At 35.4% G+C, this 269,830-nt stretch overlaps 12 protein-coding genes and 1 long non-coding RNA gene across 18 annotated transcripts in view; 5 read left to right on the top strand and 8 right to left on the bottom strand.

Annotated features, from left to right (window-relative positions):
- The window catches only part of LOC117335728 (sodium/calcium exchanger regulatory protein 1-like), a 21,855-nt gene extending 8,965 nt beyond the window's left edge, over positions 1–12,890 (top strand). The window contains exons 2-4 of the mRNA XM_033895904.1: positions 9,969–10,144; positions 10,430–10,543; positions 11,923–12,890. Of these exons, the coding sequence (XP_033751795.1) occupies positions 9,969–10,144; positions 10,430–10,543; positions 11,923–11,985 (353 nt within the window). The 3' untranslated portion in view covers positions 11,986–12,890. The remainder of the gene's footprint in view (positions 1–9,968; positions 10,145–10,429; positions 10,544–11,922) is intronic.
- On the bottom strand, positions 12,490–14,225 carry LOC117335729. The gene is made up of 2 exons (XR_004534483.1): positions 13,835–14,225; positions 12,490–13,775 (listed from the first exon to the last, which is right to left on the bottom strand). It is a non-coding gene; the product is annotated as an uncharacterized LOC117335729 (long non-coding RNA).
- Positions 14,226–18,640: 4,415 nt separating this feature from the next.
- LOC117335730 lies at positions 18,641–25,203 on the top strand. Its single transcript, XM_033895905.1, has 2 exons — positions 18,641–18,647; positions 19,722–25,203. Exon 2 carries the CDS (start codon positions 19,934–19,936, stop codon positions 22,541–22,543), a length of 2,610 nt encoding a protein of 869 aa, XP_033751796.1. The 5' UTR covers positions 18,641–18,647; positions 19,722–19,933; the 3' UTR covers positions 22,544–25,203.
- A 5,382-nt stretch (positions 25,204–30,585) lies between these two features.
- LOC117335731 lies at positions 30,586–42,316 on the bottom strand. The gene is made up of 3 exons (XM_033895906.1): positions 41,845–42,316; positions 32,532–32,726; positions 30,586–31,488 (listed from the first exon to the last, which is right to left on the bottom strand). The coding sequence occupies exons 1-3, from the start codon at positions 42,293–42,295 to the stop codon at positions 30,824–30,826; spliced, it is 1,311 nt and encodes a 436-aa protein (XP_033751797.1). The 5' UTR covers positions 42,296–42,316; the 3' UTR covers positions 30,586–30,823.
- Positions 42,317–47,037: 4,721 nt separating this feature from the next.
- LOC117335733 (F-box/LRR-repeat protein 2-like) lies at positions 47,038–54,248 on the bottom strand. The gene is made up of 6 exons (XM_033895908.1): positions 53,359–54,248; positions 52,772–52,943; positions 52,446–52,609; positions 51,003–51,089; positions 50,552–50,666; positions 47,038–48,056 (listed from the first exon to the last, which is right to left on the bottom strand). Exons 1-6 carry the CDS (start codon positions 54,246–54,248, stop codon positions 47,958–47,960), a joined length of 1,527 nt encoding a protein of 508 aa, XP_033751799.1. The 3' UTR covers positions 47,038–47,957.
- A 675-nt stretch (positions 54,249–54,923) lies between these two features.
- Positions 54,924–63,512, top strand: LOC117335735 (phosducin-like protein 3). The gene is made up of 6 exons (XM_033895909.1): positions 54,924–55,021; positions 58,080–58,204; positions 59,497–59,611; positions 59,914–60,047; positions 61,179–61,255; positions 62,527–63,512. The coding sequence occupies exons 1-6, from the start codon at positions 54,956–54,958 to the stop codon at positions 62,622–62,624; spliced, it is 615 nt and encodes a 204-aa protein (XP_033751800.1). The 5' UTR covers positions 54,924–54,955; the 3' UTR covers positions 62,625–63,512.
- On the bottom strand, positions 63,131–105,692 carry LOC117335732 (oxysterol-binding protein-related protein 8-like). Its single transcript, XM_033895907.1, has 21 exons — positions 105,585–105,692; positions 99,121–99,270; positions 90,981–91,072; positions 90,488–90,568; positions 81,214–81,402; positions 80,638–80,760; positions 79,959–80,043; positions 79,220–79,405; positions 78,737–78,885; positions 78,378–78,449; positions 77,901–78,013; positions 77,484–77,565; positions 76,777–76,875; positions 76,287–76,383; positions 75,547–75,645; positions 74,521–74,618; positions 73,807–73,932; positions 71,812–71,912; positions 71,166–71,351; positions 70,360–70,625; positions 63,131–70,004 (listed from the first exon to the last, which is right to left on the bottom strand). Exons 2-21 carry the CDS (start codon positions 99,191–99,193, stop codon positions 69,748–69,750), a joined length of 2,574 nt encoding a protein of 857 aa, XP_033751798.1. The 5' UTR covers positions 99,194–99,270; positions 105,585–105,692; the 3' UTR covers positions 63,131–69,747.
- An 8,848-nt stretch (positions 105,693–114,540) lies between these two features.
- On the bottom strand, positions 114,541–148,568 carry LOC117335454 (cysteine and glycine-rich protein 2-like). 2 transcript variants are annotated; one of them, XM_033895459.1, is made up of 10 exons: positions 148,457–148,568; positions 141,474–141,607; positions 136,564–136,729; positions 135,528–135,685; positions 132,914–133,079; positions 129,067–129,233; positions 125,011–125,176; positions 124,181–124,322; positions 120,267–120,360; positions 114,541–119,896 (listed from the first exon to the last, which is right to left on the bottom strand). In XM_033895459.1, exons 2-10 carry the CDS (start codon positions 141,568–141,570, stop codon positions 119,829–119,831), a joined length of 1,224 nt encoding a protein of 407 aa, XP_033751350.1. In that variant the 5' UTR covers positions 141,571–141,607; positions 148,457–148,568; the 3' UTR covers positions 114,541–119,828. The 2 variants fall into 2 exon arrangements, with proteins under 2 accessions (XP_033751350.1, XP_033751351.1); XM_033895460.1 differs by lacking the exons at positions 132,914–133,079; positions 135,528–135,685.
- A 5,968-nt stretch (positions 148,569–154,536) lies between these two features.
- On the top strand, positions 154,537–175,373 carry LOC117335372 (vacuolar protein sorting-associated protein 26B-like). Of its 3 annotated transcripts, none has more exons than XM_033895330.1 (10): positions 154,569–154,597; positions 155,803–155,818; positions 157,557–157,700; positions 158,049–158,124; positions 158,552–158,708; positions 160,405–160,569; positions 161,523–161,629; positions 167,916–167,984; positions 168,816–168,958; positions 170,216–175,373. In XM_033895330.1, the coding sequence occupies exons 2-10, from the start codon at positions 155,813–155,815 to the stop codon at positions 170,363–170,365; spliced, it is 1,017 nt and encodes a 338-aa protein (XP_033751221.1). In that variant the 5' UTR covers positions 154,569–154,597; positions 155,803–155,812; the 3' UTR covers positions 170,366–175,373. The 3 variants fall into 3 exon arrangements, with proteins under 3 accessions (XP_033751222.1, XP_033751221.1, XP_033751219.1); XM_033895328.1 differs by lacking the exon at positions 161,523–161,629 and adding an exon at positions 165,063–165,169 and having other exon boundaries at positions 154,576–154,597; XM_033895331.1 differs by lacking the exons at positions 155,803–155,818; positions 161,523–161,629 and adding an exon at positions 165,063–165,169 and having other exon boundaries at positions 154,537–154,597.
- Positions 175,374–190,805: 15,432 nt separating this feature from the next.
- On the bottom strand, positions 190,806–203,162 carry LOC117336755 (nuclear receptor ROR-beta-like). Of its 3 annotated transcripts, none has more exons than XM_033897386.1 (7): positions 202,703–203,162; positions 197,835–197,964; positions 197,320–197,461; positions 195,793–196,229; positions 195,070–195,298; positions 192,930–193,154; positions 190,806–192,170 (listed from the first exon to the last, which is right to left on the bottom strand). In XM_033897386.1, the coding sequence occupies exons 2-7, from the start codon at positions 197,955–197,957 to the stop codon at positions 191,920–191,922; spliced, it is 1,407 nt and encodes a 468-aa protein (XP_033753277.1). In that variant the 5' UTR covers positions 197,958–197,964; positions 202,703–203,162; the 3' UTR covers positions 190,806–191,919. The 3 variants fall into 3 exon arrangements, with proteins under 3 accessions (XP_033753277.1, XP_033753279.1, XP_033753278.1); XM_033897388.1 differs by lacking the exon at positions 202,703–203,162 and adding an exon at positions 199,733–200,205 and having other exon boundaries at positions 197,835–197,957; XM_033897387.1 differs by lacking the exon at positions 202,703–203,162 and adding an exon at positions 199,733–200,205.
- A 4,589-nt stretch (positions 203,163–207,751) lies between these two features.
- LOC117336672 lies at positions 207,752–243,419 on the bottom strand. The gene is made up of 13 exons (XM_033897280.1): positions 243,322–243,419; positions 241,887–242,034; positions 241,197–241,338; positions 239,429–239,886; positions 238,425–238,653; positions 236,244–236,468; positions 233,570–233,817; positions 216,912–217,034; positions 215,336–215,477; positions 213,756–214,201; positions 212,805–213,033; positions 211,144–211,368; positions 207,752–208,603 (listed from the first exon to the last, which is right to left on the bottom strand). The coding sequence occupies exons 2-13, from the start codon at positions 242,007–242,009 to the stop codon at positions 208,353–208,355; spliced, it is 2,841 nt and encodes a 946-aa protein (XP_033753171.1). The 5' UTR covers positions 242,010–242,034; positions 243,322–243,419; the 3' UTR covers positions 207,752–208,352.
- A 4,577-nt stretch (positions 243,420–247,996) lies between these two features.
- Positions 247,997–261,031, top strand: LOC117336428 (tetraspanin-1-like). The gene is made up of 9 exons (XM_033896941.1): positions 247,997–248,045; positions 249,460–249,536; positions 253,322–253,513; positions 254,098–254,172; positions 255,025–255,144; positions 256,102–256,180; positions 257,104–257,264; positions 258,476–258,559; positions 259,225–261,031. Exons 2-9 carry the CDS (start codon positions 249,480–249,482, stop codon positions 259,306–259,308), a joined length of 852 nt encoding a protein of 283 aa, XP_033752832.1. The 5' UTR covers positions 247,997–248,045; positions 249,460–249,479; the 3' UTR covers positions 259,309–261,031.
- Positions 261,032–265,613: 4,582 nt separating this feature from the next.
- On the bottom strand, positions 265,614–266,870 carry LOC117335817 (28S ribosomal protein S21, mitochondrial-like). The gene is made up of 2 exons (XM_033896025.1): positions 266,756–266,870; positions 265,614–266,054 (listed from the first exon to the last, which is right to left on the bottom strand). The coding sequence occupies exons 1-2, from the start codon at positions 266,842–266,844 to the stop codon at positions 265,874–265,876; spliced, it is 270 nt and encodes an 89-aa protein (XP_033751916.1). The 5' UTR covers positions 266,845–266,870; the 3' UTR covers positions 265,614–265,873.
- Positions 266,871–269,830: the final 2,960 nt, after the last annotated feature.

Below are 269,830 nucleotides of genomic sequence, written 5' to 3' on the forward strand. Positions count from 1 at the left end.
TTAATAATTCGTACTGTTGGTGGGTTAATAATTCGTACTGTTGGTGGTTTGAGAATTCGTACTGTTGGTGGGTTAATAATTCGTACTGTTGGTGGTTTGAGAATTCGTACTGTTGGTGGGTTAATAATTCGTACTGTTGGTGGGTTAATAATTCGTATTGTTGGTGGGTTAATAATTCGTATTGTTGGTGGGTTAAGAATTCGTACTGTTGGTGGGTTAATAATTCGTACTGTTGGTGGGTTAATAATTCGTACTGTTGGTGGGTTAATAATTCGTACTGTTGGTGGGTTAATAATTCGTACTGTTGGTGGGTTAATAATTCGTACTGTTGGTGGGTTAATAATTCGTACTGTTGGTGGGTTAATAATTCGTACTGTTGGTGGGTTAATAATTCGTACTGTTGGTGGGTTAATAATTCGTACTGTTGGTGGGTTAATAATTCGTACTGTTGGTGGTTTGAGAATTCGTACTGTTTGTGGACCGAGAATTCGTGCAATGTCTCTGTGGTCACGTGTCTTCATTGAAAATTTATTCCGAAATTCACGGAAATTAACTCGGACGTAAAAACGTTACTATTTTGATAAAATGACAAATTGTCTCAGGGACTGATAATTCCTGGAGCTCTCAAACTCGAGTCTGTTCAACTCTGCTGGGGAGGAGGATGTAATATGTTTAAATGCTAAAAATAATAGTATGTATGTCTTCTTTAAATATCATATGAAGTGAATCATTCCCCTTTCTTGCTCTTACTAAACTAAAAACCAAAAAGTCGCAATATGATGACAATACTTCTTGAAAGCTTAAAACCAAGGGAAGGGAGTGCTTGATTTACGTGAATGGAATCTAGTGATGTTAAAACATTGCCGTGATGTATGTAGTCAGATCTCGACATAGAAAACACTACAGTTAAATCTCATTGGGTGAACACTCCACTTACAGAACAGTTATATTATACCCTGAGAAATATTAACCTTTTGGCATATCAGATTCCCAGTATACATTGATCAAAGCGCCATACTTAGGCTTTGCTTTAATTGGAGCTAACTTGACTGTACCCATGTTACAGTAGAGGCTACCATGACGTCAATTCAGATGTTAGAATGGAGGCGCCGTTATTTTGTATTCTATCCTTAACTCATTACTGGTAGGAAGCGGTAACGATGGAGTAATGAAACATAATTAGATCCACGTGCCGGAAACTATTGTCTCTTGTGTAATGCTTAGGGAACATGTACACAACCAGATGTGCACTATGAAATTCTGCACACTTGATTGTAGAAATTGGTTGGAAATACACATTAAATTCTCACTTTTGCGTAATTAAACTAAAACAGTGCTATAAATGTAAAATAACAAAATATTTCATCACAATAGTCTTTCTATGAGTTATGAGAGACTATTAACGTTTAAAAAGATAACGTAACACTTATAAACTATCACGTAACAATTATTATCAGTCTCAGGAGAGTAAACCATTTTAACGGTGCATTGAGTTTCTTTGACGATTTAAAATATCACAAAGGGTTTTGGTACAGAATTTAGCACAGTGTCTGTCTGAAGGAACATATTGCAGCTTCTGATCATTATGAAACTGATTTTTAACAAGACCATTAAATGATATGAAAGGCACTGACCTTCAATATTTCCCCACCAGCCCAATTTATCACACATTTTTGTATATCATTAAATCGAAGTAGGGCTGTTTGTTTGACCTCTGTAACCTTGAATGAAGGTGTACGGTTTATCGCCCCGTGATCAGCCAGGGTCATTTTGAGGCGGTTTCCTTGTAGTAGTTAGTAAGTTCCTCACAGAACAACAAACAGGAGGCCCGTCGCAGGCTATCCAGCGTAATAATTAAGGGTACTGTGTCTTGCCAAAGGACACAACCACGACAGCACAGACCGGCCCGTTTCCATCACAGAAGTTTGTTCAATGCAGGCTCACATAGAATAGATTACCGTTTTAATTTCCCCATGTAATTTTTGAATCACATTTAACATTCTGGTAACGCCTTATCAGGAATAAGTTGCATCTTTTCTCCATTTCAAGTGCACATTACCTTCAATTTCAAATATGCTGGGTTTTTTTACGAAAAACCCACCGAATGGCCAAAAGAACCTTGTGTATAAGATATATATTCTTGTGCTTATCTGTCAAAAAGATCACACTTGAAAAGTAAATTGATACCGTCACACTTGATCACTTGACATATTTCACGAACCTTTCAGCAAATTTAGTTTAGATTTAGGCCTGCTTCCAAAACGCCCTCGATCAAGGTATAAGGTCATTTACATAAAGCCTTTCTCATCTTGCATTTAACTGTCATGTTTCAGACATTCCATGATCAATTTTATAAGAAATTTTTACCATGAAAACGAGTAATATGTTTGATTCAACGATGTGCAATATTACAATGTTATGCTTGTTAATAGAGCACGATTTCCGCATTGCTGGAACTCCTCCTACACAATCCACTTAGAGTACGTTTGTGGGCATAATCCGAGGGTTTCTGTAATTTTATCGGCCTTTAAAAAAAATCCGATATGGGTCGACTGACATCAGAACTTCTGCCATTCCGTGCCATTTCCAAGGCAATTCCTCATGATGAAAATTGTTTCCGATGATTCCGAGATGGTCGGTTTAAATGGATTACCTATTTTTTATGCATGCTGATATTCGATAGTAGGCTGAAAACGCTAAACGAAAGACATCAATTGTTTAAAAGGCCGATAAAAAATCAGAAATCTTCGGATTAGTAGATATACTGAACGGTATCTACTTAATGTTCTCTAATACTGTTTTGTCAACCATGATACGAAACGCCCCCACCTCTATTTAGCTAGCATTGCTCAGATGTACTTATGTATATATTTTACATCGCGTGTCTGCAGCAGACATCATATGCTTGTAATACCATACGTCTATGGCTATATCGCGTGATCGCGTGACTGCTGAGTCGTATTTATTCGTTTGATGGACCATTTCCATCTTTGTTCACTTACGTTATTAGTCATCTATCTATAATACTTGTGTTAAGTAGTGGGTGTAATTAACAATAGGTATTCGCCATGTCCGGGTGCAATTGCAACATCTCGGGGAAATTCCGGCACTCCTCAGGACACAAGGACTGCCGGAATGTTCCGAGATGTTACAATCTGGCACTGTCATCGAACCCTAGTTAGACAATTTTTTTTAAAAATATAAAAGAGCTATGAGCATAAACATCAGATTTGTTAAAAGCGGATGTCACTGGGGCGTGTTTCTGACAATGAAGATAATTTAACATCAGGCTGTTTTGATCATTCAGTATGAACAAAACGAATCACGCCTCCATGACGAGTTTTACACTTCGACCAACTTTGCGGAGGATTCGCAGTTGTTTATGAACTAAACAGCATCCGATGAATGCTATAATATAAAATAAGACTATTTCTAAGTTAGACTTTGTTCTTGTTTTGGTCAGTGTGTACTTGTAAAGAAGCGATTCTGTACCTTAAAGTGAACACCTTCTTTTTGTGATCGTCTTTGTCCGCCATCTTGAAAAGACGCGTACATGTTCAGTTATGGACTGGCCGCAATTTTATCACAAAGAATTATAAAAAAAAAAGCATATCGAATTACAAATCAACCGCTTCAAATAAACAAACACCTTATATAACGCGAATGGGTAACGGTCACTTCATATAATGTAACAGTCACTTCAAATAATGTAACGGTCACTTCATATAATGTAACGGTCACTTCAAATAATGTAACGGTCACTTCAAATAATGTAACGGTCACTTCATATAATGTAACGGTCACTTCAAATAATGTAACGGTCACTTCATATAATGTAACGGTCACTTCAAATAATGTAACGGTCACTTCATATAACGTAACGGTCACTTCATATAATGTAACGGTCACTTCAAATACGACCTCTTCCTATAACGAAACAATAACTTAATACAATGTATAATGAAAAGACCACTTCATATAATGAAACGGAAAACTTCATATCAAGAAACTGCCACTTTATATTAAGAAACGACCACTTCATATAATAGAAAGGTCATTTTCATATAACGAAACGGCCACTTCATAAAACAAAACGACCACTTCATTTAACGAAACGACCACTTCATTTAACGAAACGGCCACTTCATAAAACGAAACGGCCACTTCATAAAACGAAACGACCACTTCATTTAACGAAACGACCACTTCATCAAACGAAACGGCCACTTCATCAAACGAAACGACCACTTCATCAAACGAAACGGCCACTTCATCAAACGAAACGACTACTTCATCAAACGAAACGACCACTTCATTAAACGAAACGGCTACTTCATAAAACGAAACGGCCACTTCATCAAACGAAACGGCTACTTCATTAAACGAAACGACCACTTCATTAAACGAAACGGCTACTTCATATTACGAAACAACCACTACAGGTATATTTGTACCTTAGTTTCCCCTGATTATTATACATTCTATCAATATAAATCGTGGAGGTGTTGTGTTTATTGTCTATTTCGTCAATAAATGTTAAGGAAGGTTCGCAAATCTGATAAACTTCTCATAAAAAATGTTTATGGCTATAAACCGACAAGCGGATGTGTACTACTAACACAGTAAACGACTGTGGTACATTTAGCAAAACTCTGATGCGATCAGATAAATATTTAGGGCAGAATCACATTTTTGTATATATTTAACCAGTTACACACAAGTAGGATAGTGTGATGATTTAGTGTTCACTCTCCCCTACTACCCTGAGCAGCTGTTTCATTATTTCTATAAAAAAAAAAATCCTCCTACCATTCGCAGCCCCCACAAACACCCCTCATTAAAATACTTCCTTTTTAGACTTTGGGTATAACATATTGCATACGCTGCTCTGAACCTACTTCATCTGGCTACAGGTCTCTAAATAATTATTCATGATGCTATCCGACAAGGCATCCATCATAAGTTTCTAGCCGTTTACCTCCTAATGAAATCTTAACCAGACGTAAATCAGTTGACCTAGATTTGTATGGCGGGTATCATCGTGACCTAGATTTGTATGGCGGGTGTCATCGTGACCTAGATTTGTATGGCGGGTGTCATCGTGACTTGGATTTGTATGGCGGGTGTCATCGTGACTTGGATTTGTATGGCGCGTGTCATCGTGACTTGGATTTGTATGGCGGGTGTCATGGTGACCTACATTTGTATGGCGGGTGTCATCGTGACCTAGATTTGTATGGCGGGAGTCGTCGTGACCTAGATTTGTATGACGGGTGTCATCGTGACCTTCATTTGTATGGCGGGTGTCATCGTGACCTAGATTTGTATGACGGGTGTCATCGTGACCAACATTTGTATGACGGGTGTCATCGTGACCTAGATTTGTATGACGGGTGTCATCGTGACCTAGATTTGTATGGCGGGTGTCATCGGTGAAGCAGAAGACGCTTATCTCTCCAGAACTCTTGGTCTCTTTTCTTGTGTTTTTAATGGTCTCCAATCTATATTGGAACTGGACTGATTTATTTCTCATGTCGCTGCGTTTATGGATAAAAAAATTCATATTGTACTCAATACTATCTCTTACATAGAAGACACAAAAGAAAAACTCCGATTCTGAAGGGTACCTAAAGTAGGTTGTCTCCCAGTATGAAGATTGTGTAAACATAATAAACACAGTTTTACATACAATTAGACAGTAATTATATAAATGTGTGTTGTAACTTTACAAACGAAATTATGTAAATAATTATTCATAAGCAAGTTGTGCATACTGTAGTGATTTTATTTTTTAAACAAAACACTTTTAAGTAAATCAAATTAACAAAACGTTGTCTTTCTAATACATTAATGTAATTAGACTTACATTCGAATCACATTTACAATAGAAGTCTCTATATATACACTAATGTAATTAGACTTACATTCGAATCACATTTACAATACGTAGTCTCTATATATACTAATGTAATTAGACTTACATTCGAATAACATTTACAATACGTAGTCTCTATATATACTAATGTAATTAGACTTACATTCGAATCACATTTACAATACGTAGTCTCTATATATACACTAATGTAATTAGACTTACATTCGAATTACATTTACAATACGTAGTCTCTATATATACATGTACTAATGTAATTAGACTTACATTCGAATCACATTTACAATACGAAGTCTCTATATATACATGTACTAATGTAATTAGACTTACATTCGAATCACATTTACAATACGTAGTCTCTATATATACTAATGTAATTAGACTTACATTCGAATCACATTTACAATACGAAGTCTCTATATATACATGTACTAATGTAATTAGACTTACATTCGAATTACATTTACAATACGTAGTCTCTATATATACACTTATGTAATTAGACTTACATTCGAATTACATTTACAATACGAAGTCTCTATATATACTAATGTAATTAGACTTACATTCGAATTACATTTACAATACGAAGTCTATATATATACACTAATGTAATTAGACTTACATTCGAATCACATTTACAGTACGTAGTCTCTATATATACATGTACTAATGTAATTAGACTTACATTCGAATCACATTTACAATACAAAGTCTCTATATATACTAATGTAATTAGACTTACATTCGAATCACATTTACAATACAAAGTCTCTATATATACTAATGTAATTAGACTTACATTCGAATTACATTTACAATACGTAGTCTCTATATATACACTTATGTAATTAGACTTACATTCGAATCACATTTACAATACGTAGTCTCTATATATACACTTATGTAAACAGACTTACATTCGAATCACATTTACAATACGTAGTCTCTATATATACACTTATGTAAATAGACTTACATTCGAATTACATTTACAATACGTAGTCTCTATATATACATGTACTAATGTAATTAGACTTACATTCGAATTACATTTACAATACATAGTCTCTATATATACTAATGTAATTAGACTTACATTCGAATTACATTTACAATACGTAGTCTCTATATATACATGTACTAATGTAATTAGACTTACATTCGAATCACATTTACAATACGAAGTCTCTATATATACATGTACTAATGTAATTAGACTTACATTCGAATCACATTTACAATACGAAGTCTCTATATATACACTAATGAAATTAGACTTACATTCGAATCACATTTACAATACGTAGTCTCTATATATACACTAATGTAATTAGACTTACATTCGAATCACATTTACAATACGTAGTCTCTATATATACACTAATGTAATTAGACTTACATTCGAATTACATTTACAATACATAGTCTCTATACACTGTATATACATGTACTAATGTAATTAGAATTACATTCGAATTACATTTACAATACGAAGTCTCTATATATACACTAATGTAATTAGACTTACATTCGAATCACATTTACAATACGAAGTCTCTATATATACACTAATGAAATTAGACTTACATTCGAATCACATTTACAATACGTAGTCTCTATATATACTAATGTAATTAGACTTACATTCGAATTACATTTACAATACGTAGTCTCTATATATACACTTATGTAATTAGACTTACATTCGAATCACATTTACAATACGTAGTCTCTATATATACACTTATGTAAACAGACTTACATTCGAATCACATTTACAATACGTAGTCTCTATATATACACTTATGTAAATAGACTTACATTCGAATTACATTTACAATACGTAGTCTCTATATATACATGTACTAATGTAATTAGACTTACATTCGAATTACATTTACAATACATAGTCTCTATATATACTAATGTAATTAGACTTACATTCGAATTACATTTACAATACGTAGTCTCTATATATACATGTACTAATGTAATTAGACTTACATTCGAATCACATTTACAATACGAAGTCTCTATATATACATGTACTAATGTAATTAGACTTACATTCGAATCACATTTACAATACGAAGTCTCTATATATACACTAATGAAATTAGACTTACATTCGAATCACATTTACAATACGTAGTCTCTATATATACACTAATGTAATTAGACTTACATTCGAATCACATTTACAATACGTAGTCTCTATATATACACTAATGTAATTAGACTTACATTCGAATTACATTTACAATACATAGTCTCTATACACTGTATATACATGTACTAATGTAATTAGACTTACATTCGAATTACATTTACAATACGAAGTCTCTATATATACATGTACTAATGTAATTAGACTTACATTCGAATCACATTTACAATACGTAGTCTCTATATACACTAATGTAATTAGACTTACATTCGAATCACATTTACAATACGAAGTCTCTATATATACATGTACTAATGTAATTAGACTTACATTCGAATCACATTTACAATACGAAGTCTCTCTTATATCCACTTTCACAATTCTACTTATACTCCGATGGGAACTTGAAGGCAATGGCAATGCGGATGAGAAAAAACAATGACTTTATGTCTTAAGGGTTTATAAGGATAATTTATTCAAGATTTCACAAACCAGATCGAGATTCTTGAATAGATAAACAAGAATATTAATGATTTAAAGTGAAACCAAAATCATATCTACGTCACGACGTCACGGTATTGTGGCGTTCCTATTATTTCCATGGCCAAATTCATATTTACAGCAAAACTGAACAGTTCAGCTTAAAGAACGTAAGATAATTTGGTACGCCACTTCAGTGGCTTCCGTTCCACCCACATCCACTCCTCTAAAAGAGAACATATATATAAACTCCTTAAATATCTTTGATTGCTCGAACGTATTCGTATCAAATCTGTTTTATGTGGACGGCGGTGTCTGGTATCGCTATATTATACCTCAACAATCTACGGCAGCCCATAACAGTCATTGGACGTCTTCCTTGCCCATTAATGAACCAGGACACAACGTAAATGCCTATCCTACTATTTAAACTGTCCCGGACCCGTCTTAATGAAACCATTCTCGTGCTTAAACATGATTTCTGTGCTCAATTCAACTTTCCTTAAACTCACTAAAATTAGAGAAAAATGAATGAAAAACCTAAACATTAAAAATAATATTTCGCTTGAAGCCTTTCAAAATTTCCTTCAAATCATTAAAAGAGATGTGAAATCAAACATCGTTCGTCAAAATTATTTGAACCGGAGTCCAACCTGTTTACTTGGGCATGAGAACGTTTCATAAATATTGGCCCAGGTGTTACGAAAGTGTTTTCTATTTCCCCAGTGATATCTGAAATGTTGAATCGAAATTCAGCCATTGTTTGATTATATTAGAACTAAACAAAGGCTCCGATATGTTTGCATTAATTCATTAATAAATCCTAGACGACAGTGATTAAAAAGGCCGAACTTTGATATCGCACAGGAAATACAACAGTTGTCTATGTTTACATTTCTCGTTGCAGCCTTGCCTTCAGCTCTTATCTCTAAATATTGACAAAGAACTAAATCTGACAACTGTTCTGTGTAAAATGAGGTCATGACAGCGACAATTAAACCCTTGGAATATTACTTGAATAATATGCATTTTAAACGTCAGCACGCAACAGCTACTTGTAACCACGGTGGTCGTTTATGATCATTCAAAAATAAAGTACCATCGATAACCTGAGGTCATGTGACTATATTGAACGCGAGAATATTACTGCGACAACGCGAGAATTCAGCGGTGAGTAATTGTATTTAATGTAGACAGTGTTGCTGTTCTCGTATTCTAGCGTTTACCGTCGCGTTCTCTCGCCGCCGTATTATCGTAATATTAATGTAGACCTTCCATCGAGGGAGCCAGGATGTGATATTTTTGTCCCTCGTATTATCGTAATGTAGACCTACCATCGAGGAAGCTAGGATGTGATATTTTTGTCCCTTACAGGTTACCAGAACCATATACAATAATTAAGCATATCATGTTTATATTTTTTAGAACTTGACCCCAAAGCCCGTGAAGTATTCAAGACGTGTGCGGGAACGTTGGAGTACAAGAAAGACGGTGATACGTGGACAGCCTTAGCCGGAATAGAAGGACTAGGGTTACGGGAATATGTTTACAAACTTGGAGAAGAAATTGACGGAGTAGGTCTAGACGGAGTTTCGTTGAAGGTTAGTCATAGTCAAAAGGGTTGTCAGAAAACCCCGCGATCCTTAATATGATGTACATGTATTGTAGAGCACATTTTAAGTCTCGATGTGAAAGAAGAAATATCGTTTTTTTATGTTGTCTGCTATTTTATCATACTTTATCTTATTTCATCCGTTAATCTTTTAAAAATGTGTTTTAAATTATTCTGCATTAATTTCAAACTATAGAACGCCTGACATTTTATTTATTTTATTGATTCGTCTATCTATTTACAAGCACTACAAGCTGTTGTGATTTAATTTCAGACTACATCACATCTAGAGGGCGATGCTTTGATAGAGCATTCCACTTCACAGAAAACCGGTATTCCCATCACGATAACCCGCCGTGTGACCGGAGATGGAAACACTTTGGATTGTGTACGTTTTACTATAAACAAATCACAGATGTTATCTTGTTGGAAGATGTTAAGCTAGTTTATTCTGTTATTACCAAAGCTAATCATTAATTGCTAAACCTAAATGTGAAAACTTCTGATCCACCGCTTAACAATTAAGGGTATTGTTATTCTCATTTTTTCCTTCAAAATGAAGATTGTATAAATATAATTAAACCAATTAATCACAACGAGACAATAATCACATAAATGTGCAAGTCTTTTTACGAGAATTGTTTAAATCTTCAACATAAAGTGTTTCATACTATCATAGCCCATATCTCTAACCCCCACTCTAGCTCAAGTTCCTGGTGTAGGCAGACATGGTGTCAGGGCCAGAGGAAACTCGGGCTACCCCCACTCCTGTAATAAATCACATTTATAATACAATCTTTCTAACACAATATTAATCATTACAATCAAATCGCACTTACAATACGTAGCGATGCTGTGATAAACTTAATCTAGTCAAATATAAAGTAGATAAAAAGATAGGGAACTCTTTTTTCTAAACAACGTACAAGGCGCTCGTTTCTCCAACTTCAAGTTCTTTATTAACTTTGAGTCTTCCGACTCACCACTATCCTACACACACGCAATATACAAATGTACATAACATTGACAACATGAAAAAAAACAAAAATAAATCCGTGCCAGAGACAATATACTCGGAGAGCATAACTATGTAAAAGAAATTCGTTTGACATTTGCCACTTTGATATATTTGGCCAATTGTTCTAATTCTCTGGTATTTTGTCCGTTAAATAACTGTACCAATTTAAATATACTTGTTTTTTTTAAATAGAAATTTTTCGAATATTTCTTACGAATATCCGAATAACATGGGCATATGAGAATAAAATGAAATTCATCTCGCCATCATTTAAATTACATACAGTATAGATTCTCAAGTGTCGCTGGATATTTTAATAATGACCCTTTTCTACATTCAAATCGTGAGTTACTACAACTTTTAATTGCGAGGTTTTAATGCAACCGAAACGCTTTCTTAGCGTTATCCCCTTCAAACAGGTTTAAGCTGGTGAACTATAAATAGTGAATCTGCAGTCACTACATATCACAAAAGAAATCCTAACCATTGACTCAATTGCATCACATGCTTACAGTTTTCAGTAAAGATGACAACAGACCGAACGTTACACAGTGGTTACACTACGTACGTGTGTACGTTACACACTTGCCTCTCCAACAAAAACTCAACTGTGTCGTTCCGATACCATTGTCGTTTATAATTACAGTCTCCGAATGAAATCCTTCATTCTAAATCTGTAATATAACGTATGGAGTATAGCATGTAATATTGATAACATGTAATATGTAATTGTTTACTTTCTATTTTAGACTCTTCACGTACATGTAGATCCAAAAGTTGCCGAGATGACCTACACAATGACGAAAATTTGAATTCGGAACCACTTAAATGACTTGGAATGGTCGCACTAATTATCCAGTGAATGTTGTGTGCGTAACGTAACAATGGCGCTTGGTGACGTGACAGGGCAATTACATATTGTGCTAATTGGTATTCAGTGAAGTGTCTCCGTGAAATCTACATTTCTTGATTTTGATGTTAAAATGTCATCGTAAAATTGTGGTTCCCTGAATTTCAACTTTCTTTGGCCAGTTATGTATAGAGCCATTGTTTGTATATAACATTTAAGGGTCTAATAATCTAATAGTCTACTTCGTCTATGGTCTACACCGTTGTTATTTTACAATTTTACAATTGTATAATTGTCGTTAGAATCCAAGCAAATTATCAGTTACACAGACAAAACATTCTTCTAAATATATTATACTCAATATGAATGCCGGCTGCAGTTTTGTCCAGCCTACGATAGAAAGACTTCATGGAAGGTTATCTTAATCAAATGGCACTGCTGTGGTTTTGAGACTACAAACGATGAGTTTGAAAATGTTTTTAAAGTTTCTGGTCAAAGGAACGATAACTCTGGGAAGCTTGGCGACAATGCACAATCTCATATCGGTAATAACCATCATCATTCAACTTCGGGAACTACAGAAGTGGTATTGTCGCACTTATCAAGATATGGCATCAATAGTGATAATGTGATAATGACTTTCATTAGTTTTCAATCTTAATAATGGCTATCGTTCTACTTTCGTCATAATTCTTTTTCATTTGGTACTGTAAAATTTTGATCGAGGAACTCAAATTCATATTATAGATTTCGTATATGTTCCAAAGCAGTGAAATGTTGTAATGCCGTTTGTAATGTATCAGTTCGACAGCAATATTTATTTTGAAACATTTTTTCAGTGTCCGAATAAATGGCATAAAAGTCGAAGATTGTTGTCTTTTGTTAGTTGACCTGAGCCGTAGGCTCGTGCGAGCTATTGTTATGGGCATCGTCCGTCGTTCGTAAACTATTCTCAATGATAATTGTTTTTTTCTCGTAAACAGTACAGTGCAGAGAATGAGCATTAACAAATAAATAACAATAATGCATGGTAAAACAGGATGGTCATCAGTATTGTGATTTGATTATCTCATTTATATCAATACTAAATAGGTATAGAATAAACTTGTTTGGAAAGACCAGTAAAAGGTCCTGACATTTCTATGTTTTAAGTAAGAAAATACAAGATGGCCGCCATCTTTAAAGTATGTTCTAACCATAGCTCGAATGTCAACAGTTTCATTGTTATGAGACATGGTGTGAATGTCACAACAAGAGTTGCTCACTATCTTAAAAGTTCGTTGAATTTACAAGATGGCCGTACATTGCAAACCATTTGAACTGTGGTCTCACGTGACCTTTACATTCTAATGAAGTCTTCAATGTTATGATATATGCAAATTGATTACACATAAAACTTTTGGGGATATAAAGCTGTGCGGTTTGTAGAGGATGGGTGTCAAGGGAATATCAATAGAAACAAGGATAAAAGGGATTGTATCTAAATGCCTAGAGTATCTTCTTTGTCAAGACTGTAAATATATCGAAATATATCTTCTAAGTGAAATGAAATCCAATTCTTCATGGTATGTGTCTTGTTTTAGATGTAGAGCAATAATGACCAATCACGTGATAGTTACATTGTAGGCCTATAGACCTCTTGTTTTAGATGTAGAGCAATAATGACCAATCACGTGAACGTTAGGCCTATAGACCTCTTGTTTTATATGTAGAGCAATAATGACCAATCACGTGAACGTTAGGCCTATAGACCTCTTGTTTTTAGATGTAGAGCAATAATGACCAATCACGTGAACGTTAGGCCTATAGACCTCTTGTTTAACATTTCCCCGCCTCTGCGTTTTAAAAAGCACCAATTCCAAAACCATGGTCCATTTTAGCAGGGACATATATTATATGTCTGATATTAGACCACATACATATGATTTTCACTCGTCAGACGTTTTAAACTGTGCTAAGCTGATTTAATTTCTTATGAGATTATTTCGTTCAGATCCATCTGAATGCCACCTCGAGATCCTTTTAGATTAACAACCGAATCATTCGGCGAACGTACTTGTAAACGATTGACCGAGGGGACAATTCACACACAATGTTCAGCGATATTGTCCGTAGTTCATCTGCTTCGTTCATCTACGTAACTGTATTATGTCTGTGAAGTGACCATTTTGAATTAAAGGATGTGACCTTTCTGTATTTGATGTTTCTTGGCAAGGGAACAGATTGTATCGAAAAATTGACAATTTACTTGTGTGTACTACTTTTGGTTTGGTTTGGTTTTGTTTAACGTCCTATTAACAGCCAGGATCATTTAAGGACGTGCCTGGTTTTGGAGGAGGAAGAGGAGAAAAAACACTTGCCTACAGTCAGTACCTGGCAACTGCCGTACGTAGATTTCGAACTCGCAACCCAGAGGTGAAGGGCTTGTGATAAAGTGTTAGGACACCTTAAGGGGCATCTTAACAGCAAATCCAGTCAAAACATTGATATTTTACAGGCCTATAAATCCCTATTATGGTGCAATGTCACAGAAGTTACATGATGAACTTTTAGTATGTATCATGGCAAACCCTGGGTCTTGCTGTTGACATGTAATTTGTTAAGCTGTTTGTAAATTTCAACAAAACGTAAGAAAAATGCATGTTTCAGGGGGACATAATTAACTCATTTGTATCCCATATATTACACAAACTTGCCATGTCGTTTTGGTCACAAGTGTCTAAAGCACAAAATAGGAGCAATGGTTTGACCAGCTTTGACGTTATTATATGTATAAACGCTGTTTTTATTTTGACCTTGAATTGCAAATGGCGGTCGTGAATGATATCACACAAATATGGCATATAAGGAGGTATTTAAAACATCAGAAATGCTCTTATTAGACAATATAAAGTATTCTTGAAGTGGCAAGAAGACTGCTTTTATGAAAAAATGTTCAACCGTTGAATTTGGGGTAAAATATGCCTATTTCTGAAAAAGGCTGCAAACTCACCATTTTAACAAATTGACATTCAAATGTTCATGTTACTATGATGAGATGTCTTAAAAGTACGATATAGGAGTTTTGTTATTAACTGAAATGCCTCCTTTAAGCCATATTTGTGTAATATTATTCTCAGCTGCCATTTGCATTTCAAGGTCAAAACAAAATAAGTGTTTATACGTACATACAGTAAAATCCGGTCAAACAAATGCTCCTATCCTGTGCTATAGACACTTGTGAACATAACAGCATGGCTATTTTTCAGGTTTGATCATTTGCGTGACTTAGAATTATTCCATGCCAAATCTTACCACAAAGTTACTCTACAGAAGAAACTGGTAGCATCTATAGCATATTATTGGTGATTGTAAGAAGCTACATGTCCAAACAAACATTTTGATATATAACATGACATTTTTTGTGCAAATCTTAAGGTATTTATTCGTGTTTGAAATTCAACACTATTCTGCTATATAGATGACCATTAACCACTCGGCCACCGCGGCCCTCTGTCTGCACTGCCGTTATTACCTCACTGATCATATATTGACACAGCACATTCTGCAACCAGTCTCTTTCGAGTGACGCGGCTCTAACCTTAACATCTATGACTGTTCCACCAATAGTTTTCTCATCCTTGTATTGGAAGGGAAATCATTGATATTGACGTCTTGACCTTCCAATAATCGTCGATCCATTACTGCATTCATTTCCTCGTCTACATCCTTGATAATCTCTGGCATAAGCAACTTCTTCCAGACGGAATTATTTCCGTTGAAACGAACGTTCCTGTGTTGTCATAAACGTGCACGGTATTCGTTCGTTCGTATACCCATCTTCATCGACATTTCCTTGCAGAGGTATATCTGTTAGTGAAGGTATTATCATTCCTATGTCTTCTTGCATGCGATCAAATGTATCCTGTTGTAATGACGGCCTCATTCCGTAAATCTCTCCACCATGGCTTCAATCAACTTTGGAGATGCTTTGTTTTAGTCTATATTTCTCTTCTGTAGATGGTTTCAAGTCAACAAACAGATGTCCGAAGGGTTTCTCAACAGACTGTTGAAATTTTCGCATGAAATATCGAGGTTTCAATGGATACATCTGTCGTACTAATGTCATGACCTGCTGTCTGTCGATAGCATTATTATAGAGAGCGAGATATAATGTGCGTTTCTTCTCTGCGTCGGACCCTTACCCTACAGAGGATTACAGAGATAATAGATTATGAACCTGAGAGGTTCGTGGTCAGGTAAGTTATATCCGGGATACAACTACAAGACTTCATCGGCAAACCCATTATCCCGAACAAGAGATCTTATTTGGCTTTCTTTACCTCCTCCATTCCAAGATAAGAACTTGAAGCATGCGCAGGGGCACTAGATTCAAGATATAATCCTATTGTCTAAACTAAATATTTAAGAGAAACGATACACGATACAATACAGATAAAGACAGTCTCTGCTTTGGTTATTGACCGATAAAACGTTTACCGGCCCGACATCTTTGAGGCCTAACAAAGTGTACATTTGCTAACAGTTGTTTCACGGAAACGGTCAGAAACGATGACTTTAATTAATCAGGGGGCCACAAGACCGTCAAAAGCCAGGCAAAATCGGCAACCAAATTCTGCCGACCCCTTAAGGCATTTAACCTTGTTACCATGTTTGAAGAAAACCTCTTAGCATTTGTTGCAATTATTGCACGGAAGCAAAGCTTGACAGACGGACAGACAGACGGACAAACCCAAATTAAGGGGCATCTAAACAGCAAATCCGGTCAAAACAGTGATATTTTATAAGCCTATAAATTCCTACTATGGTGCAATTTAACAGAACATAATGAACTTTTAGTGTGCATCATGGCAAACCGTCGGACTTGCTGTTGACATGTTATTTGTTAAGCTGTTTGTAAATTTCAACAAAACGTGCGAAAACTTACAGGGGACAAAATTAGCTCTTTTGTATATATTCACTTAATAGCATGTCGTTTTGCTCGCATGAAGGAGCATTGGTTTGACGAGATTTGACTTTAAAATATGTACCCGTATAAACACTATCTTGAAATGCAAATGACCGTTGTAAATGAAATCACTCAATTATGGCATATACTGTTGTATTTTAAACATCACAAATACTCTTTTTAGACACTTTAGAGCACTCTAGACAAGGCAAGATGTCTTGAAAGTGTGATATAAGAGTATTTTCATTGACTGAAATGACCCCTTTATGTTGAACTCAATTTACTGGGTTTTTTACCCCGTGTAATAACTTGTATCTGTAACCTAATTAGAGACCGTCCCATCCTGAACTCATTGAAATAAGCGACATTTTTATTCCCCCGGGAGTCTTTGGCGATAACCGTTTAAGGTTGCTGTTTAAAAGCACCTAAATGCCCCCCTTTAGCACCTACATCAAAGTATTCGTAATTTTCAGAAACTACATGTCCAAACAAACAATTTGGTGTATTACATGACTTTTTTGAGTCAATTTTTAGATATTTATTCGTGTTCGAAATTCATCAAATCTCTCCTATATAGATACAAATTAAAACTTGTTTTAATGCAATTTATGCAGGCAGAACTCTGTATAGGATTCATGTTTTTATTTAGAAACTTTACAGTAATTATTGAAAGAGGCAGTAAAGGGAGGAGTGAGATGGTCAAGCTCATCACTTTGCGCATTAATTTTTTGCTAAATTTAGAACGCTATAAAAGCGCATGACGTAGCTGCCTTCACTCAGAGGCTGAAGATCCAAGATGGCAGAACAAGGTGCGTAATACGGTCAAGGTCAATTTTGATCTGTTTAAGTTATCTGCCTATTTTGATCTTCTATTTCTAGACCATATTTTTAACAAAGGTTTTGTTGACATACTGGATTGTCAGTGACAATGTCTTCGGTCCTGGTATTAGGTCATAGTTTCATCAAAAGATTGGATGATAGCCTAGTGGGTTCATGGACGAATCTCGGTTTTGACCCAGACCGTTTAGCAATTTGTTGTGTCGGTAAAAGTGGAGGAAAAATCAATCAGCTGTATGCTCGCTGGATTTCGGATATTATAAGGAATGTGCAGCCCTCTGTAGTTTTACTTCAAATTGGAGGAAACGACTTAGACTGTGTCGATTATGAGAGGGTGAAGGACACTTTGGTTACCGACCTACTTTCTATAGCTCAGTGGTTAATGGCGGGATTTGGTGTCAAGCGAGTCGGTTTTATGCAGTTGTTCTATCGTAAGACAACAAGATGTTCACCTGTTGATATCTATAACGACAATGTGGATTTTATCAATATGTCTTTAAAACATAGCTGTGTGGGTTCAAAAGTTTTCTACTGGCGACATAAGGGTCTCAAGGACGGTGTTTTGGATGTCTTGTGTAGGGATGGAGTCCATTTATCGCCTGGGGGCATGCGCAAATACATCTATTCTGTCCGAGGTGCCGCCCTACAGGGTTTACGATTGGTTGCCGATAACATGTGACTTATTTTCCTTCCCGATAAGGTAAGGTCATGCATATTCATTATCAGTATTGTTTACAAACACTTGAGCTATTATGGGATGTATGTGATGTCATACTTTGAGTTTTTACTGCGCAAGTGTAGAGTACTTCCGCCCAGCTGTTGCTTTATCTAGGTCAATAGTAAGTGTTGTAGTGGAATCGTACGTTACATTTGTCGCATCTTCACGGTGTTTCTGTATATATATCTGAGATTAGATACCCTTTATATTTGTTACAAACTGATACTGTTGGCAGGCGAGAGGTCAAACGGTGTTTACATAGGAGTTTAACGCATAGGTAGTTTCACTTTGATTACGTGTAACGCAAGTTAGGCTCTGCATTGTTTACATGTGCATTCACATGTGTAGTGTGTTGTATACGCGTTTGTCACATGTTGGTTGAGGAGTCTTCTTTTAAATGTGGTTTCACGTGATGTGTTGTGCAGTTTTTACCACGTGAGTTCATGTGGGCTGTGCAGTCTTTTGTCTACATGTGCATTTCACATGTGTAGTATATTTTACATGGGGTTTCATATCATGTGTTGTGCAGTTTTTACCACGTGAGTTCATGTGGGCTGTGCAGTCTGTGTTTTACATGTGCATTTCACATGTGTAGTGTTTACATGTGCATTTCACATGTTTAATGTTTACATGTTCGTTTCACATGTGTTTTACAGCTTTTTACCTTGTCAGCTCATGTGGGCTGTGCAAATTATGTTAACATATGTCTGGATATTTTGTAGTTTATTGTGTCTGCATATTTTGTAGTTATTAAATAAGCATTTCACTGTATTGTACAACACAGTTTTTATCGCACACGTTTATGTGTGTGCTTCTCATACGTGTTCAGTGTAAACAGATAATTTGTATCAAATAGACTTTATTAACCTACAGTTCAAATAATTTTCGTTCAACATGGTGAATGAATTCCCTAGCTATTTGACAGCTATTTCTTTCATCAGATGTAAGGAATTTTCTAACTGTTGAACAGTTTTAAAACTTCACACTTTCAACATTGTTTTGAGTTAAATTTGTTTCGATAATTATCAACACCCATGAATCATTTGAACTCTAAATGTTGACTTTGTGTTTGTTTAACTTTACAACACATATTACCTCACAGACTGATAGGTTCGTTCTAGGTTGGAATCATTAGATCTTTGGTTTTTGAGACATATTGATATCCAGATACTGTTTCAAAAAATCTATTTTCCAGAGCATGGGCCGGGTCCTTCAAGGAGGACACGTAGGCGTGCAGCACTGCAAAACACATTGGTGGGTAGGAGACGTCCTACAGGTACGAGAATACAAGATCATGAGGGTCAACCGCCAGCTCCTCATATTGAAGTGACAACACCAGTTGTGGGGTTGGCAAGCCCCGCATCTTTGCCAACGACACAGGAGATTGTCAAGGAGTTGTTCAATAAAATGAAGGATGAGGGTTACATAATGCCTATGCCTGTAAATGGGGCAGGTGCCACAGCACCAACAGTCCTTCCACCAGCTAACTACAGTACACAAGTACTCCCTGCAGTGGCACAAAGAATCACTATTCCAGCTGCAGCATCTGGATCTCCGACAGTTCAAGCCTCTGATATCACAAACATTGTTCCACAGGCTAACAGTGGACTTTCTATGCCATCAGTGCACACAATCCAACAACCGGAACATTTATCAAATATGAACATTACTGCGCCATTAGCAAATGTTGTGTCAAATTTGACGGGTGAGACAAACCTTATGCATCCTACTGTTCACAGCATCTCCCGACCTCTCGGTATGCATGTTGATACCAAAATTAAAATGAAAATTCTAGCCGATGAGTTCATTGATTTTGGGCTACTTATTCAAAAGTCAGCAGACACAGAAAATTTTAAAATTCAGTTACATGGCACGGAATTGGCCATTGTTCCAAAACAAAAATCATTTTCTATCAGAAACATTGAGCAGTGGTTGTCTGCCTTTCATGTCTTTGTAGCCATTTACGTACAAACTCATCCACAGGCTATTTCATCTCTTATGAAATATGCTGACATTGTTCAAACGCTACACAGGAGGTCGGGAATTGCTGCAGCACTGAACTATGATGGTAATTTTCGACAATGGCATCAGTTTTATCCCCATGCTTCATGGGGTGACATGCACTCTGAATTTTATTTAGAGGCGACAGCCATTGGTCTCAGAAATGCAGCCCGTAACCAACCAGTGGTTCAACAGCCCTTTCCCCAGAAATCGGCCAACAACTTCCCAAAAGGAATTTGTTGGTCGTTCAACAAAGTTGGATCATGCAGGCGGGAACCCGCTGCAAGTTTCCCCATACCTGCTCCAACTGTGGAGGAGCCCATTCCTCCCGACAGTGCAAGTCACAATCCTCACCTAACAACCCTGACTCCACCTCAAAAGGTGGAGGCAATGGCCAGTCAGCTACCAGCCAAGGCCAACGCCCCCAAAACAAACAAAACAAATAATAAACTTCCAACCCCTATTAAGGTACAAGTTTTGCTGCCTTTCTTAGAGGGTTACCCGAGGGATGCTTTTCAATTTTTGTATGAGGGTTTCACCAATGGTTTTACTCTCAAATATCGGGGGCCACGTATATTTAGGCTTTCAAAAAATCTAAAATCTGCCCTTGATAACCCCACTGCTTTGAAACAAAAAATTGACAAAGAAATCCAATTAGGTCGAATTCAAGGTCCATTTCTTGCACCACCTTTCCCAAATTTGCAGGTATCCCCTTTAGGCCTTGTACCAAAAAAGGAACCCAATGAGTTTCGTGTTATTCATCATCTTTCCTACCCGGAGGGAGCATCTGTAAATGATGGGATAAATCCGGAGGAGGCCACTGTGGCTTATCAGACTATCGATGATGCTATAAACCTTATCAAACAGTTCGGAAAGGGGGCCTTTATGGCAAAAACAGACATTGAGTCTGCTTTTCGTCTTATCCCAATTCATCCTAAGGATTACAACTTATTAGGTTTTCAGATAGATGACAAATTTTACTTTGATAAAGTGTTACCAATGGGATGCTCTATCTCATGTCGCTTGTTTGAGGCATTTAGCTCTGCTTTACATTGGATAATGGAAACAAAGTTTAAGGCTGCAGGGGTGGTTCATATTTTAGATGACTTTTTATTTGTAGCACCACCTGGTACCTCTAAATGTCAGGAAGATCTGGACAACTTCCTAGAATTTTGTCGGTGCACACACATCCCCAATAAAGACAGCAAAACAGTTCTCCCCTGTACCCTCCTAACTTTTTTAGGCATAGAACTAGATAGTTCCAAAATGGAAGCAAGACTCCCTATGGACACAATCGTGAAAGCACGCCAGTTATTAGAACAGTTCTCGCGTCGCAAGAAAGTAACTTTACGGGAATTACAATCCTTGATTGGTTTACTTAATTTCGCTTGTAAGGTGATATCTCCTGGTCGTACTTTTTTACGACGTCTTATAAACTTGACATGTGGTCTTCAGAAACCACACCATCACATACGTTTATCACGGGAAGCAAAAGCTGACCTGGCAGCATGGCAAGTTTTCCTTGAATCATTCAATGGAATTTCCATGTTTCTTTCTGATAGATGGGTTACTACAAACCAACTCCATTTCTTTACTGATGCCAGTAACTTAGGATTCGGAGCCATTTTCCACACATCTTGGCTGTTTGGCTCCTGGCCCATGTCTTTCATACCATATCATATCACAGTTAAAGAATTTTTTGCCATTGTGCTGGCGATCGAAATTTGGGGTCCTTCTCTGTGCAATAGGTGTTTGGTCTTGCATTGTGACAACATGGCAGTTGTTGATATCATCAACAAGCAAACATGTAAAGATCCAACCTTGATGGTGTTGACCCGGCGTTTTGTCATTGCTTCATTACGTCATAACATTCTATTTTCAGCACGCCATATACCTGGAAAAAATAATGTTCTTGCTGACCATCTGTCTCGGTTACAGGTGGACTTGTTTCGGCAGCAAGCACAATATATGGATCGGCATCCAACGCCAATTCCAGACCACCTGCTGAGAATCTGAACAAGTCCCTGATAGACCTTTTGTTGTCTGCTACAGCCCCACAAACAAGACGGACTTACCTTAGGGCGTATCAGATGTTCCAGCAGTTCCTAAGTTGCACTTATCCAACCATTTCCATTATACCTACTAATGTGGGTACGTTAGCCTATTTCATAACTCATATTCATCAAACTGGTTTAGCTGCTTCAACAATTTCAACTTATATTGCAGCCATTGCCTACCTGAATAAATTGGCAGGTTTCCCTGATCCGTCACAGTCGTTCATCATTAAAAAGCTGCTAGTGTCGGTACAACGAACTTCTTCTCGTGCCGATAGTCGTCTACCTATTACTCCTGTCATTTTGGCAAAATTAGTAGACTCATTACCAAGTGTTTGTCAGTCAGCATATCAGATCTGCTTGATTAGAGCTATGTACCTTTTGGCATTCCATGCATTCTTACGTGTAGGGGAGATGGCTCTAAATAAGTCTGCGTCGCATGTTCTTCAGTTTCACGATGCTACCCTTTCACATGATTCCAATGGCTGTCCCTCCAAACTTGAGCTCACTTTTCGCTCTTTCAAGGGGCATTACAATATCCGGCCCATTACATTATCACTACAATGTAAACCTGCTAAGCCTGCCACCTGCCCCGTCTTGGCCCTCCACCAATATTTACTTCTCCGTGGCTCTTTAGCAGGGCCACTTTTTTGCTTTCCCAATGGCATACCAATTACATATTCTTACTTCAACAGTTGCTTACAGAGTTCTCTGGCCTGGGCAGGGTTAGCTCACCTGCCTTATACTAGTCATAGTTTCAGGATAGGTGCAGCAAGCCATGCAGCAGCCAGTGGTGTGGCCGATGATGAAATACAACAGATGGGCAGGTGGCACTCTTTAGCCTTTAAAAGGTACATAAGGATGCCAACTTTTTATGATATATGACTTTTTGAGATTGTGATACCATCTACTGGGCATTGGGTCGAGTAGTTGGTCCTCTACATCAGTTGGTTTTTACTTTATTCATTGTGTCTTATAGACATAGAAATAGTTATTTCATAATTTGTTGCTCTGAACCTCCTGCTGGGCATAGGGTCGAGTAGTTGGTTTTAAAGCAAATAGTGGGTTTTAAGAACCTGTTTAAGTATACCTTTACCTTATCATAGTTATATTATGACATCCTTAATGTTTTACGTTTGTATGACATTACTTTGTAATTTTTTAATTTTTCGGCCTTCAGACTATCTTCTGGGCATAGGGTCGAGAAGTTGGTCTCAAGACCAATGATTTTGTAATTTTCTATCAACTTCTGGAGAAGATAAGACTAAAACTTATGTAGGTTTTATAAAACTTTTACATGTATTAGTTTTTTGATATGTTTTATGTACCACGTGTATTAAAAGTGATAACAATGTTCTTTAAAAACTCTGTAGGCAGTAAATAACATTGTACCAGTTACAACGGCCATATAAACTGGAGTTTATACACTTCAACATCATCTCTTGTTTTTGATACATGTTTTTGCCTTGAAAACGGCTTGTTTTTTGCATGAATTTTCCTTGGTTGCCGTAAGAATTGGGTTACTGTAGATAAGTTTTAACGACCAAATGTTATGGACACCTTTCATCTTTTTCTTCATTTTGCATTTGCTTTCCACCATGGCTACGGATGGGGGATGATTCCTGTGACACTGCACATAATCTCGAGGTTTCAATTGTTTGTGTACAGTAATCATTGTGGCGGGATTGGATCCCCATCTAAGACTTTTGTGTCAATACTGATTAATTAACAACCGTCGTTTACTATAATAAACGGCCATATTCAAATCAGATCTGTTGTCCGAGTTTTATTATTAGTCTTACAAGCTTGCCATGGTGGATGCCCTGTATAAATACAAATTAAAACTTGTTTTAATGCAATTTATGCAGGCAGAACTCTGTATAGGATTCATGTTTTTATTTAGAAACTTTACAGTAATTATTGAAAGAGGCAGTAAAGGGAGGAGTGAGATGGTCAAGCTCATCACTTTGCGCATTAATTTTTTGCTAAATTTAGAACGCTATAAAAGCGCATGACGTAGCTGCCTTCACTCAGAGGCTGAAGATCCAAGATGGCAGAACAAGGTGCGTAATACGGTCAAGGTCAATTTTGATCTGTTTAAGTTATCTGCCTATTTTGATCTTCTATTTCTAGACCATATTTTTAACAAAGGTTTTGCCCACCTCCATCCCCTTTCTTGCCTCCTTTTATGATTGATATGTATATAATACTAAAAGTGTGTATATTTATTGTTTTTTGTCTATATACAAAGTTTGAATGGTATAATTACAGTTATTGTTCTTATAACTTTTTTATTGATGTTATTAAACTGATACGAGTTACTTTACTACATTTAGATGTACAATTTGTAAGTTTTGTATTTTCTATATAAGATGTAGGTATTATTTTCAGTAAGAGGTATAACTTTTGTTAATTCTACCATATGTTCTGTATATAATGTCCGATGTAGGACATATGATTTAGTTTCTAAGATGGATACCCAAGTTTATGTCTTGAAATTGATTACAATGTATGTTATGTTCATGAGATGGCGGGATTGGATCCCCATCTAAGACTTTTGTGTCAATACTGATTAATTAACAACCGTCGTTTACTATAATAAACGGCCATATTCAAATCAGATCTGTTGTCCGAGTTTTATTATTAGTCTTACAAGCTTGCCATGGTGGATGCCCTGTATAAATGACCCTTAATGGACTTGAGAAGGCAATTCCTGCTTAATTTCATACGGTCTATAGAACCATAGTGCACACCCCATCCTGTAGTCACCATTGCCCTGTAAGTACCGACCTAACTTTTAAATTGCTAAAAAAGCATACCCTTAGAGAAAACTATTTTATATTTTAATAGTACGGCCTATGAAAGAGCTAATGAATATCTTAGATCTATCGACTGGAATGCCCAATTACAAGGTGATATTAATGATATGAATTCTACTCTTACTGAACAAATCCTTACAACTATTAACCAATTTGTACCTCACAAAACAGAAACTATAAGACCGAACGATAAAATATGGATGACAAATGATATTGGGCTAAAAATACGTCAAAGAAATCGTCAACATTCTAAAGCAAAATTACAAAATACGCCAGCTTCTTGGAACAAATTTAGAACGATTCGAAACCAGGTTATTTCTCTAATCCGGAAGGCCATAGAAAAATTTCTATCTGAACTGCAGGGATCTTTAGTTGACCAATTTATTCCGCCTGGAAAATGGTGGCGAATCGCAAAATCTGTAATGAACTTCAAAAACAAAAGCAAAGCTGATAATCCGTTAATCATTAACGGCGAACTGAATCATTTAATAACTTTACCTCCATATCCGTAACCGAGAAAATTGTGACGATTTACCTCCTGATTGTCCCCTACCACCACACACTTTTTCTACTTTCAACATCACCGAACAAGACATCACTGACCAACTACATCTCCTCAATACTAACAAACCAACAGGCCCTGATACCATTCCTCCTAAATTCATTAAAGGTGTTTCCAATCCACTTATAAATGCCCATGTTACCCCTATAAATATGATGTATATATAAAGGTATATATTGTAAAGGCTTAAGGTGCGATCCATCTAATTATAGACCAATCTCTATTTTCAGCAAAATATGAGAAAAAATTGTTTTCAAATACATTTTTAATTATCTCTCTTTAAACAAAATTATTTCCAAAAATCAACCAGGTTTTATACAACATATCAACTTCTTGCTATATATGATGCAATTACATAACATTTGGATAAAGGTAAAGAGGCAAGAATTAATAATCTTTTGTGAAAGCCTTCCATCGGGCTTGGCATGGTGGTTTACTCTAAAAAAAATATGGCATAACTGGTAACATGTTAATATGGTTTTCATCCTATCTCAGTAATAGAAGGCAGAGTAATCATATATGGTTTCAAATCTACTTGCAAAACAATACAGGCAGCGGTACCCCAAGGCTCTGTCCTAGGACCTTATCTATTTCTGTTGCATATCAATAGTATACGTGATGATATAAATTCAAATGTTAAAAAAAATGTTATGTCGGAACCAGATATTGGAGAGATTTTGGGTATTTCTAGACAAAAATCATAGCAAATTCGTCGATTGACAGCAGGGGCAGCCGGGTAATATTGAGTATCAATCAAACACGGCAAGTTTAAAAGACTAACGAATTACTGATGTGCATAAATGAAATAGCGCGGAATTCCGTGGGTATCATCATATTTCCGATAGAATGTTAAAATGCCATGTATCACTATAAAACATACCCCAGCCATGTCCTTACTCCCTTCGGGTAGATACTCTACGTCAGATTCGTAACTTCCGGTATCACCCGGTGTGATAGGAGTGGTACAGTCTGCTATTTTTATAACGATTTAGCACTTTCATATAATCATAATAATTTTATATATTATTGTATTAATTGTATGTACTGTTATTATCATTGTAGGGAAAGGGTTGTATAGGCTATGCCTGTTGCCTAATTCTCATTGTAGCAAAGATGAAAGGACAAAGAAACATGGATTAGCACATGTGATCGATGTCAAAAGGAGATTACCAGAACATCCTAGTAATAGTGGATCATTTCACGATATGCATCTCGGTAGCTGCCCCCACACGAAACTTTACTGCAAAACAACTGCTGAGGCATTCGTTCAGCATTTTGTAGTACACTATGGTCTGCCACAACGAATCCTCAGCGACCAGGGTCCCAACTTGTTGACCAAGGAGCTGTCAGTTGACGGGAATGAGTAAGTGATGAACGACTCCATACCACCCAATGGGAAATGGAATCTGTGACAGATTCAATCGAACCCTCCTTGGAATGTTACTCTGGAGAACTCATACAAACACGATTGAAAATCCCATGTTCCGACATAAGTAAATGCATATAACTGCACCAGGCAGGAGAGCACAGGATTTCCCCCATATTTCCTGATGTGCGGACGAGAACCACACTTACCAGTTGATCTTGCTTTTGGACTGGGAGAGCTGAGCCCACTTCAGTCTCCATCAAACAGATGAAGGATCGTCTGAAGGAAGCGTACGACCTCGCCCAAAAGCATGTAAACGAAACAGAAATCTGGCTACGATCTGAGAGTAAGAGGTGATGTCCTAGAACCACTAGACAACGTGCTCGTGAAATTGGTCGCGTTCGATGCGTAACACAAGATAGCAGAACGGTGGGAATTATACAGTTATAAGCCTGCCCAACAATGAAGTAGCGGTGTATATAGTACATAAACAAGATGGTACAGGACAAAAAAGAACTCTCCATAGAAACCTATTACCTGTAGGACTGGACACTAACCCCAAGTCACCTACTCCAGAACCAGATACCACTAAAAGGCCACCAAAGCCGATCCCGAGGTAGAAACCAAAGAGCACCAGGATAGGACTCAGTAACCCCCATCAGAAGAGTGACAAAGAGGTCACATTTGAAGATACCCCACAGGGACTGGTTGGTATCCCGGAGATATCAGAGGAACAGGACAACCATCCTGACGAAGATGCCCCCACAGACACTGGTGACGACCAGGTGTCGTAGGAAAGATGAGGACAGCGAGCACTCCCTACCAATGGAGGAGGATCAGAAACGGTTTCTCGACCCAAGCGAACCAAAGTGGAAGCAGAGTGGGCAATGTGTCCGAAGCCAGCAACTAGATTGGATAGGAGTGGTAAATCATTTAAGGGATCTAGCCAAGTTTGGAGAGTTCAGGAATGCTCAAAGTGACCTTATCAGAGCGCTTCTGAAGGTGGTCACTGACAGTGGTGTGTCTTAAAATTGACTATCCTATTATGCATGTTTTTTTCTTGATGTCCAGCAATTTACTATTATCATTTATTTGTTTCAGAATCTTCATACTGCTAACAAAATAATTATTCTTTGTATCTTTGCAGAAATACAGTCTCCTCGATATGGACATGTATTTAACTTGGATAAATCCCTGCAGGGTGATTTACATATATAGTTGTATTTCATTAAGTTTAGTAACTAGAACACTGACACGTCAGAAAGGGCCCCGCTATGTGTCTGACCCTTCAGGGTAAATGTAATAATTATTGTCAGTGTTTTTCCTGCCTATATAACTGGGTGCGCCAAACGACCCCATTCTCAATGCGTTTTAGCCTGATTTTTTCCCAAAATCAACTCGAAAATTCCCAATAATTTCAACCAATCAGAAACCTGCATTTGTTACCATGGCAACAGACGGTTTCATAAGTGGTACCATTGTGTTTGGCTTCCCTAAAAACCACTATGTACCAATTTTCACCGAAATCGAACAATATGGAAATTTCAACCAGTCAGAAACCTCCATTTGTTACCATGGCAACAGACGGTTTTGTAAGTGGTACCAATTTTCACCGAAATCCTTCAACTCTTGTCAATAATTTGGCGCAAAAGAAAAAAACGGACAGACGGACGGACAGACAGACAGCCAACCTGATTACTATAGGGCACCACATCTTCGATGCGGGGCCCTAATAAACCAGGTTATTTATTAAACAAAATTACAGTTAACCTGGTTATTGCTACAAATTAAAATCAATCAGGTTATAAGATTAACCAGGTTATAAGTACAAACTTCAATGGGAAATTTATATAATTAACCAGGTTATTAGTACAAACTACAATAAGTTATATAATATTATATTCAACTTAGGTTATTAGTATAGGAGCAGTTGATGGTGATATCACGTCGGAAAACTAAGTAAGCACAAACATTTCATGTTATTAGATGATTTGTGCTGAATAAAGCCTTTTGAATAATGATAGGATTACATTCCTTTTCTAAAAAAAAAAAGTAAATGACAATTTTAGACCTTTTAAATCCTTCAAACGAATTTAAATTGTTGAAGCAATCAAAGTTTCCAATTGAGAACAAGATCATTCATTGATAAGAAAATGTCAAAATTGTTTTGACTGCTAAAATCCAAAAGGGTCGATTACCTGGCATTTTGAAGCAGACCCAGGATGACCTTGACCGTTGACCTTTGAACTTGTGACCTTGAACTATGAGTTTGATCATTCTGTCAGTTAACTCTTGGTTTATTTCTTGACAACTTTGCATAATCGAATAATGAACAGTTAAAAACAACAAAGATCCAGTATTTTCATGTTAATGTTAAAATCCAATATGGCCGCCTAACAGCCATTTTGAATCCGATTTGCATGAAATCCTACACATCTGATCTAGGATGCATGAGGAATCATCAGTTCCAATTTGATACAAATCCTTTATCTCCTTCAATCATTTTTGTGCAGAAGAAAAAAAACGGACAGACGGACGGACAGACAGACGGACGGACAGACGGACGGACAACCTGATTACTATAGGGCACCCGCATCTCTCGATGCGGGGCCCTAATTAGTCATTTATTAAGTAGCATTATCATTATATTTTTATATTTTTAAAAAATATTTTTTACACATTAATACAATTATATATAAAATTATTATGATTATATGAAATTGCTAAATTGTTATAAAAATAGCAGACTGTACCATATCAAAATAAATCATCAGGGCACAGAAGTAAGTCTTATATTCATATAATTATATATAAAACTGTGGGAGTTATTCCCCTTAGCTATTTAAAAAGGCCTCGCCTCATAATTCCTTAATATAATGATTTTAGGTGAGCCCTCGTTACTTTTGTTTAGAAAATTACCTATGATACCTATATGTTTGCTTCGTAATTTTTTTCATGTTTGATCATTTGTGTGACTTACATGTAAATTGCTCCCTGTAGCATCTTACCACAAAATAACTGTCCGCATCTAAAGTAACTACATTTTTTGTATGTGTCCAAACATTTTGGTGAAATACATGTCTATTTAGTTTTGTCTAAATATGTTGACATTTATTCCTTTTTTTTTAAATTCAACATTAGATGACCCTTAAAAACAATTGATCATTGATTCATTCAATTCATAATAATTACTTAGTTGATAATGTAAATATGCAAATTAACCTTTGAAGGATGACTACAATGTATATGTTCATACATGAAATTAATGACTCATTTGTATTAAATATTCCATACAAACATGTTTGGTCAATCATAAATGTCTTGTTAAATCACCAAGCCTGCTTACTGTACCAGATTAATCAGGCATAATTAACGTTTATTTTTAGGAAAGCCAAAGGATGCCAAAGGATATGCTAAATTATCCAAATTTCTATATGAAACAAAAGGAACACATAAATGGCACTTACATAAATATACATTATGTAAGTCTTGTGATTAATCAACCTCTTGATTTCTTTCCTTTGCATTCTTTGCTTTCCGAGCTAATCTGATAAGCTTAATTTGCATTTCTGTAAAAAAATCTGCATCTGAATCCGAATCTACATCTGAATCAGTGTCATGATGAAAAACTGAAACACCAACATTTCCTGCTTTCAGACAGTTTTCATAAATATCTAATTTTGCCTTTGCTTGTGTGAAGAAATTGGCTTTACCATCAGTTTTTAGAGACTCTGGCAAACCACTACATAAATACTTGTAGTTTACCACAAACCATGACACTAAAATGGTAATCAAGTTCAACTTTGAAGGGTACCGGTCTTCCAGACTGGTTGGTCCGACAAGTAATGGAATGTATGTACTTTCTAGAAGAACATCATGTTCTGAATCATAGAAATAAACTACTAAGCCACCACTTCCTATTCCAATACAAGGAAACATGAAGTGCCTACTTAAAGGATGTGTTTGTTTCTGAAGAAAAGAAAACACAACACTTTGGGCAATGATCTGTGGATTCCGTTTAAGAATTGAAGTGGAGGATATCGTCTTCGCTTCTTCTGATGACTTTCCGCCTGGACATTGCGGATCATCAACAAGCCGACTCACTATCACATCATTGTTAACTACAATATTCAAGTTGCCATGCCACACCTCTTCATTTCCTGTAAACATATAGAAGCAAAATTTACTTTTCATTACACACAATATATCACCAGTAAATTAAAGAGTTATCAAGTAAATCACCCAGTTTCCCTCATCAAACTTTAGCAACAAAGGCCATGAGGGCCTTCGATGGTCATCAGAGTTCTTCAAAAAGACAGCCCACCACTGAAAGATCTTTATTGGGTGTATGGAAGACTGATCTTTTCTCTACTTTTCTCTTCTTTCCCTTTTCCCTTTTAAACATTTGAAATCAAGAAGAATGTGCACATGAAATCTGAGAGGGATCCATTTACTTCTTTCTGAGAGATAGTGGCAACAAACTTGTCGGCCATTTTGTTTTTTAAGTAGATGATGTTGCAAAACTTATGGGACCAAAAGGAACCTACATACTTTAGTGTTCGCTACAGGTGAAAGTTTTTTCGTTTCTGTTTTTTGTTTTGTTTTTTTTACATTTGTGAACATTTGTTTCCTAAACTGAATCTGGGAATAAGAATTTTTATCATAATTGTCTTAACCTGAACAATTACAAGGGACACTTTTCTTGATCTATTTTGGGAATGTTATGTTGTTCAAACATTCTGGCTTTTATTTATGGAAATGTTGGAAAACAAATGCCAAATAACTTTACCTATAGACACCCAAAGACCTTTCTTTTTGGTGTAACAGATAACCCTCTCTATGTTTTGATAACATATAAATTCTGACAAAATTTCAAAAATATGTTGGTTGATAGAATATATACCCTAATGATGATAAACTGTGAGAATCAATTTCATAGTTATTTATAATTGCAATCAAAAACAGGAAACTACCAACTGATTATGGGGAATTTCTAATGCAGTGCTTCATTCTCTATATATAAATTAGCCGTGGAAAACGTCACAATCCCTCTGGTAGTTGTCAAGAAATAGTAATAATAAGAATTGTTTACAGATGGAGGATGGATGGACAACAGACACCAGACCATGGACAATATGACTAATGACTACTATTTGACCATGACTGCATGCAGTTATTTATGAAAATTAATGTTATTGCTTACCTATACTTGTATCCCCAAAGTTTCCTGTTAGCTGGCACTGAGCTCTACACGGGCATTTCTCAACTTTTCCATCACAACTTTTGTCAATGGTATATTTTGATGATGTTGCTAATTTTCCAAACAAATGGTTTGCAAGAACCATTGTCAAATGTGTCTCCTCGAATTTGTCCAAGTCTTTAAGGGCAGCCTGTGCATCTGAAGTTAAATTGTATATCTTTAAGACAAAACATTCATTTATTTAAAATCTAAAACCAAAGCTAGGTAGCAATCCTGACTATCAAACACCTGTCTATGCTTGCACTAAACACAAAGTTCTGATTTGACTTCACCATTACTTTCACGTAGTGGTATCAGGAAAGTTCAAAGTAACAAGCAGCCCAGATGGCCTGCATCACTTACCTGAACTGCAAATTTCAGTAATTATGGCAGAATACTCTTACTGAAGTAATAGTTCAAATATCTTCCTACTTTAGAACTGCCTCTCCCAACAATGGTTCAAACTACAGGTTGACCAAATGCTGTTCTTCTTGTAAAAGAAAAAGGATTTTTGAGTTTTTTTGTTTGTTTTGTTTTTTGTGTTTGCTATGTTTCACCATTGGGCCCCCTGGAGTCTCCTACACCAAGAGTGTTTTATCATTTGTTCATACAAAATATACAATTGGAGCCATGTGCACACACTCCAATCATACAAGGTTTGATCTCCTTTGCCCAATAATGCTCCATACTAAATTTCATCAAAATCCATTCTAACATTCAGGAGTTCTGGACTAGTAGTCTACTAGGGATTTAAAGGATCTTACTCAATTTTCCCTCTTGGGCTCTGCCCTTCTGGCCCCAGGGGTGTCACATATGCATCCTCTGTTTCCACAACATCAGATCTCCTTTGCCCAATAATGCTGCAGACCAAATTTCATCAAATCAATTGCAGCGTTCAGGACTAGTAGGGATTTAAAGGATTAACCTTAATTTCTGCTATTGGGCCCCTCCCCTCCAGCCCCAGGGGAGCCAAACTATCCATTTATATGTTTCCTTGTCTTTGCCTAATAATGCTCCAGACGAAATTTCATTAAAGTCCATTCAGGGCAAGTAGGGATTTAAAGGAAATGTTGATGGATACCGGACAGATGATGGACGCTGCCCCATGACATAAGCTCACCTGCCCTTTGGGCTAGGTGAGCTAATACAAATAATACAACACATCATTGCCATTTTTCTTTTGATCACATAAAGAGGAGTTATCTCCCCTTTATATTTCATCACGCTGTTCTGGTGTCACAGACCAACATGACTCATGAATACATTGTTCAATTTGAAATCTTTTGCTCAAGAGATAGCTTTTCTGGGCTCCTGCTATGTATTCAAATTGTAACAAAATGTGAATTCAAACACTGATATATGCGAAAAATAATATCATTTAGAATAGGAGTTCATTAATAATCTTTGCTAATACTACCAGTATACATACTGTCTGGCATGTTATTATTATAGACCTAGGTGTTTACAATGCTCTGCCCCTTTTGTATCCATGGCATTCCTAGGACTGTGCTTGAATATAATAACCTCCTGCGCAAGCTTCAAGCATTTTACAGGCATTGATTACATTTACCACTGCTAAAATTAGGAAGCTTGATACAGACGAGTTGTCAGTCTCAGTCTGTCTGATACCATAGAACCATAAACATTTTACGGCAGTCAAGGTCAAGGGTGACGAGATTTGTCTATAGTTATTCCATTTATATATGTTTACAAGGTGGATAGAATGCATCATTGATGCATTATACATGATTAATGCATGACAGGGAATAGACCTGTATAGCCCATCTTGTGGCAGTGTATTAAACGTGTAGACTAGTAACTGAAAAGTACAACTGCATATTCTGAAGATAGACCCAACCACGTTATACACCTATATTTGTACATACATGGACAGCTTGACTTCACTAGTGCAGATCTTGCATCAGTGTATTAGTGTGTTGGGACTGCATTCATAGTTAAGAATGCTCATTTCCTCAATGTTCCTATTAGTGACCTCGATGAGTGTCAACTTCCTATTTCAGGTTGTGTTGATGTGCTTCTTGTTTAAAAACATATTTTAACAAAGAGGCCCCAAGGGCCTGTATCGCTCACCTGGTTTATTTGAGCAAATGTCAAAATAATGTTTATGTTGAAGTATGATTATTTTGTGGTGATCTCAACTGCTTCAAATGCATAACCGAGAAACAAAGTCAAGATTCAACATGTTTGTATTTAAAGAAACTATAAGTCCCTTGGGGTGGGGAAAGAATCCTGGGCCTATTTTTACATCAGGATTGTGTTCATCTCTTGATGCCCATACATATTTTATTTCATTTTTTTTTTTACTGAATACTTTCGGGTCCAAATTAAAACCGTTAGAGCTACCTCAGTGTAATCAAGCAAGAATTCTACCCAAACCCAGGAATTCCCCATTTATAAGGTTAATAATAAATTCAATTGTAGTGAGGGTACCAGTACCCAAAACCTGGGGTCCTAGCTAGGTTGGGATAAATGTTTTACAACTTAAGATTAGCCCAAAGGAGGGAATTTTAGGAAAAAACACATTCACAATATGGTTTAGCTCTCAATGGCATGATTAACGTCGGATTTTGCTAAAACATGTTTTAATTGACTAATTTCAAACAAGCATTCTGTGAGTATTTGCTAAACCAATACATGTCCCCTACCGGTGCCCCCAAGTTAAACCTTTAGCCAAATTTGAATAAAAAAGTTTAGGCAGGCAATCCTATAGTCCCCCCGGTTTCACCGGTAGAGGAGTAATAATATACTGCAAAAAGGAGAAAATAAAAAACATAAAATAAAATAAATTTCCTACCTACCAACCCTACAAAATTATCAACCTATAACACTAAACACATACCGTATATGACCTAATAAGGGCGCAGGGTGTGGGTGACAGTGGGGCTATTAGGATTCGTTATTCTGAAGCTTTATGAAACAGACTATACCTTATAGCAGAATACCCAAGGCTGTGGAAATGGTAAAATATTCAGTCATCAAAATATTCAAGATGAAGATATCTTTTCATAATCATAAATTAAGCTTAAACATCACTTGAATATTCCTGTAAACTTGTAAACCAAGCTAGCTGTTCTTTAGAACAGAGAACATGTGTTCCACCATTTATGTTCAAATGGAACTCTTTTGTGTTCTATTTATATATAGACACAGGTGATTTCCAAGATCATATCAGACATCGTTTTCTTTGACATAATAATTGATTTACACTGTCTTTAACTAGCTTTCTGTCTTAACAACTTTTAGTTAACAACACAAATTAAGTCTTTTACTTGATGTTCAAATAAACATGGAATAGTAATTGATAAGTAATTTGTATGTGTGTTCAGCACACTTTGTACTGACATCTGTATCACTGAATTATAAAGACAAAATGTGGCGAAAACTTCTGTTCTAGTGATTTAATTGGATGAAGAAAATTGAACACATAAAGTAGCAAAACATTTCACATGGGTAATTACTTTTGAACATCATTTTGACACTCAAAGATTTTTTTTCTTGGGAGAAAAAAGGTAGGGGCGCTCTTATTAGGGCAGGCGCCCTTATTAGGTCAAATACGGTATATATATTTATTTGACCTAAGGATGCTACCAGTCAAATATGAATGATATCCATTGCTTAGTTTCAGACAAGAAGTCTTTATATCAATTTAGCTAAATTGACCCCTTTTGGCCCTACCCTCAGGCTCTGGATCCCAGGGGGGTCTGCCTCATCATTTGTATAATTTTGAATCCCTTCCTAATAACGACACTACCAGACAAATTTGAGCATATAGAAGTTGTTTTCATCAATTTAGTCAAATTAAATTTAGCCAAATTTACCCGGTACCCCTTTTGGCCCTACCCTCTGGTCCCAAGAGGGTCAGCCCCATCATTTGTACAATTTTGAATCCCTACCCCATAACGATGCTACCAGACAAATTTGAGTGATATGCATTGCTTAGTTCAAGAGAAGAAGTTGTTTACATCATTTTAGCCAAATTGACCCCTTTTGGACCTGCCCTTCAGGCCCCCAGGAGGTCAGCCCCATCATTTGTACAATTTTGTATCCCTAACCCATAAGGATGCTACCAGTCAAATATGAATGATATCCACACGGACGGACAAGACAGACGAAGGACGACGGACGCCACAGTACGGAATAAGCTCACCTTGGTCCTTCGGACCAGGTAAGCTAACAAGCATTAAGGGATAGGTAAAATTTGTAAACCACTCTTTTCTCTGACTTTATGGGGCTGTGTACCCAAGGACTCATGGTTAGTTTATATCGACGAGATAGCACTCTAAAGTAAACAAGACAAGGGGCTTTTGCAAAATGGACAAAATCGGTGAGAGAGCAGTGATCCAATATTTGCATAAGAAAGGTTTAACAGTATTACACTCAGACAGGATATCCATAATGATATGGTAGCAACACTAGGGAAAGATGCCCCTTAAGCTTCATATGCTACAGTACAGTGAAAAGGTGTGTGGCGGAATTTAACCGTGGTTGACAGAGCTTTGAGGCTGACCCATGTCCTGGAAGGCATGTCAATATTGCAACCCCAGAAATGGTCAATAAAGTCCATAACATTATGACTTTTTCCAAAACTGAAAACAGCTATTTCAGACACCCACATGCAGTGGATGATTTTCTCAAAAGCCAAGAAAGGAGTTCTATAAAAGTGGCATTGAGGCCCTTAAACACTGCTGGCAATATAGTGTATAGATTCTGTAGAGGATCATGTTGAAAAATAATACAAGATGTCCACCAAAATTCAAATCCTTCAATATGAGGTTTACAACATACCGTATTTGACCTAATAAGGGCGCCCTACCTTTTTTTCAAGGAAATAAATCTTTGACTGAGTGTTAAAATGGTGTTCAAAAGTAATAATTCATGTGAAAAGTTTTGCTACGTTATGTGTTAAATTTTCTTCAGCAAATTAAGTAACTGGAACAAAAGTTTTCGCCACATTTTGTCTGTATAGGTTCCTACAGATGACATGTCAGTGCAAAGAGCACCCTGAAACTAAACACACATACAAATAATGTAAAAATAATAACTTAACATCTTTATTTGAAGATAAAGTAAAAGACTTCATTCTTGTTGATAAATAACTTTTGTTCTGAACAGAAAGCTAGTAAAATACACTGTAAATCAATTATAAGGTCAAAGAAAACGATGTCTGATATGATCTGGGAAATCACCTGTGTCTATAAATAGAACACAAAAGAGTTCCATTTGAACATAAATGGAGGAACACACGTTCTCTGGTCTAAAGATCAGCTGGCATGGTTTACAAGTTTACAGGAATATTCAAGTGATGTTTAAGCTTAATATATGATAATGAATAGATATCTTCATCTGGAATATTTTGATGACTGAATATTTTACCGTTTCCACAGCCTTGGGTATTCTGCTATAAGGTATAGTCTGTTTCATAAAACTTCAGAATAACAAATCTTAATAAGGGCGCCCCCACTGTCAATTACCCACGCCCTGCGCCCTTATTAGGTCAAATACGGTATATCAATCAGCCCTCGTATATCATTTTGAAATTCCAGTGTCAGTATATCAATATAATGGCCCTGCCGTAGTCTACTTCCATGTAGTTCTACGAGTAGTTTTACAATATACTGATAGTGTGCTCATCATGCTATTTTGCATATTTTTTCATCACTAACAATAGATCCCTGAGGAATCTTAAGTGGCACCAAACTTTGATAAATTGATCCTAAGACATGCTATATTCTTGTTCACCCTTTCTGCATTATTTTCTCCATATTTCTTTATTTAATTGTCATTAAATTAAATCTCACATAAATAGCATGGACTAAGTAATTATTTTGAACTTATATACATAATAACATAATGTACCTAGCATTTAAGTTAGGCATTATGCCTAACTTGTTTGGAATATGGTAATTAAAATCTAGTAAACAACACGTTACATCTGATTTTAACTATGCATAATTTGACCATTGTCCACTGTATAGAAACATCTAATCAATAGCAACGCCTTTGAGAAATTATTTCCAAATCATCAATATATATAGGCCTACATTAATGTGCAATTGTTGTTAAATGGTCATCAAAATGCATAAACACATATCTAAACAATAACTAGATATATATATAAGCCAGTAATTAATAACAGCATTTCAAATTTAATAAAACTGTAGAATAGAATCTCCTAGATTGATAGCAGGAGTTGCTTCCCTTCGACCGTGATTTTTTTTTAATTTTTGGATTTAACTCGTGGAATGACCACTATATGGTAGCAATTATATATATATATAGGGTAGCAATTATATATATATATAGAAGAAGTGTACCCAGCCAAGTGATGATCATGTTTTTACAAATGAGCTACTCAATAGCGTACCCTTTCAGGAATAGATTTATGTTACCCAACCCCCCTCCCCCCAACTTAGTAGAAGTGTTTGGAGGCCCGGTCTGGACGTGCATTACTATTAGCCCGAGTTTCCTCTGGCCCTACATGTACACCAGACATGGTGTCAAGGAAACTCGGGCTAGCCATGCATACACATTAAATACAATTTGGGAAGCTTAAAACATATGATATGGGAAATGCAACATATATGTGGCAGATGTAGATTTGAGTGTGTCCTGGCCAGGCTGAGGTTGAGTTTGAAGAATGTCAGATTGTGCGAGTAAGGGAAGATTGTATGAATGAGTGTTATGTTGTCTGAATGAATTCAAGGTGATGTGAATGACTACTATGTAATTTTATATTAATCTATTATGGTTACTATATTGAGCTGTGTATGATAACGTATACGTACCGTTTAAATTATCGCGGGCTTCACTTGATCCCGTACTAAACGCCTTTTGTGTCAGGGCAGCTGACTGGTAGAGGATCTGACTGCTCTACACATGCAGGCTATATAAAGAAGGGTTTTACCTGTGCGTGTGGCACAAGAAAGCGACAGGCTTGTGGTGCATTATTATAGTTGTGTTGTCAATATACCTGTCGGGGTCTGTGGGGTAACCTCGTGGAAATACAGCGTCTATTCAGGTTGGTTTAAACATGCTAGTTTCATAGGGAAAGCACGTCAGGTGCGCCAGTACATGTAGGATATATACGGAGATAATTACAAAGTCATGTAGGGTGGTGTGTCAGTGCTGAGCTTGTTTCCGTCCTTGTGTGTTGTTTGTCTTAAACTTATTTGTTGTCTGTCTAATATCTGTTTAATAAAGAATAAGCCTGTCCAAAACTATATCTCGTGTCGTTCTTCCGAGAAACGGAACCCTGGAGGCCAACAAATACCTGGGTTGTTTTTAGTACTACCTGATATTAAAGCAATATCAAAATCAAGAACAAGAACTTGTTTATTTGTTTAAAAAATATAGGTCGGCTTATGACACAAGAACTAACCACATGGCCGTGTTGTAAGAGTACAGCTAAAGTTCTTCGGGCGCTTCGAAATTGTATAAAGAAATACGAGTCAAGTTACTCAAGACAACAAAACCCAAATCGTCGTTTATCAAGTCGACCAAGAACTTTTTCAAAGCCTTTTTTTATATGATAATGCATTTATCTCGACATTTAAGGGTGTTTTTGGGTAGGTTTATGGTGTTTTGGAGTGTTTTTGGGTAGTAATTGTGCGTTTTTGGGTAGTTTTGTGTCTTGAAATACCGAACAAGAAATCTAAAATCAAAATCGTAGTTTAGCAAGTCGGCAAAAAACGTTTTAAAATCCATTTTTAACATGATAATGCGTTTATCTCAACACATAAGGGTGTTTTGGGGTGGTTTTGGGTAAATCGTCGTACCGCTACCTGATACCTATGGCAAGCCGTTTGGGTTTTTACCTATTGAAATGAAGATATCTCTATTTAATTAAAGATATCTCTATCTAATTAGAGATATCTGTAATTTAAATAAAGATATCTCTATTTAAATAAAGATTTGTCTAATTTAAATACAGATATCTCTATTCCTACTGAAAATAAAGATATCTTCTTTTAAATTACAGATATCTCTATTTCAAATTCAGATATCTCTATTTGAATTACAGATATCTTTAATTGTAATTTAGATATCTTAATTTTAAATAGATATCTTTAATTCTTGTCCAATTAAAGATATCTTTATTTGAAATAGAGATATCTCTATTTGAATTAAAGATATCCCTATTTTAAATAGAGATATCTTTAATTTTGTTTAAATAGAGATGTCTTCATTTTAAATACAGATATCTCTAATTCAATTAAAGATATCTCTATTTTAAATAGAGATATCTTTAATTGAATTAGAGATATCTGCAATAACTTTGCAATACAGATATCTCTATTTCAAATACAGATATCTCTATTTGAATTAAAGATATCTGTATTTACACGTGTTTGCTCAGTGCGAAGATTAATATTGAAACACAAAGAAAATAATGATTTCTCCCTAATCCTGATCAGTGTTAACGAAACGCTTGTAATTAAATTGAACTATCCGGATCCCATATGCATGCATGAGAGATGTAGGTCTAAACCGATAAACTTGCTACTTGGAGGGGATTTCTAAAGAACAAACCATGGCAACTGTTCTACGGGAAATAGAGCGAACTGTTGCGGCTATACGCAAGCAGCACACGGTCTGCATTTCCCGCCATTTTGCGTCACTACTGCTTTACTTCCGTCATGTGCAAAAGGGAGAATCAAGAGAGCAGTCGTTTTTCCTATTTGAAGGTTAAATACAGATATCTCTATTTCATGTCAAAAAAGATATCTTTAATTCAAATAGAGATATCTGTATTTAAAATAAAGATATCTGTATTTCTACAACAATTAGAGATATCTGTATTTGAAATACAGATATCTTTAATTGAATTAGAGATATCTGTATTTGAATTAGAGATATCTGTATTTGAATTAAAGATATCTTTATTTTAAATACAGATATCTTTATTTACATTAAAATACAGATATCTCTAATTGAAATAAAGATATCTTTAATTGAATTAGAGATATCTGTATTTGAATTAGAGATATCTCTATTTCGTGTTTAATTAGAGATATCTGTATTTTAAATAGAGATATCTCTAATTCAAATACAGATATCTCTAATTCAATTAAAGATATCTCTATTTAAATTAAAGATATCTTTAATTTTTATATTAATAATGATATCTTCATTTTGAATACAGATATCTGTATTTAATAGGTAAAAACCCAAACGGCTTGCCATAGATACCTACTTCATATAGGCCTAATAGACTGAACATTAATTGTAAATTATATTTATAAGCTTATAATGTTACCTTTATCAGTCAGATATTGTAAGAGTTTGCGTAGAACAAACTTTTCTTGTCGATTCTGTGGAATTGTCCTTTTTTCAACGAATTCGGAGAGAAGATTAAGGCCGTTCTTGAAGATACTTCCAAAAATCTTTCGTTTTCCTCCAATTGGTTTGATACTGCAGTAAGCTTTCGAGAAAGGGACACCTCCTGTTTCGTCTGCACCATTGCAATTCAAAAATTGCAATGCCGAGAACGTATACTGACCACTACAACACAATTCACCCAAGCGAATCGCTATTCGCCTGCAAAGTTTGTCCGGGAAATTTAAGAATATGATGTCTTCGTCATTACCACGAAGATTCTTACAAGGTGTCGCTGCTTCTTCCACCAGATCACTCGTTTCGCAACCAGTACGTTTCCCAGCCATATCAATCAAGCACGGTCTCGTGTCTGGTTTGCACGTGCCCTGCATGTCAACAATGTTCGGGTTATTTCCGGTTTACACTGTGGCAGGGGCTACCGACAAGAGCCGACAAGATCTGACAAGAAGTTCAAAAAAAAAAAATGTTTTAGAATTTTAATTTTTTGGTCAAAAAACCTAAAATATCAAATTTCAAAACAAAAATGATTTCTTATATTTTTGACCAAAATTATAATGTTTCATCTTTCAAAACTGTTATGAGTTTTTAGATTTTTTAGTCTATAGATTTTTAGGTTTTTGACCAAATTTCTAAGGGAGATAGTTAACTCGTACCCATTCAAAGTCGTACCCACAAACCCGTACCCAAATTTTAAAGTAATAAAGAATATTAAAGATTTTCAATAGTCAAAATGTTTTTATTGTTATCTATTTATCTATTCCAGCATGTATCTCGTTATTTTTGGTACATACATTCTATGTAGAAACATGCACTACACGTATGTACATGAAGCCAGTCAGCTTGTATTTCTTTTTAAAACTATGATTTCAATCTGACAAAATGAACAATGACCAATTCTTGTTTTCTTTGTTGTCCTTTTTGGATACGGCAAAAAATAAATGATGTGTGTGTATAAACCGCATGACCGCCGATGAAGGTAGTGCATTGTAAACTAAAATAGCGCACTAGGAAGCCATTTTACGTAAAATGAACACATGTTACACACATGAAATAATATTACCTATGATTGTGTGATCATGATTATAATGTATACAACTGCCGCACGCACATATCAAATATACAGAATCGTTTCGCGATTTTTGGTTTCTGAATTTTTGGATTCAAAGTTCCAAAATATCAAAACTCCTTCATCTCTTCAAAACACTTGAATGACCATGATTATCGCTACTAAGTCCTATATTGGTGTCCGTCTCCGTGATTATCATTACATAGTCCTATTGGTGTCTGTCTCCGTGATTATCATTACAAAGTACTATTGGTGTCCGTCTCCGTGATTATCATACAAAAGTCCTATTTGTGTCCGTCTCCGTGATTATCATTACAAAGTCCTATTGGTGTCTGTCTCTGTGATTATCATTACATAGTCCTATTGGTGTCCGTCTCCGTGATTATCATTACAAAGTACTATTGGTGTCCGTCTCCGTGATTAGCATACAAAAGTCCTATTGGTGTCTGTCTCCGTGATTAGCATACAAAAGTCCTATTGGTGTCCGTCTCCGTAATTATCATCACAAAGTCCTATTGGTGTCTGTCTCCGTGATTATCATTACAAAGTCCTATTGGTGTCCGTCTCCGTGATTATCATTACAAAGTCCTATTGGTGTCCGTCTCCGTAATTATCATTACAAAGTCCTATTGGTGTCCGTCTCCGTAATTATCATTACAAAGTCCTATTGGTGTCTGTCTCTGTGATTATCATCACAAAGTCCTATTGGTGTCCGTCTCCGTAATTATCATTACAAAGTCCTATTGGTGTCCGTCTCCGTGATTATCATTACAAAGTACTATTGGTGTCCGTCTCCGTGATTATCATTACAAAGTCCTATTGGTGTCCGTCTCCGTAATTATCATTACAAAGTCCTATTGGTGTCCGTCTCCGTGATTATCATTACAAAGTCCTATTGGTGTCTGTCTCCGTGATTATCATTACAAAGTACTATTGGTGTCCGTCTCCGTGATTATCATTACAAAGTCCTATTTGTGTCTGTTTCCGTGATTATCATACAAAAGTCCTATTGGTGTCCGTCTCCGTGATTATCATTACAAAGTCCTATTGGTGTCTGTCTCCGTGATTATCATCACAAAGTCCTATTGGTGTCTGTCTCCGTGATTATCATTACAAAGTCCTATTGGTGTCCGTCTCCGTGATTATCATTACAAAGTACTATTGGTGTCCGTCTCCGTGATTATCATCACAAAGTCCTATTGGTGTCTGTCTCCGTGATTATCATTACAAAGTCCTATTGGTGTCTGTCTCCGTGATTATCATACAAAAGTCCTATTTGTGTCCGTCTCCGTGATTATCATTACAAAGTCCTATTGGTGTCAGTCTCTGTGATTATCATTACAAAGTACTATTGGTGTCTGTCTCTGTGATTATCATTACAAAGTACTATTGGTGTCAGTCTCTGTGATTATCATTACAAAGTCCTATTGGTGTCCGTCTCTGTGATTATCATTACGTAGTCCTATTGGTGTCTGTTTCCGTGATTATCATTACGTAGTCCTATTGGTGTCCGTCTACGTGATTATCATACAAAAGTCCTATTGGTGTCTGTTTCCGTGATTAGCATACAAAAGTCCTATTGGTGTCCGTCTCCGTGATTAGCATACAAAAGTCCTATTGGTGTCCGTCTCCGTGATTATCATTACAAAGTCCTATTGGTGTCTGTCTCCGTGATTATCATTACAAAGTACTATTGGTGTCCGTCTCCGTGATTATCATTACAAAGTCCTATTGGTGTCCGTCTCCGTGATTATCATTACAAAGTCCTATTGGTGTCCGTCTCCGTGATTATCATTACAAAGTACTATTGGTGTCCGTCTCCGTGATTATCATTACAAAGTCCTATTAGTGTCTACATGTCTCTGTGATTATCATTACAAAGTCCTATTGGTGTCCGTCTCCGTGATTATCATCACAAAGTCCTATTGGTGTCCGTCTCCGTGATTATCATTACAAAGTCCTATTGGTGTCCGTCTCCGTGATTATCATACAAAAGTCCTATTGGTGTCTGTCTCCGTGATTAGCATACAAAAGTCCTATTGGTGTCCGTCTCCGTAATTATCATCACAAAGTCCTATTGGTGTCTGTCTCCGTGATTATCATTACAAAGTCCTATTGGTGTCCGTCTCCATGATTATCATTACAAAGTCCTATTGGTGTCCGTCTCCGTGATTATCACTACGTAGACCTATTGGTGTCCGTCTCCGTAATTATCATTACAAAGTCCTATTGGTGTCTGTCTCTGTGATTATCATTACAAAGTACTATTGGTGTCCGTCTCCGTGATTATCATTACAAAGTCCTATTGGTGTCCGTCTCCGTGATTATCATTACAAAGTCCTATTGGTGTCCGTCTCCGTGATTATCATTACAAAGTCCTATTGGTGTCCGTCTCCGTGATTATCATTACAAAGTACTATTGGTGTCCGTCTCTGTGATTATCATCACAAAGTCCTATTGGTGTCCGTCTCCGTGATTATCATGACAAAGTCCTATTGGTGTCTGTCAGGGTGATTATCATTACGTAGTCCTATTTGCATACAAATACATCTTATAACACACACCTTGGCAGTAAGGTAGTTATGCATCAAACCTCCTGGGGATAGAGTAGGTAGAGTATTGATGAAGTTATACATTGTTGAAGTTTTAAAAGTACTTTTTCTTGAACACACAAAGGTCCTAATACGCCTTTTGTTCAAATTCTTTCATCATACAAAACTGTTTGTTTACACTTTTAATGTCCATTCCAGCCATACTAAAAAAAACACCGCAATAAAAATATATTACACAACTAGATAAGTAATTAAAAATTTATTTAGGAATGCTACTGTATATAACAAAACATACAGCCCAACAATTACTTTGAACTTTTGTCAGTATGATATTGACTCTGTTATGGATCTAATGTACCTAGTGTACATTTAAATATTCTGTATCTAGACGTCCTCATCAATATTATTATTATAATTCATAATTGCAGATTGTGACGAGGCCCTGTACCTGTCGTTCTCACATGTACAGTAGACGGCTACACATGTATATTGTCTACATGTAATGTATATTATCTCTTTGACTATTGTAGAAACAACATGCTAACACTTCCTTGTCATGATGTAAACTATTTCTACCTGCTGTAAAACAATGTTGATGAGATATTCCATTAAAAAAGTATGGTATTCTTTATCTAGGAAGTACGTACATGTATTGCAAAACAAAGATACAAAAGTAATGTTATTTGTTCGAATTTTTACTGAATTGCAAAAGCCATGGATTACTTAGGCATGTGCTTATGGATGTAAAAATAGTGTACGACTATGACTGATAACCTACAGGCTTTTTATTTCAAACAATATATTTATGTAGTCCTTAGTACAGAAACCAACTTTTAAAATTTATTTTGGTTACAAGAGCAAGGCAGGAATTCAAATGAGGTTCATGAAAAGGTTGTAATTGATTTTAGCGTTTTATGAACATGTGTATCAAAGTAAACATAAACTAAACAGGATCAACTTATAGACAGATACAGGGAAATCTATTGGAGTAAAATTATCGCTTGCTAATGATTCCATCATATTTCTATTTTTCCTCTTTCGAATGGTGACATAGTGAGCCAATCTAAAGGGATATGGGCTTGCACTGCTTGCATTGTTAGCTCACTTACCCAAGGGCAAGTAGGCTTATGGTGTGGTGCAGTGTCCGTCGTCCGTCCGGTGTCAACTTTTTTCATTTAAACAACTTCTTCTTAATAACCAAAAGGCCCAGGGACTTGATATTGGGCCTGTAGCATGCTGGGGTGAAGGGCTACCAAATTTGTTCAAATGAATGACCTTGACCCTCATTCAAGGTCACAGAAGTCAAATAGGCCATAATCTTCAAACAACTTCTTCTCAATAACCAAGAGGCCCAGGTACTTAATGTTGGGCCTGTCTATAGCATGCTGGGGTGTAGCGCTACCAAATTTGTTCAAATGAATGACCTTGACCTACATTGACCTTAAATCTTTAAACAATGATTTTATGATAGCCAAGAGTCACCAAGACCTGATATTAGGCCAAAAGTATGCTTGCATGAAGGACTAGAAAATTTATTGACATGAATAAACCTAGCTTACTCTGATATTTGAATAAAGTGGTAATCAGCATAGTATCTGTAGAAATGACCTCAATCAACTTCAGATTTGCTGTATAGCCAGGTTAGTCATACAGGCCCATTGAGCCTCTTGTATTAACTTGTTTTGGAGGTTTTCAAATATCTTGGTTCTATGCCATCTTAGTAACCAAACAGCCAACTATCTTGGTTCTATTTTTTTGTGTAATCACAACAGTTGTAAGAGTGTTTAAAGAAATTTGACCCCTGTGACTGTGTACACGGGTCAAGGTTGTTTCTTTGTATCAAACTTTGTCTCCCTTCACCCCCAGGAAGCTGCCAGTGCAAGACTGCTGGCCTCGTAGTTTTTGGGAATTTATTTAAAGGATCATTCATGCTCTACAGGAAGACAGTAGATGATCATACATATGATATATTTAAAGGGTATTTGTCATATGATTTATATGGTATATAAAAAATGAGAAATCTGTCCGCTACCTTGATCTTAATGGATATATTCACAAGCACAAAAGCCACCAATTAAGATGAATCACAATCATGAGTAGGGGTAAAGACAAATTTACTTGGGGAGGATATTTAAGCTACACCTGCTTATAAAGAGGACTTACACTTAAATGTGAATGTAAATTGTCTTGAAAAATGTGACCATATGTTTTACATATGTTTTTACATGTAGATTTACATTGGTTGTTAATCTATATTCCACCAGCCATTTGTAAAATGGTCATCTATTTATAGCAATCCTTTCAACAGTTACATCTAAACTGTTACCATGGAAATAATCCATAGGACAAAGTATCATGGTAGCGAATCATTGTTGACATTTCAATTAGTTTCATAAATCCATAATAACAGCTAGACTAGGACTGAAGCTGGATACGAAAATCCTCTCCGTAGTAGTCGAAAGCTTTTAGGTCAGATTTCCTACAAAGCATTTCTCGAATCAGGTTATCATTAATCTGGAACATAAAAGATAAGAATTGACAATGTAATGCTCTACACATGAAATATTCTTGTAAAGATCAATCACAGGTGAGAAATTATCTATTGAGCATTAAAGCTTGCTAAAATGTTTTAATGTATTTTGTTTATTTGAAGTAAATGCTACAACCAGGGTCAACCAGGATAAGTATTTATAGGAAAACAAACAGATGGAAACAAAACAGAGAAAGAAAGAGAAAAATAGAAGAGAAAGAAATAAATTACAGTTTTACTGAAGATTATATATATCATTAGGGTCAATGAGATCAGCAAAATACATACTGTACATAAATGTGTATGTCTATGTCTTGTTACTGTTCCGAAGGTCTAGTAAGGCTTGTATGTTTATACCTTGTTACACTGACGAAGGTCTAGTAAAGTGAGTGATACATTTTTATGTTTATACCTTGTTACACTGACGAAGGTCTAGGAAGGTGAGTCATACATTATTATGTTTATACCTTGTTACACTGACGAAGGTCTAGTAAGGCTTGTATGTTTATACCTTGTTAGACTGTCGAAGGTCTAGTAAGGTGAGTCATACATTTTTATGTTTATACCTTGTTACACTGTCGAAGGTCTAGTAAAGTGAGTCATACATTATTATGTTTATACCTTGTTACACTGTCGAAGGTCTAGTAAGGTGAGTCATACATTTTATGTTTATACCTTGTTACACTGTCGAAGGTCTAGTAAGGTGAGTCATACATTTTTATGTTTATACTTTGTTACACTGTCGAAGGTCTAGTAAGGTGAGTCATACATTATTATGTTTATACCTTGTTACACTGACGAAGGTCTAGTAAGGTGAGTCATACATTTTTATGTTTATACCTTGTTACACTGTCGAAGGTCTAGTAAGGTGAGTCATACATTATTATGTTTATACCTTGTTACACTGACGAAGGTCTAGTAAGGTGAGTCATACATTATTATGTTTATACCTTGTTACACTGACGAAGGTCTAGGAAGGTGAGTCATACATTTGGATGTTTATACCTTGTTACACTGACGAAGGTCTAGTAAGGTGAGTCATACATTTGGATGTTTATACCTTGTTACACTGACGAAGGTCTAGTAAGGTGAGTCATACATTTGGATGTTTATACCTTGTTACACTGACGAAGGTCTAGTAAGGTGAGTCATACATTTGGATGTTTATACCTTGTTACACTGACGAAGGTCTAGTAAGGTGAGTCATACATTTTTATGTTTATACCTTGTTACACTGTCGAAGGTCTAGTAAGGTGAGTCATACATTATTATGTTTATACCTTGTTACACTGATGAAGGTCTAGTAAGGCTTGTATGTTTATACCTTGTTACACTGACGAAGGTCTAGTAAGGTGAGTCATACATTATTATGTTTATACCTTGTTACACTGACGAAGGTCTAGGAAGGTGAGTCATACATTTGGATGTTTATACCTTGTTACACTGACGAAGGTCTAGTAAGGTGAGTCATACATTATTATGTTTATACCTTGTTACACTGTCGAAGGTCTAGTAAGGTGAGTCATACATTTGGATGTTTATACCTTGTTACACTGTCGAAGGTCTAGTAAAGTGAGTCATACATTATTATGTTTATACCTTGTTACACTGTCGAAGGTCTAGTAAAGTGAGTCATACATTTTTATGTTTATACCTTGTTACACTGTCGAAGGTCTAGTAAAGTGAGTCATACATTTTTATGTTTATACCTTGTTAAACTGTCGAAGGTCTAGTAAGGTGAGTCATACATTATTATGTTTATACCTTGTTACACTGTCGAAGGTCTAGTAAGGTGAGTCATACATTTTTATGTTTATACCTTGTTACACTGACGAAGGTCTAGTAAGGTGAGATATACATTATTATGTTTATACCTTGTTACACTGACGAAGGTCTAGTAAGGTGAGATATACATTTTTATGTTTATACCTTGTTACACTGACGAAGGTCTAGTAAGGTGAGTCATACATTTTTATGTTTATACCTTGTTACACTGACGAAGGTCTAGTAAGGTGAGTCATACATTTGGATGTTTATACCTCGTTACACTGTCGGAGGTCTAGTAAGGTGAGTCATACATTTTTATGTTTATACCTTGTTACACTGTCGAAGGTCTAGTAAGGTGAGTCATACATTATTATGTTTATACCTTGTTTCACTGACGAAGGTCTAGTAAGGTGAGTCATACATTTGGATGTTTATACCTTGTTACACTGCCGAAGGTCTAGTAAGGTGAGTCATACATTATTATGTTTATACCTTGTTACACTGACGAAGGTCTAGTAAGGTTAGTCATACATTTTTATGTTTATACCTTGTTACACTGACGAAGGTCTAGTAAGGTGAGTCATACATTATTATGTTTATACCTTGTTACACTGACGAAGGTCTAGTAAGGTGAGTCATACATTATTCTGTTTATACCTTGTTACACTGACGAAGGTCTAGTAAGGTGAGATATACATTATTATGTTCATACCTTGTTACACTGTCGAAGGTCTAGTAAGGTGAGATGAGGCATACATTTGGGAATTCTATCAAAACACTTTCCCAAAATCTTGTGTAGCCCAACCAACTCCAGGGTTTCCAATAAGCTGTTAACAAAAATACATTTGAGGATCATATTAACACAATCATGCTTTGTCTATGATATAAAAAAGGCTACTTGATATGCAATATTAAATCATTTTTTTAAATACCACAGTGTGAATTTTTTTCAAATTTATTGAAATAAAGAGCAAGATATGCCAAAGAAAATATCAATCACTTATTCAAAGAATATTCAAACATACAATTAAGTTCAAAACAGGTAAAATATTTTTCTACTGTCTGCACTGCATCAATGTTTGACTCCTTCTGAACTACCATACCAGACATCAGTTTATTTTGATATGAGAGCTCCATCAAATCAGTGGAAAGTATAGCCTTACCTGCAGGTATCTACAATGGCAGTGACAGATTCTTCCAGTAGACTGCAGCACCAGCGTAAGTGTAGTTGTTTTAGATTCTTACCACAGCTATAAAAAAGCAAAACTTTATATGCATGTAATTACAATACATGATGCTAGCATTAAACAATACCTACAGATAGTTTTTGCGAACAAAAACATAAGCCTCCCCTTCTTACTTTGCATTTATTTTTTTCAACTCCATTGACCTTTGACCTGTAGGTCAAGGTCACCCTGTACTTTGTTAGTGAAGTGATAAAGGTATACAGTAATGAACTTTTATTAGAAAATCTTTAATGGTCTTAATGTAATTACCAGACATACAATTATTAGAAAAATATGCTCTCTTTGACCTTTGACTCTGAGATTAAGGTCAAAGAAACAATACAGTAGTCCATTGCACATCGGCTTCAGGAAAAGCAAGTATACAGCAACTTTTGTTTTAGATTATTACTTAAAGATATATTCAACAGTGAAGAAATTATGGCCTGGACAAAAACTCACACTTCTTGACCTTTGACCTTGAGGTCAATATAACAATGATCCACTGCACTACACTTTGTTAGTGGCTGATAAGGTACAGTATACAGCAATTTTCATTAAGATGTCTTTAAAGGTTACAAAGTTTTCACTAGAGCAAAATTATTGGAAAAATTAACATATTTTTACTATTAACTTTGAGGTCAAGGTCACATTGACCTACAGCAGTGTAATGCACAGCACACCATCTTTAAAGGATGCAACTGTGCTACAATTTTTATCAACATATTTTCACACATAGATAGTTTGCCCTACTCACTAGAGAAGAAAATCGCTGAAAAATTTGCACTTGTTTGACCTTGAGGTCAAAGTGACATTATTGCAAAGCAAGTTTCTTCAAAATATCTTCAATGGTCTAGAAGATATATGGCCCAGAGAAGAAATTATCAGAAGACCAGTACTAACACAATATGTCTCCCTTCATTTCGAAAGAGTGACATAACAAGAATGTCTGTAAAAATTCACATCTAATCAGGATGAGAGATGTAGCTTATAATACACCTACAATATCATAAAATATTACTGATTGGTACTTGACATTAACAAAGTCAAATTTTAGCAACCGACTTTTGTGTTAAGGCGCCAGATAGAGCAGGTGTGACAGACAAATCTAGCTTTGGGTACCAAGGTTTTTTTCTCACTGGATGGGGCCTTTTTGTCTCTTTTTGGGAAGAAAATTGGTGAATTAGGAAAGATTTTTTCAGGAGTAAACAGAAAATTTTGGGAATTTTGGCTTTAAAATGAAATAATTGTAATTGATCATGAGAATGGGACCCATTAATGGCACCAAAAGCCCTCAGAAAAAGCCCTGGTACCATTTGAGATTCCCTGTCACATATATGAGGAAAGCTACAGAAGAAGAAACGATGGGATATCACCACCTACCACTTCAGGATCTGTAGTACAGCTGAATCCATCAGGTTACCACAGTCAGACAAGTCCAGGCTGGTCAAATTTACCAGAGCATCTGAGGAGAAAAGGTCAATCATTCCTGCATTGGTCAACTCAGTCCCTTTCCTCAGAGACAGACAGGTAAGCCTTTCCATTTTCTGTCACATAAGAAAAGGAAGTTGTTAAACAGTGAACGCATGTTATTATAGTTATTATAGTTCCACAATTCAGAACAGTTTGGATAGTTTTAATAATAATCTATGATTCTACATGTAGTATTTGTTCTTATAATGTTCAACATGATGTAAAATAATACTTACTTTTATTTTCTGCAGTGTGATATCAGTCAAGAGTTCACAGAAGGACACATTCAATCTCTCTAGCCCTGAACAACTTGCTATTGCTTCCATGGACCTGTCAGTAAGCTCAGCACCATCAATGTCCAGCCACCTTAAGTGTTTATGTTGGTGCTCAACCAAAGTCATTATACTCCTTGAGAACAGAACCATGTAGCAACCATGATCATACTTCATGATTAATGCATAATGATATCACTTCTAAGATAAATTTGTAGTGCTGAAAAAAGTAATTAAGGTACCTTTATTTTTATTCTGATTTCATATATGTGTCAATCTGTAGCCTCTCACGGGTTAATATAGCAAAACTCCAATATAATGCCCATTAGTAAAACACTCTTTTTGTACTGCCAGTACCTGCACCTACTGTCAATATCATTCAACATCCCCCTTTTCTTAACACTTCCCTTGCTGGTATGTTTCTCTCTATACCGCCAAACCTCTTTATAATGCCACATCTAACTGGATAAATAATAATTGGTGACAGTATAGTGAGGATTTACTGTAGATCAAAACATTAATTTAACACAAAATTAATAAAACCAACATACTTATCACTTATCCATCCAATGCCGTCAATATTGAGAGAGACAATCTGTAATAGATTCCTGGCTAAGTGACTCACTCCAGCATCTGTTATAATACAGTGTGAAAAGTTCAGATATCTCAGGTGTTGAGCCTTTGCCAGTACTTTACAGCATTCATCGGCTACCAAGTGACACCCTTCAATATTGATCCTTTCCAAATTTTCACAGTTGAGTATGAAACACTCCAGTATATCAGCAGAACAAGTACTGCAGAACCCTAAGTCAACATCTGTTAACAAGGGACAGAACTCTGTAAAGACAGACACCTCCGAAACACTAAGCATCTGTCGGTTCTGAAGCCTAAGTTTCCGGATACATCCAAGTCTTTTGATAATCCAGCAAAGGTCCACTGATGATATATGTGGGTTCCAATTAAGGTCAAGTAAAGACCACAAACTAGCATCATATGCAAGCTTTCGCCATCGCTTAGACACAGGAGAAATTTGTCTACATAAGTGCAGAGGCTCAAAATAGGAAAATATTTTCAAAATAATCTCATTAGGGATAAAATCAAAATGTGAACAGTGTCCTTCAATAACACTGTCCTCCTCTTGACAAGACAAATGGAAGTCTATCACAGCTGTACTTATCCTCTTACTTATATCTTTGATGTCATTTTCTACAATGGACACCAAATGTGTGTAGTCTACCTCTTCTGGTTCTGCATCTTTGTCAAGATGAACAGAATTTTCCATTTTTGTAGAAGACACACTAACTGTAGATAAATCTGTCATGGCTGAGACACCATCTCCTGGAAAGGTTATATGGATTTCTTCCATTGCATCCTCTTGACAACAAAGCTGTTCCTTACCACTATGCAATTCCCCTGCATCTGAATCATTGTCTGTCTGCATTCTACATTGTACTTCTAGATATAAAGTAAAACTGTTTTCCACATTACAGATAATTATAAGCTCATGCCTGAGAATAAGTATAAACAGGAAATAGTAAAAGTGGGAAATGTGTTATGAGAAATGTCTGTGTCTCTGGTTTTGATTAAGTAGGAAAAATAATTTTATCAAGTGATACCTGGCACCGTGTTGGCGTCAGGGAAAAAAACATACACCTTTAGCCAGCTGCTGAAGTAACCAGCTAGCACAGCTAGCAGGTAATGTATGATTTACCTCAGTTCCTGGATTTGTTCCACTGTTCAGTCTACAGGCTATACCGATTATATGGAATAGGAAATAACAGGCAGTATTCTATCTACCACAACGACATAGCTTCTGCTTCTACATTACAAAAATTATTTTTGACATAACATCACACACGTTTGTTTACAAAAACCCGGAAGACTTTTCCAGACACTAAAAAATAAAACACAATCGGCATATTTTCCGGATATTGAGCAAATGAAATTTTCAAACATTTGTCCTTTACAGAAACTCATTTTCACGATCCGAGTTTAGCGTACAATTATGAAATTTAATGAAAAGTTATCCTCATGAAATGCATAACAGACTCAAGTTTAATTAAAAAAATAAAGCTAAAAATGATTAACAGTAAACCGGAACTACAATCCGAGTGATCGTCCCTGCACTGAGTCACGTTTTGTTTGAAAATGGCGGCCGCGACAACACTCGATCGTGCAAATGAGATTCTTGATGACGAAGCTCTGGCGGAAGAGGTATTATATAGTGTGAACTAGATTATATCATTATTTGTATATCTCAAATTATTTCAATGAACTGTGAAAAAAAAGTGGAAACAATCTGTACAGAGGCTAGATTCGATTATCAAGTGTTGTGTTTTGGAACTAAAAGCAACATGTTTACATGGTCTCTCGACAAGTTTTGACGGGCAAGTTTTAGGCCTACGATCCGATTAATCAGAATAGTTTTCTATTGTTTCAGGGGAAAACATTTGTCAGTCTTTTCGCAAATTCAATTTTTTGTATCATAGATACATTTCACTGAACGCTCATTATATATTATCTAATTATTTTAAGATATTTTCTAAACAAAAAAAACCCCAACAATGTATTTGGATTAAATGGCCGCAGCCTCTTTTAATATAGATGGTTTTACAACCTCAGAACATGGCGAACAGGCTTATAACCGTAATTAATAAATTTAGTATTTATATAATTTAGTATGACAAGTACTAGAATGAATATTCATACCCTGCCTACATTGCTCTCCGACCATCTGTCAGAAAGTGTCCGTCCGTCGTCCAGAGCTACGTTATTGCAGCTAGACAAGTACATGCAAAAGCAAGAACCCATGCTGAATGTCTACCCGCAGGTATCCGGACATAAAGCCCCTTGCCCTCTGACATAGCAGAGTTTGCATGCACTTGTACAAACCGAAACCACCTCTCGCAAGAGGAACCAACAACTCCAACCTGGAGAAAACCATAATCCTGCCTACAGCTCCCAGGATATCACGTGGCAAGCATTAGAGGAATCAGGATTGTTTAGACTTAGCCCTGCCCTGCCAGAAACACCTAGGATACCTCCATAGCAAGTTTTTATAGTCCTCCAGGGTAAACCATAGCAAGACTATTGGCAGAACAGAGCACAGTCTACTATAATAGTACCAAAATTAAATACATATGACACCAAAAAACATAAGTAAAAGCCTGCCCGCCATATCCTGCCACTCGGGACTGTCTATACAGTTCCGCAACCCCACAGAAATACAACTGAGGTTGTAAACATATATACTATATTGTGATCATTGATCAATATATACATTGATCACTGGACGCTATGAAACATTCAATAGCTCCCTGCAATGTATTAAGAAAAATGGCGTTGCCAATGGTATCTAAGTGAACATAGTCCTGTCTAAATAACCCCTTACATGTATGTACGATATCTGGGTGTTTTATTACTCTACCCCCCACATCCAACGCCGCTAATCGGCCATACCTGTTCACCCGTTTTCTTTTCCGTTCAATAGCCTGAACGTTGTCACATCCATGATAGGATATTCTAGGCAAGATATCAGACCATATAATGGAACATCCCGGCAACATTTCATGCAACCGGTTAACATCATGCCTAATACGTGAACACAATTCTCCACTGGGAACTGTCACCAGGTCATTACCCCCAGCGTGTAGTATGAGAAAATCTGGTGGAGGTCTTAATGCCAGCAAATTCAAAACATCAGCCATTAACTGAAACCAAGACATTCCCCTGTGCCCCGACCAACGTACCAAAACTCCTTTTTGCCTCAATTTCAAATCGTTGTCCAGCAGCTTGACAGACATTCGTTGAGCCCAGTATATTATGTAAGAGCCAACTATCCATACATCATTATCAACGGGCGTTTGCTGATCCTGGGCCTGGGCATGTCGTTCCTGTGTCTGATCTCCCCCAGCGTCCACTTGGTCGACCTCCGTAACATCGGACGAAGTAGTAGGCCTAGTATCCCCGACTCAGTCGTAGCCGCATCACATGAATCAGCCAATCTGCTCGGTTTCCTCCTCTTCCTCCCTCCTTCCGCCCTCGATGGAGTTCCAGCATGCCTCTTCCCCGGTAACACTTTCTTGTAAACTGGCATAATCTTCCGAAAACTTAAATAATTATTTCCAAAATTCACAAAATTCTCAAGATGGCGGCTGAACTTGTCGATGACTATTGCTGCAAGAACGCTAGCTACTGCATTCACCGTGACGTCAGCAGATTATGTTACAGATGACCTCAGACATGACGTCACAGAAACAATTTATTAACTCATTATCGCCAACCCCATTGCTCCCACAGATTGAACGAAAATCCAAAATAAATGTGTTTAATTATTTATAAATTAATTAAACGTTAACGGTATTATTAAAATAGGAAACATAATGAATGCAGGCTGACACTAATATGGTTCTTTAATTTTCGTCCGAAGATTTCTTTATGGCTGTTCACATAATAGCTCCTGTGGTTTGTGATAAATGAAAATGTTTTGTTATTCTGGATATTTCATACTCAAGTATATTAATCAGTTTAACTGCTAAAAATGAAATATAAAGAATAAAAAAAAACAGTTTCATAAAGGTAGCCCCCTGTTTGTCAAGTTATTGTGTTTCCACTCAAGATAAATTCTGTAAAGAATATTAAGATGAATTTCAAAATACTTATAATTAATTAATTCATTAATTGTTGACGATGTAATAACATGTTTAGGGAGACTGTTCCAGATTTTTTTTGTCAACCTTGAAGCTGAATGAGTTTTTCTGACTATCACACTTACAATTTTTTCCTGATTTTCTGTGTAGCTCTCTTGATCTATCTTCAGCTGCTTGCATGAGTATCCAGCTGGAACATTCTTTTTGTTGCATTCTGATCATGTTGCATTGGTTGTTCATTATTTTAAAAACATATTGACATCATCTCTCAATCTCTGGTAGGCCAAGTTGAAAACCTATACTGAAGCCTCTGCTCATATTGAATACAAACTATATAAAGTGCCCCATTAAAGGGGTGAATATGTGAATTATAGACCTTGATTCTGTTTTCGTATTGTTTTCAATGATGTAAGGTAATTATATAAGAGGGTTTGCTGGTCCAAAAGTGAAAACCAAGTGGGATGTTGCTGTTTTATTTTTGACGACACACAGAATTACATTTCTGATATCATGACTGTAACAGGAAATACATTATATTGTAAGACATATATATGAATATATATAAATAGTTATTAAATTTAGTATAACAAGAACATACTCCTATGCAATGATTTATCATTTAGAAACTTCTGGAAGAGCTGGAAAATGAAGAAATCCCTTCTCACTTACGAGAAGCCAGGCTACAGAGTCTGAAGAATGAGGCTGAGCAATTTAAAATGATGAAGCAGAAAAGTCATGGCATGTACACGTAAGTAAAGTATGGCCACTTCTGAACTTAATTAACAGAAAAGTACATCACACATTTATTTTGCTGTGCACGAATTCTGAATGATATAGTTATATTCATGTTATTTTGGAAATCATAGATATGTGATATAAGGAGTTGTGATGAAAAATTTGCACATATTAGGATTTTTTCACTCTCAAAGCACACACCAAAAAAGGGGGGAAATTCCCATTAGTGAGCTAGCTAGGTGACCTCTACTGGTCACTGTCAATTTTTGTCATTCTTTCTGTGACAACCATAACTTGTGTTGTTCAGCTTTAACACAGACTCACCAGAGTTTGCATTGAAGCCATCTTTGTAGCCTCTTGAAGCATAGAAAAGGATTCCTCTTATTTTCTGGATGTCCATTCAAACATACATGTAGAGCAGCCCCTTATAATCTGAAAAGGTCACCTCAATGATAAAACACCCAACACAAACCCTGCTTCTCAATCTACTTTTGATTATAGGTTGTGTGGTTAAAGGAACCAATTCTCTTGGAAGGAATAACTGTAATGAAAAATATCTTGGCTTGAACTTGACTGTTTAAGAATCATCTCATTCTCTTAGGTTAGCATTAGTCTGACAATCATGCTATACAGATACCATATGTCAGAACTTTTACGGAAAACAAGCCATTTTTCTTACCCAATTCAAGCCGGCATTTGATCATTGTTCAATACATGTATATATATATCAATCCACATTCTTTGCCCTCTCGTTTTCAGTTTAATATCTACCGCAATAGCTAATAATCATGTGACCAAAATCTTTCCACAAGGGGTTTTCATCCGATATGCTTTTATTTCAAATCTCAGGAAATCTTGCGTTCTTTAGCTTGTGGACATTTTCAAAACTGCTGAAAACAGGATTAGAAAAAATGCTGATGGATATATTTACTATTTAGTGAATGATGATCAGTGAGTAAAATAATATTATGTATGTAAGCTAACAAAAGATTATCTTACCTTATATATGTGTGTCCTTGTGTCGGGTTGAAAGGAAATGTTGCTCAAATGCCGACCCGAGCATGGGGCAGAAAAATTGCTTATTTTCTTTATTGGTTGAGTTCTGATGTTAAATTGCCACAAGGCGATATTAACATCATAAACCTTTGGATTAGGCTAGCGTATTCCAAACCAATAGAGGAAAATTCTCTCCAGTTTTAGTTGGTAAGGCTATAATATGTCCACTCTAAATTTTACACATATTTAATTAAATAAAGGTTAATTACATAAATGTATTACATGTACCGGTATATATTATGTTTTCAGTGAGATCATGGAGGAGAAACAGTTTTTGGACATGACAACTAGTGAAGATCGGTGTGTCGTTCATTTCTTCCATTCTGACTTCAGACGATGTGCAATAATGGATACACATTTAGAGGTAACTACTGTTTAACATTGATTACCTGATATTCATTATTTCTAAACAGCCTGATGCTTAAAATAATCTGTCCTTTAACAGATTGTTTAATTGATTCCAGGAAACATTTTGTATCTCTATATCTATATAGTGATATAATTTACACTGGTAAATCATGCTGGAGTTTATTAAAGGAGCAGGTGTATATACATGTACGATAATAATGTACTCACATACTATCTTTGATATTATGATGGCAGCATGGTGAAGTCAATTATTGTCTTGTTATAATGTAATTTCCTTTTGTTCTTTTTATTCCACAGAAACTTTCAAAGACATATTTTGAAACAAAGTTTTCAAAGATTAATGTTGATAATGCAAAATTCTTTGTGGAGAAACTAAAGATAAGAATGCTGCCAGCTCTAATATGTTTTAACAAAGGCATAGTATGTGACAGGTGAGTAAACATTTTCTTATCAATTCAATTAAGGTTGTTATGTTGTTATGTTCCACGAAAACTTTTAGGGGAGCATATATTAGTGTCCAGAGCATAACTTTGCCCACATTTAACTACATGTAGGACCATGAAATTTTGTGTGTACATCAGTTACTAATTATATATAGGTCAATGTGCAGTGTACTATATTAAGTCTCCTGTCCCCTTATTTGCACAGTTATTGCCCTTTGATAAAATTGTGCATCCTGAGCACAACCTTGTCCACAGTTAAGCAAAGATCATGAATCTTGGTGTGTACATCAGTTACACTTAGTTGATGTACATTATTCTAGATTCAAGGCCCGCAGCCCATTATTTACAGAGTTATTGCCCTTTGATAAAATTCATATCCTGAGTACAACCTTGACCACTGTTAAGCAAATATCATGAATTTTGGTGTGTACATCGATACACTTATGTGGTGTGCATTGTACTAGATTCCAGGCCCATTACCCATTATTTATAGAGTTATTGCCCATTGTTCAAATTTTCTGTACATAGCATAACATTGAACTGAAACTGACATTGGTAGACAAGATATTGATAAAAGTTTATAAAGTTATCACTTCTTTTATTACATATAAATATGTACTTTGAAATATTAATACATCTGTAGCAGAGTATACTCACCAACTTTCCGGATTTAGTCGGAAGTTTCTCGATTTCAGACTTCCTGCCCCGTCTCCCAATCATATTGATCAAGTATAGGGTAATCTACCGATATGGGGCACCTTAATAATCCTGAATGGAGCCCCTGTTTGTCTTGTTGGCTTCACTTAGGCCATCTACATTTAATCAATGTGCAGATTGGTATAGTATTATCATGGCCCATTTTGTTTCAATTGTGAGATTTTATTTCATGATGTAATACACATTGTGACATCACCAAAAAAGAGAGAGAGTGAAATTGATGACATTTATATAATGTCATTATCTTGAGATTACGTTTTTCAGCTCTCTGCTGTCTCATCTCCTACTGATTAAGGGTGTGATATCATAATAATTGTATAATCTCTATTGAGTGATGACACCTAGTAAAATATAATTGGATTATAATTACCTGGTATAATGGATAACTCTTCTCTGTGGCAGAGTGATTGGATTTGAAGAACTTGGAAACACAGACAGCTTCCAGACGATGTTGTTGGAGAAGAGACTAGGGAAATCAGGTATTGTATAATTACAGTATCAGAATGTTTACTTTTCTCTTCCTGTTGACAACGTGAAAGAGAGAAAGCTGAAGCAGTAATAAAACAGTTTAATAATGGTGTTAACAGCATTACAAACTCCATGGTTACATCCCAACTACAAGACCTACAACTGTATATGACTGCCTTAAGATTTGTTATTAGTTACGTTACTACAACATACATACAAGCAGCTACCTCACATTCTTAATGATTTGAATAATCTGTATTTAAACAAGTCTGAATGATAAAATTTGTGATGGAAAGTACTTTTAACAAAATAGCTTAATTCATTAGCTTACATTTCATAGAATCGATCAAGAAAAACTCAAAAGAATGTCATTTATTGAATACTTGATAGGAAAAACTCGAGTTATTTGGTTAATGTAATGTGTTGTAACAACTGTTGCTAGTTGATTGATTTCTATGCAGTGTTAATCAATATGATGATGTGTTTATACAAAGGGAATGAGCTAATTTTGATGTGTGAATACAAAGGGAATGAGCTAATTTTGATGTGTTTATACTGTGAACTACAAGGTTTTGTAGCCACTTGTAGAATTGTTGTGTATGGTGTAAGAGAGGAAGACAGAGTCCAAGTAGTTGTATCTTGGTTTATTTACGTGTGTAGAACTGCTCAGTCCAGTCCTTGGAAACCGACTAAATGGTACAATAATATCTAATCTTATATAGTCCTAGGTAGTCCTAGGTATGAGTATGATTGATTGATACATGATAATACAGAAGACGTCTGTCATATAGCCTGAGACAATATTAGATAACCATGTACAACATTATCGTTAATATCAGATCAACTACATCAACAGGTAAACAGAATTGGTGCCAAAGGGCAAATTTTGATGTGTGAATACAAAGGGAATGAGCTAATTTTGATGTGTGAATACAAAGGGAATGAGCTAATTTTGATGTGTTAATACAAAGGGAATGAGCTAATTTTGATGTGTGAATACAAAGGGAATGAGCTAATTTTGATGTGTTAATACAAAGGGAATGAGCTCATTTTGATGTGTGAATACAAAGGGAATGAGCTCATTTTGATGTGTGAATACAAAGGGAATGAGCTAATTTTGATGTGTTAATACAAAGGGAATGAGCTCATTTTGATGTGTGAATACAAAGGGAATGAGCTCATTTCAGTTACAGTGTTACCATCACTCAGTAAAACATCAGCCCGATAGGATTAAAATAACTCTAGTTGTTGCCCTTTAATCATTTTCTTTTTCTGATTGCAGGAGTGATCGACATCCCAGAGGAGTTCAAAACAAAGAAGACGATATTTGGTCATAGTAAAATGCACACAAACGATGACAGCAGTGATGATGACGATTAGATATTTAATAAAAATATATACAAAAATAAGCTAACCTTACTTAATTTTTGATTTTGTGATTATAAGCTAATCTGATCATCGATTTTATACAAAATACATGTATGGGGTAAATACACATTGTGTACGCTGTCCATGTAATCACTGCCGAGATAACAATTTCATAACTTCATTAGGCTTGTCTAGTTTTAAAATGGCCAATAAAACACAAAACTATTGTAACACAATCAAAGCAACATAGACATTTGTAAATCAATATCTGGCTAGATTTACCAAGAATTTCTACAAATATTACATGTTAATTTGTTGATGTGGTAAATTGAGGCGTACTATCAATATGATACAATGAAAAAAAAAATTGTCAAACAAGTTTACCTGTAGGATGTCGGGTAGGCATTTAAAACAAATTAGATAATTGAATTTGACCTCTATTTCATTAGAATAAATGTCAAGGTTGAAATCTCGTTCTATTACTGGTTTGCACATGAAAGACAATAAAACCTCATACAACAAGTTGGACCATATTTTATTCATAAATTGGTCAAATATTTGACAACCTGGAAATATAATAATTAATTACTTAAAATAGCATATTGTATAGTACATAACACCAACAAAATATAGCACTACTTAAGTGTTTAAGTTAAACAGACATCCATTGTAATCATAGAACTAGATCTGCATAAATGGTCGAGCTTCATAAACAACATCCGAAAATCTGCTCAACACCATCTAGACTGTACTCTGGTTGTATTTTCCTTTTTCACATTAAAATCTACAGTAGTTTTTTTGTTTTCATTGGTTAAGAAGATGCATGTCCTTCGAATTCCCGGTAATACAGAGGTGGCAGGTGGCAAAACCTACATCTGGAATTTTTAACACAAGAAAGCATGTTGGATTTCTTCAGTTTTTGAAATTTAACGAGCGTACTTAACGTACACGTGGATGAAATTTCCACATGACTGGGTGGTTGCCTATCTAACAACTATACCATTTTTACACTCTGTAACATATATATTTTTAATTTTTATAAACCAATTAATTTCTAATTGCATTTCCTTTTTCCTTTCAGTATACTTTGTACATTTTTTTGTATTCTTTAGAAGTCGTATTGTAACAAGAATTTGAAAAGGGTTTATAAAGCCAAGGCCACAAAATCACATTTCAACATCTGAATTTAAATGTCATTTTCACTTTAATTGTATACCAATAATTACATCATTACATTTTAAGAATATTTAATCACGCTTATATCACTTTCTTAATTAACATGTGTTTTTTATATCATGCAAATTTATTCCAATGGTTTAACGAAATTTTACTAACCTATCAACCTTTTGGGTACATATATTGGTCTCACTAGACAGGGTGTTGGTATAACCAAACTGTATTAAGTAGTTCCTGTATGTGATTAATTTAATGTGATTGACATACAATGTATTACGTGACAAGAATTGTTAAAAACAACTAAACATTTCTCTGAAAACAATAAGTAAAGATGACCAGACAACATCCGCAGGAAGATCTTCAACTGGTTTAATGGTTTACATGTTTCGGCATACTAGGTATGCCGTCCTCAGAACCAAATCTCTGAAAAGTTCAGCAAGTATGAGAGTCTAGCTGAAATCATTATGCTGCAGAGTTAATGTTAAACAAACCCAGAGTTCTATAATCACAAATTGGATGTTTGATTTTTTACCTAACCACATTAGACCCTAATACCAATTTAGACCTTTATAACAGTGAACTATAGTGCTGTGTGACAATGTCATCAGTATACTCGGTAGAAAGATAGTCAAGTTTGTGAACTAAGTAGTGGCTAAGAACATGTTAAGGTTGATATTCTAACTAATGTATACATTAGCAATTTCACTGTTACATGTATTTCCTCTATCCATATGAAGACATCATATGTTGTAGACCTTGAGAACATGTAGGACATTATTGCCAGCTATGTAATTGCAGAAACTCAATAAAGTTTAGCTAGCTACTTAATTATCTAGAAATCAATGGGGTCAAATCGTATGTGTAGCAGAGATTATTTTGTGAAAAATGTGTACATTTTATTTGTACACAAACATATATACCAATATTAAATGGTAAATGGGCAAGTATCTTTACCCTGTTACAACAGATTATGGTCTGGATGTACAACATACATTTGAGCTCATACAATGAATTATAAGTCTACAAGTAGTGTAGTATGATAGCGGCTTGTGTCATATACCTAGGTCAAACTCTGTGATGAAACTGATAAACTGAAACTGGAAATAAAAGCATATCATACAAATGAACAAAGAATTTATACTAATTAAAACATAGATGTGACTTTTCATATTTGTGTAGAGTAACTATTGTGAAAGGATATTGAAAGTTAAATCGTGCCATGTTTGCATCCTAGCACACAAATTATTCTTGCTTGTTTGTGTCTTAACTTCAAGAGGCACACATATAACAATTGAACCTAAACAACAATACACAAATAGTTTAAACATTTGTTCACCAGAAAATGTTCAAAATTAGAATTCTAACAATTTATTGGATACTTAACTGATATTGAAGTCTCCAAAATATAGATGACTGGGCAGTTATGATAAATACTTGTAGTTCAACTTTAGCATGCATCGTTGGGGCTATTCCATTCAAACATCTACCTGCCCCCAGATATTTAGAAAGAATTCCCTTCTGTCCATGGTTCGGTTTCCTACCTCTTACTTCTATAACATATAATGGAAATTATCAAAAGAAATTCTATAGGTAGTACCCCTAAACAAAAACTTGAGTCCTGGGGTGGGGTAGATATTTTACTGAAATAGCCCAAAGGTAGTCCATGTATATGAGCAGCCATATTTTCTGGTCCCAGTTCGACATATTACTACACAAACATAACTACCTATATTTGAATTACTTTAATTTCTAACACTGTATATTGGAATTTGTATTATGCATTAATAAGGTAAAACCTTTTCTATGGGCAGGATTTTTTTCCTTTTTATCTACAATTCTTTAAATGATATTGATAAGTAAGATTTTGTTCTAAAATGTATTATTGCATGAAAGATGACTACAGAGCATAGAACTTGGCTATCACTATAAAACTCATAAAGGCTCTGATAATTCTTGAAATGACAAACAATTCTAATGGCATAAGTTGCACTTTCTGGGATAAAAACATGTTAAGAAATACAAAACATTTCCTGAACCATCAACCAAAATCTGGTTTTCTGTAAAAGTTTGAACTTCATTTAATTTAGATACTTGAATAATCTGTATAAATATTACCGTATTGAACATAATAAATTCAAATTCTAATACCTGAAATATTGAGACAGTTTTCAAAATGTATCTAATCATTATAATACAATAAACATATGGACCATAACACTAATATTTTTTTCCAGTTGAGCAGTTGTGAAAAAGTTTGAAACTGTACATAATTGTGTATATCTTTACTAAATTAAATGCATGTATACATCATTAAGTAATAAAATGTTCTCAAAAATTCTGAAAAATTTCCACAGAGTACTTTAAATAAAATACAAGACAGAAAAAAAATCCAATAAAGTGATCTATCAATCATGTAAGAACCTAGAGTTTGGTTTATATAACGTCCTATTAACAGCCAGAATCTAGTCAGTGTGAAAAGCTTTGTCAGTCTGACAATACCAAACATTGTGATTTAGGAGAAATTCACATCATCAAATGATTTAATTTGCTGTCTTTTTTCAGGTATTGGCTGCCAGAATTCCAACATATGGCTATTTATCAAATATACATGCAAGTCTGAGGAACATGTAGCTGTACATTCTTACAAGGATTGTAAGGAAACAAATTTAGATCACTGGGTCCATATTTACTATAATTGACAACTCTGATCCAGCTGGCCATGTAGTCCTATAATGTAAGACTTAGAAGGTTCATATCATGATTTTTGATTTCTAATCAGATATTTAAATTTTTGTTAATTGTCAAACCTCGAAGTTCCACAAGGAATAGAAATATAAATGCATGTGTCTGATAATAAATGTTGAAAATTGTGATATAAATCTTCAAAGTATTTTAGTATGGGATTAGCTAGCCCCAGTTTTACTAACTTAAGGAAATTACTTAATTTAAAATATTTCCCATGGGAGAGAATTAAAATTTAAAAAAGAAAGCTCAGTTAAGGAACCTTCCTTTAGATCTATAATGCTTTACTATGGAACATTTTAAGTTAAAGAATTGCTATAAAGAATTTTGATGAAACTGGCCCCTTCTCAAACTGTGATAAACAAAAACATCCCCAGATCCACTTGCCTGGTGATCAAATTGTCATGAGACAACATGTACTGACCGGACTCTGAAATAGTGATAGTTACAGTTTTATAATTATGACTAGATAAATATCCTGTGTCTCTCACTGTTTCCGAGTAGAACTTATTCAGCACAGTATATTTCAAACTGCAATGATATGTTCATATTTTTCAATCATCAATTGTTCAAGCTAATGAGATACACACATTACAATCTATTGTACCGTGTTTCGTCTATGAACACCAGTATGTATATCATAAGTATGGAGTGCTTTTAATTCATCAATTATGGACCTTAAATGAGGTCAATATGGTTTAATACCGACGTGGTACAATGAAATATTAACCACGAGGTTAACAATTCAAATCTGGTCGGTATAACACAATATTGACCAAATCAAAGGTCCTTAATTTTATATTAGATATGAATCTTGTTTAAAAGGGTGTGATTGCACTATTTAATATCAATCTTGATAACCGGAAATTTACATTGAAGCAATGTGACATCACAATGATAATGACATAATAGACACTATATTAACTCAGTGTTTCTAAAAACAGAAACATAAGGTCAATACCTCAAAATATTAACTTCCACATGATCATGTTTTAGCCAATGAGAATTTCAGAAAATCAAACCATATCTGATATTAAGTTATAATTATAAACCTGTACTATTGAATTGTCACCTTCACTAAAGACTGTGATACTACCGGTTATATTTCACAGTTAAAACTACACTGCCATGTTTCAACTGAATAAAGAACCAAGAGAACGTATCATTTATTGGTGAAATAAACAAAAAGTACAGATCACAATATCAATATTTTTCATAGTATTAAAAGTGAAATGTGATATTGCCTAGGATGATTGGATTTCAGCTGACAATGAAATTGTCGAAAAAAGTGATTCATCTATCAAAACTTGTGTGATTCATCTGATCAAACCTGGTGCGTGCAGTTTGATGTGTGTACATGTGTAATACATGTGTATATACAGAATACATAGCAATACATATCAACATGTAAATTTATGTGAAGAGATAAATATACACACAAAAAAGACCTGTAGTGAAAATCCAAAATAATATATTTAAAAATTAAACATATATCTGAATACATATATCTGAAATTGCACAATTAATGAACACAAACAATAAAAGACAAAAAAATGATTAGATTCATCCCAATAAACTTTGGTATTATTGCATTTGAATAGATAACCAGATCAATCCATAAGACTGAATAAACACTATAGGTATTTAAAGTAAGTTGGTGTATTACTGTATATAGTTATAGGTTATTATTATACTGTTACTTTCTAACCTCTGCCTTATCTATCATGTTCAATTTTGCATATTTTACATAAGAAATTCCTCATTTCTACTCCGATATCAAATGCACATTCAGAAATTCATTTCCTTACAGTATGTTTCAATATCAAGAATCGATTCTGTAACAACATAACTAACGAAAAACAACAGCAGAAATCAACATAGGTTATCATGAAATCAATCAGCAGTGACAAAGACAGAATAATTTCATTTTGGTCATTACACATTTAAATACATAAAACGATCGTCCACCATGTAAAACCATAGTTGTTTGGATAACAGTAACAAATCCATAACAATATTGCAGTTCCACTTTACAATGTGGCTCCCTACTATACCCTGGATGCACTAGTTTTCTTTATTCAAACCACACAGTTATCTCCCTTTGATTCATTCCAGTTATCTCCCTTTGATTCATTCCATTGACAATGTTTCTCCGTCTTTTTGTTTACAAACAGTAGCATATATACACTAATACCACATTTCCTTGTAGCAAAGTGTATCAGATTTAGACTATTTTTTTTTTCAAATTAAGTATGAATCATTCAAAAGAATGAGGTTGAGAAAAACTTTTGAAAAATTTTGAAGCATGTTAAGAAAAGGAGAGTGAAATGTCAGGTCTCATGAGTTGAAGACGTTTTGCAATGTCAAAGTGATATTTGAAGAGTACATCTATACTTGTAGATTGAAAAACAAGATACCAGAGGAATTCCATTGGATGTTGGTGCCCAGAATTGTATTATCTTTATCTAATTTAGTTCTATATAAGTTTGAGATTCAATAAATAAATTCATAAATGCACAAAAGTTTGTAAATACCCACGTACAACATGTACATTCCAAGAGATACTGATAATGTCAAAATTTAAATTTGGCTTCCTGTCATTTTACCAGAGAGTCTGAAAATCTACATGCACAACTAGGGACAGAGGAACCTCTGCATGTAATTTGACATAGACTAAGAAATAGAGACGACATATTTCAAATATCGAAATCCACCATCTGATGATGATTGGTAAATAATACCCTGTTTCACCTATCAAACTTATTTCATGTGTATTAGGCCACTTATCTGCATCAGAGGTGTCAGTTAAACTGTTGTATTAGTATACGTATATATTACTGTCTGCAAATAAAATAATCATACATCATTAACAAATTGATGAATCTTATCATGCAAGATAACCACTTCTCTTTCAAAAGGTTACAAATCTCAAACAAATGTTATCTTTTTTCTCAGAAGGGGTACATCCAAATTATCTTAAAATATCCTTTCATGTCCACAATTATCTCAAAGAACTTCTCAAGACACATATAATGCTATCTGTTTTAGACAGAACCTTTAGCTTTAGACCCCAATAACCTTTAACAAGTTCATAATAGAGTCTGTCAAAATCACTATTGCACTTTATGATAATAAGAGTGATCATACATTATTTAATAAAAGTGAGAATCACAGCTAATACAACTTTTAAATAAACAATATTTTTGTTAACAACAGATCATTTCCACAGCAGCTGTAGGAGGACCTGACAGAGAACAACAGCAAGCACAACAAAAATATCACGGCTCTGGACCAGAGCATTATTGTCTTGTGACTGGTCCTTCTGCTTGGTTAGCAAAAACATTTGCTTTTGTAATAGCTGAACTGATTGGTTGGTCTCCTTTTGCATTTCGATCAATGGCTGCAAGGCTCTTGAAAGTGTTTCCTCTGAGAGTCGGGCCTTGTTATTGGAAGCTGTTCGCTGGATTCTTCGAGCTGAATTCAACATTGAGAAATGAAAGTAATTGTGAAATGATAAAAATAATTGAGAGAATGAATGATACAATTGTTTCAGTGAACAGAACTCAACTTTTAAATCCGACTAACTAGTCTAACATGAAGGGAATTCGACAGAGGGATGCCATGGACTCTTATGTAACACAGTTTACCCATACCAAAAGGCTAATAACCCTAATCCTTATGATTACAGTTGTACCAAAGGTTTTCAGCAGATGTTCATATATTTCCATGAAATAGACCATAATAGTCTCCTAAACTTTCATTTGCAAGTTATATATTCCTTAAAATTTCATTCTTATCTTGGAAACAACAACTCACACACTATACTAACCTTTAGTTTGGTCTGATGAATCACTATTGTGTCGAGTGTCAATCTCTGGCGTTGAGCTTTCACTCTCCTCCCCAACAATACGTAGCCTCTTTACGGAGTTTCTATGGATACAGGGTGCATGACGACCAACAGTAGGCACTGGCTGCTGCTCGAGACTAGCGATGCTACATGTCCGTACAACAGGTGTCTTGTGACGTGTCCACGTTTGAATACAGTAGCTAGACTCATATTGCAGCAGGTCGTTACTTGGGTCCCATGGCCTCATACTACAATACAAAAAAACACTTACTACAATGTATTACTGTAACTATGCTATGGCAACCTGCAATACTGCAATAAGTCCAGGGCCATTTTCATTTTTGCGTTTCAAAGATAGGGCCAGTTGGACCAGTGTAGTTCGTTTATGAAATAAAGACAGACCTGGTGATTTTATATTGTTTTCAGAAGAGCCGTGGCAAAAACTTCCAAGGCTTGTATTAACATCTTCGGGTCCGTCAAGGTATATGTTTGAAATATTACATTTTAAAACTGACGAATCGGTTTGACTACATAAAGGAACAGGCCCCAGAGTCTTTGACTCAAAGTCAGGTATTACATAATGTAATACCTTTGTCCCGTGTTAAACCAACCCCCTGACTAATGTCATTAAATGATAGTGAAACAGAACAGTGATATGTATAGGAAAGCTAAGTATTAGACTTGAACTCATTACCGGATACATGCCATACATGAAGTATAACGATTTTAGCAGTAAGAAAACTTATTTTCATTTGAAAATTTCCGTTTGAAAATTCAACAAAACTTACTCTATATCTTTGTAGACCCAATCTCCGGTCAGAAGATCCCTTTCAAATAAGCGTGGCATCCATTCTTCCATCTTGGCCTTGCGCTCTCGTGCCTCTTTCCTCTGACGTTCTTCCAGTATAAACTTCTCTTGCGTGGCATTTGTCATGTCAGCTACTACCACCGCATCACTCACATGCCTCCACAGTCTGTTGATAGTTTATACATCAGTAGAATGTCAACCAAGTTATTGTAAAGTAGTTATTGTTGAAGGGTGCTATTTTCAACAATTTTTGAGGACAAAAAAAATTGGGGTACCTTGGAAATGAAATCAATAGAAAAATTGGTTGTTGTTAATTAACTTCTCCCATGGCAAATGAGGACATAATCAAGTTATCAGATAAGATTTAATTCTCTATCATTAGACTTAAGATACAAAAGTGAAATAATAGAAATTTATGAACAGATGAGATAGTTCTTTGTGGCTGTATTGAACAAAGACTTTGTCCTAACATCTACACAAAATCACCGCACTAATATATATGTCACCCCAGAAATAGTAATCTCAATATTATCAGAAATTTGAAAATTGTACCAACACCTTCTTGAGAGGAAAAGATGGTTGTACATTATGTAGGACTGGTAATAGACAAATGGGAGTAAACTAACCTCTCTGATTCCATGTCTCCTTGTGAATCAACTGGTACTGTGTAACGAATTAACCTCTGACTTTTCACTTCTTGTGTCGGACTCCAGAATAATTCATTTTCCTGAAAAAATGAAACAAGGATGATCACGAGTAAATTCCATGCAGTTTTTGATTGCATTCATCTGTCATACAGTTTTTCAGAACTCTTCCAACCACTTAAGGATTGATTGTCCATTTTGTTGCTTGCATGGACTGATGAAGGGAAGTGAACCTCGTGCAAATGAAGTGAACTGCAAAGCAGTTCATGTACCATTTGCACGAGATCCACTTCCCTTCATCAGTCCATGCAAGCAACAAAATGGACAATCAATCCTTATATTTACGTTAACCAAATTAAAAACCCTGCCGCCAGATTGCAAAATTCGGTCGAAAAGGAGTGACGTAAGTGCGTCACTTTGTAACATTGTTATACTTATCGTACATGTGTGTACAGTAGTGGAACAGCAGTCAGTCAGCTAATCTCGTCGCCAAGGCAACACCAAATATAGTCCCATACACGTTTTGATTATTACGATGTTGACACACATAAATACGATATTGTCAAAGTACAATTTTCATTTATAAAAAATATTTATGATATTGCATAATAAAAAATTAGCCATACCCATATAAATACGAATTTAAAGTGCAGTATTGACAGTATAGTATGTGTGTGATTTGGTCACTCGAGACACAGGGGTTCGGTTAAAAACATTAGCACAAGGTTAACGTGACCACAACAGTGAAGTATCACAGCATTAAAAACAGTGTTTATATACTCTCTAAAGCCTTGAAAAAAATGGATTTTGTAAGGTTTTACAATTTGAATGAATGTTGGATTTTTAGTCTTTCGATTATTTATAGATGTCATATGTTACTCTAAATTCAACGCCGAACCCCTGTGACCGTATGTGATGCAGTCTAATAGCCCGGATATTCAGAGCTCGAGAAAAAGTGTAACAATGTGGATTTTAGTCGCAGATTAGCTGATGCCGTGTATGGTGTTCTTGAAATACTGGATTTCATTGTCACACTGGCGTTTTTGGATGTAAATTCTGATAATATATAGCAAGTAAAGAAACATTGATTTGAAAATTGGCGGTATTCGATGGCCGGAAACTTGTGTCCTCCATATGTTTAGATTAATCATTATGAGTCAAATTACGATACTAATGTGTCCCTGTGCTCGATATAGCATACTGCTGCTACCAGTCTGTTTTTTGTTGTTAAATAGTGTTAAAATTGAAGTTAATTTTCTGTGGCCACTAAAATGGTATCAAGCATGGCATTTGAGATGTACAGCTAAAGTTAGACCTACTGCGCTACGTAGGTCATGAGCTCGGTGCTATCGGGAGTGTCAGTGTTCTGTCAGATCCTGTTTTCTAAACTGTCTGCATTATACTGGCATTTTTATTACCACATAAAGCGGCTTTTCCACTTGTGTTTATATACGTTTACAACAATGTTACACAATTCACAAAATGAAAGTGCATTCAAGTCTGAGGCGGTACAGAACTCGATCGCCATTGTAAACTCAGTGATTGTATTCACACGCCGGCTAGAAAGTGATTCGTCTCTCAGAACAGAAGCACGCGACCCAAAATCTTCAACGGGAAATGAAGTAACCTGAGTTTACTAGGTTCATTGAGGCGGAGCGAATTGAAAATGTAAATATAAGGTCTTAAATAGAATATAATCCCTCCAATGTTTCTAGACCTTGGTGTTGATATAAAAAGACTTAAAATCAGCTATGCCAACAGAACACTACTACTGTAACAGTTGATGAAATGAAGCCTAGCAGTGGGCAGAGTCATGTAGGCAGTAAACCAGTAACTTACTAACTTTACATCACATAAATTTCCTGCAATTAGTTGTTAACCAGTCAACCACAGATCCAAATCCTTTATTCAGACATAAAGGTAAAGAATGGAAAAACTACAAATTCTCATATACAGCCTAGTGGAACTTATACTGACCGAAGACCCCTTCTCCTTGAGGAACACATCCTGGTCCCAGTGACCTTCTACATGGGCCAAGGTGTCAGAACCCATCTTGATTTTCCCTGATATTCTATTGGATGCAGCACCACTCCCTAAGAAAGGCTGAAAACCAAAAACATAAAATTTCGAAGAATATAGTGAATGTCATCTGTCTGGACTAGGCTTTTTTCATCTTATTTCTATTTCAGAAATACATTTCAAAGTATTCAAAACCACCATTTTCTGATGGAATTTAACACTTCTAATCTCTATCACATAGAACTCTATAATGAAAGTGATTCATTAAAGCATATACAATGAAGATATTTTAGAGCCAAAGAAAACGATAATAGATAACTTTGATTTCATCTTTCTGCTGTCTAGTTGTTAAATTTCATGGGGCTAATATTTTGCATTTACAGTTCTAGTCGGACGTAATTCGAAAGTATTACATTTTGTATAACCACACCTTCTAAACATTCTACGGTGAACACTTATACAACATTTGTTTGTAAATATAAATTATCACTGGGTATTTATTTTCACACGATATCTATAATGACTGTGAATATAGTAAAATTAAATCCCCCATGAATATTACCAACACAGTATTTTGTATGACATCAACATTGCTGTACTTCGCAATGCCGAGTTTTCAAAAAGAATTTTCAATTCTAGACCAGCTTCTTATATATATCCTCTAATACTTACCTTGAGTTTAAATTCCAGCTCACACCTGTACCCTGTTTTTGGACAGTCGATGGCCACTTTGCCTCCCATCTCCATAGTCAGTGTACCAATGAGAATTCCTAACAACAGTAAAACAAGGATCATTAGGGTGACGTTTTATATTATCATAGTTAAGAATCCAAGACTAAGACCATTTGAATGCACTGACCTCTAGGGAAGTCTATACGTCTTTTGTAGCATAAGCATCTCATATTTAAAACATATATTAACACTTTCCTTTCACAACTTTAAGAATTTACAGCTATGTCATTCTGTAACCAACTAGCATTTATACAAGCACGATTGAAAAATTAAAAAATTTGTTCAAACCATATTTTGTATTTCAAAGTAAGAAATATAGATTGGTCATTCGATTTGACAAGGTTCTCTTCAAAATATATTTTGATGATACTGACCAAACATAAATTCAACATTTTCGGTTGCTGGGGCACTTTATTCAAAGATTGTCAGTGTTTCATGTATACAGCAGACCGCTGGTAACACATAGGATATGAATATCATATATGTTTAGGCAAGGGATTTCATAACAACAGAAAACATTGTTATCAATGAAATTCAGAATTAAAAACAGAAAGTTCAAACATACAGTCCCCCATGCTACTTGTAAACAGAACAATTAAACAGACAGTTCAAACCTATTGTAAATGTTAGAATACGGGGAAATATATTCCTGCCAAGTAGTCAGACAGGAATGGAGCCTAGGTCTTCAGCATGATACTACACAGCTCTACGAGAGACAGAGACTGTATTTAATACAGCTCTGCCTCCTCGGCCAAAGAAGTAGACTCTGTCAACCGAGAGACAGAGACTGTATTTAATACAGCTCTACCTCTTCGGCCAAAGAAGTAGACTCTGTCAACCGAGAGACAAAGACTTTATTTAGAACTACGACACCAACCCACCCCATTTAGATGAATATCCATTACATTTTATAACTTGGTCCACAATCCTTTTTTAATTTTTGTCACATTAAGCAGTTGTACATACCTTTGCAGTGAGCATATGGCATAGTTACAAGATAATCCTCTCCTCGCTTTAGGAATGTTAATTTGGCGGTCCCATCCAAAATGGCAGACAGGGAGTTTCCTGTGTAGAAGATAGAATATTATATTCATAATCAAGTCTGCAAATACCATCATGAATGGAATATTTCATGGTAAAACTTACATAAAATATTATTCATATAGTTGTAGATGCTAATGGTTGTGATCCACTGTTTCGTAAGGTGTATTTTAACATAACATTTTAATCTTACAGAGAAATCAGCAAGTCCCAAAATAATTAATTCAAATCAAGAACTTGCTCTTCAAGCTTTATGTCAAGTTTAATCAACTGATTTGTTTTTATTATTAAAATCATATACCCAGTACCTGATAAAGGGCAATCTATGAAGAAAGTGTGAATGCTGAATGCTTACAACTAGTCAAATTTATCTACAGCTCTCTGTACAGGCCAGGCAGACGTGGGAGAGAAGTTGGGGTTGGGGTTGGGGTTGGGGGTTGGGGGGTTACACACAGAAATTGTCGGATTAACAGCTATGTATAGTCCCCAATCGGAACACAATATTTCAGCCATGTATACTGAACCATCAGTAAGTGTTTTGTGACAGCTGCTGTGATGATGGAATATTACTCAACGTTGATCTGAATGAATAGATTTTAATTATTCTGTGGTATTTTACAGCTGTATATGAAAAACTAAGACAGCCATGCATGTCTGAAACTTACCATAGAACTTGGATTTGGTCAGAATGCTTGAACTGATTGTAAAGCCGTCATGTCGATTAGTCACATGGAAGGCTGTCACTGGAGGGTGGTGAGATATCTGGTCAAAGAACAAGATTATCAGTGAGATTGTAAACACAAACAATGATAAGTTTTGAATGCAAAGTGAACAAACTGACTATACCCCATATCAGCTAACATACTGTAGTAAATTGAGACAGAACCCAAATGTGTGACTAGGTAACAATTGCTCTGATGAAATTCAGCAACTGGTATTCATTCATCTCCAGGACACATACTCCAATGTGTATGTTGCTCTATAGCTACATGTTTCACTACAAAAATATCCATGTACAAAATAGTTGAATACACACAAAGGCTAAGTGCTAAGTACAAAAATATTTAATATAAGTATATAATCCTATATATTTTATATTTGTATTTAGACATTAAGGGGACAAAAATAAGCACTCAACCTTATTAGTGGACTTACTTGTTCAGCTATGTAGAATGTGCGACTCTTTGTCTTGGTGTGCTGCCAGTAGCATCTAAATGTCTCCCCTATGATGGGGTTGTATGGCTTCTTCAGGCCCTGTACATACACAACATGGTGTTTGTCAAAGTTTTTTTTTTTTTTTATATTCATACCTTAATTAAAATTTAGTTAATTTTCCTGACAACTTTCTCACTAAAATTTTATGCAAATTTTGTTCTCTGTAACTATGTTAAAAGCTTATCCAATATTTTTTTGATCAACTAGAATTGTCAGCTTGATATTAACAAGCACTTTTAGAATTAGAATAGTTATCTGACTAAGATATGGAGCTGGTTTGTTCTAGGTAAATATAGGTCCCTGGTGTTGGGAAGAAATATATAAGGCACATACAGTATCAATCTATTTGCAATTTTGATATTTCAAACATCTTTGTTAATATAATATTATAATATAAAATGTAAAACTATGAATTAACCATCATGCATAGTATTAAATTAGATCCAAGAAAATGACAATTCTGCCAGATTATTGGAGACTAGCAAGTGATATTTATTTATAAAGAAGGGAAATACCAATACCAAATCTGTTCAAATCCTAATATATTACAACCACTTTTGTAATAATGAATGCTATTAATAACATGGATGCTTAAGATAACCTGTTAACTTATTTAAACCATTCTTTTTAACCAGATAAACACTTACTTTTGGTTTTTTGTAGAAGCCTGACAGGTACCACTTGATAACACCTTTCATTCTGGAGTAGGGGTCCTCTAGGGTAACAGCACTAGGAATTGAAATAATCCAAACAATGATATATTAACCCAGTTCTGAGCTAAGTGTTTAGTATTTAAGTCATTTCTAGGCACTTCTATTACACAGAATCTACCTTAAAGCTTTAGTCTTACATTAAACTTCGTGTGACAATAAAAGAGGCAGTCAGACAGTATAATTCAACAGGTAGATTTATTATGTTGGACAGAAACAGAACATGCTACAGTACTTCATTCTATTATTATATGAGATAAATCTTACTCTGTCAATTTTCTAAAGCACATTTTCTAAATTCAGACAAATTTTTCACAACTCAAAGATGAAAATTAAAATATGAGGAAGACTCACTCAGATAGAATATCAGCATGATAGTAGTAATCAGACAGTTTATCTAGGAAGGAGCGAGGTTCGAGGATAAAGGCAGGCAGCACCACTTTAGATAGATCCATACCTGGCCGCACCTGTCATGTCAAAGAGACAAAATATTTTTTCATTTGTCAGAGCTTTGTCTTGGTACCTTTTGAGGCTGATAATGGGCCTTATTCCCAATTGTTCCCTGAATGTGTGAAAAATATCCCATGGATGACTTCCTTCTCTGTAAATTATCTATCCTTCTCTGTAAATTATCTAAGTTTTGCAAAAACTAATGATATCGTAGATGTCAAAATCAACATGATGAAAAATCCACCATTTATCTATTCCTAGACATAAAATTTTGATCAGTATAATAACAGAAGTTCAAATAATCAAGCCATGACTAAGACTGTTATTATTTAATCAAACATTTTTTTTGACATATATTGAGTTGTTAACCTGATGACTCACCTGCTTAACCAAGGTCCAGATAAGGCTTTTGTTCTCTTCATCAACTTCTTCTGTTTGACAAGCATCTCCCTGCTGCAAAATCAAACATTTTCAGACTCACATCAATGTTATGAGTATGAACAACTTTGTGAATCTCCCCTACCAAAACCTTCAGTCCAGAGATTGTGGCCAAAAATGTTTATTTTTAAGTCAAAACATTCTAAGCTTTCCAGAAAACTTCAATCACTATTCCAATTTTACTACACAAAATTGATCTATCACCCTAGAAAGACTGTCGTGCACAATATTAGTGAAAAGTGAACTATACAAATCTTTTATTAAATTTCTGATGGATAGACAAAGTGTAGCGCTTTAAATACCTGTCCCAATTCCTCGACCACATTCTCCATGTATGACGTCTCACTTGGCTGACTGACTTCATCAAACACTTTATCATCCTCTTCCTCTGTGTCTGATTCAGAATCCGTCTTCACCTCCTCCCTGTCTGTCCGACTATCCTCCTCAAGGTCTATAATTAGAACATTTTAAGCATTGTTTGATGTGGAAAGTAAACACATTTTGACATCTACTGGCTTTAATTTTTGTTTTTATCTTTTTCTGATACTTTTCTCTTCTTTCCTTTTATATCCTATCCTATTGACATGAGGTATTGACAAAATATGACTGTATATTTGTTGTTCTGAATTTTCGTCTAGAACAGAATTAATTGGATATTACTTCATCTTAGTTGTGACAACATCTTGCACATGTAATGCTGCATAAATATATTGGACATGTTGGATGAGACGGATATTTACCTGTCTGTGTGAATAACTTCTACAACTCACAGACTGACAACTCACCTACACCAGCGAAATGTTTCTCACAGTCGCTGTCATTCAGTTGGTCTTGGTCTGTGGTAGGGGGTAAAAGTGTGTCAGGTGTATCAGGGTTCTCCCCCTGTACCAAGTGGGGGTCCTTCTTCATAGACTTCATCAGTAGTCCGGTACAGCGAAGGGCCAAGTCAAGGGCATCCATCCAACACTTCCCTATATGACAAACACACCTTAAATTACACTAAATCATATATTGTTAGGGCATGCTAATATAGCCAATCTGAAGCTGGGATGGCCAACCTGGATTTTAAAATCAGTCAAATCTTAAAACACTTGTTTAGAATAGCATTAGAACCAACTCTCGAACATTATCTTGTACTACCTGGTTTCATGTGTGATTTTTTTTTTTTTGTAATAATTTTTTTCTGTGATTCTATTTAGAGGACGAGAGACCTAATTATTGACCTTAGTGACCTTGAATTACAAGAGCTTGTATATTGTTTAGTGAAAATCAAAAGAAAGTTACACTTGGTAGAGCAAGGACAAGGATTTTCTGTGTGGTTCTATTTATAGTAATGCTGACCTTGATAATGATCTGACCACTTGGATATGTGAACTTGTTTGAGGTATTAGTTTACATTTGTAAGGTACTGAGGATTTTTTGCACACTATTTGCTCTACCATTTCATGACTAGGGACATAAAAACAAGACTGTATAAAACAAAAGAGGCCTGGAGTTGGGGAAATATACATCATAGATATTTACCAGCAGATTCTGACAGGGCTCGGAAGATGAGGTAAGAATATGGCAATGGCTGAACTATGGCACCAATTGTCTCCCCTTTTGGTCCCTGAAATTGGATTTTTTTTTCAATTATTTCATATTCCAATGTAATACATTTACATGTATTCCACCAGAGTAACTGCCTTGTGAGCAGGTATTGAGTGTTATGTCATTTGTGTGTGAGAGTATCATCATAAATTTGTGAGATAAGGATGCATTTTTTCTCATACAAAATAATGCTGTAACAATCAATACCGCACACAAGAGCAGATAACTTTGAAGTATGAAAAGACAGAAAATCAAATATTGAAAATTAAAGAAGAAAAAATAATTAACCCAATACTGGGATTTCACAAATACAAAGTTTGTTAACAATGGTTTACAATGGTAAACATTTTCAAAGTTGTACCAAATACTTAAAGAAAAAAAAAGACATCATTTTATTTTATTGAAATAATGAAATGAACCATACTTTTCTCTATTATGTTTTTATTAAATCATCAAAAACTGCAAGAAAATAAACCACTGTGAATAAAACAATGCAAACAGTTCATTGGAAACTAGAATGAGTCATGAAAGCAGTCATACAGACGTTATAAAACTGTCGATATTACACTGGGACTTAGTGGTAGAGTTTGTGTAGGTGTTATGACAGTGGTACCTTTGTAGCCCAGATGGATTGGTCCAGTGGATGGAAAAGTTTGAAGCAGAAACCATCCTTTTTGGATGGTCGCTCTATCAGCCTGCATGTGTTCAGTAGAACGGTGCCAACCCAATGACTACTCTGTAAAATACATGTCATATTAACATAATAACTTCATTAAGCTACATTTTTAGTTGTTTGTCAATAAATGAAAGGAAACGTATATCATATAAAAGTCTGACCTCAAAACAATCACTACATGATGGATTTCGGTATCCTAATCCATCATCTGTTATAATCAGTTTGAGTATATTGATCAATGGTGTGGAATAATAATCTGTTAGTATATGCTATCTCCAACTCTACGGATTTTGCAGAATCATAGATACAGATTGCATACAAGACATTTGAAATGTAACAAGGAATTGTAGGCCCTATTTGACAGTTTATGATTTTAAGTTTACTGCACAAGGTAGGAGGAATATTAAAATGATGGATACACTTTTCATTTCTTACTTCACATGTATTGTGCAGACGCTCTGTTTATGTGTGAATAAAACAAGTATGATTAGCATATAAAGGTGAAAAACATACTTTCTGTTTCTCGCTCTTATAGAGTACGAGAAGACCCGGTTTCAGAACACACCACAACTTGGTCCAGCTCTTTAGGGTCCCGCGGACCTTGAGCCAATCAGCCAGCACAATGACTGAGGAATCCTTATGTGTGCTCATTAACTCTTTGGTCGCTTGTTTCTTCTGATTGCGATAGTACTTCTTTTGTACCTTGAATCAAAAAATATTAATGAATTACAATGTATATAAATATCAACATCATGATGCAGAAGTTTCAGATTGGTTTTCAAACATTATCAGCAGAAGATAAAAGAAATTCTGTTTTTGAAGTCCCATATTAATTGTAAATATCCTACAGTGGAATAAATATACCATACTTCATACAGCAAGCTTGAAATTATTTTATTCTTTTTGTTAAGAGCTGAATTTAGCCTGGAGCCTTGTAATTATTAACAGTAAGTAAAGCAGATCAATAATAATACACAAAGTAAAACGGAAAAGCTTGAATTCTGAGGAATGGATCACAATTCAGTGTACAACAAGGCATCGCAAACGATACAAATCCCCTCACGTGTTAACACATGAACTCTGACGCAAAATGGGGGGTGGGGTTATTGCAGGACATTGAAATAACATCAGTTGTCATTTGCACTGAACTGCAATAGACATGGATGGGCTTATTATCAGGCATGGGCTCATTGCCAGATAAATAAGGTATATATTGTTATGCATTCAACAGTATCTGGTTATGCATCACACTAGCAACTTCATTTCCTCATAGTTATTATAATTATATGTGTATCTAAATGCATATATAAGCATTTTCCTTTGTTCAGAAGGTTTAATTGGCATAGTACATGATTATTTTCTTGGATGGAGTCCCATTCAAGAAAAATACAGAATGCAATATAGTCACATGAAGACTATAGGTGTCAAATCCGTGACACGTTCAAGGTATTCCCATGCTGGACTCATATATGAAGTTTGGTCAGAACCCGTTTAAAAATGAAGTCGCAAAAGCGGTGACGCGTTCGAGGTATTGCCATGCTGGACCAATATATGAAGTTTGGTCAGGATCCATTCAACAAGAGGCCCATGGGCCTTAACGGTCATCTGACAAACACTTACACTTACAGCAGGGACACACCCCTCAATCCAGCATTATTACCATAAATTATTTATCGCAGCCAGTTATGTTTTAGATCAAATTTGGTTTTTATCCATTTAGCTTGTCCAGGAAGAGCAGCATCATAAAGCAAAATTTTAGCCAAGTTCCCATTTTTGGGGCATGCCCCTCTGTCCCAATGGGTCAGACAAGACTCATTTATATTAATTAGGATTGCCTTTCCCCAATGATGTTTCATACTAAATATGGTTGTAATCAATTAAGGCATTAAAGAGGAATTGCATTTTTAAGAAATGTTTAACCTAAGCGCTCCTTTTGCCCCATCTTTTTTTCCCCAGGGGTCAGACCTGTCTCATTAAACAAGAGATCCCAGAGGGATCTTGGCGCCCACCATTGAACGATCTTCATAGGTTCCATGTCAGATTGATCTTTTCTCTACTTTTCCCTTCATTTTACTAATCTGTGCAAATTGAGACATCCCTCCAGTACTTTTCAAACAAGTGAATCCTAGCTATATAAGAAATTTGAGATTTAATGATAATGGCTGTTTGTTTGTCAGGTTGTTTTCAGGACAGACTGGTCCAAAAATGCAATACAAGGGACCAAGGGGAACCTTCTCATGAAATTTGAGAAAGATCCATTCAGTACTTTGAGAAATAGAGATCACAAACTTCAATTGTCAAAATCCAAGATGGCGGTCTGTTGGCCATATTGTTTTCCAATTGATCTCAAAATGCAATAAGCATAACGAGGCACCAAGGGGAACCTCCATATGAAATTTGAGAAAGATCCCTTCAGTGCTTTCTCAGAAATAGCGATAACAAACTTCAATTGTCAAAATCCAAGATGGCTGCCTGTCGGCCATGTTGTTATCCGATTGGTCTCAAAATGCAATATGCATAACTAGGCACCAAGGGGAACCTTCATATGAAATTTGAAAAAGATCCCTTCAGTACTTTCTCAGAAATAGCGATAACAAACTTCAATTGTCAAAATACAAGATGGCTGCCTGTCGGCCATGTTGTTTTCAGATCGGTCTCAAAACGCAATATGCATAACTAGGCACCAAGGGGAACCTTCATATGAAATTTGAGAAAGATCCCTTCAGTACTTTCTCAGAAATAGCAATAACAAACTTCAACTGTCAAAATACAAGATGGCTGCCTGTCGGCCATGTTGTTTTCCGATTGGTCTCAAATCGCAATATGCATAACTAGGCACCAAGGGGAACCTACATATGAAATTTGAGAAAGAGCCCTTTAGTACTTTCTCAGAAATAGCGATAACAAACTTCAATTGTCAAATTCCAAAATGGCTGCCTGTCGGCCGTGTTGTTATCCGATTGGTCTCAAAATGCAATATGCATAACTAGGCACCAAGGGGAACCTTCATATGAAATTTGAGAAAAAAACCTTCAGTACTTTCTCAGAAATAGCGATAACAAACTTCAACTGTCAAAATCCAAGATGGCTGCCTGTCGGCCATGTTGTTTTCCGATTGGTCTCAAATCGCAATATGCATAACTAGGCACCAAGGGGAACCTCCATATGAAATTTGATAAAGACCCCTTCAGTACTTTCTCAGAAATAGCGATAACAAACTTCAATTGTCAAAATCCAAGATGGCTGCCTGTCGGCCATGTTGTTATCCGATTGGTCTCAAAATGCAATATGCATAACTAGGCACCAAGGGGAACCTTCATATGAAATTTGAGAAAGATCCCTTCAGTACTTTCTCAGAAATAGCGATAACAAACTTCAATTGTCAAAATCCAAGATGGCTGCCTGTCGGCCATGTTGTTTTCAGATCGGTCTCAAAACGCAATATGCATAACTAGGGACCAAGGGAAACCTACATATGAAATTTGAGAAAGATCCCTTCAGCACTTTCTGAGAAATAGCGATAACAAGAATTGTTTACGGACGGACGGAGGGACGGAAGGACGGCCGGACGGAGGGACGGACGGACGGACGACGGACCACGGACGCAGGGCGATTTGAATAGCCCACCATCTGATGATGGTGGGCTAAAAATATGATTGCCGTCACCTTATGTTTCACATCAAATTAGGTTGTAATCCACCAAAAGGTTAGGGAGGATTAGGATTTAACAGCAAATATTCACCAAAGTTCCCCTTTTGGGGCCCTGCCCCTCAGGCCCCAGGGGTGACACTAGCCTCATTTATATAAAATATGACCACCCTTCCCAAAGGATGTTTCACACCATATTTTGTATTAATCCACCCAAGGGTTAGAGAGAAGTAGGATTTATAGCAAAAATTCACCAAAGTTCCCCTTTTGGGGCCCAGCCCCTCTGGCCCTAGGGGTCAAACCAGCCTCATTTATATATAATATGATTGTCCTCCTCCAATGATGTTTCACAACAAATTTGGTAATAATTCACTATGGGGGTTAGGAGGAGTAGTATTTTAAAGCAAAATTTCATCAAAGTTCCCCTTTTGGGGCCCTGCCCTTCTGGCCCCAGGAGCCACACCAGCCTAATTTATATAAAATATGACCACCTTCCCCCAATGATGTTTCACACCATATCTTGTTGAAATCCACCTAAGGGTTAAGGAGGAGTAGGATTTTATAGCAAAATTTCATCAAAGTTCCCCTTTTGGGGCCCAGCCCCTCTGGCCCCAGGGGCCACACCAGCCTCATTTATATACAAGAGATCCTAGAGGGATCTTGGCGCCCACCATTGAATGATCTTCATAGGTTCCATGTCAGATTGATCTTTTCTCTACTTTTCCCTTCATTTTACTAATCTGTGCAAATCGAGACATCCCTCCAGTACTTTTCAAACAAGGGAATCCTAGCTATATAAGAAAGTTGAGATTTAACGATAATGGCTGTTTGTTTGCCAGGTTGTTTTCAGGACAGACTGGTCCAAAAATGCAATACAAGGAACCAAGGGGAACCTACTTATGAAATTTGAGAAAGATCCATTCAGTACTTTGAGAAATAGAGATAACAAACTTCAATTGTCAAAATCCAAGATGGCGGTCTGTCGGCCATGTTGTTTTCCGATTGGTCTCAAATTGCAATATGCATAACTAGGCACCAAGGGGAACCTACATATGAAATTTGAGAAAGATCCCTTCAGTACTTTCTCAGAAATAGCGATAACAAACTTCAATTGTCAAAATCCAAGATGGCTGCCTGTCGGCCATGTTGTTTTCTGATTGGTCTCAAAAGGCAATATGCATAACTAGGCACCAAGGGGAACCTACATATGAAATTTGAGAATGATCCCTTCAGGACTTTCTCAGAAATAGCGATAACAAACTTCAATTGTCAAAATCCAAGATGGCTGCCTGTCGGCCATGTTGTTTTCCGATTGGTCTCAAATCGCAATATGCATAACTAGGTACCAAGGGAAACCTTCATATGAAATTTGAGAAAGATCCCTTCAGTACTTTCTCAGAAATAGCGATAACAAACTTCAATTGTCAAAATCCAAGATGGCTGCCTGTCGGCCATGTTGTTTTCAGATTGGTCTCAAAACGCAATATGCATAACTAGGCACCAAGGGGAACCTACATATGAAATTTGAGAAAGATCCCTTCAGTACTTTCTCAGAAATAGCGATAACAAACTTCAATTGTCAAAATCCAAGATGGCTGCCTGTCGGCCATGTTGTTTTCCGATTGGTCTCAAAAGGGAATATGCATAACTAGGCACCAAGGGGAACCTACATATGAAATTTGAGAAAGATCCCTTCAGTACTTTCTCAGAAATAGCGATAACAAACTTCAATTGTCAAAATCCAAGATGGCTGCCTGTCGGCCATATTGTTTTCCGATTGGTCTCAAAACGCAATATGCATAACTAGGCACCAAGGGGAACCTACATATGAAATTTGTGAAAGATCCCTTCAGTACTTTCTCAGAAATAGCGATAACAAGAATTGTTTACGGACGGACGGACGGACGGACCACGGACCACGGACGCAGGGCGATTTGAATAGCCCACCATCTGATGATGGTGGGCTAAAAATATTACCACCCTCCCCCAATGATGTTTCACACAATATCTGGTTGAAATCAACCAAAGGGTTATATATAAGGACGAGTAGGATTTTATAGCAAAATTTCATCAAAGTTCCCTTTTTTGGGCCCGTCACTCTGGCCCCAGGGCTCACACTAGCCTCATTTATATAAAATATGACCACCCTCCCCCAATGATGTTTCACACCAAATTTAGTTGTAATCCACCAAAGGGTAAAGGAGGAGTAGGATTTTATAGCAAATATCCACCAAAGTTCCCCTTTTGGGGCCCAGCCCCTCTGGCCCCAGGGGTCAGACCAGCCTCGTTTATACAAAATATGATTGTCCTCCTCAAACGATGTTCCACACCAAATTTTGTAATAATCTACTTTTGGGTTTTGGAGGAGTAGTATTTTAAAGCAAAATTTCATCAAAGTTCCCCTTTTGGGGCCCCGCACCTCTGGCTCCAGGGGTCACACTAGCCTCATTTATATAAAATATGACCGCCCTCCCCAAATGATGTTTCACAACATATCTGGTTGAAATCCGCTAAAGGGTTAAGGAGGAGTAGGATTTTATAGCAAAATTTAATCAAAGTTCCCCATTTGGGGCCCCGCCCCTCAGGCCCCAGGGGTCACACTAGCTTCATTTATATAAAATATGACCGCCCTCCCCCAATGATGTTTCACAACATATCTGGTTGAAATCCACTAAAGGGTTAAGGAGGAGTAGGATTTTATAGCAAAATTTCATCAAAGTTCCCCATTTAAAGCCCCGCCCCTCAGGCCCCAGGGGTCACACCAACTTCATTTATATACAAGAGATCCCAGAGGGATCTTGGCGCCCACCATTGAATGATCTTCATAGGTTCCATGTCAGATTGATCTTTTCTCTACTTTTCCCTTCCTCTAAGTCTTACTAATCTGTGTAAATTCAGAACCAGCCCTCTATAGCTAGTACTTTTCAAACAAGGGGAACCTATATATAAAATAATAATGGCTGTCTGTCGGCCATGTTGTTTTTGGATTGGTCCCAATATGCAAAACTAGGCACTGAGGGGAACCTACATATGAAATTTGAGAAAGATCCCTTCAGTACTTTCTCAGAAATAGCGATAACAAACTTCAATTGTCAAATTCCAAGATGGCTGCCTGTCGGCCATGTTGTTTTCTGATTAGTCTCAAAATGCAATATGCATAACAAGGCACCGAGGGGAACCTGTGTATGAAATTTGAGAAAGATCCCTTCATTACTTTCTGAGAAATAGCGATAACAAACTTCAATTGTCAAAATCCAAGATGGCTGCCTGTCGGCCATGTTGTTTTCTGATTGGTCTCAAAATGCAATATCCATAACTAGGCACCAAGAGGAACCTACTTATGAAATTTGAGAAAGATCCTTTCAGTGCTTTCTGAGAAATAGCGATAACAAACTTACAAGTGTCGAAATCCAAGATGGCTGCCTGTCAGCCATGTTGTTTTTCGATTAGTCTCAAAATGCAATATGCATAACTAAGCATCAAGGGGAACCTAAATATGAAATTTGAGAAAGATCCCTTCAGTACTTTCTGAGGAATAGCGATAACAAACTTCAATTGTCAAAATCCAAGATGGCTGCCTGTCGGCCAGGTTGTTTTCCGATTGGTCTCAAAATGCAATATGCATAACTAGGCACCAGGGGGAACCTACATATGAAATTTCAGGAATATCCCTTTATTAGTTTCTAAGAAATAGCGATAACAAATTTCAATTGTCGAAATCCAAGATGGCTGCCTGTCAGCCATGTTGTTTTTCGATCAGTATCAAAATGCAATATGCATAACTAAGCACCGAGGGGAACCTAAATATGAAATTTGGGAAAGATCCCTTCAGTACTTTCTCAGAAATAGCGATAACAAACTTCAATTGTCAAAATCCAAGATGGCTGCCTGTCGGCCATGTTGTTTTCTGATTGGTCTCAAAATGCAATATGCATAACTAGACACCGCGGGGAAGCTACATATGCAATTTCAGTATGATCCCTTCATTAGTTTCTTAGAAATAGTGATAACAAACTTCAATTGTCGAAATCCAAGATGGCTGCCTGTCGGCCATGTTGTTTTCCGATTAGTCTCAAAATGCAATATGCGTAACTAAGCATCAAGGGGAACCTTAATATGAAATTTGAGAAAGATCCCTTCAGTACTTTCTTAGGAATAGCGATAACAAACTTCAATTGTCAAAATCCAAGATGGCTGCCTATTGGCCATGTTGTTTTCCGATTGGTCTCAAAATGCAATATGCATAACTAGGCACCAAGAGGAACCTACATATGAAATTTGGGAGAGATCCCTTCAGTGCTTTCTGAGAATTAGCGATAACAAACTTCAATTGTCAAAATCCAAGATGGCTGCCTGTCGGCCATGTTGTTTTCCGATTGGTCTCAAAATGCAATATGCATAACTAGGTACCAAGGGGAACCTACATATAAAAATTTGAGAAAGATCCCTGCAGTACTTTCCGAGAAATAGCGATAACAAGAATTGTTTACGGACGGACGGAGGGATGGGGGGACGGAGGGACGGAGGGACGGACGGACGGACAGACGGACGGACCACGGACCACGGACCACGGACCACGGATGCAGGGCGATTTGAATAGCCCACCATCTGATGATGGTGGGCTAAAAATATGACCGCCCTCCCCCAATGATGTTTCACACCAAATTTAGTTGTAATCCACCCAAGGGTGAAGGAGGAGTAGGATTTTATAGCAATATTCACCTAAGTTCCCTTTTTGGGGCCCCGCCCCTCTGGCCCCAGGGGTCCGACCAGCCTCATTTATATAAAATATAATTGCCCTCCCCCAATGATGCTTCAAACCAAATTTGGAAGTAATCCACCCAAGCGTTAAGGAGGAGTAGCGTTTTGAAAGAAAAAGTTTACGGACAGCGCACGGCGCACAGCGACGGACGAAGCACGATGACTATAGGTCATCCTGACCCTTTGGGTCAGATGACCTAAAAATGAAGTTGCAACAACGCTGACAAAGATTTTCTATAAATAGTAACGGTGACCTTGACCTTAACCTTGGCGCCCTGAAACACGAACTTGTTTGAGGTATTGCCATGCTTGACCCATATATGAAGTTTGGTCAGGATCCATTCAAAAATGAAGTCGCATTACAGCGCTGACAAAGATTTTCTATAAATAGTAACGGTGACATTGGCCTTAACCTTGGCGCCCTAAAACACGAACTCGTTCGAGGTATTCCCATGCTGGACCCATATATGAAGTTTGGTCAGGATCCGTTCAAAAATGAAGTAGCAAGAGTGCTGACAAAGATTTTCTATAAATAGTAACGGTGACCTTAACCTTGACCTTGGCACCCTGAAACACGAACTCGTTCGAGGTATTCCCATGCTGGACCCATATATGAAGTTTGGTCAGGATCCGTTCAGAAATGAAGTCGCAAGAGCGCTGACAAAGTTTTTCTATAAATAGTAACGCTGACCTTGACCTTGACCTTGGCATCCTGAAACACGAACTCGTTCGAGGTATTTCCATGCTGGACCCATATATGAAGTTTGGTCAGAATCCGTTCAAAGATGAAGTCGCAAGAGCGCTGACAAAAAGTGAACATACGTAGGTACGTACGTACTTACGTACTTACTTACGTACGAACGGAACGCTATATCCCCTCCCCGACTTTTGTCGGGAGGGGATAATAAATACAGTATAAAATTAATGGAAACACATGTACATTTTCTCTTTTTACACAGGTCCTATAAAAGGTTTTGATGGATGATGTTTACTTATATAAACAGAAAAAAACAAAACTTTCCAGCATCATTGTTCTTTCAGGCAATTTTATGTTCAAAAGTACTAACCCATAGTTAAAACACAGTGGTCATATTCAAATGAAGAATTTCTAAATACATAATAAATGTATTCAGAAGAAAATAAAAAAGTTTTTCCACTTGCCTATCAAATATTTACTTGCATGCCCACAGACAATCTCCTGGCCTCAGGCCATCAGACCTGTGGTTTATTTTTCTTGCTCTGATGGAGTAAAACTCACTTGCACTCAACATATGTAAGGTAGTTACATGTATATGACTCAAATATTTAGCTTATTCCAGATTTTCCCCTTCTATATTAAAGTAAATTAAACACGGGATCTCAAATATAAGTGAAATACCTTTAATGATTCTCGTTTGGACATTTTGGAGGGCATTCCTGTACGTTTCTCAGCAGGAGGGGTAAACAGCTTGGATTCAGACTGAAAGCAAAATATTTACAGTCAATAGATAAAACAAACTATGAATTATTTAATAGTTGTTTTTGTTTTTATTATAGAAATTCTGAACTTCCCAGCAGACCTATAGGTGCATGCTGTACACTGCACTCGATCATAGAGAATCAGGAAGTTAGCCGTAACATCTCATGGCCGGTAGGCAAATGATTTTATACTGAAATAATGAAATAGATATCTGTCACAATCTCTATTACTCTAACATAACATTGGTAAATAAACATTTAGTTTTGTCAAAATATCGAAGGATTGTATGACCTTATGTATTGGTGTAATAGGAAACTTAAAAAATATTTAACAACAATACATTAACAATGCTGTCACAATTAGCCATCTTTTAAAGATAAACAATCCCATTCAAGAAGACAAGTAGACTTACGCTGGCACGATTCCTCTGGAGGGAAAATGAGGGAGAAGACAACGAAGAGCTCAACATTGGACTGCCTATATCTAACAACAGGTCGTCCTCATCTGTAAATAATATACATGTATAATATATAATATATACAATCACTACACAGGAAACAGGCAGGAAAAGGGTGTTTACTACATCATCAGCACACAGGAAATCAACAGGAAAACAATCCTTCAAAGCAGTTGAAGACGTATTTTTTCGTTTCTAATCAGGAATCAGTGTGGTGCATTGATAAGTTATTGAGTTAAACTGATAATACAATAATATATATATATGTATATATACACATATATATACACAATGTATATGACCATGTTTACGTTATGTTTAGCTATAAACACAGTAGCGCCCATATATTGACAAACCCCACAGGACTAATATAATGTTTTAACAACATGATGACATGTAAATATTAACTTTATGTCTGTAACCATCATGTTAAACGCAAAAATCTTCCTAGAATTGGAAACAAAATGGTATCACATAGATTTTGAGGATTTTAATAAAAATTTGTAAAAGAAAATTTGATATATTTTCTTGTAAGCTAACAATACTGCCTGTGTGTATGTGTAGTAAAGATCAATATCCCACATGTGTTACATTGACACCATTGTCTGTTCATATAACACCACAATTGGACAATATTGAGTGCCAGGTGTGTAAATGTAAACCTCAAAAGGAAATTCTGTATCATATAGAGTATCAGTAATTCATCATGTTTGTGTAACTTTTCACAAACTTTGCATGTATTGAGTACTAATAGATCATACAATCTGTTGGGTTTTTTTTTTTTTTTTTTTGCTTTATCTTCTTAAGGATACTCTAAGTACAAATAACAGCTATTGTTGATAAATTTAAGTACAATTTACAACCCCTAACAATATTTCAGAAGCCTGGCATATTTAATCTTTAAGGAATTTGAGCTGATAATCATATCAGCTACAAAAAGACCATGTGTATGTTAAACAATATCTCCTGTCAATCTAATTTGTCTGCCTGAGGATACCCTGTGACCTAAGAACAAGAGGCCCATGGGCCTTAACATCCAGTCACCTGAGATTTGAAACATTTCAATTAATTCAATTGACCCTTTTTGGCCCCACCCATCAGTCCAAGGGGTCAGTCAGGGCCAACATGTGCATACAGTGTATCATTAAGCTGTCACCCCATGCTGATAATGTTAACAAATTAAAAGTTAGAATGAATTTCAATTCAAATTCAACAAATAATAGTCACAAATGTGATTTCCCCTATATAAACTATAGTAAAGTTTACCCCCTACCCAGGGGCAAACGTGAGACCCCAGGGGCATGAAATTCACAATTTTGGTAAAGCACCATAAGACCCTTTCATCTATGCAGAGTATTTGATTCTACCTTATATGGGTCTTGAGAAGAAGATTTTTTGAAATTTCATTCAATTTGTCCCATTTTAGCCCTGCCAATTAGCCCCTGGGGGTCAGTCGGGGCCAACATGTGTATACCATCAAATTTAACTGTCATCCCATGCTGATAATGCCAAATTAGAATATTTACCATTGTATGGCACTGCCACTATATAACCCTACCAATTCAGTTGCGAGTTCACCAGCTTATGAACTGCCAATTGAAATTTGAATTTGAAAATTTCAAAAAAAAAATCGCACGACAAATAAAAAATCGCAGATGGTAAATATAAGCAATGAACGGCTTTCAGTTGGCATTCATAGTCAATATGAATGCCAACTGAAAGCCGTTCAATGCTTAAATGAATTCCAATACAAATCCAACAAATAAAAGTCAATCAAAGGACCAAAGGCCCTGAGAAACGTCAGGGTCTGAGGTCATATAATAAGAAATTTAAAATTGGATTTTATAGTTAGACAGCTACATTTGTATCAGATGAAATGTCTTTGTCGTCTGGTTATTCCTATTCTATATATATTCAAGAAAACAGGCATGTATAACATTTATCTGCTGACAACTTTCGAATAGCTGAGTATAGTTCTTTCCTATTTCTTTAATGCTTGTGGAAGATTATTGATATACTTATGAATCAGTAAAGCTGCTTGTAAACTTTGAAAAAAATCAACTGAAGGAGAAATCGGTCTATTAACAGTTACATGTACAACCAGAGATACAATCCTAGATGTAAGTTTTTTTTTTATTTATACTATAAGATGTTAATTAGGCCTAGCAAACATCTATGTTATGATCCCTAGTAACATCAAAATGCAAATATTTTACCTCCGATAGAAAACTGCGGTGGCGCTGTCGGTCACGCTGTCCGACGAGACATAATTAAGGCCTACAGTTTTGACAAACAAGACGCCAGTACATCAGTCACGGATCATAATCGTTAGTTTCTTTTCAAATAAACAAATAATAATCTTATTTAATAAAATCCTCATGAAAAACAACAATGTAGTTTTTTACAACTTGCCTTCAATTCCTGTTGATATTTCTTGCTTATTCTAGCGACATACAGTGTACAAATAAATATGAAACTGCGAACGATCGCTTGTTTAGTTATATTAGACATTACCGCCATTTTGGTCGATTAGTGATGATCACATGATTAGTCACGTGATAGCTGAAGTTATCCCGTGGAATGTTTGGCTGCAAAACTATTTATAGAATTGTAAACATTTGACTACGTAAACTCAGTTGGCTTTAGGCTTACATGAAATGTTCCTGCATAGGAACTCAGGGTGAACATACATGTAATAGTCTTAGACATGTGGATAGTTTCTCTGTGAACGCATGTAAATTTCCACGACGATCAAACTGATTTTTTTACTTTCGTTTTCAAGGCAGGATTGAGACAGAACTACGTAATCCTACGCCAGCAAAATTGCATACACTGGTGAAGAAAATGTTTGTATTTATAATCTAAAATAGTCTAGAACACCAAACATTCATATTTCATTTTAAATAATTGCAGTAAACACGGGAACCATCAGTTCAATTGTGTCAATAATTGCTGTCAAAATAGGAAGTATATTAGGCTGCCGATGTATATCATTTGTATCACAGAGAAGTTGTTAGCCGGAAACAAAAGTGTGACTAACAAAGTTTACCCACCACGACTATAACGACAGGTGCCAAATGCATCCTGACGTTGAAAATGTGATTTCCCTATATAAACTATAGTAAAGTTTACCCCCTCCCCAGGGGCAAACGTGAGACCCCAGGGTCATGAAATTCACAATTTTGGTAAAGCACCTTAAGACCATCTATTTAAAAGTGTTTGATTCCACAGTATCTCAGAGTAGAGAAGAAGATTTTTTGAAGTTTTAGTCAATTTGACCCTTTTTGGCCCCGCCTCTCAGGCCCCTGGGGGGTGGGGACCATATAATTCTTAATTTTGAGACTTCGTCTCAGATGACCTAAAAACTCAAGATTGACAAATGAGAAAAGATCAATGACACTTGGGAAGGCAGGTGACGTTCAGAAAAGACCAGAATAAGGCAATTTTGGGGTTGGCAGCGATGACATCTTACTTTGTGAGGAATCACAGAAACCTCAAACAACAAACAAGAAAAAATATACCGGGTACACAGTCTTCTGAGAAGGAAGAGGATGAAAGACTCAACAGTATAGATACAAAGGAAATTACCAGGCTAATTCAAACAACACTTACATGAGCAGAAGGAGAAACAGTGAAATGCCACTGCAGAAGATTTCCAAGAATATAAAGGGACTAAGAATCTATTAAACAAGAACAAACAGCCAAAACATTAAGTTAGCGCAGAGTGAAAACCAGTGAGACATAGCAGGAACATGGTCAGGAGGCACACAACAGCACTGAAACACCTCACCTTCCCTGTGAAATGCTTGACAATACTATGCACCTTGCTGAGGATGACCAAACCCTGACACAGCAGGATCTTACAACAGCGACTAAAAGGACTTTCCTCTATTTCCCCTATTGGGGACCAAATTTGATTTAAATCCATTCAGTACTTTGTGCCAAGTGGTGATTTAAAGGAGTCATCCCCATTGGGCCCCGCCCTTCTGGCCCCACTGGTGTCAGTCAACTAGTGAAAACTCACAGATCTAGGTTATTTCCTAACCTGAATAATGTTTCTCGCTACTTCATCAAAGGCAGAATTTTGCTACAGATCATACGGTGTACACCATTCATGTTTATTCTGCGTAAATCCTGGGGCCGTCCACGAAAGAAAAATGTTCACTGATCAATAACAGGCCTAGGACCGTTTTCGTTTTTGCGGTACAAAAGGTTGGACCAGTGTTGTTAGTTTATGAAATAAAAGACAGACCTGGTAATCTTATATTACTTTCAGATGAGCCTTGACAAAGACTTCTTAGGCATGTATTAACATTTGCAAGTCCGTTAAGATAGGCCTACTATCAGTATTATGTTTGAAATATTACATTTAAATACGGACGGACCGGTTTGTCCTCATAAACGAACAGACCCAGATCAATTGGAAATTGAGTAGAATTCTAATTGAAAGCAAAATAATTCAAGATTTAAATTAGATAATTTACGAAGAAACCAATTAATCTTTGTAAAACATATAGATCTACAGTAATAGTCAGTATTAACCCAATGTGTCAATTGTCAAAATGACTTATCACTAATAATAAGCATGTCAAAACTTCTAAGGTTTATTTTTTTTAATTAAACTTTAACATTTTTATAATTACAGCTGTAATGTGATGGCTAAATTTGTACAAATAAGTAACCTTGATAAGTGAATTCGTGATAGTACCCCTGGATTTATGTTTGTATCCCTCCAATTTTTAGAGGAGGGGTAACGTTACACTCTACCCTCTGACAGGATAAACTAATGGGGATCTCTGTAAATATACCGTGATACGTATCGTACCGTGAGACAAGTATCGCGATACGTATCGTATCGTGAGGGAAGTATCGTTTCAGCACTACAGTCAATAATTATGCAAAATCTGTTTATCTTTCCCCAAGAATGTTTCAGACCAACTTTTGTTCAAATTCATTTGGTACTTCATGACAAGTTACAATTTAAAAGATTTGCTTCTATTATCTCTATTGGGCCCTGCCCCTCTGGCCCCAGGGGTCAGAGTCAACATATGACTAGTAGAGATTTAAAGGAAATGTTAACACCTACGGCGACAGATGGAAGTCAGATGACAAACCAAGGACTCTGCGCCATGGCATAAGCAATACTTAGTAATTTTATTACAGTAGTACTATCGTGATAGCTTTTTTTGCTTCAATAGTCACCCCTAAAGAAGGCCTTATATCCAATAATCAACTATGTAATGTATTGTTCCGTATAATCCAAACATTATATCGATTGTTTTAGCTTTATAAAATTGATTTTCATGTTTATAATTCTTAAAGAAGGTAATGAAATATCCTTCCAGCATTTTTCAGAAATGAAGCTGGTCATGATGTGGCCAATATCAGGTTGACTTGATGAAATCAGGTGGGTTGGCAACCGCAGAACACTGCAGTGTATACGAGTATAAACAACTACTGTAGCAATGTTTTGTCAGCTATATACAGAAAACATCTGATATTTATTAGTAACTTACCTAGCTGACCATCTAGAGCTCAGTTGCACAGGTACATTACATTAATTATTTATCACAATAATTAGATTATGAAAATCTAATCAACTCCAGAGCCACTTAAATGTTACAATAGAATGAACCCATTGGGACATCTTTATTATTGTACATCTGCATACCAGTACAGTATTTACTCTTGTATGTACAAATATTTTGTTTCTGGTAGGCACTCAGTTCCATTTCCTATCAGGCCAAAAAACATTTTATGTGTGTTTCTGGTCACCTGTTTGACACAATAGTGTAGGCCGGTAATAAAATATTTTTGTTTAACTTTAATTGTGCTTCCTAGCATTCAGCATTAACGTTTGTTTTGTGCAGTGCTTGTTTAAATTCAAAACAATGATCATGAATTAGACAATAGAACAACAAATGTATACACAGTTATAATTACACACAGATACAAAACACTAGAACCCATAGTTATTTTATTTTCCAGGTACCGGTTACATTTTGGAAGACAGCCATGATCATGATTTATTCAATCGCTATATTATGCAATCTTGTTTGGTGGGCCCAGTAAACACCAAACAAAGAGCCGTATTGGAACTTAAAAGTCGATCTAATGATTGCCTCTTCATTAATTTTAATAGATGAAGATCATTACAATCTTTGTTTCTTCAACATCATGAAATACAGATGTGTTCTCGATCAGACATAAAAAGGTGTGAGGTCACCGCCCGACCACAGTACGACACCTCGCATGCTTCCATCTGGGCCAACAAGCATGATCATTATACTGTATGTTAATGTATTAACTTGTTCAGCTATTGTTGAAATGTAAATAAAGTTTACATTTTTTTACATTTTTTTTTAAAGACCTGATCACATGGGATCAGGTTTGAATCCTAGTCAAATGAAATTTCAGGTACTAACAAAGATCTTAACTTTAACAAGTTTGTATGATATTATCACTATTTAATGCTTAAATTTGTCAGGAAAATTCCAGATAGGAATAGGGGAATGGCAAAGATATTTTTCTTTAGGCCTCATGCATGTGACAACTATGTAACATAAGAATTCTTTACTTTTTTTTCCTAAGTGGAACCTTTCGAAGTTGAGCATTTTACTGTTGCCAATCTGCAATGAACTTTTATCTGGTCACAGCTCTTCAAAACCAAAAGTGAAAAGGCATTTTATAGGGAGTCAGCAAGTAAAAGGACTTAAAATCGATTTCATTATTGATTCTTCAAGCTTTAAAAAATTGAGATTGATATTTTTTCATTTTAATATGCAAAATTACCATATTTATCCTCAAATAATCTCTTTCCTCCAGCGCAAAAGTTCAGCATCAAAGATCAGGGAGGGCTTATTTGTAGGTGTTTATTAAGTTAATTGATGATACAAAAATCTTTTGATTTCATGAAATATGATTTCAGAATTTGTCCCGATTTCAGCAAGTCAAGATATGGCCAATATTAGGTTGACCTGAGGCGTTATCTGGTGAGTAAACAGCTCTTGATATTTAAAACTAATACATATATTGCACTTATATCATATGATACATATGAATCGAGATATTGATGTTTGTAAGATCTCTACAGCGACTAGAATATGACTACAAACAGCTATAAATAGGTGCCCTAGTCAAAGGCAGCACATGATGTTGACATGCAGGTCTTGTCACCACTTCTTACCAGCTAGTAAATATTGTCTAACACCTGAACCCCAGGTAACTACAGCACTATCATAAATACTCATTAGCATATCATAATATATTATAAACACAATTCAGTTATTCTATATGCAGCAAGCTTTTGATTTATGTTGACCATGCAGAGCCATATACATAGATAAACAATTCAAATACATTCAGTATATATATCTTTATATCTGGGATGTACATGTGTGACAAGAATACAAATGTATTATATAAAGACATAATGACAAATATGATACTGAACTGAGAGGCAAAACAGAAATCTGTTCCTTTGTAAGGTGACTGACTTAATAAGCTTTCTGAAGATACCGTAATATTCTAAATAACTCTATAGGTAACACATACATGCATTCAAATGACCTCCAAAACTTAAAGTCAATATTTTTACATGTACTTCTATTTAAACCTGCTCTATAAAGGCCCAAACAAGTTTTGATCCACCCCACCCCTAACCCCATTTCACTCACAACATATACAGGCTTGTATGAAATCAAACTATATCTATTGAACCTTAAAAGTAAATCCCATATGACAAGAACACTCGTTTAAAATCCTCAACCATTTATAAAATTGATGTGTACAGTATGTCTCCTTCACTCTAACAGATGTTTTGGACATATGCTTTTGATCAATGTAAGCCATCTCAAGTTTTTTTTCTTAATTAAATGATCCGTTAAATCAACGCCAAAATCATTTCATCATGACACACTGCCTGAGAGAGGACCAAAGTAAATCTTATTCAAATACTATAAATATGATATGATAGATTTTTTTCCAAAATCAGTGTATAGCCAAGCCTAATGCTATACTTAATATAATATAATTAAAAGGGCTTTATTATAGATGCTATATATACTTTACAATTACTAAAAATAGAATGACTTACTTGAGAACTGTCCGTTATTTTTTAGTAACCAGGTCCCTGTGGGTACCTCTCCACCACTAGAGTGTCGAGACATGCTGCACCCAACAGCAGCTCACAGTCAGTCTACATATGTGGCTGTGTTTCCATTACTGTCTTCATTACCACATCAAGCTGGAAAACAATTAAGGCAATTATGCATGGAAACTATTTTAATCAAGCAGGAAAGTGTATCAAGAGTACTTAACCAACTAATCATTATATTTTATGAACATGTATTGCAGGTAGCAGTCATCATTTGATTAATCGGAAATAATAAAAGTAATCTTGACAAAGGAAGGTTTTCATTCTCATTTATTAACAAAGTGAAATTTGTTTTTATAAACAGGGTGAGAAATCGGTTATATCTATTTTGGTCATTTTGTTAAGACTTTCTAATACCAGAACTGATATTAAATCATCCATTCTTAAGGTCTATATAACACAGTATTAATAACTTTACTTTGATTTACAAAGCTCTAGCCTTCTTCCAACACTATGAGCTGAATAGGTTTTAGGAACATTATAGGAAAGTTTGGCTGCCCACCAGTACACAGTACATCATGAGATATGGACGGAGATAACAAATCTATACTGTTTTGAGGTGATGACGATGTAAAGAATCCCAATCATAGTTCCTTCATATGAACAGATGATTTAATCAGACTAGGCTGACCTCTTGCATTTTTCATTTACTGTACTGATGATATAGTGTCTAAATGTAAAACTGATAATTGTATAACTTCAATGCCAAAACAAAGAATTCTTCAGTCAAAAAGTCTCTTCTTACTAAGAACACTTCCTATATAGTCTACCTCTGAGCTTGACATGCATTGCAGGTAGACTCTGGTTTCATGATCAGCAGAGTGCAGTAAGAAAATTGAAGCCATATTCCTGCCAGTTCCATATAAACTACTGTCTATGTAACTATCTGGTAATCCAAGCTCCAAATCAAGTGTACATAACTAGGAAGTATGTTGCTGAGAAACATTTACATTGATAATTAAGTCAATAATGGCAATCATGTAAGGTAAATATTGTGGCAGTGCATGCAGCTGTGTCACGTAAAGACCAAGGTGTGTACAAAAACAGATGTATGAACACCAGTGATTTCTTAACCTTATTACACAGGGATCTGTGCCTTTTACAGTGGTATATTTTGCTAATGGGGAAACATCTTCAACAGGTCTTTTTCTATGTTTAATTTAGCTTTGATAAATAGAAACTATAGTAGCTTTATTACATCTGCGTTTGAAAACATTACGTGAAATACAATCTGATGTACATGGACCTGATGGACACTTAATTAAACAGTTTCTGATTGGGAAAATATGAACATAAAATTGGGAAAAATTACAACAAAATTTCACAAGGGGATCCTGGAAGAGGCCTGTATTCGGCCAAAAATGAACCCCAAAAAATCATTGGACACTAATAATACTAAAAGCATGTTAAAAACATGCTCTCGAGGGTCTACTGGAAGCCCACAGAATCACGGCCTTAATACTGACAATATCGTAAATGTTGGTACAACTGACCTTCACACCTTTCTGTTTCAACTTGAGTGGGTTAGTCATGAAGTGCTAGATGTATATACATGCCTTCAAAAAACAACTGTTTCAGCCAAGCTTTTTAGGGTATTTTCCAAGCAACAGCTAGCCATATAAAAATGATTTTAAGTAGGAAGTAACAAAAGCAGATTGTTACCATGTATATGGAGAAAATGGAAATACTTCAAAAGACCTTCCTGAAGGTTTCTTTGTCCTCACAATAGCCAGGAGCATACACTACTGGTGTTAATATATGGAGCAACAAACAAATTATCATGGATGATAAATAAAACCCTAAAAGATTCAAGATCTTCCTAAAGGTCTCTTTAATTTGGAGCTATTCTGCATTGATCATAACAAAAGGGAAAGATTGTCTTGAGAGTAATTTTTATGCATGTGTAAAGTCCTACTTGTTAGTGCTGGCTGTTTATATGTGTCAACAGATAATAGAGCCATACATTAAAGTGCAATCTCACTGACAAGGGTAAGTGAAAGTCGCAAAAGAATTCTTTAAATAATAAGTTTCATGTGTGTGTACTGTACAATGTATATGTGCATTATGTAAAGAGGTTACAGGTATGCGTAATACCACAGTGATAATTAAACTATAAATAAAGGTTCGGTCTACTCTTCCATAAAGGTTTCAGGCATTATATGCAGACTGCAGCATTTAGAAATAATGTTGCAGGCCCCACCACTAACTTCAAACTTGTGGGATAGCATATTGACAGTTTTTTATATAGCACAACAGTAAATTTTCCCTCTTAGTCTACATGTATATCCAGGCATTAAATTTTCCTTCAGAATTTTGCGTTCTGATTCCTTATGATAACATCGAGTTCGCAACAGACATTTATATGTAAAGACTACATGTAAAGACTATATGTTATTACATACATGTCAGGACCGAATAAATATCTACAAAAATAAAATGTCATTGTCATGACTTGCAGCTCTCACAAGCATGTAACCCTAGAAACACTAGTGACATGGAGAGCAAGAGATGTTAAGTTATTGGATTTATATATACATGAGATCACTATATCTAGGACTAGGCTTTTTCTCACAACAATTATTTATAGTCTGTGTGCTTTTGGCAAAGACAGAGTATACCAAAGTTATACATTGCAATGCTGATTAAAATATGACTTGCACCAAAGTCATAACCACTTGACCAGCGAGAGTGGCTTGACATGCCAATTTGCCAGATACATAAGAGAAAGCCAGTTGATATCTGGTGTTTTATCCCTACTGTAGCCACACGACCATATTTATACTGACCAGTAAACATTGAGTGCAGTGTCAGGGATAAATTAACCATACATTTAAGTGTGTGGAACTGGACTTCACTTAATACTGCTGGCCAGATATAGCTCAAATGGCTAGAGACAGTGTTCTAAAGTTTGTAGGTTCCGGGTTCAAGTCCAAGTCTGTTCGTTGCATTTATCCTCTTCTAGCTCTTACATTTGGCATCCAACTAAACACTCACAAAGAAGAGTAGTCGGTCTTTGGGGACAATTCTAGACTTTGTAGAAGATTTGGATTTGGCATACATAGGGCATGCATGTAGTGTAATTGTGTGCGTCTAGGGAGGCTGCAGTTGTGCAGTATGTTCCTGTTTGTCTCTTTGTTGTAGAGCGTATTTCATCAAAATGATGTTGACTTTACTACGAGTGTTCCTCACTCGAGCATACTGTTGAAGGCATCCAACCCAGCAGGCACTTTACCTGGTCACATTATACTGATCATGATAATGTTCGAATCAGTCATCCCACTCCCAAAATGCTGAGCTTAAGGCAAAAGGAACAACCAATGTTTTCAAAGAAACTGGTATTGTCTCAGCCAGGGGGCAGAACCCAAAGCCTTCTTCACACTTAAGGCAAAAAGTGAGGGATTGTCAAGAGAGACATTTGGAAGAATAAACTTGTTTAGAAAGAATAGAATATAAATCATAAGTACATGTATTAATCATATGCCCACAGAAAGTAAATAATCATAACATTCTTATAGTTACCAATTCCCAACAGAGCATTAGATGCAAACAATTCATGTGAATTGCAAAACATAAATAACATCAGTAATATAAAAGATGTATGGTAAACAGATTGATTACTTGATTTTTCCAAAACAACAGTTGACTAGGTTCCTCATCAATGTGTTGTTTAAATACAAACTTTAATATTATGATATCTGCAACAACTCCCATCTCTGGATTTCCTCATTTCTACACAATCAACAACAAAAGATCCTTATTGACAAGTCCAGTACTAAATCTTTTTCTCTATCAATGGACTCTGGTGTTCAGCAAGGTACAGTTCTAGGACCATATACTGTAGCCTGAGTTTCCTTTGGCCCTGACACCATGTCTAGATCTGGACAACACATGTATGGTGACACCTGGGCCAGTGAAAACTTCAGTCCCCACCTCTCCCATTATATGTGATTTTTATGCTTAGAAGAAAATCCTGTAAAACTTGTTTAGTAAAATCAGTAAATAAATCACAAATTTATTCGCTTCTTACAATTATGCAATGGGGACAGCAGATTAATAGAATCTTTCACCCCCATGGGGGTGAGACAGGGGAATCTCAACCCGAGGGGAGGATTCTTAAGTTGCCAAACACGAAGCTTGCCGAGTGTTTGACAGCTTAATCATCTTACCCCGAGGGTTGAGATTCCCCTGTCTCACTTCCATGGGGGTGAATGATTATTTTTCTCTTACCCTATTTACCCTCTTATGTATCTAATATTGACGTTACATCAATGCAAGGAAATATTGACAGGACGTGATTGATTTGTCAACGTGACGTCATTGTACTGTTACCGTGACGTCATGACATTGTTGACATGACGAAATGCAATTGTTGAGAACGTGCAAAGAGCATGTGTAGCTTGTCTTTTCCCTAGGGTGAGATAGGAAAATCTCACCCCGGGAAAACTGCGGATATCCCTATCCAGGGTAAGAGAAACACATTTCTTACATCCTAATTGCAGGGCATTGCCGAAGGAGGGAAGGATGTAACATAACTGAACTGGTGGCCAAGTAGATTACATAAATGCCATACCTCCCGGCGTGAGACAAAATCTCCCTTATTTTCAAGTCATTTATTTCCTTCCGGGAGGAGAGCCCAAATTCCCGTATTTTGTAATTCCCTCCAGTATTTTGGCCAACCCCATTTTTGTTTACAATTCGGTAGATTTTCCCACGAGATTTTATGAGATTTGGCTAAATTTAGGGACCATGTAATCCATCTGTCCATGTGATCACTTAGTCAAAATGGCGCCTATTGGACACGGCCTTCACATGAAGCTCTGGCTAGTGTAATGTTTATGTTTATGCTACAATATCTATCACCATGAAATAAAGGCAAGTTGCTTTTAAATAACTTTAACCCTCTTTGCTATCAGACTTGAATTATTCTTTGTTTTCTTTTAGGACCATACTTTGTTGATGGTAATTGAGCCTAGTCAGACGCAAAACCACACGTGTTTTTTTTGTATAAAATGTGTATCGTGGATCAGTGATAGCATGATGAAATCCGATATTTTCTTTTATAAAACTATCAAAATTAGCACATCTGATGGTCGAAGTGGTCAATCATGATGTTTACAATGACTACTGTCCATGACAGAGGCAATATACAAAATCTGGAATGTTCATGATAAGATTTACTGCAGTCTCCTAGCTACCATGAACGTCTTCAGTTCTCATGACTACTGACACTTGTACACTTGTACACTTGGAATATCGTTATATCTAAATGGTCGACCATTAGGGATCCCACAGGACATTTCATGGTGATTTTTACAACAGATGTGTTCCCTCAAGACTGGATCAAGCGTTGATTCTCATTTTAAGAAAATCCAAACTGATATATAATTTATCTGCTTGTCTTAATCTTTAGCTACATGTAATTATAATATACCCTTTTCAAATGCTTTTATGTAATATGCATTATAATTATAAAGATGTGAAAACTTTGTTATTTAAAAAAATGAAAAATAATTTTATATTATCAGAATGTATACTAATTGCATTTTTACTGTACACAACTTTTTGTTGTTTTCATATTGTATGATTAATATCTCAAATAGATATAAATATTGCTTATCACTTTCAAAAATTAGTTTATTGCTTTAGAATTGAGTAAAAATGTCGATATTCATGTCGCATGTGTGCGACATGAATATCTCCCTTATTTTAGGCAAATCTCCCTTAAAATAATCATCAATCTCCCTTATTGGTCTCCTGAAAATATGGCATGTATGAGATTAGAGTACAGTATCTATCAAGAGTTTGGAGGTCCTGGCCCTGGTTTGTGTCTGGTCATTGGATTAGTTCTCTAGTGGTCTCCAGGCTGGTATATATACAGTAGGCCTAATGCAGTGCTATTCAATTTAACAAAATTTCTAATTTGACGTGACTAATTTGACTCGCTTCATCGTCTCACATTCTTTATTGTCCATATTTTAATATGCAAGCATCATGACAGGTCAAGTCCTAAGCCCTCTTTTGTTTAGATTCTACGAAATATTTGCCGGTCAGCCTGCGAACTGATGACGCTTTTTTTACCGATTTTCATGCATGCTAACTACAAAAAACAATGAATGCCACCAAATATGTCATGAAACAGTATCATCATGATGTCATGACGGTAGGACTGGACTAACAAACAAGTCAAGAAGAAGATGCGTTTTTGTAAAATAAATCATAGAACATCATTCTGGGAATCGAATCTAAGATTATAAAGATGTGTCACTCGCTTGACAGGTTGAGTTACGTGCGTTGAAAAGGTGTTTTAAAATGAATAATCGCATTGCACCAATCACTCATGTAATGCGTATGTATTCATTAATGTGCATTTGTATTGATAAGGAGAAAATAAAATGCATTTTTACCTGAACTGTTTTTCTTCATAAATGATATTTACACGAATTAGCTAGAACATCTTTACAGGAAGTTGAACGCAGGGCGACCTCTAAGTAAAGAGTTGTTTCCCCGTGGTCTGGTTTAGACTTGCACATGCCCACGTTATAGGAAAAAAAAAGTCAAGAGAAAATTAAATTATTTTGCAAGGTCGCAAGTTAAATCAATTCACTCAGAAACAAGTTTGAACAGCTATTCCCGTATGAATTAATTGATAGATATTTGTATTTCAAGCTCGACTCGACACTCGACCAGCTTATAAGTATTACAAATTTTCTAAATCCCAGATTTGTCAGATCATGATAACGTTATATATATACCTCCGTGAAGTTGATTACTTATTCCTTATTCCTTATTCCATTACTTATTCGATTTCTCTTTACAAATTAACACTTTAAATGGTTCAAAACTAATTAATAATCATTCACAATGCACATTCCACCATTCCATTCCTCATCCATACATTATTGATGGGAATGCTTAGTTTTGAACCATTTAAAGTGTTAATTAGTAAAGAGTAAACGAATAAGTAATGGAATAAGGAATAAGTAATGAGATAATCGAATAAGTAATGAAGGAATTTAATCAGTAATATGGTATGGATAAGGAATGAAATGGTCGACTGGATGATGGGAATGCTTAATAATTAGTTTTGAACCATTTAAAGTGTTAATTAGTAAAGAGTAAACGAATAAGTAATGGAATAAGGAATAAGGAATAAGTAATCAACTTCACGGAGGTTATATATATACATGTATATAGCCTTTATGGAGTTTTGTTAGTGTCTCCCGACCCTTTTACAGAAAAGCAAATAAGGATAGTATGAAGATAGAACTATACATTCCCTACTTAACTCTGAAATCTCAAACATTACAAAATGTAACTCCGTTGAATTTCAGGACAAAACTTTGAGAACAAAATCACAAGTTTATAAAATCGTGGTTACACAGAAGACAAAGAGGTACCAAAACAATATGAAAGTGAACATAGTTCTATAAAAACAATTCTGTACATACCTTAACATAACAGAATGCATGAGTAGGCCTAACATCGCTGAAAGTAAACGGCAAATTAGTGACTGATCCGGAAAGTAAGGCGGCTATCTTGAATAAGCAATTTCTTTTCAGTTATACAGCAGTGCGGAATCATATCTCCTGCTATGTCCAAGAAAGATGCAAACTGGCCTCAAACTACGTACCCTACCAACTCTGGACTTACTATCACTAATGGGGTGTTAGGAACTTACTATTCAACAACAGCACATATAAAGCTCCGGGTCCAGACAACATCAGTCCTATTCAATTTATTCAATTTATTTATTTCCAAATGCAACCAGAGACATATATAGATTTATGTCTCTGATGCAACACAGTATATAGGATAACAAAATATTCATAAATATGTATACATATTGCAAATTGAATGACAAGATGGCGGAGAACACAACACAAGCAATATAATTACGACACATGATAATGAATTACATACTGGTTTTGCCGGAAAACTTGTAATTGATGCAGAACAATTCAGCATTTAAGTAATGCATGCCTATGACATCATGGCAGTATGACGTCATAATTTAAACATGTACTATTCAATATAAGCCCTAAAACCATAAACAGCTAAAGGAACTCTCGAGTGAACTAGCACCTATCTTCCCAATCATGTCTAATTGTTCTTTAAACACGGGAGTTGTTCCCTCGGACTGGAAAGTAGAATTGCGCATTTTCCAATATACTGATGTACAGGAAAGTCATAAAATATAACGCAGAAAATTACGTCACATCTCCTTAACCTGTATCTGTAGTAATTTAAACTTATGGAACCCATTCATGTAAATGTAGTTGATCACACATAGTTGGTCACAATATAACATACTCCCTCCAACACGGTTTTCAAATATAGAATGTAGAATATAAAAAGATAAAACAATTCAACGGCGTTTTCAAAATATGGATGCATGTATTGTGAGTAAAACGTATGTTCGGTAAGGTCATGGCGCAGACTAGGCCTAACTTACTGCAATATCACATTGACAAGCTGAGGTTTTCATTTTTTCCCTCGCTTGAAATAAAGAATGATACTTTAAAGGGTTCTCTATCCTGCCATTAACAAACATGTCGATTTTGGGCTCGCATATTTTGGATAAAGGAGGATGTGTCTATGTTATTTATTGTGCTTTTATGAAGGCATTCGATAAAGTTCCCTATCAACGCCTAATCCATAAACATGCAAAATACGGAATCTCTGGACGTTTTCTTCTTGGATATCGAACTTTTTACTCGAAAGAAAAGAGAGGTTCGTCGTAAATGGAGCGAGGTCTCAAGAGATCTTTATTTACAACAGCATAACACAATGTATAATATTCTGTACAGAATAGTGAAACACATACATTGAGACAAAGTTTGTAGTATACACTGCATAAAACGTTCGCTCAATACAGGATGGTATATTTAACCATACAATAGTACTTATTATAACATGTATGTTTTAAAACATATCATTTCAATATTTTTACAATATACATTATATATATTTTACAATTTGATGTTTGAAATTCACATATTATTTTTTTAGATGTCTTTCTAGTAATTGGATGAACATATTGCATAATGATCCTTTCATTTTATGAATAGATGGATTACATGTATAATAACTAGGTATATACTTTCTACGAATTTGATTTACATATATATTTGAACATCAAAATAAATAATGATACTCGCATCCAACCCCAGTAAAACATAGAGGACAAATCCTATTTTCACGAGACGTTCCGGTCCATCGCCCTGTCTCTACTGGAAGGGAACAATGTAATAAGCGATATACCACAAGGATCGGTTTTAGGGCCACTTTTATTTGTTATTTATATAAATGACATGGGAGTCACAAGTCCCGGAACGAATACATTCATTTTCGCGGACGATACAAAGGCATTTTATTTTCGCGGACGATACAAAGGCATTAAGGACAATCAATGAAGAGGAATACTGTCAGATTTTACAATAGGACATTATCGTTGTTCTTCAAAAGTGGTCCGAAGTCTGGCAACTCCGTTTTCATCCAGATGCAAAATGGTGCGCTGCGGGGAATTCAAATATAGATAAAATCAACTACAGCCTCAATGGAAGTGCAGAAGTACTAGAATTTGAGAACTTCGAAAAAGACATCCGCGTCACAATAGACAATAACTTATCATTTGATAAACATATATATGTGAAAAGGTGAATAAAACTAACTCGATAATTGGAAATTTACGGAGAACAATAGAATACAGAAGTCTGGATCACAGGGGCTTGGCACGATTTTATAAATGATCGTCCATATATATATGTATTATAATGAAAAAAAATACATATATATATGGACGATCATTTATAAAATCGTGCCAAGCCCCTGTGGTGTGGATAGTTTTCAGCTTTGGTTAAAGGGGATTTCCTTCGTTCGGACATCAGAAACATGCACAATTTCTATTGATGAAATCTATGTCCGAACGATGATGATATTAGTATGTGTGCCTACATGTAATGAAATTAACGGCGAAATATACAAGAACAAGAGGCCCATGGGGCCTGTATCGCTCACCTGGTTGGATTTGACCAAATGTCAAAATAATGTTCATGTTCAATTTGTTAATACATATACAAAAATGTACTCTCTGAAAGACCATATGGATTATTTTTACAACATAATGGTGTTTAAAGAAACTAAGTCCCTTAGGGTGGGGAAAACCCTTTGGCCTATTTCTACATAAGGATTGTGTTTATCCCTTAATGCCCAGCGATACTATACATAGTTATGGGATTGAGGGTCACAGTAACCATTTATGCAAAATCTGTTCCCCCATCACCACGGATGTTTCTGATCAAATTGGGTTCAAATCCATTTAAAACTCAAATCTCTATTTCCCTTATTTGGCTCCTTCCTTCAGGCCCCTTGGGGGTCAGAGTCAATATTTATATAAACTCTCTTTCCCCCTTCCCCTAAGGATATTCCAGACCAAATTTGGTTCAAATCCATTCATAACTTTATGAATAATAGCGATTTAAAGGATAAACCCCTATTTCCCTATTTGGCCCCGCCCCTCAGGCCCCTGAGGGTACAAAGTAAAAATTTATCCAAACTCGGTTCCCCTTCTCCCAAGGATGCTCTTGACCAAATTTGGTTAAAATCCATTTAAAACTTTATGGCAAATAGCAATTTAAAGGATTAACCCCTATTTTCCCTATCGGACCCCATGGCCACTCCTCAGTCCCCTGGGGATTCAGAGTAAAAATTTATACCAACTCGGTTCCCCTTCTCCAATGAATATTCCTGACCATATTTGGTTAAAATCCATTTAAAACTTTATGACTAGTAGCAATTAAAAGACTAATCTCTATTTCCCCTACTTGGCCCCGCCCCTTAGGCCCCTAGGGGTACAGAGTAAAAATTCATATAAACTCTGTTCCCCCTCCCCTCAAGGATGTTCCTGACTAAATTTGGTGAAAAGCTATTCAATACTTTAGGACTAGTAGCGATTTAAAGGAGTAACCCTATTTCCCCTATTTGGCCCCGCCCCTTAGGCCCCTGGGGGTTGAGAATAAAGATTTAAACACTCTGTTCCTCTTCTACCAAGGATGTTCCTGACCAAATTTGGTTCAAATTCATTCATAACTTTATGACTAGTAGCGATTTAAAGGATTAACCCTATTTCCCCTATTTGGCCCCGCCCCTCAGGCCCCTGGGGGTTCAGAGTAAAAATTTATACAAACTATCTTCCCCTTCTACCAAGGATGTTCCTGACCAAATTTGGTTCAAATTCATTTATAACTTTATGACTAGTAGCAATTTAAATGAGTAACCCTATTTCCCCTATTTGGCCCCGCCCCTCAGGCCCCTGGGGGTTCAGAGTAAAAATTTATACAAACTATGTTCCCCTTCTGCCAAGGATGTTCCTGACCAAATTTGGTTCAAATTCATTAATAACTTTATGACTAGTAGCGATTTAAAGGAGTAACCCTATTTCCCCTATTTGGCCCCGCCCCTCAGGTCCCTGGGGGTTCAGAGTAAAAATGTATACAAACTCTGTTCCCCTTCTGCCAAGGATGTTCCTGACCAAATTTGGTTCAAATTCATTCATAACTTTATGACTAGTAGCGATTTAAAGGAGTAACCCTATTTCCCCTATTTGGCCCCGCCCCTCAGGCCCCTGGGGGTTCAGAGTAAAAATTTATACAAACTCTGTTCCCTTTCTGCCAAGGATGTTACTGAACAAATTTGGTTCAAATTAATTCATAACTTTATGACTAGTAGCGATTTAAAGGATTAACCCTATTTCCCCTATTTGGCCCAGTCCCTCAGGTCCCTGGGGGTTCAGAGTAAAAATTTATACAAACTATGTTCCCCTTCTGCCATGGATGTTCCTGACCAAATTTGGTTCAAATTCATTCATAACTTTATGACTAGTAGCGATTTAAAGGATTAACCCTATTTCCCCTATTTGGCCCCGCCCCTCAGGTCCCTGGGGGTTCAGAGTAAAAATTTATACAAACTCTGTTCACCTTCTGCCAAGGATGTTCCTGACCAAATTTGGTTCAAATTCATTCATAACTTTATGACTAGTAGCGATTTAAAGGAGTAACCCTATTTCCCCTATTTGGCCCAGCCCCTCAGGTCCCTGGGGGTTCAGAGTAAAAATTTATACAAACTCTGTTCCCCTTCTGCCAAGGATGTTCCTGACCAAATTTGGTTCAAAATCATTTTTAACTTTATGACTAGTAGCGATTTAAAAAAGTAACCCTGTTTCCCCTATTTGGCCCCGCCCCTCAGGCCCCTGGGAGTTCAGAGTAAAAATTGATACAAACTCTGTTCCCTTTCTGCCAAGGATGTTCCTGACCAAATTTGGTTCAAATTCGTTCATAACTTTATGACTAGTAGCGATTTAAAGGAGTAACCCTATTTCCCCTATTTGGCCCCGCCCCTCAGGCCCCTGGGGGTTCAGTGTAAAACTTTATACAAACTCTGTTCCCCTTCTGCCAAGGATGTTCCTGACCAAATTTGGTCCAAATTCATTCATAACTTTATGACTAGTAGCGATTTAAAGGATTAACCCTATTTCCCCTATTTGACCCCGCCCCTCAGGCCCCTGGGGGTTCAGAGTAAAAATTTATACGAACTCTGTTCCCCTTCTGCCAAGGATATTCCTGACCAAATTTGGTTCAAATTCATTCATAACTTTATGACTAGTAGCGATTTAAAGGAGTAACCCTATTTCCCCTATTTGGCCCCGCCCCTCAGGCCCCTGGGGGTTCAGTGTAAAAATTTATACAAACTCTGTTCCCTTTCTGCCAAGGATGTTCCTGACTAAATTTGGTCCAAATTCATTCATAACTTTATGACTAGTAGCGATTTAAAAAAGTAACCCTATTAACCCTATTTGGCCCCGCCCCTCAGGCCCCTGGGGGTTCAGAGTAAAAATTTATACAAACTCTGTTCCCCTTCCCCCAAGGATGTTCCTGACCAAATTTTGTGAAAATCCATTCAATACTTTAGGACTAGTAGCAATTTAAAGAAAAAGTTGACGGACGACGGACGACAGACGACGGACGCCGGACGCCGGACGACGGACGCTGCGCTATGGCATAAGCTCACCGGCCCTTCGGGCCAGGTGAGCTAAAAATGCGTATCGTATATAAATTCCGTATGTCTTGGCGGTAATTCTAGTGATACTTTTAATTTCGAATTAAGAATTTTCAGGACTTTTTTTAAATACTCGAAGAAATTTGGTTTATCTTTTAACTGCCTTATTAATGTAAAGATCAAAACTTTTACTACTTGGGGAAAAATACATATCTTCCAGTAAGTTTAATTTTGACGACCTAAACTTTATTCAAATGAAGGAATGCCCCATCGAATATGCGAATCATGTTTGGAGCGATAGATAAAGTTCATCGTCGAGCAACAAAACAAGTACCTGGCATTATGCATGGGCTGAACGACTTTATACCACATACCGCAAGATTGCAACAAGTGAATCTACCAACACTAGCAATAGAAAATCACCTGGCGATATGATAGAGGTCTACAATATACTGTCCGGGAAATATGATTGTGAAGTGTCAGATATTTTTAAAATCAGGGATGGTTCCTCAACACAGGGGCATGGCCTCAAGATCTATAGGAAAAACTTTCGATATTAAATGTAGAAAATATTCGTGTACACATAGAACTGTCGATGTATGGATGTTAAATGCAAACAATGTCAAGGCATTTGAATATAAGTTAGACGAACATTGGAAAAACCAACCACAGAAATATTGTTTTAAAGAAAAAATCGAACCGTGAATGTTTCATTTTAATATATTATTTATAACAGAGCTGACTGCCAAAGGCATCAATAATTTCCTACTTTTTCAGAATAGAATCTATGTATCTATAAATCTATGAATCCGTTGGATTTGGGATATCTGTGTTCGTTCCGTTGTCAAACGTACACTTATGAAAGCTACCTTCCAATTATACGCTTTTTTTCGCCATACATTTACAATTTTAGATATAAAACTTGTTCTGAGTTGATGAATTTCAAGCTTTTTAACAATGCTACATATAGACAAGGTATTACTAAAACTTTTTGTTCAAGTTTCACCGATATTCTGTGAAAGACATGACGTAACATTCGTATACCTAAACGAAACATAAGTTACTAATACATGCATGCTAAAATATATTGATAAATGCTAAAATCTCCAGTTATTTATTGTTACTTCATCAAAATTTGAACTTCAGAAAACATGCGTTACCACGCTAGCGTATACGTAAAACTATGTCTCTAATAGGTGTATAATCTCGGTTCATTCATCGAGAGGAGGGGAGTTCATTATCTCAAATTCAAATCTAGTTCTTTATAAGATATCTTATAATCGAATTATATAACATATCTTACATAATATATATTTTATTTAATTATATTATATAAGATATCTCATGTCTTTTATGAGATATCTTATAAAGAAAAGTATGTAAGATATCTCATTTATTATATAAGATATCTTATAAAGTTTATGAGATATCTTATATAATTTGGTAAAATCCTGGATCAACATTGCTCCGTGAATAAATGATAACTCGGATTGTCATATCAAGGTCATTCAATAGAACATATTGTGTTGTCCTTTACAGGCATGCTGCTGTATATTGTCATGGCCCTTGTCCTTTTTGGTTATTGAAATGAAGTTTTATATATAATATTTTTAACCAATGGAAACCTGTGACTCCAACCCCTTAGGTTTTAGTTATCAAAATATTGAAAAAGTTGTTCAAAAAAATTTGACCTTGAAAACAGATAAAGTTAATTCATTTTAAGACACTTTAGAGATCTCCGTTCCATGATGAGAATGCTTCTGGCTGAAATTGAATATCATGACCTTGGACCTATTTAATGCTGTGACATTGAATGTAAATCTGGAAGAAATGTTCACATTCTCTCTCCAACATACAAAATGTATTACATCACAGCAAAGACACAGATGTAGTTCACATAACATCCTGGGCCAAGTTGTTCAAAAAGGGATCAGCTTAGTCACTTGATTAGTGAAAATACCATTTCTTCTTTACTTCAGTGCCACAGTGTAGGTATATTCCAAAAGGCAGGTAGGTGTAGGAACAGAATAACAAGTGTTAGTCTCCTAACATTTGGTCAAGTAATTAGTTTTACTGTAAATGATTTTATCAGGATTTTAAAATCGTTGTTAAACTGTGATTAGACTACAAATCTTTTGAACAACTGGGCCCTTCGCATCAAAATAAAATATGATGAACACCAGTGTATTTGTATGCGAGGTATTTGTTGTTTGTGGAAATGTTTAGGTAACCTTCCATTCTGTCACCTCAAAACCACAAACTTTTAGAAATAATTCTGCTGCTGGTCAAATTAATTACACAACAATGTTTGATTTCTACAAATATGCTTTAATCAGACAATATCAAATGATAAAACAATATAAAAAGCATGTACGACAAATACTAAGTTTTATTGTCACAACCAGTGCTGATGGTCCCACAATACTATCCTTTTTTAAGAATTCAGGCCAGACATGGAGCCAAAACTTCAAATCAAGTTTTGAATTTAAATACCAAACTTTTGAGTTCAAACCAAAACAGGCACAAAGAAAAGCATTCATCCTGGCTCAAATCATTCACCAATTTTTCATTCCAAACACCAACAATACATAACCCTGACCAAACAGACAGGGCCGATTTTATTCAACTCTGCATCATGCTTCATTTCAAAAACTGTTAGACAAGGAAAATGCCAGGCAAGAACCTAACAGGTCATTTCCAAGACTAAAAAAATCTTTCTGTAGTCTGACCTAGAAAATATTGGACTCCTTTTAAAATTCTCTAAATATCTGGCCAGACTTTCAGGACTGCCTGCTAAATTCTCTAAATATCTGGCCAGACTTTCAGGACTGCCTGCTATGTAAGAATAAATCCATTCTACATGTTCAGTTTAATTCAACAGCCTTGAAATCCTGTGTGATCAACCTGGCACTGAATCACATTCATATGCATATTTGACATAAAAATAGGCACTTTTCAAGGTAATATAACAACATTCAAATATTAAATCTGGACACTTAATTTAATGGGTATTTAACTCGATCTTATATCTGTAAAAACAACTCTGAATGACACCTGATCCCATAGTATCCCCACCATCTTATACAATGTGAACTGGAAATGTCTTCTAAAATGCACCAAAGGGAATATTTTTTCTCAATTCAACAAAACCACTGGTGACCACTGGTAATGTCACTAAAACATCAATCCAATTAATTGAATCAATTTCTAATTAAGATTAGAAAATCATTATCCGTTCCGTAAAATTCGCCTTTTCACTTTCCACCTGGATGCATCACCACTTGGATAAAGAGAAATTCCCACCAGCCAGAGCTGGCAAGGTGACCTTTACTCTCCACTAGTACACAAGTAATTAGATGTGACTCAAACATCATTTATACCTAAAATATAAAGGCTGAGAATAATACGATTATCTTCTTACAGTCTATTTAAACAGCGGATTTAACCGGAATACTCACATGACATACAGTGTATACTACAGTATACGTGTTTCAACATCACAGCATACATTCAAGCGAGTTGTATAACTTTGGTTTTTGGAAATGACATAAATAACCATTTAAATAATTGTATATATAAGCAGGAATGCTTTGTGGTTTATATAAACACAAAATAAATACATTCTCTGGGATAAGCCGACAGTAAAAGTTTGATAAAAGATTATATGCTATCGAACAGTGTTGAGAGATTGTGATAATAAGTCCCCTTGAATACATTGTACCTGTGGCTTAATAAGGACCTATTGTTAATTTATCCCCAGTAATATTTTCTGTACAATCCTTTCCCAGTGTCCTTCAATACAAATTCACTGTCTAGGAAAACTAAGAGTGAACAATGATTTATATATCTTGTACGTACCGGAACTGCACACCCAGAACAAGAATGTCCTACTGTACTTGTTTGTAGAATAATGAATTATGACTAGTTTACAGAAAGCACAATATACAATAAACACTTAAATACTGCAGCAATATCAACATATACATAACAATATTATATCATAATAGTTAAGCCTTCAAAAGCGCCTAGAAATACCTGCTTAATATAATGTTTAATGACTTAGAATAAAAGTGTAAACCCATATCTGATTAAAATCAGAACCTATCATGTAGTCTGTATAAATGAACTTCCTCTTTATTACATTAAATTGTCTTCTTGCCGCTGGTTGTCCACCTTGGCAAATTTAAAGTTAGTAAACAGGATGGAAAACAATGATATTTCTGTCATACATAGTCATGCTAAAAGTTAAAATAATTCTTTTTCATAAAATCACCAAGCAAATTATATCAACCTATACAAATCATTCATGTTAGCCCAAATGAAGTATGCAGGGGTAAAATTTTGGGACAAATCCAAAGTACCCAGCAAAAGCCCATGTTTTCACATCCAACCAGTCACCTTGGTGAAAGGTGAGAGCCATATCTACTGAACTGGACCACATGCAACTGACCATCCACATTGTTGTCAAAATATGTAGGAATCATAAAGCAATATTCTGTCATTAAGCAAAATTTTAACTAAACATACATTGTATCTGTGTAAAGACACAAGAGTAAAACATTTTCCTGTCTAACCTTAACATTTCAATAATAACAGAATTACAGGAATAAGGCTTGTCATTATATAGATATCAAATGTAAGTGACTATGTATAAACACCGGTGTTACTTTAACATAAATATTTATAATTTGGCCAGTTTTTAATGTGGTACAATGTATTTCATAAATTCTTCGTTATTTTATCTTGTTTGGATTTAAAACAAAATTTTATTTAGAATTCTATCTTGAATTTCACTTCATTAAACTGGAACAATCTTATATTAAGTATTAAGGCATGAAAACAACCCATTAAAATTAGAACAACAAGAACTTTTGCTTCCAAACAAAACCAAATTTAAACCTAATCATTAACATAAGTCTGTACACAACTTTAAAAATTGACCTACAATATCAATATCCGATTATCAATGTATCAACTTTTGATAATTCTGAGAAAAATCTAACAAACATGAAAAAAGGTTTTGGTATAACAAGGATGTAAGGCACCATAACATCAGTTCATCAGGCCCAACATAACTAGGCCAACAACATAGGCCAAACATCAACAAACTTCAACGAGTCAACAAGTCCCCAACCAATTACATACTGCAGTATACCATTATACAGCAATTACATACTTAAACACTTAAACAGATCAAATCAGTCTAACACAGAGCACCATGTCTAGCGGACCCACATAGTCCTTTAAGGAAATTTGAGTCAAATCCCTGTGAAATTTCCTAAAAAAACGTCACAAAGGTACATTCTCTTCCATCAAGTTATCACTATACCGTGTACTGACAGAGTGATACAAAGGGAGGAAACTCCGATAGATCTGATAAAAAACTTAGTAGGCCTTAGTATAGCCTACCATATGCTAATCAGGTCAATTAACTACATATCACCTCTAGTTACAGGTAAGATGTAACAAGATTAATAGCCTTAATAGCTCACCATATGTGTATCAGTTAAACTTTTTAAAATAGCTTGAATCTGGCAAGAAACAGACCATGTATCATTCCATGCCAATATCATCCAATCCAACACAGGTGAGTAAAGCCTACATTTTTCATCAGTGATCACAAGCTACACATGTAATAACAAGTGGTATAACAGGCCTGTGTCAGTGGTAATATGCCAAATAAACCATTCAGTCATGAAAAAATCATCTCATTTCTTCTTTAAAGTGTTGCAAATTAATGATAAACAAACTGACAAAAATGTGTGGGAAATTCATTAAAGGGATGACCTGATATATCAACATATGTCCTTTTGATTTTTTTCATCACATGAAGAATTTTTTTCAATTGATATACAGTTGTATATTGATATATAGATATTCTTATATTAGCAGTAACAAATGTCAAATCTCAATTAGTGGATTCATGATTTTAGTAGTTTTTATACAAATGTTTATTCTGTTCAAAAAAGGCCAGATGATAAAATAAAAGTAAATGAAACATTTTCTTCTTTAACATGTAAACTATATTTCAATGACATTTTTCATCAATACATGTATTAATTTGAAGTACAACAAAAAAATGAGTTGGTCATTCAATTTTGTCTCGACTTGTTTATACAAAATGCCACTCACTCTTAACAAAGTATTAAATACTAAATGTCTTAAATGTGAAAGAATTAAATGCAGTGTACATTAAAACAAGCAATTAAGTGATAGAAAATTAAACATGGTTTTGATATTTCAGACAAAATTTGTAGACTATGAATAAAACTGAAAATCAACTTTGATGTCCAACTACATTACTCCAACATACCATAGCTATATTATATGAACAGTCCAAATTATCATAATTTGGTCCCTGTGTAGACTTTAAATTACATTGTATTGTACACCAATCAAGATATTTTGTTTTGATATGTATCATTGGAATCCTCAATGAATTTCAAGCTTACAGAAAATCAACTAGAGTGTTTTTTAGTTTTTTAACAATCTATTGTTAACAGTTACATTTTAGAACAGAAAGAACAAGCAGAACATCAGTGAAGGAAAATTGGTGATTACCATAAATTATGAACATTGTATGAATTTATTAAAACAAAATAAAATTGCCATAAAATCTTAAAATGCTCTTTGTAAAATAAAGAGTGTAACAAACAAATGCTCTATATATGAATACATACATGCAAATACAAAACCAAACACAACATTAACTTACAATTATCAATGATAAACCCTTATTTGGTAATAAGCCAATTTATGATTTAAACAGATACACCCTTACACCACATCCTTAGATATACCATGTATAGGCTAAACTTTAGGTACCCAATTCACTATTATGGGGCAAGTTCCTCGGGCTTTTCTTAGGTTAATGTGGTTGAAAGGGATTCATTATGCATACAAATATATCAAAATGCTTTGCAGAATTTTAGCAGCTAAATAGATCTTCAAGTCCACGTAAAAAAGACCTGGACACTGTTCAATAAAGAAAATAAAATGATTTTCCATGTACTTAATAGTGATAATTAACTTTGATATCAACACTTGATATTCAGATTATTATTTTTTTTATTTTTTAAAGTTTGTCTTTTAAAATTAAAACTTCTGGTTAACAAGGTATAAACTGGGTTTCAATCATATACAAATGTGTCATCTTGTGGTTAGAGAGCTCAATGATATTGGAATTAAAATTATCTAAATAATAAAGACATGAAAGAGGGGACTCTCAGTATTGTGTATTGTCAAAGTAAACCAGATCATATATGGCAGAAAGGACCAGATTCTGTGGTATTAACTACTAAAAACTAGAGACATAAATTGCGATACCTTAAAAAAATATTATTGTAAAATGACAGAAAATGTTTAAGTTTTCATATAACCAGCAACTAATAATACTTGGTAGTTGATCTTAAAAATCCTGGTTTCATTTCATTTTTCTTGTAATCTTGTAATAAATTGTGTGAAGATTTAATTAAGGTGAGGTATTTAAATGAGTATTTTTAAGGCTAGTCCAGGAGGTGTGAAAGCTGGTCTTTTTGTAGTCTGGTCCCAGAGTTGGTCCCTTGATGAAATACAAGGGATCTGTTGCATCGTCCCTAAGCAGTGCGCTGAAGTGCCTGGCCAAACCCAAACCCTTTTGGTCCGAAATGCTTCCCATAGCAAGCTATCAAGGAAAAATGGTTAAGTAAGAAACGTACTGTTAATATACTGAGATTCAAAAATGAAATTTCGAATTATTCAATCATTTTAAGTAGGATTTTTATTGTGGGGACCAAATTTTCACTTTATATTTTCTAGTTTTCTGAGTTTAATTTACTAGAATAAAGAGCAAATTTGGCAGGACTGATGCAGTACTTCGGGTTAAGCGGGGTATTCAAGTTTTCCGTGTTCAAGTTAACAAAGTTCCACTGTATGTGTTACATCAGTTTCTCTATCATTGGCTTTTCTCCTTCATGGAAACATTGATGTCCCCAGAGCAGCATGGTAGTGAACTGGTAAACAATATCAAATAGATTTTTTTCATTTCTACAAACCTTTACAGAAGATATTTCCCTCATTTTGTGTCAGCGTTGTGGAATCGAGATTCTTTCCACAGGCAGTGCACTTAAAACAGGCCTTGTGGTAAATCTGAAAAAACATCAGGCAAATTGTAGGCAGCATTCAACATTATATTTTATTTTGAAACAAATTTACATAGACAGTGGTCTTACCGATGTGGGATTAATAGAATCTTATATGGCCATGGGTCTGTTCAGTGGAAAGGGACATCTCAACCCAGAGTGGCAGAGTTTGGCAGAATACAAATTAGTCAGTAACATTAATCTAATTCACTTGCCCAAAAACAGAATCATGTTAAACAAGAGGCCCATGGGCCTTAACGGTCACCTGAGATTTGAAATATTTCAGTTAATTTAATTGACCATTTTTGGCCCCGCCCATAAGCCCCTAGGGGTCAGTCAGGAACAACATGTGCATATTATCAAACTTTCATCCCATGCTGAAAATGTTAATCAAGTTAGAATGAATTCCAATAGAAATCAAACAAATCAGTCAAAAATGTGAATTCCCTATATAAACTATAGTAAAATTTACCCCCTCCCCAGGTGTAAATGTGTGACCCCAGGGTCATGAAATTCACAATTTTAGTAAAGCACCTTAAGATCCCTCCATCTATAAACAGTATTTGACTCTATCTTATTTCAGTCTGAAAAGAAGATTTTTGAAATTTCAGTCAATTTGACCCTTTTTAGCCCTGCCCATCAGCCCCTAGGGGTCAGTCAGGGCCAACATGTGCATACCCTCAAACTGCCATCCCAAGCTGATAATGTTAACCAAATTAGAATTAATTCCAATAGAAATCAAACATATTATAGTCAAAAATGTGATTTCCCTATATAAACTATAGTAAAGTATACCCCCTCCCCAGGGCCAAATTTGAGACCCCAGGGTCATGAAATTCAAAATTTTAGTAAAGCACTTTAAGATGCTTCCAACTATAAAGAGTATTTGATTCCACCTTATTTCCGTCTTAAGAAGATTTTTTAAATTTCAGTCAATTTGGCCCTTTTTAACCCCGCCCATTAGCCCCTGGGGTCAGTCAGGGCCAACATGTGTATACCATCACACTGCCTTCTCAAGGTGATAATGTTAACTAAGTTAGAATGAATTCCAATAGAATTCAAACAAATACAAGAGGCCCATGGGCCTTAACGGTCACCTTATTTTTGAAATATTTCAGTAAATTTGAATGAAAGAATGAATTTCAAAACAAATAAAACAAATGATAGTCAAAAATGTGATTTCCCTATAACTATAGTAAAGTTTATCCCCTCCCATGGGGCAAACGCGAGACCCCAGGGCTAGGAAATTCACAATTATGGTAAAGCACCTTAAGACCCTTCGATCTGTGAAGAGTATTTAATTCTACCTTATTTGGGTTGTAAGAAGAAGATTTTTGAAATTTCAGTTAATTTGACCCTTTTTGGCCCGGCCCATCAGCCCCTGGGGGTCAGTCAGGGCCAACATGTACATCAAACTGTCATCCCAAGCTGATAACGTTAACGAAGTTAGAATGAATTCCAATAAAAATCCAACAAATAATAGTCAAAAATGTGATTTCCCTATATAAACTATAGTAAAGTTTACCCCCTACCCAGGGGCAAACGTGAGACCCCAGGGTCATGAAATTCACAATTTTGGTAAAGCATCATAAGACCCCTTCATCTATGAAGAGTATTTGATTCTAACATATCTGAGAGTAGAGAAGAAGATTTTTGAAATTTTAGTCAATTTGACCCTTTTTGGCCCCGCCCACCAGCCCCTGGGGGTCAACCAGGGCCAACATGTACATACCATCAAACTGTCATCCTATGCTGATAATTTGAACAAAGTTAGAATAAATTCCAATAGAAATCCAACAAATAATAGTCAAAAATGTGATTTCCCTATATAAACTATAGTAAAGTTTACCCCCTACCCAGGGGCAAACGTGAGACCCCAGGGTCATGAAATTCACAATTTTGGTAAAGCACCATAAGACCCCTTCATCTATGAAGAGTATTTGATTCTAACATATCTGAGAGTAGAGAAGAAGATTTTTGAAATTTCAGTCAATTTGACCCTTTTTGGCCCCGCTCCTTCAGCCCCTGGGGGTCAACCAGGGCCAACATGTACATACCATCAAACTGTCATCCCATGCTGATAATTTGAACCAAGTTAGAATAAATTCCAATAGAAATCCAACAAATAATAGTCAAAAATGTGATTTCCCTATATAAACTATAGTAAAGTTTACCCCCTACCCAGGGGCAAACATGAGACCCCAGGGTCATGAAATTCACAATTTTGGTAACGTACCTTAAGACCCTTCCATCTATGAAGAGTATTTGATTCTAACATATCTGAGAGTAGAGAAGAAGATTTTTGAAATTTTAGTCAATTTGACCCTTTTTGGCCCCGCTCCTCAGCCCCTGGGGGTCAACCAGGGCCAACATGTACATACCATCAAACTGTTATCCTATGCTGATAATTTGAACCAAGTTAGAATAAATTCCAATAGAAATCCAACAAATAATAGTCAAAAATGTGATTTCCCTATATAAACTATAGTAAAGTTTACCCCCTACCCAGGGGCAAACGTGAGACCCCAGGGTCATGAAATTCACAATTTTGGTAAAGCACCTTAAGACCCTTCCATCATGAAGAGTATTTGATTCTAATATATCTGAGAGTAGAGAAGAAGATTTTTGAAATTTCAGTCAATTTGACCCTTTTTGGCCCCGCCCACCAGCCCCTGGGGGTCAACCAGGGCCAACATGTACATACGATCAAACTGTCATCCCATGCTGATAATTTGAACCAAGTTAGAATGAATTCCAATAGATATCCAACAAATAATAGTCAAAAATGTGATTTCCCTATATAAACTATAGTAAAGTTTACCCCCTCCCCAGGGGCAAACGTGAGACTCCAGGGTCATGAAATTCACAATTTTGGTAAAGCACCTTAAGACCCTTCCATCTATGAAAAGTATTTGATTCTACCATATCTGAGAGTAGAGAAGAAGATTTTTGAAATTTTAGTCAATTTGACCCTTTTTGGCCCCGCCCCTCAGGCCCCTGGGGGGTGGGGACCATATAATTCACAATTTTGGTTCACCCTCAGCCATGGAAGCTTCCTGTAAAATTTCATTGAATTTAGTTCTGCAGTTTTTAAGAAGAAGTTGAAAATGTAAATTGTTTACGACGCACGACGCCGGACAAAAGGCGATTGCAATAGGTCAACTGAGACTTCGTCTCAGGTGACCTAATAAGGGGGGATTCCCCATTCACAACAATCCTATGACGTCACAGAAACAATACACAAATAACAAATCAAAACTTCATTATAACGTCAAAGCATGCGTCGACTGTCAATCCTTACCCCTTGAAAGATATATTAATCTTTTCCCTAGCAAACATGTGATACAGTTTCTGTGATGAATACAGGGTCAAACTGAAACTGTGGCCAATATTTCCTAATACAGGAATCTACAGGGTACCTACATATACAAGAGTTGTAGTACTGTACACACCTGTATTAGGGAATATTTGCCGCAGGTTTGGATTTATTTTGTTTAACATCCTTTTAATAGCCAGGGTCATTTAAGGACGCGTCTTGTTTTGGAGGTGGAGGAAAGCCGGAGTACCCGGAGAAAAACAACCAACAAACGGTTAATACCAGGCAACTGCCCCACATGGGTTTCGAATCTGCAACCCAAAGGTGGAAGGCTAGTGATAAAGTGTCGAGACACCTTAACCACTCGGCCACCGCAGCCCCCTGTATTTGATGCAGCTTAAGTTTGACTCTGTATATATCACAGTGACACTTTATACCATACTTTTTCAGGGAAACTCAGATTATCACCCTAATACTATAACATATTAACTCATGCAAGAACAAGACCTACGTTTCCCCCTCCGATGGCCTGTTCAGCAAAATACACTTGCTTGCCACAGCGACCACACATGTCAGCACCTCCGTACTTGGGGCGTTGAGTATTTCCCTCTATCAGTGGGGCAGCCTGTGCCATGGCCAACTGTGACACATTGCTGGAGATACAAAGCAAGTATTTATGAATACCACAAAACTTCTGGTACAAATATATGTACAGATTTACCTCTTATAGAGTTTGTGGAATATTGAAGCTCTTTTAATTTCATAACATTAACTAAAGAAAATATTATGTATATAACAGCAGGTCTATTCTGTTTACCCCACCATATACTCAGTATTGGCATTTGATTTTGGTTTATGTTAATGCCATGTTTATTTTATACCAAGCTACTGAGAATATATTTGCATTTTGTAGATACAATGTATACATGTTATGGTGTTTGGATGATAAGACCTGATATGAAAATTCTTGATGCACCACAAGGAAAGCATGCTTCCTTTTCAGAAATTTAATCAAAACTTCATTTTACCTATTTCCAAAAGTCATCTAAACTGACAGTTAAGTAATGTACAAATCACATTTCATGGTTGTCTCCCCTAACATATTCTTCACATAACCCAAATATATCATAACCATTATGTATTGCATTGTGGCCTTCAACTGAATTTACTGTCAGGCAATATAATGTAGAATACTTTATCAAACATTGATGTGATGTCAGAAGCCACCTTCAGATATCTTTCCTTACAGAAATGCTGTAATAGCCACTTTATTTCAAATGCACACAGGCTGAATATCAGAATTGTAATTTTAATCTATACTGTTGCTATGGATATACTCACTCAGTAGTGACCTCCCCTGCTCGGCCAGTATCCATGGAAAGTCCAGAAGCCCCACCAGCGAAACCGTATCCTTTTGGCCCAAAGAGGCGACCATAACAGGCTTTACAAAACGCTTCTCCATCATGGTCTGTACAAGTGGTGCTGTCCAACATCTTGTTACAGTTTGCTGCAAAAGTAGTTAACATTTAAATTGGCATGGCAATGCTACAATATACACAAATTTAAACTAATTTAGGTTCCACTAAATAGGCAATCAGCAATGAAAACTATCTTGTGACCATTATGACATCAATATTCCAAGATGCGACCTCAGCATCATGACGTCATAAGTTAAATAATGACAGCAAACTGTCAAAATGGTTGTTTTATCTAAAGGCTGTTCAATAGTAATAAATTATTTATTTTCAGTTGAAATTGGATAAGAAAACATACATACATTGTAAATATAAAACAAACTTTTGTCGGAAATGTAAATATAACTCATACTGAACTACATTGCTGTAGTACTTTAGTCATAAGATAAGGTATTTCAATGCATAATTAAACTATTTCCTGATTGTATACAAAGGTTACTGGAACTAAAATACACTGAACAATCAAAGTACTGGAAGTACTGTAAACGAACATTATTGTTTAATGCAAAATCAGTAATCTTCTAAGTTTAAAGTTGATAAATTTACTGATATCGGTTTAGGAATTAATTGCAAATAATTTGAAATGTTTGCAGCTGTTCTGATATGATTGTAAACATGCATGTATCTGTAAGGTCCTAATTGAAATTGGAAGTTTGTTGATCTATCTTGGATGGATGAAAATAAAATATGTCTTCTTTCTATTGGGAAGGCATCATCAGTTATAATACAGCCAGGACTCTGTGACCTTATTGATGCCAACTTCTAATATGCACTAAATTTAGGCTAGTTCCATTGTTAGTTTGGCATATTTCAACTTAATATGATGAAACATACATAAAGAATTACTGAAAACAAAAACCAGAGCTGCTAATCAAGGCCCGGATTAGGAATGTATCCTATTGAAACTGTACTCAAGGATGTATTTCAAAACAAAAAACTTGACTCCTTTTGTTCAGGAATCATTTGATGTTAATAAATCTTTATATGAGAAGATATACTTCTGGTATAATTACAGTATTGTAAACAATGTGATCAAGAATAACAACCAGATAAAGACTATCTTCATCGAATAATTCAGTAAACAGGAAAAGAAAACTTCAAGCTTCATTTTCAACTTCAAACCTGATCTCAAAGATTACAGTCCATTCGATGGGACGACACATTCCCTATTTATTGTCCTTTTCCAATGTTGATCATCCAATCATACTGAACCACACAGTTCGGCAATGTAATTGCACAAATCACACCTTTATGTGGAGAGAACATTTTTGGGGGTATAAGATTCCATAACTGTATGCAAATTTGTGAAGCATTCCATATCTATATATATACGGTACGTGTATATATTTACACATATCAAAATTGGAATGACACAGGAGATTTGCAAGTTTAAGTTCACCATCAGTCATGGGCGGGATAATTAGTAATTTGGAGAATTCAATATATTTATGAAGCTCTATTCTGTACTTTCTACCAGTGCTTAGAGAATGGACACAATTATATGTTCTCCAATGTGACAATGTCAAAATAATCATAATTTATGTAAAATATTAGGGGTTTATTTGACCGAGAAGTATTTAAATTTTTGTAATCATTCGCCATTTGAGGCCTGATTGTCGTCATAGGTGAATTACCAAAATGGACCTGAAATCAATATTTTTAAAAGAGAATGATCTATGACTTGAATATTTCATAAAAGTAATTTAATACATCGTTCATTCAGATCTTCAGACACCACATAATTTGTGAAGTCATATATAGAAATATATGAACCATTTTGTTATTGATTTATAGTTCACACAAGTAAGCACTAGATGTAAGTATGTATATGTACCGCTATCTACTGGCAGGACTTTGAGTACAGTAGACTACACTCGCTTTGTGGATATTGACAGGATAACATATATTTACATACTAATTCAATTTTAGAATTGTAACTGAAATCTTGTAACAGCATGGCACAAATAGTCATCTGAACATTTGTTGTATATTGAAAAAAAAAAATTTAAGGTAAATATTAACTCATTTGCTGGACTTCAATTTTCAGTTTATCAATTCATTGACTACTCCGTATTTGAAGTATGGTGTAGTGAGAATTTCAAGTCTTGATCATGACTCAATGAAAATTCTAAATTAACAAATTATTAAAATGAATTTGTTTGAAAAATAACACAAGTTCCACAGCAATATTATATAGAGAATCAATCACGATATATCAGAAGTTATAAAACTACAAATAACAATTAACGGCTGAATATCAAATTAAGTGAATATCACAAGTATTTTTGCATTTGTTTTTAGATAATCCGGATTTCCGTTTTCCGGCTTTAAAAAAAATTACGTAGACGTAGTGCATAGTAAACGTAGCCATGTAACAGCTGATTTTAATCAGATTGACTTAACACCGTCTCAGTAGTTCGTCACAATCGAAAATTTGGTCGTGAATTCGCAAATTATTTCAAAATACTTCCAGGTAAATGAAAAAAAAATCATATGGTCTCTAAACACACATCAAAGATTACTATAGTGGGTCCATTCTCTCGTAAAAATATCGATTTTGGGTCCACTGTCGGCCATTTCGGTAATTCAACTCTAACGACAATCGGGCCGCGATTCGCAAATGGAAAATTAATTTAAAATTCGGTCAAATAAACCTCTAATATTTTACATATGATACAATTAGGCCCTGAAGAACATATATTTGGGTCAATCCTCTGAAAATAATGCCAATTTATATTATAATTAAGCCCCATTTTTCTTCGTTTCGGTATTTCCAAGTCCGCTTCACCTGTGGTCCGTTTCGGTAAATATTCTCGTCTTTGCCGAAATAAAAACAAGCTATATAATTGTTCAACCACACGTATCCAAAAATGTTATTGTTGATATCATCTGAATATTGCCGTAGTTATCTGTCACTTCGATTGTAAACCCCATGCCAAAGTCATGGAAGAATCGACCAATCAAATTGGTTTAACTTTTGATTTCCGTAATCTTGCAGTTACCTCCCTTAGAACAGTAAATACGTTCCAAGTATCGCCTACAACAAGCAATCCCGTGCACATAACAAGATATTATCATTTGCATTTGATTTATTGGTCATTTTCGTCAAAGGAAAATGGTATATGGAAATCGATGACAATGTTAACGCTATGACCAGTCACCCTGACCACAAATGCCACCCAATATGTAAGCCTATACATATGTACAGTTCTTTCTCGCAAACACGTACAGTAACCTAATGATACAAGGTATCGTCTCGTATGCCGTTATTGATATATTTCTTTCTCTAAATTATAGAAATACACACCTAGTTGATTATGATGTAACATTCTAGAATATATATATTACACATTTAAGTAAATCGCGGACATATTTGCAGACCTATGCTATAATGTCAGTCGTTTTGGAATGAACACGGAAGAGCAAAACTTTCTAAACATCCGGAGACGAATGCGCCTGCGCAATAGTTGTTTACATAAATACATTGACCTGGAGTTATTCGCAAAGTTCAGGTTCATTTAGTCTTCACATTTCGCTAGCGTTATACATTTCTCAAATCGTATACATCCTGTAAACATCTACTGAATACATTTCAACATTTTCGGTAAAACTACTATATAAAACGAAGATGTTTTTGCAAGTAAATTATTTGAAGCGTAAGGCAATGGGGGCAGCCATATTTCATAGAAACAGACAGTAGATGGCGTATTGGTGAATGTGGTTACCAAATATGGTCATATTTCTCAGTCCAGTTCTTGATTGCAATAACCGAACATTAATGTTCTTTTAAAAACAACAAATAAAGAATTCAATTCTGTGTGGACTTTTTCTTTGAACTCACCACACTTGAGGCATAGTTTATGCCACTTCCTTCCATTAGCACGTGCCTCCTCAGCAAAGTATACATTTTCTTTGAACTCACCACACTTGAGGCATAGTTTATGCCACTTCCTTCCATTAGCACGTGCCTCCTCAGCAAAGTATACAGTCTTTTGACAGCGAGGGCATTTCTCTCCACCACCAAACCGATTACTACCTCCACCATTCAACACTGGAGCAGCCTGTGCCTGGGCATAGTGGGATACATTGCTGAAAACAGGAATCAGTACCCCCATTAACACTAAGACTCAATCACAATTAAAGGGAGCAAACTCTGAAGTTCCTATACTTTGAATTTAAAGCACTGTATTCACTAAAATAAGGGTCCATGCCACAATAATGATAATGTTTTAGTAAAATTGCATAATTTCTTTCATGGCCAAAAGGCAGTGAAATTTGTTAAGAAAGCAAAAATTAACTTTATCTTTAAACATTCACCTAATTCTGTCAATTACTCTGCCATGCATTTAGGGCAAAGAATTTTACATGCTGCTCCACAAATGACTAAAATTTGGGATCTGATCTTTTCACTTATTTCTAGCAAGTTTATTCTTCCAAATGTCTCCTTTAGCACTTCCTCAATTTTGGTCTTTAGTTAAGTGCTTGCCCCTGTGACTTTTGGTCCTAATACCTCATTTTTTAACCTGTCAATTAGCATAACATTGCCATTGTATTTAGAAACTTCAATTTTATTAACCCAATAAGAGCCCCCTTTTTGACAAAGAGCCGCCTGAGCAAATCTGGTAAACCCCACAAATGTTATACAGGGTTTTCTCTTACCCTGGACAGGATATCTACAGTTTTACCAGTGTGAGATTTTCCTATCTTCACCCAAATTGAGACGAGCTACACTTGCTCTTTGCACGTTCTCAACAACTGTATTTTGTCACGTCAACAATACCATGATGTCACGGTGACAATACAATGACATCACGTCGACAATTCAATCATGTTGTGTTAACATTTCCTTGCACTGATGTTATGTCCATATTAGATACATAAGAGGGTAAACAGGGTAAGAGAAAAATAGCCATTCACCCCCCATGGAATTGAGACGGAAATCTCAACCCTAGTAAGATACTTAAGCTGTCAAACACTCGACAAACCTCATTTTTACCCAACGGAGGTGAAAGATTCTATTAATACAGAAAATATCCTTTTATCTCTTTGAATTTTAAGGATGAGCTTCTGAATCACATCTACTGTTTATCACAAACTACATATGATGACAAATTATTTGGACTGTAGAAATCAGTAACAAGTCATTTAAGCCAATTTAAAGGATGTTTGGTAACTGGCAGGACAGCTAGTGGAATACTATATCTAGAAATCTGATAACTCGAACACCCTGCTTGACTTGAAGTAAACATTCAGTTCAGAGAGTAAAAGTTTTTTCTAAAATATACTGTGGATATCTCAAAGTCTTTTTATGGCTCCATTGACTTCGAGATACATGTAATGAGGATAAATGTGTCACAGTTCAATTTACAAACTGTTCCAAACTGTATAAGCTGAAATTTTGTTTAAACAAGACCCATTGCTATGTCTCACTAATTAGGTATTGCTATCTAATTATTATAGGCTGGTTAGTAGTTAAAATGAAAAATAAACATGTTAAGTAATTTTAGTAACTTGTACAGAACATATTACCAGATAAATATCAAATGACACACACTGTTAGACAAGCTCAAGTATCAAGAAGATCTACCTGTAGCTCTAGCTTGCAAAGTCTATAGGTCTTCAAACAACTTAACAAAAATACACATGCTGTATATAGTAAGGATACTTCAGTTTAAAAAAAAAATGAATTAGTAAATCTGTTTTCCTCACAAATGCAACAAAATATTGTTTCATATCTGGGCCATTATCAGTTAATACATGTAAATTGTATTCATCAAATCTGTTTCCTTATTGCAGCGATGAATCATTTCAACACTCCTGAATTATGATAGTGCCTAATTTAAACATGGTCAGAAATGCTAATCAGCTACAATTAACCAATAATCAATTTAACAAGGTATTCATTAGTATAAATGTTAAAATACACAAAAATTACATTCAGTGTTATGTACAAGAATCTTCTTCAGAAACGTTTAGCAAAACTGTTGCCACTTTACATCATATTATTACACAATCAGCTGATAAAATTATTTTCAAAACAGGAATTTAAATCCTGTTTCACAAATTTGGTTATAGCAGACAAACAAGATGCTACAGGAACACCAGTAAAAATTTAAGTATGTAAATGCATTTTCTATATCGTACAGGAACACAACACAGATTAATAACAAACACAAATGAGCTGTAGTCAATCTTTAATTCTGATATGTTTATTACCTCACCATGTACAGTGTTAACCCCTAATATGGACAACATATAATATGGTTATATTTTAGATTCAGTTTTAGAAATACATATACAATGTATACAGTATTTATATTGAAACATATGACACAAGACTAAAACAACAAAGATTGTTATCACAATTCATCACCTATAATTGTTCTACAAAGGATATTATGTTATACATGTGTATAGTTTAATAAGAAGTTTGCTCATGTCATAAACATCATGACACGTATATTCCTTTTATTACAGTATTAGTTATCCAATTAACCAAATGCTAGTTTCAAGCAGGATTTTATCTTATTTTTGCATGATAAACAGAACCTATCATTCAAGTCGGTATCACATGGAATTTATAAAGCTCGTTTAGAACATCTTCGATAGGGTAGGCGTAAATGCTACTAAACAGTGCCAGGTTAGGACTCATTCGGACTCGGGGAGTCGTCTCAAAAATTACCCATAAGTTCTCCAACCGACTCCCTTCTCTTCTTTCCCACTCTCTCCTTTCACTCCATACTGTACCCACTCTACTCAATTTCCCATCTGTTCTCGTCAGCTGAAAGGCCGTAAGGCCGTACTAGCGGACGTAAAACCCATAAATAAATAAAGTCATGCCACCTGAGCTTGACTGATGGGCAAAGCTTTTGACATCAAAATGAATCAATTTATAAATTGATGAATTCATAAAGGGGAAGTTTTATTGACTAATGAATGATTAAAGCATAAAAATATTTCACTACATGCAAATTGTATCTTCATTGATTGCTTATGAAAACTTAACTCTGAACTATAGTAATGTACATGGATGTTAAAATTTCAACTGTTGCTGTATCTTGTATGTGTTTTGTAGATTACACCACAGCTATGATAAACATCAAAGACATCATGCATGTTCTCACAACAGATATATCTCAACTGAACTATCAAATGCATTATCAGTCTGATCGAGACATCTGATCAAGACAAACACAATCAATAGAGTTTAGACTAGACTACCATGCTTTGTCAGCGAACTACTCTCAAGTTCTTTATTAATTTACTAAAATGTAATTAATCATGCTATGGCACTTTCTGGTAAAGTCAGGTGAATGAAAATGGATCCTTTTTTAATACATTTTTCTCAGCAAACTATCTGCTACATATATTATATTTATAACTGTGAAAGAACTGATAACAAAAAATTGGTTTTTCCACGTTGATTTTTTGCTTTTGTTGAATTGAGAGAAATAAAGTTTTAAATGGTTTTAATCCAGAAATTTCAGCACTCTAGCTTCTAAGCAAGGCAGGAGCTCAGCCAGAGCGTAGGCCACGTGGTTCGACGCTTCCTACCCATGTTGGTTTGTGTTTCTTGGGAAGCTGAGAAACAGGCCGGTCTATACTATCATGGTTGTGTCCTTGGGCAAGACACCAACTACTACAAGGAGATCAAGCCTCATAATGACCCTGGCTGTTCATAGGGTGACAAACCCAGCAAACAAACAATCTAGGCAAGGCAACTATATAAACCAAACTGATGCAAACATATATGCAAATGAGTTCATTACTCTAGAGGAATCTCATAGGGACGTCCGGTATCCATGGAGAGTAGTACAGCACCACCAGCGTAGCCGTAACCTTTCGGACCGAAAAGCTTGCCATAACAGTTTTTACAGAAAATATCACCATCATGGTCTGTGCAGGTGGAACTATCCAGGGGCTTCCCACACTGCCCTGAAACAGGATGAAGGTTGATGTACATACACTTCCTGTCAACAATTAGCAAATTGTGCTAGAAAAAATCACACCTTTACATGATATTAATGTGAATGAAATTACTGATATCAGGTCATTTTATTTAGCGATGGGAATCGGCTGAGATTTCAACATCGATGATCGGGTGAAATCGGTTAGTGTCATCTGATCGATTTTCGCTTATTAATCGGTGAGCCTATCATTACATAATCCTTTAGAAATATTACTTTTATTTACTCTGGAATCAAATATGCCCATTTTCTCCGAAGCAGAGTATGCGGCCATTTTGATTTTATACTTGAGCTTTACTCGAGTAGTTTTGTATCTTTATTTTCTATTATACCATTTCATTACATACGCTATAATCTTTATTGATAAACAGTTATATATATACAGTCAAACCTGTCATGTGACCTTCCAAGGGAGTCAATGAAAAAGGTCACATATGACAGGTGGTCTCTTAATCCAGGTTCAAAGAAAATGACCCGGGAAGTAAAGTTCATAATTATTCTGCCACATATGTAAAATTTATCAGCTACAAGTATGAGTACAAATATGAAAAGGAATTTCCTCAGTATTCAATTAAGATTGTGAATATAATAAAATCTGTAAGAGAACTCTCGAGGAAAATAAGAGAAAAAAAAATCACTATTCACTTAATAAAATAAAATGCCTATAATAATGAATATATGAAAATATCCCCATTTTGACAAATACATATATATAGTACAATCTTTATTTTTTTAGTTTAATTCAGTTTCTTTTATTTTCATTAATATATATTTTTTAAATTCTTTTAGTAAGGAAAAGCATGTTAAAATACTTTTTTAATTCAAAATACAAAAAAAAATAATAATCAAAGATTTTGACTGCATTTCCTTCATCACGATGGAGACGTTTTTAACTGGCAAATATCTGTCCTTATGTCTCAAAAAGAACATAAATTTCAGTTGAACAGTAAGTTGACTGTTTATGCACTCTTTTTCATACTTCCAGAGCAAATGGTTTTGTTTTTATCTATCAAAATTTCGTGAAAATTGTCTGAATGGCTAGGACGTCTTTTCGCCGTGAAAATTGTCTGAATGGCTAGGACGTCTTTTCGCCGTGAAAATTGTCTGAATGGCTAGGACGTCTTTTCGCCATATCCTATCAGCCCATCTCCTTTTTGAGAAGTAAAGTATAGTTTCGTTCATTTTGGAGTGTTATCAGGACAAAGATAATGAATTCAATGTATTTTCTGAGACAAAATAGGACATTTCATGCATTTCTGAAGTATTTTTTAATCTGTAAAAGCGGACAAGTTCGTCCGGTTTCTTCTTGATTATGACTTCTGCTTCCGTTTTAAAACTCGGAAAGTCGCTGAAAAAAGTCGCTTTTCAGCAGGTGGGACACGGAAATGATGGTCGTTAGTCGCGTCTGACAGATAGTCGCTTAATTCAGGTCACTAGTATAGTAAATAACGTTGGGAGGGAAAATACGGTCGCATATGAGAGGTAGTCGTTTAATTCAGGTGGTCGTTAAGGCAGGTTTGACTGTATATATATATTGCAATTCATTATAGTTAAAAAGCATGACTGGTAAGAAATTGTAGTTAAGAGTAAAATGAACTCGCACTTCCTGTTTTGAAAACAATCATCCATGTTGACATCTTCTAATCAATCATGAGAATTGGTTGCCTTTCCAATTAGATATTGATCATAATTGATAATCGGGACAACACTATTTTTATTAAGTTAAAGTGACAAGCAGTGCAGGAGATTAAGCCTGAAATGTTTTCCTTGATACAGGTCAAAGATCAAAGATCAAAATGTAGGTCGTAGGTCAGAATGATCTAGTAGACTACTCTTTGTACACGACACACTACCTCACGGGGACATTGATAGTATTGATAGTATTGATTAATTTTCAGATTTGAAGTTATATTAAAAGTTTGTGTCAAATTCAAAATATTTTGATTCTGTTTTCAAGATTAGATATTTTGACAATTTTTTTTTTTGGGGGGGGGGGGGGCTAATTTCCCTTGAATAGCGACTATTATATTTTTTACAAAGAATCAATATAATCAACTTTGAAATCAGCCAGATACCAAACTTTTATCTGTCAAGTTTAATCAGTTGATAATGAGATAATCTGTAGCCCAAATACAGTTGCTATAGATTGTTTTTTTTTAGAAATATTAACAGTAATCTAGCTATTACCAAAGCATTAATTGAACAAGTTTCATAACAGGGGTTGTATTTATGTATGATCTCTGCAGAGATAGCTAATAAAGAATTTAGCCCTTGGATTTTGATACAAGTAATAACAGATACAGATCAGAGGGTAAAAGTAATGAAAGCTTTCAACTAAAGGTTTCTTTACAATGAAGATAAAATCTTGGTTCTTGCCAACATGAAGAAAATTAGTATAAAATGTAAAACTACTTACCACAACTAAGACAGATTTTGTGCCATTTTCGTCCCATGGCACGGACCTCCTCTGCATAGTAGACAGTGTGTCCACAGCGCAGGCATGCATCACGAGCAGCCCAATTAGCCGGTGTTTGGAGAAGTGGAGCCGAAACAGCTTGACCAAAGTGATCGTGTCTGGACACAGCCCCAAATGATAGATAGTGTTTACATACATATGCTAACCTAACTACATATATTATGGAATTTAATATGTTTACATAGACTATAATACATGTTTCGCCTACATATATAAACATCCTTTTACAACAAAAATGTAGGTGAAAGCATTTCCTATTTGAAACCTGAATATTCTAGCATCCTGTCGAAAACTAATACTAGTAATTCTAAATCAAGGAAATTAAACAATACTGTGACATTCAGATCAATTTCAACCATTGTATTGTGTTCCCCAATTCAGACGATGCAGGTAGTAATATAATGTATGTTGTAAAGTTTGGAGAACATGTTTGTCTCATTGTGTACTGTCAGTTGATCTCTTGATTCAGCTGAAGTCTGTTTATATGGTTTGTCTATATGTCTGCAGAGTTCATCCCCATAACAAAACCTGTTATATCCAATTTAAAAATTCATTATTTATGAATTATAAGCGGTAAAATATATAAAAATAAATGTTGTATTTTTTTTCTTTTCGCTCCATCGCGCACTGATTAGGGTAATTAGGCCGACCGCGACCTACATGGTTAGCAATATGGCGCCGAGTCAAGTATGAAATTTTGGCTAGTGTACAACGAGGGTCTATACAGACGAAATAAAACACCTAAGTGGGACTAAAGGGGTGTTTTGGGGTAAATAGATATCTCATTTATCCATATATGTAAGGTAGGTGTTATGTCACAACCGATTTTATTGTATTTCACCAAATTCTTAGCGACACCAAACGGTGTCGGATAATTCCATGTTTTCATATAGTAGTGCGCTCTGGCCCTACACCAGACATGGTAACAGGGCCAGAGAAAACTCGGGCTAGCTAACTATCTGACAGTATTTCTTACCCATCCGATTCTCCATATCGGGCTGTACTGTTGGCAGAAAGGCCTGAGGCACCACCTGCAAAGCCATAACCTTTTGGTCCGAAGTTCTTTCCATAGCAAGCCTTACAGAATGCCTCCCCCTGGTGATCAGTACAGGTAGTACTGTCCAATAACTTGTTGCACTCCGCTGTAAAATAAAACAGGAGTTATTTCCCATGATTATTTGTATGTTTTACAGATGCTGAAGGCTGTTAATTGATGAAAATTAGCTGTAACACAAAATGAGAGTTATTCCCCTTGACTAATAAATCATTATAGTAGTAATTTGCTTCTATCAGATGTAAAGTATAATATATGAAATTAAAGAGTTATTCCCCTTGGTCTGGTTGTGCTGTTCAACCAGTACCAAAGTCTGTTCAAATATGTGGGCAAACCAGTTGTCTGTTTTTAGATGTAATTAAAATAACATTTCAGGAATAAATCTTGGCGGACCTGCAGAAAATCATTGTGTAAAAAAAAAAAAATCTGGTCAAACTATTGCAATCAATAAATGAAAATGATCCCAGTAAGGCCAAAATAAATTAATTACTTGGTTCTGATGCTAATATTTAACAAAAGAGATGCGGCAGGAAGGAATTTTCTTTTTTAACTTTTCAATGAAAATCATTTTTTCCACACAAGATTTCAGTATTCTGCTGTAAAATAAAGATATATCTAGTAAATTAAGCATGACTAGCTAGTTATTGGTATTTTACTTTTGTATTGGAGCCTTCTGCCCTATTTAGTGCTGTCCTCTGTGCAATCTTTTACCATTTACACAAGAAAAATAAATCACAATCATTTAAATTCTTGCCTTTATTTGTCCTACATTCAAATGTTTTCGTGACTTGGATGAATAACAGGTAAAACCAACATGCACATTGACTTTCTGCATTTTAGATTATGCATTCCCTATATTTTTTTATTATTATCATTTTTACGATAAAATCGGCAATGCCGGATCAAGTATTTTTTTATGTCTTTTTTGTCATACTTGTTATTCTTGGTTTTAAAATAAAAAGGAGAGTTATCGCCCCTTGGATAGAACATTATACAGTGGATGTTGTTCAATATCATGTTGCATATACATGTACAGTTATCAGTTTTTGCATACTGTAACTGTAAAACAGTACTAGAATCATAACCCTTATTTGGTTGTCACATTCCACATTCAGCTGTAAAGTATAAGATGTGTAGTCTCCGCTTGCAAGTTGTCTCCCCTTTATTCTGTTATTCTCTTTCGGATGTTTTTTTTCTCTGTAACTCCTACACCACACAAGCAAACATACCTATTACATGCATACAAGTTACTAATGTTTTTTCTCTTTCTGTAATAATCTAATTTTGTAATATATCTGGTGCATGAACTCTTACACTGTTATACAGACTTACCATAATATATTTGCTCATGGGTGATAAACAGCATGGCTGGCTGCAGTGTTCATTATATTTTCATCAGTGCAATATCGAAGATTATAAACTGATAGAGACTTAAATCCTCACTAGAGATAATATAACTTTTGGTTTCGACTTTTGACCAACAAGAAGAATTCTTTCTTTTCATGGTATTGATTTGAAATTCTCAGATTTTTGGGTTCCTGGCATGGCAGTCCAAAACTTTCCTGCATCTTTACAGTAGCCATTACAAATTATTGATATTCTGTCATACTTTGGAAATATATTCAATGGAAAACCCTTTGAAAATTATCTACACTATGTACATCTCACATTCTCTTGACATAAGTTCAAAACATCCATGTTTTAAGAAGTTGAAAACGTTCAAATTTTGACAGATGAATATTGACACTAATAATGCCATGGTATAAGATATGAAACCCTACACTAACAGTAACTGCTCATACACAACACTAGTAGAAAATACATACATGTATATGATGCTCATTTGAAACTAAATAAATTTCCTCTATTGATAAACCACACTGACAGTTATCTACCTACAATCAGTTAATATAACTATCTCTGCCTCATGTCTGGTTTACACCTGCTAATCCCTCTATCAAATATCAACCCTCCAGTACCACACCTGTTAATCTCCTATGAAATATTGGAAGATGATATATCATTACAATGTTACGGTTGCTAGGTAATACCAAAAGTGACAGTCTCAACAACATTGATACATTGATTTTTTCCTGTTTCCATCTGTGTTGGCCAGGAATACATATTGTCAAAGCAATACAGCAATGATCACATTGTATATGCATATCTATTGTATATTTAAACTATTTAACCAATCATCAGCAGATCAAGAGAGCCAATGTACTGTTGGTGCAGCAGTTAAAGTCACAGGGAATTACTAATGTGTCTCTTTCTAAAAAAAAAAAAAAAAGGCGTTTATTTTAACTACCAGGCCAGGTAGTGCAGTGGTAGCACACTCCCTTTCACCTAGGCAACTAGGCTTCTCAATATGACGTGAAAAGGTATAGAGGTCAGCTAGCCAACTACATGGTTGTTTATGGTACTCCAGTTTCCTCCCACATTAACCCTAACACTTCCATCCAGGTCAACTGGTGATAAGTATCATTTTATATAACTTGTTTCACAACTGTAAAATAAATATAGCTTAAAGTTATCATCAATCTTACTGTCAGTATACGTATCACTCTCTACTCTTTCCTTCCTCATTCTCAAATCCATCCTTCTATTTCCATGCCATCGCTTTGTATAACATATAATTTCTCTCCATTCTATATTAAATAAAAAAAATTTCTCTGCCAATTCTCTGGATCCTATTTTTTATCCTCTCTTATATAGCATACCTGCACAAATTACTAAATGTGTGATTAAAACAACATTATGTTTAACAAGCTAAAAGTGTTATGGTAAATGTTCTTTATATATATATATTTCCGATATAGTTGATGATTGATTGCTCAGTAAGTTGTTGATTGCTAGGGAAATAACTATCAATCATAAGTTATGAAGGGCTTTCCCATTAGGGAAATAGTTAACAATCATCTGTTATGGAGGGAATTCTAATAATACTATCCCTCATCCTTTTATTGGGTTCACCTCCTGCACTAAAACTCAACTACTTTCAGCACCATGTATCCAACTAATTAACTCTTCTCTAAGAAGTACTGGTACAACTCCTCACACCCAACTCTGATTCTTACATGCACATCACAGAGAGACTTGCTGAACATAATGGCAGAAGGTCTGTTAATTATGTAGTTATAAATTCATCCCATGTATAACCAAAACCCCATCCTATCCTACAGAACTCTCAGTTATATATCGGGGTGATGACTGACTGATACAGAGGAACATGGATGAGTCATATTGGGTCTCACCTTGAAAACAGTAGCTAAGTTTCACATCAGAACAGGTTCAACTTTGGCATAAGCCTTACATCTTTCCCAGTTATTAGCTGATTAATGATGAAAAGTAAAATGCATACTTCGAATAGTGCTGATAACTATAGATTGATATCTCAAGTTTAGAGCAAAAATTTTCAAAACTCTTTGAAATTTACTTTCATTTTTTTTATATGTCAAGCGCAAGAATGTTTTGAGAAAAACAGTGGATCAAATTATCCTAAAATTAGCTGCATTCTGATTTTATCGACAGAACTATTCTTACACATAAATTCCAGCAAGTATTCACTTCTAAACACTTTGAAATCTGTAAGGCAAGTTATATATATATATGTATACACCAATATCTTGAAATGAAACCGGATATGTTTATCAAAGTAAAGATAATATGTACATATAAATTAATTGCCTATCACAACAAACTGATAGGTAGAACAGGGTTGAAAACACTATTAAGTTATTTACATGTATATTTTGTTTCATTGCATAAAGTTTCTTGACCCCTACATTCACCCAGTAAGTATAAACTGTCTTCATACATTAGAGAAAACTGGGATTGAGGTTGTCTTCCAATCAAAGTATGGGGTCTTTTTTTCCAACTAAATTGATAAAAATATGTTGAAATCATACACACGTTTTCAAACATGAAACTCCTAAGTATATTTTTGAGATTTTAGACACTGGTGCTGCTATTAGACACTGGACTGGTGCTGCCATTTACTTTATACCATAACTAATTAGGCCTTTAACACAACCACAAAACTTGTTATAGAAAACTGTAGAAAATGCAATTATTTACACCAATAATAAAAGTGCTAGAATAATGATGATTATCAAATGTAATGTGTGGTTACAGTATTCCAACATAATTTTCCATGAATTTTGTAAAAAAAAAAAAAGTTTACAGTAACTCACTTTCGTATCAATAATCATCCCCAACATGATCATCATGATCTTCATCATATTTGGTTGTGCCACCCTTAAGATGATCACCTAAATCATATTTAATCATCTATCATCTGATTCATCTTGCATGCCCACCCATTGTGATAATGAACAAGAGGCCAGATGGGCCTGTATTACTCATCTGTAATCTTTACAGGAGGTGAAGTTAAGATTTCCACCACATTTAACAGCCTTTTTTTCAATAATTGGTGCCCTTCAAATACAACAACCTTTGAATTTTTATATTCAGAAACTATTAATTTGAAAATAGCACACTCAGTCTGTATGGCTTTTAAAATCCATTAAGACAATTTCATATCATTCATTTGATGAAATTGATAGGCCTTCAACTCAGCATGCTTTCACACTAAAATGATCACATCCCAATCCCATAGAGACTTTTTCCACAACTGACCCCATCCCCAGTAACCTTGAAAGAAGGCCAAGGTCATTTGTTTGAACAAACTTCAACCCAGCAAATTACTGGTCCATTTCATTTGGTCATTCAATATTGAGAAGTTGGACGACACACGGACTCTGTATGTTGCACAATGACATAAGCTCAACTGACCTTCAGGCAGTTGAACTATTAATATAAATACTACTTACCACATTTGAGGCAGAGTTTATGCCACTTCCTTCCTAAGGCACGAAGTTCTTCTGCGAAGTACACAGGTCTCTTACATCTAGGACATGGTTCTGCCATCTTTTTTACGATCTTGTGTCAGTTTTTTTCAAAATGTCTGTAAGAAACCAATATTACATGGGGACTTTCAAAGTGCCAGAATGAGTCCTGATTTTTAATCTGATATGGAGTTTATAAGTTAGATGTATTACCTTCATAGTGTAATTAAGAATTTAAGAAAAATCTGAGAGAATACATGTATAAGAAAGAACCTTGTGTGTGAGTACATATACTGAAACCTGACCTGCATAGCTGTTTTTGGAGGCACTTAAAAATTTAGAGGTAATGTATATGTAGGTGTTTGATATAAACATATTGGCTTCCGAGTTCTACTGACAGAACAGGCACAGTTTGTACTCTGTTCTAGCATCAAGTAAATATATAAACAGTAAAGTTATTTAAACCATGTGTACAGAGATTCACTACATCTGTTGCACAAGGTTGATGTGATTCTCCTTAAATTTCCACATTTTTTGCCCATTTAGTGAATGTGATATTGATACAAGTTTTCTATTTTTAGTTTAATATGAAGGAAATCAGTCCTTAAATCTTAATCCACAAATTGACAATGTTAGATTATGAATTTCCTGCCATTTGTGAGATTTCCACTTGCTATGAAGTGATCCTTGTTGGATGTTGTAATTACGGTCCATCATCTCCATATGTTCTTTTTAAGCTTGATAATTTCAATTATTTCAACTATTAGACTCAAAGTCAATACTTTATAAATGAAAATAATATGCAGCAGAATTAATATGATTAATTTTCTAGAAATTTCTAATTTGCATAATAAGACAAAATGACCTCTTGACCAACAACTCCTACAGATTGTGAAATGTCATGGAAATGACGTCAACAAATAATTTCTTGACCTGAAACGAAAGATCAATTAAAGATAATCCTTGGAAGCTGTTGACAAGATTTCTGAAAAATACACAAAAAGTAACCTTTAATTCTAAGTCCACTAATTATATGTTTCAAAGAGATCAGGCAAAAACAGAGAGAGGAGATCTTCTGGCAAGATTCCAGTGGATGGACCGTCAGAATACACACCATATCACTCCTATCAAATTCTGACAGGTACGGTATGTAAAATGATATAATGTATATGTGTTAGATATCTTATGCTCAAAGATAGCCTGGTCTAATTATAACTAATCATATGCGAAATTTTGCAATCATGCAATTATACCCCTCAACAAAAAGAATTGGTACTGCTCATATTTTCTCTTTTTTCCCCTCAAATCACCTGAAACATTGAGTAATGTGTACCATTACACCAGTATTTCTCCAGCTGCTCCAGAAATAAGGCCAACGACCTTGTATAATGAACTGCATCCATACCATGTTATCAGCATTTGAAATAGGCTTTGTTGTATATATGGCAACAGTAATAATGATCAGGCTGAGAACATAAAGGGCACAGAGAGAAATCAAATACCCTTGGTCGTTTAACCCTAAAAACCTTATATGATTAACCTTACTACAATCTACGTCCAGATCAAGTTTAAGTATACAAGCCTATTTAACCCTATCTTTCAACAACCAACTTTTTCGTCAGGGTGAAATATTTTTGTTTGCCAATTTTGAACACAAGACCCTGATGTCAAAATCTATTTTCAGCAGTATACACTCCTTGTATTCTGAGGTTACCGGTTTGCCAGATGTGGAAACATAACTAGTGCATGGTAGAAACTGTTGTTGGGGTATATCATCCGTGCCATGTGATTTCACACACAATTGCATGTTGACATTCAACAGATGTAATTCAGCACACCATCAGGACACACAACAGCTGAGGGCTATGATCTAGCAATCTTACCGGTTAAATCATGAATTGTTTCCTGGCTTACAAGTGTATACAATTGTACATACAATGTATAAATATAACCTTTCCTTGGTAAGATAGTCTAAGCCTTGTAAGTTTTGTCATGAATCAATAATATGACTTTTTTTTTTATGTGACTTTTTAAGTCAAACTGGTCCCAGTTCCATCAACATTCCTGAACTACAAATTTCTCATAGGAAATCATTTAAATATTGGGAGGGAAAAATCTCCTTTTAGGAAACTTAAATTCTGTATTCTGATGGAAAATTTTAAGTTTGAAAACTGTGATCAAACTTGGGCCAATGTGTATTAGGATTTCACAGGGTACTTATACCTAATCTAAAAAAACTGATTAATAAATTTGTCAAATTTTAAACAAAACCTCCAGACACAGAACTGAGTTATAATCAGATTAAGTAGACCAGGCTTCAGATGCTTACCTCGTTATTGGTAGTAGACTTTATAGCTTGCTATCATTATATCAGACATCTGTGGAACATTTCCATAAACAAAGATATATTTATACCTTATAGCAGAGACGTAATTACCAGGCCCACACCGATAGTGATTAGGGCTATTTTTTTCCTAAAAATCTATCATTTTATCGGGAAAAGTATTTATAATTCAACACATTTACAAAAATCCTGATCATCTTCCTCTTCATGTTCCCTGTATGGGGCAGAGTTTTACTTTAACTATATCACTTCACATTTCAAATATGTTGTTACTATATTAAGTATTACACAAGTTTAACAGGAAATAAAATTGAAAAGTACTCTATATATACATACTGGAGTTCAACTAGTGACCTCCATCTATTCTAGCTCCTAACCTTCCCCATTGTAGAGTCAAAAGAAATTTCCACTGTGGCACCACAGCCAGAACTGCCATTAAGGTGACAAGCATTCCAATCTAATTACTTAACTGATTAAAAGTCCTTGTCCCTGAAAATCATCATAGCCAAGGTTTCAAAAGAATCTTTCCAATTTTCTTTACATGCATGTGCAGCTTCCAAATTATACATTTAGATGGAGTGGTCAACATGCAGCACTGCATGAATCAACAAAAATTCCTGCCTACCCTGATTGAGGCCTCCATATCAGAAGGAACCTAGATAGTCTATATATATTTTATATAATATGAATATTGGCCGTAAGAAATTTTCTAGAGCATCCAGCTTACCCCTGATTTTTGGTAATTTCAGAAGTTAAATCACTATTTCTCAGAAATCTGAAGAGTCAAAACACATAGTCAAATAGACAAGTTCCTTCAATCCAAAGAGCCCGATCTCATTTTGGAGAGTCAAAAATATATTCTCAAGTGTCTACTGGAATCCCTGAATTGTTATATTATTGACACATAAACACGACTGGAGTCGACACACTTTGTTGATATTACTATAGCTATTTCATCCAGTTGCAATTAAAATGTAAGTCACCAGTACATAGCAAAGGGTCAAATGAATCGGTTAAAAATTTCCTTATCATGACTTTTGCCTATCAAATCAATGATCAATTAAACATGTCTTACATTCCTTCATAGAACTTAGTGTGCACATCATTCTGGTTATCTAGATGCTTGTATTTTATATGATATACTGTAAATCACTTATATTTGGCGAGTACTTAATTTCGCGAACTCACCTAATTTGACTTATTCGCGAATACATAATTTCGCGAATTCTGATCTCATAATGACTTTAAATTCGCGAATGACGTTAACAGATCGGCGATTTTTCCGTGTTGGTAGCCATTTTGTCTATGAGAGTCATGTGACGGTACAAGAAAAGTCATGTGATTCAATCATGTGATATCGGTGTCTGGACATACTGCATTGTATTTACCGTACCTGTATGCATGCTAAATGGCTTACAAAGGCGGTGTCAGACATTGAACAAAACCCACGGCTCATTAAGAATGCCTGGAAGATGACGGGACTACAATAGGTTGTGAGTTAACGTACATTGTAATTAACGTACGTGTGTATACAGTGTTACCGATGAACAGTTCTCGGGACAGTCTATTGCTAATGATTTATACTCCAGGCGATTATTTGCTCTGAATGTTTGAATTAAATAAATAATCTGTTTGATTTCAACTTTGTTATGGTAAATATCTTTTCGAGAATCAAGCGATGTGAAGTGCTATATATACATGTAACCTTACATAACTTACAACAGCGTGGGTAATAAAGTACGACGTATTCCGGGTGACCATCCGGGATCCTCGGGACCGTACATATTGTACTTAAATTAACTATATGTAAAATGTCGTCTAGGAGTTAATTAAGTCCGAGTTCAACCACAATATCAGTGTTCAGAAGGGTTTTTTGAGTGTGAAATTTTGGTGTTTTGTGATATAAAAACACACTCTGATATAAGTATATAATCTATCATTACTTTAACGGCGATGTTTGCTCACCAACTAAAGATTACGGTAGATTCAAAATGGACGCCACTTAGTATTCTTGTCATTCTTATACAAATATTCGCGAGGGATTTGAATTCGCGTTTGACTCTCCTCGCGAATTAACGCGAAAATAAATCCCACGCGAAATATAAGTGATTTACAGTATAATGACCACAATCAAGCGATCAAACACCCCAAACAAGTGATACTCGACAAACTTGATTAATTGGAACACCACAACCAATACAAAACATGGCAATATTTGTACTATTTCACTCCAATTTTCCCTATTGGGCCTTGATCTGTGCTTAGGGAGACCCATCCTTTATATTCATAATATTGACCTTGACAAATGCTGCTAAGAAAAGAAAATAAGTAATCAGATTGCATGTGGAGATTATTTTAAATACTTTGCTATCTGTATATATGTCAGAATATCAGAAATCTGGAAGAGTAGTTTTTGCTTTGATCAATGGAAATCACCAAGGTTGGTGTCAATCTTCTAAAGAAGGTGGGAAATATAAGATATATATGTGCTCTAAAGGGGGCAAAATAAAAACTTTCAAAGCATACAAATCTAAAACACTAATTGTCCCATTTGGATTTGACAAACATTCACATTATACAAGTTTAATACTTGTATGATGGACAAGATATTTAGGCACTCCCTTTAAGCTTCCTGTTTCACTGGACAGAGTATTTTGTTTGGATTTTATCATTTGATGGCAGAGTGGATAATACACAAGCCTTTCATCAAAAGTATTCCTCAATCCAATGTGAGAGTGCTTGATGTATATAAGGACATATTGTTCTCTCCAGGTAATCTGGATTCACCTCCTGTTATGACCCCACAAGCACAATAACATCCTGGGCAACATATTTAGAGTTATAAGATAATGTCCTAATTAAAGTTTGTACATGTATGTATGTAGATGTGAATAAATTCTCCATTTTAATCATTAAAAAATGCTGGATTAATAAATAAAAATGAACACCAGAACAATTACATTTTATTATCAGTTAATTATTGATGAAATAGTTCTTTTGCAAGTATAGCCAAAGTCAAGTAGCCTTCACAAATAACAAGAAAGGGAGGGGGGGTCGGGGGGTTATATAGATTTTATATCATACAGATGTTAAGTATTAAAACTACACATCCATCAAAATTATGTGTTTATAATTTTTCCTCAATTAGTGGTGAACATTATACAATTAATTTAATGAGGTCACGACTGATAGCAAAGTCATGACTGATGAACCCATCACAATTTATCATAAATTACTTTTACCAAAAAATTAGTCACATTAACAAATATAGAACTGTCAATTATGACATGTAAATTAAAATGTAACAACAGAGAATAAAATATCAATACTAGAAAAATAACAAATACATTATAAGATAGGATCGTAAATGGAGTGGTTTAATAATGTAGTTAATTGGAAATTTATAAACGAGTTAACTTCAATAAGTTGATCGATATGCAATGAGTTCGCTGAGTGGTATATGAAATTATTGAATGAGTTTGATAAATTTCATATTCAATATAGCCACGAGGGCAAGATTCTGTTTATCATATAACTTGTATTTTATGAGAATATGTTTTTCTTTACAATGGTACAACACCACAGATTCAACGGATAAAGTAATTAAGACATGAGAAATTCTGCTGCAGCGTTATTACGATATATGTCTTACAATAACTATGACATGGTAAAAACTAGTCAGGTAATTATATAAGTGTGTGTGATGTAATTAAAGTTGCATTCTTGTAGCTTAATTATAATCATCACACTATGTACAATACACCAAATATATTTCATTCAGAATTTTTAGACTAAAATTATATCAACGATTAATCTTTATAGAAACATCATTGATATAGAAAGGTTCTAATATTATTTGATATTATACATCCTTGAGAAAAGAACAATATATTCTAAAAAAAAGAAAAGAAATAGAAGTAGATCTATTGGTCTTTTACTGTCAGTATAACAAGCCAGTGATCATTAAAACTTCAATACAAGATCTGAAATATCAATGAAGTTTATACGTACACTAACACAAGAACTAAGGAATTCATTCCACATACCAGAGAGCCTGGGGCGAGATAAGCCCATACATTGTACTCAATCTGACAAATCTCTACATACAAACCTCAGACTTCAAAAGGTTGGCAAGTCCTTCTGAATCTTTACTCTCAGGTAAACTAACACCTACTGTAGAAATATACATTCATTATAATAATTTATAGACAACACCCTTCTGACAAGTAGTGTCTACCTATATATCGCCCATCGCTCACGGTCGACTGCTGATAAAATTTCATCTAAACAGCTGATGTACATTTTTAATGCTGGATGATTCATGCTCTTTATAAGATAAGAGTTTTTTAACTGACACTTGAAATATACCTATAAGGTAGTGCGCTTATAGCCGTGACAGATCTGGAACAAGCCAAACAAATACTGTTTATGTAGCAGTCATATCGAGTGACAGACTAAAGAAATAATTACTGCCGTTAGGACTTATCATTCAAATGTGTTATCGGGAAAATACAGCTTGAAGACAACGATGACAACACATTTCTATCTGCTTTATGTTACTGTAAACAATAAAACAAGTTAAAGCAATCAGTATGTAGAAGGAAACATAAGTTTTGACACTCACCTGTATTATAGCACACCTGTCTGGACGGATTTTCAGGTGAGAAAGATAATTTCCGGTGTATGATCTGACGGCGCCAACATGCATTTATATGTGTGTATCGAATACAGAAGCTAACGAGCCTTTTTGCACACGGCACAACCAAAAACATTTTTGTAGTAGTTATCTCCCTTGTACCAAACATATTCATCTCGAGCAGTGCTAATTCTAATGTGTGTAAGTCGCCTATGACGTCACACGATTGTCTCTTTCAATAAACTTACAGAAATTCGCATTTCTTACACATAAATACATATGAACGTTTTTATTTAAGTTCTCGTAGTTGATGATTGTTGAATTTGTTCTTAGTAAGAACAGAAATGTGATGTCTCCACAAATATTTTTATGATATATTTGCAATTTTCGTTTCTATATATCAGTGAGGTCGATGTTTTTAGTTTCTTGAGCAAGATACATCGATAGAGATAGAAAAGAAATCGATGCTGACCTACCTGGTGTTGTCTATTTCATCAATGTTGGTCTGCAACACAGCTAAAACAATGTAAGACGGTATACATGTATAATATTTTGAATATTTGGATTGAAATAAGAAATCATCTTTAAACTTTTCGAATCTACCCATCATCAGATTGGAAAAAAAGAGTATATAACAAGGGACACGTTTCTTGCCAAATCTATATGTGCAAACAATGGAATTCGTATCCAATGACGATATATTTTCCCAGATAAGGATGCGTGCCTTATAACTGACTCTAGTTTAAACATATTTTATTGTATCAAATATATACAATAGGATTGGGCACAAGTTTTCCAACTTATATCAAGCCCTTTCCATACAATATTATATAACACATACAAAATATACAAGATGACATTAACAATAAAATAATTATTTAGTGTGGAAGTGTGGATAAGGGAAGGGTAAGGATGGGGTGTAAGAAGGTGCAAGTATGTGAAAAGAATGTGACAATCTCCTTCATTTTAATTCTTTTATGAAATAATTTAGACATTTCCACTAGTAATTGAAAAATATTTTTTAAGACTGCGTGAATGATTTTTCTCGACCCAGATGGCACAAGTACACAATCCACTACTCGTAACTTTCGGCTTATCAATGTTCATCATATCCCCTGCCACGGTTTTCTTTCGCTTTGGTCTTTCCTTTCCTTCTGATATTTCCGTTTCCCAAGTGCCATATGAGGCGAGAAAGATAAAAGACGCAGACTTTGATAGAGTTAAAGGAGTTAAACAATTTACATATATATATATGATTTTTTTCTTTTTTTTTCTCCAAAAACACAATATATCAAATATATTAAGTACTGAAGAGAGATATGTTGAAAAAAAATGGGGAGACTTGCACGAATGTAGTGATAGAGAGAGGTAGGTGGTAGAGAAAGTACAAATGTAAAATCAAAATCTATTTGTATCGTGAATATATTGCTGAGTGTGCAGAAATATTTTTTCGTTGTCTGCTTTGGATAATTCATGACTGCCATGTAGAATAAGCTGTAGGTCCAGTGGGATGAAATCATTTAACTCACGGTACCACTTTATTCTCTGATCTATGTACTTGTTGCAAATAAAAAAGAAGTGAAATGCATTTTCAATAGAATGTCCACAATGACAAATTTGAAAATCAATTAAGTTAGCATGAAATAAGTCGTCGTTTAGAGTACTTGAATTAGTTCTTAATCTAGCATGCAAAATATTAGATTTTCTGTCACCAAACAAACAATAAGAGGGGATATTTATGTCATTAAGCTTACGAAGAGAGTTTTTAAACGCTGGGGCTGACCTACTCTGTCTTATGCCAGGGTCTAAATTATTCCAAAGTCGAATAGTAGAGGGGGAAAAAGATCTATTAGAAAGTTGAAGTCTGAAGTTAGGTAAGGAGTAATGGTTTGCATTACGGAGGTTATATTCTAAATTTTGTGACACTAAAGGAGGTAGTAAAGCTGAAAGATAATTCGGCGCGAGGTTAGCTTGAATTTTGAAAAAAGTTGTAGTTTTCTGTTCTTTCTTCTATTTACTAGTGGTTCGAGTCCACTTTCTGAATATAATGAAACTAATTAACACATGTTAGGAATACTTTATTGTAGCTCCATCATATTCTTGCATTTCGTGTACGATGTGAAGTGTTTATGATATAAAAAAAGTTTATTTATAAACAATTATTAAAAGAGGGAGGGGGGGGGGGGGGGGGGGGGGACAAAACAAAACTAACGAAAAAACAAAAGGCTATCCACTGATATCATTCAGTCGGACAGATAACCTTATACCTTCTCAACTGTTGGTTCCTCTAAATGGTACATACTTGTATAATTGCGCAAGTTTTTTTTTTGAGATTGACCGCAAAATGCCTCCTTTTGCGTTTCCTAATTATTTAAAATGAAATAAGGACAACAAAGTGCTAGCCGTAGCCAAAATCAAGTTGGTAGTTTGGATACTTTCCTTGTCCGAGGAACGTATCTGTTTAATCGCTGTTACCGCATACTTTTAATACAAATCAGTAAATTCCAGCTTGAATGAAAAATATACGTAGTTTGCGCGCTCGCAAAAACAAAACACTTTATTAGGGTTAAGGCAGGGAATTCCAAATTAACAATTGTATGACGTCATAGAAAAACGTAATTACTAATCATACCGCACAGCAAAGACAATTCCAAGGTAGCTAACAGAGAGAGCATTTCCAAGAGAAAGGTAGGCCTAAGGAAAATCGTCTGGATGCGCCTTGACTGGCCGGTTATAAATCGAGACGAGGGGGACATGGTTTCGCACACAATTGATATTTTGATGTTCTATACACTGAAATAGTAAAAAGTGTACAAGTCGATTCGACTGCTCTTTGTTTAAACCTTATGTAGTCGAATCGACTTGTACACTTTTTATTATTTCAGTGTAAAGAATATCAAAATATCGATTTGATTACATCAGTTCAATATCGTACACTTCACAGGTCCGCATCTTTGTCATTTTTCTGATGAAAGTGAGTTAAGTCACAAAAAACAATTCAATACTGGGTGTGATATGCCAACCCGAAGAAAATGTTTTAGGATACCTTGATTAAACAATTCCCTAAATAATCAATGTACCATCAATTTTTATATTGTTTTTGTTTTTTTCATTGTCGTCTTAATGGTCGATATGCCAACAACTGTTTTCAGTATATTTCTCTTTTTTTTTCTACCTAAACGTATTTTGTTAATTAGTGAAATCCCCCGAGGATTAAAATGCATCTGTCTAAAATAGACCTTTCAGTAAAAATAATGTCTTTATCATACACATACCACCGTATACAGACTCATTATTGGGGATGTGATATTGTGGGATATGGTGTGTCGGCACCGAAACGACAGAATGACCAACAAGGGAAGCAAAATTACTTGTATCTTTTTCTTAACGTATTTTTTTTTTTACTTGAAATGATGTGCACGGGTTGAGGGAATGTTTCGGTGACTTAACCGTCTAAATTAGTTCGTGCAATTCCCTACTGAAGGCGCAAACACTCGTGGACAGTGTCAATACCTAAGCTAAATTCGCTATTCATGCGAGCAGTGACAATTTGTCCTCAAATGTATCTGTATGTTTGTAGAATAGGATTTCTGCATCTTAGGAAGTAATTAAGAGTTGCGCGATATAATTCAAGTAATGGTTTTATGTTAATGTCAACAGGTGTAACTCGACAGGTGTAACTAGACACCCCTTATCCCACAATACCGCATCCAACTTGAGTTGTGAGGCTGCCAACGGTGAATACTATTTGCAATGTATCCCTTGGAAACTACGGGATATACATAGCTAAAAAAAGGTCATTTAATTGGATTTGGCATGTACATAAAAAATACAATTATGTGATATCTGTACGGACCCATAAATTCTTCATTTTGGCGTTAAAATTCCTCTACTGCAGTTCTTATAATTACAGGCAATCGTTTTTTGTCCTGATTTATGTATGTATCAGGGATAAATTGATAGGTGAAGATTGACAGGTGTAACTCGATAGGTGAAGATTGACAGGTGTAACTCGACAGATGTTAATCAATAGGTGTAAATTGACAGCTGTAAAACGACCGGTATAAATTGACAGTGCTAAGCGACAGGTATAAATCGATAGGTGTAAATTGATAAGTGTAAATTGACAGCTCTAAATCAACAGGTGTATATTGACAGGTTTAAATCAACAGGTGGAAATAAACTGGTAAAAAATTGACAGGTGTAACTCCACAGGTGTTAGTCGATAGGTGTAAATTGAGAACTGTAAATCAACAGGTGTAAATTGACAGGTTTAACTAGACACCCCATATCCCACAATACCGCATCCAAAGTTGTGAGGCTGCCAGCGGTGAATACTATTTGCAATGTATCCCTTAGAAACTACGGGATATACATCACTTTTATAAAATGAATTGTCATTTTAATTGGGTTTGGTATGAACAGGAACAGATTATTAACATGTGATATACGTACGGACTCATACATTCTGGCGTAAAAATTCTTCTACTGCAGTTCTTAATTACAGATAATAGTTTTTTTGTCCTGATTTATGTATGCATCAGGGATAAAGTGATAAGTGAAGATTAACAGGTGTAACTCGACAAGTATAAACCGACAGGTGTAAGTTGACAGCCGCTAAGTGACAGGTATACATCAGCTGTCAATTAAACCTACCAATTTACACATGTAAATCAACAGGTGTAAATTGACAGGTTTAAATCGACAGGTGGTTATCAACAGGTGAAAATTGACAGGTGTAACGTGACAGGTGTAAATTGACAGTCGTTACTCGGCAAATGTAACTCGACAGGTGTAACTCGACAGGTGTAAATTGACAGCTGAAACTCGACAGGTGTTAGTCGGTAGGTGTAAATTGATAACTGTAAATCAACAGGTGCAAATTGACAGGTGTAAACCGTCAGGTGCAGGTGTACATTCACAGGTGTAAAAACACATTACACAGATACATTCGTTTATGTAACTGTAGGTCTCCGTGTTTAGCAATTATTTTCGCGTATCCCATTTCGGTTAAACACGTAAAACTTTTTCTCTTCCTTAACCATGATCAGGGGTATGCTAATTGGTGGTAGATTTTCCTGTTTCACGCTAGGATTGAGATAACAACAATTTAATGAGGTAATGTTAATCACCAACAATGTCTTGTAATGATGTAACGCCAAAATACGTCACTTATTAGAGGGTAAACAGGGTAAAAAAAATCAACTCTCGGGTTAAGAGTCTCAAACTGCAAATACATTCGTCAGTAAAACCGCCACTGGGATTACCGTTGAGACACCTCTGTCTCAACTCCTAGGGTGAAAGATTTTATATTTAGTCTTTGCACTCAACCTCTGTGTCCATTTTTATACATCTTATTATTTTTTATTCGTTTAATGGTGTTAAATAAATCAGATATTTATGGTATATTGCTATTTATTACTCTGACTAGACATACATTTTTAAAATAAATATAATTTAATCTTCAAATAGTAACAAGCATTTCTAGATCTGCCGAGTCAATATAGTCTTTAAACAAATTACATTGTACAATGTACAAAGGACTGGAGTGGTTAATATTACCTAGTTTGTGTAATTTATCTATTTCCGTGAATAAGCGCATAATCAATGATATTTTATTATTCCCCCTGTTGTCTCTGAAATAAGTACACAATACTTTATCATACAGTGATAAAGTCATATACATACATATTTATTATAGCCACAAGCTGATAAAAAACACATGTGGAACGAGAAAAAACAATCTAGGCCAACTTACATACATAAGATAAACTACATGGAAATTAGGATTATATCATGACACCATGTCGCGCCAGTAAGCATATATTGACAAACATTGATTGAATCGGTTTAACCAAATAAATGAAGGCCAGACAATGCAAGTGTCTAAAAATAGCTTGTTAGTCGAACGCACCTTACAAAAAAATTATAAAAAATAGATTGAAATACACGAGAATATTTATTTATTGGTTTTTGTGTATTTAATAACATTTAAAAACAAATGAATTGGAAGCTCCACACAAATATCATAAACAAATCGTGTTGTTTAATTTATGGAAATGTCACTTCCGCGAGATCTCGACGCCATATTTGATGTACTAGCCGAAAAGGAGGAGGGACCCAAAGATGGTAAATAAACGCAGTTCACCTTGAATAATAGCCTGGCTATCGCTTTGCTTCCATAAATGAACACGGGACATTTATGAATGTATTCAAGGATAACAAATATGTAATAATAACCCGTAGTTTGTGTTAAAATCCCCGGTAAGTGGGATGTCTGTCGACGTTGTTGCAGCAGCATCATGTGACTGTCAGTGTGACAGTTCTCCAAAGTGAACTGGATAACAGTCTTCTGTCACCAATGATACTGTGATACTTAGTGCGGTGAATTATTTCACAACTTAATCCTTAGTACGTCTGCAAGCAATAACCATTTTATATGCCCTTAGTCAATCGTAACACACTACGTCCAGTATAATGTTAGATGTGGGTGCGATCTACGTATTACCGGTCCAGTTAAAAATATTTTTTTCAAAAAAATGAACAGGGCCAGTTGCGATATAGACCCAATTAATAGATTTACTGGTAACAGAACACTTTAGAGTTGGGAACTTTCAGTTTCAACAGTTCAGTTTTGTCATAACCTGTCATTATCCCAGCAGTGTTGTAAACATTGTGCAACCACTTGTTAGAGGAGTACCGACACTAATCACTTGCCCCCCACCTGAGTTCAAAACCCATGTGAGGCATTTGCCTGTTACTGACCGTAGGTACTCTGGCTTTCCTCCACCTCCAAACCCTGGCACATCCTAAAATGACACTGGCTGTTAATTAGGACACTAAACAAAAAAAGCTGATCATGAATCAACTAGATATTATCAACCCGAAACAAACTCTTCTATTATTATTACAATAAAATGCTACGTAGGTTTTATATGAGGGCAGTCCCTAACTGGTTAAATAAGCTGTTGTTAAAATGTTTCGCCAGCCTCTGTAATTTCTGAATAGATATAGAATATGTATAAGATTGCAATATAAGATGGAATCTATGGATGTAGGTTATGTGTTTTAACTTGTGAAATAAGATTCATAGCTCTCTTGTTAATTAAGATGACATGAGTTTATGCATGTACCGCACTACTAGGACAGAATGTCTATAAGAGATTCTGACTAGATATAGGACAGAATCAAGAATATTAATGTAGGCCAATGGGAATACATTTTGCATAAATGAAGCATTTCACGTTTTAGGCAAGTTTTATGTATAAATTTTGATTTCTCACATTTACGGTATGTCAAATTTTCCATTTTCAGTTTCATTAAATCTCTTACAGAACTGAAACAATGATTGTAAGTGTTAATGAATTGCTTGTCATCTGTTATGTTATTCCTTTACACTAGTACGTACTTGTGTTCATCCTGCTGGGGCTGGCTACTCAACAGATTCAGACTTTAATATGTCAGAGAGAATATAGACTGAGGCTTGTAAAATATACACATTTGTTCACAATTTACAGACATATTTTTCATAAGCAAATGTAAGTTCAGGTTCAATTTGATTTCATATTGCAATTGTTGGAGGTACAAACTAAATCATTTGATTATCGTGAAGTTTATCTTGACATAAATATTATTGTGTCAGAACATGATAAATGTTGAGTTCTAGAATTATTTCTCTAAAATGTATCGGAAAGTTTCCTGTTTATTTGACATTTGAACCTTCTTCGTTTAGCTACTAAAGTATCTGTGTAATTAAGCCCATTGAAATACTGTTATCCATTGCACTTAATTGTTGATAAATAAGGATAGCTTCATATGTATACAGATAGTTAAATGTTATTGGTATGTACTGTATACATATACGGCCAGCCTTGTAATGTCAAGTACTTGCTAGTACAGTTGTTTGAATCAAAGCTCTGGTCTCTTGTGTGCTGCAGTATCTCCACATCACTGATCATGATATACAATATTCAGTAATGCTAACTTTTATATACACTGCCAGTTCCTGGGTGCTGTGTTTCTTCATGCTTATTCATTTTGATACTTGCATATTACAAGCAGCTGAGTTCATGACCATATATGGTATATGTGACACAAACTACTAACTCTATTCTGTAATAATTGTTTATTTTATACCAAAATAGAAGTTACATATTCGCTTTTTTTGAAATATAGTACAATCATCATGGTCATTGAAAATACAAATAAATATAATATCAGATATTACTGATACTTATTTTGTATAAATTTCTGCTAACGATGTATGATTTATAAATGAAACTAAAATGACAATGTATAATCATCTATTGTATATACATTATACAGTGTATATTCTTTCTTCTGAAATTCACTAAAGGAATAATTTCACAATCATCTCATAATGCATTGACTTGAAAGTTAATTTATGTTGATTATAAGTTGTACTGTTTTCAACCAAGTCTTCCTGTATTTCTGATCATAATAGCATTTTTGAGGAGACAACATCAGTCACATTGCAATATTGATTCAATAGAAACAGTGTAGCTATTTACAATACTACATAGTTTTAACATTGGCATCAGTGTGCAGCATCATGGTTTAAAGAAGTGAGAATTAATTTAATTGACCAAGTTGAATCTCACTAGATTTCAATTTACAAAGCACATATTCATGCTATAGAACTTGTGTGTGTGTTGAAGCATACGGAGGTTGTTTGGACTGCAGAACCAAAGAAATGGTCCCCTGGCCAGGCTATTTTTCAATGTGATGCTGCATGAATTTATAAACTGCATTAATTTATATTACACGGTTGTGTTCCCAATGTGACTTACCTCCCTTGTTTGTTATTAAATAATGATCTACACCTTTACCTTACTGTGTCTTCTTAGATTGAGTTTCGATTTTTGTGTCTCAGAGAATTCGAAGATTGCACAGATGAAGAAGATCTATACAGAAAAATTATAAACTAAGCTCTTATAGCTTTTGGGAAGATATATGAATTCTTAAAGCAACCAAGCACTATATCAATATTATTATCAATTCAAGTTAGAATTCTGTAATATTTATATGTTTCTATAGAAAGATTTCTAACATAACTCATTTCTTTCAGAGTTTCTTTGGATTTGGCCAGAGTGCCGACATCGACATTGTCTTGGATGGTCAAGAGTCACGAAAAACTGCAGAAATCAAAACAGAAGATGGTAAAAAAGAAAGACATTATTTGTATTATGATGGGGAGACTGTATCTGGTAAGGTGAGGATTTTATAAAATGTTTTTTAAGTCTTCTATTGGTTGCTGGTACAGAAATGTTGAGAAGTTTTTTATTGTAAATAAGTAATCAACTTTAGAAAGAAAAAACAAATTGACTCCAAATTGGATTTACAATCAAAGCTATTTTCTTATAGTTATTACCAAGACATGAATTGAAATTTAGGCATCAAACTAGAAATCAAAAAGTGATGCAATACATTTGTATTATGAAGTGTACAATGTATTGGAGATTTGAAACCATTAGATTTTGTAAGGAATAACCATATTGATGATTTTATTGTTTGGCTCTGGGACTAAGACTATTGCATGATTGTTCTGTATTTATTCTAGGTGAATGTTACCCTTAAGAAAGCCGGAAGCAAGTTGGAGCATCAGGGTATCAAAATAGAGTTTATTGGTCAGATTGGTAAGAATCATTCATCTGAATTGTAATTGAAGGGATATTCATTTTGTTTTTAAGGAGTAATTGAAAATTTTTTGTACATCCTGTCATGGAAATGGGATCCTGCAGTCTGCACTTCCTCTGACAAACAAGAGTTTTTGAAATATAAAACGTCATTATTATTATGAAAGTATTAAGACTCACAACTGTTTTGGCTGCTCAACAAAAATACATTACATTTTGTTGATCTTAAATTGAAATTAACTACCTATATATATCTAATTTACAAGCAAAGCATTTGTCTTACCCAAGTTATATTGAATTAAAATCAATTAAAATTATTTTTTAATTGTGTCTCATTACAAAACTGTTCTAAACCATCTAGAGATGTTTAAATTTTGTTATGCTACTATCTACATATATTATGAATGGACCTTTTTGAATTTTTTAGAGTTGTATTATGACCGAGGGAATCACCACGAGTTTACATCCCTAGTGAAGGAATTGGCACGGCCAGGTGATCTGACCAGTAGCACTACCTACCCTTTTGAATTTTTACAAGTAGAAAAACCATATGAATCTTACACTGGTGCTAATGTAAGATTACGGTAAGTTTTATAAACATCAGACTCTTTGTTCATAAGGAATTCTAGACTTAAAAGTTTTTGCTTAGACATTGACATATGATGTTACTTTTCATGACGTAACTGGGATTGACTATGTCAAAATTTGAGACTGTTTTCGGCTCCAGATTCTTTCTTGATCCTGAGGCCATTTAACTTCCATTCTGATCCCTGAGAATTTTCTATCAAATATTTCACTATGTATAACTTAATGTAAAACCTGCCAATCTGCAGTCATATTTAAATAAATTAATTGAAAAAAATGTGTTAATATTTTAATATTTATTTCAATATTTTTCTGAAGTGCCCTATGGGGAACCTGGGTGGGGGAATGAAGTTTTGTGATTTATCCTTTTTCTATCCTTTACACATCTTACCTTATGTCGGTACTATCTCCTACACTACTCGTTACTGGAACTTCATACTTCATACTTAGGGCATGGGTTCACCAAGGCGAGGCAGTGTCCTTTATCAAAAGTAAGGCACTGGAAACCTTTTGACTTTTTGTGGGCTCAGTCGCCTACACTACTTCTCATTGGAATATCATACTTAGGGCATGGGTTCAGTCATCCAAGAAAAGCACTGTGGCGTGTTTCAACGGTAGGTCACAGGCAAACATTTTGACCTTTGACCTACATCTAAAAAAATTGTCAGGGCACAAGTTTCTACACTATTTGTCAATAGAGCTTCAAACACACAGTCTAACTTCACCTAGATGAGTAGGTGTGTTGTGCACCAAATGTAGGTCACTTTCACCTAGATTTTGAACTTTGACATGCATAAAAAAAAATTCTGTCCGGGCTCTTTCTCATGCATTTCTTGTCATTGGATCTTTATAACTTTGGGTGTGGGTTCACTTGCATAGAGGTTATGATATTTCCTATAGTAACTAAAATATGTGATATTACTGAACTCATTAAAGTTTTACCACTAAATGCAATCATTCAGTGTCTGTAATTAGTGCCCTCAAGGTCATCTTTGCATTCTTGGTAAATAATTTCACTTTCTTTAGGGGACTGTAATTTGTTTAATTGTCTTGTTATCTATAGATCTATCCAAAATAGTCTTGAAGGTTTATTATTAAATTGATGATGGCAACTGATATTGTCGCCAGTATTGTTAGGAGTTCCGAATTCAGTGAAATAGCTGTTTTGATTGTCGAGTAACAATACTAAATCTAACATTTGTTCTGAATGTTAGAGGTACATTCTACGAGTATCCATAGTTAAGTGTTCTAAGGAAATAGATCAATTTGTTCTGAATGTTAGAGGTACTATCAATGAGTATCCATAGTTAAGAGTTCTAATGACATAGATCAATTTGTTCTGAATGTTAGAGGTACTCTCAATGAGTATCCATAGTTAAGTGTTCTAAGGAAATAGATCAATTTGTTCTGAATGTTAGAGGTACTATCAATGAGTATCCATAGTTAAGAGTTCTAATGACATAGATCAAATTGTTCTGAATGTTACAGGTACTTTCTATGAGTACTAACGATAGTTAAGAGTTTTAATGACATAGATCAAATTGTTATGAATGTTACAGGTACTTTCTACGAGTAACGATAGTTAAGAGTTTTAATGACATAGATCAAATTGTTATGAATGTTACAGGTACTTTCTACGAGTAACGATAGTTAAGAGTTTTAATGACATAGATCAAATTGTTCTGAATGTTACAGGTACTTTCTACGAGTAACGATAGTTAAAAGGTTAAGTGACACAGTAAAGGAACAGGACATCATAGTACACACATTATCACAGTACCCAGAGATGAACAGCAGTATAAAGATGGAGGTCGGCATTGAGGACTGCTTACATATAGAATTTGAATACAACAAATCTAAGTAAGTTGTCATATCAAATAGCAAGTAACGTGTTATTGAATTTCAACAGATAAGGCCTAGGGCCAGTAAACACTCTTTGTAATGTACTTTGATTAAACAAAACACTTCATATGCAATGAAAAAAATTGACAGTTTTTGAAGAAATGATCCTGTGGATATGTAATGTATTCTCATAAATGATAACTGTTTTCATTTTCAGTGTAAGAATAAGATAATTTCTGAACAAAGCAAATTTTTGTTGTCCAGTTTCATGATATTGGTACATGTTGTCAGTAATTTATTATCTATGTTCTAATTTCCCCATGCAATGTGAACAGTGGCATATTTTGTAATAAAATTATATAGTAACAAGTTAAGATTATATGATCAAGGCAATCAGGAAACTTTGTTAACCTTGATACATATTGAATGTTTCTTAATTTGGTGAAGTTGGTTGGTTTATCATCTCAAACCCAACATTCTGTTACATACAGACAGAAGTTACGAGTTAATACTTTGGGTACAGTTTTGTATTAATCTGGCAATGAATCCATGCCTGGTGTTTTGTCCATCTTTATCAATTAAAGTTCTGTATTTATACAGAAGTTTTCCTCAAATATGCACCCACTCCTGATGTAAAAGCTCAGTAATTTAGTCTTAGAAGGGTTTATCTGAACCACTTTCAACTTTTTTGTTTTTAAAGTTGATGATTTTTCAGAAAATGAAGAAGAGGCTTATTACTTTAGTTGGTAGGGGCATAGTTGCAGAAAAATACAGTACTTTACTGCCCAAATCCTGTTTTGAGTAAAAAAATGAACACATTTTGTTATTTTCACGCTTATCGCATTCAAATCAGTTAATTTCCTGATTGCCTTTGATATACATGTATAATTATATAAACAAAGAGATGAGTTAGGCATATTTATTAATGTGATATATACTGATGAATCAATCTTTATTGCTGCATCGTGGAGGTACCACTTGAAGGATGTTATCGTCGGAAAAATCTATTTTCTATTGGTTCGCATAAAAATTCGCTACATGGAGCTGGCTATAGTGCGTAGAGAGACGACTGGCGCAGGTACTGGTTGTAGGTTTTAGTCACTCAGCTGTGGTGATACTTGGAGTTGAGATATGGTCTGGATTTGCCCAGTATTATTTCACACATCAATATAGTTAAATTTGTGTTTGGGGTCCAACGGAAAGAAAAATACTGGTTTTAAAAAAATTAGTTAAAAACTGCCAAATTAGTAGATCATTTTTTTTCGAAAACTAAATCAGCTTGAAGGTATGCTTAATTTATTGCTTCTTTATGCTGGAATATTATCAATTAGCTACTAAAGCAATGTTGTACAGAAAAGTACATAAAAGACTTTTATTTAGCATTATCCATATGATTTGGCCATAAAATTAATGTATTTTGGAATCAATAATCTTCCCCTACCTAGAAAAAGCAGTACTCTTTATCATTTGCTAGTTGTACTTAAAGCTGACAGTGCAAGTTAAAAAGCTTTCAGCTGAGATTTAAAAAATGTATATTTTATGCAAAGTTTCAGTTTTCATAAATCACAAATTAAAATGTTGACACTTTCTTAGATACAATGACCAGAATATACTGTCATTATAGGGGAGGGTCTCAGAAACAATTTCTGAATACTGAAACTTTGTTGTTTTTAAATATGGATGTGAAGCATTTTAATAATTGATATTTCCCCGGCCAAAGAAAATTGCTTTTGTGGGATTAAGACAAACAGTTATTGCTATTGTTACTACAGTACAACCTTTGGGTAATGGTAAAGACTCTGTGAATTGATTTTAGAAATTTGTAAAATTTTACTTCATGTTAAATATAAAAAAAAACTACAACATGGCCCTGTGGTTCAAAGCTAGGGTTAAAATGAAAAGCAAACACAAAACTCCTGTTCATAGAACGTGTTCAGAGAAATGAAAATTCAATGAGATATAAAGGAAACAGGATGCATCTCGCAAATCCAATGGTTCTGTTGTTTGCACACATTTCTTCTCTGCATCGTTCAAAAATCCTCCAATATGATTGTCAACGGCTCTTTACAAAATACAACAAAATCACACAAACTTGTGATTTCTTTGATAACAGGTAAAATAATCATTCACATCAAAATCAAACCAACGAGAGATTTGATTATCTTCTACTGGGTTAGATTGGGTAATCTTCTACTGGGTTACATTGGGTAAACTTCTACTGGGCTACATTGGGTAATCTTCTACTGGGTTAGATTGGGTAATCTTCTACTGGGTTACATTGGGTAATCTTCTACTGGGTTACATTGGGTAATCTTCTACTGGGTTACATTGGGTAATCTTCTACTGGGTTAGAATGGGTAATCTTCTAATGGGTTAGATTGGGTAATCTTCTACTGGGTTAGAATGGGTAATCTTCTAATGGGTTAGATTGGGTAATCTTCTAATGGGTTAGATTGGGTAATCTTCTACTGGGTTACATTAGGTAATCTTCTACTGGGTTACATTGGGTAATCTTCTACTGGGTTTGATTTGGTAATCTTCTACTGGGCTAGAATGGGTAATCTTCTACTGGGTTAGATTGGGTAATCTTCTACTGGGTTACATTGGGTAATCTTCTACTGGGTTAGATTGGGTAATCTTCTACTGGGTTTGATTTGGTAATCTTCTACTGGGCTAGAATGGGTAATCTTCTAATGGGTTAGATTGGGTAATCTTCTACTGGGTTACATTGGGTAATCTTCTACTGGGTTACATTGGGTAATCTTCTACTGGGTTACATTGGGTAATCTTCTACTTTTGTTAGATGAGGTAATCTTCTACTTTGTTAGATGAGGTAATCTTCTACTGGGTTTGATTTGGTAATCTTCTACTGGGTTACATTGGGTAATCTTCTACTGGGTTACATTGGGTAATCTTCTACTGGGTTACATTGGGTAATCTTCTACTTTGTTAGATGAGGTAATCTTCTACTTTATTAGATTGGGTAAACTTCTACTTTGTTGGATTGGGTAAACTTCTACCGTGTTAGATGAGGTAATCTTCTACTTTGTTGGATTGGGTAATTGTATAATCTTCTATTTTATTAGATTGGGTAATCTTCTACTTTATTAGATTGGGTAAACTTCTACCGTGTTAGATTAGGTAATCTTTTACTGGGTTTGTTCAAAATTGATTAATTAATTAACTAACTGCATATGAGCATTTGACTTGTTCATGACATTGCAAGGGTAAGAGAAGATATGTATACAGTGTATATAAAAAATGGAACTCCTGGATTTGAATGATGTAGAGGATGAAAAGTAGAAATATTTGTGAATTTTAGAATATGAACCTTTGAATAGCTGGCCCCTATAAGCTTATTATATAAACTGTGAAGAGCCTTTAATATGTGTTGGTGTTTGATTATACTGTAGACTGTGTTGGAATCTTTTGACCAGCATTTCATATCAACAACTATGACAAGTGATACCAGCTGGCTTGATATTAGTTCTATTTTATCAGATAATATTGATGTATGCGAGGAGAATTTAATGGTCCAATGTCAAGTTATGTACAGTAGAGTCAGTATAAAAGCAAACATTTTGTAAAGGTCTAAGATGTAATGTTTACAGAGTACATCAATGTTGCTTTCATTTCTCTGGTCAATAAAGGGGGTCCAGTCTATCAAATCACTTACCACATGTATGTGAAGGCTCTAGTATATGTTGTTGAATGCCTATCCCAACCTCTTCGTCGTAAACTGCCTGTTCCCAGCTGATTGTTGTAATAATATAATTACAGTAGAACACTATCTATCCAAACCACTCATGTTTCATTTGGCTATGTAGATGTTAATATATGTAATTTCATTTAAAAAAATTGCCTTACGAGAACTTTTTAGTAGTAACACACTTGCCATTCACCTAGACGGCAGGGGTTTGATTCCCATTTGGAAATGAAAAGGTATGGGGTCACCTACCCCACCACATGGGTTTTCTCTGGGTAATCTGATTTTTCCTACAGTAATACTCTCGCTCGCCTCCATTTAGGCATGATTAATATAACTTGTTTAGAAATTGTTTTGAAATAAATGTTAACATCTTGAATGTTTTATGTGGCCGGAGGGCAGTTTGGAGTGTGAATTATATGGTGTTCTACTGTATATGGAATTATCTGGCTACTGTCCTAAACGTACCAGTCCTAACTGAGAAAAATAAAGACATTCCATTTGTAAAGTATTATAACATTTAAAGAAAGAATGTGGAGATTTGTTTTCTCAATTCTTTTTATTGGTTTGTTAGAAATGTTATGATTTGAAATACATAGCAAACATATTTTCCTGAGTTGGCCTGGTAACTTATTGGACATGGTCTGATGAATCCTTTGATATGCTATTCATTTTTTTCATTTTCAGATCTGAGTTTTAAGATGCTCACAGTTTCCAGATTTTCCTTTTAGTGTTTCATATTGTGTTGTTGCAATGTATAATTTGATTTCATTTTCTTTTATTTTCTTTGTTTTTTCCTGATCAGGTATCATTTAAAAGATGTAATAGTTGGAAAGATATACTTCTTGCTAGTTCGAATAAAAATCAAGCACATGGAAATACAGATTATCAAGCGTGAAAGCACTGGCACAGGTACAGAGTTATTTCCCCTGTCAAAACACAGTTATCTCCCCTGTGAACTGTGTACTTCTTGATCATCATCTGTAACCCACTGTGTATCAGCCCAATTGTTTTGTAACATTATTCTATAATCAGTGATAAGGACATCAAAGAAATAGATAGAGGGTCATATGTTTTAGCCTAAGAAGTTTAAAACATGTTTTACTTTTAATTAGATAATTTTCATCTGAAGTCTAAATGCCTTGTTTTAGATAATAAGACAGGCTTATATTTACAAACATGTCATCCAGTGTGTTTGTACATTTGTCCATAAACATTTACTTTGTTTGAAGAATACTCAGTAAAGTATTTGACAGATTTTGATAAAACTTACAGTTTTTCCTTGCATTAAGTTCTCGAGGATGATGCTAAGAAAATTTCAAATATAGATCATAAACATCAATTATTACTAGTTTTAATAAAATACTGGTTATTGATATGGTATTTAGTTCAGACTCGGTTCAGATGTTTTTTGTTTTTACCATCCCTAACCTCTACATTCCAACCCATGTGCTAGTGTTTGTTGTTGTTTATTGTTGATGTTTTCATATCTGTCAGTAATTCTAAGTATGTGATATTTCAAGTGTTTGCATTCTGTTTCAATTTATGAATCAAAGGTGAATGATTTAAATCTTTGTATTCCTGATAGATATGTTCCTCATTATTTGAAGTGTGCTGAACAAATCTTTTTCTTTTGGAGATAATGAACTCAATCTTAAGTAATGCTAATAATAAACTACAAGTGTTCAGTTAAAAAATCAAATTTGAACATTATCATTTATTTCTATGCATAATTTTGAAATTTATTACAATGTACATGTACATTATTTTTAGCCCACCATCATCAGATGGTGGGCTATTCAAATCGCCCTGCGTCCGTGGTCCGTGGTCCGTCCGTCCGTCCGTCCCTCCGTCCGTCCCTCCGTCCGTAAACAATTCTTGTTATCGCTATTTCTGAGAAAGTACTGAAGGGATCTTTCTCAAATTTCATATGAAGGTTCCTCTTGGTGCCTAGTTATGCATATTGCATTTTGAGACCAATCGGATAACAACATGGCCGACAGGCAGCCATCTTGGATTTTGACAATTGAAGTTTGTTATCGCTATTTCTGAGAAAGTACTGAAGGGATCTTTCTCAAATTTCACATGCAGGTTCCCCTTGGTGCCTTGTTATGCATATTGCGATTTGAGACCAATCGGAAAACAACATGGCCGACAGGCAGCCATCTTGGATTTTGACAATTGAAGTTTGTTATCGCTATTTCTGAGAAAGTACTGAATAGATATTTCTCAAATTTCATATGTAGGTTCCCCTTGGTGCCTAGTTATGCATATTGCGATTTAAGACCAATCGGAAAACAACATGGCCGACAGGCAGCCATCTTGGATTTTGACAATTGAAGTTTGTTATCGCTATTTCTGAGAAAGTACTGAAGAGATCTTTCTCAAATTTCATATGTAGGTTCCCCTTGGTGCCTAGTTATGCATATTGCGATTTAAGACCAATCGGAAAACAACATGGCCGACAGGCAGCCATCTTGGTTTTTGACAATTGAAGTTTGTTATCACTATTTCTGAGAAAGTATTGAATGGATCTTTCTGAAATTTCATATGTAGGTTTCCCTTGGTGCCTAGTTATGCATATTGCGATTTGAGACCAATCTGAAAACAACATGGCTGACAGGCAGCCATCTTGGATTTTGACAATTGAAGTTTGTTATCACTATTTCTGAGAAAGTATTTAAGGGATCTTTCTCAAATTTCATATGTAAGTTTCCCTTGGTGCCTAGTTATGCATATTGCATTTTGAGACCAATCTGAAAATAACATGGCCGACAGGCAGCCGTCTTGGATTTTGACAATTGAAGTTTGTTATCGCTATTTCTGAGAAAGTACTGAAGGGATCTTTCTCAAATTTCATATGGAGGTTCCCCTTGGTGCCTCTTTATGCTTATTGCATTTTGAGACCAATCTGAAAATAACATGGCCGACAGGCAGCCATCTTGGATTTTGACAATTGAGGTTTGTTATCGCTATTTCTGAGAAAGTACTGAAGGGATCTATCTCAAATTTCATATGGAGGTTCCCCTTGGTGCCTCTTTATGCTTATTGCATTTTGAGATCAATTGGAAAACAATATGGCCGACAGGCAGCCATCTTGGATTTTGACAATTGAAGTTTGTTATCGCTATTTCTGAGAAAGTACTGAAGGGATCTTTCTCAAATTTCATATGGAGGTTCCCCTTGGTGCCTCTTTATGCTTATTGCATTTTGAGATCAATTGGAAAACAATATGGCCGACAGACCGCCATCTTGGATTTTGACAATTGAAGTTTGTTATCTCTATTTCTCAAAGTACTGAATGGATCTTGCTCAAATTTCATAAGTAGGTTCCCCCTGGTCCCTTGTATTGCATTTTTGGACCAGTCTGTCCTCAAAACAACTTGGCAAACAAACAGCCATTATCGTTAAATCTCAAATTTCTTATATAGCTAGGATTCCCTTGTTTGAAAAGTACTGGAGGGATGTCTCAATTTGCACAGATTAGTAAAATGAAGGGAAAAGTAGAGAAAAGATCAATCTGACATGGAACTTATGAAGATCATTCAATGGTGGGCGCCAAGATCCCTCTGGGATCTCTTGTTTACAATTGTAACAAAATTAAATCCATCGATCATGTCTTTAAGTTTTTGAGGAAACTCGCCTTGTTTTCTTTCAGGCCCAAACACATACAATGAAAATGAAACTATAGCCAAGTATGAAATCATGGATGGAGCCCCAGTGAAAGGTGGGTGATTAATACCGCAAAGGTCAAATGTCTGACTAGAGGTGACTAGTTCCTATTTTCTAAAATTTGATGACTCAGATAAACTATCTTTGTTATCACTACCGTTTTTTCTTCAGAATTACCAGCAGGATATTTCTTGAATTTCATATGTAGGTCGCTATCGATCGCTCTTTGTGCATGTGCAGGGACACCTTTCCGGAACACCTGGTTTTATTCTTTTTCGTGCTTTTTCAAAGGTCTCCATGTAAATCTATATTTTTGTTCATATTTTTCTTTCATTTTATCGATTTTTAGTTTAAATTAAGGTTCATTACTTTGTCTGTATTCTGTGCTGTTTTTGACACTGACTGATTAAAAGCAAAATGGCTGACAGGTGGCCATTTTTGCATATTATGACTGTTAAAGTGAAAGAAAAATAATCATAGATCTATAAATTATAATAAAGTATATAAACATTAATTTGAAGATTGTTATGTCTGTTTCTTAGAAAGTGTTTTATCGATCGGTCATGTTTGATTCTGCCAATGATCGGAAAACAAAATGGCTTTAATACAAGTTATTGTGGGTACCCTAAAATCTTGATAATAAGTCTGAATTGAAATTAGGCCGGTCTTGAAAATACGCTGTATTTGAATGTAAGCCTTGGATTCCTTGCAGTGAAATAATCTCGAAAATAAGCTGACTTTTATTTATATAATTTCTTCATGTACGCCAGATAATCTAATTTTAGCTCTGAGGAAATACATTGATTGTCTGATGTGACATACAGTTATCATTGTTCATACAATGTCTCTTCTGCTCTGGCATGGGTTTTCCTATCTTGTGTTACAGGAGAATCTATACCTATTAGGCTGTTTCTGAGTGGATACGAGTCAACTCCCACTATGCGGGATATCAACAAGAAGTTCTCTGTACGGTACTATCTAAACCTTGTGTTGGTTGACGAGGAAGAGAGACGGTACTTCAAACAACAGGTATTATATAGAAAGGGGGTCGAAAAACATGTACAAACAATTGGTAATTTCAATTTTAATTACTGCTGATAAAGCTTTTTTCTTTGACTAATTTTTAACTTAATATACATCATGTGGTAATTATATCTTTTAAAATGTCCCATTGTCAACCATCATTAACATCAATATATCACAGTGTTAACCTTACAATTTTGGCCTATGGCATTAGTAAATGATGTTCTGATGACAGCTGTTTAATGGTCAAACATGTTGACAGTTTCTACAGTAGGAAATGCGAGTTGAGAATCCTTGATTTTGTTTTAATATGTCCACCAAATATTGAGCATCACCTATAAATACTACAAACTCTCCATCCAAAAACATTTCCGCTACTTAAGATGTGAGGAGTATTGGTTCTACCGTGCTGTCTTATTTCTTATTATACAGTCAAACCTGCCTTAGAAATCTACTGTACTCAGCGACTTCCTGTCTTACCAACCTATTTAGCCTCTCTCATGGTGACCTATTGCGATAGTCTTTTGTCCGTTGTCGTGTGTCTGTCATCCGTTAACTTTTCCTTGTGAACACAATAACTTGAGAAAATGTTAACTGAGATTGATGAAACTTGGTATGCTGTTTTATATCAATAAGATCTCGAATGAGTTTGAAAATCAGAATAATTCAACAGTAACATACAGAGTTATTGCCCTTTGTAATAAAATTATTGTTGGACCTTGTGAACACGATAACTTGAGTAAATAACAAAGTTCAAGGTCGCAGTAATCAAATGACTTGTTAAAGAATGTTAGAGAAGAGAACACAAAGAGAAAACATAGGCATAGCATCATGAATGTGACCGTCAGATTGATAACATATCTTGATGTATATCTCATGTTTTGGGTCAAATACTCTTCATGGATGGAAAGATCTCAAGGTGATTTATCAAAATTGTAAATTTCATGGCCCATAGGTTTCATGTTTCTCCCTGAAGAGGTGCTAAACTTTACTATAGTTTATGCAGGGAAATAACATTTTGATGGAAATTATTCAAATTTTTTTAGAATTATGAGGGCAAAACTATACTACTACATTTATATATTTATGAACTGTTCAGAAATACATTGTACATAGAAGATAGTTATATGTCTCAGGTGACTGTTCAGGCCCATGGGCCTCTTGTTTATCTGTTCCCTTGACAGGTCTGACTGTATATATCAAATGTTGTTGACTTAAGCAAGGATGATGTATATCAGAATTAATTCTGATTTTTTGCTTCAGGAAATCACAATATTTCGCCGAGCTGACAAGGGAAGGAAAGGTGCAATGGGTTACCTACAACACAAGTCGAATAATGTTCCACCAGGCATGACGCCCACAACTCAGACTGTGGTAGGTGAGGGCAAGGGGTCAGAAACCCCGCAGGAATAACGCCCTTTTGTCCTCGCCCAATCATCTCATTGTGTTTAGGACCTTGCCTGGCTGTAGCCATTGAGATAGTGTTGTGGCCTGTTTCATCGTTGACTAGTTTATGTCCAGTGACTGACCGGTGGTCATTCGCCATACCCATGCCTCAAGGAACTCCTGCTAGTCTTGTCAGAAGGAAAGAGTCACTCTCTTATGGTCATCGTCATCAGACTGTTATTTCTTTAATGATAGCTTTGCAGTACAGAATTTAGCTCCAACATGGAAAATGGAAAAAAATGAATAAAAATCATTGTCAATCAAGTTTTTTTTAGATCCAGTGATAAAAATCTGAAGAAATCATTACTATAGAGGTTTGTTGATATTACAGAACCTGTTAAGAACACAAAGACTTTCAATTTGTTTCTTTTGAAGATTTCATATTTGCACAATTAAGACTTATCTATTATCTATTATGGTCACTCTGCAGCAGAAATGACCAGCTACCGTAGAAATATTGGTCAAAAATTCATGTTTATGAAAGTTTAAATACAATAATAATCATATGCTTCTTTTTTTTAAAAGTTCATGATTTTCAATTGCAAAAATGAATTTAACCGTCTATCTACCTTTTTAATGAAATTTGTTGAAGAGGGGAGATAATCCTGTGGAGGTGTGACTATTATCTAGTGGGATGTTTTAATTAACACTTAATTAGGGTGTGGTCCTAGTCATAGATTGTTGTGTAGTGTCAGCCTCAGGTGTGCGATTCATAGGTACAGACACAACACATTTTAAGGTTATTGCTAGAAAGCTTGGGTTTCTCAATTGTTCCGTAGCTTTAGATACGATGTTTCGAGACACCGAAGCCAGCAAAATCGTCTAATTATATAAATTGTTAATCTGTGCAACATACAGTGAAAATTGTATTCTAAATGATTCTATTCTCCATGTAAACATGATCATTACCACCTGATGCAATCAGGCTGGGATTGTAGTTTGGGAAACTAGTAAATGTTGATACAATATTAAATTCTAAATACAACACTTTTTACTGTATGTTGTTGAAATGTAAAACACAATCACACATTAGGCTGTCCATCCTTGTGATATAACAATAACAAGTCAAAGTGCTATGGTAACCACAGCTTGCTATATAAATATGAGTGTACAGATGTATTATATGTAGATATACTGTTTTTTTGATAGATATGTTTTTCAATCATATTTAATAATATATCTCTTCACCTATAAAGTCCTTAACTTTAACTGTATGCAACACTTTAGCACTGGTTGACAAACCACAAAATTTGTATGCCGACATCCGTTAACATGAATGGTGGTGCCATCATCGACGACATGTAATGTTTGTGATTTGCCAACCAGTGTTGCAGTCTTACAGTTAATCTGAAAGGATCTATCATTGACCAACTTGTTCTGAACATAGATTGATTTTACACTGACATAATATATGTTCTTATGAGATAGTTATCATACTTATCTGTTGATAAGCCGATGTCTGGTAATAAGCCCACCCATATCGATTGCATTTTAGTAGAAATGCAAAACTAATTTTACTTGAGGATTGTGTTATTAACACCTATCCTCCCCCTCTCCCTCCCTCCTGTGTTAATAAGTGGATAAATCCAGTATTGGGTATTAAACATGGTTCTACAATAACGTTGTCAATATTGATTTTGACACTGCCTAGTCCACAATTAGCCTACCTAAAAATGTTAACTTTGTGTGTATGTTATATTTATAAATAAGTACAAGTGCATTATGGCTATACAGTACAGGGGGAAATGAACAAAAATTAATGAAATTGTTAGGTCCAATTACATAATGGTCTCATCCCTATCGACTTGATAGGTATGGATTTAGAATAAGAAATCAGTTTTAAAATTTTTAAGACCGTGTTATGGGAACCATATTATTTCCATGAAATAGATATAAAAAGACTTTTTCCTTCAACCTTTTTTTTTTATATTTCAGTGTCTTTCATATATTTGATGTGTTAGAGTCGGTCTCTATTTCTGCTTATTTCTAAATTGATCTTTTATAGGGGCTGTCTAGAGTGTAAAATTCATGTTAGTAAAATCAATTTGCAACAGCTGTTAACTGAATAAATGCAGTAGAGAATGGATAATTATGTAAGGAAATATAATTGATTTGTTTGAAAGAATGGTGAATAGATATTTCCTGTGTGATATTAATTCTCCTTTTTGTAAGTTAAAATGTACCCCCTAGAAAACCTCTGTTTACAAGTTCAATGTCTATGAATACCATGTGTATATGTCATAATGTGATTGTGCAATACATTAGTGTTTAATTAACAGTGAAGACTTCCTATAATTTATACATAATTTATATTTTGTTGATAGATTTTCCTTTCCAAGGCAAAATTTTCAAAAATGATTATAGAATTTCCATACCTTTGCCTGTGTCATCACACTTCATAACTTTAAATATGTAGATGTTTTTAAGATTTCATGTCTCAGTGTGAACGATTTAGTACGGCAAGGGGCAATTGGGAGGGCAGAGCATAAAACTGGTCTGAATGCTTCTGGTTTTACCATAACCCTCTGTTGTTTGTGTTGCTTAGAAAGCTCAACAAATTGAGAGGATATAATAAATGATCGCTCCATAACTTGTTATAGAAAGAAATAGCTTTTAGATGTTTACAGTGGCGGTAAACATCATTTTATTACTGTATGAATGTTTACATATTCAAGGCCAGTAATGGCTGTTGTGAGGATGTATGAGATTTTGTTCTCATATCAATAAATTATCCAGTACATGTACGTGACATTATTACACTGATGTTGTGATCCATACATTTGCTGTATAAATCTCAATTAACTAAATCTGCCAAGTTTAGGAAGAGAGTATCTATTTGGATGGCAGTATGCTGCAAAATGGGTTTTTATACCTTTTGTATATGCAGATCTAGAGTAAAAGCTGTATAATCACAAAATTGATCAGGGCCTTCAAATACTGTTGTTTAAATATGTTTTGGCTTATATCCATAATGTTTAAATCTGCCTTGGCTTATATTCATCATGTTTAAAATTGTCTTGGCTTATATTCACAATGTTTAAATTTTTCTGGGCTTATATTCATAATGTTTAAAATCTGTCTGGGTTTATATTCATAATGTTTAAAATTGTCTGGCATATATTCATAATGTTAAAATTTTTCTGGGCATATATTCATAATGTTAAAATCTGTCTGGGCTTATGTTCACAATGTTTAAAACTGTCTGGGCTTATATTCACAATGTTTTAAACTGTCTGAGCTTATATCCACAATGTTTAAAATTGTGTGAGCTTATATTCATAATGTTTAAAATTGTCTGGGTTTATATTCACAATGTTTAAAATCTGTCTTGGCTTATATTCACAGTTTGTCTGGTCTTATATCATACACTCTACAGTTACGACTGTTTGCTCCGAGTATTCCTGGGATTGACAAGGAAATTTTATCATATGCTTCACTCTATACAGAGTTGTGGCCCTTTGTTCATTTCTGATATACCAAAGTTTGGCAGAAAATGGAGAATCAGTAGGTAATTACAGAAGGTTAGGTTGGACATTCTTGATGTTATTTGTGTGAATGTATATTGTCGTGGGTTCCTGTTACATTTTAATATAAGAACCTAAAATGTATAACCTGCCAAATATGCTATTTTGGTTGTTTATAATTGATAGGCTGCTTCTAAATGTAAAAGAATCCTATGATTCATTTGTAAATAAATATTTGTTTGATGTAATTTATACTGTAGTCTTCTGAGCTATTACAACTGTGGCTGAAACCAGAAACTTCCACAAGTGATTTAACCAATGTATAAAATATGAACTCTTTAACCTTTGACCTATTGGCTCTAGCCAATCAGGGATCATTAATGTGTGTACATGGATGCTGATTGATAGATATGTTTGCCAGTGCTGTATGAAATTTGCTCATGGTAGATGATTCCTGTAGCTTTCCATCATTAGTCTACTCTAGCTGTGAGGTTCTTGATTCACTTTTAAAATGCTACAAAATAAAAATGTAAATATGTATCTTTATTTTTCCCTCTTCTAATATTTAAGCGAAAAATCTTTTAGTAATGATAGGTAGTATGAAGCAGGCTGGTAGCATTATAAGAGTGTGAGAGTGGATTAGTGAGAATAAGATGTTTACCAGGCTGTGTACGATAGCCAAGGTGAGAATGAGTAGTTTACACTTGTATTTTATTGCTGTAAATGTGTTAGCAATAATCCAGAGTTGATATGTGATGAACTCATAGTAATAGATGTCACCTCTACTTCAGATTGTTTACTCTTGTATTGTTTGTGTCACATTGTTTTGTGTATGAGTACATATTATATACGTAGGTGTATTATATTGTTCTCCGACTACTCATTAATTGATTCATTGTTTAGTGAAGACACTTAAATTCCAAAGCTTTTTCAGTGTTATTTATCACTGTATTTGGGTACAATTCTGGCTGCTTCTGCTGATCACAAATATTATCTATATGATCATGGTGATGTATTTGGGTTTAAAACTTCTAAAGTTTTTCAACATTTACATTAGCATCTCACTAGTGTAGAATTTAGTGATTTGGATGCTGAAACTACATCAAGGAACTGCAACACTTTTGTCTGATATTTCCATTAAAATAGTAAAAGTTGTTGCTGGGGAAATATCGAGAGCAATGACACATCTATTGCTAAAATTTAGGAAGTACAGAAGTGTGATCTGTCGCCCATAATGTTTACATAAGAAAATTACTTGAAAATTACAAAATAAAACCACTTAAATCAAGAAAATGAAATTACAAAATGTATTTTAAAATGTAGTAACTCCAGTTTTGAAAAACCAGAATATATGTTGAGACTTGTGTCTGGTGTGTGTGATGACGGATGTGTATGTTTAGTAGTTGCCTACTACTATTGATTTATTATGTTAGTATATCAAGAGAAATTGTACTCTTCAGTTTGTGATAAAGGTTTGCAACATAACAAAATAAATGAAAACATAAAATTAATCAGTCTTTAGTGTTTCCTTTCACCAGCAGGGATATCTCCACAGAACTGAAGCATCATAGTCCTTATATTGTCCTATCAAATTTGTGTGATCAGTCTTCCATGGTTCATACGGATGATGATATGGAATTGGGGTCAGTACTGCAAAAGTGCTAGAATCACGGGTTGGTGCTTGAAAAGTGCTGGAATTTGGGGTCGGTGCTTGAAAAGTGTTTGAATCTGATCATGAATGCTTGAAAAGTACTAACTGGAGTTCATACTTGCTGTAAACATGCCTTTCATATAAAGAATGAGTAATGCATCATATGAAAATTATGAAAGATCTTGTTCGTCTGTGATGTGGTCACCGGGTTATTTATTTCAAGCACATTTGAGCACTTAACTTACACAACATAAGTTTTGATTTTTAACAAGTTTTTGAAAAGTGCTTGAATTTTGGTATGAAACTTCAGAACAAACCATGTCTTGTACCAGATCTAGAGGCGATGGTGAAGGTCACAAGAAGGGTCAAAGCTCAGGTTATCATCTTAGTAATATATGAAGCCGAGTTCATAGATATTTGACCTGTGATATTGTAAAGTAAACCAAGGTCATTTCAAATGACATGGTACCCTTCATTTCATAATGTGCCAAGTAAAATATACCTCAATAAAAAGTTTGCACTTACCCCTTGGTCTGTGCTTAAATCATGATACATCTTACGAAATCTCACCAAATGGTGAAAAGACCTATTGTTTTTGTTCTGTTTCTTATTATTCTTCTCCTGCACACGATTTTGGGACAACATTGGGGCCAAAATGGTAAAAGTTATGTCAATGGCAATTCTCTTACGTTATATGGCATATGTCAAAGGGGTGTGGACATCTATTATTAAGTAGGTCACAAAAGCTGATATGGTCGCCATGACATCATACCTAAAAAGTTTTAAATGGCCATAACTCAAAAAGTAATCATCATACATACGTCATGTAACTACATGTATATTATTTGTAGATAATGACTGGGGCTAACTCTTATATAATATCAAGTTTAAGGTCAGAGGTCAGATAAAAAGGCTCACCAAGGGGTCAAGTTAGTCTGTTTTTAAAAAATCTTCATAAATCTTCATTTTTCAGGTTTAAAAAAAAAAAAGAATTCCTTGTATGATGCAGTATGTCGTTTTAATGATTTTGATATCTAGTTTTTTGGTAACGTTTGCCATTAACGCGGTATGCCATTTTGAATATTTCTATTATTCTTTTGGGGTATTCTCACAACATTTTAAGTTTCTTCTGAAATTCTACCAGTTGGATTCAGCACAAACTTTGACAAAATGACTATGAGATGCTACTGACCAAGTCTTGTTATCATGGGATCGGTCCGAAATCCAATATGGCCACTATGACGTCATGTATTGAAAAGTTTAAAATGGCCATAACTCAAAAAGGATTCATTTTACAGAGGTCATGTAATAATGTTATTTAAGGATTGAATAAAGTTATGTTGAGGTGTATGGGGGTACAAACCTAAATAAGTCTTGAGACAAAAATATTGTGAACTGCAAAGGCAGTTTATAATAAATTTGTCTCATGACCTATCCGCAGTTCATAATAAATTTGTCTTAAGACCTATTGAGGTTTATACCCCCATACACCTCAACATAGCTTTATTAGCTCACCTGCCCGAAGGGCAAGTGAGCTTATGCCGTGGTGCGGCGTCCGTCCGTCCGTCCGGCCGGCGTCAACTTTTTCATTCAAACGACTTCTTCTCAATAACCAAGAGGCCCAGGGACTTGATATTGGGCCTGTAGCATGCTGGGGTGAAGGGCTACCAAGTTTGTTCAAATAAATGACTTTGACCTTCATTCAAGGTCACATGGGTCAAATAGGCTATAATCTTCAAACAACTTCTTCTCAATAACCAAGGGGCCCAGGGACTTGATATTGGGGCTGTAGCATGCTGGAGTGAAGGGCTACAAAGTTTGTTCAAATAAATGACCTTGACCTTCATTCAAGGTCACATGGGTCAAATAGGCTATAATCTTCAAACAACGACTTCTTCTCAATAACCAAGAGGCCCAGGGACTTGATATTGGGCCTGTAGCATGCTGGGGTGAAGGGCTACAAAGTTTGTTCAAATAAATGACCTTGACCTTCATTCAATGTCACATGGGTCAAATAGGCTATAATCTTCAAACAACTTCTTCTCAATAACCAAGAGGCCCAGGGACTTGATATTGGGCCTGTAGCATGCTGGGGTGAAGGGCTACAAAGTTTGTTCAAATAAATGACCTTGACCTTCATTCAAGGTCACATGGGTCAAATAGGCTAATAATCTTCAAACTACTTCTTCTCAATAACCAAGAGGCCCAGGGACTGATATTGGGCCTGTAGCATGCTGGGGTGAAGGGCTACAAAGTTTGTTCAAATAAATGACCTTGACCTTCATTCAAGGTCACATGGGTCAAATAGGCTATAATCTTCAAACAACGACTTCTTCTCAATAAACAAGAGGCCAGGGACTTGATATTGGGCCTGTAGCATGCTGGTGAAGGGCTACAAAGTTTGTTCAAAGAAATGACCTTGACCTTCATTCAAGGTCACATGGGTCAAATAGGCTTTAATCTTTAAACGACTTCTTCTCAATAACCAAGAGGCCCAAGGACTTGATATTAGGCTTTTAGCATGCTGGGGTGAAGGGCTACCAATTTTGTTCAAATAAATGACCTTGACCTACATTCAAGATCACAGGGGTGAAATGGGCTTAAATCTGTAAACAATAATTTTGCGATAGCCAAGAGCCTCCAAGACCTGATATTAGGCCAATAGAATGCTGGAATGAAGGACTAGAAAATTTATTAATATGAATAAAACTAGCTTACTATGATATTTGAATAAAGAGGTAATCAACATAGTATCGTTAGAAATGACCTCAATCAACTTCAAAATTGCTGTAGAGCCAGGTGAGCGATACAGGCCCATTGGGCCTCTTGTTCAATCATTATATTTATATTTTTGTATAATATTTTGTCCTTGACAAATAGGGACTTGTGCAAGCTTACCACGGAACTTACCGAAATGTACGTCATCACTCTTCGTCTATATGGTTTATTACTTTCAGGATTTCTTTTGTGAACAAACTTAATAATGAATTAAAACAAATATTTTTTTTAATGGAATTTATTTCATATAAATATGATCACTTTTGAAAAGGAATTAAAAAATATAGTCCAAGCTCGACAAATGTATTCCTAAGCTGGACTTGATATAGTTCATTGAAAAATGACTTGAGTTAAGTGTGGTAGGTTCATTGAGTCTGAATTTAGTGGAAATATAAATATTTGTAGATAATGCCTGGCGCTAACTTTAACACACAAAAAGTTTGAAGGTCAGAGGTCAAATAAAAGTTAGCTATGGGGTCAAAGGTCACCAAATTTTCAACTTTTTGATTTTTAAAATATGTTTACACATATAGATGCAGTATGTCATTTTGATGATTTTGGTACCTTCAGTTTTTCTTAAGCACTTCCGGTTTAAGTGGTACATCATTTTGAAATTTTTCATGATTGTGCAATCATTAATAAATCTTTAAACGACATCTCAAAAACCACGAGGCCCAGGGACTTGATATTCGACCTGTAACATGCTTGGGTGAAGCGCTACGAAGTTTGTTCTAATGAATGACCTTGACCTAAATTCAAGGTCACAAGCGGTCAAATAGTCTAAAATTTTGAACGATTTATTCTCAATAACCAAACGTTCCAGGGACTTGATGTTTGGCCTGTAGCACGCTTGGGTGAAGGACTACCACATTTATTCAAATGAATGACCTTGACCTACGTTCAAGGTCATGGGAATTGAATAGGCTAAAATCTTTAAACAATTCCTTCTCAATAACTAAAAGTCACAGGGATTTGATGATTGGCATGTAACATGCTTGAGTGAAGGGCTACCAAGTTTGTTCAAATGAATGACCTGGACCCACATTCAAGGTCACGCGGGTCAAATAGGCTAAAATCTTTAGACGACATCTTCTCTATACTCAAGAGTCCAGGGGAGTTGATATTGGGTCTGTGACATGCTTGTGTGAATGGCTACCATGTTTGACTAAATAAATGACCCTGATATACATTCAAGATCACAAGAGTTCAAATGGTCTAAAATCTTTAAACGATATCTTCCCATGAACTAAGAGGCCTAGAGACCTGTTATTATGTCTGTAGTATGCTAGGATATAGGTTACAAAGAAAGTTATAATGGATGACCTTCATTCGAGGTCATCAAGGTCAAGCTATTATGGCCCCTTTAATATCCTGAAACATAATAACCTACTCTGTAACTTACATAAGTACCTGGTTTAAAACTGAGATCACTTTACTCCGATAGATTTACATTTAGTTATCATTATACAATGCCTTATTTTTTAGCAAGTTTTAAATCATCTTTGTCAGGTGAAACCATGCAACAAGGTGAAACCATGCAAGAAGATTTTTTTACATTCTATTGTTGAAACAAAATTGACCTTTTAAGTAAATTAAATGGTTCTCAACATGGCAAACAGGCTTGATTGACCTTTGACCTCCCAATTTTTTGTTCCTGTAAGGGCATAATGACAAAACTCTCCTGGTATAAAACATATCAATTTATTGAGTATAAAGCATTTGTACAAAAAAATAATAATGTTTGGTATCCATTAACATCAGTTTTATCATACTGACATGCAATCAAAACAATGTGTGTATCACAACCAATTAGAAATGTATTTACAATACAACATGCTGAAAAGCCAAAAGATGTTTCTTTCATGTATAAAATCTTAACATTATCTCCAATGATAAATTGCAACAAACATAAACAATATATCTGCATTTTACAAATCATTATAGAGTTGTAAAAGATGACCGAATATATTATCAATATATAGCAATGTATACTACAACCCTACAATGGCCAGTGTAGTCTATGATCACACCATAACAGTATACACATGTAAACACGTTTGTATAAATGAGTGTGGTATACAATTACAACAGAACTATACATACGTAAACACGTTTGTATGAATTAGTGTAGTCTATGATCACACCATAACAGTATACATAGGTAAACACATTTGTATAAATTATTAGTGTAGTATACATGTTTACACATCTGTATAAATTAGTGTAGCCTACGATTACAACAGAACAGTATACATACGTAAACATGTCCGTATAAATTAGTGTAGTATACATACGTTTACACATCCGTATAAATTAGTGTAGACTTACTGACTACGATCACATCAGAACAGTATACATCAGTAAACACATCAAAATGGATTGAGGTAAGAAGTGGTATACCCCATGGAAGCATTTAAGGACTGACTCTCTTTGTGATTTACATCAATGACCTTCCGAAAACTATTTAAGCAGCCACATACTTGTTCACAGATGATACTAAAAATTGTAATTATAACAATAATATTCATAATACATATATAGGATGATCTAGATCAACTCCAAGAAAGATAAGAACAATGGCTTCTAAAACAAGAGGCCCATGGGCCTTAACAGTCACCTAAGTTTTAATATATTTTAGCACACTTGGCCCCTGTGACCTTGAATGAAGGTCAAGGTTATCCATTTGAACAAACTTGGTAGCTTTTCATGCCAGCATGCTACAGACATAATATTAGGTCTGTGGGCCTTTTGGTTATCAAGAAGAAGTCATTTAAGGATTTTAGTAATTTGACCCTTTTGACCTTGAATGAAGATCAAGGTCATCCATTTGAACAAACTTGGTAGCCTTCATCCTCATGCTACATACCTAATACTGTGTTTCTGGGCCTTTTGGTTATCAACAAAAAGTCATTCAAAGATTTAAGCATATTTGACCCCTGTTACCTTGAATGAAGGTCAAGGTCATCCATTTGAACAAACTTGGTAACCTTTCATGCCAGCATGCTACAGACATAATATTTGGTCTGTGGGCCTTTTGGTTATCAAGAAGAAGTCATTTAAGGATTTTAGCCTATTTGACCTCTGTGACCTTGAATGAAGGTCAAGGTCATCTATTAGAAAACATTTGGTAGCCCTTTATCCCAGCATGCTACAAACCCAATATCAGGTCTCTAGGCCTGTTGGTATTTGAGAAGAAGGTGAAAATGTAAATTGTTTACGACAGATGACGGATGACGCTGGACAAAAGGCGATCGCAATAGGTCAACTGAGACTTTATCTCAGGTGACCTAATTATATCCTAAAAAATGTTAAGTTTTAAAACTAGGAAAGAAACCCAATAACAGGGCTCTACATTTATATAAACGAAGACACTTTGAAAGGAAGAGTTAGTGTCACACTAGAGGAAGTTACAAAACTAAAAGGATCTTGGAATAATAACTGACAACCTTCTTAACCTAAAGGGGCATTCCATCGTTGAAATGAGTTAATGCTATAAAAATAAAAGTAAATGAGAATCTTGTATTTTAATCAACTAGTTAATGTTATAAACAATGATGTAATACAACACTCAAAGCCCAAAGATAACCCAAAGTTCTTAAAAATAAAAGTTTTTGAAAATGTCATTTTGACTTGAACTTGAAGTGCAAAAATGAAGCGCTGCAAACAACTATCAAAACAAACAGGCGCAGGCACACATACATGGCTCCCCGAGTTAGCAATAAGCTAATGGGTCAATCGGCTATAATTGGGGTGTATCATCACAACAACAACAGTACACCTACATCACTTACTCTTCTGTGATATGTGTACAGATGTCTGTGGTGTCACATGATATCTAAATGAAGTGTAGGAGGCGTGGCAGATTTTCTATACAAATATTTTAAATATAAGTGTAAAATTAAGATCCTTTTATTCATAAATCTTTATGATCATAATAAATTTCTGTAAAACACACATCTATGAATTCGAAGAAATACCCCTTTAATGTATATATATTCATGATGTCATCATCAAAGCAAGTAAGATTGGAACCATCCGAAGAACTTAACACATATGTAGATAATGCAACATTCTGTCTTTTATACAAAGCACTTGTATAAAGAGAAACTGTATTGAGAAGAGCAATGAATCAAATGAATGTAAGATCTAAGCTACAAAAACTGGCTGAGGATTCTGAAATTACCTACACTAAAACAGAGAATGCTTAGAGGAGAAATGATCCACAAAACACAACACAAACGCATGGAGGATAAATGACAGATGTTCAGTGTTGCAGAAGGATTTCAAATTTTAAATAATAACAAAAGAACAAGAGGGCACACTCCAAAAATAATAAAACAAAGAAGTAGACATTGAGGGCAACCTGAATGCTTTTTTAACCATGAGATAGATAGTAATGAACTTATTCTAATTCCGAAAGGCATCATATAAACTGATGTTAACCTTTGTGATATGGATATATATAGGCATAATGCCTGCTTTCAGTATCGTTGTTATTACCATCAGAAAAATAACCACACTTGACTACCCTAATTATGGTCACACATGGCTGAATTTCACAATCAAGATAACACACGGCCAAATATTACATTTGGGATGGCGCAGGGATGAAAATCATATTCGGGATGGTGCACTGCCGAATATCACAATCAAGATGCATAGGTGTCAACCATCCCGGATTACGCGGGAAGTGCCCGGAAAATCATTAAAATTTCCCCTAAATCCCGATTTGGTAGAGTTCCCGAATCGGGGTTAAATTTCTCCCGGATTTGAGCAGTCATCCCTCATAAAACCCCGGAAATCTCAGACACTTCGACCCTGAACTGATTATGTAAACAAAACACCCCCACCACCTGTGTAGCTGCCCTAGCCTGGGGCTTGGTGGGAGAGGGGAGTCGGTCACCAGTCACGGCGTGGTGCCTGCCGGTGCCTGCCGGTGCCTGCCGACTGGTGTATACATTATAGGGGTCTTCCCCGAACACCAACTCTGGTTAGGGTGGGGTGTTTACATAGGGGTTAAGATGTGTTGATAGGGAGTTATAGTCTGTTACAGAAATGTTCTCAGTGTTAGAACACAGGTAAATCAGAACCCAGGTAAATCAACTCACCTAGGTGATCAGAAAATCATTTTGCTATTAGCTGCTAATCAATTATTTTTTTTGTATAGAGGATCCAAACTGTTTCAGAAATAGTGTATAAAACTGAAGCACACTTTGGAAAATCATCGTATTTTGCTTTGATATTTGAAGTATCAACATCTTGGCATACATATGTACTTACTGAATCTGGAATTGTAAAACAATTGTATCGTTGGATACTTTTGAATAATATTTTCTGTAAAAACGTACCATATTGATTAAATTTGTGCTTGTTTTCAGATTTAGTGTAAATATTTAAAAAATACTCTAATGCGATTATTTAATTTACATTCTTTTATATTATTTCAGCAAATTCAGCCTGGTATCATTTTTCATTGATGGTGTAAATATATATCTGATTATCAACATTTAAATACTTACAGAATCTTAAACTAATACTTTTTCATCGTAAAGTAGTAAAGCAAATTAGTTAGACTTTGTATTTTTTCATATTGATTAACTTTTTACGTTTTTCAGATTTGTATAGATAATTAAATTATTGTAGAATTATTGCAAAATTCTTTAAAAGTTATATATGTTTCAGGTTTAGTTAGTAGTAACCGTTTTTGTTTATATTTCATTTTACCTAGAATAGGTATACATGTACATTTGTAATGTACACAATGTATTGGATTTTTTTTCGGCATAGCCGTATAATACTCTTTTGGCCCCGGATATGACGCGAAAGGTGGCGTTACTGGTCAAGATGAAGTATGTGATTGGTCAATGTACCGCTAAATGCAAAATGCAGATATGCAGTTAAAAACGATACAAAGTTAAGATAGAATGCAAGCTGTGTAAGTGCTTATATATTTTCAAATTACAAATTGATAAAATTATATTCCTGATTCAAATGCAGTCTTATTATCACCGAAAATGATTCAAACTGATATAATTTTGTTATCCGTGCTGAAACGCATAAGTTCATTTTTTTCACCAGCAGTTTTACATTATAACCACCAGCATAAAACTATGCCATTTATCTTTTTTAAAGATATTTCTTGTTTATATTTGTTATTATATAACACAATATAGATCAGTTACTGCAGAACTACTGTAATATTCTTGTAAAGTTGTATCTGTTTCAGGTTTAAATTAGTACAGGTTTTCTTCAAATAGCTATACATATATTGCTTTTTTCCAGATTTGTTTAGATCATCATATAATTACTTTTATATATTATTTTTATATATCAGTTCTGGTAGAACAATCTTCTTGTGTGTATCTGTTTCAGGTTTCTTTAATAGAAATATTTTTTGTTTATCATACAAGGAATGGCGAATGCACAGGTCAACATTAACTTCATCATCAACAGATATTGTCATTATTAATAGTTAACATCTAAAATAAGTGCTTTGAATTTGGAAAACAATTTTTATTTTATTGATTTTTTATTTGTATATTTATTCTGATATACAATAGCAAACTATCCAGTTAGGCATAGTGCTTTGAAAATTTGATTTTTTATTCATTTCATATATATTTATTTATATAATATTGTCATTTCACTATTACCAGAGACTATATATGTCTCTGTTATTACTATTAAAATTTTCTATATGATAGTGCTTTGAATTTAGAAAACTATATCTGATTCATATACCTGAGCTGACTCTATTCTTTTTACCTGAGTTGGTTTTTCATATTGAAACAGACTATAACTAAACTTCAAAGAACTTCCTACATAAACACCTTCCTTTGTCTTTACCAGAGTTGGTGTTCGGGGAATGAGCCACATTATAACCTATGTGGCTTCATTTGACACGGTCAGCTAATTTTGTGATTACAACTAGGATACATCACTTCAAGAACAAACACTGGTTATATCTGCCAACAAGATTTACTCACATGAAAGCCAATAATGCCTTTCTTAATCGTAGCTGTCAGTACCAGCGTTTGTACTGCCGCCATCTTTAATTGGACAATACTAATATAAAGTCGTAAACTGCCAAAAAAATCCGGATTTCAATTTCGGTCAGAAAAAAAAACCACTTTTTAATAAGTTTGTTTTATGTCACAATAGAACTAGTAGTAAAACAAGAGGCCCATGGGGCCTGTATCGCTCACCTGGTTGGATTTGACCAAATGTCAAAATAATGTTCATGTTCAATTTGTTCATACACATACTCTCTAAGGGACTGAAAGACCCTATGGATTATTTTTACAACCTAATTGTGTTTGAAGAAACTAAGTCCCTTAGGTTGGGAAAGACCCTTGGGCCTCTTAGACTCCACCCCTCAGGCCCCTGAGTGTTCAGAGTAAAATTTATACAAACTCTGTTCCCCTCCTCCCAAAGATGTTCCTGACCAAATATGGTTCTAATTCATTCATAACTTTATGACTTGTAGTGATTTAAAGACTAATCTCTATTTCCCCTATTTGGCCCCGCCCCTCAGGCCCCTGGGGGTTCAGAGTAAAAATTTATACAAACTCTGTTCCCCTTTCTCCCAAGGATGTTCTTGACCAAATTTGGTTCTAATTCATTAATAACTTTATGACTAGTAGCGATTTAAAGGATTAACCCTATTTCCCCTATTGGGCCCCACCCCTAAGGCCCCTGAGGACCAGACCAACCGTTTATACAAAATTGGTTTCCATTCACCCAAGGATGTTTCAGACCAAATATGGATCAAATCCCTTTATTCCTACAGAAGAAGAAGGATTTCAAAGAATTTGCTATATTTCCCCTATTGGGCCCCGCCCCCCAGGCCCCTGGGGGCCCAGACCCACCGTTTATACAAAATTGGTTCCCCTTCACCCAAGGATGCTTCAGACCAAACATGGATCAAATCCCTTTATTCCTGCAGAAGAAGAAGGATTTTAAAGAATATGCTATATTCCCCTATTGGGCCCCACCCCCTAAGGCCCCTGGGGGGCCAGACCCACCGTTTATACAAAATTGGTTCCCCTTCACCCAAGGATGCTTCAGACCAAATATGAATCAAATCCCTTCATTTCTACAGAAGAAGGATTTTAAAGAATTTGCTATATTCCTCTATTGGGCCCCGCCCCTCAGGCCCCTGGGGGGCCAGACCCACAGTTTATACAAAATTGGTTCCCCTTCACCCAAGGATGCTTCAGACCAAATATGAATCAAATCCCTTCATTTCTACAGAAGAAGGATTTTAAAGAATTTGCTATATTTCCCCTATTGGGCCCCACCCCTACGGCCCCCCAGGGGCCAGACCCACCGTTTATATAAAATTGGTTCCCCTTCACCCAAGGATGTTTCAGACCAAATATGGATCAAATCCCTTTATTCCTACAGAAGAAGGATTTCAAAGAATTTGCTATATTTCCCCTATTGGGCCCCGCCCCTCAGGCCCCTGGGAGGCCAGACCCACCGTTTATACAAAATTGGTTCCCCTTCACCCAATGATGCTTCCTACCAAACATGGATCAAATCCCTTTATTCTTGCAGAAGAAGTAGGATTTTAAAGAATATGCTATATTCCCCTATTGGGCCCCACCCCCCAGGCCCCTGGGGGGCCAGACCCACCGTTTATACAAAATTGGTTCCCCTTCACCCAAGGATGCTTCAGACCAAATATGAATCAAATCCCTTCATTTCTACAGAAGAAGAAGGATTTTAAAGAATTTGCTATATTTCCCCTATTGGGCCCCGCCCCTAAGGCCCCTGGGGGGCCAGACCCACCGTTTATACAAAATTGGTTCCCCTTCACCCAAGGATGCTTCAGACCAAATATGAATCAAATCCCTTCATTTCTACAGAAGAAGAAGGATTTTAAAGAATTTGCTATATTTCCCCTATTGGGCCCCGCCCCTAAGGCCCCTGGGGGCCAGACCCACCGTTTATACAAAATTGGTTCCCCTTCACCCAAGGATGCTTCAGACCAAATATGAATCAAATCCCTTCATTTCTACAGAAGAAGAAGGATTTTAAAGAATTTGCTATATTTCCCCTATTGGGCCCCGCCCCTCAGGCCCCTGGGGGCCAGACCCACCGTTTATACAAAATTGGTTCCCCTTCACCCAAGGATGCTTCAGACCAAATATGAATCAAATCCCTTCATTTCTACAGAAAAAGGATTTTAAAGAATTTGCTATATTTCCCCTATTGGGCCCCACCCCTACGGCCCCCCAGGGGCCAGACCCACCGTTTATACAAAATTGGTTCCCCTTCACCCAAGGATGTTTCAGACCAAATATGGATCAAATCCCTTTATTCCTACAGAAGAAGAAGGATTTCAAAGAATTTGCTATATTTCCCCTATTGGGCCCCGCCCCTCAGGCCCCTGGGAGGCCAGACCCACCGTTTATACAAAATTGGTTCCCCTTCACCCAAGGATGCTTCCTACCAAACATGGATCAAATCCCTTTATTCTTGCAGAAGAAGTAGGATTTTAAAGAATATGCTATATTCCCCTATTGGGCCCCGCCCCTAAGGCCCCTGGGGGCCCAGACCCACCGTTTATACAAAATTGGTTCCCCTTCACCCAAGGATGCTTCAGACCAAATATGAATCAAATCCCTTCATTTCTAAAGAAGAAGAAGGATTTTAAAGAATTTGCTATATTTCCCCTATTGGGCCCCGCCCCTAAGGCCCCTGGGGGCCCAGACCCACCGTTTATACAAAATTGGTTCCCCTTCACCCAAGGATGCTTCAGACCAAATATGAATCAAATCCCTTCATTTCTACAGAAGAAGAAGGATTTTAAAGAATTTGCTATATTTCCCCTATTGGGCCCCGCCCCTAAGGCCCCTGGGGGGCCAGACCCACCGTTTATACAAAATTGGTTCCCCCTTCACCCAAGGATGCTTCAGACCAAATATGAATCAAATCCCTTCATTTCTACAGAAGAAGAAGGATTTTAAAGAATTTGCTATATTTCCCCTATCGGGGCCCCGCCCCTAAGGCCCCTGGGGGGCCAGACCCACCGTTTATACAAAATTGGTTCCCCTTCACCCAAGGATGCTTCAGACCAAATTTGGTCAAAATCCACTGAGCAGTTTAGGACTAGTAGCGATTTAAAGGAAAAGTTGACGGACGGACGACGGACGACGGACGCTGCGCCATGCCATAAGCTCACTGGCCCTTCGGGCCAGGTGAGCTAAAAATTAATAAATTACTGTGTAATTATTATTAGAGAAAGGAAGGGTGATAATTTGATAAATACATTTAGATATATTTCAGAACAAAATTAAAAAAAAAATATCAGTAGATAAGTAGTTACTTTTGTTTAATGGTTGCAGATTTCAAGTGACTACATCATAATTAATTCACTAAATACAGTTCCTCTCTATAAAATTTCTACAAACATTTTTTAAAAGAATTAATCATTTTTTTCTATTTTTATCTTTTATATTATCATTATTCCTTAAAATTAACCATTGTAGTCAAATTTTAATATCAAAATGTAGCCCGAGGTAATTTACACCTGCACAAGCTCATGAGGAACTTCACCTAAATGCAACAAAAATGTCGCGATTTTTTTCACGCACTTTCTCCCTCATTTTGGATGTGGAATGAGGGAGATCTACCTCATTGGAGGTTTCAGAGGTTGACATGTATGAAGATGGCGAATGACTAAATATCACAATCCTGATGATGTATGACTGAATATTAAAACAAAGATGACGCATGGCCGAATATCACATTTGGGATGGCGCAGAGCCGAATATCACATTTGGGATGGCGCAGAGCCGAATATCACATTTGGGATGGCCAATGCAAATACTTCAGGTAGAGAATACATCCTGGAAAATGTAACTAGAGCTGATGACGTATTATTATGTGTCATTTTCATTCAAAGGATATATGAATTTGAAAACAGAATGAGTTGAAATAAAGGTTAAAAATCAAATATAATACACAGAAAACAAGAGGCCCAATGGGCCTGTATCGCTCACCTGGCTCTACAGCAACTTTGAAGTTGGTTGAGGTCATTTCTACAGATACTATGCTGATTACTTCTTTATTCAAATATCATAGTAAGCTAGGTTTATTCATATTAATAAATTTTCTAGTCCTTTATTCCAGCATTCTATTGGCCTAATATCAGGTCTCAAAGGCTCTTGGCTATCGCAAAATTATTATTTACAGATTTAAGCCGATTTCACCCCTGTGACCTTGAATGTAGGTCAAGGTCATTCATTTGAACAAACTTGGTAGCCCTTCACCCCAGCATGCTTAAAGCCTAATATCAAGTCCTTGGGCCTCTTGGTTATTGAGAAGAAGTCGTTTGAATATTATAGCCTATTTCACCTCTGTGACCTTGAATGAAGGTCAAGGTCATTTCTTTGAACAAACTTGGTAGCCCTTCACCCCAGCATGCTACAGGCCTAATATCAAGTCCCTGGGCCTCTTGGTTATTGAGAAGAAGTTGTTTGAAGATTACAGCCTATTTGCCCCATGTGACCTTGAATGAAGGTCAAGGTCATTTCTTTGAACAAACTTGGTAACCCTTGATCCCAGAATGCTACAGGCCTAATATCAAGTCCCTGGGCCTCTTGGTAACATGTAACATGCTGGGGTGAAGGGCTACCAAGTTTGTTCAAAGAAATGACCTTGACCTTCATTCAAGGTCACAGAGGTCAAATAGGCTATAATCTTCAAACGACTTCTTCTCAATAACCAAGAGGCCCAGGGACTTGATATTGGGCCTGTAGCATGCTTGGGTGAAGGGCTACCAAGTTTGTTCAAATAAATGACCTTGACCTTCATTCAAGGTCACAGAGGTGAAATAGGCTATAATCTTCAAACAACTTCTTCTCAATAACCAAGAGGCCCAAGGACTTGATATTAGGCCTGTAGCATGCTGGGACCAAGGGCTACCAAGTTTGTTCAAAGAAATGACCTTGACCTTCATTCAAGGTCACATGGGGCAAATAGGCTGTAATCTTCAAACAACTTCTTCTCAATAACCAAGAGGCCCAGGGACTTGATATTTGGCCTGTAGCATGCTGGGGTGAAGGGCTCTGTGACCTTGAATGAAGGTCAAGGTCATTTATTTGAACAAACTTTGTAGCCCTTCATCCCAGCATGCTACAGGCCCAATATCAAGTCCCTGGGCCTCTTGGTTATTGAGAGGAAGTCGTTTGAAGATTATAGCCTATTTGACCCATGTGACCTTGAATGAAGGTCAAGACATTTATTTGAACAAACTTTGTAGCCCTTCACCCCAGCATGCTACAGGCCCAATATCAAGTCCCTGGGCCTCTTTGTTATTGAGAAGAAGTCGTTTGAAGATTAAAGCCTATTTGACCCATGTGACCTTGAATGAAGGTCAAGGTCATTTATTTGAACAAACTTTGTAGCCCTTCACCCCAGCATGCTACAGGCCCAATATCAAGTCCCTGGGCCTCTTGGTTATTGAGAAGTTGTTTAAATGAAAAAGTTGACGCCGGACGGACGGACGGACGGAGGGACGGCCGGACGGCCGGACGGCCGGACGGACGACGGACGCTGCACCACGGCATAAGCTCACTTGCCCTTTGGGCAGGTGAGCTAAAAACCACACGTTAAACACATTTGAGCCCTGTGAACTCGAAAGTAGATAAAAATCATTCCACAAAACAAATTCTCTTCTTTAGCCCTGCATTAAAGCATGCTAATGGCCCAATGTCACGAACTAGGCATCTTTGTTAACAAGAAAGGTGATTAGAATAGGTCAAATGAGACTTTGTCTCAGGAGACCTAAAAATGTTACTGATTGGTAGACACTGCAACCCTGGTTTGGTTTATTTTGTTTAATGTCCTATTAACAACCAGGGTCATTTAAGGACGTGCCAGGTTTTGGAGGTGGAGGAAAGTCGGAGTAACCGGAGAAAAACCACCGGCCTACGGTCAGTAACTGGCAACTGCCCCACGTAGGTTTCGAACTCGCGACCCAGAGGTGGAGGGCTAGTGATAAAATGTTGGGACACCTTAACCACTTGCCACCGCAACCATTGAATAACCTTACTGGTCATTTAAAGCAAGTAAGCTGATGAGGCCTAATGGGCCTGTATCACTCACCTGCTACAAGTAACTTTAAAGCTGATCTATGTCATTTATGTGGAATTGAATACCTCTTCATTTAAATTTCAGAGTAGGTTAACCATACTCGTTTCAACAAATTTTGTAGCCCCTCATGATCACCCCAGCACGCTACAGGCTCAATATTTGGTGTCTAGGACTGGCATATTGAGAAGAATTTGTTTAAAGTGTACTTGACCCCCTGGAACCTTGAATGTAGTTCAAGGTCACCCATTAGGACAAATTTGGTTGCCCTTCACCCCAACGTGCTGCAGGCAAAATATTAGATCTATGGGCAACTTTTTTATCGAGAAGAAATCGTTTGAATGAAAATGTTGATGCTGGATGGCCCCTTCCAGCAGGTGAGCTAAAAATAGAACTAATTATGTTACATATAACAGAGGTTGCACATGTTGATATTATTTAGGGAGCCTTCAATGTGATACCATATTCTGCCTGAGGCCACAATGTGATGAGTGTTAGATATGACACTGATAACAGCACACACACATCTAATCATCCTCAAATAGGAATTGTAGCATTTCTGGAAACATCTTAGAAAGGAGTTTATCCTTACAAAGTTCCTGGTGCTGTTTCAGGTAACTCTCAGTTAGTACCCGGAAGGATGAAAACATGTTCATAATTTTGGAAAACATATGTATTTCCTGCTGGCCGTATCGCTCCTTCAGCACGTAGCGTAGATAGGAAATCAGGGTCAGCTGTATTCTTTCCACTCTTTCTGGGTCTGCTAATTTGCAACGATCTGAAAAATATATGAAAAATTTAACAGTCAAACTGTGACAGAAACTACAGACTGTATCTAAAAATTCGGTATTTGCATTAAGAAAACAAAGTTGAAAATCTTATTGAAATCATTTTAGTACGAGATACAAGTAACATGGGTATGGACATCACTTGGGTGACACTAGCAACATGAACAACTATATATCACTATATAATAATACAGTACCACTATATACCACTAAAATCCTGATATATGGTGATTTTTTATTCCTTATCAATAAAAAGAAAATATACTAAAGGTTGAAACTATACAATTACTTCTCTCTCAGGAAGTTTCTTGGAACCAGTCAGTTATTCATAACAACTATGAATGCTATAGCAAGGCTGAAAAACTAAAACTGTGTCTAGGACAGCTGACTAATACACGTAGCTCTCTCATCAATTCCAAATTACTTAAAAATTACCTTATTTTGTACAACTACATTGGTTCACATGGTTTGTAAACTATTCACGGGAATATAGCCAGACAAACTCCTGATAAGAATTTCGAATATATATTCCATTTACCACATACCAACAGTCAATGATTAATACATGTACAAAGCTTCATAAAACTAGACAAATTGAACATTGTTGATGCATAATGAAAGACTTAAGGAAGACAAAACACAAGTATAAGGTTTCATTTTCTAGGGTTTGAAAACACACAATCTTCAAAAAAGATGTCAAGTTTGCAAATACGTGTACAGACTTGTTGATAACATTGTGATAAACTTACCTCTAAAAACCAGAGAGATAGAGAGTACCAGCGCTCTTTCTTTATCACTGAGATTGAGGCGCCGAATAACACGTGAGAATTCAAACCAGGACAGCATGACTTCCTTGGTATAGCACATGCTGACTTCGTTGATGTGGTAGACATCTCCACCCACTGTTAGTAACATCTGGAGATCAGGATCAACTGAACGGTACTCCAATATCATGAAAAACTCGAACTCGGATGCTGCAAATAAACAAGAGGTTCAATAGGCCTGATCGCTCAACAGGTTCTACAGAAAATTTGAACTGGATCTAGGTCATTTTTACAGATACTATGCTGATTACCACTTTATTCAAATACCAGAGTAAGCTAGGTTTATTCATGTCAATTAATTTTCTAATCCTTTATTCCAGCATAATATGAGTTTCTTGGCTATCAAGAAATCATTCTTTGAAGATTTTAGGCTCTTGCCTTTTGAGAAGATGTCATTTCAAGATTTTAGCTTATTTGACCCCTGTGACATTGAATGTATGTCAAGGTAATTTATTTCAACAAATTTGGTAACTCTTCACCCAAGCATACTACAGGTCTAATATTAACTTTCTGGGCCTCTTGGTTATTGTGAAGAAGTCATTTCAAGAATTAAGTCTTTTTGACTCCTGTGAACTTGAATTTAGGTCAAGGTCATTCAACTGAACAAACTTGGTAGTCCTTCACCTCAGCATACCTCAGGACGAATAACTGGTTTCTGTCCCTCACAGAAAAAAATTGTTAAAAGGAAAAATTTGATGCTGGATGGCTGGACGGACAACGCACCACAGCATAACTTCACTTGCTCTTCGGGCGGGTGAGCTAAAAAAATGTAGTATGGTACCAGTACCAATAGAACGGTCTTGTGAAAAGGAACAAATGCCAAATATGAAAGCCCCATCTCCTACAGTTAACATACTGAGGCCAGGCTTGAAGTTTTCGAAAAGCAGGTCAGTAAAGGTGCACTAGTCCACAGATGATGTACCAACAGTAAGGTCTTGTTACAAGGGAGACATGTGAAATACCTAAGCTGTAGCCTCATGAGTAAAATGTATTGACATATTATTGTGTTATAAAAGCTATAAGCTGTTCATGGAAGCCAATGCCAGGGATATAGAAATAACTCCCGTAAACATCGTCCCAGCAAACTAAACATTTTGACAGCTCATTTATACAATGGCTCAAATAATATGCGTCAATATACACCAAAGTAACATAAAAGACTGGCTGTTAGCCCATACAGCCATCTCCAAATACCTGTAATCAATTAGCAGCCTCGTCCTTCTTCTTAACAGTAACAACCAATCACATTCTGTACAATGGACTAATCATATTCCTTGATAATCCCATTTGCCATGAGCTTTTTTGACTGTGTATTGTTTCACTGTGTAGTATGAAAGATAAAACTTCCAAGCAATTACCCATCAAATGGTGTATAAAGCTTGTCAATGTGATAAGTAGTGACTGAGAAAAGTCAATTTAGAATGTACCGGATATTTTGAAACACCCTGTATGTCGGGATTAATTGATTTTGTAGTTTATGTACAACGACTGACTGTTTCTGTCACTGTTACCCCCTCCTATTTGGAAATGAGACTATGGACTAACAGATGGATTTACTCATTGCATGTGTTCGTGGAGATATGCCCAATAAACGATTGATAATTTAAAAAGAGGATACTGATAATTGACGTTCAATGATCAATCCAATGTCAAGTTACAAAAATAAAGTTTTAAGACCAGACTATACCAGTGAGGCCAAAATTTGAGATCAGACCAGTGAGACCAGACCAGATCGTCTTTTAAAGAATGCCGTTCAAATGCCACCTGTGCCTCATCAGATCTTCTGGTGTTATCAAAAATAATGATAATTACTGGAAAGCACAGCTAGAAAATTGTCAAGTGTTTTCGGGCCCAACAATGATTTTGACAAAATAAAATAGGAGCAAAACAGTAACTGACAAAAAGGAATATTGTACAGCACATAACAAAAATCCAGTGTTTGTGTGGTTGCTGATGACTGTTCTATAGGAAACCACTGACAATAATTTGCTGCTTCATTGACCATCATTAAAAAAACACTTAGCCGGAAAAAGAATGGGTATGTTAAAATTCAAGTATCGTATACCTTTGAGAAGTGATTCCTGATCAGTCACTGGTAGGTCCCGAAATTCTGGAATGAGCCGCGAGAACTTGACATAATATTTTACTGTGCTCTCAAAGAAAGTGTGATACTTCTGTAGACGACCTAGACGTCCATCTACATCGAGACCTGTAGCTTCATAGAGATGATTGTACTCTTCTGTAGAGACTGGTTCCAAAGACCCAAACACTTCTTGCTTCATACAGAACTTATTCTACAACAAATATAATTGATAGTGTAATGAGGAAAAAAATATATATAGTCTATGTGATTCGTAAACTACGAAGGAAATTTCCACATGAATTACATTTCCCTTCCTTGACATATGGCCCCAGCATTCCCAAATCATATTGTTTTATACTAAGTCGAATTCACACATTTTCAGTTTACTCAAGACATTTCATCCTAATTCTCAACACCAATTTTCTTTTATAATTGAAACAATAATTAAAAGGATACATCAAAATTGAGTAAAGACTCCCTTGGATAAATCATGACGTCTGAATACTGTAAGGTAAAAGACCATGAGAGCTGTCATCCAGAGGCTGACAAAATCACCCGGACCTTGGCCAGAGGCAAAGGAATATCACTGCATATTGCAATTGGTAACACCCATTCCTTAAAATTGGTGTGGACGAAAGTATCTATATATGTCAGTGAGGATGATTAATGTGAAGTTCATAAACATTTGGTGTTATAAACACTTACATAAGCAGCTACATGTAAAGAGTGAATTTCCTCGTCAGTCAATTTAGACAACACCGGCGATAAATCCTCAACATATTTTGTAAGCCTAGGAATCAAATCATCCAAAACAGATTTTATGTTTTTACTGTCTGTACCAGTCTGTGCACATCCACAACTTTTGGTTAACTCTGACTGGGAGTTGGGAGAAAACTCCATCATGTCACAATCTTCACGGATACACATCATGATCAGTGTATCGGACAGCGCAGAAGTGTCAGAATCAACGGGACTAGCTTGTGACATGATGCCAGAGTCTGGGCTTTGCGCTGGTGGAGTCAGGCTGTTGTCCTTTGGTGATTCTTGCGGTGCTTGGCATTCCTCCACTTTTTTTTTAAGCTTCTGTACTTCAATGATTGTGTTTGTCCGCTCAGTCAATGTGTAACGGCCCTGACGAACGGCTAGGTACAGGAATAAGTAATAGATATAACAATTAATCAGGGCAAAGTTATTAAAGTTTGCTCAAAGTATTACTAACATAAATTATTAAGTAAATAATAATTATTATCAAATCATTTCAACAGAGTGTCACATATTAATTCACAATAAAGCAATAATTCAAAGGAATCAACACCCACTTAAAGTGCATGTAATGACCCTATGATACAGAATACCTTGATAATCATGGCCAATTATAACCAAAATCTAACCATAATTAGAACTTAAGGGAGAAGTCATCTTTAAGTTGGAAAAACTTACATGACAATAAGATATGTTGAAAATAAAACATGCTTGATATGAATTAGAGTAAAATCGATTGATATGAATTAGAGTAAAATCGATTGATATGAATTATAGTCAAATCGATTGATATGAATTAGAGTCAAATCGATTGATATGAATTAGAGTAAAATCGATTGATATGAATTAGAGTAAAATCGATTGATATGAATTAGAGTAAAATCGATTGATATGAATTAGAGTCAAATCGATCCATTGGGGGGATAGATAATTATATAATTATTTTACATACTGTAACCATACTTAATTTGATGCACTCAAATTTCAGCGAAAAATCAAATTAAAACAGATTAGCAGAATGATGATTTAGTGGACCAGAAAAGATTGCCATAGAAACCAATGTAGATAAAACTACAACTAGTGCAGTAGTAATTTAGAAGAATGCTTTCAGCGCCAAAAAAAACTAAAATAAAATTACCACTAAAAATAAGTACGCTTACAGTAATAATATATGTGCTAAATACAACTGGCAGACACATGTACATTTGTTTTGGAGACAAAGAGATTACTGTCCCCGGTATCATGGTATGTACTTTCCTAATACTACCGGGTATATTCAAATAGGTGTATGACCAGATAGCCAAAATAAGGGGTTTGCAGTAATACAATGATTTAATATGTCAACCTGATATGTATATACCACTTCTCATAGAACTAATTCTATTTATTTATTTATTATACTTGACCCTCTGTTAGAAAGATGGAGGTCTACTAAACGACAACACTGTTTGAATTTAGATCTGTAAATACCTTCCTTGGACATGCCTAGCTGTAAACACTTCTCCATGCGACAAGCTGAACAGTTCCCACGTGGCCTGTCTGTAATAACACATTTCCCTTCTTTGGCACATTTATATGGTTCCTTCCGGGAAAGATATCTCCGGAAAAAGCCCTGAGAGTAAAAGAAAACAAGATACCAATTTCTCAATTGCTCCATGTAAAATTTAGTCAAAATTGGTGCAGTAGTTTTGAAGCAGAAGATTAAAATGTATAAATACATAACAACAGAAGTGCACAATATTGACCCCCACCTTACCACTTGATTCCTTGACCACAGGGCCATTAATTGCATCAATTCAAAAGATGACTAATTGTTCTAAGAGTCCAGTTCATGGCATAAATTTACTTTCCATTCTGACAGGTGAGTTAAGTATGTATGGTCTTAAACTTGCCTACATACATACCAGACATCATTCCATCAGATTGTCTAGTAAGGTGCTGTGTCAGAGGAATCTCAGGGTTATTAAGAGTCAAAATAATTTTACCTTGCATGCCTCACAAGAGTTGACACCATAATGGATCCCTGATGCCTTTCCGTCACACACTTTACAGGGGGGCAGTTGTAACACTGCGGTCTTGAGTGATATCTTCTCATCCATGACTGACATCTACTTCCTCATATGTAATAATAATGGGGAGGGAAATTAAGTTTTTGTATTACAGTAGAAGTGATGATGATTGGATATAATAAGTTAACAAGTTGTTTAAAATTCATTGATCTGATAATTGACTGTAATTTTCCATTAACCAATCATATGTTTTTAATGTATAAATTATATTTCTCTGTGCTTTACACCAATCAAATATCACAGCTGAACATATTTTTACATCATAAAGACAAAATCAGTAATCAGCTAATAAAATTGAAACTAGTGATGCAAGTGGTTTATGAGCATGTATCAATATCTTTCAGATGTTTTTACATAATCATTAATGGACAGGGCCCAATATGGAAGTTATAAAGAATTCTTTAAAATCCTTCTTCTTGGTACACAGGCAAAATTCCTGTATGTGAAATTCAAATGAATTTCATGTGAAACTAAGATTCACATGAAATTCACATTCATGTGAATTTTTTATGTGAATTTCATGTGAAAAAAAAATCAAGTGAAATTCACAAGAAAAAGATCACATGAATTTCACTTGAAGGAAATTTACCTGTGTAGGAATGAAAGGATTTAACCAAATTAGGCCTGAAGCATTAAGGTAGGCCTAAAGGGAATCGTTGAGTGTAAGATTAGTAAGCCAGAGGTCCCGGGTTCGATCCCTAGCGGAGACAGTGATTTAAATTTAATTAATCATGCACACCGTTACATTGGCGCCCATGTCGGGACTCGGGAATGATACTCATCACTGCTTGCGAAGGCATTGCGGTTACCCCTGGAAAACTTGAGGACAAGTTCTTTCCTAGAGCGGGAGTATGTAACCCTGGTAAATACTAGCCGGAATATACCACTCGGCTAGGGAGATCTTCTCTTTAGCTCAATTGGTTGAGCGCAAGACTAGTAAGCCAGAGGTCCTGGGTTCGATCCCTAGCAGAGGCAGTGATTCAATTAAATTTAATTAATCATGCTCTCTGTTACGTCTGGCCCTCCAACTTGTTTTGAATCTTAGATAAAAGAATTCTTAGCCTCCTGTGCAGCGTGCCGAGAGGCAGATCCCAAAATGGAGAGTATTTTAAAATGAGCAGGGACGTATAATATTATTATACGTCCCTGGAATGAGTAAGAGTTCTATATGTTTTTGAAAATCGTCTAAATAGACACTGGCATAAAGCACCTTTAAGTTTTATCCAAGTTTTTATGATGCGCAACAGGATAACAGCGAGTTAATTTTACAAGATGCATCAGAATTGGCTGATATCAGCTAACCAATGGCGTCGAAAAGAGGTATCACATATCAAGTATCAAGGCTACTCCTATAACATAAGAGGCCGCTGGTCGGCTCTTTTTCTATCGGATATTATTTTGCCGACTGCGACACGGCGACTGTCAAAAGTATCTCGCCGTGTAAAACCTCTAACATTGTTGGAGTAGTATCAAGGCGAGTGGTGTAGGCCCCACGTACCTCTTGTTTTACAGTATTATCTTGCCTTCTCTCCTGCGTCCCGACAGACAGGGTCATGTAGGTAGGAATAATCTTACCTTCTCTCCTTCGTTCCGACTGACAGGGTCATGTAGGTCTACCTACCATAAACAAATATATACAATCTAGCTGTGTGACTGGCTTGCATTGGCTTCACTAGCCGGGTGTCTCCTCTTGTCCCGATGTCTGGTGTGTAGCTTTGGGTGTCAGGGCCAGAGGAAACTGGGACTAGATCGCATGATAGCAAGTTTTATGATGGAATCAGAATCTACAAATATATTACATGACACATACTCACCTGAAAATATTGGTACGTAACGTATTAACAATCCTTATCCTAGTTGTTGGCTGTCAGAGTTACGTACGGACGGTCTGTGATCGTAATCCAATTAACATCATTTTACAGACCTACATATCGAACAACTCACGCCAAAACACTCGAAAATATGTTGATATCGTAAGTGAGAAGAAGAAATTGTACGATCTAAAGCTTATAGGTCTAGATTCAAGTTTCAACAACCACATTAACACAAGTCTTGTCAACAACAGTGTGGTATGTCAGGTCATTATGTAGGTCGTGACGTCACCGACTTTGTAAGGAGAGTCAAATCAGAGTTTCACGTAAATTAATAAAACTTTGTCATATCCAACGTAAACTCAAACATGAATCAGAGACTATAAAATCTGGTACTGTAGAATCATGATTTTGGCAGATATTCACACGTTTCTGATTCTATTTTTAGCTCACCTGGTCCTTCATTCGCGGTAAGTTTTTAAAACTGTGTCACACCATCCGTACGTTGTCCGTCAACTTTACACTAGGACTAGAAGCTACTACTCATGAACCACAAAGCATATTTCTTTGAAGTGGGGTATCCTTTTAGTGAGGAAGAACCACTTTTGTAAAAGTGGTTATTTCGCCCCCAATAAAGCGGGACTAACCCGAGGAAACATGTACCAAATTGGTTAAAATCCTTCTTCTGTAACGATTGAAAATGTTATTCGGTCCATATCTGGTGTACAGCATCCATGGGTGAAGGAAAACCAATTTTTTATTTATATAAACGGTAGGTGCGTCTAGCCCCTAGGGTCTGGCTGAATAGAGTAAATATAGAAAAAAAATCCAGCAATTATTCTACTCTATGAATGTTGTGAACCATTTTTTATAAACGGCGGGCTTGTGAGGGACAGGGCTAAACAGAAGAAATATGTGCCAAACTGGACAAAAAAATCCTGAACTTCATCTGTAGGAATGAGAGGTTTTGTCCATCTGTAGTCTGAAGCATTCTTGTGTGAAGGAGAATCCATTTTGTATAAAGGTCGGCTCAACCCCCAGCGGACCTGAGGGGCAGGGCCAAACAGGGAAAATATGCACCAAATTGGTTATTAAAACCCTTCTTCTTTTGTAAGAATGAAAGGATTCGGTGAAGGGGAACCATTTTTATACAAGCGGTGGGTCTGGAGACCTTATGGGCCTGAGGGGTGGGGCCAAATATGGGAATTGAAGCAAATTCGTCAAAATCTCTCTTCTGAAACGTAGTGTTTTACCATATTCATTGCCATACCCTGATGAGCGGTAGAGACCCTCTAGATGATATTATATTTTTTATAAAGAACATTTAGAAACATATGAAATAAAGATATCCAGCATCTTGAAACGTCGCAAAGCGATGAAATTTCTTCTTGTATTTATGTATGGCCATCCAAACACACAACAGGGATTCTGAAATTCCTCTAGAGTTAACAATTCATTGGAATAAAGTATATTTTGTAAGTTTTTGGTTTCGCTGGGATATGAGTTTAATTGATCTTAAAATTGTGCTGTCCACATGCATACGATTTTCTATCACAATTTACCGTTAATTGGACTTTGATAAGCATGGACATGCAAGACGTGTAATTATGCGTAATTCCTGTATTTATAATCATTGATCTGTTACTAAAACAGATGATTACGCGCAATTCTCATATTCACTATCCAACATTCATGTATCTATTAAGTAATTCATATAATTTGGTGTAAATGCATGCTTAATCTATCCTGCTGCGTCTAGAGTTCTCTTACGCGGTGACTGCTGATGCACTACGTTTGACCCAATCCTACTTGAGAGAACGATGGGACCATTGGATCAAATGTTTCTGGTGACAAAACCTTAGACTTCGAGGTTCACCAAGAGTCCGTACTGGGACCAAGAAAATACTGACGTTATTCTAAACCAATCGGGGAAAATTGTCGTCGTTATAGCCTTCATTCCATTGTTATGCAGACGAGACGCAAATCTACATAGTTATCGGACCACAAGACAACTTGTACATAGTAACAGCAAGCCTAGAAGCATGTCAAAATGGTATCAGTACTTGGATGGACTCCAGCCAGAACTAGTAGTCTTTTCCCAGACAGTCCTAGCTGTGAGGAACCTTGGTATATATTTATATCTCATAATATGGAGAAACCGGTAAACGCCATCACAAGTTCCTGTTAAGTTCCTGTTATTACCTAATCAGAAACATGGTGTGTATCCGACAGTTCATAACCACAGATCCATGCAAGGCATTGGTACATTCTGTCACTGTGACTATTAGACTGGTAATGTTTTGCTCTTTGGTATCTCTGCTGCATTGATTAGCCGCCTGCACTCTAAAACACTGTAGCACGAAAACCCTGGCCAAATTCAAGGAGGTTAATAGAGTCTCTTGCTTAGGTCCTTGTACACAGGCAAAATGTCTTCATGTCAAAAATTCAGGTCAGTTTCAGGTCAATATTTTCAGGTGGAATTGACCTGAAAAGAGCAGATAAGTCAATTCATGTCAAGAAATTGACATGAAACTTTCACCTCAAATTGACATGAACATTTGTTCAGTTCAAATTGACCTGACATTGACCTGAACTTCATATGAAATTGACCTCATTTTCAGGTCAATTGTTTTTCAGGTCAAAGTAACCTCAAGACATTTTGCCTGTGTACAAATCATTAACTTCTCGAGTCGACATAGAAAATATTTATGTTCTGTACATTGTGTAACACTTGTATATTTATAATATTATATATTATTTAATGTGAAGAGTAGTGATTTTACACATCAATATATACAATCTAGCTGTGTGACTGGCTTGCATTGGCTTCACTAGCCGGGTGTCTCCTCTTGTCCCGATGTCTGGTGTGTAGCTTTGGGTGTCAGGGCCAGAGGAAACTGGGACTAGATCGCATGATAGCAAGTTTTATGATGGAATCAGAATCTACAAATATATTACATGACACATACTCACCTGAAAATATTGGTACGTAACGTATTAACAATCCTTATCCTAGTTGTTGGCTGTCAGAGTTACGTACGGACGGTCTGTGATCGTAATCCAATTAACATCATTTTACAGACCTACATATCGAACAACTCACGCCAAAACACTCGAAAATATGTTGATATCGTAAGTGAGAAGAAGAAATTGTACGATCTAAAGCTTATAGGTCTAGATTCAAGTTTCAACAACCACATTAACACAAGTCTTGTCAACAACAGTGTGGTATGTCAGGTCATTATGTAGGTCGTGACGTCACCGACTTTGTAAGGAGATTCACGTAAATTAATAAAACTTTGTCATATCCAACGTAAACTCAAACATGAATCAGAGACTATAAAATCTGGTACTGTAGAATCATGATTTTGGCAGATATTCACACGTTTCTGATTCTATTTTTAGCTCACCTGGTCCTTCATTCGCGGTAAGTTTTTAAAACTGTGTCACACCATCCGTACGTTGTCCGTCAACTTTACACTAGGACTAGAAGCTACTACTCATGAACCACAAAGCATATTTCTTTGAAGTGGGGTATCCTTTTAGTGAGGAAGAACCACTTTTGTAAAAGTGGTTATTTCGCCCCCAATAAAGCGGGACTAACCCGAGGAAACATGTACCAAATTGGTTAAAATCCTTCTTCTGTAACGATTGAAAATGTTATTCGGTCCATATCTGGTGTACAGCATCCATGGGTGAAGGAAAACCAATTTTTTATTTATATAAACGGTAGGTGCGTCTAGCCCCTAGGGTCTGGCTGAATAGAGTAAATATAGAAAAAAATCCAGCAATTATTCTACTCTATGAATGTTGTGAACCATTTTTTATAAACGGCGGGCTTGTGAGGGACAGGGCTAAACAGAAGAAATATGTGCCAAACTGGACAAAAAAATCCTGAACTTCATCTGTAGGAATGAGAGGTTTTGTCCATCTGTAGTCTGAAGCATTCTTGTGTGAAGGAGAATCCATTTTGTATAAAGGTCGGCTCAACCCCCAGCGGACCTGAGGGGCAGGGCCAAACAGGGAAAATATGCACCAAATTGGTTATTAAAACCCTTCTTCTTTTGTAAGAATGAAAGGATTCGGTGAAGGGGAACCATTTTTATACAAGCGGTGGGTCTGGAGACCTTATGGGCCTGAGGGGTGGGGCCAAATATGGGAATTGAAGCAAATTCGTCAAAATCTCTCTTCTGAAACGTAGTGTTTTACCATATTCATTGCCATACCCTGATGAGCGGTATAGACCCTCTAGATGATATTATATTTTTTATAAAGAACATTTAGAAACATATGAAATAAAGATATCCAGCATCTTGAAACGTCGCAAAGCGATGAAATTTCTTCTTGTATTTATGTATGGCCATCCAAACACACAACAGGGATTCTGAAATTCCTCTAGAGTTAACAATTCATTGGAATAAAGTATATTTTGTAAGTTTTTGGTTTCGCTGGGATATGAGTTTAATTGATCTTAAAATTGTGCTGTCCACATGCATACGATTTTCTATCACAATTTACCGTTAATTGGACTTTGATAAGCATGGACATGCAAGACGTGTAATTATGCGTAATTCCTGTATTTATAATCATTGATCTGTTACTAAAACAGATGATTACGCGCAATTCTCATATTCACTATCCAACATTCATGTATCTATTAAGTAATTCATATAATTTGGTGTAAATGCATGCTTAATCTATCTGCTGCGTCTAGAGTTCTCTTACGCGGTGACTGCTGATGCACTACATTTGACCCAATCCTACTTGAGAGAACGATGGGACCATTGGATCAAATGTTTCTGGTGACAAAACCTTAGACTTCGAGGTTCACCAAGAGTCCGTACTGGGACCAAGAAAATACTGACGTTATTCTAAACCAATCGGGGAAAATTGTCGTCGTTATAGCCTTCATTCCATTGTTATGCCGACGAGACGCAAATCTACATAGTTATCGGACCACAAGACAACTTGTACATAGTAACAGCAAGCCTAGAAGCATGTCAAAATGGTATCAGTACTTGGATGGACTCCAGCCAGAACTAGTAGTCTTTTCCCAGACAGTCCTAGCTGTGAGGAACCTTGGTATATATTTATATCTCATAATATGGAGAAACCGGTAAACGCCATCACAAAGTCCTGTTAAGTTCCTGTTATTACCTAATCAGAAACATGGTGTGTATCCGACAGTTCATAACCACAGATCCATGCAAGGCATTGGTACATTCTGTCACTGTGACTATTAGACTGGTAATGTTTTGCTCTTTGGTATCTCTGCTGCATTGATTAGCCGCTTGCACTCTAAAACACTGTAGCACGAAAACCCTGGCCAAATTCAAGGAGGTTAATAGAGTCTCTTGCTTAGGTCCTTGTACACAGGCAAAATGTCTTCATGTCAATTCAGGTCAGTTTCAGGTCAATATTTTCAGGTGGAATTGACCTGAAAAGAGCAGATAAGTCAATTCATGTCAAGAAATTGACATGAAACTTTCACCTCAAATTGACATGAACATTTGTTCAGTTCAAATTGACCTGACATTGACCTGAACTTCATATGAAATTGACCTCATTTTCAGGTCAATTGTTTTTCAGGTCAAAGTAACCTCAAGACATTTTGCCTGTGTACAAATCATTAACTTCTCGAGTCGACATAGAAAATATTTATGTTCTGTACATTGTGTAACACTTGTATATTTATAATATTATATATTATTTAATGTGAAGAGTAGTGATTTTACACATTAGTGTTCTATATAAAAATTGTAAATTTATCATTATTCTCGTATTTTAATCCAGCATTTATGTATCTATTACTTAATTCATACAATTGCGTGCACGTGTATTTCTCGTATTCATTATCCAGCATTCATGTATTTTGCTCTAAATTCATATCATTTCAACGGTGCTGCATTCACGTGGGTGTCTTTTGTATAAATCTGTAGAAGTAGGGGCTTTCCTTCAACCCAGACTGTGACTCAGCTTGTATACAATGGCAAGACTTTGATATTTGTAGTATTCATTAGCTCCTATTTGATTTAAACATTTTTTATTTGCAAATATACAAATGGAATCAGACACAAGTTTAAAACTTATAATCCGTCTTATAATCCGTCTTCTCTCGTAAAACATAAATGATTAAATATACATATGACCGCAAATTTCAAGTTAAGAAACAATGTTGTTAAAATGTCTGTATAAAATGTATGTTCATAAACAATAGTGTTATATATACATTACATTGTATGATTAAAATGAAACTCAATTTATAACATAGGGAGTGTTAGAAATGTACATTGTTCATTCATAACATATTATGACAGAAATAAAGAGTATATTAGTTAGCATTATGATAACTAGCCGACACAATAGACCCATTAGCTCTGAAACGAATGTTTGGTCATGTATAATAATATTTTTCTAAAAATAATTCCTTTCAAAGTCAAAAATCGACATCCTAACAAAAAATGAAATTCGCCACATATTTCTGGAGTATCACAGTATCGACATATTCTATTGGGATTCGTGTCTAATTTGAGGAGGTTTAGAAACGCGTTACTTCTTTATAAATCGAAGATCAGGTAGACCAGGTTACTTGATCGAAATCGGCATCCCAGTCAAAGGCGACGGTGTGCTCAAGGGATCCATGATCAGATCTAGGGGGAAAATTCAAATATGAATTTTATTCCGCGGCATAGGAGGAGAAAGTAACGAAAATGCTGATATGTCATCGTTGTCATGAACACTTTTGCACCAAAGTATGATATTTTATCAAAGTCGGATACATTATCAACTTTCTTTCATTCCATACTGAATTGCATAGTAAAACAGACGAAGTAGAAAGGAATTGGATCCGAACACGAGTTAAAATAACTTATAGAAATGATGTTTCCAGTAAGAGTCCAATTACAGAACTAAAGTCGGATATGATGTGGTTCTGCTGTCCCTTTGGAGTTGTGAGAGTTTTAGAAAAAGAATACCGTAACGGATAGGAAAATCAAAGAAAGATAATTTTAATGCAATGCAATTATGAGATTTTAGAAAATTTGACCCTTGACCTTGAATGTGGGTCAAAGTCATTTATTTGGACAACTTGTAACCCTTAATCCCAGCATGCTACATACTCAGGTCTATATATTATTGAGAAGCTGTTTAAAGAGAAAGTATAACGCCAGCCATAAGCACGATTTTGACTATTTGGGTGTAAGGGACTTTCGGGTGCAGCACAGGGGCTTGGCACGATTTTCCAAATGATGGTCCATTTATATATGGACCATCATTTGGAAAATCGTGCCAAGCCCCTGTGGGGTGCAGCACACAATTCACATTAAAATCGGAATTTCTGTTTTAATTTCCTGAAACTCCATACACTTGTGTTTAAACCAATTACACTTTAACTACATTTTGTATAGATAGATTTACTGTACATTAGTGAATAGTTCTTGGTGGAAGGGGATTCGTATTATCCGCGATGCCTTGCTTCAACAAACTCATCAATCATCTTCGCCAGCAAGCAACAAAATGAAATCACGGATCAACAGTTTACAAATTTGCTAAGTATATAGTAACTGAAATGTATTTGAACAAATTGAATGGCTTTCTTCATAGCAAAAAAAGGCTCAGTTCATTATTAGCTTCATAAATCTATTGAATTTTGACCTTTACAATGAAGTATAAATCCAGTGAGTACAGTACGGTTATTCAATACAACTTGGATTTAATTGATTGGCGATACTGAGGTTTTTTACTAAAACACCTGCTTTGCAATATACATGTTGTACGTGTATCTATAGTTTCCGCAATTGTTTCATAGCAACGGATGCTTCATATGAAATCAACTAAACCTGAACTAAAGTATTAGTGCTGCCTCTACCCCTGGGTCTGTAATAGTATTTGTTTTGAAATGTATGTAATTGATAATTGTCATTTTCTTTCTCTTCTATATACAGTACAATTTATACTTCATTCTGCATACCTTTCACCCCACCATTACATATCAACTCTTAAAACACAGTAACACACATATCACATACAGCCAGATATTTAATATCTACTGAGATCCATATCCGAAACTTTAAAAACACTTTCTTATATACAGTCTATATATAGATAAATCTTCGAAAGTATTAAAGCAAATAAATACAGTACATATCAAACGATAAAGGGAAGTCATTTTTTAATTGCTCCCTGATTTTGCATCAAACGATTGTCTTTCTATATACACCATTTTTTATGACATATAATAAGACAACACATTGTGTACTTATTTTTGATGTTATACCATATATTGTTTGTTTCATGTTTGCTAGGTTGATTACCCCGTGAACAGCTAGGATCCTTTTGGGGTGCGGTCTCCGTATAGTAGTTTGTGACTTCCTCACTGAAAAAAACCATACGGGAGGCCCGTCACATACCATCAAGAAGCACCATGGTAACGTGTCTTTCCCAGGGACACAACCATGTCAGGACAGACCGGCCCGTTCCCCAGCTTCCCGAGAAATACAAACCAACACATGAAGGGAGAGTTGAATGTGATACCATATTATGTGTCAGACAACGATGTAATGGGTGTTATGGCACGTGTTATGGCACGTGTTATGGCACTGATAACAGGGCAGATGTTATATATCTAATAATCCTCAAACAAAAATTCTAGCATTTCTGGAAATTTCTTAGGTAGGAATTTATCCTTACAAAGTTCATTGAACTGTTTCATGAAATTCTCGGTTAGTATCCGGAACGATGAAAACATGTTCATAACTTTGGAAAACATATGTACTTCTTGCTGGCCGTATCGCTCCTTCAGCACGTAGCGTAGATACGAAATCAGGGTCATCTGTATTCTTTCCACTCTTTCTGGATCTTCTAATTTACAACGATCTGAAAATACAAGACAGACTTTAAGGTAAAGTAAGACAGAAACAATAGCTTGAATCTAAAAACAATTCAAATAACAAAGCTTTCAAAATCAGATAAGACATAATTCATTTTTTCCAAGACATAGTCAGGTGAAATTTACCATCGTGGTACCTTTGAAACTGTTTGCTGAAACAAATCTGTAAACATGTAACTTCTGGGCGATCTCCTCTTAAATATGTGAAAATACACGAGTAACACTGGCTGCTCAGTAACAAAGTGGAATTAGCAAATTGATAACAATATCGGAGAAAAGACCTTATGACCTGATACTTACCATTTCAGTTAAATGCAAACAAAGTTTATATTATAATGTAACCATATATATATACTTAAAATAGGGACAGCGGGCCATCTACAGTACATACCACTGAACATCACACATATTACTTACAGTACTTCTATATACAGTACCACTATATACCACTCTATACAGTCCCACTATATACAGTACCATTATATACAGTACCACTATATACAGTACCATTTTATACAGTACCACTATATACAGTACCATTATATACAGTACCACTATATACAGTACCACTATATACAGTACCACTATATACAGTACCATTATATACAGTACCACTATACAGTACCACTATATACAGTACCACTATATACCACTATATACAGTACCACTATATACAGCACCACTATATACAGTACCACTATATACAGTACCACTATATTACAGTACCATTATATACCACTATATACAGTACCACTATATACAGTACCACTATATACAGTACCATTTTATACAGTACCACTATATACAGTACCACTATATACAGTACCATTTTATACAGTACCACTATATACAGCACAACTATATACAGTACCACTATATACCACTTTATACAGTACCACTATATACAGTACCACTATATACAGTACCACTATATACAGTACCACTATATACAGTACCACTATACAGTACCACTATATACAGTACCATTATATACAGTACCACTATACAGTACCACTATATACAGTACAGTACTTCTATATACAGCACCACTATATACAGTACCACTATATACAGTACCACTATACAGTACCACTATATACAGTACCACTATACAGTACCACTATATACAGTACCACTATACAGTACCACTATATACAGTACCATTTGATACAGTACCACTATATACAATACCACTATACAGTACCACTATATACAGTACCATTATATACAGTACCACTATATACAGTACCACTATATACAATACCACTATATACAGCACCACTATACTATACAATGCCACTCTAAGCAGAGCCACTACATTTAGTTCAATTATATACCACTATATACAATACCACTATATACCACTCAATACAATACCACTATATATTTACATTTTGGTGGCAAAGCCACGATATAAACTAAGTAAAAAGATTTGCAGTCTATGTGACCATAATTGACACCCAAAACGTGACATCAATCCATGCCGCGCATGAATATATTCACCCACCGGAACTACTTGTAACTAACATAAATCGTTGTTTATGTCAATTAAAAAGTATCAAAAAGACATTTTATACAATATTGTTACACAAACAATAATAATAAAAAATGAACAGACTGTGTTTTTTTCGTATTATTTCAATGCACTTTTTTGTTTGCCAATCTGCACGTGACAAATGAATTTTGAAAAAATAGGCTGTTCTATTTGTTGAACCCCATTGACGAAATCGCTGAATATTGGCATTTTTTATGCTAACTCAATTTTAATTTTCAAAAATAACAAAACGAATATGTCGAGAATGTAAATATAAGCATTAAACTGTCTTTTTTTGGTGTCTATGGTCGATATAGATGCCAGAGCTTTGCAAACAAATGTCATATTGTGCTAGCGCACAATATGACATTTGTTTGCAAAGCTCTATGACATTTGTTTGCAAAGCTCTGGCATCTATATCGACCATAAACACCAAAAAAAGACAGTTTAATCCTTAAATACGATTCCACTATATACCACTCATTACAGTACCACTATATACCACTCATTACAGTACCACTATATATCACTCAATACAGTTTTATGCGATTTCTACCTTCATTTAAACTTAAACTAGACCCGTGTCTAAGAAGGCTGACTTATTGATACACCCAGGTATCTCATCAACTCCAAATCAAACGTCACGGTAATGGAAAAACTACATGGATTCACTGTATGATCCACAAGTTATAGATAAAAAAAAACTGAAAATAGCTGAATACCTACCTAGATACACCCTCGACAAGATGTTCAAATGTATATTCCAATTACCAGATACCACCAGCTAATGATTAATACATGCACAATGTACAAAGCTTCATCAATTTAGACAGTTTTAAAAAGAATTGAAAATCATTGATGCATAATGAAAGACTTATGGAAGACAAAACACAGTTGTAAGGTATCATTTTCTAGGGTTTGAAAACACACAATCTTCTAAAAGTTGTCAAATATGCAAGTAACAACTTGTTGATAACACTGTGATAAACTTACCTCTAAAAACCAGAGAGATAGCGAGTACCAATGATCTTTCTTTATCACTGAGATCGAGGCGCCGAATAACACGTGAGAACTCAAGCCAGGACAGCTTGACTTCCTTGGGGAAGTAAACGATGGCTTCGTTGACGTGATAAACATCTCCACCAATTGTGATTACCATTTGGAGATCAGGATCAATCGCCCGGTAATTCAGTAACATGAAAAACTCAAACCGTGCAGCTACAAATAAAAAAGTTTCATCATGCATTTGTATTTAAAAGATGAACACATGCCCAAGTAATAACAAGTAGTGCAAGAGATACGGCCAAAATATTTTTTTTACTATGATGTAGGTCAAATGTCAAAACATAAGTCAGAGTGACCTTATTCTGTTACATGCCACACATTCTCACTTCTGAACTGATGGACGAAATAAGGAGTTCCAGTGACAAGTAGTGTAGGAGATAGAGCTTTGATATACTAGTAGGTCAAAGGCAAAAATGTAGGTCAGACTGACCCATTTTTTTGTCATGACACACCGCCTTACCTAGGTGAAGCTATGACCTGGTTATGACACACCACTTTACTAGATGGTGAACATATGATAAAAGTATAAAGTTCCAGTGACAAGTAACAGAAACAGCCAGGGTAATCATTTTCTTTTATGATGTCGGTTAAAGACCAAAATGTAGGTCATAATGGGTTCAAATCCGAAAATCTTCATCTCTAAAATTAGACACTATCTCAACATGCGTCTACGGACAGATGTATGCACAGGCTAAACGCTAAACTACTTGTGAGTGGCAGTTCTTCCGTTATTAATTGTTTATATCGCATCCAGCAATGAATGGTCACATAAAAATCCCTACGATCTTCTTCGTCTGTAACGTGTTTTAAAGACTTTGCCAGTGCCTAAAAGGTATCAAAGCGTATTATTAACCAATTATAAAACACGGACCGAATGACAGATTTATCTATTTTATCATCAGAGACGAAATTATCAAGTTCGTTCAAATTAATGTAAAAAGCTCAAGCCAACATGAGACATTTGTGGAAAATAACAACACTGAATAGAAAAGAAAATTTACAGCCAAAGTGACAATTAAATATGTAGCCAGATTTCTAACCTGTTAATGCCCTGATGAGTAAACAAAAGATCGATAATAACATCCTATATGTTCAGTTAATTTGTTTGTCACCTGGTAGAAAGGATGGTCTGTTTCGAACGTCTAACATGCGGCAAGCTGTTCACGATAAAGTTAATTAGTGGTCGTAATACGGAGTAACGGGTGGTCGTATTACTGAAGTGACCAATACAAAGACATATAGACAAATAACGAGACTGCAAAAAAAAGCCCCCATGTACATGTTCAGTGTTAAATTCAAAATTTTATAGCTGTACATAAATTAGCGCTGCGCAAAGCGCTAAAATTAAACTACCACTAAAATACGTACGTTTACAGTAAGCAATCATCAACCGATGATACTAGCCTACCTACTACAGGTGACCTAATGTAAGATTTCACTTACATAAGTAATATCGCTTACCAGTTTGTACAAACAAGGGCAACATAATTACATTAATATTCAAAGGTAAAATCTATGAAGAAAAAACACTGATTATGTATATACCTACATGTAAATGTGTGAGCATATACATTTATATATTAGTATACCTTTGAGAAGCGATGACCGATCAGCTACAGGTAGGTCATGGAATTCTGGAATGGCCCGTGAGAACTGGACATAATGCTTTATTATTCTCTCAAAGTTGTTGCGACGTTTCTGAATACGAATTTGTCTTCCATCTACATCGAGACCTGTAGCTTCATAGAGATTATTGTACTCTTCTGTGGAGACTGGTTCCATACGACCAAACATTTCTTGTTTCATACGGAACTTATTCTACAACAAACCGATCAATGTAATGAACTAAGCAGCATTTCGACATGAAAAGTAAAATTCAAGGTAAGACATTTTATCATGAGACTTCTAAGCGGATTACAGCCCTTTCCCAAATTATATTGTTTGATACTTAGCAAAATACCCACAGTTTCCAATTCAATATAGAAATTTCAGCCTCGACACTAATTTTTATTTCAAATTGAGACAATAATTATAAGGATGCATCCAAAATGATTGACGAAACCCTGGGATAAATCATGACGTTTGAATACCGTATGGTAAAAGAGGCTGACAAAATGACCCTGGCCCCAACCAGAGGCAAAGAAATATAAACCATATGTACCAAATTATTTATATATATTTTACAACAAGTTATACAATATATCACTCTCTCTTGTTGGCCTAGATGGAAGCACATAAAGGGGCTTACTGTGGAAGGAAACTAATGTACCCGGGTAAAACTCATATGGTCGCGGACAGCTTGTGACCCCTATACCTTTCCACATCTCAACCGAGAAAAGAACCCCGAGAGCCAAAGTGAAAGGGTACCACTGTATCAACTACGTAATCACTGCACATTGTAAACATGCATACCTTAAAATTGGTGTGGACAAAAGTATCTATATGTGTCAGTGAGGATGATTAATGTGAAGTTCAGTCACTTTAATCAGTTTAAACATTAACATGTAACCGGTACATAAACATTTGGTGTAAACACTTACCAAACCAGTCATATGTAAGGAGTGAATTTCCTCGTCGGTTAATTTAGACAAAACAGGCGATAATTCCTCAGCACATTTTGTAAGCCTGGGAATTAATTCATCCAGAACAGATTTAATGTTTTCACTGTCTGTACCAGTCTGTGAACAACCACTGTCTTTGGTTACTTCTGACTGAGAGTTGGAAGAAAACTCCTCCAAGTCAAGATCTTCTAGGATATCTATTGTGATAATTGTATCCGATAGTACAGAAGGTTCCATACTGTCTAAATCATAGGGACTAGCTTGTGACATGATGCCAGAGTCTGGACTTTGCTCCTGTGGACTTGGGTTGTTGTCCTTTGGTGATTCTTTGGGTACTGGGCTGTCCTCCACTTTTTGTTGAATCTTCTGTACTTCAATGATTGTGTTTGTCCGCTGAGTCAATGTGTAACGGCCCTGACGAACGGCTAGGTACAGGAATAAGTGATAGGTATGACAATTAATCAGGGTCAAGTTAATCAAGTTTTCTCACAGGAAGATAACCTTTTATTTTTAAAGCATTATTAACATAGATTATTAACCTAATAATTATGATCAAATTATCTTATCAGAATGTCACATATTAATTCACAATAAAACAAACACACTTCAAAATGATTTAAAGGAATTATCATCCAGTTAAAATAATGTCCAATCAGAACCAAAATCTAACCATAATTAGAACTTGAGGGAGAAGTCGCTTATAAGATTTAAAAACTTACTTGCCAATAAGAAAAATCATTTAAGATGTTATTGGGACATAATGTGCATAAGCTTGTGATTTCATAAATACAATGTATGTCAAAAGTGGCCTTTGACTTTTTACACCTTGACCAATGGCATGGTCATTTAATCAGGCGTAGACCAATACAATGTTAGGAACCAGATAATGTTTAGAGGAACAAGCACACGTATCTCCAACACGGAGTGCTTAGAAGTAAAGGGTCGTATCTCAAATTTATCAATTTTTAGATTTTGATAAATTACAACTACGAGTGAGATTATCTTATATGATCTGTACATCATATCACTTGAAATGGTCTAATTCTGTTAAAATACTATGAGATTTAAAAGAATTAGACAATTTCCATTGATATAAAGTACATATTCTTTAAGAAAAGCTTAGTCGGAATTGTAATTTATCGAAATTGAAAAATTGATAAATTTGAGATACGGCCCTTTACTTCTAAGCACTCCAATTTTGGAGACACGTCCTTGTTCCTCTAAACAATCGAATTATGTTGATGGGTTAATTAAATATTTATTTTACATAAAACATGTGCCAATTACAATATGCCGACACATGTACATTAATTTTTGGAGATGAAGAGATGACTATCCCTGGTATCATGGTATGTACTCTCCTAGAGATGTATGACCAGATAGCCAAAATAAGGGTTTTGCAGCAAAACAATGACTTAGTATGCCAAAACTGATACTAATTATACTCACTCTTTCTCATAGAACTAATTCTATTTAGATCTATGACTTCTAGCTAACTCATTTCATTTATTATACTTGACCCTCTGTTAAAAAGATGGAGTATCATAGATGACAACTACCTTCCTTGGACATGCCTAGCTTTATACACTTCTCCATGCGACAAGCTGAACAGTTCCCACGTGGCTTGTCTGTAATGATACATTTCCCTTTCTTGTCACATTTATATGGTTTCTTCCGGGTAAGATATCTCCGGAAAAAGCCCTGAATATAAAAGAAAACGAGTTTTTTTTCAATTGCACATTTTCTATAACAAAACAAAAAAATGTATATCATATATTGATGAAATAAACAGCAGTACTATATTGAGAAAGAAGCTTTATGAAGATTATTTGTTGACGCCTTAATCATCGTCAGTTTTAAAAGTTGATCTAGGTCATTGATGTCATGTAATGGTAAATTGATCGCCGCATCATTCACTCGACTCAAAAGAGGGCTTATTGTTATGAAGGTAATTAATGCTCGGAGGAATCTCATGGTAATTAATGCTCAGAGGAATCTCAGGGTAATTAATGCTCAGTCGAATCTCAGGGTAATCAATGCTCAGAGGAATCTCAGGGTAACCAATGCTCAGAGGAATCTCAGGGTAATTAATGCTCATATGAATCTCAGGGTAATTAATGCTCAGTCAAATCTCAGGGTAATCAATGCTCAGAGGAATCTCAGGGTAATCAATGCTCGGAGGAATCTCAGGGTAATTAATGCTCGGAGGAATCTCAGGGTAATTAATGCTCAGAGGAATCTCAGGGTAATTAATGCTCAGAGGAATCTCAGGGTAATTAATGCTCATATGAATCTCAGGGTAATCAATGCTCAGAGGAATCTCAGGGTAATTAATGCTCAGAGAAATCTCATGGTAATTAATGCTCGGAGGAATCTCAGGGTAATCAACGCCCAGAGGAATCTCAGGGTAATTAATGCTCAGAGAAATCTCATGGTAATTAATGCTCAGAGGAATCTCAGGGTAATTAATGCTCAGAGGAATATCATGGTAACTAATGCTCAGAGGAATCTCAGGGTAATTAATGCTCAGTCGAATCTCAGGGTAATCAATGCTCAGAGGAATCTCAGGGTAATTAATGCTCGGAGGAATCTCAGGGTAATTAATGCTCAGAGGAATCTCAGGGTAATTAATGCTCAGAGGAATCTAAGGGTAATCAATGCTCAGAGGAATCTCAGGGTAATCAATGCTCAGGGGAATCTCAGGGTAATTAATGCTCGGAGGAATCTCAGGGTAATTAATGCTCAGAGGAATCTCAGGGTAATCAATGCTCAGAGGAATCTCAGGGTAATTAATGCTCGGAGGAATATCAGGGTAACTAATGCTCAGAGGAATATCAGGGTAACTAATGCTCAGAGGAATCTCAGGGTAACTAATGCTCAGAGGAATCTCAGGGTAATTAGTGCTCAGAGGAATCTCAGGGTAATTAATGCTCAGAAGAATCTCAGGGTAATCAATGCTCAGAGGAATCTCAGGGTAATTAATGCTCGGGGGAATCTCAGGGTAATTAATGCTCAGAGGAATATCAGGGTAATTAATGCTCAGAGGAATGCCAGGGTAATTAATGCTCGGAGGAATATCAGGGTAATTAATGCTCAAAGGAATCTCAGGGTAATTAAGAGTCAAAACAATTTTACCTTGCATGGCTCACAAGTGTTGATGCCATAATGGATCCCTGATGCCTTCCCTTCACACACTCTACAGGGGGGAAGTTGTAACACGGCTGTCTTAAATGATATCTTCTCATCCATGATTGACATCTACTTCAAATGTTTACATTTGTATCTGTCATAATGAAGGCAGGAAAATTAAGTTTTTGCAATACATGATGAAGTGATGAGGCGATGATTGGATATAATAAGTTAACTAATTGTTTAACGCCCACTGATCTGATAATTGACTAATATTTCATCATTAATCATATAGTTGTTAATGTATGAATTATATTCCCTTGTGCTTCAGACCAATCAAATATCACAGCTTACATATCAAAATCATCAGCTGCGTTGTTTGGCAAAATTTATATTTGTGCTTTTTTAGACTTTTATCTCTCTCTCTCTCTCTCTCATTCTCTCTCGGTTTCTTTCTTTACTCATTTTTTTAGGGAAAAAAGTGTGGATGCTTTGGCATGCAAGCATTTCCCCTATTGAGAAGGGCCCAATTGTGGAAATATAGCAAATTATTTAAATTTCTTCTTCCTTATAGGAATGAAAGGTTTTTTTTACCCAATTCAGCCTTAAGCATTCTTTGGTTAAATGGATCCTATTAACAGTGCGTCTGGCTTCTTCGTTGGAACCAGAACGCTAAAAAGTGTAGATCCTATGCGGTTCTGAGAGGCATGCAGATCCAAAAATGGAAAGTATTTTTGATATAATTTATTGTTCTTTGCCATACATCCAGGTGAGCGATGCAGGCCCCATGGGCCTCTTGTTTTATAGTATAGGGCCAGGGACATTTTATGATTATTGATAGAACGTCAGACTACTTAGTAGGAATAAAATCTTACCCTTTCTCCTTCGTTCCGACCGACCGGACCATGTAGGTAGGAATAATCTTACCTTGCCCCTTCGTTCCGACGGACAAGAACATATGTCATATGAAATACAACTCGTGACCTAAAACAACTCTGGACTTGTCTTCACATTTATACTTTATGAGTTTGCTTATGAAATCTATTTTCTTTCAAAAATAAATTCATACCTTTGTTTATATTTATTTAATATCAATGTTAATACAGAAATCTTATGTACTCACCTGAAAACAAGCCTAAGGAGTAAGGTGTTGGTTGTAGGTCACGATCTTTGATTGTATTTCCTATTTGTAGGAAAACTAATGTTACTTTCAACGACTAACATCGGTTTATAGATCTACTTTTCAAACAGTTGATTGGGATGAAAAAACTCGCGAATATATTAATAGCATAATTGATAATCGTACGATTTAATGGTGGTATAAACATCACATGACGTACTTGTCTAACCAGTGTGGTCAGGTCCCCGTGATTTCGTGTACGCCGCACCCGGTCCCGGACCCGATCCCCGTACCAGGAATATTGATATTATTTTTTTTCTCGACAATGGCTCAATGAATAAATCTCATGTTTGTCTTATAAATCCTGATTAATATTTGAAAAATCTTACATTTAAAATACAAGAGGCCCAGAGGCCTTAACGGTCATCTGACTCTAAATTAAAACCCTTATATTATTACAGTTTAATTAATAATATATAATTAAACAAATTTATTTTGGATTTTCGATCAGTAGATTTGAGTAAAGGGCGAGTGTTAAGAGTGAAATAATGACCCGTATATCAAAGGTTAATTTAATGGCTGTTCAGTTATCTCTCAATTACAGAGGGTCTTGCCATTAGTCAGTACAGGGGGATATAAATTTTATAGCTGTCATGCGGGGCACCGGTCTCGGTGGCCGTCTGTATATATGTCAGATAAGGTTAACTGATGACCCCTCCGGGGTAAAGGTACTGTCCCACTGTAACGTCTAGCGATTCCGTCTGAGAAACGGACGCGGACGTTTATCGGACGTTGTTATGCGTTTCTCAGCTGGTTTTCAGCTGGTTTACAGACGTATATAGACGTTCATAGACGTTGACAGACGGAGCTGGCCGTTTTAGACTTTGGACATGTTCAAAGTTTCCAACGTCCAGCTAACGATCGCGATGGACGGTTCTCAAACGTTACTCACACGTTTGTTGGCCGTTTTCACCGTTATTCAGACGGAACATTACCGGTGTTTAGACTGTACACGGCCGTTAGGCAGACGGACAGTTCGTCTACCTACAGCCAAGGAACGCATTAAACGTCCATGGAACGGTTAAACCGACAAGAAAACAGCCGAATAACGTCAAAGAAACGTCCACTCAACGAACACTCGACCGCCCGAAGACCGTTTAAGTAACGGTAGAAACGGATGGATACGGATTGAGGAACGTCTATTAACGTCTAATAAAGTCTAAATAACGGTCGAAACGAACGTAAAACGTTTGAGAAACGACTTGACAACGATTAAGATTGGCGGGTTCTAGCTGACAAAGTTTTGGGCCTGCATACTCTTCATTTACTCATCCGCTTTCAATCGGAATGGATGACTATTCAGATGAGGTGGCACTTATGCAGGCACAGCTTGATGTGCAAGTTGCCAGAATAAATCTTTATACATATGCTGTTCAAAGACAAAGGGCAAGGCTCAGACAGCAGAAGAAGCGAAGGCGCAGATTCTGGTTTCGCCCATGGCTTGGCATCGAGAGGCGGAGGAGTTTTGGTCTTTACGACCAGTTGATGGTCGAGCTGCGAGCTGAAGATCACAATTCCTTCTGCAATTTCATGCGGATGCCACCGGATATGTTCAGTGAGATCCTTCGCAGAGTCGGACCAAGAATCACCAAGAAGCATACATGGTTCAGGGCCCCTATTGAGCCTGGAATGAAGTTAGCTATAACACTTCGACATTTGGCATCAGGGGCCAAGTATATGGACATGCGCTACGGATGGAGGGTTCCGCATAACACAATCTCAAAAATTGTGAGAGAGGTAATTATGAAAACAATTGTGCTGATTTTGATCTTGCTTTTCCATGTTCTAATATAATGTACTTACCATGCCTTGCATTCTTGTACTTAAAGGTTTGTGGGGCGATCGTGGATGAGTACATGAACGAAGTGATGGCAGTGCCAACATCACCTGAAGAGTGGAGGGTCATCGCAGATGGCTTTCGCACAAAATGGAACTTCCCTCACACGCTTGGTGCATTGGATGGTAAACATGTTGCAGTTCGGTGTCCACCAAAGTCTGGTTCAACGTACTTCAATTACAAGAAGTTTTTTTCCATAGTGTTGCTAGCTCTGGTAGATGCGGATTACAAGATCATGTATGAGTGCTAAGTACGGCTAGTGGGAACATTGTATTACTAAAGTGAACAAATCATGCCAGTGTATAAAAAGTCGTCAACAAAGAAGAGGCCTGCAGGGACTCCCTCTAGAGCGTCAGGTCAAGAGAAATAGAAGGAGGCCAGCACGTCTCCAGACGGAAGTAAACACAGAGCCGGAGCCGGAACCTCAGCAGGAGATGGGGCTGGAGCCGGAGCCGGAGTCGGACAATGTCCCGGGGGAACAGGCACGGGCGCCCGTTGAGAATGGTAGGCCACAAATTATTTAAATCCGGTGAATATTAGGCCGCAAAATGACTTGTCTACGTTTGGAGGGTGGCTTTGAATGAAAATAATGTTGGTAGGGGCGACTCGCTAACTGCTGGGGAAGGTATACCTACAGGTAGCAGGCCTATTGTTACCAAGAATTGAAGGGTTGACATGTAGTTTATGTCAGGGGGGTTTCACCTTTTAATTCTTCGCAACCGGACTCAATCAACTGTGTGGACGAGAACGTAGCGGCTCAGGTACCGTTGTAATTATGTCAGAAAATATGGGCAAATCAATACGTTGATTTAGCGTTGTTGCTAAAAGGTAGCGCGGAACTCCATGATTTTTATGTAGGAAGTAATCTATGTATTATTGAACAGGGCGTTCTGGAATCAAGGCCTACAGTTCTCAAGGATAGGATCCCGAGCATAGAGAAATTTCCGGATGCCTTCCTGATTTACATGCACATTTATGTGCGGAAATTTCAAAAAAAAAAAAAAAAAAAAATCAAGAACTTATCCAGTACATGACAATTATTAGGGACGCAGCCAGTAGGTGCCAGGGGGCGAGTTGGAGGATCTATGACGAGCAATTCAGGCTACATCAGGCGATCATGGGCTAAACTGAATTCAGACTTGTGGTTAAGGTTGATGTCAGTACCACGTAATATGGATGGGGCGAATGCTAGCACATACGCAAGTAGCGCTGCTGGTTCAAATTATCAGAATATCAGAACAGGTGTGTGCAACGCATACAATGACGTAGGGAAATGTAAATACAATTCATGTCGTTTTAAGCATGTTTGTAGGAAATGTAATGGTGGACGCTCATAAATGAATTGTAATTCCTTTCGTGCCAAACAGGAATCACAACAGTTAGGTATAACAGAAAGGGAAAACACAGCTTGGGAGCAACACAAATAAAAACTGATGTGTTAGAAGCTTTACTTAGGGATCATTTGAACAGAGGTTTAGCGTCAGAGTAAGTAAACGGTTTTAAACATGGTTTCCCACTACACTATACTGGCCCTCGAGAAACAGCACATGCAAATAATTTAAAATCTATTCGCGAAGATAATCATGCCGCTAGGGAGAAAATTAGGAAAGAGATCGAGTTAGGAAGAATAGCAGGTCCATTTCAAGTACAACCTTTGCCTAATTTGAGAATTTTACCTTTGGGCTTAGTTCCTAAGAAAGACACCTGGCAATTTAGGCTAATTCATCACTTGTCGTACTCTCAAAACGCTTCAGTTAATGACTTCATTGATCCAAAATTATGCTCAGTGTCGTATACAAAATTTGATAAAGTAGCTAGTATGGTCCAAAGGCTTGGCAGGGGGCGTTATTAGCTAAGGCAGATATCAAATCTGCATTTAGGATAATCCCAGGGTGGCCTGGTGACTTTGATGTTTTAGGCTTTAAATTTGACGATATGTATTTTTTCGACAAATGTTTACCAATGGGTCGTTCTATCTCCTGTTCTATTTTTTGAGAAGTTTTCTACAGTCATAGAGGAAAACGTGCGTAAGCATTAACATAAAAACAAATGCAGTCCCTGTTAGGAGCTTTAAATTTTGCTTGTAGAGCTATCCCACCAGCGAGAACTTTTTGTAGGCGCCTTATTAACGCTACCATGGGGACAACCAAACCTTATCATCATATATAAGGATCACACATGCTCTACGCAAAGCTCTAAAGTTTTTTTGGTTTTTTTCCCATTCTTTTAACGGCGTGTCTGTGTTTTGGAATCAATTATGGATCACCAATTCAGATTTACAGTTATTACTGATAGCTCGGCCAGGAAGGGTAATGGATTTGATGCATATTTTGAAGGACGGTGGGCATTTGGCACTTGGCCCGAATCCTGGTTTCAAGCAGACTACACTGATGACATAACGGTATTGAAGTTTTTCCCAATCCAAGTTGCAGTGTACATTTGGGGGATAGACTTAAGAACAAGAAAGTCCTATTCCGGTGCGACAATCAATCTGTTGTTGCAATTCTGAATTACATAACAACCAAATCCTTTACTGTCCTGGCATTGCTCCGGGCGTTTGTACTTCGTTGTTTAAGGAGGAACACTTTACCTTAAGCGGAACACATTCCAGGTAGTGTTAATTTTTTTTTTGACTGATAGTTTATCCCGTTTACAGCTGAACAAATTCAGGGAATTGGCTCCGCAGGCGCACCCGGAGCCAGAGCGGGTCCTGTTATGGCTTGGTCGATCTTCAAACTCAGCTTGGACGACTTTTAGTTGCCAGTATGTCAGAAAATAATACGAAGTCACTTTACTCATGTGCATTAAATAACTTTATATGATGGCTGAAAGTTCTACACATATTAGATAAAGACATTTACATTCATACGACAGCTAGGTTGCCATATTATGTATCAAATGCTATAGAACATCTGGTATATGTATACAGACAATATACACGCTACTCATAAACCAGTAGTCTTAGCACGGGGCGGTGGATCGGGAGTAGTCTGCCCTTGGTACGGGACCGGGCGTAAACAAAAAAACCCGTGATCATCGCCGCGATCTAAAAAAGGCAAGATTTGAAATGAAATAAGTAGTTTTTGTAATTAAAACTTATATTTGTATCAACAACTAGGTTTACTTAATGTATTGAATCGAAAATATCATAAAAATAAACCCTTGTTTACGAATAAACAGTCAAAAACCGTAACTTTTCACGGTTGAGTGCGGCGTACACAAAATCACACTCTGAAAAATGTAAATCGACGATTACTAAAGTTGTAGGTATTACTTCCATTTTATTTTAAATGCCAGATTTTTCAAATATTAATCAGAATTTATAAGACAAACATGAGATTTATTCATTGAGCCATTGTCGAGAAAAAAAATAATATCAATATTCCTGGTACGGGGATCGGGTCCGGGACCGGGTGCGGCGTACACGAAATCACGGGGACCGTGTGGTCAGGTCATTATCAAGAACGTGTGTGACGTCACCGTCTCTGTAACTTAAAGTGAAAGTAGAGTCAGATCAGATTGGGCATACATTAACTTGGTCATATCCCACCCCTTCTTACCAAAAATTACGATCCAGTACCTTCCTCTTCACATGAGCCGCATCTAATGAAAATGTCAGATTCCGCCAAGGGTGAATGTGATCCAACAACAGGGCCACGTCACTATCGTATCGTTTGTAAACACTTGATATGTCCGTCTACCCTATGACTCATACCCATAGGGTACAAAGATATATCACTTTATTCACCAAATGCAATACAGCATAAAGGTTATACAAATACATAATACGATAATCATAGTTGAACGTACTTCTCAAGAAGGCGGAGGATAAGTCCTTACATTATTACTAAATTAAATGAAAGAACTTTATAACCACTAACTACAGATTCATAAGACATTTTCTTTTATCTGTTGCTTGTATCAAAAAATTACCCATTTTACTTAATGTTTTAACATTTTTGCATGAAAATAATTCTATAAGCTTATAAAAACTCGGATGCCTATAATAATATTGTTTTATAAACTTAACTCTTAACTCTGCATAAGCTTGACATAGTAGAATAAAATGCATTTCATCTTCGACATCATTTTCGTTACAGACTGTACAAATTCTTTCGCTTCTCGGAAAAGCATTATAGCATCCGGACTCAATATAAAGAGAGTGTGCATACATACGAAATTTACTTAATATTTGTTTGGTTTTTGGAGTTAAGGGTTTTTTGAAATAATATTGAATTTCAAAGCTTTCAGCAAGATATTTATAAATTTGGCATTTCGAAGAATTATCGAATGCACTATGTAATTCATGAATAAATATATCATGCAGGCGTTGCATATATGTTTTCAAAACCTGTTTTTTTCATTATGTACCTTTTGAGCAATCCAAACATAGTTAAACCCATGTCTACATAACTCTTTCTTTTTTTATCTCAAAGACCCAGTTTAATTTATAATTAGGTTTTCTGGTATTGAGCTCAAATAGAGCATCATAGCACGACTTTAATATACATTTATCTGTTCTTATCAACTTTAACCAATATTTCATGATCATTATTTTACGATGTACATGTAAAGCTATTGACCGTTTTCTTCATATTTACTATAGTCCTTTAAGGAATAAAAGATGCACAGATTCTATTTTTGGTGCTAGGTGATGACCTCACACCTCACAGCAGTAATTAAGTATACATGCTACATATGTATCAAAAAGTGGTAATTCAGTTTCATCATCAAGTATATATTTTTTAATTCTACTTTTAAGAAGATAATACGCTTTCCTTCCATGTGATGCTAATGTTTTCTGTGCCATGGTAATTTTTCTGTTATAATTAAAGACTAGGCCGAAATAACAAAAATCATTAACTAGAGTGTTTACAAACGATACGTTAGTGACGTGGCCCTGTGGTCCAACCGAAAACAAAGTGTAACTAAAACTAGGCTATAATACTGTAGAATCATGATTCTGCCAGATCCATGCTTCTCTTATTTCATTTTCAATACATTTTTATAAGGACACACGATCCAACCATTTAGAAACAACATATCCATGTATATACCATCATAAAACGCAAAGCGAAGAAATGACTTCCTGAGTATAAAATTTATAAATGTACTTGTATTATATAGGCCACCGAACACACATTTCGGATTGTGAAGTTTTTCTTTTCTGTTTACCGTTTATTTGATTTATTTTTTTTATTAAAGGACAATTTTAAGTTTCTTTTTATCGGAGTGTTGATCTTCTCAACCTCTAAGTAGATGTACCTGTAGATTTGTTTGGCGATCGCAACACATTTCAGATTCTGTGTTTCATTTAGAGTTTACCGGAATTTGCGAATAGAGCTTAATTGATAACTAGGTACATGTACTATACATTAGAATTTAAGATAAGATTTCCATCACAATTTACCGCCATGAACATATAGGACATACATGTATAATTACTTGCAATTATCGTATTACAATCCAGCATTCGCGTATCTATCACTAAACTCATATAATTTCGTGAAATTCTCGTATTCTAATCCAGAATTCATGTATCCATCACTAAATTCATATAATTACGTGGAATTTTCGTATTCTAATCCAGCATTCATGTATCTACACTAAATTCATAAAATTACGTTAAATTGTCGTATTCTAATCCAGCATTCATATATTTATTACTCTATTCATGTAATAATAACTTGCAATTATCGTATTCTAATCAAGCATTCGCGCATCTATTACTTAATTCATATTATATTTTCTTGATTGTATATGGTGCTGTTTCAAGATTTTTTCTTCAATGCCAAGGCAGTGACTCAACTATCAACTTTATTTTTATAATCGTCATTTCAAAAATAAGATGTACAGAGAAAACACATAAATATATTTTACATCATTCAACATAACACAGTGCACCAATCAGGTGGGCCTTTTTTAAACAAAACTTTTATAAACTTGCATAAGGTAACTTGCATCGCATAAGATTTTGGTATTTGTAGTATTTATTAGCTCTGAAAAGAATGTTTTGCCATGTATAATAATTATTTTTTTTAAATAACTTTCTTTCGGTGGTCAAAAATCGACATCTTAACAAATAATGAGATACGTTACCTAATTCTGGAGAATCGCAGTATCGACATATCATATTGAGATTCATGTCTAATTCGAGGTCTAGAAGCGCGGTGCTTCTCATAATAGATCGAAGATCAGGTAAATAATTAAATCAAGCAAACCAGGTTACAAGATCAAAATCGGCATCCCAGTTAAAAGCCAAAGGCGAAGGTGTGTTCAGGGGTCCATGATCAGATCTAGAGGAACAATTCAAATATGAATTTTGTTCCGGAGCATTTGAGGAGAAAGTAACGAAAATGCTGAAATGCCATCGTTGTCATGAACACTTTTGCACCAAATTACATTTGATCAAAGTCGGAAACAGTATAAACTTTATTTCATTATATACTGAATTACATAACAAAACAGACGAAGCAGAAAGAAATTGGACACGAACACGAGTCAAAATAATAAATATAGACAGGAGTCCAATTACAGAACTTAAGTCGGATATGAGGTGGTTCTGCTGTCCCTTCAGAAACTTGAAGTGTTTTAGAAAGATACCTTAACAAATAGGAAAATCAAATAAAGATAATGCAATGAAATTATGGTATCTTTTAAATCTCGTGTCGCATAGCATGAACACCAAATACGATTGAAATTAAGGTCGTCGATGTGCGAATTATCGTGAGAAAGGGAACCAATATACTTCAACAACCGAGGAAAGTCCAAACACTGAACGCGGATTAAGTAATCTCAGAAATTAAGGGGGAAGAAAACAATGTGACGGTATTTGTGATTCTTGGAAAGCTTGAAGACGGAAATAAAAGAGATCCTTTATCAAACGAACCGAACTACAATCTCCAACACTCAATCGTCATTTCATCATATATATAGATCTGTAAAGAATGAGAGGGTATGGGATGTATACTTATTAACATGTAAGCCTTTGAACAAATTAAAGTGAGTATTGATGCAAAGATGTTAAATAAGCCCAAAACGTGGTAAATTTTGAAAAAAAAAACCAAAAAACCCGTAATATTCCAAGTCATCTAATGAGTGGTTGACATTCATCCCAGTATGCTGAATACAAATCGTCGGATCTCTGTGTATGTTTGATGTTGAAATTTCAGAACATTTGCCACTATGACCTTGAATGAGGGTCAAAGTTATTTATATTGTATTTGACCAAAATATTTAAGTAGCACTTAATCTAAACATGCTACATACTCAGGTTTTTGAGAATAAGTTGTTTAAAAAGAGAAGTTGACGCCAGACATACGGACGATTTTGACTAGTGTTATGTAAGGAATTGTGGGACAGCACACAATTCACGTTAAAATCAGAACTTCTATTTTAATTTCCTGAAACATCATACAATTGTACCACCATCTCTTTACAAGCGTGTGTTTCAACCATTTGGGCACAGAACTGAGTTCACTTTAACTACATTTCGTATAGATAGATTTACTGTACATTAGTGAATAGTTCTTGGTGGGAGCGGAATCCAATTATCTGCGATGCATTGTTTCAGTAAACTTTTAAGTCATCTTCGCCAGCAAGCAACAGATCTAGAATGAAATCAGGGATAAATGGTTTACAGGTGAAACAAATGTGACCTTTTAAGTATGCATAGTAAATGAAGCGTATCTTAACAAATTGAATGGCTCTCAACAAAGCAAACAACAGGCTAAATATCAGGTAGTTCTTGGCATCATAAATCTATATTGAATTTTGACCTTTGACACCTGAGATTTTGAGTACGCTGGAATATCAATAACAAAACACTCTTGGTATAAAAATATATCACTGTATTTAGTATGAAACATTTGTACAAAGATGAAACATTTCAAATAAGGATATGTAGCATTAACACATACTATCATATAATACTATGGTTTCTAGCTCTCTCTTTCAAAAACAGGACTGAGAAAGCAAAACATTATTTCATGAAATTCTTTTGCATATTACACTGCTCATCAATGGTGTAAATATAAAGATAGGCACTAAAATCTGGGATGTAAGAAAGTGTATGGCAAGCTGTTGTGGAAAAAAAGGCATTTATTTATGTTAAAAAACCATTAATATATATATATATTTTCTATCACTAGATCAGTGTCCCCTAGTGAATATTTGGTATATTCTCCTGAGGATTTCCGAACATTCATCAATTATGGCGGCAGAGATACTTGGTGCCAGACAAAGTTATTCTGTAAATATCTCAGAATGGAGCAGTTCTGAAAGTCGATTAACTGTACCCCACCCCCCTCCCCCTTAACATTAAGTATTTAGGTTCCCCAGATTCTCTGGTAGGGTACAAATAAATCATTCATTAATATCAATAATTCATTTATTAATAATGATAATTTATTTTTTGATATTAATCATGTATTATTGATATACATGTGTATCAACATAAAAATTATCGACTGAATAATCAATATTGATAGAATTGTTTTGAATATTAACAAATGCTTTCCCCAATGGCTTGCCATAAAAGTGGAGACTATTGGACTAACGATGAAGAATTTTTACAATGAAGTATAAATCACTGTGAGGTACTGTGAAGTTTGTCAACACAAATTGGTTTTAATTGATAAGATTGGAGAAACTGGCAGTGCTTTGCAGTATACAGACTGTATATCTGTAGTTTCCACAATTTTTCAATCGCCCTGCATACTAGGTGGTATCCAGGCAAGGGAATCAACTAAACCTAAGTCAAAGTAATGGTGCTTGCTCCACTCCTGGATCTTTAATAGTATTCAGTGGTTTTTTTTTATAAAATAATCGATAATTTTCATTTTCTTTCTCTTCTATATATATTTATTTAATACTAGGAACACTATACATAATACTTGGATATCAACAATTTATACTTCATTCTGCATACCTTTCACCACACCATTACATATCAACTCTTAAAACACATTCTACCATGTTTGCTATGTAACGCCGGTTTTGATTGGTTTAAAACCATGTATTATTTTCCAATAACCCACGCTCGTGCCAATAATACACGGTCGTGAGTCACGGCTATCACAATTTTAAATATCTAATATTCACCCGTTTCATAAAAGGTTACTATAGCCGAGTGGGCTAATGGGTTAGTCTTTCAATATATTTTTATCACGACGCGAGTTCGAATCCTACGGAGACCCCCCTTTTTTTCTTTTTCCTTTTTTTTTTTTAAATTTTCAAAATCAATGCCATATGATAGATGCTCTTGATCGTAGTACTGTATTGCCTGTATATTTCATCAACAAATAATACAATACTCAAGAAATAAGGTTTTCCCGGGGTTTCTTTTGTTGTTTTTCTATTAGAAAGAGGTCGATCTCAGAACTGAACAGTACATGGTAGAATAGAAATAATCAACTTTGACTCGTGTATTGTTGCAGGATATACAACTCGGACTCGGATATTTTGCAATTTTAATTTAATTGCAAAATATCCTCGTCCTCGTTGTATATCCTGCAATAATACACGAATCATCGTTAATTATTTCTTAAGTAACACACATATCACATACAGCAAGATCTATCTGGTTTAATACAACAATACTTCTGACTGAATATCAAAATTGATTCACAGAACCAGATACATATGTACCTTGATTTATCTCGATGAACAATTGACATTCTGTACCAAAATTGAAGCATAGCAGAGAATGAGATATTAGAGAATGTCAGCGAAAGACAGAATTAAATTTATCTTGGCCACGTACAGGTAAAAGATTCTATGAACTAGTATGGTTATTTCCTAATTCTTTGATATCTCCCTTGTAGGTTTGGCTTCAGAAAGACACTAGGATGTGATATCTTTATGACATAATTTTGTGCCCAATGTCACATAAAGGTGCCAGTTTGACAAGACCAAACAATTAGCACTTGGTACTGGTAGTGTGTAAGATTTTCCTGTCTCATGTATAAGAATTATAATGTCACAATATGATGATGACATTTGATGTTCTATCTAAATGACTATTCAATAGTTGCACATCTTCTCCAGTTTGAAATTTCACGAAATAAAATCAACATGTATTTAAGCATAAATGAAACTCCAATTTGTCATAACCATGATAATAACCAATGAAATTGCAAGTTTCAAACATCAGGATGACCAATGAAATTACAAATTGCAAACATCAGGATGACCAATGAAATTGCGAGTTGAAAACATTAGGATGACCCAATGGAATTGCAAGTTTTAAACATCAGGATGACCAATGAAATTACAAGTTGCAAATATCAGGATGACCAATGAAATTGCAAGTTTTAAACATCGGGATGACCAATGAAATTAAAAGTTTTAAACATCAGGATGACCAATGAAATTACAAGTTGCAAACATCAGGATGACCAATGAAATTACAAGTTGCAAACATCAGGATGACCAATGAATTTGCAAGTTGCAAACATCAGGATGACCAATGAAATTACAAATTGCAAACATCAGGATGACCAATGAAATTGCGAGTTGAAAACATTAGGATCCCAATGGAATTGCAAGTTTTAAACATCAGGATGACCAATGAAATTACAAGTTGCAAATATCAGGATGACCAATGAAATTGCAAGTTTTAAACATCGGGATGACCAATGAAATTAAAAGTTTTAAACATCAGGATGACCAATGAAATTACAAGTTGCAAACATCAGGATGACCAATGAAATTACAAGTTGCAAACATCAGGATGACCAATGAATTTGCAAGTTGCAAACATCAGGATGACCAATGAAATTACAAGTTGCAAACATCAGGATGACCAATGAAATTGCAAGTTGCAAACATCAGGATGACCAATGAAATTACAAGTTGCAAACATCAGGATGACCAATGAAATTGCAAGTTGCAAACATCAGGATGACCAATGAAATTACAAGTTGCAAACATCAGGATGACCAATGAATTTGCAAGTTGCAAACATCAGGATGACCAATGAAATTACAAGTTGCAAACATCAGGATGACCAATGAAATTACAAGTTGCAAACATCAGGATGACAAATGAAATTACAAAAATATGGATGACATTATAGATTCACTATAGAGAGTTGAACAGATATAACATTATAAATAATCTGGTATGCTCATTTTCCATTGCCTGGATGAACAGTGAAGGTGGCATGGAATTACTCTGTGATGAAAAAAAACCTCCCCTGAACCAGATGTGGGACACATATTGTGTTTAAACCTATCGTGTCAGAATATAAACTTTGATTCAAGGCAGGGGATGGCTTAATGCAAGACAAAAGAAATTTAAGCATTTTTACTGATATGTAATAGACATGGGGGAATTTGTAACTGTAAACATGGTTATTTCCATGAGGGTTTCATGTCACAATTTTTGATAGGTAACCTGTAAGCACATGTGTTATTACCACAATCAATGTGTCTTATGTTCCATAAATACCACATACATCACAACTCTGAGCTCTATCAATGTATCTATCTGGCATTCAGCACACAACATGTGCGTGGAGGAAACTTTTAACATAAATTGTCCATGTTTACAGTATAAGTCGTGGTCTTATACATTGATAGAGCTCAGAGTTTTATGTGATGTATAAAACAACTAGAAACACACTTTGTAAAATATATATACCCTCATTTCGACGGAACTAGAGCTATACACAAAATTTAGGAAACATTAAAACATTTTATCTTTATCAGGGTTCTGATGACGACATGCCTTTCTTTCGAAACTAATTAACATTTGGATTAAAGCAGAGAACCCAGCTTGACGTTATGGTCATCTTTTACTTCTGGCTACTCAACTTTACAGCTGTACTCTTGTATTCCTTGCGGAATTCCTCTTCAGGGCATCACAGAATTGCACAGAAACTACATTCATAGATGTTGGATCTCCCACTACCTGTATATTTTATTTTTATGTTACATTTGACTGCATGTATTGATTTTTGACTCTAAAAGAGCTTCCATAAAAAATACTAGATTCTATCACTATCAGTGGGTGTCCAGCAAACTCAGCATAATTTCTTATAATAACCAAAACATCAGTGGGCACTAATGTTAAGTCAAAAACAAGTCAGAATCTAAGAAATTATAAAACTTCTGTAAGACATGAATGCTTTGTATAAAATTTGATGAAAATCTGTCAAAGAATGAAGTTGGTAGGTGTGGAAATTGAAATGGGGCAGGACAGAACGGACAAGGGCTACACTATATACCCCTCCCATTTTATGGCCATTCCAAGGTAGGATCATCATAAACTGAAAATCATTTGCCAATTTCAGCCATATTGAATGTTATAACTTTTCCTGAAACATATGTGTGCCGTGATCTTGTATTTCTGGGAGAATGTAAACATCACAAAGTCTAGCCACAGTCATCTGTTAAATTCACCTCTTACTGACCTAGAATAGTCACGTGGTGATCATAAAAATGCAATATCAGAAAGTAGGATATTTAATATCTACTGAGATCCATATCAGAAGCGTTAACAACACTTTCTTATATACAGTCTATATATAGATAAATCTTAGAAAGTATTAAAGCAAATAAATACAGTACATATCAAACGATAAAGGAAGATGATTTCTTAATTATTCCCTGATTTGATCTCAAACAACTACCTTTCTACTTCCTCTATTGAGCCCTGTCCTTTGGCTCCCTGCGAGACTAATAGAATCTAACATGGGTCTGTTCTGTGGACAGCGATATCTCAACCCAAGTGTAAGAGTTTGGCCAGTCAGCACGAGGCTTGACAAGTGCTGGCCAGGCAAACTCTTACACGAGGGTTGAGATATCCTTGTTTGCGGAACAGACCCATGTTTGATTCTTTTTCTCCCATACTTGCAAGCAAATGCAAGCTTTATGAAAGTTTTTCATCGCCCCATCTGCAATGCTCCTTGGAATGTGCATCAAAATTAATGACATAATCATTTAAGACATGGTTACTCAATGTAAAATGATGATGTTCTGTTATTGTTATAGCCTGTGCCAGCTGTCTTTACCCCCCTGAGAGAGATTGATTCATCTTTTCTCTAGCAACCGCAGGATAACTATGTGAAGTATGTGCGAATAGATCATTATTTTATACAATAGAATTTGCTATATCTGTATTGTACTCAAGACCAAATTTGATAACAATCTACTCAGCTTTCCAGGACAAGTAGTGATTTAAAGAAAATGCTACTGAGAGCAGACACTGCATCATGGAATAAACTCACTTGTCCTGTGGACAGGATAAACTATAAATAGAATCTAATGTAAGATTCTGTTGCATAACTGAGATATTGTTGAACATGAGAAAGTAACTTTTTTATGACGCATAAGAATTTATTTACTGCATTCATTTTTGATGTGATACTATACTATGTTCATTTGTTTACTGGGTTTCTCCTGGTAGTAGTTAGTGACTACTCACTGAACAACATATGGGAGGCACATCACATGCCATCAAGAGCAAATAGGGTAAAGTGTCTTGCCAAAGGACACAACCATGCCTGCACTGACCAGCTTGTTTCTCAGCTTCCTGAGAAATACAAGCCAACACAGTTAGGTAGTGTTGAATGTGATACGACATTATGTCTGAAGCCACTTTGTAATGGGTGTGATGACACTGATAATAGGGCATATATATCTAATCATCCTCAAACAAGAATTCTAGCATTTCTGGAAACTGCTTAGGAAGGAATTTATCCTTACAAAGTTCTTGGTACTGTTTCATGTAACTCTCAGTTAGTACCCGGAATGACAAAAACATGTTCATAACTTTGGAAAACATATGTACTTCTTGTCGGCCGTATCGCTCCTTCAGCACGTAGCGTAGATATGATATCAGGGTCAGCTGTATTCTTTCCACTCTTTCTGGATCTTCTAATTTACAACGATCTGAAAAATACATGACAGATTTAAAAGTCAAACTGAGACAGAAAATATATTTTGTTACTCTAAAATCAATTTGTAACTAAAATCAATTAAAGATAAGACCCCAAAGCTTTGAAAATCAGACATAATTTCAGTCAATTGGTTTCCAAGACATAGTACGGTAAAATTTATCATCATGGTACCTTTGCAACTGTTTGCGGAAACTAACCTGTACACATGTAACTTCTAGGCGTTCTCCTCTTGAACATGTGACAATACATGAGTGACACATTTATGGCGGCTCAGTAACAAAGTGGAATCAACAAATCAATCAAAATTTTATCAGCTTATCAGAAAACAATGAAAAAATATTTCCAAGTATTTTCATTTCATTACCAGGTAACTAAAGCACATACCACTGCAACCACATTTATTACATAGAGTACCAATATACAGACTGTACATAAGGGTATATAATGGTTATGTATGTAGTGATACTTAATAGTGGTAAATGGTAATTTATATAGTCGTTATATATATATATTTATTACATTTTTACCAGTGAAATATCAAAAATTATTCATTCTGTAAAAGTGATATTTTTCACTAGTGAAAAATATCACTTTTGCTGATTTGACCAATCAAATTCATGATTAGAAAATACCAAAATAATTGACCAATCAGAAAGCCCGACATATATGTCAGCACCTGGACAGGGGGAACTACTGTTTTTGTTTACAAATTATCGCTGTAGGCCTAGTTAGCATACGGGGTAGGTTTTTCGTTAATAAAAAATGTAATAAACAGAATATCTAACAGTGTCTTCAGTAATACCAAATATATTTCACTCGTATGGCTAATATTTTGATATTTTTCACTCGTGCTGCGCACTCGTGAAAAATATCAAAATATTAGCCCCACTCGTGAAATATATTTGGTATTACTGAAGACACTGTTAGATATCCTCTATATATATAGTAATAATAAAAAAAAACACAAACCAGAAAATATATAGTGGTACTGTATAATGGTATTGTATAAAGTGGTGCTCTATATAGTGGTATATAGTAGTACTGTATATATACATGTATAGTGGTAATATGTAGCACCACTATATACAGTACCACTATATACAGTACCACTATATACAGTACCAATATATACCACTCAATTACAGTACCACTATATACCACTCAATTACAGTACCACTATATACCACTCATTACAATACCACTTTATACCACTCAATACAGTACCACTATATAGAGTACCACTTTATACAACTCAATACAGTACCACTATATAACACTAAATACAATACCATGTTATACAACTCAATACAGTACCACTTTATACAACTCAATACAGTACCACTATATTCCACTCAATACAGTACCACTTTATGCCACTCAATACAGTACCACTATATGCCACTCATTACAATACCACTATATACAACTCATTACAGTACCACTTTATACCACTCAATACAGTACCACTATATTCCACTCAATACAGTACCACTTTATACCACTCAATACAGTACCACTATATTCCACTCAATACAGTACCACTTTATGCCACTCAATACAGTACCACTATATGCCACTCATTACAATACCACTATATACAACTCAATACAGTACCACTTTATACAACTCAATACAGTACCACTTTATACCACTCAATACAGTACCACTTTATGCCACTCAATACAGTACCACTATATGCCACTCATTACAATACCACTATATACAACTCATTACAGTACCACTTTATACCACTCAATACAGTACCACTATATTCCACTCAATACAGTACCACTTTATACCACTCAATACAGTACCACTATATTCCACTCAATACAGTACCACTTTATGCCACTCAATACAGTACCACTATATGCCACTCATTACAATACCACTATATACAACTCATTACAGTACCACCCTAATGCCACTCAATACAGTACCACTTTATAAATCATGATTAATTGTGAATTTCAATGCCTTACCATTGAATAGTAGATATAGTAAAGGTTAAACAATAAACTCTAAGGAAACATCTTAAAATGGTAAAATTCTACAAGTTAATATCATCAATTCAAACTCAAAATTGATGGTAATGGTACAACAGTAAGTCACTGTATAATCCACAAGTTATCAAAAGAAAACAAATCACTGAAAATCGCTGAATACCTAGCCATATACAGAAGAATTTCAAATGTATATTCCAATTACCACATACCACAACCAGCTGATGATTAATACATGCAAAATGTACCAAGGATCATCAAATTAGAAAGTTTGAAAATGAATGAAAATCATTGATGCATAATAAAAGACCTCTGAAAGATAAAACACAATTATAAGGTTTGAAAACACACAATCTCCTAAAGGTTGCCAATACATGCAAATACCAACTCGTTGATAACATTGTAATAAACTTACCTCTAAAAACCAGAGAAATAGCAAGTACCAGCGCTCTTTCTTTATCACTGAGATTGAGGCGCCGAATAACACGTGAGAATTCAAACCAGGACAGCATGATTTCCTTGGGGAAGTAAATGCTGGCTTCGTTGATGTGGTAAACATCTCCACCAATTGTCAGTACCATTTGGAGATCAGGATCAACCGCCCGGTACTCCAGTAACATGAAAAACTCAAACCGTGCAGCTACAAATAAAAAAAAAAAAATTCATCATGGAGCTGTTGCTAAAAGACAAGATACAAGACAAGTAAGATAAACCCATGCCCCAAGTAAGAATTCCAAGTAACAAGAGATCAGGCTCAAACAGTTTTTTAAGGTGATGTCAAATGTCAAAATATAGGTCAGAGTGACCTACATTTGATACATGCCCCCCCACCTCACTGGTAACTGATGTGCCAAATATGGAGTTGCAGTGACAAGTAATTTAGAAGTATAGGATATAGGCCAAAGGTAAAAAAAAAAAAAAAATAGGTCAGACTGACTTAATTTTGGTACATAACACATCACCTTACTTTAGGTGTTCGAACCACAAGTTCCAAAGAAAATTATTGTGGGAGATAGAAAAGGATAAAGTGCAAAAGGACAGATGGATGGGAACAATGAAACTATTGTTCTTCCAGTTCCTGGTGTGGAGCTAATGAGTAAATGCAAGTGTAATTCTTCATTCACGATTGATAAAGTGTTGGCAAAATACAAAGCTATAGACAAATGAACAAGTGGCCCATGGGCCTTATCGGTCACCAGAGTACTGATATGTGTTCTGATAGATATTTTTTACATATCTCATCTGATTTAGATCACTGACAGGTCGGTCAGCAAGGACCCTGCCGTGTGCCTGTATATCCCCCACAATATTTAATCATCATCTGCCCATTGCTGAGTGCACAAGTAAAATATATTTTATACAATTGTACATTTACTATGATGTGACTCTTTATTTTCTTTCTGTCTCCATTTTTGCAGGGCTATAAGAAATAAATACCAGTATAATTCTCACTTGTTAGCTTCCATTTGTTTTATCTGAACCTTAAAAAACACATCCCAATACAACAACCAGGGTTATTGTCACAGATCAAATTAGTACTTGAACATTGCACCCAAATTCATTACCTTGACCTTTGACTCAGTGACATTGATCTTTGGTCAGTTAACTTCGTCTTGTTTAATTCAGACCAACTTTGCTTCATAATGCCATAACAAAACATTCACTGAAAATATCCAAATGATCACCCTGAGCTGACTCTTTGTATGATACCAACCAAATTTGCTTCATATATGTCATAACAAAATGTTCAACAGTGAAAGTGAAAAGACAAAAAAAAATTGGCTTTGCCCTTTGACCCAGTGAACATTAATCAGTTGACTCTATGTTTAAATCTGAGCATCTTTGAAAATGTTCACATCAAAGGTACAAACTTTGACCTTAACCTTTGGTCATTTGACTTTAATTCTGACCAACTATATTTAATAATGTCATAACAAAATGTTTATCAGTGTAAAGATACAAAATTTGACATTGTCCCTTATGACCTTGAACTTTGATTTTGATTTGTGACCTCAGCATATATTTTTGTGACTTGAACAAATTTCATGATCCTGGTCCTCACATGGTTATTGAGATTAAGTAATTTCAAGATTTCAACAGATTTGCCCTTGTGACCTTGAAAGTAGATCAAGGTCATTCACTTGAACAAACTTGGTAGCCCTTCATATTGGCATTCTACTTGCCAAATAACCTGGGCTTCCTGGTTTGCGAAAAAAATTGCATAAGATTTTAAAATATTTGACCCCTGTGTCTTGTACACAGGTAAAACGTCTTGAGGTAAATTTAATAAATTTTACCTGAAAAGATATTGACCTGAAAACGACATGAAAACAACATGAAAATGGGGTCAATTTCAGGTCAATTTGACCTGATGAGTTCTGGTAAGTGAGAGCTGAATCCCACTGTTGGAAATTGAGAAGACATTTGAAATGTGAAAAGTTTACGTATGGTGCATGGCGGACGACGACAGATGAAGCACAATGACTATAGGTCATGATCATCTTGACCCTTCTGGTCAGATGACCTAAAAAAAACAATGAATATGTATATACCTACATGTAAATGTGTGAGCATATACATTTATATATTGGTATACCTTTGAGAAGTGATGACTGATCAGGCACTGGTAGGTCTGGGAATTCTGGAATGACCCGTGAGAACTGGACATAATGTTTTATTGTTCCCTCAAAGAAACTGCGACATCTTTGAAGACGACTTTGCCTTCCGTCTACATCGAGACCTGTAGCTTCATAGAGATGATTGTACTCTTCTATAGAGACTGGCTCCATAGGGCCAAACATTTCTTGCTTCATACGGAACTTATTCTACAACAAAGATAACTGACAGTGCAATGTAATGAACAAAACAACATTTATATATGAACAGTAAAAGTCAAGGTAAGAAAATCTTATCTTGAGTCTTCTAAGCTGATAACAGCCCCATTCACAAATTATATTGTTTAAAACTAAGCCGTATCCAGTTTTCAGTTGACTCCAGAAAAAATTCAACCTAATTCTCGACACCAATTTTCTTTTTCAAATTAATTATAAGACAATAATTGAAAGGATGCATCCAAAATCCTGGGATTTCACGACATTTGAATACCATATGGTAAGGACCTAGAGCTGTCATCCTGAGGCTGACAAAATGAACCCGGGCCCCAGTCAGAGGCAAAGAAATATCACAGCATTTGTAATGCACATTTTATCTATTTTACAATAATTGCGAAACAAGTTATAACTTATACTAATCACTCTAGATCTTGTTGGCCCAAATGGAAGCACACAAAAGGGCTTATTATGGGAAAAAAGTAGTGTACCAAAGTAAAACTCGCATGGTCGGCCAGCTGGTCTGGTGACCCTACCTTTCCACGTCCAAACCGAGAATTGAACCCAGAGAGCCAAGGTTCATATGTATGTGTTACCAGCACTGTATCAACCAATCACTGCATATTGTAAACATCCATACCTTAAAAGTGGTGTAGACAAAAGTGTCTATATGTGTCAGTGAGGATGATTAATGCAAAGTTCATTCATTAACTTTAATCAGTTTAAACATTAACATGTAACCGGTACATAAACATTTGGTGTAAACACTTACCAAAGCAGTCATATGTAAGGAGTGAATTTCCTCATCAGTTAATTTAGACGACACCGGTGATAAATCCTCAGCACATTTTGTAAGCCTAGGAATTAATTCATCCAGAATAGATTTTATGTTTTCATAGTCTGTACCTGCCTGTGAACTTCCACATTCTTTCGTCAACTCTGATTGGGAGTTGGAAGAAAACTCCATCATGTCACGATCTTCACGGATATGAACTGTAAACGGTGAATCAACTGGAGTATCAGATATCACAGAATTCTCCAAATTGTCCGAATCAGCAGGACTAGTTTGTGACATGATGCCAGAGTCTGGGCTATGCTCTGATGGAGTTCGGCTATTGTCTTTTGGTGTTTCTTGGGGAATAGGACAGTCCTCCACCTTCTGTTGGAGTTTCTGGACTTCAATGATGGCCTTTGTCCGTTCAGTCAATGTGTAACGACCCTGACGAACAGCTGTACAGAGAAACCCAAGCGAGATGTATGTATGGGAATTAGTGATGGTTATTACAATTGATCAGGGCCAAATTACAGTTTGCTCAAAGCATGATGATAAGAATTAATTTTCAAACAGCATTAATTTTTTTCAAGTTAATGTAATTACAGTCAGTAATAACTTTGACCTGTAAGTATCAAAATCTAACTTCGCCATACATTGGGACTTAATGTTATTACTGTGATGCGAATATAACTTCACCATACATTAGGATTGGGATGTAACTGAATCTTATTGAGGGGTTCTTCTTCAGTTTTATGGGGGTGCCATCTTAAAAGATGATTATACCCTCAGGGGATCTTGGCGCAGAGGCATGAATGGGGATATTTACAGTGATTTTTTTGTGATTTTTTTGTGCAGGGTATAGATAAAAGGTAAAAAGTATAAACAAAGCCCAGAGGGCCTGCATCACTTACCTGGATATTTTAATAATTATGGCAAAGATATTTTAATTTACATAATTATTTTTCTACCTTTTTTGTTGCATGTTCCAACTATGGTTTAAAGTCTTTTTCTTTTTTTTTCAATTTTGCACCATTTCCCCTATTAGGTCCCCACTCTCCAGCCCCAAGGGACTCATACCCTCCATTTAAACAACATTAGATCTTCTTTACCAGATAATGCTGCAGACTAAATATCATCAAAACCCATTTAGTCGATTAACCTCAATTTCCCCTTTTAGGCCCGCCCCTCTGGCCCCAGAGGGTCATAGTCATCATTCAAACAAAATCTGTTCCCCTTTTATCAAGGATATTTTTGATCATATTTGGTTAAAATCAATTCAGTACTTTATGACTAGTAGCAATTTAAAGGATTTGCTTCGCTACTTGTCATTAAGTTATTAATGGATTTGAACCCAATTTGGTCAGAAATATCCTTGGGGTAAGGGGAATAGATTTTCCATAAACAGTGATTCTAACCCCAATGGGGCCAGAGGAGCAGGTCCCATTACGGGAAATAGAGGTTATTCCTTTAAATCGCTTCTAGTTATAAAGTTATGAATGGATTTGAACCCAATTTGGTCAGAAACATCCTTGGGGTAAGGGGAATAGATTTTGCATAAACTGTGACTCTAACCCCTAAGGGATCTGATAGGCGGGGCCCGGCCCAATAGTGGAAATGTTGCAAAACAGAAAGAAAAAAAAGACTTTAAACAATAGTTGGAAGATGCAGCAAAAAAAGGTAGAAAAATAATTGTAATGTAACTTAAAATATTTTTGCTAGTATGATTACTGAAATATTCAGGTGAGCAATTTAGATCTTTAAATACCTTCCTTGGACATGCCTAGCTGTAAACACTTCTCCATGCGACAAGCTGAACAGTTCCCACGTGGGCTGTCTGTAATAACACATTTTCCTTCTTTGGCACATTTATATGGTTCCTTCCGGGAAAGATATCTCCGGAAAAAGCCCTGAAAGTAAAAGAAAACATGATACTAATTTCTCAATTGCACATTTTCCAAATAAGGCTAATTTGACTTCTCAGACCTAATCCAGAATTGGAGTATTATATATTGATGAAATAGGCAACAGCAGTATATTAATGAAAAGTATATAGAGGATCTTACACTAAGTTGTGGCTATATGTAGTATGGAATTTTTAAACGAGTTTAAGAATTTGATATGCCACAAGACTTTAATACATATTTTGTATTTAATGGAAATAAAAGTAAACACTTTCAAAAATTTTGACTCTGATGGTATATTTTTCTGTACAGATACAATTGTGTGATGTTCTTATACCATGAGGAGTCTATGAGAAAAATCTTTGAAAGGAAAAAGGTGGCATTGGACCATGGTATAAACTTACTTTCCATTAATTTATGTTCTTCATGTGGGTAAAGATATCTGTCTTTGAAAATGTCTAGAAATTAAAGGTACTGTGTCAGAAAACTTGGTGCAATTAATGCTCAGAGGAATCTGAAGGTAATTAATGTGAGTCATTTTAAAATAACTTTACCTTGCATGCCTCACAAGTGTTGATGCCATAATGGATCCCTGATGCCTTCCCTTCACACACTTTACAGGGGGGCAGTCGTAACACAGCTGTCTTTAGCGATATCTTCTCATCCATGATTGACATCTACTTCAAATGTTTACATTTGTGTCTGTCATAATAAAGGCAGGAAAATTAAGTTTTTCCAATACATAAGGAATTGATGAGGCGATGACTGGGTATAAGTGGTTATAATTGATCAACTGTTCTGATATTTGATTGTAATATTTTAAAATCAATCATCTAACTGTTCATGAATAAATTATATTTCTCTGTGTTTTAGACCAAACATTTTTCAAAGTCTACACATATGAGCATATTATCACAGGCTTATATATATGTAAGTCATCATCATTAATAACAAGTTAGTGATGAAATAGTGATAGACGCCAATAGTTCTAAGTTACCTGGTAATTTATAGTAAAATTTTCAAAGCATCATTTTATGACTGCATCTCAGAATACATTCCATTTCACTATATCTAGGATTTGAACAAACAGTCTGTCGCTTCTGTAACCAATTACAAGTCACTACCCTAATGTATGTACCGGTATATTGGGAGGCCATTCTGATTGTACCTATATTTGTCCCATATAGTGATCCCATGGGCCATCATTAATTAACTTAATGTGGATTATATTGCATTACAGGAAGTAAAATGTGTTTGTGCAGCGTTACGGCCTATGGCGTCATTTTGGCATGTTTTCTATTTCTGTGATTGTAAGTCTGTGCTGATACACACTAAAACATACATATCATAGATGATTAGTGTGATTACGTTGACTATGAAACCAAAACGTCTCTCTCTCTCTGTCCCTCTCGTAATTGAAAATATTTGTAATTTCGGTTGTGTTTACATGTACTGCAGAGTGGGGGTACCTTATTTTCTCACACTTTTGGTATGCATTTAAATAAGTTCTATCAAATTCATTTTAAATTGAGAAAGAGTACCTTGCATTGTTAGACGCACAAATCCTTAATTGTGATATACAAGAAGTGTGTAGTCTGATGTGTGCGTATCACTGCGCATGGGAGCTGATGTTAACTTGTGTTTATTTCTGGGTTTGAAGGCAGTAGGTCCTACAGTTATCAAGTTATGATGATTGTCTAGGTCGGGTCTAAAAATATATTACACATGAGCTGCGATAACAATCTTATCGGGAGACGTTTTGTGTATATGGTCTTGGTAAGAGAACTATCGGTCGGAGTGAAGACAGGGCAACAGTATTCGCACTAACATGAAACTATCCAGCTGCTATTCCCAAACCAGTAAACAACTTCTGAACTTGAACGTCTTCATTGAAACTTTATAAAATTTGATTCCAAAATAACTCCATACCGATATCTATATTTCAGTAATGTCTATGCCAATACAGAACTTTACATGTCAGATACTGACCTGGAATTGATACACACTCATTACAATCTTTAGGCTAGGTGTGTAGCTGGTGTGTTGTTTTCATTACAACATTTCCGTTTCTGCCATTTTGTTTGTCACGTGACTTCATGTCACGGTCTCTGTTGCCTTCATTTGCTAGGCTGTGACGATCGTATCGGTTCATTTACTAAATTGTATGAAGACTAATTAATTTTGCTTTCAACGACTTTGTCATTTTAAAGATATATACCCATCAGAGAGCTCATGTTATAATACTCGCAAATAGGAATAATATATTGTAAAGAACTTCACCACATCAAGTTTACAGGTGATGGGTATATTAACTAAGTGACATGCTATATATAACTATGTCATTATCTAGACCACAGAAATGTTATATATAGCTATGTCATTATCTAGACCATAGAGACTTTTTTTTTAAAGTGACGTCACCAGAGACGATATAAAAGATTGACGCAAATAAACTTGAATGACCATATATGGTATATAATATCAGAGACTTGAAAACCAGACACATAATTATCGATAATTTCTATTTGAAATCATCACCAAGATCCAATTATGTGCTTTAATTTTATTAATATCAAAGTGCAGAAGTGTCATCAATATGAAATATATCACAATTTGCTGTCCAAGTGTTTGTATTTTGAGTATGAAAGTCAAGCACAACGCAGGAAAGATCGGCGGGAATCTCCAATTTTCGAAAAGTCCCTATGGGGTTTTCGAGAATACGGATAAATGACAACAATGTGCATGATAATCAAGACCACAATCCATAAGTATGATAGTTTTTGGTTAATGTGGTAACTTTTGTAGTGGCCTAGATAAAACAATGTGCTTTTTGTGTGCGTTTAAAATTGACGATGTTTTGGTCTGACGTAATGGCTGCTTAATTACAAAACTTGGACATGTCGAATAGGACCCAATGGATTTTCGAAAATACGGATAAATGGCAACAATGTGCATGATCAATAAGACTATATCCCATAAGTTTGATAGTTTTTGGTTAATGTGGTAACTTTTGAAGTGGCCAAAATAAAACGATGTGCTTTTTGTGTGCGTTTAAAATTGACGATGTTTTGGTCTGACGTAATGGCGGGTTAATTACAAACTTGGACATGTCGAATAGGACCCAATGGATTTTCGAAAATACGGATAAATGACAACAATATGCATGATCAACAAGACTATATCCCATAAGTTTGATAGTTTTTGGTTAATGCGGTAACTTTTGTAGTGGCCAAAATAAAACGATGTGCTTTTTGTGTGCGTTTAAAATTGACGATGTTTTGGTCTGACGTAATGGCGGCTATTTACAAACTTGGACATGTCGAATAGGACCCAATGGATTTTAGAAAATACGGATAAATGGCAACAATGTGCATGATCAATAAGACTATATCCCATAAGTATGATAGTTTTTGGTTAATGTGATAACTTTTGTAGTGGCCTAAATAAAACGATGTGCTTTTTGTGTGCGTTTAAAATTGACGATGTTTTGGTCTGACGTAATGGCGGATTAACCAGAACATGTCGAATAAGTTCCAATACTACGATACACACATGCGCATAGCCCGATTTACCTGCGCTCGCGTGTGTTTGATAGGAGACAGGACGCTCTCGATAAGGGATATGCTTGAGTGGTCACGAATAAAGGGAGCCACTATGTGTACGGGGAAATAGCGATGTTACTAATCTCTCTGTATATATGTCTCTGATAAAGGGCTAAAATATACACTGTATTGATAGAGTACTTTTCTTTCTGTGGTAAGCAATCCGCCGTTTTTGGCATTCTTTAGTCCGAATTATTGTGACTTTTTTGTCTACATTTTGAATATCGGTCTAGCGTTGTAATATATTACAAGTATTGATGGCTAATGAAATAAACACGTATTGATAAAATTATAAATGAAATGCCAAGCTATATACAAACTTAAAAGAAAATGAAATGGTTACTCATCCGTAGCAATGATATTAAAAGAAAAAATAACGAGTAACGCTAAAATAGTATTCCGCCAAAACGTGTTCGATTTCAGCTTTGAAATCAGAGCTCCACCAACAGAGAATAATGGCGTTCTTTATCTTTTTTTTTTTTCTTTAAACATATTTTATTTCAATTAAGGAAAAGGGATTAGGCACAAGTTATTGCAACTTACTAAGGCCTTCTCCCATTACACATATAAACACATGTATATTACATATAGAAATAGGCATAAAGTTTGAATGACTATGAAAATTTAATACAAACACAATAGTTCACAAGAACTTTATAAATATTTTAAAATCTGTTGCTGGATTTTATGAATAAATGCACAAGTCTAAAAATACGACAATTTAGATCTACGGAAAATTGAGTATTACCATACAATAGAAGTTTTAAACTAGGTTCTGTTCCAAAGGCATTTATATGTTGTAGCATAATACGTCTTTCCTGAGCATAAAGGCGACATTCAAATAAAAAGTGAAAGGCATTCTCACATGGATATCCACATGAGCAAGCTGGATCATCAACAAGATTTACACGATACAAATCGTACTTAAGTGGACTACACTGGTGTCTTAGTCTGGTGTGCATAATATTGAATTTTCTTTCACCCAAACCGAAATAGATAGGTGGGGATGGTTCTTTATCATATGGCTGTCAATTTCAGATGGATAGTCATACCAGAGACCTATATACTATATAGGTCTCTGGTCATACGAATTGTTACAGGGCTATCCATATACACAAAAATAGCACATATAAAACTAGAATTAAACCTATACCTCTTTTTCATAATCAAAAATATAGCTCCAAATTATTCCTTCGATATCGTGCTAGAAAGCATTGAGATTAATCATCGTCATGACCTGAGAAATTCCCATCATTCCAACCCGACTTTCGGCTTGAAACTAAACACTTTACCCCAATCATCTACAAAAATATGGACTACAATTAAGGAACTTATCGTGATTAGAATCATTTGATTTAAAACAATTAAAACCAAGGTGCTGCAATTGCGTTGTTCATCGTACAGTAATAGCTAGAGACTCCTGGAAGTCCTGGAAGTGTGAATGAGGCGCTTTATTTAACCTATAACCAAGAAATGTTTTACGACCAATCTTAGAATATGCGGATGTCGTCTGGGATTCTTTACCACTGTATTTAATTGAGAGACTAGAACATGTTCAAATAGAGGCCGGTAGAATAGTAACGGGGGCCACTAAACTTGTAAATATACAATTATTATACAACGATCTATGCTGGGAAAAATTATCGGATAGAAGGAAAAAACATAAAATTATTCAGTTTCACAAAATGTTTCACAAAATAACACCAGAATATCTCTGCTCACTTGTTCCTTCTCAACATTCAGATTTGCATGATTACAGAACCAGACAAGGCAATCAATTATTAACTGTTCATTCTAAATCAAATTATTATAAAACATCCTTTTTACCTTCAACAATCGAACTTTGGAATTCTATACCGGCAGACATCAGAAACAACCCCTCTCTGATTATCCTAAAAAAATACCTAAATAAAGACATTAAAACCCCACCATGCTATAGAAATTTTGGCACACGTAACTTACAAATACTACATACTAGACTTCGTTTAAATTGCAGTAACTTGAAAGAACATTTATTTAACAGAAATCTAACGGATAGCCCTTTCTGTTCATGTGGATATATTGAAGACAATTTTCACTTTTTATTCATGTGTGAAAAATTTATTAATCAGCGTAATCAGTTTGTATTTAGTTTAAATTTTGATCTGAATACTGATATTCTATTATCAGGAAACCCAGACTTGTCAAATGAAGAAAATGAAATAATAATTGAAGCTGTACATAATTTTATATTACATTCCAAAAGGTTCGACTAAATATTTATGAACTACTTAGCTTCATCGTAATTTATCCACATCCCCATCGACATCATTAATTAACATAAATAATTTACATAATTATATATCCAAGTATTTCATTCTCCAATTAGATTGCTATAACATAGATTTATTTGTATTCCACCACTGTTCATCACTTTTCACCATAATTTACCTTTTTTTTCAAAATAATTATTTTCTGTTTATTATTATGAAACAGTATTTGTACCACCATACTAATCACCGATATGCCGAACCTTAGAGGGAAATGGATTAATATAAGCTTTAAGCTTGTTTCTAAATCCCTCACCAATGTATAATTTGCAATGTATATGTACACTTGTCTTGAATATAAATAAATATTATTTAAACTAAATGTTTTCTCGTCATAGAGTGTAAGAAGAATGTTAATTGATACATTATTTCATCAAATTAAATCAAACGATGTTGGTTATCTATTAGCTAAAAATGTTATGAAAGTAATTATTTATCACCAAGCATGACATCTTATTGTATGTTAGATATGTACGGGGTCAGAGTTTACTCTGACGTCATATTTTTTAAATTTATATAATGTATCTTATATCTCGAAGACAATAAGAGTATGAAATGTTACGAGAATAACAGAGAAGAAAAAATTAGAGGAAAACAATTTAAAAATTAAAAAAAAAAAAAAAAAAAAAATGCCCACGCCAAGCGTCGAACCCTTACTCCATAACTATATAGGTCATCGCCTCAGGTGAATAGTGTCATCGCAGGTGAGGCCACAGGTGTGCCGGATGTTTTCTGTACTCTTTAACTGAAGAGTTCCACTTTTGATTAGCCGGGATTTATAAGAAACTACAAGCTGCTTACCGTGAGTATTTCGGCTACCGGATTGGGATTTAAATCATATCAGCTAAACTATCATTGCTGTACCCATATATCAGTCAAAAAAGATATTTCATCTGCCCGATATCCACAAATGTTGAACTTTATCTTGAAAGATTTGTGGATATCGGACAGATCTGGACGGATGTTCCTTATTCTGGTTGACTAAATGTTAAATAAGATCGATATATGTCGTCACGATTATGGAATACCCTTCGTCAGGAGTCACCTAGATTTATAACTATCCCGATGTTTAAGTTTATACACTAACACAATAGTGTAATCAAAGGTCCGATCCCAACACATTTTATACCTGACATTTTGTCTGTAATTTGTTTATTCGCCTAGTTGATCAGGTCAGCCAGTGTGATGTATAATAAATAATTAAAGAAATGAGATACATAATGTATATGTTTATAGAGCTTAGAAATATATTTTTCATATATATTAATTGATTCAAATCTTATGAAAGATCTCTTACCATACAAGATATCTCATAAATCTATATATAAAAAATCTTGTATAATCAGAGACCTATATACTAATTAATATAGGTCTCTGGTATAATAAACCAGATACATGATACCTCGATCATCACATCATGAGATAAATAAAATGATCTGAGATATCTGAAAGGAAAGGCATTACTGACCACTAATCTCATGTAATCTTCATGTTTATAGCTATATTTTATCTCTTCATTAAAAGGACGTCAATTTCATTTGAATTATTTTTGTAAGATGGGTACGACTTCACCAATTTCTTTGGGTACGAGTCCGCCACTTTTGGGTACGACTCCGCCACTTTTGGGTACGAGTCCGCCAACGTTGGGTACGAGTCCGCCAATTTTGGGTACGGGTCCGCCAATTTTGGGTACGACTCTGCCAACGTTGGGTACGAGTCCGCCAATTTTGGGTACAAGTTTGTTTGGGTACGGGTTGGAAAGGGTACGAGTTAGCCATAATTAACTAATGGATATCATTATGTAATAAGGTATTTGATACCTTAAGTTATATGATTATATAAAATAATTATAAAACCTTGCTCCATCAGATCACGAATAAATGTCTGATTTAACATTCAATGTTGATAAATTGTGGGCAAGGGAAACAGGCATATATAAGATCTGTAATTGATCATGAATGATTAATCATAATATTATTGTATAACCAGTTGCTGTTTAATTTGTTTCCATTAATTGTCATTTTAATCTTTGCATGTTATGTAATATTAAATGATTATTTACATTTTACATTTTTTTGTTTACATTTATCATCAATTAGAATTATTTTTTACTTGTTAATTGATATTACACAACATATTAATACCAATATGTTTGCGTATCTTTTAGAGAACATAAAGTGATCTTTACTATACCCATGTTTACATATCTTTTACAGAACATAAAGTGATCTCGACTATGCTGTCAAAAGGTTTACTGAGGGTTCTCCTTGGTATCACCAATGTCCTCTTCTTCGTAAGTGTTACATGCCTTAATAACCATTATAATATACTGGAGCATCAACCTACATATATGTTACTTTAGTTACCCCAACTTTAAACTGAAGGACCAGAATATTTTATATTCAATTAAAAAATAAAAATACTTGTTATAGTCAGGATTTGTAATCTAGCTATAGCTACTCCTTTAATTAGCTGCCACTGATAGTGGAATACCGTATTTGACCTAATAAGGGCGCCTGCCCTAATAAGGGCGCCCCTACCTTTTTTCAAGGAAATAAGTCTTTGACTGAGTGTCAAAATGGTGTTCAAAAGTAATAATTCATGTGAAATGTTTTGCTACTTTATGTGTTCAATTTTCTTCAGCAAATTAAGTAACTGGAACACAAGTTTTCGCCACATTTTGTCTATTCCTACAGATGACATGTCAGTGCAAAGAGCACCCGAAACTAAACACACATACAAATAATAACTTAACATCTTTATTTGAAGATAAAGTAAAAGACTTCATTCTTGTCGATAAATAACTTTTGTTCAGAACAGAAAGCTAGTAAAAGACATTGTAAATCAATTATTAGGTCAAAGAAAACGATGTCTTATATGATCTGGGAAATCACCTGTGTCTATAAATAGAACACAAAAGAGTTCCATTCGAACATAAATGTTTGAACACATGTTCTCTGGTCTAAAGATCAGCTGGCATGGTTTACAAGCTTACAGGAATATTCAAGTGATGTTTAAGCTTAATAAGGGCGCCCCCACTGTCAATTACCCGTGCCCTGTGCCCTTATTAGGTCAAATACGGTAGATTACAGACCGGTTTTTTTTTCCTATTTGAAAAAATCCAAGAAATTACTCAATGCGTGTACATCTCTATGTTTCACAGACTTGGTAAATGAGTTTTTTTACAGTTATATATATTTTCCATAATAATTTGTAAGATATTTTTTTTTTTTTATTTTTTTATTTTTAAAGCATTTTCATCAACAACATATGATGTACATAATAAAATAATTCATTCAAATTCCCTTCCGTTCATCATCATCATCATCCAGCAAACACATCATCATCATGTCATCCGGACACATCATCATCATCATCATCATCATCATCATTATCATGTCATCCGGGCACATCATCATCATCCAAAAACACATCATCATCATAATCCAAATACATCATCATCATCATCATCATCCAGCAAACACATCATCATCATCATCATCATCATCATGTCATCCGGACACATCATCATTATCCAAAAAACACATCATCATCATTATCCAAATACAACATTATCATCATCATCATCCAGCAAACACATCATCATCATCATCATCATCATCATGTCATCCGGACACATCATCATTATCCAAAAAACACATCATCATCAATATCCAAATACATCATCATCATCCAAAAAACACAACATCATCATTATCCGAATACATCATCATCATCATCATATTTCATCCGGACACATCATCATCATCATCATCATTATCCAAACACTTCATCATAATCATCATCATTGTCCAAACACATCATCATCGTATTTCATCCAAATACAAACATTATCATCATCATCATCAAAACACATGCATCATCATCATATTTCATCCAAACACATCATCATCATCATCATCCAAATACATCGATCTTAATCTCATTCATATGTTGCTTTTTTATGAGAGAGAGAGAGAGAGAGAGGCGGGACTTATAATGTAATGAAATTGAATTGAGTGTAAAAGCTGGATATAAGATATATACTAAATAAGACTATGGCCTAGTAACAATAAATGACAGAGTATTAAAAATGCTATAATTTGACCTATCATAATACTTATTTTAAAAATGAAGAGTCCTGGGACAGACTGTCAGGGTCAAAAAAAAAAAAAAGGGGGGGGGGGGGGGGAAACCCCCCAAAAAAAACCCACATAAATCAATAGAACTAAACATATATATCGATAAAACAGAAAATAAGCACTTTTTAAGCTTTTTGAGGTCTTAAATAGATAATATGTTTTTCCATTTATTCCAATCCAGATTAAACTTTTCAAGAAAACAAACTCCCTTTGATGTTGCTATATATTTTTTCAGATTGTGGTGGTCCTTAATTACATTTATTAATGCATGTACATTTAAAGAGCTACTGGAACATCTAGTTTTATATATGTAATGCTTAATAACCATGGTAATTTCATTATCAATACTGTTATACTTTCCAGGTGACAAAAATCCAAAAATAAATGATTCTTTATTGTAAGTGAACGGGATAACTAGTGCATCGAGAAGTGATTCAAAACTTTGCAAAAAGAACTGAACTTTTTCACATTCCCAAAAAATATGAATTATTGTTTCAGGGTAAAATTTACAAAAAGTACACAACGGACTTGTAACAATGTTTGCTTTAAAAAGAACTGAATTTAGAGTTAAAATATTGTGCAAGATTCTAAATTGAAACCACTGAAGTTTTGAGTTATTTGTTACTTTAAAAGGTATGGAAAAGATATTTGCCCATGTTGAATCTGTAAAATCAAACACTTCATTCCACTTTTTTTTTCCTGTAGCAATTTCTGTATTTTTTGAAAGACTTTTATATATAATTTTATTGTCCTGTTGTGATTTGAGAAATAAATATATATTATGTGGAATATATGGTAATATCAGGTCTTTATCTATGATCTCCTGTAAATGAAAGTTTTTACGGATAGAATTAATAACACCCTGATATTTAAGAAAGTTTGTTCGTATATTATATTTCTGAGTAAATTCATTGAATGTATGAAAAGAAAGAGTATTCGAATCTTTTAACACATCATTAACTACTTGGACACCCTTACTAAACCAGTCTTTATAGAAAACAGAGTGTCCACCAATACTAATATGTGGATTATGCCATAGTGGACTTTTTAGAAAAGAGAGTTGTTGATGTTTCGTATTAGTTTCTGATGTCAATAATCTTTCCCAAGCTTTGAAAACATCGGCCCAGAATTCATTTTTACATTGTTTTTGACATAACCGTAAATAATCAATCCCAAAATTTATGCAATAGTTCCAGTTAAACAGATTGTTGAATAAAACCTGCCATTTTCTTAACATGTATTATGGAGTAATCTTTTTAACCATCCTAGTTTAAGGGAATCAACAAAGGCATAGATGTTTATCATTTTTAACCCACCCTCTGAATACTCCTTAGTTATTACTTTTCTCTTCACCTTATCAGCTTTACCATTCCATAAGAAATTAAAAATAATGGTATTGAGTTGTTTCAAAAAGGCCAAACTGGGGTTTGGGAGTGAAATAAACAAATGGTTAAATAGAGAAATAAGGAGGGATTTAATAATGTGTATTTTACCTATAGGGGTCAATATCCTTCTATTCCAAATTTTAATTATGGATTTTAGTTTAATAAGTTTTTTATCAAAATTAAGTCTAGGTATTTCATGTAGGTTGACACTAAAATCTATTCCTAACAGTGTAAATTTCTCCCTCCCCCATTGTAGGTTTAGATCAGGCAGATATGTTTCATTACTATATTTTTTACTCCCAATCCAGATTACTTGTGTTTTATGTGTATTGATCATGAGCCCAGATATTTGTGCAAAATCGTTTAATTCTTTAATAGATTCTAGCAAGGAGCTCTCAGATCCATCAAGAATAAGAGATGTATCGTCTGCATACTGAGATAGAAGTATCGGAATGTTATCAACGCTTATACTTAATATCTTTTTGTTATTTTTTATTCTAATCGCTAGTATTTCTACGCAAAGTTTTTGTAAGATATTTTTGTATGGACAGATTGCTGGTGGGACAGCCCTAGGTGTGGGGATATGGTATTCCATGGACAAATTGTTCATAGCAGATGTCATTGGGACAGATCTGTTTTCTGCAGCATCCTACCTCTTCATTTTCTGTGGAGCCTGCATTCTTATCTTGTCATTCCTTGGATGTTCAGCCTCTGTGTTTGAGAGCAAGAGACTTTTGATTGTGGTAAGTAAATATAATCTGTACAATATTTTTACAGCAACACAACTCGGAAGACTGGAAACCTGTTTTTGTAAATTTTACTTTCTCACTTATTCACTGAAGTAATTTTTTTCGCTTGATGGGACAAAGTCTGAGGAGCTTTTCCCCCCGACAGGCCTTGTTAGAGTCATCCCTCGACAGCAGCAGTTTAAAGTCTTTGTAAAACAGTGTTGTGTCAATACTAATGAAATACAGTATATGTAATTCACATGTGTGTTCTATTGGTACCATTGGTACAACATTTGCTGACCTTGACCCTAACAACAATTAAATGCTGTTCATGCTTAAGCACAACTTAATGGGCTCTGACCTTCTGTCAGAGGATAAAGGTGTAACATTATGTATGTGTTAATGTAAAAGTTAGTGCTGAAGTGATTGTAATAGACATAGCTAGTTTTTATAGACTACTACTGTCTGTTTCTGTGACATTTATGTATAACTCATCATTTATTACTTCTTTAACTTTGAAATTTCCTTTATTTTGATACCATTCTAAATCTTACAAAAAGTTGATTTTTACTCTTTTTTTTTTTTCTTTTTTTTTGCAGTATTTATTTCTCGTCATCCTCATTCTAATAGTTTTCCTTTCGGCTGCCATCGTAGCTGCTGTATTTCAAGGGGAGGTAAGTCAAACATTGAGGTGAATTAAGATGAACAAAAATGTAATACAGTACATTTACATTATGTATAGTTTGATTCATTATGGAAGCTTTTACTGTATCAATCATCAAATAAGCCCCTCACTTAGTGTAAAAATAGTATTAAAGTTTGGGAAATCGAAGGGCTTATAATTATTGGTGAACTTCTTTCAGCTCACTATTTTGAACTGATGATTATGCAAAAATGAAGAAGAGTGCTTATTTGGGGATATAAATGGTTTACATTTAATGTAAATTTAAGTTAAGTTGAATAAAAAGAGAGACCTGAGTTACTCCATTAATTCTGCAATCACTTCATGTTAATTGAACCATGTAATGAGAATTGATTTAAGTGATTGATGGTATAGATATAGATTAGAAGAAATATAATGCTTTAGTTTTGTTGAGTAGTATCCTTATATTATAAATTATACCCTATCATCTTTTAACAAAGACCACTTCTCATTTAATTGATTGAAGCTTGCTCTGTGAAGATTAAAGATATGTTCATATATATTGAAAGTGTATAGTTTGTTCATTATATTATACATCAATGATCCCTTAGAGCTTAATATAATAAGTGAATGTACAATTTGTCCAAAGTAAGTCCCCCCCCCCCCCCCCCCCCCTTTTTTTTTTATCAGAATGATTTATATTGACTTGATCAATATTGAAACTGTTGGAGCCTTGATGACCTTGAAGTGTAATGTTCGACTGACTAAGGAGAGAATAAATTCAATTTTATACTTTTTTGAGGTTTTGGAAAATCAAATCCATGAAAAAGAATTTAATCAATGTTTTACATTATGTTAATGTGTCATGTTTTGTTACTTGTAGTTAACAAGTTCACTAGTGACCAGAATGCAGACAACACTGAAACAGAGTTATGGTAACAATATCTATTCCAATGCTGATAATAAGAGAATTACAGAATCCTGGGACTTCACTCAGAAGATGGTTTGTATCAATTTCAGTTCTCCATGTTTAGCTCACCTGCCCAAAGAGCAAGTGAGCTTATGCCTTGGTGGGCTTCCGTCATCAAATTTTCCCTTTTAATAACTTCATCTCAATAGCTGAGAGGCTCACAGACATGCGACATTCTGGGATGAAGGGCTGAAAAGCTTTTCAAATAAATTATCATGATCTTCATTGAAGGTCACAGAGGTCAAATATGTTAAAACCTTTAAACAACACTTCTTCTCAATGATCAAGAGGCCCACAAACTTGATATTAAGTCTGTAGCATGCTGGGATGAATGACTACCAAGTTTGATTATATGAATGACCTTATGGGAGGAAACTAGAGTACCTTAGAAAGCCCTCATGGTCGGCAGGTCACACCCATATCTTTTAACATTTGCCTGGGTGAAAGGCAAGTCTGTGCCACCCGACCACTCATCTCTATACTTGTGGCATGGGTTCACCTAACCAGTAGGTGAGGCAGTATGTCATGTATCAAAAATAGGTCACTTTGACCTACATTTTAACCTTTGGCCTACATCAAATTGTCCAGGCTATTTCTCCTACATTACTTGTCACTGAAACTTTATATTTAGTGCATTAATCCAGGGTTCACTTACAATGAACTCCTGATCTCACCTACTAGTGAGAGGGGTCACCTGCGTGATCATTTTGGTTTTCTTCAGGCTCTTGGTACTCCATTCAGGAAAACTAGAGTGATTAATTAGTGATATTCCTGAATTCATTCAAATTGCATGTAATACCACCAAATGTAATTATTGAATATTGTGGGCCTGTAGAACATCCAGTGTGTAGAATTACTTCTTACAAAAACCTATCATTTCACATCCGATGGGGGGGGGAAGTCAGTCGCTGAATTGTCGTTTTACTACATCATTGTATTCATGCCTGAATTATGTTATTGAGATGTTAGAAATATTCCTTTTTATTATAGCTGAGGTGTTGTGGTGTAGAAGACAGTGGCTATGGTATCTACCGAGAAACACAATGGTACCGTGATGGAGTATCACAGGGTATGTACCATCTTATAAATCCTATATCACTGTTTTCATTCTTGATTTCTACCCAAGGTAAACGAGCAATTTTACAAAAGATATACCTAGTTACAAAAAAGAATTCCATTTAAAACTTATTATTAAGTATTTTCTGTACTATACCAAATATGTCACAACAAAAAGAAAATAAAGATTTTTTTTTCTTACTTCAGTTACTTCCCCTGAAAACGAAATGATCCTTATTAATTTTGATGCTCTATGTTCTCGGGTAGACACATGTAGCTGAAGAACTTGATTTTTAGGTCAGCTGAGACAAAGCCTCAAGTGACATATTCTGCTGGCTTTTGTCCATCAATGAAATTTTGCAGAAACTGCCATGGCAAATAGTCAACCAAAACTGTGAATTATATTGTTCCCAACCCCCAGGGGTCTAAGGGGTGGGGCAAAAAGGGGTCAAATGGACTGACATTTCTAAGATCTCCAAAATATCCAAATAATTGACAATCAAATACTGGAAGGGTCTTATGTGTGTGCATGCTTTACCAAAATTGTGAATTTCGTTACCCAGGGGTTTCACAGTACTACAGTTAATATAGGGAAATCATATTTTTGAGTATGCTTTGTTGATTTGCATTGACAGGAAATAATTCAAATTTGGTTAGACGTATCGGTACAGGATCTCAGTTTGATGGTATGCACATATAGACCCAGGCTTACCCCCAGGGGCTGACAGATGGGGTCAAAATGGGTCAAATGCACTGAAATTTCCAAACTATTCTCAATACCCAGATATGGTAGAATTAAATACTTTTCATAGACAGGAGGGTCTTAAGGTATTTTACCAAAATTGTTATTTTCATGACCCTGGGGTCTCGCGTTTCCGCCCTGTGCTAGCTTACTTATATTATATAGTGATAACTTTTCATCGATTTTCATTGTAGCAATTGACGGGTCACAAGTGAATTTCATCCCCAAGTCCTGTTGTGTGTACCTGGAGCACAGACAGAAATACCAGAATGTTGATCTGTGTCAGAGAAATCCATATGGTCCTCCAACCAATCCTGATCCAAACACATCTAAAAATGACAACATGTATTATGATGTAGGTATACCTGTGTACTGTACCTCCCATATCTATGTAATGAATTCATTCCCTTTATATCAGTGTTTGTTTTTTGTGTTTAACATCCTATTAACTGCCAGGGTCGTTTAAGGACGTGCCAGGTTTTGGGGGTGGAGGAATATATGTTAATACATGAGATCACATAGTGGACATCTTACACACAGCCTTCATTTATGGATATGATCCAGAATTTATGGTCAAGTATATAAGAAAATTAGGGATGCTGAGAATCTGGATTTTAAAGTTTTGTTGTGTTTAGCTCAGTTTATCAGAAAGTACCAATGTTATTCCAGCCAAACCTGGAATAGAGATGCACTGTTCACTGTAGTAGTCCTGAACTTGTTCAACCCACCCTATAGATTACATGTACTTGAATTTGATTTTATGTGTGTATTTTTATATTTTTGGGGGTTGAAGTTTTGAGAAATTTATGTACCTGGCTAATGTAATACCTTTTTCATTTTTCCAATTAACTATAATTAAAAAAAAATATTCAGTTTCATTGTCATATTGAAGGAAGTTTTATATATATATGTAATACATCAGACATCTGTACATGTTCTTCTCACTTTTCAGGTAAAATAAGTGAATTATAAGAATAAGTAATTTAATGAAATTCAATTTTTTTCGAGATGCATCAACATTTACATATCCGTTTTATTAATGTCACAAACTTTGTAAACGTACGTGGGAGTATGTATATATAGTAATCACTTGATGTATGCATCTGTGGGTGAGTGAATGTCTTCATCTGTACATGTGCAAAGTTAGACTACCTCATGAACCCTTGGACAGATTTACTTTAGTTCATGTTCATGCCATATAACACCAATATATTATATACTGTAGTTCTACACCTGGTTAGATTTAGGTGATTATCGGTCAAAGTTAATTATAAAAGGCCAAAGGTTGCTCTTGTCGACTTTTAAAATAAAAGCTTGACCTGTACAAGACATCCTATGAACATCTGATGATATTATTAATTTTCATTCTCACACTAGAGCTCATAATATCAAGCTCCTCATCAGATTTTAGTGCCATCAGTCAAAAGTGAAAGGGTCAAAGCTAAGGTCAAGCTTCACCAGTTTTGAAAAATTATTAATATACATTTACATGTATATGATAGGGTGTGGCATATAAATATTGGTTTCTCTGACAAGAATTACTGTCATGTTTTTTTCTCATTGAAGGGTTGTCTGTCTGCAGCAAAGTATTATGGTGAGGACAATGCTGGCATTATTCTTGCCATTGGATTTGGATTTTCATTTGTCCTGGTAGGTATCACTAATTATTTTTTATCAGTGACGAGTCATGTTGTATCCTGGTCTTTTTATGGCCATGCCATTATATGTTGTGGGAGGCATATCGTTTCACACTCCATCAGGTCACATGCATTCTGTCGAGTCCAATCATGTCTGCTCCTATTCAGAATCAATGACATCTCTTTAGAGTCCCTCATCAGATTTGTTTCATATTTACACCATAGTATTAATAATATCAAGTTTTATACCTGAACACATTCTGGTGGTCGTGGATTAATGTTTAAGGGTAGGGTCAAAGGACATCTTTGATCCCTTCTGCATCAAGGGGAATGGTATGAATGCAGCAAGTAATTCTCAGTCTGGGAAATGAATATTGAATTCGAACATTTTTAAACCAAATTATCAATTTATCTACTCCTGCTATTGATAGTTATGTTTATTAAAACACTAAAGAGTATAATGTTTTATTGAATTTGTGTTTTGTTGTACAATATATATATTGTGACCACTTAACAACTGCAAATACACAGTGAAACTATTGCAAAAGAATAATATGTTTTACATTGTTTAGCTACACATATGTAGTATTATATGTTATTAAGATTCAAATTGTATACTTTATCCTTATGGGCTTGGTGATGTATTAGATTTGTTGTATTCCTCTTTTAATGTTACAGATTGCTGGTATTGTTTTATCCATCCTACTCATCAGAAAGTTTGTGAACTTGAGCTTTGATCCAGTCAGCACCAAAGTCACTTGAACCTGCTGATAATTGATTCTTCATCGGGATGCTGTGCCAATTTGTCAAGAGAACATATATATGCATGTCTCAATATGGAAGACACTTTTTACATTGCAGGAGATTCGGTCACACCAACTTTTTAAAACAAACTTTTTTAATCTGTCTATTAAAATTAATGTAATACCTGGAGATTTATTTAAAGAATAACCAAGAATCTTACAGGTTTGGTATTGTAATTTTTATGACCTAACCTTTCTTTTAACTTCCATTTATTTGGAAAGGTATTAATTGAACTGCACTTACTCAGAAGTTAAGATTAAATTACTTTCCTGTATATTTTTTACTCTAGATTCAAGATAAAACTTTACATATTTTATTGTAATGCTATTTGAATTGAAAATTAGATACATTATTATTCGGCTGTAAATTTATCATTTCAACAAATAAATTTAATTCAATAAACTTTAAATAATGTTACATGAGTATTATTAAACGTTAAATAACACATAAAAAAAATATTTTTTTAACAAAAAGTAACAAAACAAAAGTGTTCTGAGTGTTTCAGATAAAAAGACTGTCTGATGAGAAAATCTGTTGACAGGAAAAATAGTTAAGATTATGATTATTTCCTAGAGCAGCTCATGATTATTTGGTAGCTTGTCTAATAAGTCAGATTTCAGTTTCTATGTCGGATCACCATCAGAATCCAAGTGGTTTGGCCTTGATCTGTGTACAAATCTTGTCTGTGCCTTTTATGTTCAAACGAAATCAAAGTCTCACAGCTAACCATTTCATTGGCTAAATGAAAGGCCAAATCATGTACCAAATGCAAGAATGATGAAATTTCATGCATGTACTTTGATGATTACAGCTTTGCCCAAACTAAAACTGGTTGACTTGACTTTTATGCTTCTCCATCATGTTATGTATAATAGAAACTTACACAGGCCAGTTCTGTGGACAGGGACATCTCAACCTTAGTGTAATTATAAGAGTTTGGTTGGGTAGCATATAGTATGAATTATTCTGACATTTTATCAGGTTTTTTTTTATATCAGTCTGGCGATAATCAATGCCAGACTGATATAAAAACAAAATTTATACAACTTTAGGATGATTCAGACTAGGTAGCATGAGGCTTGCTGATCGAGTGCTGGCCAGTCAAGTAAACTCTAGGGGTATAGATATATCTCTGTCTATAATACAGGCCTGTTTGATGATTTTTTATCTCGCATATCTTAAAGTTGTAAGGAGTTGAATGTCCCATAAAATGTGTGTTGAAATGGATGACGTTATCAATTTGTGACAAAATGATGATGTAACATGTACACTAATTTGAGCAGTGTCATAGTGGATGCAAGCTGTCTTTCCCTTCCCTGTGTAAGATCAATTTACCCCATCCCTAACAACCACAGGATCTCCCTGTGAAGTATGTGTGAATATTGTATATATGTATCAATGAGGTCACAAGTGAACATGCCTACATAAAAATTTTGAGACAAATAGACTTGTAGCCTTTGATGTTTCCATGACATATCCCAGTGGTGCAGAGAATGTTTGATTAGATTAGTACATGTATGAAGACTGCCCAAACCCTACAAAGATTATTATGTCTGACTGGGCCATGCCTGGCACCAGTTTCATCAATATTCCTTAACTTGAGGAAATGATTGAACTTTAAATCTTCCCTAGGGAATCATTACATAGTTTAAGGGAAGATCCCCCCCCCCCCCCCCCCCCCCCACCCCCCCCCCCCCCCCCCCCCCCCCCACCCCCACCCCCACCCCCACCCCTAACCAAATTGTAGTTTCCTATGAATTTACTTTAGGGAATGTTGAAGTAAATGGGACTAAAACCAAAATAGATAATAGGTACTGATGTGTTGCTTCCTAATTTTCCAGCAGTGCTAACTTTGTTTAGCTACACTTAATTATAGGTAGAATCATGTTATAATTAACAACTTAATTTAATTTAATTAACAATGACTCTGTACAATTGTTTCGATTATATAGGCTAACTGTTTTCCAATTAATTTAATTAAAAATGACTCTGTACAATTGTTTTGATTATTTAGGCCTAGCTGTTTTCCGATTAATTTTCCAATTTATTTCTTTCAAAAAGAGTAAATGAGAACAAAATACATGTATTGACCAAAAGTGCTCAGATCTTGTGTTAATAATCTTTTTTCTTTTTTCATTACCTTAAATACAAGATAGCCACATAAGTACTAGCTGATAATGAAATATAAGTTTACTCAATTTATAATCTTTAATGTTACAATCTTAGGAATACTTTAAATAAATTGCACATTTCTTATAAATATTTTTGAACTGAATGTATATAATTAATTTTTGAGAAAATGTAATTATAGAAATTAAAGGTCAGTTTTTTTCCCTCAAAATGCTGGCCCTCATTGTCATTTATATGATATTATTTATAAAACATGTTTTATATGCAACAGCCAAATGTTTTAGAGTTAAAGTGCAAAGGGATGGTTTTGCCATCAAGCTTTGCTTTACCTTAACTTGATACTTTTAGCAACAATTGCCTGTATGACCATCTATTCATATGTAATGGCATTAAACATCAACTTTCCTTTTCACTAGAGTACTTGGTCTGAAATGATTAAGGGATTTTAACTCCAAATAAAATTTGGCATGGATGTTTCTCGTCACATTTCAGATAACAAAAAAAAAAAAAAAAAATCAAGAGCAATACAGGCCAAATAGACCTCTTGTATCTTGTTATTACTACTTTTTGTGTTATGAATATTGTACACATGTTAAAGATTAATTGTTGTTTGTGACCATTGTTAACTTTTGTATATTTTGCAGCAGTATTTATAGAAGATGTGACAATTTATTGTATTATATTTGTTACTGGTATACAAATGGTATCGATACACATTCCCTATATACATGTATGTTGTCAGTCTACACACATAGATCAAAGTCGCTCCATTATCCTGTATGTAATTGGTATTCGGCCAAGTATTGTATTCAGCTGAAAATTACAAAGGGTTTGATGTATAACATCAGTATATTGTTATTATATTTTTGCCATTATTAATAATGCTACAAAGCATTACAATTAATTCCACAAATGATAGATATAATTACTGATTTGTATCAGCTGGTTGATAAATATGAGAGCAATGTATTGCATTCATACCACTCTACAAACATAGTTTACATTTTTAACATTTTAAAATATATGTGTAGATAAACTTATGTTACATGACATGCAAATTTCAATATATCACGAGGTTGTTTATGGATTGAAAACTCAAAATTCGAAAAGAAATATAAGACAATACATTTGGTGGTTTATGTTGGAAAGAAGAGAAATTTAAGTAACTACAAATTTGATTTCAAACCATCATTTTAATCTAGGTAGTTGGTTTATCAATTGGACTTCACATTTCCTAAATATGCATACATGTAATTTTACTTTTCGTAAACTGTTCAAAATTTAGCATATGTATTTATACAGTGTACTGTCAAATGTCAAGGATATTGTGTCTGAACTGGTTAATGTATGGTACGTGTATTGCAAATGAGCTATACCAGATTACAATTGTATATTAGGGCACAAATCTGGACCAGGAAACAAAAGGTGCACTAGCGTGTACACATCTTTAATTTGGTATCAAGATGTACTATAGGGCACAAATCTGTACTTTGGTTTGAAGATGTACTATAGGGTACAAATCTGTACTTTGGTTTGAAGATGTACTATAGGGTACAAATATGTACTTTGGTTTGATGATGTACTATAGGGTACAAATCTGTACTTTGGTTTGAAGATGTACTATAGGGTACAAATCTGTACTTTGGTTTGAAGATGTACTATAGGGTACAAATCTGTACTAATGTACAAAGGTGTACAAGGGTACAAACCTGCACATGGGTACAGATCTATACCAGGGTACAAAGGTACATTGGAATAAAGATGTGCTAGGGTACAAAGATATACTGGTGTTTGAATGTGTATCAATATATGCTAGTTAAGTCTGTAGAATTCAGAAGAAAAAGTAGACATCTTGGGCTTGGTGAAGAAAGTCTTTGTTCACTGAACATAAAATTCAGGAAGTTTCTACTTCGAAGATTTTACATCCCAGGAGTTAAAGTTTAATTGTCTAGTAGCTTAATTATGCTTTCAAACCCCCATTACGTTGGCCTGCTGCTGACTCTAAAAATAACATTTAATTTTACCCACAATTCTTAATCGACTTCCTGTTGGGGAAAAACCCCACGAGGCAGAATTAACAACAACACAGTTCTGAACATGACAAAACCCTGACATAACATTATCGTTCAAGGTAATATTTTACCGTTTCTTGACATTTTAACCATCTAAATTACCCTATTTGTTGATAAATGTCTAAAACTTAAAGAAATACGTGATGACTTTCGTGAAAATCGGAGCATTTCTAATTTTTTTTGTCAGATTGTTCTATTCGAATAACTGAAAAATACGACTTTTCCAACCCAATTAAACGAATTTTTTTAACATGATTTAAGAGAAAATGGTTTTGGTTTTTGAAATTTTACCCAATTAAACGAAATACCCTATTAAGCGCTACCCGATTAACTGAAATGTACTGTATATAACTTTTTTACTGAAAAAAAAAAATCTTAATAGTTTTCACTTATATTAGTAAGATGATATACCACTACATTAACTGACCTGTTACAACAGACGGTACATTTGTATATAGAATTTAGTGTTTTGTGTGATCCTCTTCTCTGGTGAAATTCTTCACAATTATCAAAAAATATATACCAGGTAGTATACTTATGTACATTTTGTAAAAAAGATGTTATTTTCATTTTTAAATATTTTTTTAAATGTCTTCCTTTATAAAGCTTTAATTGATATATGTGCTTTTAATAATTACATGAACACTTATGAAGACATGGTAATAACATATGTGATTACTGTATATGAATAAGTACTGCTTTCTCTTAATAGTAAGAAAAACAAAAAAGGATAAAATTTGATATTAATTATTGTGATTAGTGTAATAAATTGTTATGTAAACATATCAGGTAGTTGTGATAATAACATATTTTATCTGATCTAACCAGGACACAGGTATATATTCAAAAGTCTGGCTAGAAAGGACCATAAATCCATTTGTTTTACTTGGTGAGTCTTCAATTTCACTATGTCAGTATCTTGGTTCAGGTCCCCGGTTATTTCATTTTTCATCCATTTGAAATTTAATTACCAGGATTTGAGAAATAGTTCACATAGGAGAAGGTATATTTGCATTCCCTAAGGAGAGATAAAAGGGTGGTAGAATGTTTTCTTAAAAATTACTAATTTGATTATATTACATGTACAAAGTCGGTGTTTGAATAAAAATCATTGGTTTCTTTTATAAAAATGTTTGATGAAATTTCCACAGTAATAAAATCTGGCTATTTTGCATGTCATGTAAATCAATCTTTGCAAGCTTTGAACAATCTTTTATTGATGTATTCTGTCACCTGCATTTAACATTTAAAATACAATACCGTATTCAACCTAATGAGAACACTACAAAATCACAAAAGGGCTGCACTTAATAAAACCATGTATAGAGAAAAATTGTGTTAAGTTTGGGTGGAAAAATAACTTCTTTTTTTTCATTAACATATCTTTATGAAGTGAAAACAATCTTGAATCTTTGGTTAAAAGACAAGATTATATTGGCAGATCAGTTTTTATATGTTCAATTAGCACACCTATACTCTTTTCCCGAAAAAGGTGGGGTCCATTTATTTAGGGGCAGTTGCACTTATTACCTAGTAGGTAGGTCAAAAACGGTATTGAAATTTTCAAATGTAGAACAATCAGCACAGCTGAATGCCGACGTCCTCAGACCGGAGAATTACATACAATACACTTGTGATGGGTCTATGTTATGTGTAGAGATAGTTTGTTTATCCAGACTGTACCTCTGTTGTATGCAAATGTATACCAACCCAGAAAATATTTTTTTTATTTAGATGCAGTATTTTATGATGTTTTTTTTTATACATACGGCCCACCTCCAGGGTCAAATTTGTCATTAAAGAAGTGTTAACATTTATTTTGTATTTATTCTGACTTACCGTCCAACTTCTACTGAATGAGCTGAAGGGAAATCTGTTTGAGCTGGTAGGTGGTATGTATAGTTTAATATCAGAGTGACAGATGTTTCGAAGAGATTATTTGAGAACTAAGAGAAGAGACCTCTGGAGAAACAAAGATTCAATACATCAGATGGACGAATGCCATTTGACAACACCGCCATGAAATTTGACATGTATAAAAACATAGTTTAAAAATATACCTTTGAACTTTCTGGATGTTTTTATTCTACAATAACATACAGTATCATCTATACAATCATTCACACCACGATATTCCTTATTTTGTAAATTTTGTTATGTGGTTTTGTTCTTATCAGTCATTCTTCACAATGGAACTGTATCTCTTAGCATATAAACTACAGTGCATTTCATTCATTCAAAATGCTCAGGTTCCAGTTCACAAAACACATCAGAGGATTCTTTGCCAATTTGCTGAGTTGTAGATTAACAATGAAACTGTGTCAGCGTAGCCATGGATTTGGTCGATTCTTTTTTAATACAAGTTTTACTTTCCTCTCCATTTCTTCATTGTAAAGGCGTTTACATCTCTCATAACTCTGTCTCTGTCTTTTCATATATGGTGGCTCATAACCATTCATTCTATATCTTATCTGCTCCATCACTTTGTCCTCTCTCATTATTCTACAACAAAATATAGCCATAGATGAATAATTGAAACACAGAGAGCCATCCCAGCAGTAATAACGATAAAAAAAACCATGTCATATATACTTATTCAAAGGCAAAGCATACATTGGCATGGACATAAGTTACAAGGCCTAGGGCCAGGAAGGAGGGATGGTACGGATCAGTCACTGTCGGATATGCAGTCAAAGCACCATGAACAACCAAAATGTGTTAGGTCTAGTTTAACAGTACTCGTATAATATAACATATGAGACTGCTGGTGACTGCTTATTACCCAACGTTATTGTGCAGACTGTGACCTCTTATTTTCCAAGCACTATTTCTCTGATGCGCGTTTAGCAGTCAAATCGGTGCAGAAAGAATGGTATGATTATTTATATCTATTTATTGGCTTAAATCATGTAGACAAATACACGTGACATGATGTGTACTTACAGTTTATGCATTAATTAGACGAGGCTAGTAACTTTGGTAGTGTCTTATTGAAAAAAGACACCTAGTACCTTTGAATGTATACTGCCGACAAGGTCAGTACCTTTGACAGTGTGACAGTGTATGGACAGACGAGGCTTAATCCTGTCGGTTAGGTTTGTCCTTTAACGTTACCTGTTTTCTGTGATATTTTAGTGGAGTCAGTAGGTAGCAAGTGTTTCGCGAATTAAATGCCTATGGTTAAACTGAAAATATAATCTTACCTATGTAGGAGGAGTAACGCAGTGTCAATGTCATTGTTTTTAACCAGCACGGTCTTTGATATAAATCTGAAATGCTTTCCAGCCGACATGTTTTATCATTCGGAACACCTTTACATGTTAATCAATCGGAACACCTCGCCTCCGTCTGCGAACGTAGGCTCGGAGCAATCGGAACACCTCGCCTCCGTCTGCGAACGTAGGCTCGGAGCAATCGGAACACCTCGCCTCCGTCTGCGAACGTAGGCTCGGAGGTAAGTGTATGAATACACATGAAAATGATGGGTCCAGGTGATTCGCCGGACGATGACCAAATTACCGCGAACTATAGCTGTCGATAGGGTAAACAACATGGCTGCGCCCAGTCTATTCCATGCGGTTTTTAAGTACTTTCACTGTATATGTGAAGAGTAAGCGTTATATCAATGTTATTGACATGTTTTTCAGTTTTAGTTTTGTGTTATATTTATGATCCAACCGTATTTGTAAAGATCTACTATGTGTGTACCGGTACATGTAACATCTACAGCCAGGTTATTCCCTTATTGTTTTTATTAAATCCTTTTTTTTTATCGACAGCGATGCGTTCCTTATATCAACAAAAGTATCCCTAAAAAGTCCTATTGTCTGCCAAATGTCATAAATGTTAGTTAACTCACCGAGAATACACATTAATAATAGCTAGACTGATTTAATTCTGGTAGATGCTTGAGTAAAAAAATCAGTGGCATGAGTATGATGATCGTAAGAATAAAATACACTCTTAAACATTAGACATTACATCATTGAGTCATCAAATACCGTATTTGAAATACATTTTATATATGATTTTAAATTTTACGTTAATTCACAGGTAGCAACCTTGATTCTGAAACCTATATATATAACTTTATAAAAAAATACTGTACCTCTTGACCACCTTGATAGATTTCAAGTCATCAATACGCTTTGTTGCGCCTTGTCCTTGATTAAAAGTTTTTCATCAATATATCATTGTTGTGGTTCCTTGGATTTCTTTATGATTATATACAATTTCACCACCTCTTAAAGTTTATGTACAGTTTCCCAAAAAAAAGATCACTTTAAATTTGTAAAAATTGTCTCACAGTCCTCTTTTTCCTTTTATATACTGGCTTGTAGATATTTAAACACAAGTTAGGTGAAATTTTATCAGCAGGTCTTTCCAATGCTTGTCGAGTCTATTTTTGAATTGGTTAATTGTCTCACTTTCTACCACTTCCCCTGACAAGTTATTCCAGTCATTGATTACTCTTATACTAAAGGAGTTTGTTCTGATGTTCAGTCTGGTTTGGGGCTTCATACTTTTGTATTTGTGTCCTCTAGTCCTCCTGTTTGTCTCTATTTCGAAGAAATCTTCTTTTTCGAGGTTGTCTATTCCCTTGATTATTCTGAATGTTTAAATCATATCCGTTCTTTTTCTTCTGTATCATGTAATGGTATATTCTATCTGAGTTAGTTACAATTTCTATGGTGTATTGTCAAGTCTCAGTTTTTTCCTGGCAGTTTTTATGTTTGATTTGTTCATGGCACTTGTATGTTTCTGTAGAGCTTGATATGTAAATCTGTTGGCAATTAATAACTGTTGTGAGTGGTCAGTTGAACCATTTACTTTGAAGATTGTGAGGTTATCTAAGAGATTCAACAATAATAGCTTGGATCTAATTTGTACTTTTCACTCATTTGTCAATATGCTTGGGTATGTGTAGTGAGGGCCGATAACTCTGTTGGAGCACGAAAGACGGATAAAAATAAATTCCTTTCCTTTAACATTAATACCTTGCACTTAATTTCCTCACTTTCACTTAATACCACACATGCACTTCATTCACTGGTGCGACATTTAAACCCTCAATTATGTTTAAAAATTAACACTGGCACGAGGAAATTGAAAGTTTTGGGGTTACCAGTGTAATAATTCTCACAATTCTACAGTTTTCTGGAATATGACACTTTAATTGATTATGAGACATCAATTGGCATCTATCCAAGCATAAGTTCAGGGCCTCTTGTGCGTTGTTCAATGATGTAGTTACTAACGACTACAAGGAGACCCAGCCTCAAAATGATCCTGCATGACTGAATCATATGTGTGGTGATAAAACTAGCAAACAAACCAACCTAAGTAAAATCAGCTTAGGAACAAACGCACTTGCAGTACATGTATTCTAATGGATGAATAGTGACATGCCATCAAAGTTTAAAAAATGTCATGCATCTTTTGACATCAAAATCAATGTGTTGAGCATTTTGTTAAAAATACTATGAATCTAATTTATTGAGCAAAGTTTTTAATTGAATAAGACATCAGCTGACCAGAGATTTATTACTTGTACATGTATATAATTTATTCTTTATTTTCATTTTTACAATCTCATCATCATCATCTTCATGTGAATGTACTATCTTGACATATACTGTTAAGATACCCTATTGTAACATCCTCACCCTTATCATCAGCCTTATTAACACTTCTTTTCATTACAAACTGAATATTGACATAAAAACAACATGTCATTGCATATTCATCAAAATACACATCAGCATTTTTTTACCATGTATATATGGCATACATATATTGAACTTCCAATCCAAAACAAAAAAGATGGAGGGGGGGGGGGGGGGGTTGGTGTTTAGATCTTACAGCCTCATTCCTCCACATCACATAATATGACCCACAACCTTTCATAGCAAGATATCATTCACATATGAACTAATGAATTGCCTATTGTATATCAAAATGGTATTCCTAATGTATTAATTATGATAAATATTTCACTTAATTGTCAAGATGGACAGGAAAGTGTGAAAAAAGAGAAGAAGTTAGGAAAGGTAGTGGAAAAAAAGACAAATAAATACTAGTATGTTTGGCTTTGTCAAGGGCTGGGAGTAAGTACAAAAGGGTGCTTCTTGTGAAATGTAAAAATGATATCAATAATAGTTGTAATAGTAATAGTTTAACAGTTCAAACCAAATACCCAACTTATGAATTAACTACTGTAACTTTTTTTTACCATTTACTCCATTGTACTTCAAACTTTTCCTTAACAGTCACTCCTA

The sequence above is a fragment of the Pecten maximus genome, chromosome 10 (assembly GCF_902652985.1).
Source record: "Pecten maximus chromosome 10, xPecMax1.1, whole genome shotgun sequence".
In the NCBI taxonomy this organism is placed as follows: Eukaryota; Metazoa; Mollusca; class Bivalvia; order Pectinida; family Pectinidae; genus Pecten; species Pecten maximus.

Excerpts from the sequence above, each read along its gene's own strand:
- LOC117335730 (XM_033895905.1), top strand. The coding sequence starts at position 19,934 with ATGAAGGATGAGGGTTACATAATGCCTATGCCTGTAAATGGGGCAGGT.
- LOC117335731 (XM_033895906.1), bottom strand. The coding sequence starts at position 42,295 with ATGCAGGGCACGTGCAAACCAGACACGAGACCGTGCTTGATTGATATG. Across the intron at positions 32,727-41,844 it reads ACAATATCTGACTGATAAAG|ATGCACAGGCTGCCCTTAAA; the intron begins GTAACATTATAA and ends ATTTAACTTCAG. Across the intron at positions 31,489-32,531 it reads CTTTGGGGATACAAGTATAG|GAAATGAAGAGGTGTGGCAT; the intron begins GTAAGCAATAAC and ends ATATGTTTACAG.
- LOC117335733 (XM_033895908.1), bottom strand. The coding sequence starts at position 54,248 with ATGCAGACAGACAATGATTCAGATGCAGGGGAATTGCATAGTGGTAAG. Across the intron at positions 50,667-51,002 it reads GCCATTGTAGATACCTGCAG|CTTATTGGAAACCCTGGAGT; the intron begins GTAAGGCTATAC and ends TTTTGTTAACAG. Across the intron at positions 48,057-50,551 it reads ACCTTCGACAGTGTAACAAG|ATTAATGATAACCTGATTCG; the intron begins GTATGAACATAA and ends TTTATGTTCCAG.
- LOC117335735 (XM_033895909.1), top strand. The coding sequence starts at position 54,956 with ATGGCGGCCGCGACAACACTCGATCGTGCAAATGAGATTCTTGATGAC. Across the intron at positions 58,205-59,496 it reads AAAAGTCATGGCATGTACAC|TGAGATCATGGAGGAGAAAC; the intron begins GTAAGTAAAGTA and ends TTATGTTTTCAG. Across the intron at positions 59,612-59,913 it reads TAATGGATACACATTTAGAG|AAACTTTCAAAGACATATTT; the intron begins GTAACTACTGTT and ends TTTATTCCACAG.
- LOC117335732 (XM_033895907.1), bottom strand. The coding sequence starts at position 99,193 with ATGTCTCGACACTCTAGTGGTGGAGAGGTACCCACAGGGACCTGGTTA. Across the intron at positions 76,876-77,483 it reads GCTTCTACAAAAAACCAAAA|GGCCTGAAGAAGCCATACAA; the intron begins GTAAGTGTTTAT and ends GTGTATGTACAG. Across the intron at positions 74,619-75,546 it reads GCCATATGCTCACTGCAAAG|GAATTCTCATTGGTACACTG; the intron begins GTATGTACAACT and ends TACTGTTGTTAG.
- LOC117335454 (XM_033895459.1), bottom strand. The coding sequence starts at position 141,570 with ATGGCAGAACCATGTCCTAGATGTAAGAGACCTGTGTACTTCGCAGAA. Across the intron at positions 135,686-136,563 it reads CGATATGGAGAATCGGATGG|ACACGATCACTTTGGTCAAG; the intron begins GTAAGAAATACT and ends GGCTGTGTCCAG. Across the intron at positions 124,323-125,010 it reads GCAGGGGAGGTCACTACTGA|CAATGTGTCACAGTTGGCCA; the intron begins GTGAGTATATCC and ends TTGTATCTCCAG.
- LOC117335372 (XM_033895330.1), top strand. Across the intron at positions 157,701-158,048 it reads GGGAGACTGTATCTGGTAAG|GTGAATGTTACCCTTAAGAA; the intron begins GTGAGGATTTTA and ends TATTTATTCTAG. Across the intron at positions 168,959-170,215 it reads GACGGTACTTCAAACAACAG|GAAATCACAATATTTCGCCG; the intron begins GTATTATATAGA and ends TTTTTGCTTCAG.
- LOC117336755 (XM_033897386.1), bottom strand. The coding sequence starts at position 197,957 with ATGTCAGTCATGGATGAGAAGATATCACTCAAGACCGCAGTGTTACAA. Across the intron at positions 196,230-197,319 it reads GCTAGGCATGTCCAAGGAAG|CCGTTCGTCAGGGCCGTTAC; the intron begins GTATTTACAGAT and ends TCCTGTACCTAG. Across the intron at positions 192,171-192,929 it reads TATCTCTCTGGTTTTTAGAG|ATCGTTGCAAATTAGCAGAC; the intron begins GTAAGTTTATCA and ends TATATTTTTCAG.
- LOC117336672 (XM_033897280.1), bottom strand. The coding sequence starts at position 242,009 with ATGTCAATCATGGATGAGAAGATATCGCTAAAGACAGCTGTGTTACGA. Across the intron at positions 236,469-238,424 it reads TCAGTCATCACTTCTCAAAG|CTGCACGGTTTGAGTTTTTC; the intron begins GTATACCAATAT and ends TTTTATTTGTAG. Across the intron at positions 217,035-233,569 it reads AATTCTTGTTTGAGGATGAT|ATGTCAATCATGGATGAGAA; the intron begins TAGATATATATG and ends CATTTGAAGTAG.
- LOC117336428 (XM_033896941.1), top strand. The coding sequence starts at position 249,480 with ATGCTGTCAAAAGGTTTACTGAGGGTTCTCCTTGGTATCACCAATGTC. Across the intron at positions 255,145-256,101 it reads GGGACTTCACTCAGAAGATG|CTGAGGTGTTGTGGTGTAGA; the intron begins GTTTGTATCAAT and ends TTTTTATTATAG. Across the intron at positions 257,265-258,475 it reads ATGACAACATGTATTATGAT|GGTTGTCTGTCTGCAGCAAA; the intron begins GTAGGTATACCT and ends TTCTCATTGAAG.
- LOC117335817 (XM_033896025.1), bottom strand. The coding sequence starts at position 266,844 with ATGTCGGCTGGAAAGCATTTCAGATTTATATCAAAGACCGTGCTGGTT. Across the intron at positions 266,055-266,755 it reads GCGTTACTCCTCCTACATAG|AATAATGAGAGAGGACAAAG; the intron begins GTAAGATTATAT and ends ATTTTGTTGTAG.